General features: G+C 42.1%; 2 protein-coding genes across 3 annotated transcripts; both read right to left on the reverse strand.

The window, feature by feature from the left end:
• Positions 1-29,448: 29,448 nt before the first annotated feature.
• LOC126335861 (ankyrin repeat domain-containing protein 50-like) lies at positions 29,449-40,643 on the reverse strand. The gene is made up of 3 exons (XM_049999334.1): positions 39,912-40,643; positions 32,313-32,368; positions 29,449-29,467 (listed from the first exon to the last, which is right to left on the reverse strand). Exons 1-3 carry the CDS (start codon positions 40,641-40,643, stop codon positions 29,449-29,451), a joined length of 807 nt encoding a protein of 268 aa, XP_049855291.1.
• Positions 40,644-90,874: 50,231 nt separating this feature from the next.
• LOC126329457 (ankyrin repeat and protein kinase domain-containing protein 1-like) lies at positions 90,875-229,060 on the reverse strand. Of its 2 annotated transcripts, none has more exons than XM_049996158.1 (2): positions 228,931-229,060; positions 90,875-95,400 (listed from the first exon to the last, which is right to left on the reverse strand). In XM_049996158.1, exons 1-2 carry the CDS (start codon positions 228,946-228,948, stop codon positions 94,189-94,191), a joined length of 1,230 nt encoding a protein of 409 aa, XP_049852115.1. In that variant the 5' UTR covers positions 228,949-229,060; the 3' UTR covers positions 90,875-94,188. The 2 variants fall into 2 exon arrangements, with proteins under 2 accessions (XP_049852115.1, XP_049852116.1); XM_049996159.1 differs by lacking the exon at positions 228,931-229,060 and adding an exon at positions 110,947-111,055.
• Between the last annotated feature and the right edge of the window lie 59,298 nt (positions 229,061-288,358).

Genomic DNA, 288,358 nt, shown 5'->3' on the forward strand with positions numbered 1-288,358 from the left:
TAAGACGATAAGTCTGCCGGAGAACGGAACGGAAGTACAAAACATTCAGATACTTAGGAAATGTTGGCTGACCGCCAGAGAAGGTACAGCTGATCATCAGCTGCATAGACGGCTAACTGTTCGCGTCGGCAATGCTGTAAAGATAATTATGTAAACTATATGAAACGATCATTTTGTAATTACTGTGAAAACACTGGAAAAAGAAAACAAGGAGCTGCGTTTACATCAAGTTTTTTTAATTTTATTTTAGGCTTGTCATGTGCTAACAACAATGCAGAACACTTTGTTTATAGATTTAGTGTAAAATAAGCCATTAGCAATTCATATGTAAATCTGAAGTATGAATACTTGACTTAAAGAACATCTGAATTTTCGAGGAAAGTATGATTTTTGATGACACCTAAATAAAGGTCGAATCAGAAAAATGAACTACACTGACGGAACCAAAGTCGCATCACAAAAAATTATTGTAGATTAACGAAATTCCGGGAATACATTTTTCTAGGTAGCATAATTAAGTGATTAAGATTGCAGGAAAACAGATTCATGTAATAGCGAGATAATTCATCGCAAATGTTAAATGCTGGTATATTAATAACTGCTGTAGTCGCCAGAATGTTGGATGCAAGCTTGCGACGTGCATGCATTGTGTTGTACCGATGGCGGATGTCATTTTGCGAAATTGTGTTTCATGCCTGTTGCACTTGGTCGGTCACTAGAGAGACAGTTGATGCTGCTGTGGATGACTATAGAGTTAGCGACCAATGATGTCCCATATGTGCTAGATTGGAGATGTATGTGGTGATCGAACAGGTCAAAGCAACTTCTTGACACTCTGTAGAACATGCAGGGTTACAGCAGCAACATGTGGGTGTTAGTCTGTTGGAAAACACCCTCTGGAATTCTGTTCATTAATGACAACACACCAGGTAGGTTCACCAGATTGACATACAATTCTGCACTCAGGGAGCTTGGGAAATTCACGACACTGCACCTGCTCACATATGAAATCGCACCCCAGACCATAACATCAGATGTAGGTCCAGTGTGTTTGGCAGCAGTCGGGTTGGTTGCAGGTCCTTAACTGCCCTCCTTCAGACCAACACATGGCCATCGCTGGCACCGAGGCAGAACCACCTCTCATCAGAAAAACACAACAGACCGCTACACTGCCTTCCAGTGCGCTCCCGCTTGACATCAAATGCTGTAGTTTGGTACCAGTGGAATGCACGCTACAGGACATCTGCTCAGAGCTTTCCTTGAATTAACCGGTTTGTAATAGTTCGTTGAGTCACTGATGTGCCAACTGCTGCTCGGAGTGCTGCTGCAGATGCAGTGCAATGCGCCGGAGTACGCTGAACATGATGGACTTCCTCTCTGTAATGCTACGTGGCCGTCTGGAGCCCGGTCTTCTTGTGAACGTGCATTCTCGTGACCACCGCTGCCAGCAGTCACGCACAGTGCCTCCATTCCTGCCAAGTCTTTCTATAATATTGCAGAAGGGATATCCAACTTCTGGTAGCCTCTTTAGAGAAGCTGAAGTACTGATAGCCGCAACTCTCACGACAGTTACAGGGTGTACTTAGAGCTTACCTGTTTTGCATCCTCATAGTCACCCTACTAACGCCACTCTCATGAGAATGGCATGAAATCCGAACAGACCTCACCTTTCAGAAACACGGATACCAACTTTCGTTTATGTCGCGCAGCTCCATCTTGGTTCAAGATGGTTCAAATAGCTCTGAGCACTATGGGACTTAACATCTGACGTCATCAGTCCCCTAGAACTTAGAACAAGTTAAACCTAACTAAGCTAAGGACATCACACACATCCATGCCCCAGACAGGGTTCGAACCTGCGACCGTAACGGTCGCGTGGTTTCAGACTGAAGCGCCTAGAACCATTCGGCCACACCGGCCGGCTCCATCTTGGTGTTGCGACTTTCACCCGTCAGTGTGTGTTGGTTTTCAATCCAAATTAAACAGACCTCACCTTTCAGAGACACGGATACCAACTTTCGTTTATGTCGCGCAGCTCCATCTTGGTTCAAGATGGTTCAAATAGCTCTGAGCACTATGGGACTTAACATCTGACGTCATCAGTCCCCTACAACTTAGAACAACTTAAACCTAACTAACCTAAGGACATCACACACATCCATGCCCTAGGCAGGATTCGAACCTGCGACCGTAACGGTCGTGTGGTTTCAGACTGAAGCGCCTTGAACCGTTCGGCCACACCGGCCGGCTCCATCTTGGTGTTGCGACTTTTTCCCGTCAGTGTATGTTGGTTTTCAGTCCAAATTAAATTACGTCGTACATTGCATGGGAGTAGATGTCAAGGGATACGTTTCTTTGTAGAGAATAATCAATGATCGATTCTATATCCTCCTCTGCCTAGACAAAACACCGAGTGACGTGAGACTGAGTGGACGTACAGACTCTTCCCGTGGTCAGTAACGGCAGGGTTCACGAAGTAAACAGTTAGCCAGAAGAAAAGTCCACAGCTTAGGGAGAATTGTCGTAACTGCGGGCGAAATAGTTCAGGAAGCGACCTAGATCTTAAAGTACAGACAATGTCAGCCAGTGTACTATTAAGTGGTGGAAACCATATGCTTCAGACAATTGTGATAACTGCTGTATGAGACCGAGGTCACGGTACTTTCACTTCAGTAGACGGGCTCACGTGAGTTGCCCACAGTGTAAGTAGGCTGTTTAGGTTTTTTATTGGTAACGCCGCCGCCACGTAGCGCTCTGTATGAAAATCACTGGCTGTGCCGTGTGCAGTCTGTGGCTGGTTTGCATTGTTTTCTGCCATTGTAGTGTTGGGCAGCTGGATGTTAACAGCGCGTAGCGTTGCTCAGTTGGAGGTGAGCCGCCAGCAGTGGTGGATGTGGGGAGAGAGATGGCGGAGTTTTGAAATCTGTAAGACTGGATATACATTATGACTTTTGATCACTATTGAGGTAAATACATTGTTTGTTCTCTGTCAAAATCTTTCATTTGCTAACTATGCCTATCAGTAGTTAGTGCTTTCCATAGTTTGAATCTTTTATTTAACTGGCAGTAGTGGCGCTTGCTGTATTGCAGTACTTCGAGTAACGAAGATTTTTGTGAGGTAAATGATTTGTGAAACACATAGGTTAATGTTAGTCAGGGCCATTCTCTTGTAGGGATTACTGAAAGTCAGATTGCGTTGCGCTAAAAAAATATTGTGTGCCAGTTTAAGCATAGTCTTGTATAGTTTTTCTAAGGGGACGTTAAATATGTCGACCCTTAGCCGAGTATATCTCACTGGAATCTTCTGATTTTTTTCTTGTAGTTTGTGTAATTAGTGTAGCTTTTGTTTATTGCTAGCGCGTAATAATAGAGAGAATTTCCTTTGTAGTTGTAGTTTTTCATTGTTATACAGTAAAACAGTTGTGGCATGCATGTAGATTTGGAGCAAGTATTTCGGAGCTGCGCTTGCAATTAACGATATATTATTTTCAGTGCTACGTTAATGTATTTTCTTATTTTGCTCTTCAAATTGTGCTTTTCTGCGTTATCGTGTGAAATATTGTGACAATAATGGCGTGTGAAAAACGTAATACTAGGCTCCAAAGTAAACTGAGAAATGACAGTGAAGACGAAATCAGTGTGTTAGCGCCACCATGTAATGAATTATCTAATGTTCAAAGTAGTAATTTGGTAATTGTGCATAGGGAAATGGAGCGGGCTGCAAAGAATGGTGTAGGCAGTGAAACAATTAGTGAACAGGGAAGCATTATCGATCGATCGGTCGGCAACAGCTCGCCTCAGGATTCCGAAATGACAGGACACAATCTTGCAAATACTGTAGTTTCAGGTTTTGCGTCCTCACCATTTTCTCAAATAATTCAAGACATCTTTTCTGTTTTTCAAACTGCGAATATTGCCGGTTCAAATGCATTGGCGAATAGCACTGAGGAACATGTTTCAGACACCAGCGAATTGTTATTACAATTAATGCAACAAATGGGACAAAAGCTTCAAAAGTTAGACACAATGGAACAAAATCAGAGCCAAACACAGCAAAAGCTTCAAAAGTTAGACACAATGGAACAAAATCTTCAAAAGTTAGACACAACGCTTGAACAAAATCAGAAACAATTGGGACAAAATCTTCAAAAGTTAGACACAATGGAACAAACTCTTCGGAAGTTAGACACCAGGCTTGAACAAACACGTGAAGATTTAACTAATGAGGTACATAACATTGAATCGAAATGTCAAAAAGTCTGTAATGACGTAAAATCCACAAATTTGTGAGCATTTTCAACCTACTTATTCGCGGCATGAAAATCCATTACATAATCACGAATCAGCCATAAAAGAACTGCAAACTATTGTTCATGAAAATCATGATACCCTGCAAGCCAAAATTGACTTTGCAACTTGCAAAAACTCAGCAAAACTTAAAGGACACAGTAGATAGGATTTCAACACAAATGGACACTCTGAAATTTGGTTCAGAAAACACACTGAGTACATAAGTACACTATCGGAGAAAGTAGCCGAACTTTCGGATCAGTTCATTAACTTATCTGCAAAGGTAGATGATGATCTGAATGACACAGAAAAGTGCGAGCAAATTAGGAAATTCAAACAAAATCAGAATCAAATTAATACGCAACACCAAAGAGAAATCCGGGAAGTACAAGATCAGTTGACACAGGTAATACAAGAATTACGTATTTCAGAGGACACTCGCGCTCCAACACGGGAAGAGGGACATAGAAATGCAGAACAACCACAAAATAATAACACAGGACATTTAGGAAATCATGAAAGAAATTGACAAGGTACACTGAATTTTGAGATGGAACCGCCGACACGACGTAACAATGACCGATATGCTACCCGCCAACACGATGGTTTTGACTATAAGCTGTTCATTACTACACGTAAATTCAAAGCATTTAAGAATTCTGGCAACGACATTCATCTACAATCGTGTCTCCATCAATTCTCTCATTTTTTTCCACCTAACTGGTCATTAGAGCACAGATTAGAGTTTATGTGTGGCTAATTAGAGAATGAACCAGCTGTAAGAATGCAATCGGTCATTCACGATTGTCATAGTGAAGGAGAATTTTATCATGCCTTCATCTCAGCATATTGGTCTCTAGCTACACAAGACCGAGTAAAACATAACATCATTATGATGAAACATTTCGAACAATCTGAATTTTCCAGTCTTGTCAAATATTTCGAAGACATGTTACATAAGAATCAGTATCTTTCAAACCCATATAGCCCCTCAGAACTCATTCGCATGTGCTTAATCAAATTGTCTGAACATTTACGACACATTATTTTGTTAGGACGTTGCAAAGACGAGACTGAAGCTTTTCAGCGACTCTTACAAGAACTGGAAATTGGCACTGACAATCGCGGAACGCGAAAACAGGAACACAACAATTACAGGTCACATCCGTCACAATTCCGCGATGACAGAAACAATAACTGGACACGACAAGGCTATTCTTACAACGCAAATCGTGACCAAAACAGACACCACCCATATGACAACCACTGGAAGAATAATAATAGTTACAGAGAAAGATCGCATTTCCGTAGTAATGAATATGACAGAGATAACCAGAGAAACAGACAATATGGAAACCAAAATAATTATTATCAAGGGAGACATAATAACTTCAGACGCAACGGTCCAGCGCGCAGTTACGATTCAGGGAGAAATTCTCCACTACATGACCGACAAACAAGAAACTATGTAAACTACCGACAAAACGACAGGCCTGAATCCCATCAGAACTGGCGAGCATCAAACAGGGCAGGGCCTTCTCGTCAAGGTGAATTTGTAGACGACGCTACTAATGAGTGACAATTTACAATGTTGCTTTCACGGTGTATCTGTTTTACATCTGCACAGTTTTTCTGAATTCTTCTGGAACGTATAACATGTTTTACTAGTAACTTTTGTGGTATAGCTACAATGAGACAGCCTTTTCCGTAGCACAACAATACGTTACATTATAGTACTTTCTTGATCACGGTAAGGTACGTAATAACTACGATATCTATACGCATAGCATTTCACTTATGTTTGTCATGAGGTAAGTACATTGACTTCTGCAGAACTTAGCTTTCGGAGGACGATAACTACGACACTTCCACAGAGTTATCTTACAACAAGACGCACAGTTTAGCGGTGTAGTACACGTATTTGAGTGATTAATTTTGTACTTAAAACATTTATTTTTAAAGATATTTGAAGTACATTGATACAAAGGTTTTCCGTGATACATTTCATTCTATTGCTGTAGTCTGCAACACCTAAGGATATAAGTACATTAATCCCCAGGGGGTACACGCTTACTTCGTGTACTATGTGTTTGGCAAGCACAAGGAGCCCTAGCTAATATGGTATTTGCTTATACAATTTTACACATCGGTACCATATTTCTCTAACACAGAATTACACAGCTATCTGATTATTTAACAGAGAAACAATTTTTTTTTTTTTTTTTTTTTTTTTTTTTTTTTTTTTTTTTTTTTTTTTTTTTTTGCTACATCAGTGACAGATGTTTTCCCAATTACACAGTTGGATAACTTTACACTTATGAAATTTTATTTTGTCTGTAGTTTGTGAAATGTTCATATTTTTTCGGAAACATTGTGATACTATGAGAGATTTGAATGATGTATTTGATATGGGATAATGATTTTTAAAGTACGTTTGAGGTAGATGACACTTTTGACATGAGCAAAGAATTTTTTTTAGGTTTTGAAATTATTGGAGGAAGCTACGACCATTTTGAAATTTGGCTGAGGTTTTATTATGTTATGATGACGATATGTATTACACTGTTGTGGTATGTTTATGATCAATAAGATAATGCTACCGTATATGAGGAATTTAATTATGCTACGTATTTCTTATGATTAAATATTGAAGAAGTGTCAACGAATATGTATATGTGTAATGAGGTAAGGAATAATGAGTAGTGGTTAGGGACTCTGGTTTGTGAAAAAGGATGTTGGAAACCGAGAATCGTACTTTAAGAGTTATAAAATGTGTGTATATGCGTGAATGTATCACTAACTGCGAAAATTTTTTGGACGCTATTATATCAATAGGATTTCGTTTCTACAGATTTGTAACGCAAATTCTTGACCTGTGAAATTTTTTATGAGACTGCCACTATAGCGGAAACTGCTGTCGTAAATATTTCAGTAAGAAAGGTAAGTGACCTTGACGTAATGCGTTTTGGGCGCCCAGCTGAGAGGTAGTCGTCTGACAAAAGAAAGCCATTAGGTGGAGAAAAAAACAGGGAGGCCATTATCCTCGCTTTTGACATTTCTTTGTCGAAAGCATCACAAATACGACACGCTCAAACTTGAAAACATATGATTACACTGTGGAGCTCTTAATTTCTGATATTTACTAAAATGCCTAATGAAACGATGAGAAACATTTCACTGCTATTGTCTTGCTAGTTGAAAGATTGTTTACTGCACTATGAAACGCCATATGGCTAGTGAATGACGTTTCACGCCTTGCTTTGTCTATTTTGTTTAATATCTAGTTTCTAGCTCCACTGCAGCATTGGTTAAAATAAAATTTTATATATGTACTAATATAAATATTTTATGCCTACAGATCCAATACATAATAACTTTATAATCTACTTAAAAAAACGAGGGAGACAAAAAGACATTTCCCTTCACAAGATTTGCATACAGAATTTTCTTTTCAAGTACTTGGTAATTTCTTTTGTAGCATAAGGTGTGGTGCACCACTTTAATGACATGTATATTAATATGTGAATAGACATTTCCCTTTTCTGCATTGTTGTCTTTACTGTAATATTTTTTCTGCTTGAGCTTTGTCATGTTTAGGTAAAAGTTATTGCATTTGCTGCTGCTGTTTGCCACGCATAATGTTACTGAATTTGAATTTGTATTACTCTGTTGAGCCAGTTTTACTACGGATTTATTTTTCTTGTTTGCTGTGCATTGCTTTATATTAGTTGTTATATTGCTGCTTGCTTTGACAACTTCCATTTTTTTTATTGCTTTATATTAGTTTTAATATTGCTGCTTGCTTTGACAACTTCCATTTTTTTTTGTTACTGCTGTTTGTATTAATTGTTTTGTGCTGCTGCATTGCCTCGTCCCTTAGTTTAGCATCTGAGCTCAGTAGATTTAAATTAGCTTAAGATATGGTAGGCTATAAAAGAGAACGAGATGTGATGAATTGGAAGAAATGCATTGAGAAGCTATAAGAAAATCATTTGGCCAAAAAAGTAGTGTACAGTGGATAAAAACTATTTTTGAAAGAGGATGTGAACAAAATACAGAAAGCATGCTTGGATAGGATATTTTTGGTGGAAACAAATGTTGAGACAAGACGAAAGATCTACAGAATGACGTTTTGGGTTGGACTGCAGTACCAAATGTCACACTGAAAACAAACCCTGTCCTGTATTTTGTGTTATTACGCTTTGTGAATCTGTGTTTGTCCTGTCTTTATGTGTTTAGGTAATAAGATTTCCGTTGTAGAATTTTTCTGATAATATGTTATTTTCTTTGTAAAGATGTTTAGACATTATTTATTTTGTTCTGTTTTAATGCTCATGTGTGAAGCTGATGTTTCAATAATTATTCTGATCTTTTATGTATTTACTGATGTCATAATTCCTGTAACACTGATGTAATGTTTATTTTTTTCTTTTGTAAAGCATGTTTTACTACAAATGTTATCTGTATTATTATGTTTTTAATGATGTATTTTGTACCTATGTTATTGTATTCTCATGTTATAATATTGTAATTGACACCAGCTCATCAAATTAAGTAACTTGTAAGTTACATTTCACCGCACACATTTCTGTTGGTCATGGTATATGGAAAATATGTGAGAAGAAGGGACTGATAGTGCTCCCATGTGTGTTAATAATGGAGCAAGTGACTGGATAACAGCATTGCTGATTCTAAGGACATTTAAAAAAAAAATTTTTTTTGGGTGCACAAGTGGTGGTTCATGTACTTGCTATATTCTCTGCAAGACTCTTCGATGGTGATTGTGCACCTGCACAGTCGCAACAGATAGCTGCTGGCCGTCTCTACAAGGACTACAGTGGATCTGCAACTTTGATAGCCCACCAATACCATTATTCCTACAACGCCTGCAGTGGGTCTGCACCTCTGGTGGCCCACCAATACCGGACTACAATGGGTCTACTCTGTGACGACCTACCTACCAATATTCTTCAAAACTTTGAATGACTCTGCTGTGGGTTTGCTCTGTTATGGACCATTACCTGTCTGCATGTCAAGAGTCAACACTGTCTTTCCGATGGAAGGACAATACTACTTTTTCAAGACTGCATGGAAATCCACTACTTCCATGTGCATGGACTGTGAGAAAATTTTAGCTTTTGACCAACATTGTATCGATAAGTGTGTGCATTTCATTTCTTTGTTATTATAATTATGAAATTTTTTTTCAAACCTGTATTGGCCACTGCCCAAAACAATTTGTAAATGTTTTTTTGGGGAGCATGAGGGGTATGTAAGTAGTCTGTTTAGGTTTTTTTATTGGTAACGCCGCCGCCACGTAGCGCTCTGTATGAAAATCACTGGGTATGTCATGTGCGGTCTGTGGCTGGTTGCATTGTTGTCTGCCATTGTAGTGTTGGGCAGCTGGATGTTAACAGCGCGTAGCGTCGCTCAGTTGGAGGTGAGCTGCCAGCAGTGGTGGATGTGGGGAGAGAGATGGCGGAGTCTTGAAATCTGTAAGACTGGATATACATTATGGCTTTTGATCACTATTGAGGTACATACATTGTTTGTTCTCTATCACAATCTTTCATTTGCTAACTATGCCTATCAGTAGTTAGTGTCTTCCGTATTTTGAATCTTTTAGTTAGCTGGCAGTAGTGGCGCTCGCTGTATTGCAGTAGTTCGAGTAACGAAGATTTTTGTGAGGTAAGTGATTTGTGAAACGTATAGGTTAATGTTAGGCAGAGCCATTCTCTTGTAGGGGTTACTGAAAGTCAGATTGCGTTGCGCTAAAAAAATATTGTGTGCCAGCTTAAGCACAGTTATGTATAATCCCCTATGGTAGTAAATTGTGGCCGAACTATTGGCGGGGAGTTGAGTAAGGATGAACAGTAGTGCTGGAATTCCCCCTAAAGGCCCCCACGGCATTTCCTCGTCCTGATCGTCCAGAGGTCTCTGTGGGATTTCCGTCGATCGACGGTCCAAAGTCCTGCCTGCAAGGGAGTGAGTGCTGGCCATGTTTCAGGTGGAGACAATGGTTTGCCTCCATGAACAGACCAGGCTGTTTGGTGAGGGCTTAGGGAATGGAAGCAGTTTCACCCACATTGGACATTGTCGACCTCTTCCTGGAATCTGCAATGAGGACGGCGTTTGTAGGTGTGGCAGATAGGCAGTTGGGCAGCATTGTCCCCAGTGTGGTTGCTGGTTGCTCAGTCGGCTTCTGTGGACGATTAGTTGGGGGGTTGGGGGGGGGGGGGCGGAGCTGTACGTTGTTGCTGCTAGATCTGAGTGTCAGAGCACTCAACAACCATGGGGCTCACTGAATATCACCACAATCAACCATATTATCAGGTCGAAAGCCCGGTACACACATGTTGTAACTGCATCTGTTAAGATGTGTAACCACACTTACATGGGTTGATGAAAGCCTGGAATTTTAACGGTAGGGTTGCCAATAAATTTCTGGTTCCCATCTCCCATGACTTGCTACTCATTTTTTCATTCAGATTCCCAGCTGAACCCAGTGGAGAGCATTTGGACTCCTGCTTCATACGCTGGTTTTCTGGATCTGAGGCATATCCTAGTAAGCGAGAGTATTCTTCATGAAGAGGGATTGATTCATTTTTAGAAACTCGCTAGTAAATTTTGTAGAGGGCCGCCATTCTAGTAAGATGACAGATGTTCGAAATGAATGGTAGCCAGAATGCAGGTGTATAACTGTGCCAGTAATTGCTGCTATAAGTGCATTGAGCTGGCGTCGTAATAAAAGAAACGTGTGTTTCATGTCGAGTCTGCGCTCTCAGCCATGTGCTCCGGTTAACATTAGAAAACACCCCGCGGGGTATCTGATCACCTGTTTATGTTGCTCGTTCACGCGCCTTATTTACGAATTTGTCTAGGGTGTGTCGCTGATTAGCGTCTAAGGCGAAACGCAACGCTTCATACTTCTCAGACTCCTTATCTGGGCTCCACAGTAAGTAAGAATGTGCTTCCACATTTAAGTGCTGCATAGCGAGCCTATAATGGATCTCGTAGTTACACTCACAAAGGAACAGTGGCCACCACTGCAGCCCCTGCGCTGTCTTATCGGGAAGTTTAGAGTGGGGGCAGAACAGCAACATAAGGGGCTTATGATCGGTGGTACTATGGAGATATACATGAAACATCTTAACGCCATACATGATGACGAATGCCAGGGAGGCTCCATCAGGAACGAAACATGAGTTTTTATACTTGCTTAAATTGGTTCGTACTCCGTCTTTTGTGATCTCTACGTCCTTCTCCACAATGATAGGCAAAAAAGGTATGTGTTACGAACGCTATATAGCTAGCGATAAGTACATATTGTTGAGGAAGATATCTACAAACATGCGAGCTACACACGCACCTGGTTTTCTCTCTTTCCATATTATAGGTGTGCATTAGCAAAAGAAAGGTAGCGGCAACACAGGAATTAAATGGTATACTGAAACAATTCCGTATAAGTTACAGGTTGTCGTTATGGATTTATCTACACAAACGTAAATGGGTATTGTTAGATCATGAAATATTGGTCCTATATTTATCAGCCTTTGAGGATATATTAATGTCGTAACAGATATTAAATGTTTTTATGCCATATGGAAGAGATGTCTATCAGTACAAGGGGTAAATACACACGCCAACAAAATGATAAGTTCATGACGATTGCTGGCTGCAGGTCGGTATGAAAGTATCTGTCTACTCATCGCACCCCAAACTACAGTAGAGCGTCGATTATCCGAACGACGGTCAACCGAACGACCGCTTAGCCGAACTGTGTACTCGCCCGCACCTGTTACTCTCCCACCCTACCGTCCATCATCCCCCTCACTCGCAAACCAAGTTTCCCGTATTAGTCGCCCCACTGTGCCACCGCTGGCGGAACATTGCTTCTGATGGGGCCTTCACGAGGCGCTGCTGACAGGCCAAGCAGCCAGTCGCTGTGTTTCAACAATCAGCACACTTCTGTCGGCTTGCCACTGGCAGTAGAAGTAGCGGCAGAATCAAAGCTGTTCACAGCAACATCTGCGCCAGCTGTAGAGTTGAGGCGTGCAGCTCCGCGCAGTTTGAAGGATTGTGCGTCCCCAAGAAGAGCTTCTCACGGTGCAGTCACCTTCTGTTCTCTGTTACGACCACTTGTGTGCTGCTGCGTGGAGATGTGAACTTGACGATACAAAATGCTTAAACGTAAACGTGTTGTCCTCTCTATGAGGGACAAGTACGAGATTATTACTATATATTCCTACTGATGTTGCCTTTGTATGTTACTTTGTAATACTAAAAGATATGCCTCTTTTTATGAATAAATTTACTGTACACTACTTCTTTTTTTTGGCAAATAAACATGCACAGTTCGATTATCTGAACAAACCAGTTTTCCGAACACCCATGTCCCCCAATTACTTCGGATAATCGACGCTCTGCTGTATTCATGTCACCGCATAGGCCAGTAAGTTATTTGAACGTACCTCAAGGCGTTTGGGATGTGCAGTGCTGAGCGGCGTATTACTTTAGTTTGCTGAAACATTAAATTTTGTACCGTCACAACAGTGTTTAGCATTCTTGTCAAATACTGGCGAGCATTTAGCCTCAATTCAACAATTGCCACATCAGTCCTTTTGTCACATGAAACAGTTACCCACATCACGACTCAACGAACTGAACAGGAATGTGTCTCGTGAGCAGGCCCTTCCTGTCGCCTCCATTAGGTTCGTCTCCATAGCGGAGATCGCTAAAGCATGCCTTTGCAGTGGCGTTCGACACGAAGGTAAGCTGGATCATGATGTTGGATGAAGGTTTCACTGTCAATATTTGTCCCTCAAAGGGGTGGACAGGTGGTGACTTAAAGCTCCTGATCGTCAGCCCTTGGGCCATTGTCCTGTATTAAACTCCAAAGATCTCCGCAGCGACTGAAGAGATGAAGAAAAGCGACACCGTTATGGTGGGATCGGATGGAGAAGTTAGGCTCAGAGATCCCGTTGGTGTTACTGTAAGTAGACTGTTTAGGTTTTTGTGTTGGTAACGCTACGTAGCGCGGTATATGAAAATCAGTGACTGTGCTGTGTGAAGGCTGTGGTAGGTTTGCATTGTTGGAGTATATGCTATTGTAGTGTTGGGCAGTTGGCTGTTAACAGCGCGTAGCGTTGCGCAGTTCGAGGTGAGACGCCAGCAGTAGTGGATGTGGGGAGAGAAATGGCGGGGTTTTGAGAGCGGATGATCTGGACGTGTGCCCTTCAGAGACAGTAAATTTGTAGGACTGGATGTCACGAACTGCTACATATATTATGACTTTTGAACACTATTAAGGCAAATACATTGTTTGTTCTCTATCAAAATCTTTCATTTGCTAACTATGCCTATCAGTAGTTAGTGCCTTCAGCAGTTTGAAACTTTTAGTTAGCTGGCAGTAGTGGCGCTCGCTGCATTGCAGTAGTTCGAGTAACGAAGATTTTTGTGAGGTAAGTGATTTGTGAAAGGTGTAGGTTAATGTTAGTTACGGCCATTCCTTTGTAGGGATTGTTGAAAGTCAGATTGCGTTGTGCTAAAAATATTGTGTGTCAGTTTAATGTTGACCAGAATTTGTAAAGAGCGAAATGTCTGAGTACGTTCAGTTCTGCTCAGCTGTTTGAAAATCAAATAATGTAAGAGGTTTATCAGCACAGTAACTCATTAAATTTTCTAAGGGGACGTTTCATTACTAGTGTGAAATCGCTTTTGTGCTGGCCCAGATTTTCATCCTATCCCTTCTCTCACAACCATCACACAACGCAAACATATTGCTACGATATACAAGCATCCACTATACTCTCTCTCATTCCAAAAACACACAGATGACACAACTCTTACAAACCCGCAAGGAAAGGGGTCACTGTGTGCCGAGGCAGAACATTCTATCCGACAGACAGCTGAAGCCACCCCGTGGGGTTTCCCATCCAACATTTACATTTCCATTTCTTACCAGGCCGTCTGCACCCACAGTGGTGTCTACCTCATCCCACATAATAGACCAAGACTCACCGGTTAATACCACAAAATTCGTCTCCGTGTCCCCGTTGATTCTGTTTTTACACTACGCACGTCCCCGTTGTGGTCATTTGTCGCCAGTAAACGACGCTTGGCAACTTGAGATCTCAACCCAGCTGCCGGTAATGTATTCCCGATAGTTCATTGTTATTTTGTTTGCAACCTGTGCCCGGATTTCAGCTGTTGCCAAACGAACACTCCTACGTCCTTCCAGTGATGTAATCCTTCTGGATGAACGCGGTCCTACTCGCCTTGCTACACTACATTCTTGAATCCATGTCGATACGAATCGCTCTGCAGCCATCACACGAAATCCAATCATCCGTGCCATCTGTCGGTTTGATGTTCTCATGTCCCTCATACCAATGTTTCGACTTCTTTCAAAGTCCGAAAAATGGTGACAAGTAGGAAGAGCACTTTCTCTGGGCATTCTGGGGTGTCATCCCAACAAGAAAGCTTCTAGTAATATTAAACTCACCCAATAGCCTTCCCGTAGTCATACCAATTCTATGTAGAAGAATGGCTTTCTTCTCTACTGAAAATAAGCTTGGATAATGATGAATATTAATCAACTCGTCCCACAGTTATAGAAGCATCACGTTGGTAGCATTCGGTCATGGTGTTCATAGTGCAACACCCTCCATGTCCGTCAGTGTATAGTTTGCGATGAAATGTAAAACCTGAGTTGTAATATATTCTGGAGCCATCTCAGGTATCTTATTTGGCCTTGTATTATCTAATAGCGCTTAGGAACCAGTTACGGCATACTTGGAGCCAGTGGGCATAATGTTACCATATCAGCCTGACAACTATCATAATCTGCTGTCTTATCGCAGCTCTCCTTTACGGTAGAAACCCAGTTATAAAATACGTTTCGTTTTAACGCCACTTACTGGTGAACGATACAGCTGTAAAGACGTGAGTATACTACAACACTTGTTGGGCCATGCAGAGAGAGATGCGAGAATATGTACAAACATTCTACGTAGTATGTTTTAGGTGTAAGTGCTTCTTCGTATGTATGTTACTGCAGTGTGCTGGGAACCTATATTTATACGAGATTGTGCTGAAAAGAAATGCCTCCGGATTTTTTGTGTAAAACTCTTGAAGTTGTTTAAATAAAACATGCGTTTTTTTCATTTTACATATTTATTCTTCATGTCTACATATTTATTTCTCAATGTAGTCACCTTGGCGACGAAAACATTATTCCCAACGTGACACTAGTTTGTTGAAGTCACTGTAGAATGTTTGACATTGTTAGCGGAGCCACAACCTCACCTCTGCTGGCTCCGCTTTACCACTATGAAATTGAAGTTCTCGAACATCTTTTCTAAGAATGAAATTTTCACTCTACAGCGGAGTGTGCGCTGATATGAAACTTCCTGGCAGATTAAAACTCTGTGCCGGACCGAGACTCGAACTCGGAACCTTTGCCTTTCGCAGGCAAGTGCTCTACCAACTTTTTTTTTTCTTTCCTCTGCAAAAACAAAAACAAAAGAAAATCATTGTACAACAAATCACAAAATGTAAAGGAACAGGGATACAGGGATGTTGTTTTTATTTATTATATTTATTTATTTTCCACAATCACCCTGTTAAAAGGAACATGTAGATCATGTAGATCATTTCATCGTATAGTATGTGCATTACATATGGAGCGTTGAGAGAAGCGTGAGGTTCATTATCAGCTGTCAAATGTGCACACCGACTGCACCCGGCACATCCCAACTGCGTGGGGGGTCGAGGAAGACTGCCTGAAGATAGTTGGCAAAGGTTTTCCGATAGTGTGACCATCTATGAACCTCATAGTGGGCTTGCTGTAAGAAATACCAAAAGTCAAGTCGCGACTTGGCAGCATCCCCATAGAGGTACGCGATCGTCCAACCTTTGACCCAGATGATCGACTGTGATTTAGTCGCCGGAAAGTAGTCACTCTCCGGATGTAAGAAGGAAGCAGGTGTAATATGTTGCGGGGTCACACGGAGGTAGCAAGCCACCATCTGTCGTCCTAGGAGCCATACGTCCTCCACCGCGATACAAGTTAAGCGGTGATGGTCGTCATCCACTTGGCGACATTTCGGGCACAGTGGAGTGTCCACTAGTCCAATTGCATGGAGTCGTTGTTTGGTGTTGAACTTGCCACAGGTGACAGAGAACCACAGTGCCCGAACGAAGGTAGGAAAGAATTTTTGGTGCACATGTCTCCAAATCTTCGGCCAATGCAACGTGGGGTGTTTCAGTTCAATGACATTACGACTTATCCGTCGTAGCAGCCAAACATAAAAATCCTTCGCGCATGGTGGTCTCGTGCGCGGAAGCTCGTCTCTGATATAACTAAGTTCCACGATAAATGTTGATACATGCGCAAAATGTGGCGTAACGTTGCCCACCGCCACCGGAGGTGTGAGGGACGCTGGAACTAGGAGATCCAGTAGGCGGGATGTAAGGGAATCACGCCCGCTACGCCATTGCTTGTACATCGTGGCTAGAAGGAGCGCCGTTGCTCGGCAGCGAACATTCGTAAGTCCGAGTCCCCCCTTGTCCGTAGGGAGCGTGAGCGTTGCGTATCGCACCTTGAGGGGCGACCCAATCATCACAAAATAGCCTAGTGCTGATTGAAGTCGATGCCCGAGCGTGAGTGGTAGGGGCAGGATCTGCGAAATATGCACCATTCGAGAAAACACATAAGTGTTCAGATATTCGACTCGCTGCAAAGGATCAAGGCGTCGTAGGAGATGTTGGCGGACCATGGTACGTGTTGTCTGTAAAATACGTCGGTAGTTAACTGCCGCAGTATGTTTCACAGATGAGGTAAAGTCTATGCCGAGATAGCGGAATTGTTGCACATAAGGAAACGGACTGATTTCTTCCGGCGTAAGGCCCTTTCCAACCGGCATTGCTGCCGATTTGTTCATGTTCACTGCACTACCCGCCGTCACACTGTGGTCCAAGAACAGTTCAAGAACCGTCTTCACCTCTTCCTCAGAACGAACGAGCAGCAGGAGGTCGTCCGCATAAGCACGACATTTGAAGGTGTAGCCCCGCAGTTCCACCCCAGAAAGAGAATTTGTTAGCCTCCCAATTAATGGTTCCAACGCTATCGCGAACAGCAGCATCGAAAGAGGGCAGCCCTGGCGAATGGAACGTCGAATTTGAATGGGCCCTGCTATACGCCCATTAACGTGTACCAAGGATTGTGCGCTCCCATAAATCCTTCTAATGAGACCAGTAAAACAGTCTGGAAATCCCATTTGTTCCAGTACAGCGTACAGATAGTTGTGGCGCACCTTATCAAAAGCACTGTCAAAATCAACCGCCACCATCGCCGCTTTAAGCCGGCACTCCTCCGCCAGCGCTATTACATCACGGCATTCGCCAGTAGCTGTTTGCACATTCACCGATCCACCCGGTGTCGTCTGTTCTGGGGAGAGAACGCTACGAATTAACATACGACATCGGGACGCTAGCATCCGTGCAAAGATCTTATAGTCTGCATTAAGCAGGGTGATGGGGCGATAATGTGTGACCGTAATTCCTGGCTTCGGTTTATGTACTGGCACCAAGAGGCCTTCCATAAAAGCCGGTGGAATAGGCGCATCGGAATTTAACAACTCGTTGTACATTTCCGTCCATAGCGGTGCCATTTCGTTGCGAAATTCTCGATAAAATTCAGCAGGAAGTCCATCAATGCCTGGGGAGCGATTCAACGCACTCTTTGCGATCGCATCATGTACTTCCTCACAGCTAATAGCTTCCAGTAAGGTTCCAGCGTCTTCCACCGTTAGTGTACGGGAGACGTATGTGGCTATACGTGCGAGGTCATAAACACGGGCTGCTTCCTCCCGATAGATGTGTTGGTAATGGTCGACGAATGCAGAGACAATGTCCGCTTGACGCGTCACTCTTCGGTCTTCGAGGGTAATTAACTCCCGTACCAAAACGCGTCGTCGGTGCTTTCGTTCATTCACGACGTGGTGCATGGAAGGAACCTCGTGTCGTATCGTATCGTGACATGTGGCGCGCGCACCATGTTTCCCTAAAGATGTTTCCGAGCTAAAGCCACTAGTTTAGCTTTTATCCTTTTGCGTTCGATCCAGACGTCCGGTCCCGGCGGATCATCGTCCAGTTCGCGCAGCGCTGCAAAATAAAAGTCGGTCGTACGGCGGCGCCATTCGGCCATCTCCCTGCTATATGAGATGAACGTACGACGAAGCGCCGGTTTAGCACAAGTCAGCCACCAATCAAGCTTCGTCGCATACCTTCCAACCTTTCGCTCGCACATCGTCCATGTCTCAAGGATCCGTTGACGACATTCGGGATCATGTAGATGTTGAATGTTTAATTTCCACGGGGCCTTGCTGTTCCACACCTCTCTACGGGGAAGAAGCACCGTACAGATGTAAGCGCTGTGATCGGAAAATGCCAATGGCCAGCGTTCCGCGTCCTGGACATCATTTGCATGAGCCCGTGAGATATAAATGCGATCTAATCTGCTCGCCGAATGACTGGTCATATAGGTGTATCCCGGTGCATCTCCATGTCGTAATTCCCACGTGTCACTAAGTACAAGGTCGCTGACAACGATTCGCAACTCCTGGCTGATGCTTGCTTGCGGCCATTGGTCTTTCTGGCTGAGAACACAGTTGAAATCTCCACCAATTATTACACATTCATAACGTCCATGGAAAAGTGGTGAAATATCTTCTGCATAAAATCGCGCCCTTTCCCGCCGCCGATTGTTTCCCGACGGTGCATAAAGATTGATGATGCGTGTCCCAAACGTCGTGAAAGCCATTCCCCGGGCCGACGGAAGGTAACACACGTTTTCCACGGGTAAGCCACCTCGCACGTAAACTGCCACCCCACTCCCATTGTGATCTCCATGTGACGAATAGGATTGGTAGCCTGCGATGTGTGGGAGTGCAGCTATGTGGACTTCCTGCAGCAAAGCAATATCCGCATCAGATGCCCAAATCGTTTCCTTCAGTAGGTGTATTTTGGTTGGTGAACGCACGTCATTTATATTTAAAGTCGCAATACGGTTCGCATGGCGTTGAATCCCACTCTGTCGAGGCGCAACAATATCTCCCTGCATCGGCGCTGGGGGCTGAGTTAGAAGACGTTCTCTCGCCCCTCTCTCTTCACCTTCAGCAATTACTAGGCCGTCTTTGTGAGTGACGGCTCCCTCTGTATGACGTCCGGTGCCTCCTCAATATCGTCATACCACATCTTTGCAGGCAGTGATATATTCGTGTCCATAGCCACAGCATCTGCGTCTGGAGAGCCAACTGGTTGTCGTTCCTCTTCAGCATCACCACGTCCCGCTACCGTCAATGTGACAGACCGCTGCGGGTCTGATCGAACAGTTTCCATTGCCTCATCCTGCTTCGTAGAGGCTGTTGTGTCGTCTTGTTCCACAGGCGCATCGTCGTCGGGGCAAGGGGAGTCATCCCTAGGAGATGTCGTGCGACGACGCCGTTTCCTCCTTTTCGGGGAACGTTGTTTGCGTGATCTTCCTTCCGTGTCCTCAGATTGTAGGGAATCACGGCTGCCCGACAGAAAAGCATCCGTAGGAACTGGAAGTGTTTCGAGTCCCATCGTTGTAGTTGGCGGGAGTTCGGTCGAAACTGATGTTGTCGTCACAGAGTGCGTTCCAGACGGAACAGCATCCGTAGTGGCTGGAACTGCTTCGTGTACTATCGGTGTGCTTGGTAGGAGTTCGGTGTCAAACGATGTTGTCGCCGTAGATTGTATGCTAGATGGAGCAGCATCCTCTGTCATCCAGACGTCTGCTACAAGGTTTCGGAGAGTGCCATCGGGAACTTCCACCGGGGCTGTGTCCTTTCGGTCATCAGCGGACGCAGTGAGGGCTTTGGCATAGGTGATCGGTAGTACTGTCATCTCTGGCGACGGCTCCCGCACATCTGAAGGCAGTTGCGTAATCCGCCGTTGCATACAGTTCGACCTGAGGTGTCCCTCCTGGCCACAGCCAGAACATGTACGTGGTTGCCCATCGTAAATCACCACCGCCCTACAACCACCAATTGTCAGATAGGACGGTACATGCTTCTGAAGATCAATAGTGATCTGTCTCACTCCGTTAAGCACGGGGTACGTGGCGAATTGTGTCCAGCGTTCTGCTGTGTGACCATGTACCGTGCCGTATGGCTTAAAAGCCTCAATAACTTCGTCAGCCGGGAGCTCAAATGGCAGCTCAAAAACACGTATTGTCCTTACACCCAGACCAGCATGTTCTACAGTTACCGTGCCGACATTCCCGTCACTATGGCAAAATCGGAGACCTGCTTTTGTCGCCTGTAGAATTCTCTCACACGCCGCGTCATTTACCATCTTAACATACACCGTGGGACTAACGATGGACAGGTGAATTCCGACAATATCGTTTGGCGGTATCTTGACGTCCTCACGTATGAATCGTTCCACTGCTAAAGCCTTTGGTCTTTCGTAGTCTTTGCAGAAATTGAATCGTAATGTAGTTTTTCTGTACTTGTTCGCCATGATCGTTGTTATTAGCCCGCGCGCAGACTATGTCCACAAGTAAACAAACACTCGCGCACGCCGCACAGGCGGAAGTATCGGACCTCCGCTCCGCACGGCCGCTAGCGCCGAACTGTACCAACTGAGCTCCCCAAGCACGACTCACGCCCCGTCCTCACAGCCTTACTTCTGCCAGTAACTCGTCTCCTACCTTACAAAGTTTACAGAAGCTCTCCTGCGAACCTTGCAGAGCTAGCACTCCTGAAAAAAGGTTATTGCGGAGACGTGGCTTAGCCACAGCTTGGAGGATGTTTCTAGAATGAATTTTTCACTCTACAGCGCGGTGTGCGCTGATATGAAACTACCTGGCAGATTAAAACTGTTTGACGGACCGAGACTTGAACTCGGGACCTTTGCCTTTCGCGTGCAAGTGCTCTACCAACTGAGCTCCCCAAGCACGACTCACGCCCCGTCTTCGCAGCTTTACTTCTGCCAGTACCTCATCTCCTACCTTCCAAACTTTACAGAAGCTCTCCCGCGAAAGGCAAAGGTCCCGAGTTCGAGTCACGGTCGGGCAAACAGTTTTAATCTGCCAGGAAGTTTCATCTTTTCTAAGTTTTGAAAACAGACAAAAATCGGGTGGGGGCAAGTCGGGACGGTTGATGAGAGTGAAACCAAGGCGTCGGAATGTTGCAGATGACGCAGTGCTCATGTGTGGTCTGACATTGGCATGCTGGAGGAGACGGTGTTCCATGTGTGGACTAACTCTTCGAATTCGAGACTCACTTGCTGCACGCTATTTCTCGGGCACTGATAGTAACGTTAAACACTGGCAGGTTACGCCCTCTAGAAGCAGAGGGCTTCAAATATGTAGACATGAGGAATAAAGATAGAGTATCTAAAACGTTAATTTCATTTAAAAATCTTTAAGAGTTTTCACATAAAAAATTCGGAGGCATTGCTTTTCAGCAGGCCATCGCATAATGCCTGATATCTGTTATTAATAGTATAGCTAATTTGATACTTTAACATAACAGTTAGTGCATGAATACTTTATCTTTGTTTTTCCTGGACTTCACGTAGTCGGTATTTTTGTTAATGGATTTTCCAATATTAGTGGTAGCGGGTGGCCGTATTGCATTCCTAACATTACCTCTTCCCCACCCCCTTCCTCTTCCCCACCCCTCCCCGATGGAACCGAATTTGGGTACCCCATCTGTCTGTTTCTACTATTAACCGATGTGAAAATGCGCGATGATTTTCTAAATGTTTGTGAATCGTGCAAACGAGATGGGACGTATGTACCAGCCCAGTATTCGCCTAGTCGGACGTGGGAAATCGCCCAAAAACCACTTCCAGGTTGGTCTCCTTGCTATGTTACTTGACATGGTAGCTGCTGTAGATAGAGGCGCACCGTGAGTGGTGCGTCCAGAGAAAGCAGACACGAGAATGGCACCACGCAACTTTTTCAGGGTAGTCCAGGTTTTGCGAACAGATTCATGATATATGCATTCCTATGGGGCAGCTCCGAGGAGAACTAACGTGGCATTCGTCATCGTCATAGGCGTCCAGCTTGTGGTGTGATGGTATGGGGCCCCGCTGGATGAATAACATGCTCACTTGTCATTATCACAGTTGGTAGTCTGGTTGGTTCTCACTGTAATTATTTGACGTGTTAAAGCCGGTGTTTGCGCGCTTCATTAAAGGTTTCCATAACGTTGCCATTCAACAAGATACCGCTAAACAGGCTGTTTCTCGTGCGTGATATCTCGAGACAGAGTGTGTGGAAGGTTTCCCAGGGAGGCAAAATATTCAGATCTCTCATTCAATGAAAATATCTGGACTGCCGCGCGACGTGCACGCCACAACACTGCAGCCAGTATAATTGACGAAAGCTGGCACAGAGTTGAAGCTACATAGAATGATGTTCCCAACATCACCTCGACTCAATCCCCAGCCGAATTAGAGCCATAGTAGCTGTGGTATATGGAGGCTCTGTCTGCCAACTTTCGCATCCTGTATACTTGCGAATCAACTACACAAATGTCATTTTGCACTTTTCGTACTACACTGTATGCACAAAATACGTAAAATGTTAATAAACGCTATCCTGCTGGTGTTGAAATTCCAGTAGCCAGCAGTACATTCGCTCTTGTGATATTACGAAAATTAGTGATAGGTGCTTATTTACTGTGACAGTTCAGTTGTAGAACAATGAGTCTTCTCATTACAGTATCAAGAGCGAACCGCAAAGAGATCAGCGAATAGTAAGTGTGCAACGTATCACTCTTCGTAACATGCCAACGGCAAACCTCGTTGATGAATTTCTGCAATACATTCGAAAAGGAATGTGCTTCTTATTCCTATAATGGTTGCATCTGTCTCGGAAAAGATCTCCAAAACGGAGTCCCGCAAATCGTCGGTGTCGACACGAACTCTAAAGACATCGTCCCCACAAAGCCAGTAATTTGAACAGTAGCCGTTTACTTCTACATCTACATCTACATGACTACTCTGCAATTCACATTTAAGTGCTTGGCAGAGGGTTCATCGAACCACAATCATACTATCTCTCTACTATTCCACTCCCGAACAGCGAGCGGGAAAAACGAACACCTAAACCTTTCTGTTCGAGCTCTGATTTCTCTTATTTTATTTTGATGATCATTCCTACCTATGTAGGTTGGGCTCAACAAAATATTTTCGCATTCGGAAGAGAAAGTTGGTGACTGAAATTTCGTAAAAAGCTCTCGCCGCGACGAAAAACGTCTATGCTGTAATGACTTCCATCCCAACTCGTGTATCATATCTGCCACACTCTCTCCCCTATAACGCGATAATACAAAACGAGCTGCCCTTCTTTGCACCCTCTCGATGTCCTCCGTCAATCCCACCTGGTAAGGATCCCACACCGCGCAGCAATATTCTAACAGAGGACGAACGAGTGTAGTGTAAGCTGTCTCTTTAGTGGACTTGTTGCATCTTCTAAGTGTCCTGCCAATGAAACGCAACCTTTGGCTCGCCTTCCCGACAATATTATCTATGTGGTCCTTCCAACTGAAGTTGTTCGTAATTTTAACACCCAGGTACTTAGTTGAATTGACAGCCTTGAGAATTGTACTATTTATCGAGTAATCGAATTCCAACGGATTTCTTTTCGAACTCATGTAACTTCTGACGTCCTACGGATCTCCGTGAAGTTATGTTTCAGTGAGATAATGTAAGACCGCATGGTGCAGCACACTGGGCTCGCGTTCGGAAGGAAAACGGTTCAAACCCGCGTCCAGCCATCCTCATATACGTTTTCCGCGATTTCCCTAAACTGCTTCCGGTAAATTCCGGGATAGTTCATTTGAAAGGACACAGCCGACTTCCTTCCCCATCCGTGCCTCATCCGATGCGATCGATGACCTAGCTATTTGGTCCCCTCCCCCGAACCATCCAACCAACTGCATGGTGCTTGCGTTATCCTGACCTACCTCCATATCGAGGGTGTTCGATGGTTGCCATGGCCACCATTCCTCCCGATCTCTCAGCGACTTAAAACATGTGGCCATGAAGTACTGAGAGATAGGCACATTACCACTTACCAGCAACTTTGACTGTTAAACTCTATCATCGAGTTGAAACACTATGGAGTGTCGTACCAGTAACTGTCATCCACCCACAGTAAAATTTATTACTTGCTATATTTCCTGGTGTAACAAATTCATTGAACAAAAATGAAGACAGGATGTTGTACCTAAAAAGCTTACAAAAGATCATATTTAACAGTATTGCCTATGACTCAGGAGCTGTGTGGTCAGCGTAGATACCATTCAGAGGGCCCGTGTTCGATTCCCAGTAGCACCAAGGATTCTCCCCTGGCGGAGGGCAACTATGTGGTGCACGCACCTTCATGACGTCAACTGAGGAGCTACTTGACCGATTAATAATGGCTCCACGGTGTGGATATTCTGCAAAATCGCCGGGAGATCGGTGCGCTGACCACAAAAAATGGTTCAAATGGCTCTGAGCACTATGAGACTCAACATCTGAGGTCATCAGTTCCCTAGAACGTAGAACTACTTAAACCTATCTAACCTAAGGACATCCATGCCCAAGGCAGGATTCGAACGTGCGACCGCAGCAGTCACGCGGTTCCGGACTGCAGTGCGTAGAACCGCACGGCCACCACGGCCGGCCGCTGACCACATGCCCCTCCATATCGCATGAAGTAAGGTAGAGGAAGAAACGGTAGCCGGTAAACATCTCTCGACCCTTCACCGCCTCGACGAGGGGCTCGTTTATATGACCCAGAAAGCAAATAAAGAGCTGCTAGCCATTATATTGCTGTTACATTTAGTGTTCTTCAGGTCTGTCTCTAATGAAGTATATCCATCTCTTTTTCTGTTTCTTTGTTTAATGACCATGGCTGTCAGTAACTTTTACAATATTAGCTATATGACATGAATCTCCAGGTAGGGTGTGAAAGAGAGTACTTTAAATTCTAGTACACTTTTTCTCGATTTAAGTCATACCAACTGGCTCGTGACTGAAAGAGGTTACAGCTCCTTTCCTCTGTTTCCAACATGATTTGCAGGATATAATGATTTGGATTTTTTTAGTTTTGACTAGTATTGTCCCCATAATATTGTGGCGATACCTGTAAGACACCGCTAGCCAACGCCTCTCGCGGTGTGCGTTTAACCCCATTTAAATGACGCGCCAAGCGCGCGCCCAGCGGCTGTACGATTAATTAAATAATCGGCGTGCTAATCACAGTTGAAATCTCTGGTCCAGAGGGACGTGAAGAGGCTATGGTCCAGAGAGAGAGTAGAGTCAGTCGAGTCTTGTTCAGTCTTAAGAGTCAGTCGAGTCTTGTTCAGTCTTAAGAGTCAGTCGAGCTAGAAAGTGTCTTGTGAAACGATCATTCTGTGGATAATATTAGTGTGATGATTTCTTTTATATGTGTTGTGTTGTCTTCTTCGATGAAAAAAAAATATAGGTAAAATAAATTTTTGTGCTGTCCATCAATAAGTTCATTCCAGTAAAAATAGAACCACTTCCCTTCACCATTATTCACCCTCCTTTTTTTTAAATTCCGGACATCACAATATACTGTTAAACCGATTTTATACACCCCAGGTATACTTTCCTCGGTATAAGTAATATGTGTATGCGCCAAGAATAATTCTTGGAACATGACAGCCTCCTTGATTTGGTGTCAACAGGCAGTATGCAAATTATGATGGTGGACAGCATGTCGCAAATTATCAGTGGACCCACGATTATGTAGTAGTTGCTGACAGTTTCACATTCTCCGCCAGTAAATACTTAATGAGACATATACTGTGGCATCAAGCTGCAAACGAAGTCACCATTGAAAACATTCATATTGTTAGGCTATGAAAGAAACCTATAACAATTTCTCTCTTCGATAAGCTTTCATATATTATATATCAATGAGATAGTTCTGTGTATTGTCTTGTTCGACAACAAAATCGGTCCCTGCGTCAAAATTTCTCTCAAAACCGACACATCTGCCTCAGTAAATGAATCTGAGGAAAGTAATGTTTTTAAGTGAATACCTGCAGCAGATCATCTCTCTTTCTCCTTTGTCAGAGTGTAACAAGAGTTCTGCTTGGTGTCCGCCTGCTTACCTGGGTAGTAACGTGCTTGCCTTCCATGAAAGCGGGAACGGGTTCGATTCCCGGCCGGGTTGGAGATTTTCTCCGTTCGTGAAATGGTTTTTGTGTTGTCTTCATCATCATTTCACCCTCATCACCGGCGCGCAAGTCGCCCAATGTAGCGTCGAATAAAATAAGACTTGCAATTGGTGTCCGAACTTCCCCGGATGGGGCCTCTCGGCCAACGATGCCATACGCTCATTTCCATTTCTCCCTGGTGTACATTTTATTGAGAATGGCCGGTTTACTACTTCTAGTTGTCAACTAAACGTTTATTGCAAGCACCTTTAAACACGTTGCTCTCTATTGTAGAGAAAAGTTGTTACGAAATTCCTTGTGATGCGCCTAGCTGCAGTACAACATTTAAGGGTGACTTTTTCCCGTTCTGAAGCAATAGCTCGCTACGCTATTCTTTTTATTTTGTGAAGAACACTGGATCCTATAGCAATTAAGATTTATCAGTTTTTCTGAAGTGAGAAAGGACTCTAAGTAAGCACTGTAGCCTGCAAATGAGACGGGATAATTTGTTTTGTGGATTAGTTCCCCTTAACAGTTTGTATCTCGCTTCTCCAGTCCTGGGCAGCCTTTCACTCAGGCATAGGCAGAGTAGAAACTCACTTAGCAATATAACCGTCTTTATGTCTCTTTGGGGAAATCCCACTCTACCGTGCTTCCCAATTGCAAGCGATGACCAGTGTCACAGGGAATAACAATACAACATATGGCTATAGTCGTATACAGCACTAGCCCATTCACTGACTCTTTTGTTATTCACTGTGTATGTCGTTATCCGTTGCCAGTATTGGAGGAACACTACAACATACCCAGCCCAATGAGCCTTTAATAAATTTTCACAACCGGGGTCACAATTTATGCCATAGGTGCCTATCTAATTGGCGTCAGCAGGCGTTGTAAACCTCACTCCATTCTTCCTATCGAGGAAACTTGTAATAAGCTGTATTGACTGCTGATACAATGATTCGGGGCACATTTCTTACAAGTGCAGTAAGAAGCAGCAGTGGGATGATTCGCAATGTATATCACCAATAGGACTAAATACTATTTGGAACCACATAATGTTTTTAAGGAGTATTAATGCTCGATGTATTGAAAAGATTGCATACCAAATATAATGATTGTGTACGTAATACAGTATTAATGCACGAAGAGTAACAGCAAGACAGCTGCAAGATAAATGTTGGCCTTGAGTTTTATTCTCCCTTTTTCTCTGCCTCTCTCTCTCTCTTCTTTTCATTCAATAAGTGATGTTGAAATTTATCTTCCCTCATTTTGCGGAAAGAGAATAAAATGTCTGCATAAAAGACTCTTGAAATTAAATGGTGCTGTTATGCTGCTGAAACTCTAACGCACAATAAAGAAGAGTGGTGTTGTGTGTAGCAACAGCTTTATTGACCCAAGTGGTAACCATCAAGTTATTAAAAATCGGTAGAAGCGTTCTTTTCCTTTTTAATGTCCAGTGTCTTTCCTGTAGAGGGTTACGGCGTGGCCTGCGAAGAAGTTGAGTCACTGAAAGACTTGATATTAGACGCCAAACGTAAGGGTACTGGCAATATTGTAATCTCCCTCGTCCAAAATCATGATCAGTGATAGAAGAGGGGTGTGAGAGTGAAACTGCTGGCATCTGCAACATATAAGGCCATAACATAAAACTGAAATGGCTGATGTAAATTTCTGCGTTACTACGACTACGTCTTACAGGCTGTGGCAACTGCTGGGAATAGCGCCAAATTTCAGCCTGAATGACAAATATGTACGATGTATCAAGACAGGTTTTGCCGAGTATCTGACTATTTCGTCAGCGTGGCTGATCCTCACCGTAGCGATAAGCATTTTGGATTTTTACATTGTATTTCAGAACGTTTACCCTAATATTCCGAAAATTACAGTGTTTACAGACGTACTGATTAAACAAATGGTCAGTCTCAGACTGATTACTGGCCTCTTTACATGTTCGCTCAATAAGTTAAAATACTACACAGCTTTCTTGGACTCCCTGGACTATATTGACGTCATGATCACTCCAAACAGCAGTCGCGACTCCAGGAAATTTACTACCATGATGTTGATAATAGATACATTAATTGTGATGACCCTTATGTTCAACTCAGTTCTCACCTTCAGAAACAGATTCGGTCTGTTAGCCATGGCTCAAGTGCTTGTAGGGACATATTCGCTGTTCTGTGACTTCGTCCTGAAACAACAGTTCCTACTCTCTGTGCTGGAACTGTGGACTCGATTCGGGACGCTGAATGCTGCGCTAGTGGAGTCGCTGTCTTCTCTAGGCGACCACAGACTGTCTCAGCTGCTGCTGGGCTGGCGGCAGAAACCTCCACAAGTGGAGCTCAGTAGTAGACTACGCAGGCTGCAGCAGGCCCACCTGGTATTGCAACGCGCAGCTGAGCTGCTGCAGTTGCACGTGTCTCCCACCCTCACCTTCTACGTGATGTACAGCATGCTGGGCTGCATCTACAGCAGCTACGAGCTGCTCGTCATGCTGGTGGCGCCTAACGAAGCAGATAACCTACTGGTCGTAACATCTGGAAGTTACTCCGCATGCTGGCTTTTGAAACATATGTTTGACCTGACGGCTCTGACGATGGCGTGCTCTGCGCTGCAACGGGAGGTTGAAGAGACGCCGGAGCTGTTGAACAGGGCTGCTGGACTCTCAGACACCCCACCTGAGGTTGAAGTGTTCCTGAGGCAAGCGGAGCGTGCGCACCGACAACGTTTCACAGCATCTGGACTGCTTCCCATCGACAGGAGTTTGCTATTGTCTGCCGTATCCGCGACAGCAACGTACCTCGTCGTACTGGGCCAGATTGGTCTCCAGTCATCGATTCTTAGGTACGGTATTTAGGTTTCATTGAACGACTTTTTCACTCACTGGTGCATAAATGTTTATTCCGGTTTTCTCTGCTTTACATGATGGAATTACTTAGCTTTAAGCGTCCGGGTCTTTTCTGGCAATTTATTGATTGCGTAGTTTGATTCTTAGCACATTTAGCCAAATAGTTAACTTCCGTATTCCATCTTCCATCAGTTCTTATTGTTATTAATGTCCAATCCATTTCCATATTATGTTTCTAAGAATCACTGTAACTCCTTATTGCTACCTATTCTCTTCGTGTTTATTAGTCTTATTTTGTCTCGCCAATCCTAATAAGCTCTCTTTGTTTGTTCCACTGAGCAACTAAATTTTTGCATAGATTCTTCATTTAATGCCAGCTTTCACTCACCCAGGTCAGAGCTGGCACATACGTCTTACTTGTTAAAGTATGCAAAAATGTAGTTTTCGTGTAATGTGAGAAGTTGTGTGGAGATTTGATGATCAATGAAACGCCTGAAAGCAAATAAGTATGACGTATTACGCTCAAATAGCCGATGAAATCGACTTCTAGTCGATTAGGCTGTTAGCGATAAAGCACTGCAAACAATAACAACCACGAAACGATGTTGAGTAACCGCTAGGATCTACCTAAAGTGGAATAGCCACATAAAACAAACTGTAGTGAGAGCAGACGCAAGATTATCATTCATTCGAAGAATCTTAAGTAAATGTAAGCCAGCCTTGAAAGAAATCGCTTACAGAACACTTGTAGAACCGATTTTTGAGCACTAATCATCAGCATGTTGAATGAACAGATAAAGAAGATCCAATGAAGAGCTGCACGTTTAGTGAGGGCGTGAGCATTACAGAAATGATCAACAAACTCTAACGGCGGGACGCTGAACGATAGGCGTTGTGCTTCAAGGAACAGAAGCATACAACGCTTCTTGAAACACCAAAAACTTCGGGTATATTTGTTACTGCTGTGCGACTAAAATGGATCTGAGTATGAACGATACCGGAAATCATTGTAAACACAAAGCAAAAACAGACTGTAAAAAATAGTAAAATTAATAATTCGGTTTTCGAGGACTTATATCCAGTTAACATTCTGTCAACCTAGCGTATTTCCAATAGCCTGTCATATTTCATTAACTTAATACCAGATTTGTTTTATGTCTACGTAATTATTTAAGCTAAGAGGTAAATAGAACAGAGATGCAGACGAATCTGTTGTGCAGCTTTCTGGTTTAAATAAATCGATGCAAGAGATCATTCATATGAACTTTCCGTACCAGTGAATTCGACAGAAAAGATATTTCTATTAGACATAAATGCACTGAAACCGCTTACAGGTTTGTATGAGTACTCGTATAGTCCATAACAGAATGGAGATTCTACATCCAGTCAGTCCGTTTTATTGTAATATCTACATGTTTGGTATAGGTACCATTTTGTGTGATTTTCATCCTTAAGCCATGTTATGATGCTTCCCGTAATTGAAGAGAGTTTCTTGTAATAGCTTGGTCTTGGTGAACCACTGTGCATGATTAAGTGGCTACATATACATTGCACATTATAATGACAATCAGTAGCTTGAATACACACGTGCATCGTGTACATGACTACTCGATATGTGGTTTAGTTGTAGTAGTAGTAGTAAATAAGAAAGAAAAAATTAACAGGCAGTTTTCCATCTCAGGGAAGTGTTGGTGTTCGTACTGTAGTGCTTATCACGATAAACGATAAGTGTTAGTTCTTGAATATGTGTTAGTCTAGTGTGTCTTGGTGCTGTGTCTTGTGACAGCATTTTCTGCACAGGAGCGCCAATGCGGTGTCCCCACGGACGCCTGAAGCGCAGCAGAGGACAACGTCCCCCAGAGTTCATAATCTGGCGCCGCATGAGTTACCTTGGAAAGGAAGCTAAGGAAACAGAGAGAGAGAGAGAGACAGTGAGAGAGAGAGAAACGTTTGGAAGATCTTTATTTGATAGCAGTTTACAGCAAATAAAAGCATACAAAGAACTCATACACACATTCTAGGTCCAACAGAATGTTTCCAGAGATCTTCAAAGGAAAGTCTGTATGAATATGTCACTAATTCGAGATGATTGTAAAGCGAAATAAATGAAGCAGAAACATTTGAAGCCCACGAGAAAATCATATTCACGAATACAAAACTAAAATGCTTTTGACATGGCACATACAGTTATCGGCATATATGTCTCTAAACTTTGATAGCGTTGGCATTCTTTCTCCGATGACTTTCATCTCTATAAATGAGCAGGGAGACGTTTCCTACTTCTAATATTTACATAAGCACTGCAATAAGTTTACACCGATGCCTTGTACACATTGCATTTTGCAAAGCAACTTCAGCTACTTAAATCATGATATGGTTTCTTTTCTGCACTCGTAGAATACAACATTTCTAGCACTGCCATTCTTATAGAAAAGGGAACCACACGTGAAACAGCAAGCGAGGAATTATGTCAAGGAGAAGCTTATTCACTTTCTGGACGGTCATTTAGCAAAGTGTGCTCAGAACATGAAAGCTGAAACCTGTGAAGCATGATATTCTTCTGCTTATCACGAAATTTATAATACCTGGATGTTAGTAACTTCATTACCCCTTACTATCAACAGATATGTATTCCCTCAAACTATTTTAGGGTATCCAAAACACTAGATAAGTAGTTATAGAAACAGACTTTCTCCAAATAGAATAATTGTTTTCTTTTGTGCTGATATGCCACGTTGTACTGATAAATTAAAATTCATCTTATTCTTATATCAAGTTTCAGGTAGTTCATCTCCTGTTACAGATAAGTGAACAACAATGCCATACATATTTCTGATACTATTTAAAATCACTGCAGTGGTTAATAACTCCACATCATTCCATAATCGTAATGAAAAATAATAGATATTGTGTGGTTCCTTGAAGCGAAAGTCTCCCACAAACTAAAATTCGCTTACCTGTTCAGATTCACAACTCTAGACTCTGATGTATCAACCAATGACATTCTGATCACCTGATAAAAGAGACATACGCCTGGTGATGTATGTTGTCAAAAGTCCTGTTAAACGTATGAAAGAATTCTCAACTGTTCATGATGCTTGGGTGAAAGTTTTCCAGTAAAGGAATGAGTGTGAAATCTGGGGACAGGGATTTAATTTTATTGACAAAGAAATAATTAAGCATTAAGGTAAAAGACTTCACTTGTATTTCAGTTTGTTTCAGCAACATATTAAGACATGAAGTTTTGCACAAAACAAAGGCTTCACTAACATGTCCAGAAGCATAAATGAAACCAAGCATAATTTGTTAAATAACTTAAAATTCACTTTTTTTATGAAACCACTAATCAAACATACACCCTAGAACAGAATGCAACACTTAAATGGCGACCAAATGCTCTGCACACTAATTATAACTTTTCCTAATAATAAATTTTTATCATGTACAATAAATAGTACATTTCTATTGGACTAGATCAGCAGGCCATCCACAAGGTCAATTCAGTGAGAATGCTCCATATACATATTAATTCAATGGATAAATTCAGATCCATAATTAAATCTATCACTGTTACTTATATATTAAAATCATATAACCCAACATAAAACTTACAATGCTATTTTAGCTAATTTTGCATTTCTAGGTAGGAATCACTATCTAGTGTTAGAAAATTTCAATTACTGGTATACAACACGAGAAATATATATGTAGGGAACTGTGCAGTACCACAATCAATTTACAACACAAGAAACAGCATATACTACGAAAATTCATTTCTTGTAGGTTCGTTATTAAGGCAGACCTATAAGATTTCAATTGTAACACTCAATCCCAAGTTAAAATTAATATTTTTGTATATTTTTTTAAAAAAATTACTTGTTTATTTTATTAATCAGATATTCTGATGAGTAAGATGTTTGATCAAAAATGTGAATCAGACATGCCACACTAGTTTGGAAGTTTTATTTTAAATGTTAACAGAACACGTATTAATGATGGTGATACTGTTACAGTTACATTAAGATGATTGAAATATTTTACACTTATGAACAAACCGTTCAGAATATTGAAGAATAAAAATGTTTCAGATGGTTTCAAAGCTTTCTTCCATATTCACTAATTACAGCTATATTTAAATTCAACATTTACTCTATCTATCTTACATACTCATGTCAAATTACATTATATTTGCTCATAATCCAAAAATTACTGCATATAAATAAGACAATCATTCAAATTGTTGAACATAATTGAGCAACCTAGATAACATGAACTTGGATATTCAACTCATGGAAAAAAGTACATTTAGAACTTATTATTTCCTAACATTTTCTTTCAGAATTATTTTTATTTACAGAGGTTGTCTCACAGATAATTCTGTAAGGTATCTTGAAAGTTCTGATGGGATTTTTAATTGACTGTCATCAACTGTCTCTTTCTCTTCTTGTTGTAAATGTTGTATTTCTAATAATCTGTCTATCCAAATTTGCGTTTGAAGACTTGCAGAAGGATATTTGGTGATTTCAGATGGAATTAGTTGCATGAAACTATATTGTTGAACACAGTGTTCCATTACCAATCCCTGTGACTAATACAATGCTGTTTCAGCAGAAGGCTGAAATGAAATGGCAATCCTGTAATCATTAAACATCTCAGATTTTAATTTTTATATGCGAGATATAATGGAAGTTATTTGAAAACGTATTGAGCAGTACAGAAGTGTTAGAGATTCATAAGCAAATTAAATCAAAAGGAACTTTTTCTTGCAGTTTGAAAAAATACTACACATTTTTGGAATTTTCAACAGATATAATTTTCCTGCACATATAGTCACACACTGTAATGTATTTATTTCTGCTGTTTCCAGTTTTGTTTCAGCGTCCAGTAGAGCGTTAATAAATAGCATATTGGTTCACTTAATCCCTTGAATTATATTACACCACAATTATTCCTGTTTACAATACTTCAGTTGACAATACTGGGCTTTTATTTTCCATAGTATTTGAAACGATTTACTCTTTTTGAAGATAGTGACATAATGAGCAGTATGTTGTATGGAGATACCTTAACAGCTAAATGATTCCCCAACCTATTACGTCATTTTTACATTGTTAAATAATATTACACTCTGACAGAGGTAGAACATTTTCTCATCTTTTTTAAATTGGTATGTATAAAGTACTAAGAACTGTAAATGATTTCTAAATGTACATTGTAATGAAAAGCATATCCTTTATATCTCTTAAGGCTGTTAAAATACTTATTTAAGGATGTAACAGAATTACAGTATCATAATATCACGTTAAGAGTAAACTATGTGTGTATGTTATAAGTTGACAAGCATCACTGAATTAGTTGCAGAGTAACATATTGTTTAATAGAACAATTTCGATACTGTAAAGTTGTTTTAACATACATATTCTCAAAGCTGAGGAGACAGTTTAATGAAGAGTTTAAGAGCACTGTGGCATCAAATTTAATTTTTCGTATTCATCCACTTCAGTTTTTGTTTCAAAATAAATTTTCAAGTTCAATCTTAAAATGACAGGTAAAATGTATATCTTAAAAGATAATTCCTGTATACATATTTAATTGAAGCACATTCATTACACTAATCACAAAACAAAAAATGTTTTTTCCATGTAATAGTCAGAGTGATAAATTGTATTTGTGTCTAGTTACAATTGACTCAGACATTACCTGTTAATGAATATGTTTGGTATAATGATATCTGATGGTGAGAATGAAACTAGAGTAAAAAAAACAGGTAGTGCAAATATTCCTCTTCAAGATTTTATACATCAACAGCAACAAAGTTGAAAGAACATTTTGACATGTATGTTTTTTTATTATTAACTTTATATAAACTGAATGAATGCTGGTGAACCCATTAACATTTTAGGTTAAATGAGCATTTAGAATTTTTGAAGTTTCTGCATTCTTTATGGTCACCCAAAAAGAATATTTGAAAACACCTTTCTTAGTGATGTAAGTACTTTCATGTTCAAAATGTTCAAAATCATGTGAGATGCATCATGCATTGTTTTACTTATTATGAGTGAACGAATGAAATCTCTACTTGTACTAGATTTATATAAAAGTGTTGAATAAATGATTATTGGCAAAATGAAGCTACTTAAAGACCATAAAATATCTAGCATTTACAAATTGATTGATCTGTACAAAACACATCTGTATATGAATCTGACACATCTGCCGCAGAATATAAGGTTTTTCTGATGCAGAACTGCTTCTCAAAAGCTGTTTGGTAGAAAAAACTTGAAATTATTTTTGTGATACTAATGGAACACTCGAATAATGGTCATGAAACTAATAGCAGGTTTTTATAGAATATGTTCAAAGGCTACTTTCTAACCATGCGTGCATCTGCTGAATAAATGGGGAAACAAATGAATAAATATTGCTACAAATCTGAAGAACTAGTCCCATCCACCTCAAAATAAAATCTAAAAACAATGATTTGATTAGATCTTATTTCTTTCTTTCAAGTACCTGGTGCCTATCACAATATAAATATAGTTTACTTTTGAATACATTATGGGAGTGACAGTGATCAATGTGTTACAAATATTTAATATTAAATACAGTCTTGATAACGATTTATTTATTAAGGTGACCGGTCTCGACCACTACTGTGATCATCTTCAGACCATTGAAGAAGTACCTCTTTCTGCTGGAGAATCTCTAGCAGGAAGAGGTTCCTTCTCAATGGTCTGAAGATGACTACAGTAATGGTTGTAACCAGTCACCTTAATAAGTAAATCGTGATAAAGACTGTTTTAATAGTAAATAAATATTGTTGCTTTTTCAACTAAAAGAGAAATGGATAAGAAACATATCTCTTTGAAGAGGACTGTACTAATGCTGGTGTTTTAAATAACCAACAGTAGCATTACTTACACAGTAAGAACTACAGATGCCAGTAATACATATGACGTAAAAAAGTGTCTTCCACAAGTCGCTACAAAGTCATCTGCAAGTACAAAGCACAGTAGCTTATTGAAAATACTTCATTTTGTGAATCATGAAAATCACCAATTTCATTTTCAGGTTTTGTCAGTGTTTAGCTGTATGTGCAATGGTGACATCTTTTAAGACTGCTGGGTTCGTATGATCAGAGGTAAGGACATCAGTATTATAGACAGTAAAAGAATAAAGCAGGTACCAGAGTCAAAGTGACATTGGTTTAACAGTTTGAACACTAACTGCGGAATGTTCTCAACTGTGTATTTTGAGATGAGGAATCAACCATCGGAAATGAATATTTTTCACACTTTTTACATGTATATAAAGTAAACAGGAAGAGAAAGGGATCCTTGTGCATCTTGTGTCACCAGGAATATCAGTACAGAAGGTGTAAGAGGACATTCTTGAGTCACTAGGCATGGTATCAATGTTAAGAATTGTTTTCTTCAACTGTTGCTTCTGCAGAAAAAGTGATTCAGATGCTTTCTGATTCCACATTCATAAAGCTGTAGCTGAAAACCACATACGCAAAGTAGATGCTGCCTGAAACATATGTGATAAACTCAACTATGTTATAGTTAGATCACCCAAAAGGTTGTTTTATTTAGTAGTCAATTTCGGTATCATTTTGCGCCAGTTTCTTTGTCGTTTGTAACTAATTTTGATGCCTTTTTCCGTCACATGTTGTATTACTTTTTGCCAGTTTTACAACTATGTTTTGCTAGTTATGGTAGTCGGTTCTGATGGCTTATTTTTGAAGCTTTATATGTTCCTATTTTTGTTTTATTGGTTTCTCAGTGTTGTGCTCAAAATGAAAAATGTATCTATCATTTATATTCAACTCACTAAATCAAATGAACTAAAGCAACAAAGAAATAATAATTTTGCAACCATACACTGTTCAAGGTTTTTCAAGAGAAAGCATGTCATAACCTCAACGTTCTCTTCTTATAGTTCATATTACGAATCAATAAATACTTCATTGTTGTGTGTAAACACATGCTGTGAGTTTAAATTTTAATATGGAAGACAAACTTCCTTCAGCACAACACCAGACAACTGAGATTGGCCATATATTCTACTGGGATGAAAAGTTACGTTTCTACTAAATTATGATAGGATTTGTATTCCTTCAGAAGATGTTACATGGCTGAGATCTGCAATTCTAGATACACGTAACATATTCTTTGTCATGTCAGCATTATTAGATTTAATAGCGTTAAATTTATCGATATTTTACATAACAAAAACGACGCGGATTTGAGATATTTTTATCGTGGTGCATACATCAAACTGCATGTATTTGCAGAATGATGTTACACATACGAAAATCACCAAACACGGCACTTCTACTTCACACACACACACACACACACACACACAGACACACACACACTGACTATATTTATTCTAGGTAAGTTTTATTATTTTATGACTGAAATTTGTGATGGAAGCATGATCTGTCTCGTAAGCCAGGGACTAGAGTAGATTGAAAGCAATCAAGCGACAATTGGTTTACGCATTTTCAAAACACAAAGTGCCGTATCTAGTGTTTTTACTATTTATACTTGCGTGTTAAACCTAGTGTAATTAAGGGACTGCATTAAAAATCTCTTGAAGAGATACAGACTTTCTCTCATAACTATTGAGTAACACAAGCTGCTTGTTACTACTGCATAACGTTGGCCGCTTCCGTTCTTTGTTCCATTCATTTCTCAATAGTCGTTTACATCTTTGCAGGAAATCGTCTGCAAGTAATAGTACTTTAAGATGTTTTTCTTCTCTATCGTACCTTGGCTATTTTGCCATGCTGTGTTTGTTTCGTTTTATTCCCGTACGTTTTGCACCAGTACATCTTTACCCGGCATTTATTGTTCTGATTTTCTTTCAGTATGTCAATCATCCTACACACTTAGGGACATTTATTTTCCTGACGAGTGTTGATTTTTAATCTGACAGAATGATGTTGTTGTTTACGGTATATACAATACAGAAAAGAACTACCAGGATTGCTTGTTATCTTTTACGAGTTTAATTTTTTAGTATCTTTCCGTGTATCATCCCAATATACACCTCAGCCCCATCCTCATTCTTGAGCTCTGTCTGTATATATAAATGTAAGAAAGCAGAGAGAACATGCTGAGAAATATTGGTCAAAATAGAAGTAGGTTGTAAATTTTAATTTGCCAAATTCATGTAGAATCTAGGCGGCGTATATCTTCTTATTACTTACTTCGTATTTTTAACTACAGTGTATGTAACTCAGAATATGTTTTTTCTGCATCTCTTTCCTTCTTTAGATCTTTTAACTCACCTAACGTGTGACCACATAATGTCTGATTCTGAGCTTTCTCTCTAACTCATGTCACTCAGTGCTGTTAACCAAACGATGTCGTATCACACCCTCTTAAATCTATTAATAAATCTGCTAAGGATTTTTATGAGTTAAACAGGCGACTGATGATCAAAAATTGTATGTAGATAGCTATATTATTAAATCTTAAAGGCCACTAAAGAAGAAAAAATGTATCTTGGTATTCTTCTTAACAGTTTTAGGGAGAACAATAAAAAGGCGGAGGGTACTGTACGATGAGAATACACTGAGTCATACTGTAGTAAGAATGGCAATACTTAATCCACGGTACCGTTTAACGTGAGATAATTTGTCTGCAAGCACTTAGAGCCTTCTAGTGTCAAATAATGTAAAATTGATGCTAACTAACAAAGAAACTGCAGCAATTGTAGAAAGGCAAACGTTGGAATGTGTTGCAAGAGAGGCAAATTAAATGACTGTGGATGATTAGGAATAAATGTTCTGAGCTGTCAGTTATTCATTTGAACAGTATGTGATTGACTGAATGGTAGGTGTAAGCAATAATAAAAGAAAGCGAAATTCCATGGCAGACATCATTTCATATTGTACAAGACTGCCTAAAATTGACTTCTCATTCCTCTCGAAAACAGCCGTCGGACGTATTCACGATATCCCAATCCTCCTGTCCAAGTGTCAGACATCACCTACGATTTTCCTTGCTGCTAACTGAAAATTCTGTTACCATCAATGACAATGGCTTATCATTTTTCTAATCACGGGGTGGACTACAGTATCTGCAACAAGCTGGGGTGCCCAAGCAGCTGTGGGGCGCCACCCGGGGTTTCTTCACGAGTGCCTGTTCCCTACCTGAGGGCATAAGACGAAGCAGTCTCAGCAAGTCAGTGTAGCCGTACCTCCGCGCGAGATCGTAGGGCGTCTCTCCCTGAGCGTCTTTGGCATCCGTTCTGGCTCCAGCCTCCAGCAGCGCGCTTACTGTTTCCAGCGAGCCTCTGGAGACCGCGCGGTGCAACGGGCTGTCTCCGTCGTTGTCCCGCACGTCGTGCCGAGCCCCGGACTCCAGCAGCAGACGGACAGTGGGGATGTTCCCCGTGCGCACGGCGTAGTGCAGCGCCGTGGAGCCGGTGGAGTCAGCGGCGTCGACGTCGGCGCCGGCGGCGATGAGGGCGGCGCTGAAGGCTGGTGGACGCCTGGCGGCCGCGATGTGCAGCGGAGTGTTCCCATGCCTGTCACTCACGTTCGGGTCCATCCCCGCAGCCAAGAACGCGTTCAGTAGAGTTATGGTGCCTCTTATAGTCCCCCAGTGGAGATGCGTCCACTCTCCGGGGCCTGCCTGGGTGGTCAATGGCCAAAGCTCCCGCACAGTCTTCACATCTCCTGCCTGACCTGCCCTAACCATGTCACGCATAATCTTGTTCACATTTCCGCCGTGGATTTCCATCGTCTTGGCGATGTGCAAATGACCATTTTCCGTTGCGAGCTGCATGGCAGTCTTCCCATCTCGGTCTGTCTCCCTCAAGTGGGCTCCATATTTTAATAAGATGCGCACAGTGTCTGCAGCACCCACCGATGCTGCGGCGTGCAGTGGTGTCCGACCGTTGCCGGTTTTGCAGTCGATATCTGCGCCTGCATCCACTAGTACACGCACCACTGCGCCTCGTCTGTTGGTGGCGGCCACGTGCAATGGCGTCGTACCTTCTGTGTCCAGTCTTACCTTTGCTAAAGAGGGATCAACTGAGAGGGCGTACTGCAGAAGATGTAACAGACCTGAGGCACACGCTGTCCTCACTACATCTGTTGCAGAGTCCTCATTCTGGAGCTTCCTCCTCGTTGCTTCCAAATGTCTCAGAGGGACGCCTCCCTGGAGAAACTTCTCGACCCACGTCCAAGCGCATGTTTCCTCAGCAAAGCGTATGGGCGTCCATTGTTTCACTTCTTCTACAGACAGCTGATCCTCTGATATCTCCATCTCCCTTGTGATTCTGAAAAATGAAATAAAAATGATGCTATCTTTTAGCATTTCTGTTTCCTATTCACCCTATTATGTCGTCTTTGATTTAGCAAAGGCACTTAATTGCGTGGACCACACAACGTAGTATGTTTGTGTAAGCTGAGAAGTTATGGAATCAGCGAAAAATGTCAACAACAGGAAACGAAATTGTTTTCCTGCGGTGTCAACAAACAAGGCAGAGCTTATTCAAAGTGAAGCTTGTGGGAGGGTTTTTGTCATGGGGCCGATGGTTTTCCTGATGTACAACACTGACCTCCACCAAACGTGTCTAGTGATCAAAAAATTTTCCTCTTTGGAGACAACGAAAATGTTAAGTGGAATATAATGCAAATGGTGTTGCTAAAGTGGTAGGTAACGTCAGCACGTGGCACTCGGTGACCAGATTAATGCTTACTGGCAACAAAACACAGTGCAAATACTTTCTGACATGGAAACGCGAAAGCTGGTCAATATGCGAGGGCGACCACTCTAAATTCTTAACAGCGTGAGTAGACGAAAAGCTTTTTGTGCAGAAACTGTAAGCTGCTACCCTCACTACTTTTGCTCTATTATGTCCTGTAACAAAACATTTTGTGGTAACTCCGTACACTCAAATTTCTATATCCAGAAAACGGTGGTCAAATACATCTGCAGTGTCAGTTGTAGTTTATGACCCAGGTGTATCGCAGTTCTAGCTCTTGTGTCCCTGTAGATATACAATATTGACTCATTTAATTAAACGACAACGTTCGTTTTGTGAACACTAGGACGAAACACGATCTCCACCTCCTTCCGCCTTGCATACAAAGGTGTGCACTATTTTGCCGGTTTCATTACCAATAGGCTTCTTGTATTTCTGAAAAAATTCAGTATTAAACGTCTAGTTCTCACATCGAAGTTGGAAGTTTTCTTTCTGCTACACATCTACTCTGTACAAGACACACTCTAAGACAAAAAAGACGTACCATGAAGAACTACCCGAAGGGGACGGAAATCCGTAGGTGTGACGTACACCCACTAACAAACAAGTGAATACAATTTCAGAAGAATTGTGTCATTTGTTCAAAAGAAAGAGCTTCATAAATTGAGCAGCTCAGTAACTGGTTGGCGCACCTCTGGCATTTATCCAGGCAGTTATTCAGCTTGGTATGTATTTATGTTTGTGAGATGTCCTCCTGAGAGATATAACACCGCATTCTGTCCAAATGGCGCGTTACATCGTCAGAATCCCGAGATCGTAGGAGGGCACAGCCAGTAATGACGTAAACATTTACAGCTGTGGAGAGATCTGGCGGCCTCGCTGTTCATCAGGAATCAATTCGAGGCGGTAATCATCAGTGAGGAAACTTCTACTCCACTCAGTGAGATTCCAGGCAAAAGACGTATCTGAAGACGCCCTGGACAGCGATGGGACATCAACCTGACTGTATACCGACATTCGGCCTGACAAGCAGGAATGATGGTCTGGGCTGCCAAATTCTTTTCATAACAGGATCCCTTTGGTTGTTACTTGTGGCACCATTACGAGCACAGTTTTGTTGCCCTTCATGTCATGCCATCCTGGGCTTACATTTCAGCAATACAACGCCCACTGATCCAGCTTGTTTCTACTCCTTCTCCTCGTGCTTGGCAAATCCTATTCTGGCCACCAATGTAGCCCCATCTCTTTCCAACTGTGAATTTTTGTAGCATTATGGGTTAGGCACGTCAGCCATCTTGGGATTTTCACGATCTAACACTCCAGTTGGACAGAATGTGGCACGATATGCCTCAGGGGAAGTCCGACATTCTACCAATCAAAGCCAAGTCGAATAATTACTTTCAGAAGGGCAAGAAGTGGATCAACGAATTATTAACTTCCTCATTTTACGAAACCCTTTCTCTTGAGTAAATGATGCAACTTTTCTGAAATTGTAATCGTCTGAAACTTCCTGGCAGATAAAAACTGTGTGCCCGGCCGAGACTATAATTCGGGACCTTTGCCTTTGGCGGGCAAGTGCTCTACCAACTGAGCTACCCAAGCACGACTCACGCCCCACCCTCACAGCTTTAATTCCGCCAGTACCTCGTCTCCTACCTTCCAAACTTTACAGAAGCTCTCCTACAAAACTTGCAGAACTTGCACTCCTGGAACTACTTCTGCAAGTTTCGCAGGAGAGCTTCTGTAAAGTTTGGAAGGTAGGAGACGAGGTACTGGCATAAGTAAAGTTGTGAGGACGGGCCGTGAGTCGTGCTTGGGTAGCTCAGTTGGTAGAGCACTTGCCCGCGAATGGCGAAGGTCCCGAGTTCGAGTCTCGCTCCCGCACAAAGTATTACTCTGACAGGAAGTTTCATATCAGCGCACACTCCGCTGTAGAGTGAAAATTTCATTCTGTAATCATTGGTTTATCTGCATATGTACACCACAATCTACAGATTTCCGTCATGTTCGGATAATTCGTCCGTGGTGGTTCGCTTCTCTTTCCCCTTGAGTGTACATCGCAACCTGTGTCTATTACAAGTTGAAAGGCGCTACATTAATCCCTTCCCTTTCACAGCTAGTGAACGTGACTCCGCTCATCATTCATTATTGTGACATCAGTAGGATTTGCTTTTTTCGAAATTAAAGTCAGTTTTACAAATAATAAACTGCTGAATTCATTCACGACACAGAGTGTAACAACTTTGCACATGGTTATAAGTTTCTAGCCACACAACAACAACCACGGCTTTCCCTTCCACACAACCCTATCACTTTCTCTAACGGACTCGTACTATATTGTACTGCTGGACGCTACTACTCTCTGGAGAGCCGCGCGCAACGTTGTCGACCCTCACTCCATTACTGTTAAACCAACACAAGCCAGGTATGGCATAGCAGTCGCCAGCTACGCAAATAGATAAAAACATAAAATAAATTACATAAAATCTACCATAACTCGACATTTGAGGGTACTTAAATTTTACAAAGAGTTCCACGCACTAGTTGAGAACTTTCTACATCTACGCCTGCATACATACTCGGCAAGCCACCGTACGGGGCGTGGTGGAGAGTACCCTGTACCACTCCACTCATTTCCTTTCCTGTTCCACTCACAGATAGAGCGAGCGAAAAACGACTGCTCTTATGCCTGTGCATGAGCACTAATTTCTCATATCCTATTCTCGTATCTTGTATTCGTGGTCCTTATGCGAAATGTAGAATCTTTCTGCAGTCAGCTTCAAATATCGGTCCTCAAAATGTTCTCAACAGTTTTTCTCGAAACGAACGTCTCCTACCCCCGCCTCTTTCCCTCCCCTGGGATTACCATTTGAGTTCCCAAAGCATCTCCGTGACACTTGTGTATTACTCGAACCTACCAGTAACAAATCTAGCTGCTGCCTCTGGATGTGTTCGATATCTTCTTTCATCCGTCCTGGTTGTTGTTGTTGTCTTCAGTCCTGAGACTGGTTTGATGCAGCTCTCCATGCTACTCTATCCTGTGCAAGCTGCTTCATCTCCCAGTACCTACTGCAACCTACATCCTTCTGAATCTGCTTAGTGTACTCATCTCTCGGTCTCCCTCTACGATTTTTACCCTCCACGCTGCCCTCCAATGCTAAATTTGTGATCCCTTGATGCCTCAAAACATGTCCTACCAACCGATCCCTTCTTCTAGTCAAGTTGTGCCACAGACTTCTCTTCTCCCCAATCCTATTCAATACCTCCTCATTAGTTACGTGATCTATCCACCTTATCTTCAGTATTCTTCTGTAGCACCACATTTCGAAAGCTTCTATTCTCTTCTTGTCCAAACTAGTTATCGTCCATGTTTCACTTCCATACATGGCTACACTCCAAACAAATACTTTCAGAAACGACTTCCTGATACATAAATCTATATTCGATGTTAACAAATTTCTCTTCTTCAGAAACGCTTTCCTTGCCATTGCCAGTCTACATTTTATATCCTCTCTACTTCGACCATCATTAGTTATTTTACTTCCTAAATAGCAAAACTCCTTTACTACTTTAAGTGTCTCATTTCCTAATCTAATTCCCTCAGCATCACCCGATTTAATTTGACTACATTCCATTATCCTCGTTTTGCTTTTGTTAATGTTCATCTTATATCCTCCTTTCAAGACACTGTCCATTCCGTTCAACTGCTCTTCCAAGTCCTTTTCCGTCTCTGACAGAATTACAATGTCATCGGCGAACCTCAAAGTTTTTACTTCGTCTCCATGAATTTTAATACCTACTCCAAATTTTTCTTTTGTTTCCTTTACTGCTTGCTCAATATACAGATTGAATAACATCGGGGAGAGGCCACAACCCTGTCTCACTCCCTTCCCAACCACTGCTTCCCTTTCATGCCCCTCGACTCTTATTACTGCCATCTGGTTTCTGTACAAATTACAAACAGCCTTTCGCTCCCTGTACTTTACCCCTGCCACCTTTAGAATTTGAAAAAGATTCGAAAAAGTTCTGCAGAACTGAAGAGTAGGTCGCACTAGAGTGTTATATGCTGTCTTCTTTGCAGATGAACCACTTTTTCCCAGAATTGTCCCAATAAACCGAATTCGACCATTCCCCTTCCCTACCACAATTCTCACATGCTATTCCCGTTTCATAATGCCTTTCAACCTTACGCTCAGAACACTAGTAATGCTGTATTTGAACATTACAGGTTCCTTTTTCCTACTCATCCAAGTTAACTTATATTTTTCTACATTCAGAAGTAGCTACCATTCATTACACCAACTAGAAACGTTGTCTATGGTATCTTGTTTCCTCCTACGACAGCGCAGCTTCGACACATTACCGTACACTACATCATCAGCAAATAACCGCAGACTGCTGCCCACCTTGTCCGCGAGATTATTTATATATATAGAAAAAAATAGCGGTCCTGTCACACTTACCTGGAACACTCCTGATTATACTCTTGTCTCTGATGAACACTCACCTTTGGGAACAACATATTGCTCAGTTAATCTTCGAGCGACTCACATATCTGAGAACCTACTCCGTATGCTCGTGCTTCCGTTAACCATCTGCAATGGGGAACCGTATCAAATGACTTCCAGAAATCTAGATAATATTGAATCTGTCAGTCTCCTTCATCCACAGTTTGCAGCATATCATGGGAGAAAAGAGCAAGACGGGGTCTGCACGAGCGGTGCTTACTAAAGCCGTTCTGCTATGTGAACGTACGTTTCTCGGTAGCAATAAAATTTACTGTAATCGAACAGAGAATATGTTCAAGGATTCCGCAGCAAACTGTGTTAGGAATATTGGTCTGTAATTTTGTGGGTCCATTCTTCTCTGTTCTTAAATAAAGGAGTCATCTGCGCTTTTTTCCAGTTGCTTGTGACTTTTCGTTCGGTAAGACATTCGCGATAAATGCAAACTAGGTAAGGAGCCAAACACTTAGAGAATTTTCTGTAAAACCGAAGTGGAATGCCATCCGGAACTGATGACGTATTTGTTATCAACGTTTTCTGTTGTTTCTCTGTGCCAGAGATGCTTATTACTATGTCATCCATACAGGAGTCTGTCTGACGGTCAAAAGGCGGTACGTTTGTACGATTCTCCAGTGTGAAAGATTTCTTAAACGCGAAATTTAAAGGTTCAGATTTCACTTATCTCTTCAAGTGCCAAACCAAACAGATTAACTACCGACTGGATGGAAGCCTTAGACAACCTTACCGATTTTACATAGGTCCAAAATCTTCTCGGTTCCTCGGCCAGATATTTTGCAAGGATATGACGGGGGTACTTGTACACTTCGCGCGTAGAGCTTTCAAAAAAATGGTTCAGATGGCTCTGAGCACTATGGGACAACTTCTGAGGTCATTAATCCCCTAGAACTTGAACTACTTAAACCTAACCAACCTAAGGACATCACACACATCATTGTCCGAGGCACGATTCGAACCTGCGACCGTAGCTGTCGGTAGGTTTCAGACTGCAGCGCCTAGAACCGATCGGCCACTCCGGCCGGCGTAGAGATTTCCACAGAGGCACTTATCTCCAGTATATTTTGCCTGTCGTTACCGAGCGTTCTCTTCTGAACCGAGAGCGTTACAGCCTTTGCACCCTCAGCATTTTCCTAATAAATTTTGACCATAATTCCTGTGCGTCCGTCTCTGCTGGCATTAAATGACGTCAGTGCACTGTCTACGTGAAATGCTTTTTCTGGCAGAAACACTCTCCTAGTGTTCTTGAGTGATTTATTAACTTCGTTAACCGTTGTTACTATAATTATATCGTAATCACTAATCCTCGTCTCTATAATGACGCTGCCGATATGTGCAGGTGAGTATGGGCTGTCGAACTAGCTGCTCAAGACTGTTGTCAGAAAACGTGTTCACAAGTACAATGCAAGACTGTCTGTCTGTACCTCCCACATTGAATCCATAGACGTCCCAGTCTCTACTCCTTAGGTTAGAGTCGCCTCCAAATAGTTGGTTCAAATGGCTCTGAGCACTATGGGACTTAACTGCTGAGGTTATCAGTCCCCTATAACGTAGAACTACTTAAACCTAACTAACCTAAGGACATCACACACATCCATGTCCGAGGCAGCATTCGAAACTGCGACCGTAGCGGTCGCGCGGTTCCAGCCTGTAGCGCCTATAACCGCTCGGCCACGCCGCCCGGCTCCCAAATAGTATTGCAATCATCTGGGCATTTACGAGCTACTGATAGTAGACTTCCTTTGAATATCTCTAGAACTGTCACAGCGAAATGGGGAGGTGTAAACGTTTAACAGTTAACTTGGTTTCACTTAGTTCAGTTATACGTGACCAGATACCTTCACTGTCACACTCAATTTATACCTCAATGCAGACAATATTTTTTCATCTGCAAGGAACACTCCACCTTCTATGGCCTCTAATCTGTCATTCCGATATACGTTCCATGACTAGCTAAATATCTGAGAGCTTTCTACTTCGGGTTTCAGCCAGCTTTCGGTCCCAAGGATAATTTGAGCGAGAGAACTATCATGGATGGCAGTAAATTCGGAAACTTTGTTTCGAATACAACAATTTACTGACAAATATAGCCGGCCGGTGTCGCCGTGCGGTTCTAGGTGCTTCAGTCTGGAACCGCTTGACCGCTACGGTCGCAGGTTAGAATCCTGCCTCGGGCATGGATGTGTGTGATGTCCTTAAGTTAGTTAGGTTTAAGTAGTTCTCAGTTATAGGGGACTGATGACCACAGATGTTAAGTCCCATAGTGCTCAGAGCCATTTGAACCATTTGACAAATTTAGCCGAAGTATCTTTACTAGAACACGGCCTGTCTTCCCTTTTTGAATATCGACAGACGAGTGTTCATTAGAGAACCTCGAAACTATCGCCTAGCTTAAACACCCCCCCCCCCCCCCCATGTGAACTCCACAAGCATTCTTCTGCCTGAGTAGCTGCTTCCTTTGTCCTTTGTGTAGTGCACCCCTGATGTATCAAGGGAAGTACTACAAATCCCGACTCGATAACGCATGAGTAGAAATCTGCAGCCGAGACAGTCAGAGAATCTACGAACCCTTAGGTTGAGACCCTCTACTCGACCCGAAACCAAAGGACCTCGATCAACTTTAAAAAGCCGGCCGGACTGACCGTGCGGTTCTAGGCGCTACAGTCTGGAACCGAGTGACCGCTACGGTCGCAGGTTCGAATCCTGCCTCGGGCATGGATTTGTGTGATGTCCTTAGGTTAGTTAGGTTTAATTAGTTCTAACAAGGGAACCTCCCCATCGCACCCCCCTCAGATTTAGATATAAGTAGGCACACTGGATAGACTTTGAAAAACTGAACACAGATCAATCGAGAAAACAGGAAGAAGTTGTGTGGAACTATGAAAAAATAAGCAAAATATACCAACTGAGTAGTCCATGTATAATATAAGCAACATCAAGGCAAATGTGAGCTCAGGAGCGCCGTGGTCCCATGGTTAACGTGAGCAGCTGCGGAATGAGAGGTCCTTGGTTCAAGTATTCCCTCCAGTGAAAAGTTTAATTTCTTTATTTTCGCAAAGTTATGATCAGTCCGTTCGTTCATTGACGTCTCTGTTCACTGTAATAAGTTTAGTGTCTGTGTTTTGCGACCGTACCGGTAAACCGTGCGATTAGTAGACGAAAGGACGTGCCTCTCCAATGGGAACCGAAAACATTTGATCGCAAGGTCATAGGTCAACCGATTACTCCACAGGAAAACGCGTCTGATATATTGTATACGACACAGGTGACGGCATGTGCGTCACATGACAGGAATATGTTGTCGACCCACCTAACTTGTACACTTGGCGAACTGGTAAAAAGATTCTTCCACCTCACCCGGTTTCGGTTTTCATGTAGATGTGATAATCACTCCCCAAAAAAGTGATGAAAACATAAGATTTTTTCACATAAACTGAAAATAAAAAATTAAACTTTTCACTGGAGGGAAAACTTGAACCAAGGACTTCTCGTTCCGCACCTGCTCGCCCTAACCACGGGACCACGGGGCTCCTGAGCTTACATCAGCCTTGATGTTGCCTATCTTGCACATGAACTACTTATTTTTCGTAGTTCCACACAACTTCTTCCTGTTTTCTCGATTGATCTGTGTTCAGTTTTTCAAGGCCTATCCACTGTGCCAACTTAAAACTAAATCTGAGGGGCGTGCGATGGGGAGGTTCCCTTGTAAGTTCTATGCGACTGATGACCGCAGAAGTTAAGTCGCATAGTGCTCAGAGCCATTTGAACCAACTTTAGAAACAGTGCTGCAAATTGGGAACATATCTCGCATCCCGACGCGATGCCATCAGCCTTCACGACTTCCGCCTGATCCCTGTATGGACTGAGGGTGGCCATTTGATATGCGTCGTTAATGCCGACATGAGCCACAACTCAAAACTCCGCCCGCATGTGCCTGCTCTGACCATGCTGAAAAAACGGCCACCTGTTCACTCTCAGGGCGAATTTGCGAGGCCAGACTGCCAGCCTTCACACGGGACCTCTGCCTCGAGCGATTCAAATGCGTTACCACCCGCCACTCGCCGTGCTATGAGGATGGATCCACCACGTATAGTACATTAGGAGGTGCCTCGGCAGCAGAGCACGCGGGCGAAGCGAGTGACACCTGGGGCACAGAATAGAGAGGATACAGAACAGAAACTCGGCTGCAGTCCATGCATTCGTTGCGGATGCGTGATATCTACCATACTGAAAAGTGTAAACAGCTGTGTTTGAAGCCAAAGGCGGACGGATAAATCTTGTTTACTTTAATAATTCATCATTTTAGCTGCTGGGCTTACCTACAAGTTAACAGTTGTTTGCGGTTCTGTTGAAGTTAGAAATATATAATGAGCAGCAGTAAGAGAAAAAGACGACATAGGAATGTAATGAGCGGATCCCACAAAGCGGCTGGTAGCAGTACACGAGAAAAGTGAGTTCGATTTTCTTGCAGTAAGGAGCAAAAGCTCATCATACTGTAAAAAATACTGTATGTAAATTAAGCAAAAAAATATCAACTCCTGTAGTAAGTTTTTCGGTAGGGGTTCTTCTTTTTCTTTAAAAATTAGAAACGACTCATTTTACATCTGCACGTTTTCTTCATTGATGTGTGTAAGGCTTCTCATTCTATTCTGAGGAAACTAATTGCGGCACAAAATTGATTTCTTCCGCAGCTTATAGTTTTAAATCACAGCTCAATGATGAAGTGCCTACATTTTCGATATTCGGCACAGTTAATGGATAACTTAATTAACTAGTACTCTGTAGCATAAAATTTAAAGTGTTTGCAGTGAAAAATGTGGTTCTTGGCCACTTTACAACTGATTCATTTTGGTGATACTTTGCCGGAAACTAAGTGTAGCTAACATACCGAATTGCTTTTTAAAGTTAGAAGGAAAGTCACATGTCGCCACAGCCCAAGTAGACTGCAGCCCAGAAGTGAACAGTTCGCGCAAGTAGATACACTTTTTTTTCAATTAGAGATCGCGATTTACTGTTGTACATATTCCAGGAAGAGTATGATGATGAAGAAGAAGATATTCCACACGAAGAGTTACATAACGGGAAAGGTGAAACGAATGTCTTATTTAAGAGAAAGCCTGACCAACGTTTCTTTGGAAGACTTATCAGTCGTCATTTATTAAATGAATATGATGCACATTACATAATATGTTACAGTGAACTTACAGGTCTGGGCGTAATTCAAGACATTTTTAGAAGTTAAGGTCTGGGCCTAATTCAAGACATTTTTATGAATTTATACTTCATTTAAGGTACACTGAGGTGATATAAGTCATTGTATAGCAATATGCACAGATACATACTGTGTACACAAGACACAAAAAGGCTGGTGCATAGGTGCAGTTGTCATCGGTACTCAGGTAATTCATCTGAAAATGTTTCCGACATCATTTCCGACATCATTATGGCTGCAGGATGGGAATAAATGGACTTCGAATTTGGAATGGTAGTTGCAGCTACACACATGGGACATTCCATTTCGGAGATCGATAGGGAATTTAATATTCCGTGATCCACAGCGTCAAGAGTGTGCCGACAATACCACATTTCTGGCATTACTTCTCATCACGAACAACTAAGTGGCTGAAGGCCTTCACTTACTGACAGAGAGCAGCGGCGTATGCACTGAGTTGACAGTGCTAACAGACAAGCAACGCTGCTTGAACGCAGAAATCAATGAGAGACGTGCGAAAAACGTATGCATTAGGACAGTGCAGCGAAATTAGCCGTTATTGGGCTGTTGCAGCAGTGTCTTTGTTACAGCAAGACCTCCTCTGCAGCGTCTATCCTGGAAACGTGACATATTTTTATTTTTATTTTTTTATTTAAATGTCAAGTTCCGTAGGACCAAATTGAGGAGCAAATCTCCAAAGTCATGGAACGTGTCAGTACATGAACTTACAATATAAAAAGTAATAACAGATAAAAATAAATGTTCATGAACCTGAAAGAAAATCAATCCATAAGTTTGAACAAACGCTATCAGCAATACAATGAGAATCATCTTAATTATTCAAGGAACTCCTCGACAGAATAGAAGGAGTGACCCATGAGGAAACTCTTCAGTTTCAATTTGAAAGCACGTGGATTACTGCTAAGATTTTTGAATTCGAGTGGCAGCTTATTGAAAATGGATGCAGCAGTATACTGCACACCTTTTTGCGCAAGAGTTAAGGGAGTCCGATCCAAATGGAGGTTTGATTTCTGCCGAGTATTAACCGAGTGAAAGCTACTTATTGTTGGAAATAAACTAATATTGGTAACAAGAAACGACATTAAGGAATATACATATTGAGAGGCCAATGTCAAAATACCCAGACTTGTGAACAGAGGTCGACAAGAGGTTCGTGAACTCACACCACTTATTGCCCGAACCGCCCGTTTCTGAGCCAAAAACATCGTTCTAGAATGGGAAGAGTTACCCCAAAACATAACACCATACGACATAAGTGAATGAAAATAAGCAAAGTAGACTAATTTACGTGTCGAAATATCACTCACTTTAGATACCGTTCGAATAGTGAAAATGGCGGTATTAAGTCTTTCAATAAGATCCTGAACGTGGGATTTCAAAGCAGCTTACTATCTATCTCAACACCTAGGAATTTCAACTTTTCAGTTTCACCAGTCATATGCCCGTTCTGTGAGATTAAAACGCCAGGTTTTGTTGAATTGTGTGTTAGGAACTGTAAAAACTGAGTCTTACCGTGATTTAACGTTAGTTTATTTTCTACAAGCCATGAACTGAGGTCATGTACTGCTCTCCTTGAAACCGAGTCAATGTTGCACACAACATCCTTTACTACCAAGCTAGTGTCACCAGCAAACAGAAATATTTTAGAGTTACCCATAATACTAGAGGGCATATCATTTATATAAATAAGGAACAGGAGCGGCCCCTAGATGACTGAAAAAACTGCGGCCTGGTCAGCTGAGTCCCGATTTCAGTTGGCACAAGCTGATGGTATGGTTCGAGTGTGGCACAGGCCCGTGAAGGCATGGAATCAAGTTGTCAGTAATTCACTGAGCAAGCTGATGGTGGATCAAAAAAGGTGTGGGCTGTGTTTACATGCAAAAGACTGCGTTCTGGGCCAATTGAGACGACCATTGACTGGAAATGCTTATGTACTGCTAGTTGCAACCCATTTGGAGCAATTCATGACTTCAGGTCCCCAAACAACTAGGAACTTTTATGGATGATAATGAGTCATGTCACCGGGCCACAATTGTTCGCGATTGGTTTGAAGAACATTCTGAACAAATCGAGCGAATGATTTAGCCACTCACATTGCCCGACATGAATCCCATTGAACATTTATGGGACATAATCGAGAGGTCAGTTCTTGCACACAATCCTGCACTGGCAACACTTTAGCAATTATGAACGGCTACAGAGGCAGCATGGATCATTATTTCCGCAAAGGACTGCCAGTGACTTGTTGGGTCCATGCCCCATCGTGCTTCTACGCTACGCAGCCAGAAGAAGGTCCAATACGATATTAGGAGATTCCCCATGACATTTGTCACCTCAGTGTAATACCTATGTTAATTCAAAATAAATTCGGTGACTGCGAATATCTTGGCACCACTTCTGTTAGGTAAAGACGTGCTGCCTATTAGTGACATATGGAAATTTCTCTTGGACTGGGAATGGAACCACGATTTTCCGCTTATCGCGAGGAGTCGCATTAATCACTTCGGCTATCCAAGAATGTCAATTTATTTCGCATTAATTTCGGACGGCTTTCAATCGTTGTGAATGACTGTTCACCCAGAAACGCAAGTAAATAGTACATCAGGCTGAAATCGTGAAAGAAAATTGCAACACTGAAACACCTACAGAGTGCCGTAGGACAGTTCTTTCTGTTGGAAGTAAATATGGTTTAACAGCTAAAAGTCTCAGAAAACAAGAATTAAGAAGTGAAATAAATGTGCTGCAAGGAAGAACCGATATTTTTTTAAAAAAAGTTGCTGCACTGGCACCTAAAGGTAATAGCAGTGCCAATTCACAACTTGTACACGTGAACATTAACGAACTGAAAAGCATATGTGATAAGTTTTTAATTACAAACTTCCACAACTTGTTTCATTAGCATTTACTTTGGTAAAAGTTTCCATTTAGTCGGTTGTATTAGTTCCGTTTCGTAAGAATGACCATTTTGAGCCTTATTAGTAAGCAGCTATTGTTTCGCATTTACTCGGTTTCAAACGCAATGCATGATTTCATACAAATCAATCGACCCGACCTCTGCTTTCCGTTCTGTATACTTTCTATTCTGTGCCTGCGGTGTCTCATGCGACGCGCCAGGTTCTCCACACCGCTACACCCCGAAGCAGCAACCTAAAGGCGGATGACCGCATCCACAAGCTCATCCAACTGTTTGCGGACTGTGGCCAGCTCCCACTGCTTCCGCTGACAGCAATCACACATCTTACATATAGTAGCAAAGCTAACTGAGGAAGGAAACTACAAAAGCAGACAGTAGCCTAGGTAAAGCTAGGCATGCAACTTGCTACCCTCCTGATGTGTCACAAATGGACGCTGATGCCTTAATGATTGGGGTAGCTGGCTGTTCACAAGTAATGAAATATGCTGTTAGTAAAACACAAGGAAAGCTGAGGACGTAATTTGCTGCTCTGGGTATGTGCACAGCAGCGGTCTGACTCACTGGCTTACTGCACTAACGGGCGCTTTTATTCAAAACATAACAAGAGAGAAACTACTGTGCAAGAGCCTGAATGAATTCGCACGTACAACATCCAAGATTAAATTTCTGAAACAGAAAAACGGGCACGAAACTTAAGAACTATGCTGCCAGTAAAACACAGGAAATTCAAAGTACATACCTTGTCACTCTGTGGTACTCGTATGTTATTTATTCATACACTCTCTCACAATTTTTTATGTTTTGCTAATTTTTTAGTTTTCTCCTGTTCACAGACTTTTAATTAGCATTCTATAAACTAAGTTTACATAGACGTACGCAACTTCATAAATAAATAAATAAAAATAAATAAATGAGTCTTTGTGAAAATGTGTAACATTTAGCATAGGTCTCTGGGCAAGGTTTTAACTGTTAGTTCATATCTGTGGCTAAACGTGGTTAGACTCGGTGTCATCCATTTATGTTCTTGCGCACAATTAACGAAAATAAAAAGAAACTGCAAAGGTTAATCAAGCTTCAAAGACACAGTGTACTTTTCTGGAATGACGCTAAAGTAAGGACTCTTAACATCTTTATTATCTGAAGACATTACTGTTAACTGCCGTTGATTTCATTAGATTACACACTGCAGATAGTTTCGGAATGTAGCCGACAACATTCGCTGGCATTCTTGTGAACGGGGTGCCACTGCTACACATTTCTTTTTACTGACAATGATTTTTTGTTTACAAATGCTTCTCCCATCAGTAGTAATCTAATGAATTACGTCATGGACGAGTGAACTCAGCGTAACGTAAGTTGTGTAATAAAAGTATCGAGAAACAATTAAGTAATACGGAATTAACCGTTCGATATCACAAGAGGCGCATCCATCAGCATGAACGGAAGAGGGAACATTGTGTTGTCGGTGAAGAAGCAGTAGAAGCAAAGTGAGTTGGGAAGGAGGGATCATTGGTTTCGAATGTCATCTAGCCACTGGGTGTCACCTGACTAACAGATCTATTAGCAACATTTCAGCAATTCTAAAACCGCCCATTTCGGCAAACTGGTGATGTGACTGTGAAGTAGAAACTCGAAGGAAAATCGCATTTACACCAAGAACTATGGACCGTCGGGCAATGCAGTGGATGGTTGTAAAGAAATGTTCAAATGTGTGTGAAATCTTATGGGAGTTAACTGCTAAGGTCATCAGTCCCTAAGCTTACGCACTACGTAACCTAAATTATCCTAAGGACAAACACACACACACCCATGCCCGAGAGAGGACTCGAACCTCAGCCGGGACCAACCGCACAGTACAAGACCGCATGGCCTTACACCGCTCGGCTAATCCCGCGCGGCGGTTGTAAAGAACAAATGGAATCAGTTGAAGGTATCACTCGTTAGTTCAGAACAGTCCAGCTAGCACAATGCCTGTGCGAAGGTAGTTCAAAAGAATGGAGTACAACTGTCGAACATCTCCTCGTAATCCACACATTTGTGTAGTGAATACGCTGCAACGCTCCAGGTTGTGTAAAGAGCAGTGCCACTGGACATTGGATGACTAGAAGCGAGTGATCTACACCTACATTTATACTCCGCAAGCCACCGAACGATGTGTGGCGGAGGGCACCTTACGTGCCCTTTCCTGTTCCAGTCGCGTATGGTTCGCGGGAAGAACGACTGCCGGAAAGCCTCCGTGCGCCCTCGAATCTCTCTAATTTTACATTCGTGACCTCCTCGGGAGGTGTAAGTAGGGGGAAGCAGTATATTCGATACCTCATCCAGAAACGCACCCTCTCGAAACCTAGACAGCAAGCTACACCGCGATGGAGAGCGCTTTTCTTGCAATGTCTGCCATTTGAGTTTGCTAAACATCTCCGTAATTCTATCACGGTTACCAAATATCCTGTGACGAAACGCACCGCTCTTCTTTGACCCTGTGACGAAACGAACCGCTCTTCTTTGGAGCGTCTCTCTCCCCTCTGTCAACCCGACCTGGTACGGATCCCACACTGATGAGCAATACTCAAGTATAGGGCTAACGAGTGTTTTGTAAGCCACCTCCTTTGTTGATGGACAACATTTTCTAAGGACTCACCCAATGAATCTCAACCTGGTACCCGCCTTACCAACAATTAATTTTATATGATCATTCCACTTCAAATCGTTCCGCACGCATACTTCCAGATATTTTACAGAAGTAACTGCTACCTGTGTTTGTTGCGCTATCATATAATCATACAATAAAGGATCCTTCTTTCTATGTATTTTTATATGTTTTAATAATATGATGTGATGAACCACGCTATAACCTGCAGCAGTCCGATGGGAGTGTTTGGGTTTGGTGAATGCCTGGATTACGTCACTTGCCCTCATGCGCAATGCCAGCAGTGAAGTAAGGAGCAGATAATGAGATCATAATACACTATGATGGTTTTTCTCGTGGTTATGATGTCGTCTCCTGACAGAGCTTTAGGAAACGTTGAATGTGGAATTATACGGACATATACGCGTTTTACAACATTGTGTACTGGAAGGGGGGGGGGGGGGGGGAGGTTGGGTAGAGAAATGACTCGATTAGTGTCTGTAAAACCACGATACAGCATGAAGCAGAATCGGAGAGGGAATGGTTTGTGGTGAATAACATTCCTGAATTGGACTGGCCTGCCCAGCATCCCAACCGGAAACCAACGCATCACCTTCTATGTCAGAACTTTTCTGCAGAGCCCATCGTCCGACGCCACTACCTTACTTCGGCTCTTGTGGAAGAATGGTCTACCATTCCTCCTCAGACATTCAGACACCTCATTTAAAGTGCCTCCAGCCGAGTTCAAGGTGTCGTAATGCCGAAAGGAGGACGCACCCCATAGTTATGTACGATAATTAATGTCCAGATGGTTTTGGTCAGGTAGTATATACTAGTGAGCTGGGTTACGCTGACATTGATCCAGAGAGTAACCAATCACCTGAGAAGTCGATATCGCTAAGGCACATAAGTGCAGTGGCACTCAACTCGGAGGTAGCTCGCTCGTGTCCCTATGGTACCTGCTTAATTTTGCTGGCAAGGGGAGGAAATACGGTTGCGTAAAGTTGCTGAAACCAATCTTGGCTCTCATGTCGTAATTCCAAACCTCTCCGCAGTGGAGTGAGGGCATATGACACTGTCGGATGGCAACCTTAAGCTAGGGGACCATTTGGGTGCTGATCGATAATAGACGTGGCGGCATCGCGTTTCACGCACTCCATTGTCTCATCATCTTGCAACACAAACGTCATGCCACACTATGCATCCCAGAGTATTCTGTTTCTAGTTCCTATACAGAATGATCCAGGAAGGCACAAAATAGTCATGATCAATAAAAAAATTTGCAACTGGAACTGAAAGACAAAAGATATATTAAAAATACACTCCTGGAAATTGAAATAAGAACACCGTGAATTCATTGTCCCAGGAAGGGAAACTTTATTGACACATTCCTGGGGTCAGATACATCACATGATCACACTGACAGAACCACAGGCACATAGACACAGGCAACAGAGCATGCACAATGTCGGCACTAGTACAGTGTATATCCACCTTTCGCAGCAATGCAGGCTGCTATTCTCCCATGAAGACGATTGTAGAGATGCTCCATGTAGTCCTGTGGAACGGCTTGCCATGCCATTTCCACCTGGCGCATCAGTTGGACCAGCGTTCGTGCTGGACGTGCAGACCGCCTGAGACGACGCTTCATCCAGTCCCAAACATGCTCAATGGGGGACACATCCGGAGATCTTGCTGGCCAGGGTAGTTGACTTACACCTTCTAGAGCACGTTGGGTGGCACGGGATACATGCGGAACGTGCATTGTCCTGTTGCAACAGCAAGTTCCCTTGCCGGTCTAGGAATGGTAGAACGATGGGTTCGATGACGGTTTGGATGTACCGTGCACTATTCAGTGTCCCCTCGACGATCACCAGAGGTGTACGGCCAGTGTAGGAGATCGCTCCCCACACCATGATGCCGGGTGTTGGCCCTGTGTGCCTCGGTCGTATGCAGTCCTGATTGTGGCGCTCACTTGCACGGCGCCAAACACGCATACGACCATCATTGGCACCAAGGCAGAAGCGACTCTCATCGCTGAAGACGACACGTCTCCATTCGTCCCTCCATTCACGCCTGTCGCGACACCACTGGAGGCGGGCTGCACGATGTTGGGGCGTGAGCGGAAGACGGCCTAACGGTGTGCGGGACCGTAGCCCAGCTTCATCGAGATGGTTGCGAATGGTACTCGCCGATACCCCAGGAGCAACAGTGTCCCTAATTTGCTGGGAAGTGGCGGTGCGGTCCCCTACGGCACTGCGTAGGATCCTAAGGTCTTGGCGTGCATCCGTGCGTCGCTGCGGTCCGGTCCCAGGTCGATGGGCACGTGCACCTTCCGCCGACCACTGGCGACAACATCGATGTACTGTGGAGACCTCACGCCCCACGTGTTGAGCAATTCGGCGGTACGTCCACCCGGCCTCCCGCATGACCACTATGCGCCCTCGCTCAAAGTCCGTCAACTGCACATACGGTTCACGTCCACGCTGTCGCGGCATGCTACCAGTGTTAAAGACTGCGATGGAGCTCCGTATGCCACGGCAAACTGACTGACACTGACGGCGGCGGTGCACAAATGCTGCGCAGCTAGCGCCATTCGACGGCCAACACCGCGGTTCCTGGTGTGTCCGCTGTGCCGTGCGTGTGATCATTGCTTGTACAGCCCCCTCGCAGTGTCCGGAGCAAGTATGGTGGGTGTGACACACCGGTGTCAATGTGTTCTTTTTTCCATTTCCAGGAGTGTATTTTAAGTAGCAATTCAGTTGCATATTTCTCCCGCGAGGAATATGTCGGCTACGTTGCATACCCACTGTCAGGTCACATCAGTGTGACCGCCTGTTATAAGCAATCAACGCGTACCACTGCGAGCCGTGCGGTAAGAGAGTCGGTGAGGTTGTGAAAGGTACGAACAGGGCTGTGGAGCAGTGACGACTCCAGTGCCGCGACCAGCTGGGCTAGATGTCTCGGTTGAGGATCCATGGCACAAGCAGCCCAGTCGTGGTGGTCCCAAAGATTTTCGATTGGGTTTGGATCCTGCAAGTCTGGTAATCAAGGGAGTACGGCAAACTCGTCCCTTAGCTCTTCCAACCAGGCGCACACACTGTGAGCTGTGTGACACGTTGCGCTGTGGAGGAGGAGGAGATTAGTGTTTAACGTCCCATCCACAACGAGTTCATTAGAAACGGAGTACACCCTCGGATTAGTGTAGGATGGAGAAAGAAAGCTGCAATGCCCTGTCGAAGGAACCATCCTGGAATTTTCCTTGAGCGATTTAGGGAAATCACGGAAAACCTAAATCAGGTTAGCTTGATACATGTTAGAAATACCATTTTCCTGAATGCGAGTCCAGTGCCCTAACTATTGCACCATCCCACTCGGTACACGTTTAGTTGTCTTGCTGAAAGATACCTGCATGTTGAGGATCGACAAGCCGCGTATAGGGTTGGACTTGGTCCCCAATGACAGAGCCATACTTGTGTTCATCCGTTGTGCCTACCAGAATGATGTGATCATCCAGCAAACGTCACGGGAACATTCTCTAAACCACCAGCAAAGCAGCATCAGCCGGCCAAAGCAGAAGCCGGCAGAAAATCCAAAGACATTCTTGTCGCATGTGAAGTATGCTAGCGGCAAGACATGATCACTGCACGATAGCAGTGGGAGTACTATCGCGACAGTGCTGCCAAATCAGAGTTACTAAACACAGCCTACCGAAATTCCTTCAGCAAAGAAGACGAAGTAAACATTCCAGAATTCGAATCAAGAACAGCTGCCAACATGAATAACTTAGAAGTAGATATCTTCGGAGCAGTGAAGTGACTTCAAACACTTCACAAAGCAGGTCTTCCGGTCCAGACTGTACACCAGTTAGGTTCCTTTCAGAGTATGCTCATATAATAGCTCCACACTTAGCAATCATATACAACCGATCGCTCAACAAAGATCCGTAGCCAAAGTTTGAAAAATTGGACATGTCACACCAATATTCAAGAAAGGTAGTAGAAGTAAACCACTAAATTATACGCCCGTATCATTGACGTAGATATTCATATATTGTGTTCGAACATTGTGAATTACCTCGAAGAAAACGGTCTACTGACACACAGTCAACATGGATTTAGATACATCGTTCTTGTGAAACACTTCTAGCTCCTTACTCACACAGTGTTGAGTGGTATTGAGAAGAGATTTCAAATTGATTCCGTATTTCTAGATTTCCAGAAGTCTTTTGACACTGTACCACACAAGCGGCTTGTGGTGAAATTGCGTGTTTATGGAATATCGTCTCAATTATGCTACTGAATTCGCAATTTCCTGTCATGGAGGTCACATTTCGTAGTAATTGACGGAAAGTCATTGAGTAAAACACAAGTTATTTCTGGCGTTCACCAAGGTAGCTTTACAGGCCCTTTGTTGTTCCTTATCAATATAAACAATTCAGGAGACAATCTGAGTAGCCGTCATAGGTTGTTTACAGATGGCTCTAAGCACTAACATCTGAGGTCATCAGTCCGCTAGACTTAGACACTCATGCCCGAGGCAGAATTCGAACCTGCGACTGTAGCAGCCGCGTGGTTCCGGACTGAAACTCCTAGAAACACTCGACAACAGCGGCCGGCGTATTCAGATGACGCTGTCGTTTATCGACTAGTGTAATCTTCAGAAGATCGCAACAAATCTCAAAACCATTTAGAAAAGATATCTGAATGGTGCTAAAACTGGAAATTGACCCTAAATAACGAAAAGTGTGAGGTTATCCGGATGAGTGCTAAAAAAATTCCGTTAAACTTCGGTTGCACGATAACTTAGTCAAATCTGAAGGCTGTATATTCAACTAAATACCTAGGAATTACAATCACGAACAACTTAAATTGGAAGCAACAACAAGAAAATGTTCTGGGGAGGGCTAACCAAAGACTGCGTTTTATTGGCAGAACTCTTATAAAATGTAACATATCTACTGAAGATACTGCTGCGCGGTGTGGGATCCTTACCACATAGGATTGACGAAGTACAACGAGAAAGTTGAAACAAACGCAGCACGTTTTGTATTATCGCCAAGTAGAGGAGAATGTGTCACTGAAAAGATACAGGATGAGGGGTGGACATCATTAAAACAAAGGCTTTTTCGTTGAGGCGGATCTTCTCACGAAATTTCAGTCACCAATATTCCCTACGAATCCAAAAAATATAGGGAGAAACAACCACATAGTAAAATAAGGGAAATCAGAGGTCGCACGGAAATATACAGGTGTTCGTTTTTTCCGCTGCCCACCTGAAGGTAATTAGCGGAGTATCCATATAGATACAGATAACGCAACCTCCTCCGACCTGGACTCTTACGACGATTGTTGCGGGATGTTTACTTTCAGTCTGATGGAGGATAAAACGTGATTCATCTGGAAAGACCACCTATCGCCACTGTGTGGACGTCCCGTTTTGGTACTAGCGTGCAAACTCCAGCCTTCGTAGTCGAAGAACAACAGTCATCATGATTGCATGAACCATGCGCCTGCTGTGCTAGCCCACACACAGCACCTTTCGCTGAACGGTCGTTGAGGAGACGTTGTGGCAGCCTCTTGGTTCATCTGGGCGGCCAGTTGCTCAACAATTGCATGTCTATTCGCCCGTACACATCTCTCCAGATGTTGGCCATCCCTGTCATCTACTGCCCGTCGTGCGACACAATTGCCTTCTCGCCGATTTTGGATAGCGTATGCCATGCACGCCATACTTTAATCATGGTATCACACAGTTTACAGACTCAGACGTTGTGATAATGCTTCCAGCCTTGGCTGAAAAGCCAGTGATCATGTCCTTTTGGACGTCAGATAAATCACTCCGATTCCCCAAGATTACAACCATTACACTGTTTTTCGCCTCCACGACACGTTTTCACATCCTCCACTGCTGCTGCTGCCACCTGCCGTCTGTGGATTATTACTGCACACTGGCGTCGAACATAGGTGGTGGACATATTAACGAGACTGGTCCGTGTTTGAAATATTTCACTGAATGTTGTTGTTTTTGTCTTCAGTCCTGAGACTGGTATGATGCAGCTCTCCATGCTACTCTATCCTGTGCAAGCTTCTTCATCTCCCAGTATTTACTGTAACCTGCATCCTTCTAAATCTGCTTAGTGTATCCATCTCTTGCTCTCCCTCTACGATTTTTAGCCTCCAGGCTGCCCTTCAATGCTAAATTTGTGATCCCTTGATGCCTCAGAACATGTCCTACCAACCGGTCTTTCCTTCTTGTCAAGTTGTGCACCAAACTCCTCCCCAATTCTGTTCAATACCTTCTCATTAGTTATGTGACCTACCCATCTAATCATCAGCATTCTTCTGTAGCACCACATTTCAAAAGCTTCTATTCTCTTCTTGTCTAAACTATTCATCGTCCATGTTTCACTTCCATACATGGCTACACCCCATACAAATACTTTCAGAAACGACTTCCTGTCACTTAAGTCTATACTCGATGTTAACAAATTTCTCTTCTTCAGAAACGCTTTCTTGCCATTGCCAGTCTACATTTTATATCCTCTCTACTTCGACCATCATCAGTTATTTTGCTCCCCAAATAGCAAAACTCCTTTACTACTTTAAGTGTCTCATTTCCTAATCTAGTTCCCACAGCATCACTCGACTTAATTCGACTACATTCCATTATCCTCGTTTTGCTTTTGTTGATGTTCATCTTATATCCTCCTTTCAAGACACTGTCTATTCCGTTCAACTGCTCTTCCAAGTCCTTTGCTGTCTCTGACAGAATTACAATGTCATCGGCGAACCTCAAAGTTTTTGTTTCTTCTCCATGGATTTTAATACCTACTCCGAATTTTTCTTTTGTTTCCTTTACTGCTTGCTCAATATACCGATTGAATAGCACCGGGGAGAGGCCACAACCCTGTCTCACTCCCTTCCCAACCGCTGCTTCCCTTTCATGCCCCTCGACTCTTATAACTGCCATCTGGTTTCTGTACGAATTGTAAATAGCTCTTCCCTCCCTGTATTTTACCCCTGACAACTTCAGAATTTGAAAGAGAGTATTCCAGTCAAATGTATTCGATATTTCTATACAACACAACCGACATACTACAGTCGACTCATAGTTCTTATTTTACATTTCTATTTTTGGAAAATTACAGAGACCAATATCAGCAGCTGCTCCCTATAAAGCTCTAAGGTAATCTCCTGAGGGACCATCTACAGTTCTTCCAGAGCAACTGCAACGTTTTCAGGTTTTCCACTACATGGACAAAGCACGAAAGCGTGTAGAGCTCTGTCATAGCTGAAGGTCAACTGCCATGTTTCTTGACTGGGACTCCACGGATGACAGAATGGTCACTGTTGCCTGCGATATTTCGATAACTGCAGCTTTATTCGGGCATTTCAGCAAAGTGCCTTCCAGGTATGAATGAAGCCTGTCGCTTAGATTCTGATGTGTAAGTTCAATACTTATAGCATCGTACCCAGAGTCGACCGTGATCCTTTGGTATGGAGCCGAGTGGAAGATCTAAACCAGAGGTTCAGACGATTATTCGTTGATAACAGATGCACATTTCTCGACCTCCGGAGCAGGATGGGGAATTATGCACCATGAAGGAATTATCTGAATGGTACGGAAATCGATTGATGTGACGTACATGTACAGACAAAGAAATGATTACGATTTCACACAAATTGCATCATTTATTCAAGAGAAAGACCCGAGCTGGTTGATGGCCCTGTCGATAACGCTCCAAACATTCTCAGCCGGGAAGACATCCGGTGACCATGCTGACCAACGAAGGATTTGACAAAGGCAAGGACAAGCTGGATGAATTCTCGGCGTGTGCGGGCGAGCATTATATTACTGAAATATAAGCCCAAGATAAGTGTCACGAAGTGCAACAAAATTGAGCGTAGAATATCGTCGACGTACCGCTGTGCTGAAATGTTGCCGCGGATGACTAATAAAGGGGTCCCGCTATGAAAAAAAATCGGCGGATCAGTTCATGAATCCTGGTTGTCGGTCCAAATGGTAGGCGACAGGCAGGATGGTAAAACGCCACTGTCTTGGATGTCTCCAGACACGTGTTTGCTGCTCACTGGCACACAGAAGTGGGCTCATTTCTGAAGACAATCCCACTCCACTCAATAATATTCCAGGCCGAAGACATATCTGGAGACGTTCCACACAGCAATGGAATACCAACCTGACTGGCGCCAGCCATACGACTCGGCAACCAGCAGTGATGGTCTACGGTGCCATTTCTTTTCATAGCACTGGTTGTCATCTGCAGGACCCTCATAGCACAGCGGTACGTCCACTATATTCTACCCTCCGTTTCCTTGCCCTCTATGGGGAGCCATCTTGGACTTAAATTCCAATGATTGCCAAACCCTAGCTTGGCCACCAAGGTCACTCGATCTCTCCCCAACTGAGAATGTTTGAGGCATTAAGAGCAGGGTCCTCCAGCCATTTCGAGATTTTGAGGAGCTAACGCGCGAACTGGATAGAATGTGGCAAGATATCCCTCAGGAGGGCATCCAAAAACTCTATCAATCATTTCCGAACCGAATAACTTCTTCGATAAGGACAAGAGGTGGACCAACACATTATTGACTTGATGAATTTGTGAAGCTCTTTCTCTTGAAAAAATCATCCAATTTTTCTTAAATCGTAGTCATTTGTTTGTCCGTATCTGTGCATCACATTTTGCTATTTCCGTCCCATATAGACTTTTACTGTCTTAGATTCTACATACATCAAAAAAAGTTTTGCATCACCTCGGTTCTGAAAGTTCCGGAACCTGTTCAGAAAATTGGAATAGAGATCAACATAAACATCATTGCCGCCCACCTTTTTGTAACACCCTGTATAGTACGGGACAATAATTTGGGAATGTGGGTCTCACGGGAGGCGCGCCAGAGATAAGTCCCTGCAGTCACACTATTCTCTGTGTCCTCAGTAGCTCAGATGGATAGAGCGTCTGCCATGTAAGCAGGAGATCGCGGATTCGAGTTTCGATCTGGGCCATACATTTTCAACTGTCCCCGTTGACTTATATCAAGGCCTGTATGCAGGTAGGGGTATTCATTTTACTGTAAAAGACAGATTTATTTCTCATGAAAACCACACATTGCATGTTATACAGCGAGACCTTCAAAAGTGGTGGGCCAGATTGCTGTACACACCGGTACCTCTAATACCCAGTAGCACGTCCTCTTGCATTGATGCATGCCTGTATCCGTCGTGGCATACTATTCACAAGTTCATCAAGGCACTGCTGGTCCAGTGTCCCAATTCTCGACAGCGATTCGGTGTAGATCACTCAGAGAGGTTGGTGGGTCACGTCGTCCATAAACAGCCCTTTTCAGTCTATCCCAGGTATGTTCGACAGGGCACATGTCTGGAAAACATGCTGGCCATTCTAGTCGATCGATGTCGTTATCCTGAAGGAAGTCATTCACAAGATGTGCACGATGGGTGCGCGAACTGTCGTCCATGAAGACGAATGATTCCCCAATATGCTGCCAATATGGTTGCGCTGTCGGTCGGAGGATGGCATTTACATATCGTACAGCCGTTACGGCGCCTTCCATGACCACAAGCGGCGTACATCTGCCGCACATAATGCCACCCCAAAACTTAAGTGAACCTCCACCTTGATGCACTCGCTGGACATTGTGTCTAAGGCGATTGTGTGGTTGAAGGCATATGCGACACTCATCGTCAAAGAGAATGTGAGCCAATCCTAAGCGCTCCATTTGGCATGCTGTTGGGCCCTCTGTACCGCGCTGCATGGTGTCGTGGTTGCAAAGGTGGGCCACGCCATGGGCGTCGGGAGTGAGGTTGCGCATCATGCAGTCTATTGCGCACAGTTTTAGTCGTATCATGACGTCCTGTGTCTGCACGAAAAACATTATTCAATATGGTGGCGGTACTGTCAGAGTTCCTCCGAGCCATAATCCGTAGGTAGCGGTCATCCACTGCAGTAGTAGCCCTTTGGTGGCCTGGGTCCGAACAACATCGCTTTGTTTCACTCCGAGACGCCTTGACACTTCCCTTGTCGAGAGCCCTTCCTGGCACAAAGTAGCAACACGGACGCCATCGAACCGCGGTACTGACCGTCTAGGCGTGATTGAACTACAGACAACACGAGCCGTGTATCTCCTTCCTGGTGGAATAACTGAAACTGATCGGCTGTTGGACCCCCTCCGTCTAATAGACGCTGCTCATGCATCGCTGTTTACATCTTTGGGCGGGTTCCGTGATATCTCTGAACAGTCATAGTGACTGTGTCTGTGGTACAATATCCACAGTCAACGTCTATCTTCTGGAATTCTGGGAACCATGGTGATGCAAAACTTTTTTTGATGCGTGTATATTCTGTATTAAACGGCAAGACATTTTTCCTCTTTTATTGGCGTCTCGTGAGAGTAAGCAATTTGGAGTGGACTAGAATGAAGCGTGTTTCATTTGACTTTGCCTGAAAAGGAAATTACGTATTTTAGATTAAATTAAGCCATCAATAAACATTTTTAAAATGTTGAAATGTTTATTGCCCCTCTAGTATAGAAAGAAGTGCTGCAATAATTTATTTGAAACATGAATAGATGGCATGATTGCACGCTACCTGCATCAGGTCAAATGTCAGATTATAATACAGTGGCCGCCGGGGTGGCCGAGCGGTTCTAGGTGCTAGTCTGGAACCGTGCGACCGCTACTGTGGCAGGTTCGAATCCTGCCTCGGGCATGGATATGTGTGATGTCCTTAGGTTAGTTAGGTTTAAGTAGTTCTAAGTTTTAGGGGACTGATGACCTCAGAAGTTAAGTCCCATATTGCTCAGAGCCATTTGCACCATTTGAATAACACAGTGGGTCCTATCTGTCTGTCTGCAGTATTACTGACTGATCCGCATTGCATATTGTTTTAACCACCTAAGCAGTCACTTTACTGTGTCGCTTTGTAATTAGTCTGCATTACCTAAATACTTAGCAGCTACTTAAATCGCTTCCATGTCCCTAGTGATGTCTTTAATATTATGGTTGTGAAAAGATATACCTGTCGTTGCTTAATTTATTTAACTGCATAATTATTTTGACTGCATAATTTTTGTGACTTTTTGTATAGACTTCTTGATGTTAACAGAGTGGAAGTTACAATTTGTCTTTCTGACAAATACCTTTTTATAGCATCAGTATAGAGTATGGACATTGTAGTTCTTAAACAATGTCGGTTTCGCAGCTATTATTGTACATCATGATCTCTATTAAACCCAAAAATTTTCTTGCTCATGGGACCTCACCGCGTGACAATCGAAGAACGACGTATTACATAAATTCTCCCAAGTTTTTGCTGCTTCTTTATTGATATTTTGTTATTTCGTTATTTGTGTGTCACGAACTCGCTTAGGCATTTCTGAAATTTTCAGGTGATTCTACAATGAAGATATAATTTTTAGTAAATATGTACAGTAAAAGTATTTTCCTTATGCCTATAGCCAAATATGTTATATGGCTTACTTGTTTCACACGATGTGACGTTATTACATATTGCACCCTGCAGTGTCTTTTTCAGTCCTACTGCTCACCTTTATAATAAAATTTACGTAGCACGTACGTATGTCTGATAGTTTTCTCCGGTGATGTTTCTATGTTCACAATGAATTTTACTCGCGGAAAATAGAACTAATAAGTACATTACAAAAATAGTAGAACTATAATTTTTCGTTTCATGTACAACGAGATTTGTGTTGAGTATTCTATTGTCTCCTACCTGTCGTATTTTTCCATTAAGGATGTCAATAAGGTTTACTAGGTTTTCTTCATGCTTTATTTCTGTGCGCTCATTAACGTGCCTGTGTGACTGTGCATTTCCAACTCTTCCGGGATATTCATTGCATGTCGTTTGGGTATCCTATTTAGAACCTTTATTGCATCTTCCATTTCATCTGCTTTGTGTTTTTGGTTTCGTAGGTGCTTTTAAAATGTAGAATAATTGGCCTCACAGTTACATGTGTGTTCGTTGAACCTTGTTCTGATATTTCTACCTGTTTGTCCGTCACAGAATTTGGTGCAATCGTCTCAAGAGGTTTTGTACATTCCTGGATTCAAGTAATGAGGATTTTTTATTTCCCTGATTTTATTTTTTTCTTCACGTTATAATTGGTACAGAATAGCAGCTTTATTTTCGTCTTTTTAAATAGACTGTTTAGTTTCCTTGAATTATTGCCAACGTATGGCACTGCGACGTGGATTGGTTTGTTAGCGGTTACTTCCTGTCTTTTTAACATTATTTCTCTATGTATGTAGTATTATTTTGGCTGTGTATACTCCTCATATACTCGGTGCACTATTGTGGACTTGTAAGCATTCTGCTGTGCTATGTATTGAATATTTTTGTTTCCTTTAGTATAACAACTGCGTCAAATGATAAAAAAAATATCAAATAATCTCTTTCGACGATTGCAGCACACACACACACACACACAGATATATATATATATATATATATATATATATATATATATATATATATATATATATATATATAGTGCTACAGAAGAATGCTGAAGATTTCATGGGTAGATCACATAACTAATGAGGAAGTATTGAACAGGTTTGGGGAGAAGAGAAGTTTGTGGCACAACTTGACCAGAAGATGGGATCGGTTGGTAGGACATGTTCTGAGGCATCAAGGGCTCACCAATTTAGTATTGGAGGGCAGCGTGGAGGGTAAAAATCGTAGAGGGAGAGCAAGAGATGAATACACTAAGCAGATTCAGAAGGATATAGGTTGCGGTAGGTACTGAGAGGTGAAGAAGCTTGCACAGGATAGAGTAGCATGGAGAGCTGCATCAAACCAGTCTCAGGACTGAAGACGACGACTTCGGAGTAATCTGTCGCATTGTACCATCACATTTTGCTTACTTGATGACGGACGTCTAACTCCGAAATTTGTTACGCAATGCAGGAAACAGTGACTGGTAAGATTAAACACGTTGTTAGATTCGTTGTTAATAGTCACGGTAAAGCATAACAAAAATTTTCACATTTCAATTGAAGTACGTAAGCATGGAGCTGTTTGGCTGATACCAAGTAGTGGTATTATTTTGCAATTTTGAACATGGCTGATAATGCAGCAACCGTAGGCGAAATTTATAATATTACTTGAAAATACAGCTCTTCGGTTGCACAGGTAAAAAATTTTCAACTTTACCTAGGTTTCAACTGCTCTAAGGCACCCTTCATCAGAAGTAAAAAAAAAATTACATTACATAGAGTTAATAGTTATGAAATGGTTTAGAGCAACAGTGCTCACGTTAAAGATAAAAATATATTTGTACATTATAAAATTTTTCTAGGAATGCAGAACTTGATTAAGACGCGCCGCTAAGGGTCGCACGTGCGGCCTGGCACTGGAAGCAGTCTGATGCAGTTGAAACCTAGGTAAAGTTGAAAATTTTTTACCTGTGCAACCGAAGAGCTGTATTTCAAGTAATATTATAGATATTATTTTGAGTAAACTGACCAATGAATTTCATTACGAAATCTTTGCTGAAGACTGAGGCAACTGCTTTTTTACTGAGGCACACGATAAGCGTCAGTGTTGCTGCAGGTTGAAAGTTTTTTCTGTGATAATGGCTTGTTTAGCTATTTTAATGCTCCCTGGATCATGTTACGTGACATCTCAATATGCTCTACGCGTATTAAGTTCAACAGGTTTGCTGCATTCAGTTGGAAAGAATTCACACTGTATGCTCATACGAAGTATGTCATTTTGTACCTATGTAATGATTACTGGTCAGTGATAATGAATATTTGGATACATAAAAGTACGTTGGTGTGAACTGTATGATTACACTTACGGCTACGACCATGGTTTGGAAACGACGTGATGGTCCGAAACTAATCACAACGAAGAAATGACTAATAGCAACTGAGACGGATATTAAAGGATGTTTTCAAATAGACACATTTTCTTAGTGAAAATTGGTCTACACACTGACAATTTACTCGATGTGCTTTCGATAACGAGTAGTTTGAGATAGGAAACCAATGGAGGGAGAACTGTATGTTACATGATTTGAACTGAGAACAAGGTAGGCAGGAGAGTCACTATGGCATATCCTGAGCCTCGAAAAAAATATCGTCACCAACATAGCTGTTGTTTGCTACTTTTACATGGTACAGAAGATGCGCATCATTTCGTATCACCTGAACACAAATTCACACTGGTATGAAGCCATGTGAGTAGCGTTGTACGTCACAGATACCAACAATAATTATCTGACTCAAAATTTCCAGAATTGTAGAACAGCGAATGCTAGTCTGCAGTGTGGTTCTGTAAGAGACACTGAACTTAGATTGCATTCCTCCTAACTGCTTTGTATTTTTACAAAGAATTAGTGTACTCACATCGTTGCAGTCGTGTTGCTGTTCTGAAACTAAAGTCGTACCGTACATCGTGCATCTTTGTGAAAGATTTTTGCGATAAGATAGCACAGCTTAAGATAGCAGTCATTGAGCTGTTTTATCACTACCTGCAAGTAAACTGCTGTGGCAGCTAGATGTTTTGCTTTACTTTAAAGAAGTTTATAACCAATGCAATGCCTCTTTACAAAGAAATACGCCACAACCCTTTTCTTTTAAATTATATGGAGCATGACAACCAGTTTCACAATTTAACGGAATTGCTTACGATTGCCCCCCAGCTTTCACACCACTCAGGCAGTGCCGGTTCATCCAGCCTCCTTTGTTGCACAAAGGAAGGATGAGGGCAGAAACGAAATCAGATTCCGCTAGAGCTCTAGAGAGACGGGTCACCACACCTGTGAGACTGAACTAGTATTCGGAAAGGTCGGAGATCAAATACCTGTATAGCCATCAAGACGTAGATCCCGTGGCTTCTTGATGGGCGGAACACACACGTTAAGTCATCACTGAATGCTTCAACATCATAAGCTGTTGCTATCTCTTCAGTGAACCCAATAAATCAATCATGACTACTCTGTACTTATCACAGTCTCGGAAGTCAACATCGGAACATTCTCCTAATACCGGGGATATTCTGAGCTGTAGCATTGACTCTGCTCTCGGTACTGGAATATCGAGGGTAGTTTGAAAAGTGTGAGAATTATGATAGAAAGAAACGACTTACCTCAGTGCAACTTTTATTTTTCAGTGTAGTTCCCTATACACTAATGCACTTGGACCAGCGATGTTCCAATGCCTCGATTCCATCTCAAAAATTAGATTCGTCCAAACCTGCAGAATATCTGTCAACTTCGGCTATCAGGTCGTCGTTTGAAGGAATTCTCTATCCACCAATCAAAATTTTGATACAGGGGAAGGAATGGAAGTCTAATATAGACAAATCAGGAAAATAAGGCGGTTGTGGCAACAAATCATGTTTTAGTTTATGTACTTTTGCGATGGCAACGACGTTTGTGTATGGACGCGCGTTGTCTTGATGACACATGATTTTCCTCCTTATCAAACCTGGCCTGTTTTGTATATATTTTGCTGTTGTTGGTCCCTGAAATTAGCATAGCATTGTCCCATAGCTTTGTGACCAGTGGGAAGACAATCTATCAGCAGAATCCCTTTCGCATTCCAAAAAACTGACGCCAAGACATTTCTGGCCGACCGTACTGCCTTTGATTTCTTTAGCGGTGGTGAATCAACAGTTTTGCACAGCTTTGATTGCTGATTTGGCTCTGTAGTAAAGTAGTTGGCTCGAGCTTTCATCTGTGGTCACAAACCGCCACAAAAAAATCATGTTGGTTGCTCTGAATACGGATGAAACATTTCCATTCTGATGCGTTTCTGTTCCTGCGTTAAAGGTATGGGGCCCCAGGCTAGTAGATAATTTTCTCATATACAGTTCCACTGTCAAAATATGATGTGCCCGTTCAGATGACATCCGTACAGATTCAGTAATTTCTCTCACTTTCAATCAGCAATCCTCCATAACCGTTCTATGCGCTTTTGCAATAATTTCTGGGGTAATGGCACAACTTGGCCGACCACTGCTCTGTTGCCTATACGCTAGTGCACTATCAAATTTAAACTCGCTTTTCCACTCGGCTACAGTTGAATATGAAGGAGCAAGTCCCCCCCCCCACCACCACCTCCAGTGTGTTCTGAAAATCGGTATGAATTTCCTTTGCTTTCATACCTTTCTTTACGAAGTACTTAATCACTACTCGAATCTTGTTTTTTCTTTTTTTTTCTGTTTTCATCTTCATAAATCACTACACGGGAACAACAACAGCAAAAGATCAGCACCAGAGTTCTCTACCCAGAAGACTGACTTCTCAACTGTTTATTTGTAAGGGATAACCTATTATTATGCGGGAATCTCGTTGCAATAGCACTGACATCTGGTGATGATCCCATGAACTTTTGAAACTACTCTCGTTAGTTATAAGTTGTTCATAAGTATGGTGAGCTGCTGTACAGAGAGAGGCAACAAAGCATCGAATATTGGAGTGACATTAATTGTGTAGAAAACAACTCCGTCAGTGGAACACCAGTCTTACTTTCGTCATAATTTGAACAACAGTGCTTGCAACAGTGCTGTCTGCTGCTGCTGCACAAAAATCAACAAACAGTTTGAGGCTCTGCAGCTCGTTCGCAGTTAGACGAGTCTATCTTCCAGTGATGTGTGGCGAACGTGAGACTCTAGTTCCTTTTCTCTGGATGCTTACATATTAGATCGTCCCTAGGCATCCGAATAAGCTCTTATTGAACAAGAATGAGGAATAAAACACAAGGTGGCCTTTTCACAGCGACCATCCCGGCGCATGCGCGCTGTGGCCTAGCGGTTCTCGGCGCTTCAGTCCGGAACCGCGCTGCTGCTACTCTGGAAGGTTCGAATCCTGCCTCGGGCATGGATGTGTGTGATGTCCTTAGGTTTGAGTAGTTCTAAGTCTAGAGTACTGATGACCTCAGACGTTAAGTCCCATAGTGCTTAGAGCCATTTGAACCATCCCGGCATTTGCCTTCAGCAATTTTATAATACAGTAGGACATCTCTATCCGATCGGCCGGCGACTGGTTTCGAGCACGCTACACACTAAATGCGAGTCTACTGTCATTACGACAGCCACCTCGCGGTGGTTCATCTGAACTGCCGAGATGGCCGTCGATGTTGTTACTGTGCCCAGTCACTCTTTCACATTTTCAATAAGCACAAGCTCACGGAATTGACAGTGACAAAACCTTATCACGTCGTACAACACTTCGTCGCCACTAGAATCAACGATACGCTACGTATTTCTTATAGATTTCCCATTGTCTATGTTTTTTTTCAACATATCTTGTAGTTTAACTATATCAACATATTCCATAGTGTAACAATCATGTCAGCAAAGTTGGGCCTTTTATAGGTTTATTCCTTTATTGGAGACTACAGCGGTCACTGTTTTTCTCTTGCGAAAGATCCTCTGCATTTGACACGAAAATGAAATGCAAAATTTATATGCCATCAGGAGATGGGATGCGTTGCCTCAGTAAATCATCTCCATGTTACATACAGTGCATCAGTTGCAATTATTTCAAGTCTGATTTTTTTAAACAAAAGTACACTGGCTCAGGGGATACATATGAAGATTTATCATAATAAATACGGTTAATCCTCTCTTGTTTTTGCTAGTCTCTTGAACTTCTAATATTAGCGACAATTTCGTATTCAATTTTCAGAAGCCTAAGGGTGGATGAAGTTCCGTGTTCTCTATTACTTCCAACACGAATATACAGATTTACTATTTACATACATTTACTCTTAAAGGCTATATTTATGTTTTTGTCTCTCATCCCACAGTAATATCTAAAAACATAACATCAAAATAAGTGACGTAATTCCTGACTTAATTCTACCACCTACAATACTAATATGACACCCGATTTATCCACAAGATAGACTTATGTTTCTGAATTTTGTAATTTTCATTCTTTTTCGAGGAAATGTTTCACCTGAGGACAACGTGTCTTTAGTTCTTATCCCAAATATTGCTCGTGTTCCCGACTCACGATATCTGGTACGGAGAGGAAAAACAATTGGTGTTGTGTCCGAGGTTCCTACAATATCAATTCTATTTTTAAAATTATTGTACTGTAGGTGCCTCAGTTACTTTCTTAGTTTCTTCTCTTTCTATTACAGATCCGCATACCGCAAGACTTTCATCACAGGAGCTGACTCCCTATTGATGATAAATGAATCACTGGTTCCTTTTCTGTCCTAGCCATCCGATATTTTGCCGAAAAGTTTACAAAAATTGTGACAAAGCTACAGCTGAATTCTGCAAGCAGATTTATAATGACGTATGCCATTGTTCTCTTAGGTAGACAGACCTCACGATGGGTTCATGCCAGGGCATGGAAGTAGGAGGAACATATTGACGAGGATACAGAAACTACCGTCGAAGGGCCAGGGAACGGAATGGAGAAATATAAAACTGACTATAATCAATCGCCGAGAGCGCTATCAGTGTCGCTAACAACACACATGATGAGGAACGTCGGAACGCACCTATGGACCTGCAAGGGCATGTGGAGATGGCAGCAAGTGTTAACGAAACAAAGAACAATTGAGAAACAGAGATACTAGATATTCTGAAAATAGAAAATAAATGCGTTGACGGGTACTGAACCGACGAAGGCACCATCCTGGAAAAATTCGTAGAAAATGGATGCAATACAAAACAACTTCTACACTTCGTCGCTCTTCAAAATTATCATTGCCAAAGTACAAAACGACAAAAATATCTTCATAGAAACCAAAAGGACAAGCAGCAATGAACCTGAGGATTGAAATCCAAAAGCCTGTTTCGAACATATAAAAATCGCGCCAAACCTGTGTTGCACGTCAAAGAATTTCATGAGTTGCAAAAAACGGTTGATGGCAAAACATCATATCCTGGGCAGACTACCTACCTCATCCATCGATGTAGATACAACTTGGATTGTGCAATTATAAGTTATAATTTGACGCAGAATGGTACAGACGATGAAGAAACGTGTGTAACAGGAAGAAGTGTTAAACGGCCATTTATACAAACTGGAATTAAGAGGTAGAAATTTTGATCCAGACTGACAAATCGTTTCTTATACGAACGTCGACGGAGCTATTACCAACTGAACACACAATATTTTTTTATTATCACCTCGTCCAAATTGGAAGTTTGCGGAAATTCTCAAAAACTAATTATGTAGCTGTTGCATTTCTGCAGGACGTAAACTGGTGTGCAAAACTTAAGGACGAAAGTAACTTTCGCACGTCATGTCCATGCCAAGTAACAGAGTTCAATGAAAGTTGGACCAAACACAGAAAAAGGCGAGAGATGAGAACACGTAATGCGCACAGGAACATTATCGAACATGATTGTTTTGGTGGTACAGGTGTTACGATGAGAGGAGGCATATGTTCCATGGGCGTAACGACTTCCAATTCTTTAAAAACGATACACTCACGGGTCAACGTTACTGTTCAACGTCCTCCTTCCCAATGTGCGTCTTTTCAGGGCTGCATTCGGTCCTGACCTCATTTTTATGGATGACCATGCGCACTGCGCAGGTGGAGGAGCTCTTGGAGGCAGACCATATTCGGTGATTGGAATGGCCTGCTGCCCGCTCTGTTTGCTTATATCCTATCGGGCACTTGTGTGATGGGCTGGGGAGACGTACTGCAGCAAGTCCACATCCAGCAGTTATCAACCGAGATGGTGGAGAAATGGGACGGCCTACCACAACAGATCCTTACCAACCTTAAGGGCAGCATGGAGACACGTTGCAGAGCATGCTTTGAGGTATGTTGTGATCACACAACCTGTTCCGAATCATGTTCAATCTTTTGGAATGTCCAGGGGACCACTGAGTTCAGTGCAATTATTGTCTTTGAATAAAAGTCTCATTCCTATTCGTCTCACTGCACATTTCTTTATGTTATTATCGATGGATGCAGATCTGTTTATGTATGGTCCATGTTTCATCAAGGTATCTTACTTCACAGTAACACATCATACAAAAGTTACTTTTGCCCACATTCCCCTTACAGTCGCATGTAACATCTAGAATAGTATGGGCGAAAACATACCTGACTGTGCAGCCTTAACGAAGAGAGAACTGACAATGAGTCATCTCGAATTTCATCCACGCGGTCTGATGAGAAGAGAACTCATCAATGATGTTACTCTAGTAAACGTGTACATCCCTTCAGGATCGAACAAGAAGAAAGAGGCGACACAAACTTCTCTTGAAAGCTCTCACATACTACTTAACAAATTCCCATAATGGACTGATACTTGGGTCGACTTTAATTGTGTGCTATGAGCATAGACACCGAGGGCAGCACTCCAACCGGTGAAGCCCTACACTATGTAACAACTGATATACACTCCTAGAAATTGAAATAAGAACACCGTGAATTCATTGTCCCAGCAAGGGGAAACTTTATTGCACATTCCTGGGGTCAGATACATCACATGATCACACTGACAAAACCACAGGCATATAGACACAGGCAACAGAGCATGCACAATGTCGGCACTAGTACAGTGTATATCCATCTTTCGCAGCAATGCAGGCTGCTGTTCTCCCATGGAGACGATCGTAGAGATGCTGTATGTAGTCCTGTGGAACGGCTTGCCACGCCATTTCCACCTGGCGCCTCAGTTGGAGACGACGCTTCATCCAGTCCCAAATATGCTCAATGGGGGACAGATCCGGAGATCTTGCTGGCCAGGGTAGTTGACTTACACTTTATAGAGCACGTTGGGTGGCACGGGTTACATGCGGACGTGCGTTGTCCTGTTGGAACAGCAAGTTCCCTTGCCGGTCTAGGAATGGTAGAACGATGGGTTCGATGACGGTTTGGATGTACCGTGCACTATTCAGTGTCCCTTCGACGATCACCAAAGGTGTACGGCCAGTGTAGGAGATCGCTCCCCACACCATGATGCCGGGTGTTGGCCCTGTGTGCCTCGGTCGTATGCAGTCCTAATTGTGGCGCTCACCTGCACGGCGCCAAACACGCATACGACCATCATTGGCACCAAGGCAGAAGCGACTCTCATCGCTGAAGACGACACGTCTCCATTCGTCCCTCCATTCACGCCTGTCGCGACACCACTGGAGGCGGGCTGCACGATGTTGGGGCGTGAGCGGAAGACGGCCTAACGGTGTGCGGGACCGTAGCCCAGCTTCATGGAGACGGTTGCGAATGGTTTTCTGTACGAAACGCAGTGGCGATTGGTGAGAAACACCGTGCACTGCAGCAATAGCAGTCCTGCATTGCTAGAATATCGCTGATAGAAAGAGCTGCGAGGATACCCTTGTCAATAAATGAGCTTAAGAATATGATCAAGATACTTTCTTCGAAATATTTAACCTGTCCAGACTGAATGTTGCATGCACGGTGTTTCTCACCAATCGCCACTGCGTTTCGTATAGAAAACTTCATTCTTCTTAGCCCTTTACAGTAATAGTCATTTTACAAAAGAAATCACCCCAATTCACCAAGTGGCAAACAATATATAGATGTCGAAACGGGAAACATTCTGACGGCTTACAGCGTGATATTTTCAAATGGTGACAGAAAGTGAACCTATTATTTTTGTAGCACACTGTGTGAGTGAACCGATTAATGAACATACCTACGATGTTTCAGCGCAGTGCGATATATACGAACCGCACTGCAGGACTCGGAACACAATCAGTGTAAGTATAACCAGTACATACATGACGCTCACCTAATCGCAAAAGGCATTTTGGTTAACAATATAAAATCACAAAAAAGTGGTAATGACATTTATACATACACCAAAAGACTCAATTATCGTTTACAGTTTATATTCCTCTAATGTTTATTGTAATAGTAGTAAGTGTTCTAACGAAAAATTTAGATTCAAAACTCAGCTCATCAAGAGGATGTTTACTTCACGTTTTATTTCTTTTTAAATTTTTTTTACCTTAGGAGGTATTATTAGCCTTTGTGGAAGACAAAAACATTTTAATTTATTCGCTATGAATAACTGTAATTTTATTTTATTTCAAGAAGGATTTTAATTTTATCTGGATACGCCACATTTAACTTCATTAACGAAAAAGTACTCCTTTTCCTTATTAATCCCATTTGTAAAGGCAAACAGATACTTAAAAGGAAAAGTAGTGACAGTACACAATAGTTTTTTTTATTTTTGGAAAATATCTCTGAGACTTTTACCGATGAAAGCACAACTATAAAGTGAAGGGAAAGCCTAGAAAGGGTAGCACAGAGCCCGGAAGAAAATAAAAAACAGCTAATAGCTCAACACGTAGCACGGTATCTTTCAAAAGAGCGGTATGGCTCTGACCTGGATCTAATCTGCGTCGCCGATTCGTGAAAGTTGACGTGGTACACTGGTTAACGAGTGTGTGTTTTAAAGGCAGTTTTCCAAGCTCGTTTTGACAGATACTAGGCTCTTCCCTGGTCTCGCAAGGGAAATGAGACACGCAAATAGTTGGAATACGATGACGGGCAGAACAAAGTATAGAAGATTGGCAGACGGATGGTGTACACGACTTCTATATTTTAGTTTAATTGATGTCTCGGACGGCAAGGAGATATCTTTCCAAAAATTGAAAACGGAAATTTGTCAAATCATAATAACTTGAAATCCAGTGCAAAATATAAACGCAACGATAGAAAGGCAATCGTAGCGTTGTGGAATTAGTAGCTACTTGTAACAAGGTTGGTAAGAGAGTAACAGTGAGTCACACATTTCCATTCTGTCTTCTGGTGTTGGTGGTATGCACAGGGCGCTCAATAGTGAAGTATTCAACCCCGTATTCAACTGATGGGAGACGAATGTGGTTTTACTTATGAAAACTATGCAAGTGATGATAAAAAAAAGAAAACTAATCCTCAGCCACCCTGGTACAATCACTCCCACTCACACTCACACTTTTACGCAGAACAACAAAATATGTAGGCACTTTGTGGTCGAAATACTCAGACCATTACTACACAGCATCTAAAGTAGTGTATCACGGGATTGTGCCTGCTGGAGCAATTGGAATATACAGGATGAAGAAACCACTCTGGAAACTCTTTAAACTCTCCTACCTAGGACGTCACTAAGAATACCAGACACCACACAGAATCTTAAAATACGGACCACATTCGATTCATCGTCTACTCTACTTAAACAGGGGGCGGATCAGCTGGTAAGCTGGTTGCAGCTCTCACCGCTTGGTAAAAAAAAAAAAAAAAAAAAAAAAAAAAAAAAAAAAAAAAAAAAAAAAAACCAATCTGTTAAACTGAGGTGTACACATACCTGTATATGCCAAGCATTGCATACTGCCAGAGGAGGGATCCGCGCGACATAAGACAGTGTCCTATCTGGAGGCGCGTTAAGAGTACTTCCTTCAGCCGCAGCGAAATGAAGGTGGAACGCCACGGTCGTGTCGCTGGTTTACCCGACCGTATCTCCTCCCACAGAGACGCCCACGTGCCCTGTCGCCCAGTAAATGACAACTGTTTGCCATGTCTCTCTAAGTGGAAAAGGGTGTCGTGCATCGGCTGCAAATACCTTTCTGCTGGATACAAGTGAAGGATAGTCTGAAGAGCAGTCGCTGCCAACGAGGAATTGGGTAGTAGAAAAACACCACATCTGCTCCAGTTCCCTCAAGATCGCATGTATTTCAGAGTCATATATTGTCAATGACGAGTTTTGGGAACCCATTCGGTAAATAACACAGCACAGCCAATGGAATTAGCCTGCATAAGCCCATATGTGTAAAGCGTAACACAGAGGGCCCAAATAAAATTCTATAAAACATCGATTTATAAAATAGCCTGCAGTGAAATACATTTTTTACACTGATAAATCTAAAATATGTGTGGGTCTTCTTATTAACCAGGGCAGCGAACAACTTCAGCCCCGATGAAGCACAGAAATATGGTCTTCATTGAGAGGTAATAAGTTCAGTCGCACGCGAATCGCGAAAAGCTTCATGGATCGCGGCGTATTTCTGAAGAGTCAATCCACTGGAAGGCGAGAAACCTTTTGGAATGTCGGGAATCGTAAAACGGAGATTGGGCCACATACGTACACTAATTTTAAGCATAGGCCAGTTAAAGTGCGACAAAAACGACTAAAATTAACAGAGACACATTTCTCTGAGGAAAATTTGAAATCTGTACTATCAGTCCACTCCTCCAGCCATCGTATCGTTAGCTGCAACCGTCGAGTGGCTGGAGGAGGTGCAGAGTGTATAAAAGCCGTCCACAAACAATGAAGTAGAGCTGGAGACTTAACTGTGGATATAATATCATTGATGACAATATCAAATAGTCACTTAAAACACATCCTTGAAAGATATCGTCAACTACTCGATGTATAAAAAATGCCCAGAATGGAAGGACCAAATGAATATTGGTAGCAGTCCCCTGAACCCGAACTTGTGAAGCTGTCCCAGAATATGATTCTTCCATGCAGTGTCGTAGGTCTTCTGAAGATCGAAAAAGGTTCCAGTCAGGTGTTGATTGCGTAGGAAAGATAGTGGTGTTTCGGCCTGCGGCATGATGAGTAAGATGAGGGTCGGATGATACCTCCGAAACCCACACTACGAGCGACAAAGTAGGTCCCGCTAATCCAGGGCCCAAGCCATACGACGGTTCACCATGTATTCTACAGTCTTTCCTATGTGGCTTCTGAGAACCACACTACAGTAACTGGGGAAAGCGAGGCCCTTCCTTGGTTTCAGAAGGAGCACTAAAATCGCCTCCTTCCAGGAATCGGAAGAGTCTCCAATCAACCAAATTACATTAAGCACTGTAACGTGCTGCACGGGATTCAATCGGTAATTGGTGCAGTCTTATTGACACGAGACAATGCACACTCAAGCTCCCACGAAGAACAGCTGTAATTGTATTCCTCGGTGCTGGTGGAACGGAAATTCCATCACCCCTCTCCATCAGTGAACGATAGTGGTGGAAAGCTGGATCTGATTTGTCAGTGGCAGTAACCGAAGTAAAGTGTTCTGCCATTGTCTGTGTGGTGTCCCCACACATGGACTAGACACACCTCAGCCTCAGTTCAGCAGCGCTCTGACACATTTGCTGCAAATTCTCCTTATGGCTTCCCATTCCTTAAAGAGCTAGTGCGACGATTTGTCAAGAAACATTTGCCAAGACGTCTTCTTCCTCTTTTTGATTGTTTTCGAGCCTTTGTCGCCGCAACCTGAAAAGCTACGAGCTTCGTACCAGATGGTTGGCATTTGAACCGTCGCAATGCCAAGTGTCCAACCTTAGATCTGGAACGACACTCATTGTTCTAACAAGGCACATGTCGCCTCCGAAGTCGGCCTGAGAACTTTAGGGAGAGATACATCAGCAGCCCAGAGGATCACACTAGTGATGTAATCCATCTAATTGTGGACACTATCTCGGTGTTCAAAGACAGCTTACCATTCACGTCTTTCATGAATATATAAGGATGGACTCAATCTGAAGGCTGATTTGAACACCGCAATACTTTTCTTGGCATTCATCTACATCTATACTCAGGAAAACGGTGTGAAGTGCCTGGAACAGTGTACGTCCCATTTTACTACTTATTAGGTTTCCTTCCAATCCAGTCGCACATGGAGTGTGGAAGAATGATTACTTAAATGTCTCCTGAACGCTGCAGTTAGTCTAACCTTCTCTTGGTGGTCCCTACCAGGCGGTTATAGTATATGCTGAAATTCGTCAGTTAGTACTGTCTGTTGAAACTATGTAAGTAGGCTTTCGCAGGTTCAGTTGGAGGGGCGTGGCCAGTTATAGGTGACCTACTGCTTAACGTAGTCTCTGAGGCATGGTACACGACCCTACTTCTCAAGTTTCGTATCAATAGCAGTGCCACAGGTTAATAAAGAAAATAAATGACAGAAATAATCACAGGACCGATTGAGGATTGTACTCCATTCCTCTGCGTCTACTGTTTGACACTTACCCATTTAGTCATCGAAATTATAACTGTTGAAACTGCGACCAGAACGGTCGCAAGGTTGAAGTGACGGAAAGCGTGGCGGGACCCAGGGAGCGGGTCGTGAATAACAACACAAGTGGAGAGGACAGACACAACCAACAAAGGACAGAACGAACAACAAGAAGACCTAAACAATGGAGTCACAAGGAAACCTAACAATCACGTCCACTCGTACATAAAACAAGAAAGTAAGTAAGCTGTCTAACGAAAGGCAAAGTGTCACGAGAGATACGCAAGATTAGACTGCTGGCTGAGCTTTTTTTTCTCTTTATTGAATTTCGATTCCCGCCCCCCCCCCCCCCCCCCCAGGCTGGCAGCAGCTTAGTATGCCGCTCTTCAGCCTAAAGACTTTGTTTTAAAAAAGAAGAAGATAATATATAATAAAAAAAGGCGAAAAAATCGGAGACAAAGGGTAACATGGCGAAAAAATCATAGAACTTAAAACAGAGAACAAATGGATGATGATGCTAATAAAATACATATGAAGCAGACAGGTAAAATAATAGACAGACAATTAAAAAACACGACGAAAGTCTGGTTTCTGTTCGCAAAAGACAATGGCTGAGCTTTTTTTTCCTTTATTGTGATTTCATTCCCTTGCCCCATATGGGCAGGGGAGGGCTGTCAGCGGCACAATCCACCGCTCTTCAGCCGAGTGACACGACAACTAAAACAAGAATAAAATGATACATACACAAAGAGATAAAAATTGGGAACATAAAACAGAGTAAGGGGAGAAAATGGAGGTAAAAATACACTGACATAGAGACGTTCATGGGGGACAGTTAAAAAAGTCACCAGAAAGTTAAAAAACACAGTTGACGATTCTTAAAACACAGAGAAGACACTGAATGCGCACGCACAGGTTAAAAGTTGGCCACAGTATTAAAAACACTCCGAAACAACACACTTAAAACCCACTTGGAGCACGCATGACGAAGAATAAAATTACCAGGTGAGACCTGCCGAGGGAAAGGTCAGAGAGGATGGAAAAGGAGGGGAGAGCATGGGGCAGCTGGGGAAGCGGCAGGATGAAGAGAGGAGGGGCATTAATGGTTTCACAGAGAGGCAGGAGACATGTGGGGTGGGAGATGAAGAGGGAAGACAGGGCAGGAGGGAGTGCATAGACTCTAAAAGGAGTCACAAGAGATGGAGGGGGAGTAGGAGGGGGAAGCCGCTCAGGAGGAGGGAGGAGGAGGAGAGGGAGCCCTGAGGAGGAGCCAGGAAGATGGGGTTAGAGTTGGTAGGGAGGGTAGATGTCAGGGCGAAGCTCATCATTCGGGAGGGGTAGATGGTGGAAGTTGTGTTGGGAAAGGAGATGGAGGGTGTTGAGATGGAGAGAGGGTGGGACACAACGGCAAAGGCGCGGCAACTGGTTGGGGGTGGAGAGGAAGGGAGACACCAGGGGGTGAGGAGGATCAAGGCGGCGGACAATATATGGTGTGCGGATGTGTTCAAGGAGAAGGAGGAGGTGGGGGAAGGGGATGAGGAGGTAGAGGATGTGCATAGGGGAAAATGGCTGAGCTCTTTTTTTTTTCTTTATTGTGATTTCATTCCCCTGCCCAATATGGGTGGCTGAGCGAGAGGCAGGCACTTAAATACTCTATCGGGGGCACCGCTATTGGCTTCTGGAACCACATGTTTCACTGTGGCGCCCTCACACTAAATGTGGCCCAGGAGGCGCGCGCCGCCACAGCTTACGGCGCGATGGTGCAGAGAACTCTACGGGTCTTCGACGTCCATGACGTCTGGCGCGGATTCAAATTCCGCGACGCGCGGTACCAGAATAACAACAATATTCCGAAAAAACTGTTCCATTTAAATATAATACGTTACTCACTGAACTCAACGCAAAACACATTTTTGGCTTTCAGGTAACAGTGCTTACTAATGAGGGACGTACTTTCGTCGGTAATATTTCATATCCTGGTATTTTTATAAAATTTCAAGTTTGGAAATGTGGATAAATACCAGCCAGGTGTTATGTGGCTTAGTAGAAGCACGCTTAATTCTTTCATGGAGTGGAAGTAAACCACTTATTTTATTATATCACAAGGAAGTCACTGTAAATATTGTATAAATCGAATAGTAAAATTAGATTGAGAAAAGTCTGAATGCGAATTTAGTCCTAACTGGAGGGTTCTTGTCATGCTGCATACGAAGCCCGTACAGGACAATATTTAGTAAAGAAACAAAAGAATTTAGCTTTACATCCACAACGAGTTCGTTAGGTTCAGAAATTTAGTCCGGATTCAACAAGGAAATCGGTAGTGCCAGAACAATACCTGCACGTATCTGAAATTATTTATGGACTTTGAGGGAAATGAACTCTTCTTTCAAAATCAGGTGAGAAACGCAGGTGCGTGATTAAGCACACGAAATGAAAAACTGACGTTTCCTTTTTTCGTTATTAATGGCAATGCAGGTTTCAAAAACTAACTCCAGAAACAAATGTCTTCGTACATTCTACATAAGAAGGAGGAGGAGATTAATGTTATATGTCCCGGCTATAACGAGGTTATTAGAGACGGAACACAAGCTCGGATTACGGAAGGATGTGGAAGGAAATCGGCCGTGCTCTTTCAGAGGAACCACCCCGACTTTTGTGTGAAACGATTTAGCAAACCTAAATCAGAATAGCCGGACACATGTTTGAACCGTCGTCTTCCCGAATGCGAGTGCAGTGTGCTAACCACTGCGCCACCCCCTCACTCACTCTACAGAAGAATGCTGTTACAGCAATGCAGTAGGACAAATCAACATCAGCACTGGTTGACAAAAATAAGTGAAAGACCCAGAAGACAGACATGGAGGTCAATGTAACTTGGTACACGTACACCTTATCCGCGCGTATGTAAGTAATTAGAGTTGTACTTGTCTGTGATAGGTAGAACGGCCTGTAGTGTGCATTAGTGTTCGTGTTTAGAGCTATTACAGGCCTGGTATGGTATGTAACGGCCGTTAGCAGCATCAGCCGTCGAGCGATCACTGTAAGGGACAGGGAAATGCCGCATACTAGTTTGGGAAAGCATCATCAGAAGCTGACAGTGTTTGAAAGGGTCCTCACTGTGGGTCTCCATTTGGCCGGCTACTCGAGTAGTGCAATATCCAGACTTGTGTGGCATTCGATTGTGACAGTGGTCTGGTGCTGGAACGCATGGAAGTGTTAAGAGGCAGGGTCGACTTATTGTGAAACAAGCACGTCGCAACCCCTTCGTATCTTTGTCTGCTGTCGGAGAACAAGTAATTGTCTCCCTGTAACATTCTGTTTCATTCCGTAACAGTGGTCGGAGACTAGCAGCAGCGGAGCTATGAATTTACCGCCCCATACGTTGGCTGTTGTTTACAGTGCAATGTGAACGGCTGCGTATGGAGTGGGTGCTGCGACCAGAAAGCATGGACTGCTGATGAATGGCATCGCTTTGTGTTGTAAGATAAATCGTGGTTCTGCACTACCTCGGATGACCGTCGGCGAATATGGCGGAGACCTCGGGAGAGGCCCCATTCTTCCACTGTTTTGGAAAGGCACAACAGCGTTACTCCTGCCAGTATAGTTTGGGAAGCTATCAGGGATGATTTGAGGTCACGCTGGTAGTGGTTGAGGGAACTCTTCACGGCACAACAGTACGCATCCGAGATATCTTGCCATGAAGGGCAACAAAACAGAGCGTAGAATATCGTTGACGTACCGCTGTGCTGTAAGGATCCCGCGGATGACAACTGAAGGGATCTTGCTTTGAAAGGGAGTAAGGGAGTGGTGCCCCTGACCGTCGGTCGTGGTTGTCGGCTATGTGGCGTGCGACAGTCACGTTGGTACCCCACCGCTGTCCAGAGCAACTCCAGACACGTCTTGGGCATGGAGTCTCATTGACTGGAGTAGAAGGACTGAGCCCCGATGTCCAGCGAACACGTATCTGAAGACCTTCCAGTCAGAAGTGTACAAATTAGTAATATTGAACGATATTATTTTCGTCTCTTGGTGACATTCCAAAGTTTTAATTTTATACACCAAAGTCTGACTCTTAGCAACTGAATAATTATTTTGGAAGTCGTATGATTTTTTTGTCTTTTCATGAAGAAACCTAGCTAATTCATGGTGTCCACAGCTAATACTGTTCACATCTGACCAATTGAATGATTAATTTTATGGACCTTGAACGGAGAATGTAGCCTAGGAACTTGCGGATTCATGTTAATCAAATGTTTTCTATGAAAAGGCTTTGACAGGAGTTTGACGTCGCCTACATCACTTTTTTTTAAGAAGTAGAAGTTGAATCCTCCTCCACTTCGGAAACTTTGTATGTCTCAAAAAATTTTAAAGTTTTAGAAACGGATTCAGTCTTGTTGACAATAACTACAGTATTGCATTTATTAGATTTTGCTACATAGTCTTAATTTTGCTTTAATTTAGCATTAATATTTTTGAATCCTTATTTTGAGGAAACTGAACATAAAAACACAGTTTTACTAAAAATATTACGAACATTATGGAATATTCTAACGTGCTGCAAATTTTCCATTTTTATACAATCGAGACCAATTTTAAGATCTACAATGAGCTTTCCTACTATATTTGGGTTTGTAATATTTGCCGTTACATTACACAGGATGTACATAAAGACCGGGAACACTTTCAATTATTTATTGCACAAGAACCAAACATTGTACAGATATCATACATATGTGATTTTGAAGAGAAAGCCTGAAAGTTTTTTGCACGTATGCCACCACAGTGCAGTTTTTTAATTTGCCGATAGCCAGCACTAGTCACAAACATGGCGGCCATGCTACAGAAGGCGACAGCTGTTTCATGAAATGGCCTCCCCCATCACCGGATCTCATTCTGTAGGGTTTTTTCTTCTGTGGGGACACATTAAAGATCTGGTGTATGTACCGCCTCTATCGCGTGATGTAGCAGAGCTTCGGGAGAGAGCACAGGAAGCGACTGCCACAGTAGACGATGCCATGCTGGGACGAGTATGACAAGAATTCGATTACCGTACTGACGTCTGCAGGGTCACTCATGGTTCGCATATCGAATAATTAATTGTAAAAACCTTTCAGAGTTTCTCTTAAAAATGCAATATGTATGACATCTGTACAAAGTTTAGTTCTTGTGCAATAAATAACTGAAAGAGTTCCCGGTCTTTACGTACACCCTGTATCTGAGCCCTCCTTCAAGAGATTATTTTCCTCTTCTGTAAAATTTATTTGAGTCTTACTTAACATTCGACTGAAAAACTTGTGATTAGATTTTTGAAAGCCAACGTCATTACAACACCTTGCTACGGGAATAACGCTTTTGAGTTTAACTAATTTCTTTTTATGCCTTTATTCCACATATTCCATTTCAACGTTGCAAAGTGTTAAGTATTTGTGTTGTAGTACGTTTAAAACATTAGAAATGACTTTCCTTCTGAATAAGATACCTTTAGTGGTGCTGAAACTTGGTCAAGGTTTTTCAGTAAAGTTATGCAAAAACTAAATAATTTTCACTGTTTCGCTCAGAATTCTGTAAGTGGAATAAATCATTGTTAACTAGCACATTTTAAGCTCCTTCTGTGTAACATAGCAACATAATTAGATTAAGAGACCGCTTGGTTATATAATCATATACACTAAATTTAAATTTAGCGCCCTTTAGTGTTATACTCTATATCAAATATATCTTTTATAATGTGCCGACAGTGAGATGGCATATTTCCTGTTTGGTTGGTTGGGACGCAATAGCTGTAGTTGATCTAGGCTGCATGCTTGTCACAAAAGAATGTTTTCTTCCTCTATAAACAACATGCCGTGTTCTTCCCTTAACAGAAATCCTGAGTGTTCTTTGCATATAGTATCACTCAGATCTGGAACTGACAAAATCATACCACTTCACATCATGTAAATACAATCTCACCCAAAGCTACACGGCATATAAGTCAACATCCGCTCACGGAAAACTGTTGTTGACTTGTGTTAAAGAGTAAATGTACCAGAACCAATCCTCACCTCTTTGTTTCATTTATGGATTGGGCGTGGAATGGCAGGCATCAGTACTTCCCTGTATTCATTATAGTCACTCCTTAAGGTATACGATGGAGCATGCTATATTTTGTTTTTGATTTATATCTCCAGCTGTTCAGCACAAGCCACATTATGGTGTGTGGAGGAGAATACTTCTGGAACGGGTATTATACCCGCTTCGTACGTCACTACTCCATGCGCGGGAAGAACCAGTGTCGGTAATTCTCCATGTGACCCGTACTTTCTCTGACTCATTTGAAGTGCTGGGTACGTATGCGGGAAGCAGTAATATGTTTTCCAGCTTCTGTGGTGTCTGCCACTGCAGTTTGTTGAGTAACTCTATAATCTTCTCGCGCTTACAAAAACATAAGCGACGAAATATGACGTTCTGCGTCGAATCTCAACTGTATCTTCTATTAATAAAACCTGGCACTTATTGTTAACATCCGGAAAGACTTTAATTTCGGTAAATCTGTAAGTAATATTTTGCTTTCGAATCTATGTTACGTTTCTCGGATAGCTATTCTTACGCTCGTTTTGAATTTGATTTCCTCACTAGACCCATTTTCTCATATTTTAGCGAGTATGTATATACATATATACATAGAAACGGCTGTCATCAGCTGTTGGACACAGCGAAACTGCGACGGTACTGAAAAAAAGCGGCAGAAAGCTTCAGAACTTCTTACCAATTCCAGTGTACCTACCCACACTGCAGCCTTCTGAGTACCGAGCCATCGTTGCTTAATTATTCCTTATACCTCTACAGAAGTTCTGATCCTTCGACCCTGTGTTAATCGCTTTCAGCCGGCCGCTGTGGACGTGGGGTTCTAGGAACTTCAGTCCGGAACCGCGCTGCTCCTACAGTCACAGGTTCGAATCCTGCCTCGGGCATGGATGTGTGTGATGTCCTTAGGTTAGTTAGGTTTAGGTATTTCTAAGTCTAGGGGACTGATGGCCTCAGATGTTAAGTCCCATAGTTGGGCTCTGAGCACTATGGGACTTAACATCTGAGGTCATCAGTCCCCTAGAACTTAGAACTACTTAAACCTAACTAACCTAAGGACATCACACACATCCATGCCCGAGACACGATTCGAACCTGCGACCGTAGCGGTCGCGCGGTTCCAGACTGAAGCGCCTAGAACCGCTCGGCCATCAGCGGCCGGCTAAGTCCCATAGTGCTTAGAGCCAGTTGAACCATTTAATCGCATTCATAATACAAACTTACCATTCAAGTTTACAACCTGTTGTATCAATGAAAGAAACTGTAATATTATAAGTAGCGATCAAAATGTTTCCGTTTGAGGACGTTGCTTCAACATATATACAATATACCGCGACTTCGATATGGGTATATAAGCACGGATATGTGCAGTAGGCAAGAGATGAGTGAGGCATTCGTGTCTTTCTAATATGAGAGCGGTAAATGTGGAAACGTGAGCTATTACCAAATGCGGCCCAACAAGACCAAAGTTCTGTTATTTTTGTCTTAGCTGCGAAGGACAAACACTGGTATACATCCACCGGAAAATGAAGAATGTGTATGATACAGGATATCTGTAGAAAACCACCGCTGCGCAACGATGCCCTACATTCGGTGCTGCTGGTAATTCGGCATAAGACGACGGTCTATCTGGGAGGTCAGCCTCATCCGTTATAGGCAATAACAATTAATCCTAAGTGACAGCCCTATTGCCCTAATCTCTCCCCATGCGATTATGGATGATTGCCTCAATACTTACGGCGATTCTGCCTTATTGGCATACCGATTCTGCACTGTACGTCTTTCGAACAGAAATTTTTTGATCCCCCATTATAAGTCTCATTCACGATTTTTATGTTCTTTTCTTCTTTGGATCTTTAGGCTCATATTTATTGCTAACTCCATCTTTAATGCTCGAACTGTGGTATATCGTTTTGATCTCTACGAAGTAATTACAATAAAATGTATGTTTATCACAAAAAAGTATAACGAACCATAGCAGTGGCAGGAAAGGGGTTACTCAGAAGCGAAAGAAGAACAGAGGTAGGTTAAACTTAAATCTTCTATCTACTGCAATGTCACTGGTTCGGTGAGCGTTGTTTGAGATCTTCCATAACGTGCGAAAAGCTCATTTCTTGCAGAGTGAGCTATGATCACTGAGACTTTATTGTCTCTTGCCGATGCATTTGTAACGTAAATGAAGTTTTCCCTGTGTTCAAAATTTGAACGCGTGTATTTACGTTTATAGACCATAGGCGGAAGCTGGGGAGGAGGGAGTGTGGTTCCAGTTTTGAGATGTTCAGCAAATGTGTTCTGCGTGCTTACATTTCCTACAACTCTGCGGCGACCTGAGTACTTTATTCTTAACTTTCTGTACATCTACCGCACACATACCGATTCTAACTCTTTATTACTGAGTTACCGTACTGCTGCGTCAAGAAAAATGGAAACGGATGTTCCCGGAGACTATTCTGAAATATAGTACAAGAAATCATCAACATGTTACCATTAGATTTTATTAATTGCTGTTTCATCCTTCTTTGCCCGTTGTGGTTTGTCATGGGCACAATTATACAACTGTTCTTCGACCAAGTTTTTAAAACTAATTACAACATATGTTAAAAATTTGAAATATTGGTATTAATCCCATACATTGGAATAAAATTAATTCTTATTTTGTGATTTACATGTAGTATGTGGTGATTTGTTACATGTGTGAATTACATAATATGATTCAAATGCAGGATGAGAACAATGTTGATCTGTGTGTCAATGTAGGGTTGAGGACTTGCGTCATAGGCATAGCGAGTCGGAAAAAAGGAAGGCTGCGTCTGAATAAACTGTAAGACATGTACATCAATAGCGATGTGTGCGTTTCGCATGAAAATATGGACAGTAGCAAGGATTTGACAGAGAGGGGGTGAGATAATTTAACTTAACGTCTAAACATAAGCCTTATGAGCGGAAGGGATGGAAACAAGTCCAGCTGCGGAGAAAGATACACACTGCGTTTTATGCGATTCGATGTGTTGATGCCAAGACGAATTTAATGGTCCTGAAGCAGCTGTTAGTTGCATTCAACCGCGATAGGGCGTGGATTGTGGAGGTGTATGATTGCCGGCATATCTTGTTAAGTGTTAAATTATTTTTCTTGATTATTATTAAGTGGTAAGCTCAGCAAATATTCTATTCATCACCAGAGAGATGCTTCAAATCAAGAAAAATAGCAGTGAAAGTCTGAAATGAGACATTTGTTTACTTCAGACAGTGGACAATAGCATCTAATATGTACCACATGTTAACCTATTTGTCATCAGGATTATCATTACCGACATTTACAAGTGATGAAGTGAGTGGTATTGATCAAATGATAATCTAGTGGCGAAATTGCACCAAGAAAGTGCAGATGTAGGGCACCGACAGGGAGGATGCTATACTGCGGTTAAATGTGGTGATGTACAGGGTATATCTGAAGGAACAGTCAATATTCAGGGATATGACAGGGGCCCTCATTTCAAACACATAACTTCATATGGCATATGCCCCATTCTGGATCGTTTCTGACGTAGGACACATTTAATGTACACTTATTTTTCGGCTAGTGGCGCGCATGTATGTGTCTTGCTCTCCCAACAACCCACTTAATAATCATTGGTGGTCAAAGGAAAACCCATGTGCTGCAGTGGTAACCTAATTCCAAATGCGTTTTTCGATCAATGTTAGGTGCGACATGATCGGTAACATATTCATAGATCCGGTCATTCAACAGGAGCGAATGACGGGACAGAATTACTTGCATTTTCTTTTTAACTCGTTTGTTATACACCTCGATAAGGTATCTTTAGGTACGCGGATTGCGATGTACATTCAGCATGACGAAGTCTCTCAACATTTTACCAGATGTTTGCGGGAACATCTACACCAATAGGTCGATTGGTCGTGGTAGTACAGTTAACTGGCCACCAAGATCGCCAGATCTCATGCCATTCGATTTTTGTTCATGAGGCTGGGTAAGGTATATAGTGTACAAACGACACATGAATATACCAGATAAGATCATGGACGCTACCGACCTAGTTAGGCGAAGTACAGATGCACTCAGACAAGCAAAACAACATGTTCTTTCAAAAGTGCACAAATGCATTTGATATACTTGAATATTTATTGTGAATTGTACAATACGGTACGTACGATAATCATTGAAGGTGAATTAGTTAAAAATACATGTTCTTCAATTGTTGCTTTGTAAACCACATGTTTTATATTTACTGATTCTTGTACGTGTGTAAACCTGACAACGTACTGAACAGTATAGGAAATAAACAACGACGTACATTAAATGGGTTATACCTCTCTGAAACAAGTTGGAATAGAGCGTTAGTCGATAAGAATTTCTATTTTTTTCCTTTTCTTTCTTTCTTTTTTTGTGCTTGAAACGATCGCTTCTGTCACATCCCTGAATGCTGACCATTCCTCCTGGGACACCCTGTACACGGGAAGAGGATAAGTTACAAGACGTAAGATGCCACGGACATAAACGAGATCCGAGTAGAGAAAGACTATTTTGATACGGCCTGGAGAGGGTAATTATTTCAGGAGAGAGGGTACGAAATGATGAGATGAGATACAAAGTGGTACGTCCGAGAATGTAGGAGGCCAACAAAAACAGGGGGAAACTAATGTCATTAGATGGTACATCTCATGAAGTTTCGAAGTGTGAGCCGGATTTGCGTTGTGACTGGATGCGAAGAGTTTGTGCGTCATGGGTTGGGAGGATTTATTGGTGTTGGTGCTGCAATATACCAGTAATGCCATTTAATTGGAAGTGGTGGGTAATATTTAGGTAGGAGGAAAATTTTCGAAGAGGGAATGGTTGGATTTCTAATGATCAATGTGATAATGGTTTCGTAGAGCTAAGAGGAGCGTTCAGTAAGTAATGCAGTACATTTTTCTCGGCCAATTTCTGTTGACAAACTGCGGAATTTGTTGCGGGACATCGTGGGATTTTCCCGCTTCAGCCCCTATAGTTTCATGAATTTCCAGTAGGTGACGGCACAACAAGTAGCCATCAATATAGTGTTGGTACAGGAGGTGCGTTCCGAGCACAAAACTGTCATTGAGTTCCTCTTGGCAGAAAACCACGGAAAATAGATATTCATAGGCACTTGAAGAATGCCTATGGAGACATCGCAATGAACAAAAGCACGGTGAGTCGTTGGGCGCGACGTCTGTCATCGTCGCAATAAGATCGCGAAAACCAGTTCCACATGCCACCTGGCCGCACACAGCTGTGACTCCTGCAATGTTGGTCTTCAGTGTGTTCGTCGCCACAAATATGCAAACGAATTCCTCCTTTTCGACAAGACCGCAAGGCCTGACACAAGTCTACACACATGGGAGGAGCCCACAAAAGTTCATTGGACTGTTCTTCGTCATCCATCCCACAGCCCAGATCTCGCACTTTCTGACATCCACTTGTTTGAGCCAATAAGGGATGGACTCCGCAAGAAGCAGTTCGTGAATGACAGGGACGATACTGATGCAGCAAGACGTTGGCTGCCACGTCGACCTGTAGAATGGTACCTTGCTGGAGTACGGTCCGTCCCAGTAAGGTGGCGTATGGCGTCGCATTGACCGGAAATTATGATGAAAAACAGGGTTTTGTTGCCAAAGGAGTGGGGAATAATATGGTGTATGGAATCCTGAATAAAACCAACCTGCTTTCAGAAAAAGAATGTATTGCATTACTTATTGAACGCCCCTCGTACATAACAACTGTGAGAAGGTGCCATTCAGTAAGCAGCTCTGTTTTAAGACACATCTACGAGTCCCTCTGTACGCAGGATCACATTGGCAGCGTTCGGCGCTTTATCGACGGCGTAAGGAATGCGGTTGTCAGCGCGGTCCAGTAGGGCACTGATGAGCCCGTTGTAGCCGACCAGCCTGGCCACCTGTGCGGCGGTCCTGCCGGCGGCGTCAGTGGCGTCGGTCCTGGCACCGGCGGCGACGAGTGCGGCCACGGCGTCGGGGCAGCCCCTGGCGGCGGCGCGCAGCAGCGGCGTGTCGCCCTCGGCGTCGCGAGCCTCCACGTCGGCGCCCGCGGCCAGCAGCACGCGCGCCACCTGCAGGTTACCGACGCGCACCGCGTAGTGCAGCGGCGTCGAGCCGCTCGAGTCGGCCGCGTCCACGTCTGCGCCGGCCTCCACCAGCGCCTCCGCCGCCCCCGGGCAGCCCGCGGCCGCCACGGCGTGCAGCGGGGTGTCGCCGTTAGCGTCGCGGGCGTTCGGGTCGACGCCGGCAGCCAGCATCGTCCTCACAGCCGTGCCACTGCCCTTGATCGCCACGCAGTGCAAGTCACTCCATGCGCCACCCCAGCTGGAAGTCTGCTTCAGAGCGAGGCGCACGCCCTCCACGTTGCAACTCTCAGCTGACAAGAGTAGCTGCAGCTTGACCAGACAGCGCGACACGCCCCTCTCGTACAGCGCCTTGAGGATACCCGTGTGGCCAACTTCGCTAGCGAAGTGCACCGCCGTGTTTCCTTCAGCGTCCCGAACCTCTGGGTCAACCCCGGCATCCAGCAGCAGCCGGAAGGCGTGGATGCTGCCACTGGCGGCGGCCACGTGGAGCGGCGTGCGCCCGAGGCCGTCTCTCTCCTCCCAGTCGGCGCCCGCGTCCAGCAGCAGCCGCACTGCAGCGTCTCTCCTGTTCGCGGCTGCCACGTGCAGCGGCGTCGATCCCTTCCCGTCTAGACTCGCCGATGACAATCTCGGGTCCACTGACAGTGCGAGCCGCAGCAGCCGCAGGTAACCGCCCGTGCAGAAGACGTGCACTAACGCGACTGCCGTCTCCAAATCGGACAGCTTCCTCTTCGTGGTTGTGAGATCCTTTGCTGACAACCCGTTTTCCAACATTTTCTCTATCCATTCCCACGCATTTGTCTCCTCTGCAAAACGTATAGGAGACCACTTGAAGACATCTTCCAGTCTCCACTTTTGTGCTGAGGTCATTTTCACGATGCTATCCTGAAACAGCAACCAAGGAAAGTGGGCTAGAGGTAAACAAAATCATTTGTTTATATTTCAGCAGCTATTAAGGTTTATAACTTTATTTGTCCAACATTGTACACAGGAGCTCAAACATTTTTATGCATGCTTTTACAGTTCAAAGACGCCACAGTTTCTAGCTCGACAGCTACTGTAACAGTACTCCACTTCTCGCCACCTGCTTATAATCATCACAAGTGTTATGGCCTCTACTGCGGCGTTGTCTCAAATCTACCATACCTCAAACGCTTGGTGTGTAAACAATGTTCCACTTGCACTAAAATTTAGAAATCCAGTGGAGTGTGATCAGGGGACCGACGAGGGAAGGTAATGGGACCCACCACTTCCGATTCAATACTCAGGAAACGCCTCATGGTGAAATGTGGTAACATCCCCATGATAGTGGGGCATCATCCTGCTGCAAAATGATGACTGGAGGCATCTGTGGAACTTTGTGGTTCGCCCACATAAAGAAAGTAAAGTCGTATGGCATGAGTGGCAGGGAGACTCCCAAGGGCATGTTCAGCCGCGTAACTAGAAAGGTTTCCTCTATCTTCCGCGTCTGCAGGCACGTTTCCGTCGCGAAATATGTGAGCTGGATTCGTAAGTTCATTTGTGAAGTGAAGATGACTGTAATGTGTGTGTGTGTGTGTGTGTGTGTGTGTGTGTGTGTGTGTGTGTGTGTGTGGCGTACTGTCATGTTCATGTTGGTGGTGATGAGAGAAGGGAGAGTGTGAAGAAGAGCACCAAGGAGGTCACCGAGCTTAACCCATTCGAATGACGGATAACCATCAGCAGTGTCGCATGCCTTCACTTTTTGAAACACTGAGGAGACAGTTGCACTGTCGCTTCAAAACAAAGAACGCAAATGACAGCCCACGGTTACTAGAGATTCGGGTGTCTGTAAAACGATCGAAGCGCTAAGCATACAGCAACTATTATCGTCATTTCTTAGCAAAGGGTCTAGCCGAGAACCCGAGAAAATTCTGAGCCTACGTAAAATCGCTAAGCGGTTCGAAGACTTCTATCCATTCACTCGTTATCAAATACTGTGTGGCAATAAAATATAACAACGTGAAAGATGAAGTTTTCAATTTCGCATTTAAGTAACATTTCACCCAGAAGAATCGTGCAATCATACCATACTCTGACCATCTCATAGGTTCCTTTTGGAGGACGTATTAATACGCATCTGTGGCGCAGAGAAGCCACTGAATGAAAAACAAATACGTCACCAGGTCCGGACAGAATCCAAATTCAGTTTACAAAGAGCATTCTACGGCTTTGGCTCCTTACTTAGACTGCATTTATCGTGAATATATCGCCCAGCGCAGAGAGCCAAACGACCGGAAAAAAGCGCAGTTGACTCGTGTATAGTATAAGAAAGGTAAGGAAAAGGGTCCGCAAAATTACAAACCAATAACATTAATATCGATTTGCTGCTTAATTCTTGAACATATTCTCAGTTCGAATATAATAAAGTTTTCTGAGCCGGAGAAGCTTCTGTCCACGAATCACCACGGTTTTAAAAAGCATCGCTCATGGGAAACTCAGTTTGCCTTTTTCTCACATGATATCCTGCGAACTAAGGATGGAGGGCAATACGAAGATTCCTAGATTTCCGAAATCGAAGATACGAGCATACGGAAGAGATTCCCAGATATATTAGTGGCTCGAAGATAGGGCTGCTGTTATTGTCTACTCAAGGTGAACGACCTAAAACTTCCACTGCAAATATTGCGGTCCCGGAAAGTGCTATTCATGGGCGGTTTTCGCAGAATGGAGTGTTAGTCAGGGGCTCGTACTGTTGGCCAATCAACAGGTGCAACAATGCTTATAAAGTGTATTTTTTGTAAAAACATAAACTTTTTTTAAATGAAACAATGCCTATTGACATCAACAATCTAAAATTTGGATAATGTAGAATATCAGTGGTGTTTGTTGCACGATTCGAGTTCTAGTAGTTTACGAGATATCGTACTTGAGCTAGAAGGAATAATGATCCAGAAACAGTGAAACGTTGTAAAAACTACTGCACTGTATTCAGAAAAGTTATTAAAAAAGTTCAGAAGTATGTGTATTATGTCTCATATTAACACCTCTTATAATAAAACTAAAACAATTTGAAATCATGTCAAAAGGGAGCCAGGGCAACGAGGAGCAGGGCAAGACTGTATTTCTATCAAACTCAATGTAAAGTTTGTTAAGAAAAAGTCACAAATAGAAAACATTTTTACTAATCTTTTTATAAGTGTTGTAGAGAAAATAGGATGAAGCTACTCATTACAAAATGCAAAGCAGTATATGGAAGAGGCATTACCTACGCACTTTGATAAAACTGAAATTCAACCTACCTCTTGCACTGAAATTAGGAAAATAATAAATGCGGTCAAACGTAAAAGCTCACATGGAACTGATGGCATCTCCAACAGAGTACTAAAAGCTTGTTCCCAACAGGCAAGTAGGATCCTGAGCCACGTCTGTAGTAGCTCACTGAAATGGGACACTTTTCCACATACATTTAAATATGCTATTGTTAAACCACTGCATAAAAAAGGGCATAGGTCTGATGGTGTCGACTACATCCCAATCTCACTTCTGACAGCTTTACCCAAAATTCTTGAAAAAGTAATGTATTCAAGAATAGCATCACATATTTGTAAAAATTAAGTACTAACAAAATGTCGGAAAATGCTACATACACTTTCACTAATCAGATATTAAATACTCTGAGTAACCGAACAGTACCCACAGGGATATTTTGTGATCTCTCAAAGGATTTTGACTGTGTGATTAATGAAATTCTTCTACATTAGTTTAAGTATTGTTGTGTGAATGGGACACTGCATAAATGGTTTATTTCATATTTAACTGGAAGAATGCAGAACGTTGAAATTAACAGTACAGATAGTCCGCAAAAATCAGCAGAGTCCTCCAAACTGGGGAAGTATCAAGAATGGTGTTCCACAGGATACAGTGTTGGGTCCCTTATTTTTCTTAATATGTATTAATGACTTGGCACACTAAATTCATGAAGATACGAATCTAGTTCTTTCTGATGATGAAACAACTATAGTAATCACACCCAACAAGCACCAATCAGCTGAGGAAATTTTAAATAATGTTTTTCAGAAAATTATTGAGTGGTTCTCTGCAGACGCACTTTCATAAAATTTTGAAGAAACACATTACATTCAGTTCTTTACAGTAAGTGGCATAACATCATTGATAAATATACACTTTGAACATAAGTCTGTTGCTAAGGCAGAATATTCAAAATATCTTGGTGTGTGCACTGATGAGTAATTGAATTGGAAGACACATTGAGGATGCGCTGAAACAGGTAGGTTCACCTAGTTATGCTATTATAGTTATTGCAAATTTTGGTGATAAACATATCAGTAAATTAGCCTATTATGCCTATTTTCATTCACTGCTTTCATATGGTATCTTACTTTGGGGTAACTCATCACGAAGAGAAAAAAATATTCATTGCGCAAAAGTGTGTAATCAGAATAATAGCTGGAGCCCACCGAAGATTACCTTGGCAAACATTTATCGAAGGAACTCAGGATATTCACAGTACCTTAGCAATACATATATATGCTTGCGAAATTTGTTATTAATAAACCATCTCAGTTCAATAATAATAGCGAAGTGCATAGCTACAACACTGCAAGAAAGGGTAATATTCACTATTCTGTGATAAATCTGACATTGGCACGAAAAGAGGTCAATTATGCCGCCACAAAAATCTTTGTTTATTTGCTAAGTAGCATTGAAAGTTTGACAGATAGCCAATCAACATTTAAAAACAAATTAGAATAATTTCTAAATGACAACTTCTTCTACTCAATAGCTGAATTTTTAGCTATAAAGTAGTAACTGTAAAAAAAATACGAAATTAAAAAGTAAAGTGCACTGTGCAATGAAAACGTATGTTAAACTGACATGTTCGACATGATTACGAAACGTCATATTCATGATCTATGAAACAAGTATTAACAGAATGTAATTCAACCTACGTAGTTGCAAAGAACGATGTTGTTATGTTTGCTGACAATGTGCTTATGTGTTCCTTGACTACATTACGATGTCAGTCAGTTAATGTGTCACAGTCCAAACAGTAAGTTGTTAGTGAACGATGGAATTAACAAATACAGAAAAAGTCGACATGCTCATGGTGTATGGTGAGTGCAAGAAGAATGCACTTCGTTCTAGTACGGTGTGTGCGGCAAAATATCCCAACATCTCGGCAATTATTTTGTAACACCTAGACAACGCAACAGAATGAAACAAAAGGCGACAAAACAAGGGAGTATTAATGTTCTTGTTGCTGCTGTTGCAGTTGATCCGCACATTAGCTACTGCGCAATCGGACGAGGAAGTGCCGTGAGTCATGCAAGTGATCTACGCATTCTTCATCGACTTGGGTTCCACCCCTCTCACATTTCTCTACGTCAAGAGCTGCATGGAAACTATTTTGGGAATCGTGTTAACTTCTGCACATGGTCATTGCAACGGAATGCTCCACATGTGTCATGTATCTTCCTTAGTGATGAAGCCACATTTACCAATCATGGCCAGGTAAACCGCCGAAACAGGCACTATTAGTCTGTTGACAATCCCCGGTGCATTCCTCAGGTAGGATGTCAGCGCCCCCAGAGTGTAAACATGTGTTGCGGGAGAGTGAACCATCACCTCCCAGACCCGTTTTTCACAGACGGGATATTGCACGCGCACAAGTATCGGAGCCTCCTAATAGAGCGTTCTCCATTGATGCTATAAAACGTTCCTCTGCAGACTAAGAAGAACTTGTGCTACTAACATGATGGCTATCCAGGCCATAGTGCACGAGGCACTACACCATATAGTCACGAACTGTTTCCAAATCGTTGGATTGGATGCAGCGGATCTGCACCTTGGCCAACCCGTTCCCCAGGTTTGTTGCCTGTAGACATTTTTTCTGCGAGGAAAGCTGAAAGACGCTGTCTACAATGACATACCAACTGCACCCGGTGATATGCAACGATGCAGCATCTTCGAACACCGCTGACATGCTAGCATATGTGCAGCAGTCGCTCCATATTAGAAGGAAACTTGTATTGCTGCTGCCAGTAGATATTTTGAACTTAACCTATGATGGTCAACTGTCTCGTTACTGATCAGAATCCACATAGCTATTGTGTGCTCTAGCGTTGTTCTTTAGTATATGTGATCACAAGTATCGATGTGGAATTTTTTTCAAATACGATATCTCGTAAATGACACGCACTAAAATCTTGCAACAAACACCACGGACATTCTAATTTATCCTATTTTTAGTTGTTACTATCTTAAATTGCATGTTTTCCGAAAAAATACTCTTCCTAAGTATTACTGTAATCTGTTGACAATATCACCCGTTATGCATAAATGATCTGACGGACATGCTGAGCAGCAATCTGGGGCTGTTTGTTGATGGTGCTGTAGTCAGTGGGAGGATATCGTCGTCGTTGGACTGTAGGTAGATACAAGACGACTTACACAAAAATTCTACTTCGTGTGATGAAAGGCAGCTGGCTATAAACGTAGTAATATATAAGGTAATGGAAAAACATTCCCATAATGTTCTAATACAGCATTATTTGGTTCAAATGACTCTGAGCACTATGGGACTTAACATCTATGGTCATAAGTCCACTAGAACCTAGAACTACTTAAACCTAACTAACCTAAGGACATCACACAACACCCAGACATCACGAGGCAGAGAAAATCCCTGACCCCACCGGGAATCGAACCCGGGAACCCGGGCGTGGGGAGCGCGAACGCTACCGCACGACCACGAGATGCGGGCAGCATTATTTGTTTACTACTTGACACAGAAAGGTCGATTAAATAACTAGGCATACCGTTGCACAGCGATATAAATGGAACGAGCATGGAAGGATTACAGTGCGACAGGCGAACTGTCGACTTCGTTTTATTGGGACAGGTTTAGAAGAGTCTTGTTCACCTGCAAAGGAGACCGGTTATAGAACACTAGTGCGACCCATTTGTAAATACTGCTCGAGCGTTTGGGATCCTCACCAGGTCGGATTAAAGGGAAGACATCGAAGCAATTCAGAGTCGTGATGGCATACTTGTTACCGGTAAGTTCGGCCAACACGCGAGTACTTTAATTTCGAATGGGAGTCCTTGAAGGGAAGACGAAGTTCTTTTCGTGAAACACTATTGATATAGAATAAATAACCGGCATTTGCTACAGACTGCAGAATGATTGTACTGCCACTACCGTGTTTCGCACGTAAGAACCATAGAACGCAATATAAGAGAAATCAGGGCTCATACGGAAGCATATAGACAGTCGTATTTCACCAACTCCATTTCCGAGTGGGACGGAAGGTGAATGACTAGCAATGGTACATAATGCCCACCGCCATAACCGTGTGGTTGTTTGCGTAGTATGTAGATGCAGATGTACCTCCTGCGCTATGTCTCATTTCCTGGATACAAGTGAAATGTGCATTTTCGATAACTACTTTGCCAATCATTATTTTAATTCGTCATTTTTTTGATGCGCTGGAAAAGAAGGGAACATTCACTTTAGTAGGGTGCCTACACATACCACACAAAACTTGACAAAATTCCTATACACTGTTGCCCCTACAAACTAGTGGATAGCAGGCCGTAGTGGCAGAGCGGTTCTAGGCGCTACAGTCTGGAACCGCGCGACCGCTCCGGTCGCAGGTTCCAATCCTGCCTCGGGCATGGATGTGTGTGATGTCCTTAGGTTGGTTAGGTTTAAGTAGTTCTAAGTTCTAGGGGACTGATGACCTCAGAAGTTAAGTCCCATAGTGCTCAGAGCCATTTGAACCAATTTGTACTAGTGAATAGTTGGCAATATAATGTCTATTGATGGTTTTCAGCAGCTGTATAGTACACAATTTTATCTCGTGGTTGTAGAGCAACTAAAATAATTGTGAGGTGTACACAGTTCTTTTCACTGAGGAAAACTCGCGCGAGACCTAGTTGCATTAGACTGGACATGGTCTGTTAGAAATCGTTGTTATTATTGATATCCAAGTCATACAAGTTGTGTACTTTGGCGGGAAATAACCCGAAACTCTAGCAGTAATAACGAAAACCAAACATTTACGTGCTGCTGCACACCATTCATATTTTACGCCTTAATATGGAGATGTTCATAAAGAAGTCCAATAACCACAGACCGTACTAATTAGCATGATTATGACGTCAGACGAATCCTTAATCAGCATTTGGCAGGTCAGACGCTATAGACTGATCACAAGAGGTAAAATTTTCTCATCAACGTACATTGACTGAGTTGCAACCCGATAAACATGTAACTAAGTTTGCACTACACATGGTTACTGTCGTTGTTGTGGTCTTCTGTCCGACTTGTGTGATGCACTTCTCCTTGCTATTTAATCCTGTGCAAGCCTCTTCACCTCCGAAAAATTATTGCAGCGTATATCCATTCGATCTCTTGATCTCCCTCTCCAATTTTTGACCCTCACACATCCCTCCAGTATTAAACTGGTGATCCCTTGATGCCTCAGAACATACCCTTCCCACCAATACCTTCTTTTAGTCAAGTTGTGCCACAAATTTCTTTTCTTTCTTATTCTATTCAGTAACTTCTCAGTAGTTACATGATCTACCAATCTAATTTTTAGCATTCTCCTGTAGCACCACATTTCTCTCCTTGTCTAAGCTATTTATCGTCCATGTTTCACTTCCATACATGGCTACACTCCAGAGGAGTGTCTTCACAAAAGAGTTAGTAACACTTAAATCTATATTCCAAGTTAAAAAATTTCTCTTCTTCACAAACGCTTTTCTTGGAATTGCCTGTCTACATTTTATATCCTATCCACTTCACCATCATAATATTTTACTGTCCAGATACTAAAATTCATAAACTACTTTTAATCCCTCGTTTCCTAATCTAGTTCCCTCAGCATAACATGATTTAATTCGACTGCATTCCATTATCCTTGTTTGCTTTTGCTGATATTCATTTTGTATCCTGCTTTCAAGACAATGTCCGTTCCGTACAACTGACAACTGCCCTTCCAAGTCCTTTGCTGCCTTTGACAGACTTATAATGTCATGAGAAAACCTCAGTGTTCTTATCTCTTCTCCCTGAGCTTTAGTTTCCTTCTCTCCTTACTCAACGTTTAGCGTGAATAACATCTGAACGTGGTTTATGACCCCAGAAAAAGTCAAGCCATTAAGTACACGCAATCAACAAAGTAACGTAAGAATCCGCTTAATTTTACAAGGAATTCCCCAACAGAACAGAAGGAGTGACCCATGAGGTGTTCAGTTTCCATTTGAAAACTCGTGGATTACTGCTAAGATTATTGAACTCATGTGGTACCTTATTGAAAATGGATGCAGCGGTGTACTGCACACCTTTCTGCACGAGAGTTAAGGAAGTCCGGTCCAAATGCATATCGGATTTCTGCAGAGTATTAACTGAGTGAAAGCTGCTTATTATTGGCAATAAGCTAATATTTTTAACAAGAAATGACAGTAAATAATATATATATTGAGAGGCCAGCATAAAAAAAAGACAGACTAGTAAACAGGGATCATTAGGGGTTCGCGAACGTCCACCACTTAACTCTCGACCGCCAGTTTCTGAGCCAAAAATATCCTTTTACAATGGGAAGAATTACCGCAAAATATAATACCATAGACATAAGCGAATGAAAATAAGCAAAGTAGACTAATTTTCGTGTCGAACGATCACTTACTTCAGATACCGTTCGAATAGTAAAGAAATGCAGCATGAAGTCTTTGAACGAGATCATGAACGTGGCTTTCCACGACGGTTTACTATCTATCTGGATACCTATATATCTAAGCTGTCCAGCTTCACTAATCACATGCCCATTCTGGGTTTTGTTGAATTGTGTTAGAAACTGTAAAAACTGAGTCTTACTGCGATTTAGCGTTAGTTTATTTTCTACAAGCCATGAACTTGGATCATGAACTGCACTATTTGAAACCGAGCTAATGTAGCACACAATGTGCTTTACTACCAAGCTAGTGTCATCAGCAGAAAAAGATGTTTTATTGCTACCCACAATACTAGAGTGCATGTCATTTATACACACATAAAAAAAATGTTTCACTTCACCTCGGTTCCGAGAGTTTCGGAACCTGTACAGAAAATTGGAATAGAGATCAACATAAACATCATTTTCTCCCTTTTTATTGCCCATGAAAACCACAAATTGCATGTTGTACCACCATATAGCGAGACCTTCAGAGTTGGTGGTCCAGATTGCTGTACACACCGGTACCTCTGACACCCAGTAGTACGTCCTCTTGCACTGATGCATGCATGTATTCGTCGTGGCATACTATCCACAAGTACATTAACGCACTGTTGGTCCAGATTGTTCCATTCCTCAACGGCGATTCGGTGTAGATCCCTCAAGTGGTTGTGGGGTACGTCGTAGATAAACTGCCCTTTTCAAATGGTTCAAATGCCTCTGAGCACTTTGGGACTCAACATCTGAGGTCATCAGTCCCCTAGAACTACTTAAACCTAACTAACCTATGGACATCACACACATCCATACCAGAGGCAGGGTTCGAACCTGCGATCGTGGCGGTCGAGCGGATCCAGACTGAAGCGCCTTGAGCCGCTCGGCCAAACCGGCTGGCAAACTGCCCTTTTCAATCTATCCCAGGCATGTTCGATAGGGTTCATGTCTGGAGAACATGCTGGCCACTCTAGTCGAGTTATGTCATCCTGAAAAAAGTCATTCATAAGATGTGCGCAATGGGGGCACGAATTGTCGTCCATGAATTCGAATGCCTCGCCAATATGATGCCGATATGGTTGCGCTATCGGTCAGAGGATGGCATTCACGTATCGTACAGCAGTGCCGGCGCCTTCCTTGACTGCCAGCGGCGTACGTTGGCCCCACATAATGCCACCCCAAAACAGCAGGGAACCGACCTTGCTGCACTCGCTGGACAGTGTGTCTACGGCATTCACCCGGGTTACCTCTAGTTGAAGGCATATGCTACAGTTATCTGTGAAGAGAATGTGAGTCAATCCTGAACGGTCCATCCAGCATGTTGTTGGACCCTCTGTACCGCGCTGCATGGTGTCGTGGTTGCAAAGATGCAACTCACCATGGACGTCAGGAGTAAAGCTGCGCATCATGCAGCCTAAGGCACACAGTTTGAGGCGTAACATGACGTCCTGTGGTTGCGCGAAAAGCATTATTCAACATGGTGGCGTAGCTGTCAGGTGACCTCCGAGACATAATGAGTAGATAGCAGTCATCCACTGCAATAATAGCCCTTGGGAGGGCTGAACGAGGCATGTCATTGACAGTTCCTGTCTCTCTGTCTCACTCCATGTTCGAACAACATCGCTTTGGTTCACTCTGAGACGCCTGCACACTTCACTTGTTGAGAGCCCTTCTTGGCACAAAGTAACAATTCGGACCCGATCGAACCGCGGTATTGACTGCCTAGTCATTATTAAACTACAGGCACTGCGAGCCATGTACCTCCTCCCTTGTGGAATGACTAGAACTGATCGGTTGTCGGACCCCCTCCGTCTAATAGGCGCTGCCCAAGCATTGTTGTTTGCATATTTGAGCGGGTTTAGTGACATCTCTGAATAGTCAGCGTCTATCTTCAGGAGTTCGGGAAATGGGATGACGCCATTTTTTTTTTTTTTTTGGTGTGCGTATAAATAAGGAACAGGAGTAGCCTCAACACTGATCCCTGGGTCAGCCCCCTTTGATCATACCCCATTCAGGCCCCACATCACAATCCTTCTCAACACTGTGAATAACGATCTTTTGCTGTCTGTCGTTAAAGTAAGAGGTGAACCAATTTTGAGCTACTCCCCGTATTCCGTAATGGTCCAATTTCTGAAGCAATATTTTGTTTTTATGACAGTCCAATGCTGTAGTTAAATCAAAATTATGCCCCGCGTTGTAAACCTTTCGTTTAACCCGTCCAGTACCTCACATAGAGAAGAAATTGTAAAATTTTCAGCTTTTAAACGACTTCTAAAGCCGAACTGTAGATTTGATAGCAAATTATGTGATATAAAATGATCAAACATGCTTACAGCCTTTTCAGTAAATTTAACGAACACTGATGGCATAGAAATAAGTCTAAAATTGTCTAAATTATCCCTTTATCCATTTTTATATAGAGGCTTTACTACTGACTACTTTAATAGTTCAGAAAACTGGCCATTTCTAAATGAAAAATTACAAATATGGTGAAGTACAAGGCTAACATGTGCAGTACAGTACTTAAGTACTCTGCTAGGCACTCCATCATATCCATGAGATTTCTTAGTCTTCAGTAATTTAATTATTGACTCAGTCTCCTCCTTCTCTGTATCACAGAGTAGCATTTTGGGCATCAATCTCGGAAAGACATTTGTGGAGAGAGATATGTGATTCCCTGCAGAACCTAATTTTTTATTTAATTCACCAGCAAAGCTCAGAAAATTATTGATAAATATCTCTGATTTATCAGTAACAGAAATATTTTTACCACGAACTGACTATATCGTCGACCTTGGGCTGCTGACCAAACACCTCCTTCTCAACTAATCATATGGTTTTAATTTTATCCTGTGAATTAGCTATTCTATTTACGTACCACATACTCTTTGCCTTCCTAACAACGTTCTTAAGCACCTTACAATATTGTTTGTAATGGGCTACTGTAGCTTGATTGTGACTACTTTAACGCTTTGATATAATTCCCATTTTGTTCTACATGATATCCTTATCCCATTAGTAAGCCACCCAGGCAGCCTTTTACTGCTAGTGCCCTGCTTAGAAAGTTCCAATGGAAAGAAACTCTCAAAGAGCCTAAGAAAATGTCTTAAGGAAAGTATTATATTTATTATCTATGTTACCGGCACCATAAACGTCTTGACACTATTGTTCCTCGATGAGGTTTAAAAAGCTCTCTATTGCCATTGGATTAACTTTCCTACATAGTTTCTAATTATATGTGACATCTGTTTGAGTACAAAAGCCTTTTAGTATTAAAATTTGTGCATCATGGGCTGGAAGGCCATTTACCCTTTTACTAACTGAATGCCCATCTAGTAATGAAGAATGAATAAAAATACTGTCTATGGCTGTCTTACTGTTCCCCTGCACGCTAGTTGGAAAAAATACAGTCTGCACCAGATCATATGCATTTAAAAGATCTATAAACATTGTTTTTCTTGCACAATCATATACAAAATCATTATTGACGTCACCACATTAATTAATTTCCGGTGCTTCCTATAAATTGAATCAAGAACCATTTCTAGCTTGAGCAGTAATGCTCTGATGTGAGAGTTAGGGGCCATATAAGCAGCAACAATTAGAAGTTTAGTTTCACTAAATTCAACTGACCCTGTACAACATTCAAAAATATGTTCATTTCAGTGCCGTGATACGTCTATGGACTCAAATGGAATACTGTTTATTACGTACATGGCCGCTCCCCCACCCTGCAAGTAACTCCTTGAAGAACAGCCAGCTAATCTGTATCCTGGTAAAGAAAGCCTCTGAATTGTCAAATTATTTAAGTGGTGCTCTAATACACAGTAATTTCACAGTGAAAATCTATAAGCAGTTCACCAACTTTATCTCTAATACCTCTTACATTTGATGAAATAGACTAATTCCTCCTCTTCTTGGAAACACGACGTCCTCTGAAAGCGATACCTTAGTTGGAGAGACTTTCTTTAAGCAGGTATACCTATCAGGTGACCTCAATCTAAAAAAGGTGCAGCCTTAACACCAACTACTACAGGAATTTTTCCATGAGTTATCCCACCACCACCTACTAAACAGTCACCTATAAGCTTTGTCAGCCTCCACTTCCTATACCAACTGAGGTGCAGATCATGCCTAGTGCCTGATAGACTCAACTGGCACCACTGCAATGTGACCCGTGCCTTCTACTTTCAGTGCCTTTTCGAGCCCCCATGTTAACGCATCTAACAGCGGCCTTAAGATGAGGCCGATCATAAATCTGAAACAATTACACGAAATGCACATTAGCGCCTCCAGTTTGAGTAGCTGTCTTTACCAGGTCACCACCTACATCATATTTCCCGTCCCTATCAAGATTGTTCCCTGCTGCACACACTATCACTACCTGATCCTTCTGCGTAAAATTCCTACATAACTCCCCCATGCTGTCAGTCACCTGAGCCATCACTGCACTAGGCTTCACAGTGCTGGTAAACTGGTGCTCACTTCCCAACACTTCTTGCAACTGCTGGCCCACACCTCTACCGTGGGAACTACCTAGCAGCAGAACCTTCTTCTTTCTGTTTCACTTTGCAACTGACTTACGTCTCCTAACTGCTGAGGACTGCTGCATGTTTCCTACACCTACAACTACAAGTGGCTCCTCTCCACTCAACTCTGACAGTTGGTCAAATCTATTGCATATACGCAAAGTACGACTATCTGCATACCTCCTCCTCCTAGCCGCCTCCTTGCCAAAATTTTACCGTCACTGAAAAAAAACTAATCGTCTCCGTTACGTAAGTTCAGTTACACCAATAGAGCTATTTATAGAACTAGCAGTAGCATCTCTAAATTCTGTCTCTCCTACTAAGAGAGTAACAACTTTTATTAATACTACTAAACCACGACTAACACCAGTACCAACAAAACTTCACAAAAACTTACTAGCTAAAACAAAAAATTCGAGTGGAGACTGGAACACCTAACGAAATTAAAACAATGGATGAAAATTTTACTGAAATACGTATTTCACTAAAAACAACAGGAAACGTCAGCTGAAAACCAAAGCAAGAATTTTCTAAGCGACTTCAACGCTCAGAGAGAAGCTTTCCAGAAGTTTATTAAATCGTTATTTCGTCACAAACAGCACGAAACACCGTTGAAAACTATTACACATACTAACGGTATAACAGTGCACAATCAACTTTGTCAGTGCTTAGATTTATAACCTCTACAGCTGCAACCGCACGCCGCGAAGTATAAACACACTGCCTGACGTAAGCACACTCACAATTTATGACTGACACATGGCAGTGGTGTGGAGCATCTCAACCACTGCTTCCCTTTCACACCGCTCAACTCTTGTAACTGTCGTCCGGTTTCTGTACAAGATGTAAATAACCTACCTCAGATGTCTTGTATCTTATATGCTTTCTTATTTCTTTTCTATGTTTAACTAAATCATAATTTTCCCTCTTTTGCCCTTAATTTTTGTTGTGCACTTTGCCATAACTGTTAGATATTCACCCCTCTCCCCCTAAAAATAATGGTTAGCATTGGGCTTTATAACCTATCACAGCACTATGAGCTGTGCTTTTCTTAGTGCACACCTCGGAAACATATATTCACACACTTCTTACGTTGTTTTTACCTCGCGAAAACGGGGCAAATTATATTTCACTGCCCGCTGCCACGTTACAGTTTAGGCCATTCGTGTTTCTGTCGTTTAGCGTTTTCATTTCTTTGTGAAATTAAAACTCGGTATTCTACGCCACCACTGGAAAAACTTTTAAAGAATTTATTGTGGCGGTTTCTGTTTCTTCTTATATTCGCGTTATAATAATCATTGACCTTACTTGTCTTTATGAGCACAGTAGCAACTCAAGAGCACAAGTGTCTTTGTAGCTCATATACCTCGTTATTAGCGACTATTGGTCGAATACTGTATAGCGAAAAAATATTAATGTACGTCTTGGTCGGAGGTCTTTCCTATCCTTTTGTCGGCAGACCAGCACTGGATCTTCCGCTACGAGTTAGGTACATTGTGTAACTCCAAGTAATAACTGTAAGACAGTTGCTGCTCTTATTTACTTGTTTCGTCATTTATGGTTTTTGGGACTTCCTGGCATAGTTCTTAACATTATTTTCTGCCTAACGTTTCGTTCCATGTTACGGTAGACAGTGTCGGATGCTACAGAGATAACTGTTCAAATCCTATGATGCTTAACAGGTAATGGTTACTTGCAAGATTTTACCGCAGTGCACCTTATGTACGTCTATTTATTTATACACTTCTGTTTATTTAAATAAGGGATTCCAGAATTCGATAACTAGAATAACAGTGAACGACTTGTTAGTTTAAAAATCTAAGGAATTTAAACAAATAAATGTATGTTTCAATGTCATTTATGATAACATTTGGAGTCGATTTAAAACTGAACTATTTTTATATTTCAGCAATATTGACAAAGTCAAGTCACTCTTAAACCGTGTATTCCTTAGCAAAATTATCTTCTCATGCTATTGATAATGAATTTGCAGTCTCTATTTCGCCATTTACAGTTGTACTTGTACACATACTCTTGCGTCAAAATGTATATATAGATGTTTGACTTAACCTGCATTAGTTGGCCGAATTTTTAAACTCGTCCCGCAGAGCACTGCAGAGGCACAAATTTGTCTGATTATTTTAGTATCACTACCTAGGCAGAGAGACATATTAGCCGTCCGGACGAAGTAAGGAACAGATTATACTTACTACGTGCAAACGTAATTCTCTTCTAATACGCCTCTGCGATGCCGCAACCAACACGCACAACTCTTTCTTTAAAACATCAGCTACAACTGAAAACTAAATACGTAATTAATTCGGCGGTCTCGTAAGTAGACTGCTGAGATTTGCTCCGACCGTCAGCTTAAATAGAAGTGTTTGATAAGATAAGTGATAACAGATAGCGTTATGTTTGCTACACGTAATCTTTATTGCCACTGCGTCGCTGTTTTTCTTATTTACAGTTACTATTTCCCCTTGTTTATTCGTAATGGGTTGTCATAAATAGCGTTAAACACCCTGTTTCATATTAAGACAGTACATCTTATTAAATAAATCATAACAGCTTCATTGTGGGACACAATCATATTTTACTGCTTGAGCCACACGCAGAGATTAATAAAGAGCGTTATATTGATTCGGAGTGCCTAAAGGATATCTAAAAAATAACCTCAGTATTTTAACAACAAATCCAACAAACACTTCAAAATAACTGTTAGTAATTACCCAAATTAACATTTACATATCCTGTTTCATATATGAATCGGAAGAATCTGTAGAAACAGACTTCATGTAGTAATCGAAAGAAGCTGTAGAAAAAAAGTCTCAATACATTGTTCCCTCAAACAACAATATGGTTTGAACAGATGTGGTGGCCTGGAGCCTGATATGAAAAATATTAAAAATGGGATTAATATTTGAAGAAATTTTACGAAAAGTCACGGAGTGGACAAAGAATTCACTTCCAGCAAAACTATTCGCCTTTCCTGTTAAATAGCTGATGATTTGAATGGAAACTGCGACAACTGCTTTGCAGAGTTTTTAGAAATAGTCATTTACTAATAGTGTCCAATTACAATGTTTTAAAAGCTTTAAAGCACCAGGTTGCACTTTCCATGCACATCATTGGCTTTTTAATAACAGTCGCAGTGCTCAGCATTCAGAAGACAAACTTTAATTTCTATATGATTAATGGTTTCAATTGAAACCACCGTTTCTGTGTCCAAGTATGGAACATACGCAAATTCGTACTAATCGAACGACTGTTCAAGGCACAGCAGGCATACAGTCTTAAGCTGCATGACTGTTGTTTGAATGTAAGACAAGAAGTGTATCATGGTATGAAAACTAGTAATAGCGGATATCTGGTGCGTAAAAGGGAGTACTTATCCTTCGATATTGCTTAGCGTCCTATTGGTATTACTATTACCAAAACTATTTTGAGAACTGTTGGAAATTATCTCTTCATCATGTATTTTCCCTCCCATCATAGTGGCGTTTCGTACTTAATGTAAGTACATTCTGCGTTCAAACTATTTAGTTAGCTGACGCCATCACAGAGTTTAAAATATAACCTAAAGCACAAATTTGTTAAAAATGATCTGGCTTAGCTGATACTCTTGATTTTACCGCTTCGACTTTTATGAAGCTGTTGCAACCACTCCAGAACAAAATATTTTTGTTGTAAGCATATTTTGCCTCTGAAAAATTTGTTTCAGGCCATTAAAATTAATGATTCCATTAGCATTAAAGGCGAAATCCAATAAAACGACATCACGCTCATTGGTGGAGATAATAATTTAGCTAACTGTTAGAACTTTCTAGGTCTACGGATTACGTACTTCCACACAAGAAATGTGCGTCGTTTCTTCTGGTCAATGTACCTTGCACACATTGTGGTTTTCATTATACAGAGTGAATATTAATAAAACATAGGAACTGCATCTCGAAAAGAGGCAAAAATGTCCTACAAAAATGTGCACGAAAATGGACAGTGTACGACCGACAACGAATCACCCCGGAACACTTACAGAGACGCATTGCAGCCGCATTACATCATATATTCAAACTACCCTCCATGGGATTACAGGTGATGAGGATAATAGCAGCTGTAATGCTGGATACACGTAATCATACTTTCTCTTACACCATGCGGCTTATACCAGGGTTCGCCCCAATATCCTGTAGAACCCGGTCCTCCAAACCTGGTGCACGCATAGTCCGCCACCTCCCTGCATGTTCTACATCTACATCTACATCCATACTCCGCAAGCCACCTGACGGTGTGTGGCGGAAGGTACCCTGAGTACCTCTATCGGTTCTCCCTTCTATTCCAGTCTCGTATTGTACGTGGAAAGAAGGATTGTCGGTATGCCTCCGTGTGGGCTCTAATCTCTCTGATTTTATCCTCATGGTCTCTTCGCGAGATATACGTAGGAGGGAGCAATATACTGCTTGAGTCATCGGTGAAGGTATGTTCTCGGAGCTTTAACAAAAGCCCGTACCGAGCTACTGAGCGTCTCTCCCGCAGAGTCTTCCGCTGGAGTTTATCTATCATCTCCATGGAGAAGAAATAAAAACTTCGAGGTTCGCCGAGACATTGTAATTCCGTCAGAGACAGCAAAGGACTTGGAAGAGCATATGAACGGAATGGACAGTGTCTTGAAAGGAGGGTATAAGATGAACATCGACAAAAGCAAAACGAGGATAATGGAATGTAGTCGAATTACGTCGGGTGATGCTGAGGGAATTAGATTAGGGAATGAGACACTTAAAGTAGTAAAGGAGTTTTGTTATTTGGGGAGCAAAATAACTGATGATGGTCGAAGTAGAGAGGATACAAAATGTCGACGGGCAATGGCAAGGAAAGCGTTTCTGAAGAAGAGAAATTTGTTGACATCGAGTATAGAGTGTCAGGAAGTCGTTTCTAAAAGTATTTGTATGGAGTGTGGCTATGTATGAAAGTGAAACATGGATGTTAACTAGTTTGGACAAGAAGAGAATAGAAGCTTTCGAAATGTGGTGCTGCAGAAGAATGCTGAAGATTAGATGGGAAGATCATATGACTAATGAGGAGGTATTGGATAGGATTGGGGAGAAGTAAAGTTTGTGGCACAACTTGACTAGAAGATGGGATCGGTTGGTAGGACATATTCTGGGGTATCAAGGTATCACCAGTTTAGTATTGGAGGGCAGCGTGGAGGGTAAAAATCGCAGAGGGAGACCAAGAGATGAATACACTAGGCAGATTCAGAAGGATGTAGGCTGCAGTGGGTACTGGGAGATGAAGAAGCTTGCACAGGATAGAGTAGCATGGAGAGCTGCATCAAACCAGTCTCAGGACTGAAGACCACAACAACAAAAACCAGTGTTCACCGTCATCAGCCAATCGATATTCATTTCAGATAAAGGAATTCGTAAGACTTCTCTATGCATTACAGTGTTCACCTAAGCCTATACCCATGTTGCGCACGTAAATTTCGTAATGTAATCTATCAACCTTCTATTGTGTCGTTTTCACGATCTTTTCTTATCTTTTAGAAACCAGCAAAACGTTTGAAATACCTAACATTTATTTCTTCGACAACATGTTTGTCCACATCCATTTTATTTTCATTACAATCAGAGCTATGCATTTCATTCCATCCCGTTTTCTGATCCTCTTAATTATTTTCATTTCTCTTCTGCTGCTTGAGTCATCAGTCTACTGACCTATTTCATGCGGCTCACCACGAGTTTCTCTCTAGCGCTAACCTGTTCATCTCAAGAGTGGCACCTGCTCCTAGTGTCCTCAGTTATTTGTTGTACATATTCCAATCTCTGTCTACCCCTATATTTTTTACTCTCTTCTGTTCCCTTTAGTTCAGGAATTCTCTCTCTGCTTGTGATAGTCTGCATTTTATGTTCTGTTTGCTTTGTTCATCATGTTATTTTGTTTCCAAGATAACAGTATTTTTTCGTATACTCCGTGGTCACCAATTGTGTGTTAAGTTTAGCGCTAATTTCCTTTCGGCTACTTCCCATTACTTTCGTCTTTTTACGATTTATTCTCAAGCCGTATTTCGTACTTACAAGACAGTTCATTCTATTCAATAGACCCTATAATTCTTTTTCACTTTCGCTGAAAATAACAATGTTATCTGCAATTCCTATTGTAGACAACCTTTCATCCTGAATTTAATCCCATTTTTTAATCTGTCTCAATTTTTCATTGTTTCTTCGATGTGTAAATTGCGGGGTAGCGGTGAAAGACTGCATCCATATTTTACACAATTTTTAACGCGAACAATTTTTTTTTTGGTTCTTCTACAGACTGTATCACCCGTCTTTCTTTATAGCTTTCCCGTATTTTTCTCAGACTTTAAAACATGTTGCATTAATTTATATTGTCGAACGCTTTTCCCAGGTCGACAGATACTCTGAGGAAGCCTTGAATTTTCTTAAATATTGCTTCCACTATCAGTAGCAATGTCAAAAATGCCTATAGAGTGTCGTTATCTCCCGAAAGCCAAACTGATGGCCGTCTAAAAAATCCTCAATTCAGTTTTCCGTTCTTCTGTTCTTCTGTCTTTCTTACTATGGTCAGATACTTGATTACATAAGGTGTTAAAATTATTGTGCAATAATTCCCGCATTTTCTGTCTTCAGGATTTGAGGATGATATTTTTCCGAAGTCTGACGATATGTCTCCAGATTCATACATTCTGCAACCCAAGATGAATATACACTCCTGGAAATGGAAAAAAGAACACATTGACACCGGTGTGTCAGACCCACCATACTTGCTCCGGACACTGCGAGAGGGCTGTACAAGCAATGATCACACGCACGGCACAGCGGACACACCAGGAACCGCGGTGTTGGCCGTCGAATGGCGCTAGCTGCGCAGCATTTGTGCACCGCCGCCGTCAGTGTCAGCCAGTTTGCCGTGGCATACGGAGCTCCATCGCAGTCTTTAACACTGGTAGCATGCCGCGACAGCGTGGACGTGAACCGTATGTGCAGTTGACGGACTTTGAGCGAGGGCGTATAGTGGGCATGCGGGAGGCCGGGTGGACGTACCGCCGAATTGCTCAACACGTGGGGCGTGAGGTCTCCACAGTACATCGATGTTGTCGCCAGTGGTCGGCGGAAGGTGCACGTGCCCGTCGACCTGGGACCGGACCGCAGCGACGCACGGATCCACGCCAAGACCGTAGGGTCCTACGCACTGCCGTAGGGGACCGCACCGCCACTTCCCAGCAAATTAGGGACACTGTTGCTCCTGGGGTATCGGCGAAGACCATTCGCAACCGTCTCCATGAAGCTGGGCTACGGTCCCGCACACCGTTAGGCCGTCTTCCGCTCACGCCCCAACATCGTGCAGCCCGCCTCCAGTGGTGTCGCGACAGGCGTGAATGGAGGGACGAATGGAGACGTGTCGTCTTCAGCGATGAGAGTCGCTTCTGCCTTGGTGCCAATGATGGTCGTATGCGTGTTTGGCGCCGTGCAGGTGAGCGCCACAATCAGGGCTGCATACGACCGAGGCACACAGGGCCAACACCCGGCATCATGGTGTGGGGAGCGATCTTCTACACTGGCTGTACACCTCTGGTGATCGTCGAGGGGACACTGAATAGTGCACGGTACATCCAAACCGTCACCGAACCCATCGTTCTACCATTCCTAGACCGGCAAGGGAACTTGCTGTTCCAACAGGACAATGCACGTCCGCATGTATCCCGTGCCACCCAACGTGCTCTAGAAGGTGTAAGTCAACTACCCTGGCCAGCAAGATCTCCGGATCTGTCCCCCATTGAGCATGTTTGGGACTGGATGAAGCGTCGTCTCACGCGGTCTGCACGTCCAGCACGAACGCTGGTCCAACTGAGGCGCCAGGTGGAAATGGCATGGCAAGCCGTTCCACAGGACTACATCCAGCATCTCTACGATCGTCTCCATGGGAGAATAGCAGCCTGCATTGCTGCGAAAGGTGGATATACACTGTACTAGTGCCGACATTGTGCATGCTCTGTTGCCTGTGTCTATGTGCCTGTGGTTCTGTCAGTGTGATCATGTGATGTATCTGACCCCAGGAATGTGTCAATAAAGTTTCCCCTTCCTGGGACAATGAATTCACGGTGTTTTTATTTCAATTTCCAGGAGTGTAGTTTGGCTGCCATTGCTCCTACTGATTTTAGAAATTCCAAAGTAACACCATATATCCCTTCTGCCTTATTTGATCTCAAGTCTTCCAAAGCTCTATTAAACATTGATTCTAATACTATCTCCTTTGTATCCTGCGTGTCTACGCCAGTTCCTTTCCCTGTCACCTCATCAGACGACTCCTGTCCCGCGCAGAGGCCTTCAGTGTGAAGAAGAGGGTTATACCTAGGAACACGTATGTTTTTCGGTCGGTACTTCATTCTAGTTACTGATTTTAGAATCATACGAAGGAATGCGCACTATAGACCGCCCTAAGCGGTTTTCGCCATTTCGTACGATTTATATAATACGTAGACAGTTAATCCATACTTCATCTGTCGTGCATCATCTTGTACCTTGAAACAGATGTAGGTCGGTTACCACAGAACAAGTGATAATTTCAAACGGGCTCAGATTCCTTTATGCTTTAACAATTTTACCTGTCTTGAAAATGGAAATATGTGTTAGTTTCCAATAACTTTTGCTTCAAAATGCATTTAACTTTCAACTGTGGTTCTGTTAATACTTCATTTTAATTCACTCACTGCTTATTGGTTTGTTGTAACAGGTAGACGATTAAATATAGTGCTGAGAAGATTTCCGCTATTTCAACGCTTTTAAATTTGAATAGAATATTTCTCCCTGGGTAGCTGACAACGTTGTAACTTGAAGTGTTTTTTCACATTTGTAAAAAATCTTAATTTTTCGGAGTAATTTTGTAATTTCATAAAACCAGTATTATAAGCAAAACGAACGTTGCTGAAGTAACATACGTCCAACTGACGTGCCCTGCTTCATAATTTCCTGTGTTTAAGGATCAAGAGACTTCGTCTAGGACCGTTAAGAATCGTTTTCTTGCATGGAAGCTCCGTGACTGATTAAATTCAGTTCTCAGTTTCTAACTACCCCGATGGAATTTATCTATAATGCAGACATTCTTCGATGCACTACCACGACTTGAATGGATGCCTTTTTTCTATAGCGTTTGTCGTACAGATTTTACTGAAACAAACAAGTTTTTTTCGATATACACAAATCCCCAATCACTGGTCCTTTCTAAAATTTCGTTCACGACTCGTAAATAATCCGTCACGCAAAAGCCTTTTCTACAGCTTTCTTCATCATTCGTACGGTTGAAATTCTAAGTTTCTTTTTTCACATGCTTGATAATAATTTATAATAAGGCTTCGTACGTTACTCACTTTTTACGAACAACTCAAATACACCACCTATCCACGTTGGCGAACGAGATGTAATGAATTACAGACACTTCCTGAGAGCGGATAGCGTAGCAGCAGCACGTATGAGTTCAGGAATCGTTCAGTAAATGCCAACGCAATTGAACTTAACACGCAGTGTTCACCGGAGACAGGTTTCTCGTTTTGTCATAGATCAATAGTGAGCCAACCCGACTATTTCACCTTATTCGTTTTCTTCCTGTGGTTTAGTTTCCACGTTTACTAAGTGATGTCACATATCAATCATCATAAGAGTGCACTCAGGCGCTTGGTGATTCTGCTGTTCTCCTACACACGTCAGAAGTAAAGTAATTGCCAGGTTTATCAGATTACGGCCTACTTCGCTTGTCCACAACGTGACCTGTCCTCCATCGACGCTTTCCAGCGATAGTAACTATGGGGGAGGCAAGTGTGTGTGTGTGTGTGTGTGTGTGTGTGTGTGAGAGAGAGAGAGAGAGAGAGAGAGAGAGAGAGAGAGAGAGAGGGAAGGAGGGAGGGGGAGGGGAGTGAATCGATAAACGCAGCCCGGAAGCCTGGATTAGTCATCACTGATCGATAGATATTTCTGTAAATGGACCTGATAGCACACAATCCCTACTTCAGAAGATTACTGTGAAAATTTAACATAAGAACGAAATCTTTGCTGACGGCATAGTTCTATAGAACATTTACGGACTTCTTGTCCTGTCACTTCAGGGTAAGGCCTCGAGCTTTTGACGATTATCTCCATCGTCCTCGTCAGGAGCAACTGACTGTCTTAACAGCCGCTTCGGCAGCCATGCACAAGTATAGCCCAAAGACGGCATCAGAGTGGTAGGTACTTACGTAATGCAGTAGCAGATTGTGTCAATGTCGGAAACCGGCGCCGTCACCGCTTCCGTAGTAGCGTAAACATTGAGTCGATAATCTCTGCCTCTGCACTGTATCGATGATGATGATGACGATGTTTGGTTTGTGGGGCGCTCAACAGCGCCCGTATAAAATCCCAAATTTTACATAATCCATTTTTTTTCACAGTCCAATCTAACCACTGTCACGAATGATAATGACGATGAAATGATGAGGACAACACACATTCAGTCCCCGGGCACAGAAAATCCCCAACCCCGCCGGGAATAGAAACCGGGACCCCGTGATCCCGAGTCAGCAGCAACGCTAGCCACTAGAACACGAGCTGCTGACCTCGGCACTGAGAACTTGCTTCCACGCACCGCTAAGATTATACCTGCTGTCATCGTCGAAGTTCTTCTCGTACATCTGCAGATTTCTCCAATTCTCGATTTTTAATATGCCGTTAATTTTCTGCACAGCGATCGGAAACGGTACGGATGGACTGAATGACATAATTGCCTCCTCATTTACAAGGGATGTTATAAATCCCAGAGCTCCTGAAGATGAGATTGTGCTTAACAGGGCGCAGCATTACCTTTATCTTCTTAGGAAATCGTTTCCTCCTTTCCAGATTTCTGTCCATTTTGCTGGATCTATCGTCGCATAAAGGAAGGAATACAGTCAGTGGTTAATCACGATGATGTTCAACATTTTCACGTTTCCATTTCTTGGAGAATGCTGACTATGTATCACGTGAACCGTAGACGATATTCCTGAACGCGTAATTCAGACTATTAATTTCGGTATCCAAGTGTTCTCGTCGGAAAAAGTTTTTTGCTCTTCGCGCCAGTATGTTTAAAACTGCTCTCTTCTTGACTACATGATGAAAACTTTGGACGCTGAAACGTAAATCCATGTGCGTCGGCTTGAAGTACGCTGAGAGGTCGAGACGAAATTTTAGAGAGCCTGAATGTTTTCTCACTAATTACAAACGTTCCTGTGCAGGAGGGGTTGGGTTGAATTCTTTGGGGGAAGAGACCACACGGCGAGGTCATCGGTCTCATAGGATTAGGGAAGGACGGAGAAGGAAGTCGGCCGCGACCTTTCAAAGGAACCATACCAGCATTTGCCTGGAGCGATTTAGGAAAATGACGGAAAACCTAAATCAGGATGGCCGGACGCGGGATTGAACCGTCGTCCTGCTGAATGCGAATCTAGTGTGCTAACCAATGCGCCACCTCGCTCGGTCCTGTGCAGGACACATTGAAACTATTGACAGAGCATTTTTCCTCCTGAAACGATGAACACCTGCTACTTCTTCTGTGGCGGTAAATTTTATGAAATGACGGATGGAATGGCTTCTGGTTCTTCGTTGTCTCCAACAGTGGCCAACGTTTTTCTAACCATTCAGAGAAGCGTGCATTAAATTTTGCTCCCTTTCGTCCATCTTCATTTTATCGTTATGTTGACTACACGTTTATGGTCCAGACACACGGCGTCGCATCCAAACATCCAGTTCATTGTCGAGACTGAGAAAGAAGGAAGCCTACTATTTTTAGATGTTTTGGTACAACGAAAGTCGGTTGGATGCCTCGGCCACTCAATGTACCGCAAGTCAATGCACACTGATTTATATCTTAGAGCCCAGAGTTCGCACCATCCAATCAAAAGAGAGCAATTGTAGATACATCCGTACACAGAGAAAAAATTATTTCTGGCGAGGATCACTTGGATTCCGAAATTAATCATCTGAAATACGGTTTCCGAAAGAACCGTTATGGTTCACGTGATATGAAGCCAGCGTTCTCCAAGAAAGGGAAACGTGAAAACGTTGAACATTCACGTGATGAGCCACCGACTGTATTCCTTCCTTTCTGCGACACTCCATCCAGGAAAATTGGCTGAATCCTGGGAAGATGAGGTATAAGACCCTATTTTCTGACTTTCCACGAAGTTAAAGAAGATCCTACGCCCTGTTATAGACAGTCTCATCATCAGGATCCCTGGGATTTCCATCATCATAACATCCCTTGTGGGTGCAGAGTCAGTTACATAGGTCAGTCAATCCGCACCGTTTCTGACCGCTGTGAAGAACATCAAGACACATTAAAAATCAAGAACTGGGGAAATCTGCCGCTGTTGAGCACAGCCTCACAAACAGATACAAAATACTGTTTGACGAAATGAAAGTTTTGTTCCAGAGTCCTACAAACTGGGATTCTCTAATTGAAGAGGCTGTAGAAATGTGCGAGACGAACTTCAACCGTGACAGCTGATATAATCTTAGCAGTGCATGGAAGCGCACACTCGATACAGAGCAGAGATATTCGTCGCAATGTTCACGCTGGTAAGGGAGGGGTGGCGCTACCAGCGCAGACGTTGACACTATCTTCGGCAGCGTTACTTAATTACCGATCAGTCAGAAACCGTATATGAGCTACATAACGCCACCTTAGCAGCAGGCATGACAATTAATTGCTGCAGAATATGACGATAAGGTAAACCTCGAAGTGTGAATGACGTAGAAGTGATGCAAAATAAATAAATAAATAAAAAGTTTTGTCGTAAGTTCTTTACCTTCGTTATTTACATTACATACCTTGAACAATTTTTTAACAACGGAAGCATAATATGCTCACGGGACAAAATGTTAGTCACCTTCTTATGAGAACACACTGGTTATTTTAGAGCACTGTAGATGGTACCTGAAAGTCACCTGATCGTCTGTCGTTACGATAGGCAGTTGGTCTGTAATATTTGCCAGTATGCTAATTGGTATCAGAGCAGTAGGACTGGCCGACGTGAAGACGTGATAGGATGGTAGAAGGGAGCTATCGAGTTTGCACGTGCCTACGATCACAACCTGAATAAAGTTGCCCGATTTGTTGCTGCAGCAATTTAGAGTGTCCAACGTCTCTACAAGGTATGCTGTAGAACTCACAGACACGTAAAACAGTGGTTGTAAGAAGGTCTTAACCGACCAGAAACGAGACTCACGCTTCGTCAACGGCAAATGGTTTCAATATAATAGGAGGTGCTGCTTTCCTTGAGTGTATGTCTATCTCAACCACTTCCCGAGCGAACACTTCGAAGATAACTGTATTCAGTGAATACTTGGAGCCGGTACCTCGCAAAAGAAATGCTGACAGCGTAGCAGTACATGGAGCTCCACTTCTTCATTGGGCCAAATAACACAGACATCTTACAGTAGCTGTCTGAAAATGTGTAGTGTGGTCCGACGAGTCAAGATCTAGCCTCTTTTCAAATTATGCAAGGCTCAACTGCACCAATGGTATGATGACGAGCTAATTGGCAGTGTGTGAAGAATGCAGTTCACATCAGAGGTACTTCTGTGAGGTTTTGGAACGTTTCTCGTACCGTGGCTTGTATCCACTCATTCATCTCACAGTGAACATGAACCATGATGTTTATTTCAACCTTGTCGGTGACCTCAAATGATGCCGTTTCGCCGGCAGCGGTGGTCTCGCGGTTCTAGGCGCGCAGTCCGGAACCGTGCGACTGCTACGGTCGCAGGTTCGAATCCTGCCTCGGGCATGGATGTGTGTGATGTCCTTAGGTTAGTTAGGTTTAAGTAGTTCTAAGTTCTAGGGGACTAATGACCACAGCAGTTGAGTCCCATAGTGCTCAGAGCCATTTGAACCATTTGATGCCGTTTCTTCTCTTCGATGAGCACTCCTTTCTTCCAAGAGGATAACAGCTTTGTCTGAGCTGCAGGCATGCATTCCTGGACCGACGAGCGCTCGAGCATACCGTCACTCATCAACGACACCTTTAAATCAGCCGATCTTGATATCGTAGAAAATGCGGATGAATACAACAGTCGGGATTTCCCCAATTTGTTAGCTCAGCAGGATCAAATCGCCAATGAGTGATTTACGCTAGACATGGAAGGTGAGAAAAGGTATTAGCGTGGGTGTACCAGATTTTTTGGCCGAACGCATAAGTGACCTTTTTGTTTTCCCGCCGAGTTGAATTAAGATAACGTTCTCAGATTACCATCTACGTGAGTTTGTGAAAATTTTAGGATGTTTTGGGAGTGGCGGGAGGGTCACGTCAGCGTAATCAATCAGGATCCACCTCTATTGCAGTTTGGATGTCTCTGATGGCATCGTTAAAGAAATATGTCAGGGTTGATGATATCCTGAGCCCACTTTAGGGAACTTTACAAGGTACTCAAAATTTATTTGAAGTTTCATTGACTTCTTTCTATAGCATTAAAGGTAATTGTACTTCGTTGACGTACGTCGTATTTGCATTCATAATGATGCTGATGAAACTGCATGAATTCTGGAGAGGCTAAGAAAGAGGGAACTTCTTTGGAGAGGTAAATTTGGTAAAATTGCTTTTTTTTAAGGAAATGTTAGGAATGTATTGCTGTGATTTTTGGTGTCTACGTAATATGGCGTATGATACTATTCATTATTAGGCGTACAGTATGTTAGAAAAATATAACATCCTTATAATGACAACAGAAATAACTATTTAACTGGCGCTGTATTTAATACTGAATGCAGAAAAGTTGCCTTTCAAAAGATATTACAAGGGCACTCAGTAAGTAATGCAACACTTTCTTTCTCGGCCAGTTTCGGTTGAGGAAATGCCATCGGTGGGATGACTTGAAATCGTAGTGATACAGATGGCCGTACTGTAGGTTGAGCCACAACAGTGCTCATCTGTCGTCTGTTGAGAGATCAGACGAACGTGTGGTTCCTGAAGATGGGTAGCAGCCTCTTCAATAGTTGCAACAGTCTGGATGATCGACTGATGTGGCCTTGTAACATCAACCAATACGGCCTTGCTGTGATGGTACTGTGAACGGCTGAAAGCAAGGGGACACTACAGCTGTAGTTTTCCCCGAGTGAATGCAGCTCTACTGGATGGTTAAACGGTGACTGCATTATACTGAGTAAAATATTGCGGTGGTAAAACAGTCTCCAATTCAGCCCGCGGAGTGGCGACTACCCAGGGCGATATCGACATCAGGAGAAACAAAGCTGGCGTTCTACTGATCAGTGTGTGAAATGTTAGAGCCCTTAATCGCGCAGGTAGTTAGAAAATTTAAGAAGGTAAATTGATGGATTCACGTTAGAAACATTAGGAATTAATAAAGTTCGGTGGCAGGAGGTGAAGGACTTCTGGTCAGGTGAATACAGGCTTTTAAATACAAAATCAAATTGGGATAATACAAGAGTAGGTTTAATATGACAAGAATCTAATCCTGATCGGGGAATGGAATTCGATAGTAGGAAAAGGAAGATAAGGAAAAATAGTAGGTAAATGTGGACTGGGAGAACGGAATGAGAGAGGAAGCCACCTGGGCGAATTTTTCACACGGCATATTTTAATCATCGCAAACAATTGATTTAAGAATCATGAAAGAAGGCTGTATACGTGGAAGAGACCTAGAGACACAGGAAGGTTTCAATTTCATTATATGATGGTAAGACAGAGATTTCAGACCAAGATTTTAAATTACAAGGCTTTGCCAAGAGCAGATGTGGACTATATGGTTATGAACTGTAGTCCAGAGACTGGTTTGATTCTGCTCCCCATGCTAATCTATCCTCTGTACGCCTCATCATCCTTACATAACTACTTCATCCTACATGTCTCTGAATCTGCTTACTGTATTCATATATTAGTCTCCCTTTATGATTTTTATCCCCCCGCATTTCTCTCCAAAACTCATCCAATATTAAATTCGTGAGTCTGTGATGTCTCAGAATGTGCCCTACCAACCCATCCCATCTTCTGGTCAGGTTTTGCCACAACTTTATTTTACTCATCGGTTCCATTCAGTATCTCCTCTTTAGTTACGTGATCTACCAATCTAATCCTCAAAATTCTTCTTTAGCAACACGTTTTAAAAGCTTCTGTTAACTTCTTATCTAAACTGTTTATGGATCATGTTTCCATACATGGCTACACTCCAGACAAATACTTTCTGAAAAGACTCACTAGCATTTAAATCTACGTCCGATGTTAACAAATTTCTCTTATTCAGAAAGACTTTCTTTTGCTGTTGCCAGTCAACATTTTATATCCTCTCTACTTCGGCCATCGTCAGTTATTTTTGCTGCCCAAATACCAAAACTCATCCACCACTTTGTCTCATTTCCTAATCTGCTTACCTCAGCATCACTGGATTTAATTCGACTACATTACATTATAGTTGTCTTACTTTTGTTGATGTTCATCTTATATCCTCCTTTCAAGACACTGTCCATTCCGTTTAATTGCTCTTCCAAGTCCGTTGCTGTCTCTGGTAGAATTACAATGTCATAGGCACAATTTTTAAAAAAAATTATTTCTTATCCCTGAGCTTTAATTCTACTCCAGTTCTTTTCCTTTACTGCTTGCTGAGTATACAGATTGAATAGCATCGGAGATAGGCTATAGTCCTGTCTCTTTCTCACCTCAACTACTGGTACCCTTTCATGCCCCTCGGCCTTACAGCTGCCATATGGTTTCTGTGCAAGTTGTAAATAGTCCTTCGCTTCCAGCATTTCACCCTGATACCTTCAGAATTTCAAAGACAGTATCACAGTCAGCATTGTGAAAAGCCTTCTCTAAGTCTACAAATGCTACAAACGTAGGTTTGCCCTTCCTTAACCTGTCCTCTATTGTAAGTCGTAGCGTCAGTATCGCTTCGCACGTTCCTACATTTCTTCAAGATCCAAACTGATCTTCCCCGAGATTGGCTTCTACTAGTTTTTACATTATTCCGTGAAGAACTCGTATTAGTATTTTGCAATCATAACTTACTGTACTGACAGTTCCGTAATTTTCACACCTGTCAGTGCCTACTTTCTTTGGAATTAGAATTATTCCATTCTTCTTAAAATCTGACAGTATTTCGATTATCTCATATACCTTGCACACCAAATAGAATAATTTTGTCATAGCTGGATCTCCCAAGGCTATTAGTAGTTCTAACGGAATGCTGTCTACTCCTGGGACCTTGTTTCGACTTAGGTCTTTCAATGCTGTGTCAAATTATTTTCCAAGTATCACATCTCCCATCTCCTACTCATTGAAGCCCTCTCCACTTTCTATAATATTATTTTCAAGTTCTTCTCCCTAGTATGGAGGACACTATATTCGCATTCGGGAGGACGACGGTTCAAACCCATGTCCTTCCATCATAATTTAGGTTTTCCGTGATTCTTCTTAAACTGCTTCACGCAAATACCGGGCTCGTTCCTTTGAAGGGGTATGGGCGATTTCCTTTCCCATCTTTCCCTAATCCGATCTTGTGTTTCGTCACTAATGACATCGTTGTCGACGGGACATTAAACACTAATCTTCTCCTCTTCTTGCTACTGCTCCTTGTACGGAGCCTCTATGTACTCCTTTCAACTTTCAGTTTTCCCTTCTTTGGTTAGTACTGGTTTTCCATCTGAGTTCGTGATATTCATTCTGCTGTTTCTTTTTTCTCCAAACACCTCTTTAATTTTCCTGTAGGCGGGATCTGTCTTTCCCCTAGTGAAATCTGCTTCTAAGTCCTTAAATTTATCGTCCAGCCATTTCTCTTTAACCACTTTGCACTTCCTAACAATCACTTTTTTTTTAGACCTTTGCATTCCCTTTCGCCTGCATCATTTGCTGTATTTTTAAATGTTCTCCTTTCATCAATTAAATTCACTATCTCTTCTGTTATCAATGATTTGTGCTAGGCCTGGTCATTTTGCCTGCTGCATTCACTGTTTCCTCTCTTAAAAGCTACCCATTCATTTCCTACTGAGTTCGTTTCACCTGTTTTGGTAATCCGTTGCCTTATGAAACTTTCATCAAATTCTGGTTCTTTCAATTCATCCATGTTCCAACTCCTTAATTTCCTACTTTTTTGCAATTTCTTCAGCTACACCACAGCAACAATAACAACATTGTGGGACATCGTGGAATATATCAAGTTCAGAACATACAGTTTCATAGAGTTCCGATATACGATGAATATATACGTAGCCTTCTAAACGGTGTCTGTAACGGATGTGCGTTCTAAGCACAGAGCTGTCACTGAGTTTCTTTTCACGGAAAATCAGAGTGTCGTAGACATTCTTAGGTGCTTGCAGAATGTCTACTGAGACCTGTCAGCGAACAAAAGCACGCGAGTCGTTGGGCAAGGCGTCTGTCATCGTCGCAACAAAGCGCGCAGATCTGTCCGATCTCCAACGTTTCAACCAGCATGCACACAGCTGAGACTCCTGCAATGTTTGAAAGTGCGGGCACTCTCGTTGAGGTGATCGATGGATCACAATCAAACACCTCGCTGCTCAACTGGACGTCTCCGTTGGCAGTGGTGACGCATTCGACCACCAGTTCGGATACTCAAAGGTGTGTGCCCGCTAGGTTCCTCGCTACCTAACAGAAGACCGCTAGGGCAACAAAGGACCATTTGTGCGACACTGCTTGCGCGGTACGACGCTGATTGTGAGAATTTTTTCTCGAACACCGTCACAGTCGATGAAACTTGGGTTCGCAAATTAGAACGGGAAACAAAACGGTAATCCTTGTTGTTGCGCCACACCACGTCTCCTCCGAAGAAAACCTTCAAAGCTGCACCCTGACCCAGTAAAGTCAACGGTCTTCTGGGAGTCTGTTTGATGTCCTGCATCATGTTGCAACGATCGACTCTGAAGAGTACAATCACACCTTCAGGAAACTGAAGGAACGACTTCAGCGTGTTCGTCATTACAAGAATGCAAGCGAACTTCTTGTTCCATATGACAAGCCACGGCTTCACACAAGTCAGCAAACTCGAGAGCAGCCCACAAAACGTCATTGGGTTGTTCTGATCCATCGACCCTACAGCCCGTGTCTCGCACCTTCCTGCTTCTGTCTGTTTGGCTCAATGACGAACGCTCTCCGCGGGAAGCAGTATGTGGAGGATGGGGAGGTTACTGATACACCAAGACGTGGGCTCTGACGTCGCCGAGTAGAGTGATACCATGCGGGCCTAAAGATCCTCCCCGCAAGATGGCGTAAGGCCGTTCTACTGGATGAAGATTATGTTCTAACAATAGTGTTTTGTAGCCGAAAGAGTGGGAAGTGATATTTTGTATTGGAATCCTGAATAAAACGAATCTGCATTCAGGAAAAATTTGTTATATTACTTATTAAACGTCCCTCGTACCTTAAGGAAACTTGCTACTAAAGTCGCGACACTAGTTTATCGTATGTGATTCAAACGCATTTATCCATCCAAGGACTACCATCTTTATCGTTCCGATCATAAAATCAATTATCTTCAGTTGACAGTTATCTAACTTTCAGTAAAATTAAAACAGTGTACTTGAAACATTATCTTACAACTTGAGGCAACTGATACAGGACAACCACGAAAGTAAAAATGGTACGGATCGGTAAAGAATCGTTGCGAAATGTGTTGCAAGTATACGACAAGCACCTGTATTCTTTTTAACGAAGTTAAACAATGCTATTAGTCTTACAAAAATCTCGACTGAGAAGTAAACTTGTAATGATATTGGAGAATAATTTATAAGAACTTTAAGTAGGAAAACACCGAGTAACTATGGAATGCAGAATGGTCAAATTACTACTCGGTTGCCACCATTAATTAAATGAGTTTCCTGAACATTTTCGAGCATTATTGCCTCGCGGGAGCTCAATCAAACCCTGTGATTACCATTTTCAATGTAATCCCATTGAATGTTGCACAAATACTGATTTCAAAAACATTATTAATAAGTGAATGCTATCTCAGATAATATACGGGAAGTGACTTTCAGTTTTCAAGCTGCTAAGACTCAATTGAAAATTGAAACTTGAAGGCGTCATACTACTGTTGGCTGGATAAGCAATTGTCCGACTGATGATAGGCGCTTGCTATTCGTGCGGCTTCCATGGATAGCATTTTTCCTTCAGTATGGCCCCGACTATAGCGCGTGTGTGTGTGTGTGTGTGTGTGTGTGTGTGTGTGTCACATTGTAATTATGTAATTCGCAAGTGTAATAGTCTTTGGCGGCGCCACAGATTTTTGCTGTTGCTGGCATTTGTATAACTGTCAAAGTTTTGTACAAATAATCCCATAATATTGCTCAACTGTTCAATTTATGGCACCCTTACCAGAGTAGAACTAGCAGAGGATACTGAACCTACACAAATAAGGACATCGTGATTGGTCACAGTTACGGCGGGAAAACCTGATCTAGCAGACGCTTGACGATAAACGCCAAACGTCTCATGATAACCTACTTACAATGTCTCCAGAAGCTGTAAAAATTGAGGAATCATGGAATATATTACAGCAAACTACAATCGCTCCTACAAGAATAGCAAGACAAGATTATATAGATTACAGAGCGTGCAGAAACACTTAAACAGTAATTCCTCACGAACTCAATACGTAGAGAGAATTGTACAATCGGAAGAAACCTTATTATATGACACTCATACACATACAGGGTCGGAAGAAATCCTAATATATGATATGATGAGAAGAACTCTCTGTCATCTACAAAGATGTGGAAGTTATTACTCACGAAGAGTTCATGCTGAATGTACACTTCCGTGTCACACACGATACTCATTTATTTAAATCGTGCATGTTAGATCTACATTGTTTGCGCAAACCTTTCATCTTTATTAACAGCGTAGTTCTTCTCGGCATAATCTGTATCAGAACTGTGAAAATATTTTCAATGTTTTCACCATAATCCTATATTTCAGTTAATTCTCGATGAGTTGCTTCAAGACTTTTTCCTGGCTACATCGGCGTAAAACTGACGAACTACAGCTCGCTTATCTCTCTTTATTTCTCACTCCACCTTCCCCGTACTATTAGAGTTGCTTTGGCAAAGTAAGTATTATCTTTGCGAATCTGGAGCATATCTGACATACAGAGGGTGGTGTGGATCAAGCCAGCTTTGGGAGTAAAGATCTTAGTTTTCGTAAGTCACATGACATAAGGCCACGCGGTCTTTCAGTTTCGGGTAATGTTGGCAGAGTGACACACTGGTGTGAGCGGTTAAACGGACCGGACGCGTCAGCATTGAGTGGGGTCGGCGGCATGCAGCACGAGTTCTCAGTTTCCATAAAGTTTCAGCAATATAATTCGCAGTGTGTAAATGTAACCTCACTTTCACAATTCCTCCGAGAGATTGCTCCAAGTTCCACTTGTGCTTTTGAGACTCCGTGTTCAAGGAAAAGATTTCAATGTTCTCGTTTCATACCGGCCTTTTCATCAAGGTCAGTCCGAGTTGTATACGGTCACCATTGTAGAATAAATTGAAGCACACTCGTCAGAAAAAACACAACATTTTTCTTTCTGCCCACCAGCGGCGTTGTTCAAATGCTTATTGCAGTCTTAGGTGTTCGTGCTTTCTGTACAAAAGGAAGCCGAGAAGCCGACGCAAAGACACACATGCCGTTAGCCTACCTTTCGGCAGACGGCTTCGAACCAACTATGAAGGAAGGTTCACACCTGATACAGTGATCTAATGTTGAGCCTGAGCGGGACCAAGCTGTACAGCCCATTACAATCATGGGAATAAGAAGGCAGCTACCCCCATGATGTGGTCACATTCCTTAATTCTGTAATTGCTTGTCGCTATAAATGACTTTCTACCATCCACTGGTTTCGCAAACGTCACATAGCTGCGTTTACTCACATTGTGTATAGTGTGGCGGTGTGGCAGACCTTTATCCTGGATACAGACTATTCTTCATCTTTTAATCTAACTCTCACGCTAGCTGATTGGTATAGGTCTACTGAGCTCCGCAAAGGATTTAATTCAAAACTCATGCATCAGCTGAACACCAAAACCTTCAACCACTGTCTGACAGCTATTACGTTCAACTTTCTCGAACTGACTAATCACACGCACGCGAATGCGCACGCACTCATACACACACACACACACACACACACACACACACACACACACACACACACACACACACAAACAAAGAGAACAGAAATGAATACACGTTAGTTACCAGCATACGGTTGGTTCGGTTGACAACGTGTACACAAAACAGAGGAAGACACATAAAGTTAACACACAGTAATTGTATTGCATGTTAACCGAGGGGCTAGAAACGACGGAGAGGCTCTGTCCCCGCCGCAGCCGCATTGGTCCACAGCCCCATGGCGACCACCGCAGTTCACTTCACCCCTCCGCCGCCCCACACCGAACTGCTCTTTCACGGTTATTGTGCGTTTTGGCCCTGGTGCCCCCCCCCCCCCCCCAGAGAACTTCTAACACCAAACGAGTGTGACCCCTACGTTTCCGTGGTAGAATAACTGTGGAGAACTTATTTGCGCTGCAATCGGCGACATACTGTGGCTGAGGCTGAATAAGGAGAACCACCCAGCATTCGCCAAGGCAGATGGAAAACCGCCTAAAAACCAACCACAGACTGGCCGGCTCACCGGACCTCGACACAAGTCCGTCGGGAGGAGGATTCGTGCCGGGGACCAGGCGCTCCTTCCCAGTCTGGGAAACACACAGTAGTTACAAATTTTAAATTACTGTCTTCGATAGAACATCTACAGCTAAATTCCGCGACATGTAGAAGGCGGGCCAGTTTTCAACCGTTCTGCGCATCACCCTCTATTAACCAGTGGCAGCCAATAAGATTCATTCTCTTGCCGAGCGGCTTGCCGCGAGTTACAGCTATACGGCGAGAATTTCTCTCCTGCATGCTGCACTGTTGCCGTACTTCGCGACAACCAAATTCAATATTCAACTGTCGCTGGGTATTCTCCCTTGTAGCAATATGGCCGTGAATGTGTATCTGTAAATGTTTCATTATGATTAAAAATAAGGTCAGGTGACGGCAATGAACGTAAAGTTCTTCATAGCCAACGAGGATCATTTATCGCATTTATAACTTTTTTTCAAAAGTGAGTTTTAAAACGCGACTCCCACTGTTGACATTGCGAGACACAAGAGCATACTGTAAAGCAAGAGCACATTGTAAACTATAGTGTCAGCACTGTAGGAACCTTAGAAAAGGTGGTTTTGTGCCACCTGGAAAGCATCGAAATCGCAAGAGAGCTGTAACATAAATGGATGGTTTTGACAACGATGTTCTAATGCACCAAAGACTACCAAATCCACCGGTTAGTCCCTTAGCCGTTAGGGGTAAACCCAATGGGACTCGGGGCAAGTAAGGCTAGCAACCTGCTTCCTTGGCACTTTAAATATGATGCTGGCAACAATCAGAGCAAAATGCCTCGGACCTTTGGAGGTGACGGAGTCCCACCTCTAACTGACAAACCAGGGACTTCTAAGATACGACTTGGCAAACAAATGGTAATGAGATGGGGAGCTATTAATATCAATGGGGGCTACTCTGGGAAGAAGGTAGAGCTGGCAGAGGCTGCAAGTAAGATGAGGCTGGACGTTTTAGCTGTTAGTGACATTCGGGTAAGCGGTGATAAAGAAGAGGAAGTGGAGGAATACAAGGTCTACCTGTCAGGAGTCAAAGCAGGAATAGCACAATGTGGTGTAGGGCTTTACATCAGGAAAGAAATGGAACCCAGCGTAGTTGAAATAAGGTATGTAAACGAACGACTGATGTGGATAGATTTGACAGTGGCTAGCAATAAAATTAGGATTGTGTCAGTATATTCGCATTCTGAAGGGACAGATCAAGATAAGATGGATAGTTTTTATGAGGCACTCAGTGATGTAGTTGTTACAGTAAAGGACAAGGACAGTGTTCTGCTCATGGGTGATTTTAACGCCAGGATTGGAAATCGAACAGAAGGGTATGAAAAAGTTATGGGTAAATTTGGAGAGGATATGGAGGCCAACAGGAACGGGAAACAACTCATGGATTTCTGTACCAGTATGGGCTTAGTAATCACAAACTCCTTTTTTAAACATAAGAACATTCACCGGTATACTTGGAAAGGCAGGGGAACCAGATCTGTCATTGACTATATAATAACAGATCAGGAATTCAGGAAGGCTGTGAGGGACACACGTGTATTCAGGGGATTCTTTGATGACACTGATCATTATTTAATCTGCAGTGAAATTGGGATTGTGAGGCACAAAGTGCAGGAGGTCTGGTCCATATGTAGGAGGACAAGAGTGGAGAAACTTCAGGATAAGGAAATCAGGCACAAATACATAACAGCGATCTCAGAAAGGTACCAGTTACTTGAATGTAGTCAACTACAGTCATTGAAAAAGGAATGGACAAGGTACAGGGACACAGTACTAGAAGTGGCTAAAGAATATCTTGGAACAATAGTATGTAAAAGTAGGATGAAGCAAACAGCTTGGTGGAATGACACAGTCAAGGCAGCCTGTAAAAGGAAAAAGAAGGCCTATAAGAATGGCTATATACTAGAACTCAGGTAGACAGAGAAAGTTATGTTGAAGAAAGAAACAAAGCCAAACAGATAATTGCAGCATCCAAGAAGAAATCTTGGGAAGACTTTGGAACAGGTTGGAGACTATGGGTCAAGCTGCTGGGAAACCATTCTGGAGTGTAGTTATCAGTCTTCGAAAGGGAGGTAAGAAGGAAATGACAAGTATTTTGGACAGGTCAGGAAAACTGTTGGTGAATCCTGTGGATGTCTTGGGCACATGGAGGGAATATTTTGAAGAGTTGCTCAATGTAGGTGCAAATACGATCAGCAATGTTTCAGATTTCGAGGTAGAATGGCATAGGAATGATGATGGAAATGGGATCACATTTGAGAAAGTGGAGAAAATTGTCAATAGATTGCAGTGCAATAAAGCAGCTGGGGTGGATGAAATTAAGTCGGAACTCATCAAATACAGTGGAACGTCAGGTCTTAAATGGCTACACAGGATAATTGAAATGGCCTGTGAGTCGGGACAGGTTCCATCAGACTGGACAAAAGCAGTAATCACACCAATCTTTAAACATGGAAACAGAAAAGATTGTAACAACTACACAGATATCTCTTTAATCAGCGTCGTGGGTAAAATCTTCTCAGGTATTGTTGAAAGGAAAGTGCGAGTATTAGTTGAGGACCAATTGGATGAAAATCAGTGTGGGTTTAGGCCTCTTAGAGGTTGTCAGGACCAGATCTTTAGCTTACGGGAAATAATGGAGAAGTGTTATGAGTGGAACAGGGAACTGTATCTATGCTTTATAGATCTAGAAAAGGCATATGACCGGGTTCCTAGGAGGAAGTTATTGTCTGTTCTACGAGATTATGGAATAGGAGGCAAACTTTTGCAAGCAATTAAAGGTCTTTACATGGATAGTCAGGCAGCAGTTAGAGTTGACAGTAAATTGAGTTCATGGTTCAGAGTAGTTTCAGGGGTAAGACAAGGTTGCAACCTGTCTCCACTGTTGTTCATATTATTTATGGATCATATGTTGAAAACAATAGACTGGCTGGGTGAGATCAAGATATGTGAACACAAAATAAGCAGTCTTGCATATGCGGATGACTTAGTTGTGATGGCAGATTCGATTGAAAGTTTGCAAAGTAATATTTCAGAGCTAGATCAGAAATGTAAGGACTATGGTATGAAGGTTAGCATCTCCAAAACGAAAGTAATGTCAGTGGGAAAGAAATATAAACGGATTGAGTGCCAAATAGGAGGAACAAAGTTAGAACAGATGGACGGTTTCAAGTACTTATGATGCATATTCTCACAGGATGGCAACATAGTGAAAGAACTGGAAGCGATGTGTAGCAAAGCTAATGCAGTGAGCGCTCAGCTACGATCTACTCTCTTCTGCAAGAACGAAGTCAGTACCAAGACTAAGTTGTCTGTGCACCGTTCAATCTTTCGACCAATTTTGTTGTATGGGAGCGAAAGCTGGGTGGATTCAGGTTACCTTATCAACAAGGTTGAGGTTACGGATATGAAAGTAGCTAGGATGATTGCAGGTACTAGTGATGGGAACAATGGCAGGAGGGTGTCCACAATGAGGAAATCAAAGAAAAACTGGGAATGAACTCTATAGATGTAGCAGTCAGGGCGAACAGGCTTAGATGGTTGAGTCATGTTACACGCATGGGAGAAGCAAGTTACCCAAGAGACTCATGGGCTCAGCAGTAGAGGGTAGGAGGAGTGGGGCAGACCAAGGAGAAGGCACCTGGATTCGGTTAAGAATGAGTTTGAAGTAATAGGTTTAACATCGGAAGAGGCACCAATGTTAGCACTGAATAGGGGATCATGGAGGAATTTTATAAGGGGGGCTATGCTCCAGACTGTCTTAAATGATGATGATGATGTTGTAAGGCACCTCATGTAAATGGTGTTCCCCCGGACATCATAAATTATGTATGAGAAAATTAGCTTCGAAGGTGGTGCTTCGTGGAAATAAAGAATTTTGCGACACATTGGCTTCAAATATTTTAAGAAGAGAGGTTTTGGTTGAAAGAAATGACTTAGGTACAACACGAACCACATCCATTATAAAGATGCACAATACAGGATAAGGGGGTAATTCAACGGTGTATTGCCTTGATGAAACATTGGTGACTCAGGAAAATGAATGTTGGTCCTAACGGATTTACAGCTCCTCCAGGAGTAAGTTCCCAGATAATTATTGTGCTTGCTGGTTCTTCTTCTGGTTTTGTTACTGAGAGTAAACTTGTATTCAGGTGTAAGAGAAACAGAACTGACTATAATCCGGAAATGTACACTGTCAGTTTTCTGAACAGTTCTTGCCATACCCTTCATCGAAGTCGGTCATGGTAATTACCATACCAGTTATCACTCAGCTGTTACAGAGAAAAGACCAAGTACAACACCAGGAAAGCAGATTTTTGCCGTGGCTTAAAAATAAAAAAAATTTTACAGTATAAACCAGACTCGTGCCGAACTCCTGCACCGATAATTATGTAACTCTCGCGACAAAACATACAAACCTGACTTTCTTACACATGAATGTGGTCACACAGTTTTGTGTTTAGCTGCGTGTCACTGTAAGTGTAGTCCCAAAGGATTAATTTGGGCAAAGGTTAAAGACTAAGGGGAAGGAAAGAAAACATTCAAGATAACACACTGAATCGCTTGCTGCGTGAAGAAACATACAACATTCCCACTTTCGGCGTGGACACTGTCTGTGCGGATTGCTGAAAAGCTCCAGGAAGGAGACATTGGTAGGGAAGTGAGGAGGGATGTAAGCGTTGAAGCTATCATCGTAAATTTCCGGTCAGATGGTTAGGACATAGTCAGACAGCAGCGATGATGGTAGTGCGAATAGACTTTGGAACAAAGTAAAGTAGTAATATCCATTACTTTTAAAGACAAATGGTTTAAAAAATGCGTTTGTCAACATTTCAGTTGCATATACGAAAACTACTTATACTTTTTCTATTTAGAATTTGTATCCTATGAAGTATTCAGACTATAACATTCAACATATTGCCAAGGATAATTTAAGCTTTTCCCAGTGTGTTTTATGCTCCAGTACGTCGCGAGAATGCGGCGGATAAATTAGTCAAAAACTACGATATTTCCACAGGTAACCCCCTGGAACTGGAAAATACCGAAGCACGACTCACGCCCGGTACTCACAGCTTTACATCTGCCAGTATCTCGTCTCCTACCTTCCAAACTTGCTTCGGTAGCTTCGGTAGCTCAGATGGTAGAGCATTTGCCCGCGAAAGACAAACGTCCCGAGTTCGAGTCTCGGTCGGGCACACAGTTTTAATCTGCCAGGAAGATTCATATCAGCGCACACTCCGCTGCAGAGTGAAAATCTAATTCTGGAAACATCCCCCAGGCTGTGGCTATACCATGTCTCCGCTATATCCTTTCTTTCAGGAGTGCTAGTTCTGCAAGGTTCGCAGAAGAGCTTCTGTAAAGTTTGGAAGGTAGGAGACGAGATACTGGCGGTTGTAAAGCTGTGAGTACCGGGTGTGAGTCGTGCTTCGGTAGCTCAGATGGCAGTCTGCTTTCGGCTGCGGTGGGGCGAGGACGTCCGCTGCGTCCCGCCGTGCGCGACCGTGAGCGCTTGCTTGTGTTTACCTTCTCGCGGCACGAGTTGTATTAGTTCCAAGTTCAGTGCGACTATGGCACACACATGGCGCCACGATACGATCAAAATTACTTTCCAACCAGATCACACGCGTCCTCGAGCCTATGAAATAGAACAGTTCATACGCGACGATCTACGTTTAGATCCGACGACTGTCGTCGGAATACATTTTTCTATAACGGCGAGCGTGGTTTACGTTAAAATGACCAGTGCAGAGGTCTGCGCGACAGTGGTGTCTAAATACTCGCACTCTCTCAGATTCAAACATTGTGACGGGCATATCGGTGCAGTGACGGTGGATCATGCAGGCATGGGCCTAAGGACTGTGAGGGTTTTTGAGCTCCCCTTCGAGGTCCCAGAGGAAGTTGTCAAGGACGCCTTCCGACCATACGGCAATGTTATCAACCACGTTGCAGAAAAGTGGCAAACTTTCTCGACGTATAAGGTCTACAATGGTGTGCGCCAAATTAAAATTGAGCTCAAGAAACATGTGCCGTCCTATTTGAACATCGGTGGCTGTCGTGCAATCATCATGTACGACGATCAGCCGTGTACCTGTTCCGGATGTGGGCAGGAAGGCCATGTTCGATCGAGCTGCTTACAACGTCGAATTGCGCAGATACCAGTGGGAGCCTACGTTTCCCCGACGGGGACGACAATCCTGCCCCCCACGTACGCTCAGACGACGATGCGCACCATAGTTGAGGACGAAACGGGCGATCAGCCACACCCATCGACGCCAGAAGTACCGAGGGAGGAAGAGGAAGGACCCCCGATTCCAACCCACATGTCGCCCCCTCCACAGCAACAACAGCAGCAACAGTCCCACGGACTCCAGACGCAACGTAACAAGCAGAACGCGATGGACGTGGACTCGAACATTGTCCCGACCGCGGCTTTCCTAGCGGAAGGTGATACGACTCTGGATTGCCTCCCACATTCGGATACGGATGTCCACGTTCGAAAGCAACGTTCACCTCGACGACGGAAGCGACGTCGGCGGACCCCTTCTGACGATTGCCTCCTACACACGGCCGGTCAAGAAGGTGACATCTCATCAGACGGCATGGATGCTGCGCCTGCTGAGGATCTAAGTGGTGTAGACGGTTCACTTTCCCATACCACGAGTGCCAAGTTACTTCTTGCACCACAAATGCAGCAGGTCGCGTCGATGGATGGCGCTGCTTCTACCTCCACCAAAGACGACGTACGTGAGGGAGATTTAGGTGCCGATCAGCTACACAGCATGGTGTTGCAGCCACTGTGGTCGGACGATGTTGAAGAACTTCCTGAAGAGGGCACGGGTGACAGGGGAGGGGGTGGCATTGGGGATGCCACTCCTAGCATGAAAGACTCTTAATTTGTAACTGGTTTGGTGGGGCCGGTATCTCTCGCGGTTAGCTTTGATTGCTATGGCGTCTACCCTAGGTGAAGAGGCTAGGCAGCACACCTTTCGCCTTGCCACAATCAATATCAACGCGATAAGGGCACCACACAAACTGACAATGCTACAACGCATGCTTGATGCGGCGGACGTCGACGTGGCCCTCTTACAGGAAGTATGTGTCGCTAGTTTCCCTGACTTCTACGGATATACCGCCCACATCTCCCACGCCTCTTCTACCGATTGTGGTGTAGCTGTTCTGCTACGAGACGGTCTGACGGCTACGGACGTACTGTACTTACCGAGTGCAAGAGCCATGGCGATAACTGTCAATGGTGTACGACTCATTAATGTATATGCCCCGTCAGGATCAGGTAGACGGATAGATCGGGCCCGCTTTTTTTCGGAAGATATTACTCGTCTATTTATGGGCCGCCTAGACGATATGGTGATCGGAGGAGATTTTAACTGTACATTATCTCCGTCTGATCAACAGCCACATCACGTCCCGTGTGCGGAGTTGGAAATGCTAGTGCGTGACCTCCACCTGATAGACACGTGGCGCCACATCCATGGCCCAGCTCCTGGATACACCCATTATACAAGTCATTCATCAAGTCGGTTAGACAGGATTTACGTCACAAGCACCCTTTCGATGGCGACGAGAGGAGCAGAGCTCTGGCCCACTGTATTCACTGACCACACAGCCTATATTTGCACCATTGCCCTCCAACCTGCACGTGTGTGGCGCAGTAGGCCCCCCTGGAAACTGAACGTCGCTCATCTGGACGAGCCGACATGTAAAGGTGCTATCGAAGAGTCGTGGAACGCTTCCTTACAGTGTCGTGGTCGTTACCGATCGACCCTCAGTTGGTGGATTGAATGTGCGAAGCCTGCTCTTAGGCGCACCTTCATGGCTTACGGCCGGGAAGCGGCGGCATGGAGGAGGAGCACGGAAAACTTTTATTACACCGTCCTACGGGAATGTCTTGCTATGGAGCCCTCACCTGACCGGCAGATCATAGTCAATCGCGCGAAAGCGCAACTCATCTCCTTAGCACGCCATCATTTACAAGGCACTGTTATACGGTCGCGTGCTCCAGACACGATACAATCAGAAAGGCCATCTATGCACCACGTGCTCCTAGAACGCAGGAGGCGCCGTAGGGCACTGGTAACCGACATGATAACGGACGACGGACGACACGTGGCAGAACAAGCAGATATAGCAAAAGCCTTCTATGGGCATTACGCTGAACTTTATTGAGCAGTGCTCCCTGATATGGCGACAGTAGACACCGTTGCAGCACATGTCCACGGTACAGTTCCACCAGACATGGTACCGACTTTACTAGGAGAAGTGACGGAAGAGGAAGTGCTCGACGCCATTAGTAAAGGTACTCCCCATAAATCACCAGGAATCGATGGATTACCATTAGAGTTCTATCGAGTATTTAAGCAACTGTTGGTACCGTGTTGGGCTGCAATTTGTCAGGAACTGATGTCCCCGGGTATACCTTGGCCTGCACCGTTCTTGGAAGGACTGATTGTTCCCATCCATAAGCCGAAGGGACGGAATCATGTCCGCGATTATCGCCCCTTAACGTTATTGAACAGCGACTTCAAGATCTTTTCGAGGCTGCTATCAGGACGTCTTCGGGGCACACTATTTCACGTCCTGTCCAGCGATCAGATGTCCTTAGGAGGACCCAACAACATCAGAACTGCGTTTTGTCGTTACAGAGATCTTATCTCCCTTGCACGGGTGAGACGTTTGCCGGCAGCCCTGGCGTCTATCGACTTTAGCCAGGCTTTTGACCGTGGGGGCCACACTTTCCTCACGGCCGTTCTACGGCGCATGGAATACCCCGACCCCTTTATCACAGTGTTGACAGGCCTTCTGCATGGGGCTACTTCTCGAGTTCTTGTTAATGGAAGACTGACGGCACCTATGCCTATCCGCCGATCAGTACGACAGGGATGTCCATTATCAACGTTGTTATTTGCATTGACCTTAGAACCTTTGTTGTGTGGTCTCCGAGACATTCTCACTGGGATACAGCTTCAATGACCTTGTCATTAGAAAATTGTCATTTTGAAAAAAAAATTATTTAACGTCTTCACAAAGCTGGGTCAGCTGTTCTTGCCTGTCGACGTCACGCAGATTAAAGCAGTGAAGCAATGCACGCAACATCGGGATGAAGCGAAGTAAGATTTCCCTCATATAGATTGATACAAATCAGTTTTGACATTTGTTATTCCCCTCATACATTCGAAAGTATAGTACGGTGTACCGTAGGCAAATGAACCGGTTTGTTGTCCGCAGCACACAGTACGGCAACGTGGATTTCGTTTGCCCGCTCTCTGCCGTCAAGCATGTGCATATCTCATCCGCTCCATGCTTCCCTGCCGCTCAGCCTCTATGCGCGGAAGCGCCATCCTACACTGAAGCGCCAAAGAAACTGGTATAGGCATGCGTATTCAAATACAGAGATATGCAAACAGGCAGAATACAGCGCTGCGGTCGGCAACGCCTATATAAGGTAACAAGACTCTGGCGAAGTTGTTAGATCTGTTACTGCTGCTACAATATCAGTTTCTCAAGATTTAAAGGAGTTTGAACGTGGTGTTACAGCCACGCAAGAGCTATAAGACACATCGTCTCCGAGGTAGCCATAAACCGGTAAAACATCAAATCTCCGACGTAGCTGCGGCCGGAAAAAGACCCAGCACGAACGTGTCCAACGACGTCTGAAGAGAATCGTTCAAAGTGACTGAAATGCAACTTTTCCGCAGATTGTTACAGATTTCAAAGCTTCGCCATCAACAAGCGTCACGCGCTAACCATTCAACGAAACATCATCGATATGGGCTTTGGGAGCCGTAGGCACACTCCTGTACCCTTGATGACTGCATGACACAAAGCTTCACGTCTCGCCTGGGCCTGTCAACATCGACATTGGACTGCTGATGGCTGGAAACATATTGCCTAGTCGGACGAGTCTCGTTTCAAATTTTTTAGAGCGGATGGACGCATGTGGGTGTGGAGACAACCTCACGAATCCATGGACCCTACATGTCAGCAGGCGCCTGTTAAGGCTGAGAGAGGCTCTGTAATAGTGTGAGCCGTGTGCAGGTGGAGTGATATGGCACCGCTGATTCGTCTAGATACGGCTTTGACAGGTGACACGTACCTAAGCATCCTGTCTGTTCACCTGCATCCATTCACGTCCATTGTGCATTCCGACGGACTTGGGAATTCCAGCCGGACAATGCGACACCCTACACGCCCAGAATTATTACAAAGTGGCTCCAGGAACAGTCGTCTGAGTTTAAACACTTCCGCGGCCCACCAAACTCTACGACATGATCATGATTCAGCATAATGTGATGCCTTGCAACGTGCTGCTCAGAAGAGATCTCCTCCCCTTCGAACTCTTACGGATTTATGAACAGACCTGCACGATTCATAGCGTCAGTTCCGTCCAGCACTATTTCAGGCATTAGTAGAGTCCATGCAACGTCATGTTGCGGCACTTCTGCATCCTCGCTCGTGCCCTTCACGACATCAGGCACGTGTACCAGTTTCTTTGGCTCTTCAGAATATGTACCGCAGGCTATAGTGACAGGAGAATAACAGTGCTCCACAGAAATTAGCGCAAAGAACGTGAAAATTGCGCAGAAAAAAGTTCGTAACATGAAAATGTGCTTATGTTTTGCAAGTGAAGTTTGTAGTGCAACCTTCAGCATGTGACCAGATAAAAATGATCGCAGAAGAGAGCCAAAAACTCTAATAACTATAAGAAATTACTTATTTTAGTAAAAAATAAGATGGGAATTGTTTTCTAATCTACAAATATCACATGCCAAAACGTAACTGAAAAATTCTGAATTCCACTGAAGAGGCCTTAAAGCAAAAGGCGAAACGTGTCTGGAACAAATAAAATACATTACAGGAAGAAAAAGATGTCTGTTACTTACAAAACGAGTATTTCTGTGTTTGCTGTGGATGACGGTCACGCAAACAAACTCCTTGTTAATTATTCCGTTTTGCTTAAGACATCTTATCTGCAACGTTTATAATACTTTATAACTGCATGCAATAACATCAGCTTGCCAGTTATTCTTTCCATCATCGCTATAATAGTCTTATGGGTAGGGTATGTAGGCTGGGATAAGTCCATTTCTTTTAATGAAAGATAGATTGTCTCTGATCGCATCTTTGTGTAAGTACCAAGTATAGAAATCGATGCATCGTCTTCAGTATCCATAAGCTGTGCAGGACAATACATCATGCTAGAAGAGCATTTTCTCTGAGCCCAGTCTTGCAAACAATTATGAGGTACCAGTCCCAACAATTGGCGCCACATTTACCACTTTAGGCCTAACTGTTATGATAAGTGACCGATTCGATACTTGGTTGCCAAAGTGCTGTGTTTGTTTTTTAATTTACCTGCTTCTCCGACACAAACTGTAATTAAACATACTTTCATACGACGTTAATACATCCTTTAACAGGCCTGTGAATAGTCACATGATATTTGACGTCAGGGGAAAAGCCTCTCCTGCACCGAAAATCTATGACAGCATACAGGTAGGTAGCGGTCATCTACTGCAGTAGCAGCCCTTAGGTGGCCTGAGAGAGGCATGTCATCGACAGTTCCTGTCTCTCTATAGCTCCTCCAAGTCCGAACAACATCGCTTTAGTTCACTCGGAGATGCCTCAGCACTTCCTTTGTTGAGAGCCCTTCTTGGCACAAAGTAACAATGCGGATGCGATCGAACCGCGGTATTGAGCGTCTAGGCATGGTTGAACTACAGACAATTCGTGCCGTGTACCTCCTTCCTGGCGGAATGAATGTAACTGATTGGCTGTCGGACCCCCTCCGTCTAATAGGCGCTGCTCATGCATTGTTGTTTACATCTTTGGGTGGGTTTAGTGACATCTCTCAACAGTCAAAGGTACTGTGTCTGTGATACAGTATCCACAGTCAGCGCCTATCTTCAGGAGTTCTAGGAACCGGGGCGATGCAAAACTTTTTTGATGTGTGCATGTCCACAAGTTTGCGGATATCCTCAAAGAATGAACCGTTAAGCGTGGATCGTAACCATCTCCGCAGTTACTGCATTATCTGAAGAATTCTTGTAAAGTGTAGATGTTCTATAAAGGAAGCTGCGACAGAATACACATGCGACACATTCTTGAGTATTGCTCAGTGTTTTGGCTTCCTGCAAGATCGATTTGAAGAACAATATGACAACAATTCAGATGCGTGTTGCTACATTCGTTACCAGCAGATTCTATCAATAAGCGAGTACTATTACGAAAATGTCCCGTAAATTGAGAGTCCCTGGTGGAAGACGACTTTCGTTTTGCAAAACAGTATTTACATAGTGCAGGGTGCGAATCCCGGAGTTTGTCTTAGGAATGGCTTCAATGGCCTTTCAGAAAACTCACCATACCGAGCACTTTTTTACTTTTCTACGTGAAGCACTCCAATGTAGGGACTATGACAATGAAAAGGATCACCCCCGCTGTTTCACTGTAGGCGTTTGTACTTTTGACTACGTATATTGACTACAGACAAGTGTTTCCACTCTATACATTGCGCCTTACGCTCCCGTTCCTGCCCTCACGACTCTTCTGATGTGCCAGTTGGATCGGGAAGATTATCTTTTCCGAGGATGTATAACGATGCAATTGCTCATAATTGTGTTTACTGCAACCCCTCGTGATCAATGAAGGCCGGGCTCGGTAGCCTTCCTATACAGCCAGCATCATCATTGTTACCTTTGCCCTTTCTTGTTAAACACCTACTGTTGATCCCCCAACTCAAAACTTTGTTGTTGAACCATCGTCCTCCCGAATGCAAGTCCAGTGTGCTAACCACTGCGCCACCTCTCTCGGTGCTGCTTTATGATTTGCCCTTACAGAGACGATGCAAACACATTCAAAACTAGCAGAACGCTAGACTCCAGTATGTTAACGGCAGTTAGCCAATCCTCTGCGGTGTCTACCAGCAAAGAGTGTGTGTGTGTGTGTGTGTGTGTGTGTGTGTGTGTGTGTGTGTGTGTGAGTGAGAGAGAGAGAGAGAGAGAGAGAGAGAGAGAGAGAGAGAGAGAGAGAATGAAGGGGGGGGGGAGAAGGGGAGGGGGCTTACTGACGTTTGTGCGGGGACCGCTGTTCAGTATTAATACTGTTTGCTGCGAAAAGATAGAATGGAACCCAGTGCCGACAAATAGCGAACTTCGCTTAAAGCTGTCGGTACACAAACCATGCTTTCGAACGTGAACGTTGGGCGTGCCGGGTTAAACGTGTTGCTGAACGCTCCGAAACGATGCGATTTGTGCATGCGAAAAAAAATTTGTGGTGAGGTATTATAGGACCAAACTGCTGAGATCATCCGTCCCTAAGTCTACACACAAACTAACTAACGCTATGGACAACACACACTCCCATGCCCGAGGGAGGACTCGAACCTCCGACGAGGGGAGCGGCACGGGTCGTAACAGGACGCCTGAGACCGCGCGGCTACCCCGCGGCCTTGTGCATGCGGTACGTGTGCCTCAGCGTGGTACACGTGATATCAGCGCACTATAGCAGCAGCGGTCGGCTGTATCTGACTTGCAAATCACACTATTTATGAAGTGAAGGGACGTAGAATTCCTACGTTAGCTCTATTAAAATGCAGATTTCCTACCTTGTCCATATGCTGTATAGTTGTTTCGTATGTTGTATACATAAATAAGAACTTCAGTATCTATGAACATGTCATAAGGCAAAAGGAAAGTACTAAACGCAGCTTCCGTCGTAAATAGTGAGATACAGACTTACAATAATCCTCCACATACGATAAAAATTATTTTATCATTCTCACTTTTTAGTACAACCACAACGCAATTCTTATTTAATCTCTGTTCCTATTCGGTAGCAGAATCTTTACATGTGAAAGACAAGACATGAAACAAGATGCAAATATCTTACTGCAAGTAGTGCAAGGAAATCGAACAAACTCATTTCCTCTCTCCCCCCCCCCCCCCCCCCCCGTCTTTCCATCCCGTTCTTTTCCCGTCTACACTTTCTTGGACTCCCTTCTCTCCCCCGAGTTCTTTTTCTATTGCTCTCCCCTCCACTGCCTTTCCCACTCCTTCTCGCGCCCACCAAGCCTCCCCTTTTTCTGTGTCCTCTACCTACATCGGCTCACCCCCCACCTTTTCCCCCTCATCGGTCTGGGTCCTGCCCCCCTTCTCCTATATGTCGCCGTGTCACCTCTATAGTACTATTTTTAAGTGAGTGTTTAGTGTTGTGCGTCCCCTGTCAGTGTTGTGAATAGCAACCATACTGTCGCTAGTTGTGTTATCTCGTGTGAACAGAAACCAGCCTCTCGCCGTGTTTCATCTCCAACCATTTTTTTCTTCGCATCTTTTTCTCCATATTTCAGTTTTTAACAGTCACCATTTTATCGCCTGCTTTTACTGTTACCATATCTCCTCATTCTGTTTTTTTAACTTTTTGTAGGCTTGAGAGTGGCGTATTGTGCTGCTGTCAGCCCGCCCCCCTTTGGGGGGACGGGGGGGGGGGGGTCTAAATCCAATAAAGAAAAAGAAACTCATTCCTCAGAAAAACCACACTTATATTTCCATAACATCGAATATTACATAATACTCATCTATTAAACTAATAAGTATCAGAGTATACTAGTTAAAAAAAAAGAAGGATAAGAAAGGAAATTGAACCCAGTGAGACTCGAACAGGCACATCAACCGCGAGGTCGCAATTCAGCGTCTCTACTCATTACGCTACCCTGATCGTGAGTGATGGAAAACCATACGTTGAATCTTAACGTCTTCTGGGGGCTGTAATTGTAGATATGTCAACTCAGGCAACTATTATTTGCAGACAATAAGAGTAGCACTGAACAATGACAACGGTGGAGGTGAAGAAAATAGGCATGAATGTTACGATAGAAGCCACGTCTGTCCAGTTTATTACGACTATAAGATGATACTTTAACGCATGTTATTCCACTTTATTTTCTTTATCCTGTTTAAAGTTTTCTTTTACCGACGATTGCTAATGTTTTTATATGTGCTACAGCGATACATAAGGTATTACCCTAAAACGCACAATTAAAGGGTATCTGGCAGTTTCGATGAACTGTTCCTGGAATTAATTTACTAGATTTATCACCGGCTAGAGCTATACATTTTATTTTATTTGTTTACTTTTGTCCCACTAGGCAGCCCAATACGTTGTTCATTTCTTCGGTTACCTTCTTTCCTCCGCAACCCCGTTTCGATATGACGCAACAGTTATTGTGTATCCACGCGTAAGACATCAAAGTGAGGGAAATGCGCACTCTTCGTGTCCTGGTAATTATAAAGAGTCAATTTAAGTTTTATATGCTCCATATTAAAGTTCAGAGACGTTGTTTCAGATACAGGTGAATGTTTTCTTTCTAGTTCAAATTAGTACCTGTATTTTTTTCTGTTGTCGACACTGATGAAGAACTAATGATAACTGCTTTGCTAAGACCACGAAGGAAATTATAAAAGCGTATGTAACGGTGGGAACCTTTCTCGCTTTCTTTCTTGCTGAACTGAACGTTTACAATAGAGTACATGCGTTTAAAAAAGACATGTATGGTTTGCCACATGAGGATTCCTGCCTTATTGTAGACATTACCGGCTCTCAGTTCCACTGATAGCGATAACATCTGCAATCCTGACAACAAAAAAAAAGTTTTGCATTTCCCGCCGGCTGGAGAAGATGACGAATGGTTTGCCGAAATGTTGTAATGTTTAACAACTCGGCTCGAAAACAGGGAGCTTCTTGTCAGTAGTATATACCTGAAGTCTATATTTACCCCTATCGTGTTACTGGCTGAGACACTACACACTTTAAATAAAATTTGGTCCTTATATTAGTCAGAAGTTAACAGGTTAAACATAGACATAAAAGAGTTCTGAGAACGGTACTGCGTCATAATGTAAGAAACTATACTGGTTACAAAGGCCTATTGACCCAGAAGAGGATCATTATAACCGTGGGCGAAACGTTGGTTTCTCCAGTATAGTTTTTTTACAGATAAGTTTAACTTAATTATTCTATTTTACTTCCTTACGCTTATTTCCACATTTCATGCACGTAAGTGGTGACGATACGTGAACCTCTGATCACGGAGAAAATATGATATTGTGTTCGAAGGAAATGATACATCAAGACACAAAGGGCATTATTTTTATCAATGGGTAAAGTTGAAAATTGGTACCAGACTGGGATTCGAACCCGGGTCTCCTACTTACTTCGCAGATGGGCTGACCACTACACAATCCAGACACAGTGGTCACTACAGCTACACATATTACCATACCTTGTCTCCCATCAGACCAAAATTCTCAACTTATCCCCTTGCCCATTGTCATTACCCAAGGCATTTCGCCGATTCTCGTAAAAGTTTGAGCGTGATGTGCATCCACACACAAAGGATCATTGGCTGTCCTCACCGTAATTATACACTCCTGGAAAGGGAAAAAAGAACACATTGACACCGGTGTGTCAGACCCACCATACTTGCTCCGGACACTGCGAGAGGGCTGTACAAGCAATGATCACACGCACGGCACAGCGGACACACCAGGAACCGCGGTGTTGGCCGTCGAATGGCGCTAGCTGCGCAGCATTTATGCACCGCCGCCGTCAGTGTCAGCCAGTTTGCCGTGGCATACGGAGCTCCATCGCATTCTTTAACACTGGTAGCATGCCGCGACAGCGTGGACGTGAACCGTATGTGCAGTTGACGGACTTTGAACGAGGGCGTATAGTGGGCATGCGGGAGGCCGGGTGGACGTACCGCCGAATTGCTCAACACGTCGGGCGTGAGGTCTCCACAGTACATCGATGTTGTCGCCAGTGGTCGGCGGAAGGTGCACGTGCCCGTCGACCTGGGACCGGACCGCAGCGACGCACGGATGCACGCCAAGACCGTAGGATCCTACGCAGTGCCGTAGGGGACCGCACCGCCACTTCCCAGCAAATTAGGGACACTGTTGCTCCTGGTGTATCGGCGAGGACCATTCGCAACCGTCTCCATGAAGCTGGGCTACGGTCCCGCACACGGTTAAGCCGTCTTCCGCTCACGCCCCAACATCGTGCAGCCCGCCTCCAGTGGTGTCGCGACAGGCGTGAATGGAGGGACGAATGGAGACGTGTCGTCTTCAGCGATGAGATTCGCTTCTGCCTTGGTTCCAATGATAGTCGTATGCGTGTTTGGCGCCGTGCAGGTGAGCGCCACAATCAGGACTGCATACGACCGAGGCACACAGGGCCAACACCCGGCATCATGGTGTGGGGAGCGATCTCCTACACTGGCTGTACACCTCTGGTGATCGTCGAGGGGACACTGAATAGTGCACGGTACATCCAAACCGTCATCGAACCCATCGTTCTACCATTCCTAGATCGGCAAGGGAACTTGCTGTTCCAACAGGACAATGCACGTCCACATGTATCCCGTGCCACCCAACGTGCTCTAGAAGGTGTAAGTCAACTACCCTGGCCAGCAAGATCTCCGGATCTGTCCCCCATTGAGCATGTTTGGGACTGGATGAAGCGTCGTCTCACGCGGTCTGCACGTCCAGCACGAACGCTGGTCCAACTGAGGCGCCAGGTGGAAATGGCATGGCAAGCCGTTCCACAGGACTACATCCAGCATCTCTACGATCGTCTCCATGGGAGAATAGCAGCCTGCATTGCTGCGGAAGGTTGATATACACTGTACTAGTGCCGACATTGTGCATGCTCTGTTGCCTGTGTCTATGTGCCTGTGGTTCTGTCAGTGTGATCATGTGATGTATCTGACCCCAGGAATGTGTCAATAAAGTTTCCTCTTCCTGGGACAATGAATTCACGGTGTTCTTATTTCAATTTCCAGGAGTGTATATGTGGTGTCTGTTCTTTTAGAAAAGTTGAGAATTTAGCTTTGAAGAGAGGTGTGCTAGGGCAGACGTGCAGATATGATGACGACCTGTCCAGATGGTGCAGTGGTCAGTGCATCTGCCCAGTAAGCAGGAGACCCAGGATCGAGTTCTGGTCCAGCACAAATTTTCTACTTTCTTCATTGATATAAATCAATGCCAGCTGGAAGCTAATGTCATAAGTCCTTTGGGTCTTCATTCATAGTGGCTGCAGGATAAAAATGGTGTCTGTTCTTTTGGACATCTGTGTAAGAACACCACCACATAAAACTGTGTCTCATTTGCTTGTGATTATTTTTGGGTGCTTCAAAAAAAATATGGAACATGATTTCAACCCAAAATTTCCTAACAGATGCAAATGTCTTAAGTTTTATGTGGAGTTATAGAAATACAAACAATTCTTTTACAGTGAAGATAATTAATGCACAGTTAAGTACTGAAGAAATAGCTCATGGGTGAACGACTATATGTCAGTATCCACAGGTACAATATTTCGGCAAGCGACCATGTTGCCATCAGATGTGCTGAGGAAGTGGTTGCCTAGGGGCTGGCGCAGAGCTGCCCTCGCTCCTCCGATCTTTCGTTTTGTGTGCAGTCAGCACTCAGTGTGGGTGAGCGTTCAACATCTCCTTCTCACCTTCACTCGCCAACACGGAGCTCCGTCCGAGGTTCGAGCGTTGGGACATATGCTGACGGCGTCAGCGCTCTTGCTCCTCCCCCCCTGAAGTTAATTCGTAAATATGATATACTTTCTTTTCGACGGTGCATACTACGAGCAGGAGGAAGCAGTAACCACAAGGGGTTTACTTTCACCAGCTGTAGCTAAAATGTACTTTGAACATTTCGGAGAGAAAGCCTGGTAATTCGTCCAAAGGAAACCTATCGGTTTTTTACCATATGTCGACAACTTCTTCGTCATCGGCACATGGAACAGAAAAGTTGAATAACTTCCTCGCACATCTCATCATTATACACCAGAACATCAATTTTATTCTTGGAAATCGAAGTGTATGGAGTGTTCTTCTTTCTGGATGTCCTGGTGAAACCACATCAGACGGCAACTTGGTTGACAGTGTTTACCGTAAGACGCAAACCGATCTGTACTTAAAACGCCGGCAGCTGATACCACGTGGCGTAGAAAACGCAGTGATCAAAACATCAGCATGTATGATTCATACCTTCTCTGACAATTAGTATGAACAAGAATCTGAGAATCTGAAGAAGACGGTGTTTCGACAATGCAAATTCGGAGAGCCTTCCAATCTACTCCGATTGTACAACAGGCGGAAATAGTAGGGGAACCTGAAGAGGATGTGGCCATTGTGTTTATTCCGTTTCGTGGTACCTTAACCGTTAAAATAGGAAAATTTCTTCCGAAACACCAAGTGAAGATTGTCTCCTGCCCAGCAACTGAAACACGGACGCTGCCTGGTAGTATCGAGGACGAACTCGGATGACGGAAGCCCGGGGCTAGCAGATCACTTGCAAATGTTGCATATATACATATATTAGACGTGACAGTGGCTACATCCTGGGAACAAGAACTTACCGTGATTAAGAAGAAAGGCATATCCCACAACGAACTGACTTCGGACGAAGCGACGTGTCAGCGAGAGGAGGAGAAAGACGAGGAGGAGAGAGGGGGGGGGGGGGGTTAGGGAAGATGTGTTGGTTGTAAGAGGGGAGGAGAGGAGCTAGGAGAAACAAGACCTGCCTGAACCCGCAGGTAATCAATCGATCAACACATCTGATGATGGCAACGTGATCGTTTGCCGAAATATTACGTCCGTTGGACACTGACATCCGGCCGTTCACCAGTGAACTATTCCGCCATAAATTCGAGAGAATTTGGAAGAATCATTTTCTTAAATACTGTTAAAAACCTAAATTGAAATGATCACTAGGATTCGCAACCGTCCTATATAGCAATGGATTCCCCGTATTTCGTGATTAAAACAACCACTTCATACAGACCATTTACAGGCACTAAAATTCCACATTTCTTTCCGCTAATTTAACCTACTCGTATAACTCGTTTTAAAAAAGTACAGGGTGACAATTATTGAACTACATGAAAAAAACCCAAACTAGTTACAAACTACGGCGTACACACACTTTATTCAACATGTAGGCGTCACTACAGATATTCGGATTTAGGTATGAGTTGTCCAATAATGCCTGCCATCACTGGCGATGATGGGAATAGCGAAATTCTGCATGACCCTCTGAAGTGCCGGGACATCGATACTGTCGATAACCTCTTGAATGGCTGTTTTCAGCTCAGCAATGGTTTTGGGGTTATTGCTGTACACCTTGCCTTTCATATAGCCCCCAAAAAGAAGTCGCATGTGCTCATATCCGGAGAATGTGACGGCCAATCGATACCACGCCACTAGACTCTGGATACCAGTGTCGCCCTAACCGCCGTCTGCTTCACGTCTGCTGTTCAGCGAGCTACCTTAATTTAAGTATTATCTGTATTTTTCTTACTTGTCACTTCTTCTTCTGCTTGTTTTTGCTTTTAGGAAGCTTTAATAGTCGAGTGCTATTAAGTGTTCCATAGATCTCGTGTTTGTTTTGAATACAGTCAGAGAGAGTCCCTTTAGTCAGCCATAGTGCCAGTAGTGTCAGTGTCGCCCTAACCGCCGTCTGCTTCACGTCTGCTGTGCAGCGAGCTACCTTAATTTAAGTATTATCTGTATTTTTCTTACTTGTCACTTCTTCTTCTGCGTGTTTTTGCTTTTAGGAAGCTTTAATAGTCGAGTGCTATTAAGTGTTCCATAGATCTCGTGTTTGTTTTGAATACAGTCAGAGAGAGTCCCTTTAGTCAGCCATAGTGCTAGTAGTGCTAGTGTTTGTTTTCAATACCGTCCAGAGACAGGTAGTGCTATTTTCCTTGTTTCTACAAGAAGTGGTTAGCAATCACAATTTAGTCAATAATCAACCACCTTTAGTGAATTAGCAGTCTAGTTAAAAGTTGATTAACACTCTATAGTAAATTGATTTCTTAGGATGGATAGGATGTGTGGCTGCTGTGTACGGACGCAGGAGGAGCTGGCCACTCTTCGCGAACAGCTGAGCGTGTTGATGGCCGCGGTCAGCCGTCTTCAGGCTGCTGCCTCGGAGTGTAGCGGCAGTGGGGTGCGTCGCATGGTGCACCCCAGGTGTTAGATGCTTCACCCACTGTCCCTGCTGGCGAGACATCTTCGCGGGTACTGGGCGCGGTTGGGCCACCCTCTCCCCAAGGGGAGTGGAGGGTTCAGCGGCGTTCGCGGCGCACGAGGCGGAGGGTCAATGTGGAGGCTGGCCGTGTGGCATCGCCCGCTCTGCCTGTGAGTGGACATGTGGCTGCTCCTTCAGCAAGGTCCGAGCAGGCACACGGGGGGAGGGGTTTATTAGTTATTGGGAGCTCCAACGTTAGGCGGGTGATGGAGCCCCTTAGGGAAATAGCGGAAAGGTCGGGGAAGAAGGCCAGTGTTCACTCTGTCTGCTTGCCGGGGGGTCTCATCCGAGATGTGGAGGAGGCCCTACCGGCGGCGGTAGAGAGCACTGGGTGCACCCGACTGCAAATTGTTGCTCATGTCGGCACCAATGACTCTTGCCGTCTGGGTTCAGAGGTCATCCTCAGTTCGTACAGGCGGTTGGCGGAGTTGGTGAAGGTGGAAAGCCTCGCTCGCGGGGTGGAATCAGAGCTAACTATTTGTAGTATCGTTCCGAGAAGCGATCGCGGTCCTCTGGTTTGGAGCCGAGTGGAAGGCTTAAACCAGAGGCTCAGACGATTCTGCGGAGAGCTGGGGTGCACATTTCTCGACCTCCGCTATCGGGTGGAGAAATGTAGGGTCCCCCTGAATAGGTCAGGCGTGCACTACACGCCGGAAGCGGCTACGAGGGTAGCGGAGTACGTGTGGAGTGCACATGGGGTTTTTTTAGGTTAGAGAATTCCCTCCCTAGGCCCGACAAGACGCCTCCTGAGACGCGGCAAGGCAGGAGTAGGCAAAATGCAACAAGGAATAACAATATTAATGTGCTAATAGTAAATTGCAGGAGCGTCTATAGAAAGGTCCCAGAACTGCTCTCATTAATAAACGGTCACAACGCCCATATAGTACTAGGAACAGAAAGTTGGCTGAAACCAGACGTAAACAGTAATGAAATCCTAAACTCTGATTGGTATGTATACCGCAGAGATAGGCTGGACAGTGAAGGGGGAGGCGTGTTTATAGCGATAAGAAGTGCAATAATATCGAAGGAAATTGACGGAGATTCGAATTGTGAAATGATTTGGGTGAAGGTCACGGTTAAAGCAGGCTCAGACATGGTAATTGGATGTCTCTATAGGCCCCCGGGCTCAGCAGCTGTTGTGGCTCAGCACCTGAAGAATAATTTGGAAAATATTTCGAGTAGATTTCCCCACCATGTTATAGTTCTGGGTGGAGATTTTAATTTGCCGGATATAGACTGGGAGACTCAAACGTTCATAACGGGTGGCAGGGACAAAGAATCCAGTGAAATATTTTTAAGTGCTTTATCTGAAAACTACCTTGAGCAGTTAAACAGAAAACCGACTCGTGCCGATAATATATTAGACCTTCTGGTGACAAACAGACCCGAACTATTTGAATCAGTTAATGCAGAACAGGGAATAATCGATCATAAAGCGGTTACTGCATCGATGATTTCAGCCGTAAATAGAAATATTAAAAAAGGTAGGAAGATTTTTCTGTTTAGCAAAAGTGACAAAAAGCAGATTACAGAGTACCTGACGGCTCAACACAAAAGTTTTGTCTCAAGTGCAGATAGTGTTGAGGATCAGTGGACAAAGTTCAAAACCATGGTACAATATGCTTAAGATGAGTATGTGCCAAGCAAGATCGTAAGAGATGGGAAAGAGCCACCGTGGTACAACAACCGAGTTAGAAAACTGCTGCGGAAGCTAAGAGAAAAATGTAGTGTGAGGAGGGCTATGCGAGAGGCTTTCAATGAATTCGAAAGTAAAGTTCTATGTACTAACTTGGCAGAAAATCCTAAGAAATTTTGGTCCTATGTCAAAGCGGTAGGTGGATCAAAACAAAATGTCCAGACACTCTGTGACCAAAATGGTACTGAAACAGAGGATGACAGACTAAAGGCCGAAATACTAAATGTCTTCTTCCAAAGCTGTTTCACAGAGGAAGACTGCACTGTGCTTCCTTCTCTAGATTGTCGCACAGTTGACAAAATGGCAGAAATCGAAGTAGACGACAGAGGGATAGAGAAACAATTAAAATCGCTCAAAAGAGGAAAGGCCGCTGGTCCTGATGGGATACCAGTTCGATTTTACACAGAGTACGCGAAGGAACTTGCCCCCCTTCTTGCAGCGGTGTACCGTAGGTCTCTAGAAGAGCGAAGCGTTCCAAAGGATTGGAAAAGGGCACAGGTCATCCCCGTTCTCACGAAGGGACGTCGAACAGATGTGCAGAACTATAGACCTATATCTCTAACGTCGATCAGTTGTAGAATTTTGGAACACGTATTATGTTCGTGTATAATGTCTTTTCTGGAGACTAGAAATCTACTCTGTAGCAATCAGCATGGGTTTCGAAAAAGACGATCGTGTGAAACCCAGCTCGCGCTATTCGCCCACGAGACTCAGAGGGCCTTAGACACGGGTTCACAGGTAGATATCGTGTTTCTTGACTTCCGCAAGGCGTTTGACACAGTTCCCCACAGTCGTTTAATGAACAAAGTAAGAGCATACGGACTATCAGATCAATTGTGTGATTGGATTGAGGAGTTCCTAGATAACAGAACGCAGCACGTCATTCTCAATGGAGAGAAGTCTTCCGAAGTAAGAGTGATTTCAGGTGTGCCGCAGGGGAGTGTCATAGGACCGTTGCTATTCACAATATACATAAATGACCTCGTGGATGACATCGGAAGTTCACTGAGGCTTTTTGCAGATCATGCTGTGGTGTATCGAGAGGTTGCAACAATGGAAAATTGTACTGAAATGCAGGAGGATCTGCAGCGAATTGACGCATGGTGCACGGAATGGCAATTGAATCTCAATGTAGCGAAGTGTAATGTGATGCGAATACATAGAAAGATAGGTCCCTTATCATTTAGCTACAAAATAGCAGGTCAGCAACTGGAAGCAGTTAATTCCATAAATTATCTGGGAATACGCATTAGGAGTGATTTAAAATGGAATGATCATATAAAGTTGATCGTCGGTAAAGCAGATGCCAGACTGAGATTCATTGAAAGAATCCTAAGGAAATGCAATCCGACAACAAAGGAAGTGGGTTACAGTACGCTTGTTCGCCCAATGCTTGAATACTGCTCAGCAGTGTGGGATCCGCACCAGGTAGGGTTGATAGAAGAGATAGAGAAGATCCAACGGAGAGCAGCGCGCTTCGTTACAGGATCATTTAGTAATTGCGAATGCGTTACGGAGATGATAGATAAACTCCAGTGGAAGACTCTGCAGGAGAGACGCTCAGTAGCTCGGTACGGGCTTTTGTTAAAGTTTCGAGAACATACCTTCACCGAAGAGTCAAGCAGTATATTGCTCCCTCCTACGTATATCTCGCGAAGAGACCATGAGGATAAAATCAGAGAGATTAGAGCCCACACAGAAGCATACCGACAATCCTTCTTTCCACGTACAATACGAGACTGGAATAGAAGGGAGAACCGATAGAGGTACTCAGGGTACCCTCCGCCACACACCGTCAGGTGGCTTGCGGAGTACGGATGTAGATGTAGATGTAGATACCCCAGAGCCAGAATGCGGTCCTTAAAATGCTCCTCCAGGACATCAAACGCTATCCTGCTTCGATAGGGTCGAGCTCCGTCTTGCATGAACCACATATTGCTGAAATCAGGGTCACTTATCACTTTGGATAATGGGGATGAAATCATCTCCCAAAACTTTCACGCACCGTTCGGTAGTCACCATGCCATCAAGGAAATCGCACCGATTATTCCGTGACTGGACACTGCACACCGCACCATCGCCCACTGAGGATGAAGAGACTTCACGGTCGCGAAATGCGGATTCGCAGTACCCCAAATGTGGCAATTTTGCTTATTGAAGAACCCATCCAAATGAAGGTGGACTTCGTCGCTAAACCAAACCATATTCACATCAAAGTCCAGTTCGTCAATCTTTGGGCAGTAGTGTTGATGAAACTCAACCACAGTTCCATGGCCTTGGGACTTAATGGATGATAGGATAGAATTTTGCATGAAAGAGATGCAGGTCTTCAATAACAACTTGTCACAGTGTTTCCCAGTTGATTCCATGTGTGCTGCAGTTCGTCTGATCGATTTCCTGGGTCTGGTTTGAAACACAACGCATGTCCTCTCGATGTTATCAGGCGTTTTCACTCTTTTTGAACGATCGACATTTCCGACACTGTCATTACGAAAACTGCTCGTTCTCTCAATCTTGCGAATCAAATTCTTGATTGTTAGCACACTAAGACCGGTTGTCTTCAGCTTGAACTCGGTCGCAAACTTTCTTTGAGCTCGCACAGTAGGTCTTCACAAGCGCTATACACTCAGGCACGCTGTGCCATGACATTGACAAGGTGCATGCGCGTGCGCGGACTGAATCCCATCATGCCCCGCGACCAACCGTGCAGTTTCAACGTTCTTATGCAAACCGTTTAACGACGATGTTATTCATATAGTTCAATAATTGTCACCCTCCACATCAAAGTTATGCCTATATGTCGACGACCTGGCCGGTCGGAGTGGCCGTGCGGCTCTAGGCGCTACAGTCTGGAACCAGGCGACCGCTTAGTTCTGAGTTCTAAGCGACTGATGACTTCAGAAGTTCAGTCGCATAGTGCTCAGAGCCATTTGAACCATTTTTTGGCGATCTACATACTGACGTATGAATTTATCTTGGTCGATAGTTGTTAATTTTTAGACAATGCTTTTGGTTTGAATCTGCCTTATTTAAACTGTAGCCTAAGTCAATTGTGAAAGGAACTAACACATTTTATGTATTTCTAAACAATACATTTAAAGTTGAAAACTTCTGACAACAATGAACAATTCTTTATTTACACTGGTGAGCGAAAGCATTATGACCACCTGCTTAATAGATTGGTTGTCCGTCTTTGGAAAGAATTACATCACTGATTTTGCGTATTAGGGCTGCTACAATTTGTTGCTAGATTTGTGGAGGTATGTGGCATTTGATGTCTACGCACAGCTCATGTAATTCGCATAAATAAAGCGCCCCTGATATGCGAACGCAATGATGGCGCCCGTTAGCGACCGAGATGTGTTCCATAGAATTGGTATCAGGTGAATTTGGTGGCCAAGGCCTAGACGTAAGTTCACTATAATGCCCCTGATACTGCTGAAAGATGACATCGCCGTCAGGGAAGCTATAAGGCATGAACGGATGCAAGAGGTTCGCAGCTGTCAGCGTCTCTTCCATTATTACCACAGATCCCATGCAAGCGCAAGAGAATGCCTCCCATAGCATAATACTGCTCCCACCAGCCTTCATCCGTGGCGCACTGCACGAACGAGCCGTCGTTCACCTCGATGACGGCGTTTGTGGAGACGACCATCGACCTAGTGCAGCAAAACTGTGACTCACCCGAAGAGCCGACACGTTTCCATTGATCCACGGTCGAATCACGGCGGTCCCGTGTCCACTGCAATAGTAACTGACGATGTCGTTGGAACAACATGTGAACAAGTAAGGGTGGTCTGCTGCAGAGCTCCATGTTCAACACTGTTCGATGAACGGTGTGCTCTGTAATACTTTTGCGTGCACCAGCATTGTGATCTTTCGGCAGAGATGCCACAGATCACCATCTGTCCTACTTTACAGAGTGAACAAGCCTTCGAACCACATGTCCTGTGAAGAACCCTGGACGTCCACCAATTAGCACCTAGTAGTAGATTCACTGTCCTTCTACCACTTTCCGTAGATTCTCACGAGAGTGGCACTCGAACATTCGATGAGCTTCGCCGTTTTCGATATACTCGTTCTCAGACTCTGCGTTATAATAGCCTGCTCCTTGTAAAAATCGCTTATCTCCATGGATTTCACCATTCGCAGCCCATTTCTTCGATAGGATGATCCCCAATCCGTGTCTGATCCGCTCACATACTTCTGCTGTCGCCTAACATGACTGCAACGCCACTAAGCGGTATCCAACGTCAGGTGTGGGAAGTGGTAATAAGGTCATCATTGCAAATGGATGTGCTGGAGAATGCGTGAAGTTCCTCCCTAATATCCGTGAAGATAAAAATATGCAGATACAGTGTACTCATTAGGATTGCCAATTTCTACTACACTGCGATGTAAGACACCAATGATAACTCCAAACTTTTACGACCACCAGTTGTTATTTACTAAGTGAAGGACATGCACAACGAAATAGCCAGAAAACATGTGTTAATCACTTTAGCATTAAGTATCGTATTAATAACAAGCTATTAATAGCTGTTTTTAAACACTTACAAAAATTTCAAAATGTTAAACGTTGAACATTAACATACACTCCTGGAAATTGAAATAAGAACACCATGAATTCATTGTCCCAGGAAGGGGAAACTTTATTGACACATTCCTGGGGTCAGATACATCACATGATCACACTGACAGAACCACAGGCACATAGACACAGGCAACAGAGCATGCACAATGTCGGCACTAGTACAGTGTATATCCACCTTTCACAGCAATGCAGGCTGCTATTCTCCCATGGAGACGATCATAGAGATGCTGGATGTAGTCCTGTGCAACGGCTTTCCATGCCATTTCCACATGGCGCCTCAGTTGGACCAGCGTTCGTGCTGGACGTGCAGACCGCGTGAGACGACGCTTCATCCAGTCCCAAACATGCTCAATGGGGGACAGATCCGGAGATCTTGCTGGCCAGGGTAGTTGACTTACACCTTCTGGAGCACGTTGGATGGCGCGGGATACATGCGGACGGGCATTGTCCTGTTGGAACAGCAAGTTCCCTTGCCGGTCTAGGAATGGTAGAACGATGGGTTCGATGACGGTTTGGATGTACCGTGCACTATTCAGTGTCCCCTCGACGATCACCTGAGGTGTACGGCCAGTGTAGGAGATCGCTCCCCACACCATGATGCCGGGTGTTGGCCCTGTGTGCCTCGGTCGTATGCAGTCCTGATTGTGGCGCTCACCTGCACGGCGCCAAACACGCATACGACCATCATTGGAACCAAGGCAGAAGCGACTCTCATCGCTGAAGACGACACGTCTCCATTCGTCCCTCCATTCACGCCTGTCGCGACACCACTGGAGGCGGGCTGCACGATGTTGGGGCGTGAGCGGAAGACGGCCTTACGCCCCACGTGTTGAGCAATTCGGCGGTACGTCCACCCGGCCTCCCGCATGCCCACTATACGCCCTCGCTCAAAGTCCGTCAACTGCACATACGGTTCACGTCCACGCTGTCGCGGCATGCTACCAGTGTTAAAGACTGCGATGGAGCTCCGTATGCCACGGCAAACTGGCTGACACTGACGGCGGCGGTGCACAAATGCTGCGCAGCTAGCGCCATTCGACGGCCAACACCGCGGATCCTAGTGTGTCCGCTGTGCCGTGCGTGTGATCATTGCTTGTACAGCCCTCTCGCAGTGTCCGGAGCAAGTATGGTGGGTCTGACACACCGGTGTCAATGTGTTCTTTTTTCCATTTCCAGGAGTGTACATCATTCCGTCATAACGCTATTTCGAAGCGGAATCGTATTTACCTTTTTATTTTGCTTTAATCGTATGCTTCTTGTCATTTTTAACGATTTTAAAAATCTCGGCACCTTTCACTATACGTTACAACTCGTTCATTTAGCCTGTGTGTGGTAGCTATGGATATGTCTTTCTTTCATACTTCTAGATACACCTACCATTTAATTCCTTAGAAGGCACGTAAGTCGTTATTACTTTGATATCAGTAGTATTCGTACAGCAAACAATGAATGGCGAGTATCCAGCGTGGACGACTGACGTCTATGTCTACACGTATCTGCTTTTGGTTCCGAACCGGTAATGGGTAGGGTTACCATCCGTCCCGATATATCGAGACTTCACCGTTAAGGAGCTTCTTGTCACAATATGACGCTGAAGTACTGAAGTAATGCCATCTGTCAGGGCAACATATAAATGCAGCCTCAGTTAGATTTATTTATATCAACAAGCTATGAAACTTCCTGGCAGATTAAAACTGTGTGCCCGACCGAGACTCGAACTCGGGGCCTTTGCCTTTCGCGGGCAAGTGCTCTACCATCTGAGCTACCGAAGCGCGACTCGTGTCCTGTCCTCACAGCTTTATTCTGCAAAGGTCCCGAGTTCGAGTCTCGGTCGGGCACACAGTTTTAATCTGCCAGCAAGTTTCATATCATCGCACACTCCGCTGCAGAGTGAAAATCTCATTCTGGAAACATGTCCCAGGCGGTGGCTAAGCCATGTCTCCGCGGTATCCTTTCTTTCAGGAGTGCTAGTTCTGCAAGTTTCGCACGAGAGCTTCTGTAAAGTTTGGAAAGTAGGAGACGAGATACTGGCAGAATAAAGCTGCGAGAACCGGGCGTGAGTCGTGCTTCAGTAGCTCAGATGGTAGAGCACTTGCCCGTGAAAAGCAAAGGTCCCAAGTTCGAGTCTCGGTCGGGTACACAGTTTTGATCTGCCAGGAAGTTTCATATCAGCGCACCCTCCGCTGCAGATTGAAAATATCATTCTGGATCAAGTTTATGTTGACAAGGTTGTCAAAAATGGTTCAAATGGCTCTGAGCACTATGGGACTTAACTTCTAAGGTCATCAATCACTTAGAACTATTTAACCCCAACTAACCTAAGGACATCACACACATCCATGCGCGAGGCAGGATTCGAACCTGCGACCGTTGCGGTCGCGCTTTTCCAGACTGTAGCGCCTAGAACCGCTCAGCCACCTGGGCCGGCGACAAGGTTGTCCCACAGATGTATCGACGATGCAAGCACCTCCTAAATTTAGCGCCATCATTCGAGAAAATACCAGACTTCTCCAGTAGCTCCAATACAGGGCTGGAACAATTTAGGCAGCGCCATGTGGAAGAATCGAGCAGTTCCTATTTGAATAACTATCTGATAAGACGATTCTTTCTAAACGTAATGCGGACAATGAACGCAAGTTAGTAACTTTTGAAGTGTTTATTGCGAGTATATAGGGCGTGAAGTGTTTACTGCGAGTATATAGAGTGTGAAGTGTATAGTGACGTGTACTTCGTTGACTAAAGTGTTATGGTCGACGGTTTACTTTGTAATAAACTTATCAAAGCTTACGAAAATGCCTATGGACGGAAAGAGAAAGTGTCACTTTTCAGACGATTATACAAAAAAGTGTTCTTTTGTCAAGAAAGGACGTACGTATCAGGATGCAGTCTGTGCGATTTGTGAATGTTTCATCTCAGCAACTCACGGAATTAAAGCAAGGAATCATACAAATAGATTCACGGTATCATCGACTCCAAAGCCTATTTCTACATTCATCACTAAACATGGCACTCACGAAGAAGTGCTCATTGCTGCTGCAGAATTGACAACAGCTTCTAAAATTGTCAAGCATCATAAATTCTTCAGTTCTCTTTACAGTACCGTAAAACTGTATGCCGCAATGTATCCTGACTCCAAAGTCGCCCCAAACAGTCTACAGCCTGGACCAAAGCCACGGCGATTGTTAAAAACATAACATTTGAAACTTCTAAGTGTTTGCTTATTTTTATCATTTCAAACACTGACCTACAGAATTTTCCCTGACAAAGACAGCTCAAACGTGACCTATTCATTTATTACCCACAAAATACAAGCCCAATGCAATCTGACTGCTATACAAGACAACATGGCTTCAAATAATTAACACAAAAGAATGGCCCTGTACTTACCTCATAGAAAATCTTCTTAACACGAACTACAGCAATTACAGCAAGCAGCAACTATAGCCAGCTAAATAAAAGGATTCTAACTACTAGGAGGCATATGGTTATCAAAAGAAAGATTTTGTTGAAGAGAAAACAATGTATTTAGCAGATTTTACCTTATTTATGTGACATCCAGTTCCAAAAATTATATGGTCGTCAATAATTCCACTACTTAAACATTACCAACTACATCCATCCTCATTTTACAATGCATGTCCTACCAACACTGAGTCTCCACGAAGGACACATGTCCAAGCCGTCCACTCGCTAGCTACTAATGCTAGTCCGTGCAAACACAGTCTCTTACCGAGGGCGCAGAGCGTTGTCAGCAATATTAATACAGTCCGTAGCGCTGCCAACATACTAACAAATAAACAGGCTATTTACACATTCTCGAGCCACACTCAGTCCAAATGCATAAAATAACTGCAAGAAGTTTCATTTCACGGCACAGACAGCGACGCATTGAACCACAGGGCTGAAAAGATGCTTCCTTTTTTGTTCACTATTCCACTGAAACTAACGGAATCCAGCAGAAGCTGTTGAAGTTTGAATCACTGGATAATGTAACGGTGGAGACAATTGCTAAGTTTTGACTAGACATTTTAAGATAATTGTAAATTCCATTACATAAATTAATCGCTTTTTGTGGAGGAAATACTGATATCTACTTCGGAGGACTTTATCGACGCAGCCAGCGGAAGTTTCTCACCAAATTAAAGAAGAAGGAGTTAAAAGTGTACAAGAAACTGGTTGCCCTGCCCGTATTCTTCACAACACTGTAACAAGCGCTGCTCGAGTCTAACTATCGAAACCGAAATAATCGTTGTATAAATATTTGATTATTTTTCAACATCTACAGCTACATCTACATCTGCATACACACTGCGCAATCCACCATACGGTGCGTGGCGGAGGGTACCTCGTTCCACACCTAGCATCTTCCCTCCCTGTTCCACTCCCAAACAGAATGAGGGAAAAATGACTGCTTATATGCCTCTGTACGAGCCCTAATCTCTCCTATCTTATCTTTGTGGTCTTTCCACGAAATGTAAGTTGGCGGCAGTAAAATTGTACTGCAGTCAGCCTCAAATGCTGGTTCTCTAAATTTCCTCAGTAGCGATTCACGAAAAGAACGCCTCCTTTCCTCCAGAGACTCCCACCCGAGTTCTAAAACATTTCCGTAACACTCGGGTGATGATCAAACCTACCAGTAACGAATCTAGCAGCCCGCCTCTGACTTGCTTCTATGTCCTCCCTCAATCCGACCTGATAGGGATCGCAAACGCTCGAGTAGTACTCAAGAATAGGTCGTATTAGTGTATTATAAGCGGTCTCCTTTACAGATGAACCACATCTTCCCAAAAGTCTACAAATGAACCGAAGACGACTATCCGCCTTCCCCACAACTGCCATTACATGCTTGTCGCACTTCATATCGCTCTGAAATGTTACGCTCAAATATTTAATCGACGTGACTGTGTCAACCGCTACACTACTAATGGAGTATTCAAACATTACGGGATTCTTTTTCCTATTCATCTGCATTTATTTACATTTATCTATATTTAGAGTTAGCTGCCATTCTTTACACCAATCACAAATCCTGCCCAAGTCATCTTGTATCCTCCTACAGTCACTCAACGACGACACCTTCCCTCACACCACAGCATCATCAGCAAACAGCCACACATTGCTATCCACCCTATCCAAAAGATCATTTATGTAGATATAAAACAACAGCGGACCTACCACACTTCCCTGGGGCACTCCAGATGATAGCCTCACCTCCGATGAACACTCACAAATCGAGGACAACGTACTGGGTTCTATTACTTAAGAATTCATACACGTAAGGACAGAGAAGCTGAGAGTGTTTGTCTTGTACGTGGATGTCAATCATCAGGCTCTTCTACCTCACTCAAAACCAAGACGGCTGTCATTAACGCCCGCAGTAGAGAGAAATCTTTAACTTCGGATTTCAATAAAACAATTTTTTGATGCCGAAGACAGACCGCATTAAATAATTTTAGATATTTCCAATAGTCCGATCAGTGGAATTCATTTCATGTTTCTGCAGTCAAACTTCGCTTTTGTAAACAACAAAAAAAGAATATAAAAAGCGTGCAAAAGAATAAAGTCTCGATAATTAAAATAAGAAATATATTAGTCGACACTCAAAGCTGTTTCAGTGAAAGGAAGACAGCCAGTTTTATTGGCATGCAAACCAAGTTAAATTTGAACAAGTTAAAGAATGAAAATCGTAACCAACAAATAATTAATCTGATTTCGAAACTGAAGGAAGAGACTGTGACTTCCTATACCACGGCATTTGATTACTTAGAGAAATGGGCTATTTCTTTTAATAAATATCAAGTATTTGATTGGACGACGCTATCTGAAACCCAAGATTGAGCAATGACTGAAAACACTATTCTCTACCTGACTAGAAATGGTGTAAAGTTTTCAGGCGACAGTTGTTTTCAGGTACATATGTATCGAAGAGCTTTTTAGAGACTAAGCATGACTCTGAAGACTGTAAGTCTAAACACTCCTTGAAAGAAAGTTGGATTTACTTTCTTAAGGAAACCAAAAATCCTGAACGCACATGCAAACTAATGAAATTATGAATGTGTTTTCTATTCACGCGCACAACGCTACTGTAGAAAGAGTATTTTCGCTGATGTCGACCCGGTGGACTCATTGAAGGAATCGACTGATGCCAGGGGCTGTGGAATCAATCTTACAATTACAGTTTAACTACAACCTGACTTGAGCTGACTTGCATAGAGTTTTATAAATATGTAAAAGGGAAAAAAGTTGTGCTGGGAAAAGTGAAATCTTCCGAGAAATATGGTGCACCAACTACTTCTGTCGCAACAAGTTCCATGTAATTGCGTTCTAAATAACAAGTAATTATATTAATAAATTTTTTCTTCATTTCTACATCCCCATCTCAGTATCCAACGTGGCTCCACCTAGGTTCGGCGAACCTATTACTGGCTCGGTTTACATCTACTGGAAACACTGATTTGGCAAGTCAAGTGAAAGCGTTAGTGTGCGCAAAGAACTAAAATGTCCCTGTACTCGATGTCACTGCAGCATTGGAAGTCATCAAAGCACCTTTTAAGTGTGAATTTAAAGGAGAAATTAGGTGACTACGTTTCTTGTTTCCTTGAAAATCTTTTGTACGCAAAAGTAAAGGACAATAGTTAGACGAAGGAAGATCCCCACAATATTTCGTCGATAAGCGACGATATTGGTGTAGTAAGTCTGACATTTACTACAACGACACTGGATTGCCGGTAACGTATCAATTTAAACTTCTAAAATTAATCTAACTTCATTAATTAGAGGTAAAAGCTTTTTGTATATTTTTAACCCACACATCGTGGTCAGCACTTCTTTCGTTAAGAGACGGTAGAAAACACAAGCTCCCTTGTGACCTTGTCACTGTTGTATATCAAACAGAAGCACATATGACTTACTGGATCTACTATGCCTCGATTGCGCCACAACACTTACGGAACCTCGCAACGGAGCAGGATGAGCACACATGATAAGCAGACACTCGTTTAGATAGCGCGACGTCCATATTCCTCTCCCCCCACTCTCTCTCTCTCTCTCTCTCTCTCTCTCTCTCTCTCTCTCTGTCTGTCTGTGTGCTTGTGCGTGCGTGTGTGTAACTGGTTATCTCGACAGGCTTGTAAAAATGAATTGAGTTCTACAGGTTCCAAGATAAGATCATCAAACGTTCGACAAATGGCTTGCTGTGAGCGAGAAGCTCTACTGTGAGGGGCAAGATACAGGACCGATATGAATTTTTATTGTGGTTGCTGAAGTAGAGGAGAAACAAACCACTCACAGCTTCAGTCTAAGGGTAATGAAACACATTAACACAGCTGACATTCTTAAGTGAATTATAATGGTGTAGAGTGAGTCTGTCAATCTCCAGTGAAAAGCCGCAGCAGTGAAACAGAATGGACCGCAGAGAGACTCGATCCTGGAACTTCGCATTTCGTGGTCGACGCTTTTAACAAAACCTTGAGTACGTTGGCGGACCAACTCAAAGTTTCAAATGTTGGGAGTTTCTCTACTACTGTTTGCAGCCCTGAAGGAGAGCTTTCGCATACCTTGCTCCCAGCCACCCCTAACAGAAAAGTGACTTTTAGCGTGAATTAGACTGCAGGGGAGAGCACACAGTTTTAAGCCAAATAGAAGATGTAATGTAGCAAAACTCTGTAGGAAAGGTAGAAAGTCATTCTCAAAACAGGAGTAGGGCTGTTCAAAAATGTTCAAATGTGTGTGAAATCTTATGGGATTTAACTGCTAAGGTCATCAGTCCCTAAGCTTACACACTAGTTAACCTAAATTATCCTAAGGACAAACACACACACCCATGCCCGAGGAAGGACTCGAACCTCCGCCGGGACCAGCCGCACAGTCCATGACTGCAGCGCCCTCGACCGTTCGGCTAATCCCACGCGGCAGTTGGGCTGTGGTTGGAGCTTTCTCCGCGCAGGGATGCTAATCCAGTTACGGACGCAGGAAAACTTTCGGAACTTGGAAGAATAGTAACTCAGGCTATGAGTGATGCCACGACCAGGGTGAACAACTTATTGATTCTGCCGCTAGATCTATCCTTTTTTAATTCAATCTGGCGACAAGAAGTTTAGTTTTGCGGTAGGTCACATTTATGGAGATTTTAAAAGCGTTTTAGCTACTAATCTGGAGTTTTCTTAAAGAATGGCAGTAAACTGTAAGTTTCAGTTTGACATGAAATGTGGGCCAATTGTCGCAATGATTAGATGTAACTTTTGTCATTCCTCGTTAGCAGCCACAAAATATCAGTGTTACTGATACACCGCAGAGTAAATATTGATTAAAAGCATCGCGTAAATGTTTCCCATATACCGGTATTCCTATATATAATTGTGCGATATCCCAAATTTCCCCTGGGATTCCACACCCTAGTGCTGACTGTGGTGTCGAAGTAATAGTAACAAAATCAATTCAGTCCTCGATCACGCTATTAAGAAGCTTGTCAGTGACAGTCATTTTCACTTAAATTCATTGAAATGGGTAACACGCAGTATCTGCAAAGATTTCTAGCAGAGTGGCTAAAAGCGAAAACTATAAAAATTGGTTACGCTGAATGGAGCTAAGTGCAGTTATCTGCTAAATTAAGTGATTTAACGATTAAGTGATTTAACGAAAGATATGAACGCTAACGAGTTAAAAAAGGGAAGCACCTATTCATGATCGGTATCAATTGTTATCATTCAAACCAGTGAACATTGAAACAAAACAGGTGGAAGCACAAATTCCGTTATTCGCTGCAAAGCACTGTTCTTTCAGAGTAACTAACCACAAGTGCGAATTCTGTAGATCGTGTTTTTCATATAGCAGGGGTGCCAGTGAAATAAAGATACTAAGAAAAAAATGCAGTGCTACGGTTTGCAGTGTCATAGGGCCATTGTTTGAAGAACAGTTGCCAAAAGATATTGGTGATAGGGGTTACAGCCTACTGATTGATGTAAGTAACGATTGTTCAGTTACAAAATTATTAGGTACAGCCATCGGGTACCATTGAGAAACAAAGAAATGCGTTGTTGCAACCTACTTGTAGGTAATACGACTTCTGATGCACTGCTGATGGTCTGACCTCAGCCATAAAGACTTGTATAAAGGACAGAGGTTTATATTATGCGGAATTAATAGCTGTTGGGACTGACAATGCATCGGTGATGACTGGTGTCAACAATCGTGCGTACGCCAAGCTGAAAACTGAATTACCTCACTTACAGCTAATTATATGCTAGTGTCATTCGCTACAGCTAGCAATTTCCCATGCTACTGTAGAATTCCCTCCCAGAAACTTAGATTTTATAAACAGAGAAACATATAACTGGTTCTTCCATTAGTCAGGTGGGCGAGTCGCATACAAGCAACTGTATGAAGCAATTAGCGGTCGGTGTGGCCGAGCGGTTCTAGGCGCTTCAGTCTGGAACCGAGCGACCTGCCACGGTCGCAGGCTCGAATCCTGCCTCGGGCATGGATGTGTGTGATGTCATTAGGTCAGTTAGGTTTAAGTAGTTCTAAGTTCTAGGGGACTGGTGACCTTAGATGTTAAGTCCCATAGTGCTCACAGCCATTTGAAGCATTTTTGAAGCAATTAGTGAAAGAAAACTACCTTTGAAAGTTGTGAATGTCAGTTTTACTCGTTGGCTGTCCATTTCTATAGCAGTGAACAGAATACTTCAATAATGGTTTGAGCTGAAAACTCATTTTACTTTAGTAGTGAACATTGTTGTACCGCAGAGGTTTTATACCAGGTGTATGCAGACCGTAGTAATTATGCATTTTTTGTTTTTCTCAGACAGATACTAAAGCAAGTTCAGACGGTAAACAAACACTCTGAAAGTGAAAATCAACATTCCACAAAACTTCCGGATTAGATACTGCTGCTTATTGAGTCTCATTGTAAGAGAATTATGCTTCCAAGCAAAAGATTAGACTTTATACGGGACAAACATCGGTTATGAATTTGAAACGTAAATGTCTACTGAAGAATTCCCTCAGGAAGTTGAGAACGATATACGTCAAATGTGTCTTAAATTTATTCAGCTACATCAGCGTCTTCCCTAGAACACAGAAGTTTTGCAGGAAATGGTCCTATTTTAGACTGACGGATGTCACAGACCTGTTAAACTATCTGTAATTGAAGCAGCAAAAGTGCTTACAGACTATAAGGGCATACTAACAGCTGTCGACTAGCAGTGGGATAATTTATGCAATGTATGGTGGCATTATGTGAATGACTTGTTACATTTTCGGTAGAAGTTTACTGTTATAGACACTCCAGAGGTGAAAATTCTTTCCATGAACTGGCATGTATCGCCTAATATGTGCTGTCACTCCCACATTCTAACGCAGATGTTGAGCATGTATTGAGTTTAGTAAATAACATGAAATCAAAAGAGAAGAACAAAACGAAAGTTAGGACACTCCATTATACAGTGAAGCGTCAAAGTAACTGGTATAGGCATGCGTATTCAAATACAGAAATATGTAAACAGGCGGAATACGGTGCTGCGGTCGACAAGTGTCTGGCGCAGTTGTCAAATCGGTTACTGCTGCTACAATGGCAAATTATCAAGATGTAAGTGAATTTTAACTTAGTATTTAGCCGCCGCACGAGCGTTGGGGAACAGCATCTCCGAGGTAGCGATGAAGTGAGGATTTTTCCGTACGAACATTTCACGAGTGTACCGAGAATTTCAGGAAACTGGTAAAGCGGCAAATCTCCGACATCGCTGTCGCCGGAAAAAGATCCTACAAGAACGGGACCAACGACGACTAAAGAGGATCGTTCAACGTGACAGAAGTGCATCCCTTCCGCAAATTCTGCAGATTTCAATGCTGGGCCATCATCAAGTGGCAGAGTTCAAACGATTCAACGAAACATAATCGATATGAGCTTTCGGAGCCGAAGGTCCACTTTTGTACCCTTGATGACTGCACGACACCAAGATTTACGCATCGCCTGTGCCCTTCCCCACTGACATTGGACTGCTGATGACTGAAACATGTTGTATCGAGCGGATGGGCGTGTACGGGTATGGAGAAAACCTCATGAATCCATGGACCCTGCACGTCAGCAGGGGACTGTTCAAGCTGGTGCAGGCTCTGTAACGGTGTGCGACGTGTGCAGTTGGATTGATATGGAACCCCTGATACGTCGAGATACGACTCTGACAGGTGACAAGTACGTAGGCGTCTTGTTTGATCACCTGCGTTCATTCATGTTCATTGGGCATTCCGACGGAATTGGGCAATTTAAGCAGGACAGTGCGACACCCACATGTCCAGAATTGCTACTGAGTGGCTCCAGGAACACTCTTCTGAGTTTAAAGACTTCCGTTGGCTAACAAACACCCCAACATGAACATTATTGAGCATATCTGGGATGCCTTGCAACGTGCTGTTCACAAGACATCTCGACCCTCTTGTACTCTTTCAGATTTGTGGACAGCCCTGAGGATTCATGTGTCACTTCCGTCCAGCACTACTTCAGACATTAGTTGAGTCCATGCCATGTTGCGTTGCGGCACTTTCGCGTCCCGCGGGGGTCCTATACGATATTAGGCAGGTGTGCCAGTTTATTTGGCTCTTCCGTGTATATTGTGTGTCAAATATGGACTAAAAAGTGAAGGCAGAGGTTGCAGTTCGTACAAACTGCCGAAAGAGTTGTTGCAAAAGATAGGTATTATGCAGTGCTACTCTAAACCACCAACTTCAGCTTCAGCATCAGTTCAACTTCCTTCTTTGAAGGGGAGGTAAACAACGAAGACGAGGAAATATAAAAGCGCACGAGATGGCTATGATCGAAATATGTATGTTTAATTTTAAGTTAGTCAAGCATAAGCAGGTTTTTTTTTTTTTTTTTGCAGGCATTTAACTACCTGCTTATTTAATTCAGTGCCGGTATATGGCACACTTTTTCGTGTTTTATAACATATTTCAGCCATAATTTTTTTATGATATACACGGTACAGTCTTCGTTTTCCCCCCTACTGTGGATAATGGTGTCTTATTTTACAGAGGTTTGTCGTCTTGTTGGCAGCTGCGTGTTCTTAGATCATCTTCACCCGAAACCCCTATTTCCCATGTCTCTCCCGCTAATTTAATTTTGTCTATTGACTTCAGTAATCCTATTTTTATAAAGTTTTTTTTTTTTTTATGGATTTACGTTATATATATCTATATCGCTTGTTTTCTGTGCTACATTTCTTTGCTTCTTTAATTTCTCATGTAAGAACGAGTTACTGGGGTTGGGTTACGCTCTCCGCTTACGTGATGTAACTCTAAGGTACATGTTCGCTGTGCTACACTTCTTTGCTTTCATATGTTCGCTCTGCATTATTTTTGATAATAGATATGACGACATTGGTCAGAACCGATGTGTTGTATCCTATTCTTAAGTACTTCCCCCTGTAATTTATTGCATGTCGGAAATCTAGGGATTTGTTTTGTTCAAACTGGGGACAACTGAAGGTCTTGTGTTTGCTCACCTGACAGAGGCGATCTTGCCCCCATTATTTCTAATATTAAATCGAGTTTCAGAGCAAAATTGGTTTTTGTACACTCAAAGCTGTATTTATTATTTCCCTGAATAAATATTAGAACTCAGTTGTTGAGAATCTGAGACTGTCACTTTAATCCCTACAAAGCTTTGCCGCAAACAATAAGTTCGCTTGTTTTGAACGTTGTTGTTTGTACCGATAGCTCCTTCATGATCATTGTTTCTGGCGCTATCCAGTATAATTTAAGAGCTTGTGAGAGTACATTCAATTACTTGTCTTGTGTGTGATCGATTGCTCTTAACACAATACGGCTAAAAGACAAACTACGTACAGAAAGAGATTTTCACTCTGCAGCGGAGTGTGCGCTGATATGAAACTTCCTGGCAGATTAAAACTGTGTGCCGGACTGAGACTCGAACTCGGGACCTTTGCCTGTCGCGGGAAAGTGCTCTACCAACTGAGCTACCCAAGCACAACTCACGTCCCGTACTCACAGCTTTTAATTCCGCCAGTACCTCGTCTCCTACTTTCCAAACCTTACAGAAGCTCTCCTGCGAACCTTGCACAACCAGCACTCCTGAAAGAAAGGATATTGCGGAGACATGGCTTAGCCACAGCCTTGGGGATCTTTCCAGAATGAGATTTTCACTCTGCAGCGGAGTGTGCGCTGGTATGAAACTCCCTGGCAGATTAAAACTGTTTGCCAGACCGGGACTCGAAGCCGGGACCTTTGCCTGTCGTGGGCAAGTGCTCTACCAACTGAGCTACCCAAGGTTCGCAGGAGAGCTTCTGTTAAGATTGAAAAGTAGGAGACGAGGTACTGGCGGAATTAAAAGCTGTGAGTACGGGGCGTGAGTTGTGCTTGTGTAGCTCAGTTGGTAGAGCACTTGCCCGCGACAGGCAAAGGTCCCGAGTTGCAGTCACGGTCCGGCACACAGTTTTAATCTGCCAGGAACTTTCAAAGTACGTACAGTTTAACTGTGAATGGGAAGAGCAGTATTTTTTGTCGAATTTAGAGGAAAGCTCGTGCTTTTATTATGTAACAGTAGTTGTCTGTTACCAAGAAATGTGATATAGAACGCCATTTTTCAACCAGGCACGCACACTGTAATATTGACTTTCCTATCAATTCTGAATTACGAAAACTTCAAGTTAGGGACTTAAAATCTAAATTAGCATTACAACAAAGTGTGTTTTTAAAGCCAGCTCAACAAAATATTTAACTGACAATGACCCCTTACAGTTTGTGGCTTGTTTTAGCGAAAAGGAAACAACCATACAGCAATGCGGAAGAACATAAAGAAGTAATGAGAAGGGTCGCGGAATTTGATGATAACAAAGATAAATCTGCACTTACGTCTTCTATAAAATGAAAATTGTCTCAACAGACTGTTGCTAGAAGTGATGAAGGACTTTCTAAGAATTTGGACTCTTTATTACAGCAGGACCTCCGATTTTGTGAATATTTTCCGCTTCAGTTTGATGAAAGCACTGATATTACCGATATTGGAGAGTTGTGTTTATTTATTAGAATGGTGTTTCATGATTTTATGGATACGGAAAAGTTTGTAAAAGTGCTGCCACTTCCTGAACGTGCTAGAGTGTAAGACATATTTACTGCATCCCTTAAATTTGCGAAAGATAGCAACTTTCACTCTCTAAACTTGTAGCCATAACAACAGATACTCTCCAACAAATGGAGAGGAGAATGGATTTATTTCTCTTTGTGATGCAGATTATTCATTTCCAAAATTTCTTTCTTACTTCTGAGACTGCTGGGAAGCTTTATGTACAAATATTTCGGTGTCTGAACATGACATAAAAATTGTAACTTGTGTAGTAAATGATATCAGAAAATCTTTTGGGTGTATCAGGTTCTGACAACGGTGACATAATGCTTCATACACACATAAGGTGGCTTCGTACGAGGAAAACGCTGGAACCATTCTCTTCTGGATAAGATACGAGATTTTCTGAAATCATTGTTTCAATATTGTCAAGAACTTGAAGAGATACCATTGCTTCTGTATTTATGGATGAGGCATATCTTGACTGATATAACTTTAAAATTAAATAAGATAAACCTCTAATTCCAAGGTGAAAATCGCAACAGTTCAGCCTTGATAAGTACAGTAAATGCTTTTCGTAGGAAACTTAAATTATGGATTATGCATCGAAAAATAAATTCTCTGTCACTCTTTCGCACTTTGAATTCAGTTAATGTTAACCGTAAATGTCGACGAATGTGATTATCTACTTTTTGTCAAGCATCTTGAAATGTGTCACAGAATTTAGTAACAGTTTTAGCAAATTTCCAACCTTTGAACAAGACGCAATATTTACGTATAATTCATTCGTTTCAGTTGACATTACTGAACTTGGAGGTAGATTATGCGAGATCTTTGGAAATTGTAATTTTGAAGAATTAAAAACCAAGATTTTGTATCTGCAACAAGATATATGTCCCATGATCGTTACTGTTGTTTTGAAAACTTGTCCTTCTTTGGTAATTTTCAGATCTGAAGTATGAGCATTATGAACAATAAATATTGTCCCAATCCAACAATCTCGCATCTAGGTGACTCATTAAGGACAGCTTGTTCCAGGTACGCACTAATTTTTTCTGAACTTACAGAAAACGTGTAGTGACAAACTCCACATTAATTATTTAGGTTGTAATTCTAAGTAATTTTATTGTACTTCTTTGAAATTACTCTTACAGCTTTACACGTTTGTAGTAGTAGTGGTAGTTATCAATTTGTATGTTATAAAAATGTACTTAACAATATATATGTTGAACAAATGCACAGCGTGCGTGCCGCTAATACTCAGAAAAGAGTCCCGGAACGATGGAGTGAGTCACATGGTGTGGTAGCCCTCTATCCCTCATCCATAAATACAGTTCCGGAACACCCCAAAATGTTGTGGAACGTATTGACTATTGGAAAACTTTTTGGAATTCACCAAAAAGGGAGAACCGAAAAAGTAGCGCAGTGAGTGAATAAAAACAAACAGTGAAGTGTAAGCAGTCAAAGTGATACAGAGACTGAATATAAATCGAAAATAAAGTGTGAAAAGTGTGTGAAGCGTACTTAGTGTATTTGTTAGGAAAAAGTTGAGTTGATTTATATTTTCGACGATGCCCAAATGTAAAGGAGGAGGAGATCTTGCCAGTTCTGAAGCAAAACGTCGGAAACGAAAAGAAGAGCGAAAAAACTAAACAGACGAAGAGCGCGAAGCACGTTTAAGTTCCCAGTGAACGGGAATGAGCACTGTTAGAAGCACAGAAACCGAAGAGTAACGAATTTTTACATTACATGGCTAGGGAAACTACTTCTATCAACTCTAACGGAGTTGAAATTCATTATGCTTTCTCCATCCAAGGACAAGTATATCACAACATGGGATCATCACTACCACTACCCAACGAAGACCACAAATTCCTGCAAGTATATTTCATCGGAAATGAAGAAACACAAGTTGATCAACGACGCAAAAATATCAGTGGATTGAGACGAGCAGTAGTCAAAGATGTACAGAGGATCTTACACAAATACAAGCAACTGATTCACATACCAAGAACAGAACTAGGTCGAATGATTCCTGAGGACTATAAAGTTATAATTCGAGCAGACAGAAGACCACCTTGAGTACATGAACGTCAGTTTAATACCCCTCAGATTAACGAAGTCGCCATCGTAATTCTGGACAGTGAAAATATAAGCCGTAGCATAATTGTACAACAAAAACGAGGAGGACTACAAAGCACTACAGAGAGACACCGTTCATTTGATGCCCTCCAATGCCCATTAATATTTCTGCGAGGAGAAGACGGATATCATTTTAATGTGAAACAAATCCAAAGTGAATCAGGCGTAGAAACTGAAAAGTCACTTTGAAGGATTTCTACGCTTACCGCTTAATGAACAGAAACAACATTCTCAACATTCGTCGTTTATTCCAATAATCCCGGCTAGATACGTATCCAAAAACAGAAGCGCAATGAATGCTTTACATGAGACTGAGTCAGGTAAACGTAGGCACAGATGAATGACGGAAACATTGACGACATTGGAACAATGGTAATATTACATAGTAAGTCAGAGACACATGCATGAATACACTCAAGATGCAGTGACTTACATAAGAAAGTATTGACGACCAGACCTTTTCATAACACTCAGATACTACTCGTCGTGGCCAGAAATCATAAGAACAACTAAGATAAGGACAAGCCCCTATGCGTTGCAATGACATAATAGCCTGAGTTTCCCGACAAAAGCAGATGAGATTTATTTAAGTCACCACAAAATACCACCTCTTTGGAACCGCTAGATGCTGGATGCTCGATGCACACAATCTAATGGCAAAAACGAGCACTGCATCATTCATACAATCTTATATGGTTACATGACAGAATCCAACCCACGGGTATCGACAAAATCATCCAAGCTTAATTTGCCAGTCTACAAGAATATCGGGAACTGTATGACATAGAAGCGAAACACACTGATTCGTGGACCATGCGGACCATTAAACCTCAATCCGCCATGTATGAGGGGTGGGAAATGTACACATAAAAAAAAAACCAAAACTGTACTCGGATGGCACACAAACTGAAGTTGATGGCTATATCAAATGCAGTAACCGATCACTCAAAAACGGTGGGTTCACAGCAAAAATACGAGGCAGCAACGAACTGGAAATAGACAATCAGTGGCTAGTACCACATAACACATTACTTTTCTAAAAATTCCAAGCGCACATAGAATACTGCAATTCAGTGCATTCCATCAAGTGTCTCAAAGAACGTGAACAAAGACAGTACTATATCCCGAACAACAAAACAGAAACGACTAGATCCTCCTGTACCAAATGGGAAGATACATCAACAGTAATCAACCAGCGAGGCGGATTTTCGGTTTTCCCATACACGAACGCGAACCAACTGTGCAACATCCAGCAGTACATTCGGAGAATGGACAGAGAATTTACTTCACACAAGACAACGCAAGGGAAATTGCAAGCGAACCACCTCAGAACACAACATAACAGCTTTTTACCAACTGTGCCAAATGGACCTATTTGCGAAAATATCTCTATTATAAGTGGAAAACAACAAGAAAAATCTTTAACGAAGAAAACAAGGAATTCAAGTAGCCCTCTCAGGAATCATGAAAACTGGCGCACTAGGTAGAGTATACACCGCACACCAGAACATCGCCGAATGTTTCTATCTCCGGATGTTGCTACACGAACAGCCTCAGCTGAACAAATGAGAGTCTTACTCACCATAATTCTAATAACATGTAACCCATCGAATCCAAAACAGCTATGGGACTCCTTCAAAGACAGTATGAGTGATGACATACTGTAACAAATCTGACAAGCTCATCCTGAACTGACCATCGAATTCAACGACGACATCTCCAATGAAACACTCATTCGTCTAGAAGATAAATGTTCAGCAATTAACAACCAGACCTTAGTACAACTTGGGATACAAGCACCACAAAAAGATGTTATCAGTATGTTAAACGTCGAAATTACAAAGGAGAACAACTACATCAATGAAGTACTTCAATGCATTACTCACGACGAACCATTCCTCAATGACAATCAAAAGGAAATTTACGCCGTTGTGGACCGGATCGACAACACTGGCGGAATTATTTACTTGTGGGCACCAGGCGGCAATACTGGCATCATCCGGCATTGCAGCCGCACTTGTTGAGGGAGGACAGACTGACCAGTTCCGCCCCATAACTGCGGTTGAATAAAGTCGAAGCACAATTTACGGTATGTAAAATCTCAAGAGCGTCTAGACGGGGTGAACTTCTACAGCAAGCAAAATTATCGTCTGGGACTAATGCACAATGGCACATTAAAAAATCACTCGAAGTCATCGATAGAACATCACAAGACTTGCAAGGAAACATTGAAGTGATGGGAGGAGCTCTACTCATACTGTCAGGAGATTTTCGACAAATACTTCCAGTCATCCCCAACTCAGTACCAGCAGACGAGACCAATGAAAGCTTAAAACACATCTCTGTCCACACATACAAATACTGCGACTAACAAAAAATGTGAGAGTTGACCAGCGAAAGACGAAGCAGCACATTTTACTCAACAACTTTTATAGCTAGGCGAGGGCGTATATCTTGCTGACCAGAAATCAACCTCGTTGAACTCAACAGTGATTTCTGCAACATAACCAATGCTGAAAACGAACTCTTCGACCAAATTTTTCCAAATATTGGTCACAACTATATCAATACAGACTGGCTATATGAAAGGGCAGTTTTGGCGACTAGAGATAATACTGTCGACGATATCATCGGAAATATTCAAAACATTCAAAAGAAGATTTCCGCTTAAGTGAGATTACAAAAATAGACCGCCGCAATGGTAAACGTCGAAGAAAGTGTGAACTTCCCTACAGAATTTCTAAACTCTTCTCTTATACCAGGAATACAATTGCACTGCCTTCGATTTAAAATTGGATCTTAACTCATCAAAACTAGGTAATGGAAGATGAATGATTGTCAAACAGCTATTGAATAACATAATCGAAACCGAACTTATAATTGGAAAGTACAAACGGCACACACTATTATCCCCAGAATATAATTGATCTGTGAACTGCCATTTCAATTTAAGAGATTGTAATTTCTAATCAAATTAGCCTATAGTTCTACAATTAAAAAAACGTAAGTACAGACTTTGAAATATTGCAGCATCAACCTCAAAGACTCCTGTTTCTCTCACGGTCAACTATACGTAGCTTGTTCTAGAGCTGAAAGTTATAAGAATTTGTACATGTATATCGCGGATAACAAAGTGAAAAATGAAAAATGTTTATAAACAAGTATTGTAAATAGTTAGAATATGTTTTCAATAAAATTTTTGCCTCTTATACTTCAAGTTCATCGTTTAATTCCATCTACTACACAGTCTCATATAACATCCCTGAGCGAAGCCGGATACCCAGCTGGTACTAAAATAGTGATTGCGATGGCGGCGGCGCCCATCACCTTAGGCGTGAGTTAAACGTGCCCGAGAACATCAGAAAGTTGGACAGCACTGCCACAGAATATACGAACTTTGGCTTATATCATTAAGCGTTGCGAACAACAGGAACTATGACTATGGAATAGGAAAACAGCAAGGAAGAAAAGATTTTAACACCCTGTTTGCGACGAGGTCATTAGAGACGGACGCAAGTTCGGATTGCGGAAGGAAATCGACCCTATACTTTCATAAGGACCATCCCGGCGTTGACCTTGACCGGTTTTGGGTATTCACAGTGGACTGGGGAAGAAATGGCATCCATACAAAGAACAGCGCAAAATGCATAATACCCAAAATACATATTACTCCAAGATTTTCATTTTCATTATTCAACCACCAATAGATTGTGAATAAACGGAAATTACGTTTTCCTGAGTCAGCTCGCCACAGGTACGGCAATAAATACGAAAAGATTATTACTTTCTATTAACACAGTTGAAAACAATTACGATGCCAGGGAAGGCATAATTGGAGACGGTACATTTGAGAATGAGGTATATTATAGGATCAATTCGTACGGTTACTAACTGGATGCAACCTGGAATTACAGTATTAGTTTTCAACACAAGTCCCTTCCCTTGCCAGAGACTCGCAGCACCGATCGCAGAGGCTCTAGAACACCCTGTCAAAAGTTTAGACTAAAATGCTGTCCAAAATTGCAGCCACATTCCAGTGAATCAAAATGCTTTCCCTTACATAGATTAGTTTTGGGAAAAGCATAAACTTTGTTGGGCGAAATAAACTAATATGGGGGGTGAGGCGAGGTGGAAAACTTCCGCATATAATATCTCTGTTACTTTCTGACTAGGGAAAATGTATTCCCGGCGAATGAATACTCGAGCATTAAAGAAAGCGGTGAGCATGGCCTTCACCACAGACTTTGGACCGCGCGCTTTTGTCGGGCGACTGCCTTTAGGAGCCGCCACTCGGCTGATTAATCGTTCATCTACGGATCGTATTCAAAACACTGTGTTTCATCAAACATTAGCGTCGGCTAACTCTACAAAGTTCTCGGACGCCTGCGCAAGCTGCCTCTTTCGCTCATTTGTCAACGAATGTGGAAGAAACGTTAGGGTTAAATTTTCATGCTTATACTGCGGTCGGTGCTTTTATGATAACAAAATTCGCTTGCGACGCTTAAGAAGCTAATTCGTTGGTTACCGTGATGGGGAGCTCCAGCATTTTCACATCACTTCGGCTGATTAACAGTCTGTTGGTACGAGGTACGTCTTACTTTGACTCCTTCATATTTTTATGCTTGTATCAATTTGTAACATTCAGCTTTCACATTAAAGCTTTTAGAAGAAAACTTCATTGTTGCAATGGCAAAGAATCAATACGCGTTATCGCAGATCTTTTGCACTCGAGAAAGACGTTTGTCAACAGTTACAAAAAAAAGGAAGCTTCAATCTACACAGTTCTAAATTAGTTCCCAGTGATGGAGGCAGTTGTTCCTCGAGGAAAAATTCAGTCTTTGAACGTCCTAAACCGACTACATCCTTGATGGTCGGAGTTGGAACCGGTAGACGCTTGATGGTAGATGCACACTACCCTGCGGAAGTCCACTTAGAAGGTTTCTACAACCAACTTTAAGTGATAGATCTGAAAGCATCTTACAGTCTCCTATGTATCACTCCCGTAGGTATCGCGAAGATCCGGTTAAACTAATTACTGCACGCACAGAGGCATTTAAGCAATAATTCTTTCCGCGATCCGTACGTGAACGGAACGGGAGAAAACCCCTATGACTAACACAATGGGACGTACCCTCTGCCATGGACTTCACAGTGGTTTGCAGAGTATAATGTAGATGTCTGCAAATAAACGAATTGTTGATTACTTCCTTTACACTTACCAAGGGTTAGAACTTCTGCCAATGACCTCCGTTTGCCAATTTCAAGACCAATATCCGGAACAGTGACATTCAGGTCATAAATAAACGTTCACCTATCAATGGCATAATCGTTCAAAGCCATTCAAGCCTTTAGTTATATGCATGTCATCCACCCCACAGTTACGCTATTGTCTCCAGCGAATCGGTGAAGAACTCCTCCTAGCAGACAATAATAACAGCACATGTCAATGGATAGCGTTTATGGAGCAGTGAACAGTATTGTTTTTTGTTATTATAGGCTAAATTGTAAAAGATAAAATTAGTACAAACGCATGAGCAAGAATATCATTTTATGGAAGCGGTGTATTATTTACCAGGGACATCCTGATTACGAGTATTTTAGGATGATAGTTTTGTTGCAAGGTACCTCAACAAGACGTCTCTCAATGCCATCGGATTGACTGCGACCCATGAGATGAAAAACTCAACAATGGCTCTAAGATTACACTAACCTTTTTGCGTGTTGTCATACACCTACACTATTACCTCCTCTCTCTCACATTAGCACACGCACACAGAAAGCTGCGATCATATATACTGGACTGTGGAGTGCCATTACATTATCCAAATATTCGGAAGGTTAAGTTTTTGTTACTTGTGCCCGTGTATTGTTAAATACAGAAATTTAAACAGTCATCAGTGCGTTGTGCGTTCGTTATTTAGAAGGGCAGTTAAAAGTTCTTGTTAATCATCACATTCTATACAGTAAAGCATTACATAGATAACACAGAGTAGGGGATTGGTAAAATTGTAACTCAAACAAATAACAGTAAAAACTGTAACTTCAAACCACACTTTCGCAGTGTTTCTATTTTTTGGTTTTCTTGAGAACCTTAACAAAATTCACTTATCCTCTTTTTGAATTCAACATCTAACTCGTTACGAAGGGATGCACACTCACTTTAAAAGCAAGTAAATCGAAGGTTGTGGTATACAAAATGGAAAACAAGCATCGTCGCCGTTGCCTTGATCTTAACTGATAGTTTGCGTAGCGTTACAGTACGAGATAGCATGAATACGGTATGTGCACTGATCGGTATCGAGACATGAATGAAAAGTGCAGTAGTACCTTTTTACAAATTTAAATATCTACTTTGGAAAACAGTATTGTATTCTAAAGATAAACAGAATGTGGTTGTGTTCTTCACAGAGGCTGCAGTCTGCATATAGCCCTCCTGAGGCTGTAAATTACTTTCACGCAAATGCATGAGCAGTCCTCATTACAGGGCTGCCGACCGCCTGGCCCATTCATATCAAACTAGACATATAAATATGTAAATATCTGTACACAGTATTAATTTTGTACGTTTTTCATTTTCAAACTGCAGTACCATTACAAGTACAATATCATTCTAACACTGATCCACTGATTAATAGAATCAAAAGTACAAAATCTGTAATAACTCGATACCTGCAGAGTGGTCTTTTTTGATAAGCAGCCCTACATACACATCCGTCCTAGAGGTGCCGTGCCTGATTTAATTTTTGGCGTAGAAGCGACGTCATCGCAGTAAGTGCGCTGGTACCTTGTACTAACAACTGTAAACAACAGATGGGGATTCATCAGTTCGTTATTAGCAAGCCAATGTCAAACAGCGCACGTGGGCCGTAATGTGTCAACGTTTTCGTGTCACAAATCGCAGTGGAGCAACAACTCTAATTGTCAAGACAATTTCCAGAGTGTTTTGAGGAAGAGAAAAGTGTGTGACAAGTTTTCCCGCACATCTTGAGTCCCGAATAAAGACAATGCCGCGTGATCGGCCGCCAGGATTTTATAGAAATGCAAAACACGGGGAGTTCAGTGCCGGAAAAAATGTTCACTGGTGGTGATGCTTGGTGGTATCATTACGAACGTAACGCAAAATTCACATTTAGGGTCAATACTTCGACGTCATAACAGACCTACAAGCCAATGTGAAGCACTAGTTGAAAAACATCCCAAAGAGTGTCTTTTCTGTCCGTCCTCGGTAGCTGAGTGTTCAGTGTGGCAGAATGTCAATCCTAAGGGCTCGGGTTCGATTCCCTGCTGGTTCGGAGATTTTCTTCACTCAGGGACTGGGTGTTGCCGTCGTCGTCATCTTTTCATCCCCATTGACGCGCAAGTCGCCCAAGTGTCGTCATATCGAAAGACTTGCACCGGATGAACGGTCCACCCGACGGGTAGCCCTAGTTACACGACATTTTTTAATGTCTTTTCTGAGTGTTTTACAGGGTGGTACGAACGTTCTGTGCGCTGTTCAGAAGTAGAGGGCGGCGATGGCTGGAGGAGGAGGAGGAGGAGGAGAAGAAGACAATGAAGAGCACTCAAAGCACCGAAATCATAATCCGTAATTTGGAAATTTGTGGGAAGTTCCTATGGGACCGAACTGCTGACGTCGTCGGCCCCTACGCTTACACACTTCGTAATCTAACTTAATCTAACTTACGCTAAGGACAACACACACACTCATGCCCAAGGGAGGACTCGAACCTTCGACGAGGGGAGCCGCGCGAACCGTGGCAAGGCGCCTAAGACCGCGCGGCTACCACGGGCGGCTCGTCATATTAACTTCTCTCTCTCTTTCTTTCTTTTTTTTAATTAATCCAGTCTCGATCGTTTTGGACCGTCGGGGTATGTGGCTAGAAGTTGGTAAAACGGAAAGTACCTGATTACGGTTGGAAGATACTGTCTTCTTTAATACCTTCTACCGCCGAAATTTTGCAAGTGGTCTGTGACCTTGCTGACCATGAGACGGTCCTTAAAAGGGCGCAGGCGAGACAGCAGGTAGCCGCTAGTGACTCTTCTGCTAATTGCGCCCTCCTGCGGGCAGCCGTGAAAGTCCTCTTCGCGAATTCATAAGCACACCTACCATTCTCACGGGTTTTCTGTGGCAGCCACTTTCAGTAATGAGCACCGTGTCATTTCTGCAGAATTTCTCTGTAGGTTTCTTCTTGTCTATGCCCGAAGCTTCTGGCCACGGTCCAAAACATGGCTACAATATGACAGGTTACATACAGTTTATCATATTTCGACATTCAGTTCGTTAGAGTATGTACGCTAGCAGATCTTATTTTTAAGATGAATATTTCTGTGAGCTTCTTATATAAGCTGCAAATTCTCTTGTTTTGGGTCTAATTCCGAGTCAAGGCCTATCTACTAACGCCTGACAAAAGAATACATTGTACATTTACATGTACATCTATACTCCAAAAGAAAACTTATAGTTCGTGATTATTTCTGGCACTACAACCGTTTCCCCATTCCGTCTTCTACTAGCAAATGATGCTTGGAGCAAACAAGTGTCGATGACCTCCACGTAAGCTGCAACTTCTCTGATTTCCTTGCAGTTGCCATTTTATGAGACATATATGAGACGAGTAGGTCATGCTGTCCATCTCTCCTTCGAATGATCTCTCTCTGAATTTCAGATGTAAAGTTCCCCTTTCCCATGATGCACAACTCCCCTCACATAGCATCTATCACTGGAATGTGTTGGGCGTCACTGAAAAGCTCCCACATGTAAAGACACGAGTATGGGAAGATGGGCTGAGTGCCATGATGTGGACCACTTGGCGGCAGTATGTTAACCCAGCAATGCGCCATAGCTTTCACTGGGATTGCTGTCTGTCCTCCGGTCTGTGCTCAGACGATTACTGAAACCAGGAGGCACTTCAGTAGGCAGTGTATGTGGCATCAGTAGTCGCAACATTACAACATACCCACTTTGTGGCATATGAATACTGGACGTATGATCAAGTTGGCCACTGAATAAAAACGCAAGCCATTGAGTCGTCGCCCTCTGCAGTGTCAGGCTCCACTGCGAGTTTGGTGCAGCTCTGCAATCATCCTGACAGAGCCACCTACCATGGCGGTCCAGCCACTACCCAAAGACCTGGGGGCCTAAACATAGGCCCTCCCAGCTGCTGGCTGGTCCTGGATTCACTCCTTGGAAGTTTGTGCCCATCACTTATTGCGGCCAGGTAGGGCATAGCACCCTGCACTCTACAGTGACAGCCTACTGAATCAACACCTGACGTAACTTGTCCTATTGCCACTGACTATGGAGCAATATCAAACAATACCAAAGCTCCACTAAGAGTAACAGTGGCCGGTGTCCTATGACAATACTTCACTGTCATGGCGTCCAAATGTCGTCAGGTAAGGGTTTGAGACTGTAACGAATTAATAAAATGATTCTGCTAACACTGAGTGACTTCTGACATCTATTAATCGAAGCTGGTATGGATCCCAGGCTGTTGGGCAATACTCAAGAATCAGTTGAATAAGTGTTTTGTAAGCCACTTATTTCATGAATGTGTCAAGTTGCCTCAATATCTTCCCAGTGAATCTCAGCGTAACACCTTGTTTCCATACAATAAGTTTTATGTTGTCATGGTTGATTCAATTCCCCTACGCAAACTGTAATTAAACTTACCTTGTCCACATATAGCTATGTGAGCGATTATTTAAAGCCAGCTCTTGAAATTTTGCAGCTGGGCTTACTCATTGCATTTTCCCAGTATTCTACCAATAAACCAAAGTCTATCACCTGCTTTACCCACGTCTGAGACTATGTGTTAATTTCACCTCATATCCCTACCGAGTTTTACACCTTTTGTGAAGAGCACAATTTTAGATTTCTGAACACTTAAAGCAAGTTGCCAATCTCTGAACCACTTTGAAATCTTATTAAGACCTGGCTGAACATTTATGCTGCTTCTTTCAGATAGTAATTCACTATGGATAACTGCATCACCTGCATGATGTCTGAAGCTGCTATTAATATTGTCTGCAAGGTCATTAATATACAACATGAACAGCAAGGGTCCCAACACACTTTATTTATTTATTTATTTATCCATCTTAAAGCACTTGCATGCAATCAATGTTGTCATGAGTAATGTACAATTTACATATTAAGAAATATAACTATTGTGAGGTATCACACAAAGCTAAAGTATACATTTTAAAAGAACATACATAATAAAGGAATACATTTGATACATAAAGATATCCAACATAACTAAAGTGTGCATTTTAAAAAATGTCATAATAAAAGAATACATTTCATACATAAGGATTTCTCCACATGTTTAACAGTAAAATGTGGAACTACAGAGACAAAAAAGGCTTAGGAAGAGGTACAAACAGAGTTGCAAGTTGCTTCGTATGTCAGGTCTATTTTTGAAGAGTTTTCAAATACTTTAACACTGAAAAAAGCTTTGTCTTTCAGCCATTTTTAGATTTAATTTTAAATATATTAAGAGAGACACAATGTGCCTGCACAGGTAATGTGTTGAAAAGCCTTATTCCCATGTATTCATAACTGGGGCACATCCGAAGTTACTTCTACATCTGATGATGACTCTCCATCCAAGATAACGAGCTGTCCCCTCCCTACCAAACAGTCCTCTATCCAGTCACAAATTTAATTTGATACCCCTTATGAATGAACTTTTGACAATAAGCGTAGGTGTGTTACTGAATCAAACACTTTTCAAAAATCAAGAAATACTGCATCTATGTGACTGTCTTTATCCAAAGCTTTCAATATGCCATTTGAGAAAAGTGCAAGTTGTGTCTCCGTGATTGATGTTTTCGTACTCCATGGTGGAGGAGGTCATTCTGTTTGAGATAGTTGATTATGTTTGAGCTCAGAATGTGATGTCAAGGACATTGGACAGCAATTTTGTGGTCACTTCTACTACTCTTCAACGAGTGTGACCTATACTTTCTTCCAACAACTGTACATGCTTTTAAAGTTCAAGCGATCTGTGAAAGATTATAGTTAACAAAGGGGCTAATTCAGCCACAAATTCAGTATAGGATGTGATAGGGATTCCATTGGCTCCTAGAGCTTTGTTGAGTTTAAACAATGTCAGCTATTTTGCAACACCATTGAACCTAACACTTATTTCACTGATCTTTCCAGTGGTATAAGGATTAAATTGGGGAAATTCCCTAGGATATTACTTATTTTGTACAGGAACATTTGAAAATGGAGTTAAGCATTTCAGCCTATGCTTTGGCACTCTCAATTTCAGTTCCTGTTTCATTCCCTATGGATTGGACACTAACTCTGGTGCCACTAACAGCCTTTACATATGATTAGAGTTTCTTTGGGTTCTGTGAAAGCACACTTGACAATATTCTGCTAGAGTAGTCCCTACGGCTTCATGCATTTCTGTTTGGACAGTCAATTGTATTTCATTCAGAATCTTTCTATCTGTAACCCTATGCTTTGTTTTACACCTATTATGCAGTAGTCTCAGTTTCTTTAGAAGTTTCTTCACAGTGACTGTATACCCTGGAGTGTCCCTCCCATTATGAACTATTCTATTGGGAACATATCTATCTAATGTGTAGTCAACTATTCTTTTAAATTTGAGCCATAGTTCCTCTCAGTGCTACTGTCCTGCACTGAAAGTTTTAAAATCTTCCTCAAGATATGACACTACAGCTTCTTTATCTAGTTTACTGAACATATACATCTTTCTGCTTGTTTTAGTTGTCCTTTGTACTTTGTACTTTGTTGCCACCACTGTGTCATGGTCAATGATGCCAGTTTCGATGTGAACATCCTCAAAGGGGTCAGGTCTATCTGTTGCCATTACATCTAATACATTACCATCAAGAGCAATAGCTGTCATAGATTGTCCTAGTCCTGATGGCAAGAATAAAGGTAACAAGTTGGCAAATGCCCAGGAAAGTTCCTATTATTTCCCTTGGCAACCCAAGATTAGTTTCATGATTATCATTTCCAAACTCATTATACCTTTGAACATGGGTGTGGTGTGCAAGAGTGGAGGGCAAGGGAAGGGACAGGGGAGGGGGGAGGGGCAGTGTGTGGGTACAAACAGAGCAATGGTTATTGTAGAGATTGGAAATAATGTTTTACAAAAAATATATGATTATGTTTTATAAGTAAATTTAATATACACATACATTGTGTACTGAAAATTCATATTTTATCTAGCAGCTTCCTATGTATGTCTTTGCATAAGATACAGGTATGTATTTGCTTTTCTGTTTTTCAAGTGCATTTTCATATCATTTTTAATTATATTTTTACTTTACAAAAAAATTGTATTATAGTGCCTCACACAAGTACACTTCTTATAACCTACCATTAGTGTACAGAAATGTGATTTTCACTCTGCAGCGGAGTGTGTGCTGATATGAAATTTTATGACAGATGTCATGCCTGAGCGAGATTCGAACTGACTGAGCTACCGAAGCATGACTCACAACCAGTCTACACAGCTTCTGTGAAGTTTGGAAGTTAATTGAAGCTGTGAAGATGGGTCGTGAGTCATGCTTGTGTAGCTCATTTGGTAGAGCATTTGCCTGTGAAGGCAAAGGTCCTGCGTTCAAATCTCAGTCTGGCACACAGTTTTAATCTGCCAGGAAGTTTCAGTAAACAATTTGCATAAGAACTTTTGAAACTTATTCGCTTATTTCCAGCTTCTTGCATTATAGACAAATGGTATTCACTGATTCAAAGGAAATTACTTTCTATGAGGAATCGTGTCATCTTTTGTTTAAACAGAAATATGAAGAGGTGCTTAGAAAGATTCATTCAGCCTATTCCATAATTGTATTTATAAGATTAAGGGGCCCATGCCAAATAGGACCAACAAGGATGAATGTATGCAATGAAAGGTAGCATAAATGGTAACACGTTTGTCTGACGTAAGGGAGAGTGTTACAGAAACTAACTTGTAAAAGTTTACTAACAAAATTTTAAAAATCAAACAATGGAAAATCCCGGATGGAATGTAACAATACAATAGAAGGAAAGTTGCTACTCACCATATAGCGGAGATGCTGAGTCGCGATAGCCACAATAAAAAGATTCACACAATCATAGCTTTCAGCCATTAAAGCCTTTGTCAGCAGTAGACATACATAAACACACACTCTGTGCTTGCGCGAATATGTGTGTGTGTGTGTGTGTGTGTGTGTGTGTGTGTGTGTGTGTGTGTGTGTGTGTGTGTGTCTATTGCTCACAAAGGCCTTAATGGCCAAAAGCTATGATTGTGTGAATCTTTTTACTGTGCCTATCGCGACTCACCATCTTCGCTATATGGTGAGTAGCAACTTCCCTTCTCTCATAAAATTTTAAAAATCACTGTTAAGTGAATAATCTAGAAATATACTTTAATATGCTATGTATCACTCTTACAGGTACTATGATAAAAAGTTAGGACTAATTACAGTGTGCACAGATGTGTTTAAGCATTCAATCTTCCCACACTCCATAAGCAAGTGGAAAGGGAAGAAATCCTAAAAAGTGGTGCAACTAGAAGTACCTTTTCCCATGTTCTTCAATGCTTTGCTGGGTATGGATACAGACTTAGAATTGGTAAGTAGTGCAGCAAACCCAATGGTTCATTCAAGTTGTGTTACCCATAACAAAGATTTTTGTAACATAAATGTGTACTTATACCTTTTTAATTTTGATTTAGTTAGTTAGTCACATGTTTCATAGATCATTTGAATGATTCTTTTATCAAAATGATACGGAATTAGTCAGTTTACAGGATATGTATACATGATAAAAACATTTCTTTGTCCACAAGGAAAGGGTAGAATGCAACAAAATGATGAAAATCTTTATTTTTAAATTTTTGAAGAGTGGAGTTGTTCTTCACTCAAAAGAGGAAAGGCTGCTGGGCCTGATGGGATACCAGTTCAATTTTACACAGAGTACGCGAAGGAACTTGCCCCCCTTCTTGCAGCAGTGTACCATAGGTCTCTAGAAGAGCATAGCATTCCAAAGGATTGGAGAAGGGCACAGGTCATCCCCGTTTTCAAGAAGGGATGTTGAACAGATGTGCAGAACTATAGACCTATATCTCCAACGTCGATCAGTTGTAGAATTTTGGAACACGTATTATGTTTGACTATAATGACTTTTCTGGAGACTAGAAATCTACTCTGTAGGAATCAGCATGGGTTTATAAAAAGACGGTCGTGTGAAACCCAGCTCGTGCTATTCGTCCACAAGACTCAGAGAGCCATAGACACGTGTTCACAGGTGCAGTGTTTCTTGACTTCCGCAAGGCATTCAATTCAGTTCCCCACAGTCGTTTGATGAACAAAGTAAGAGCCTATGGACTATCAGACCAACTGTGTGATTGGATTGAGGAGTTCCTAGATAACAGAACGCAGTATGTCATTCTCAATGGGGAGAAGTCTTCCGAAGTAAGAGCAATTTCAGGTGTGCTGCAGGGGAGTGTCATAGGACCGTTGCTATTCACAATATACATAAATGACCTGGTGGATGACATCGGAAGTTCACTGAGGCTTTTTGCAGATGATGCTGTGGTGTATTGAGAGGTTGTAACAAGGGAAAATTGTACTGAAATGCAGGATGATCTGCAGCGAATAGACGCATGGTGCAGGGAATGGCAATTGAGTCTCAATGTAGACAAGTGTAATGTGCTGCGAATACATAGAAAGATAGATCACTTATCATTTAGCTAAAAAATAACAGGTCAGCAACTGGAAGCAGTTAATTCTATAATTTATGTGGGAGTATGCATTAGGAGTGATTTAAAATGGAATGACCATATAAAGTTGATTGTCGGTGAAGCACATGCCAGACTCAGATTCATTGGAAGAATCCTAAGGAAATGCAATCCGAAAAGAAAGGAAGTAGGTTACAGTAGGCTTGTTCACCCACTGCTTGAATACTGCTCAGCAGTGTGGGATCCGTACCAGATAGGGTTGATAGAAAAGATAGAGAAGATCCAATGGAGAGCAATGCACTTTGTTACAGGATCATTTAGTAATCGTGAAAGCGTTACGGAGATGATAAATAAACTCCAGTGGAAGACTCTGCAGGAGAGACGCTCAGTAGCTTGGTACGGGCTTTTGTTAGAGTTTCGAGAACATACCTTCACCAAAGAGTCAAGCAGTATTTTGCTCCCTCCTACGTATATCTCGCGAAGAGACCATGAGGATAAAATCAGAGAGATTAAAGCCCACACAGAAGCATACTGACAATCCTTTCCACGAACAATACGACACTGGAATAGAAGGGAGAACTGATAGAGGTACTCAGGGCACCCTCCATCACACACCGTTAGGTGGCTTGGAGTATGGAGTATGGATGTAGATGTAGATATAGATGTTCATCTCACTTGAGCTATTATTTTGTTTCTGAATTTTTAGATTATGAAGAATTTATTTGCACTGCTTGACTGCACTCCGATTTCTAATGAGTAGATAACATTAAGTGTGTTTAGTTTTCAGTACATACTCATCTGTGTTTTGTAATATTGTTGCTGCAAAAATCAGAAGCATAGGCATCCATGAACTGCCATGAAAATCATTCTGCAGAAAGAGTGAATCAGAGCAGTTACTAAAAATGTGGATAGTGATGACAAGGTCAGAATTTAAATCACTACACTCTTTAGTTGCCTGACAGCAAGATAATAAAGTTACATCACTAAACTGTTTCATACCTATCAGAAAAGTGAAGCTTTTCTTTGATGAACATCAAATTCCATTAATGTTACTGATTTTTGGAGTGGAAAACTTTTTGTTTCAGTCATCAACCCTAAATTTGTTTTTCTGCAGTCCTCTACACTTGAGCACAACTGTTACATTTCACATCATTACTCATATCTAGGATTGTCTCTGCTGTTCTTTCCTTCCAACTACTCTTCAGTTCTAGTTGTCATCAACAACTCATGCTGAAATAAGTATCCTACCGTTCTGCCTCTTCAATTCATATTATTTGTTGTAAGATCTTTCCTGTAACTACAGGACAGGCATCCAGGCACTGTAGTACAGGACACTGCAGACATTGCAAGGCATCTGCATTACTTATTCTACCTGATCTTCAACAGACTCCTGTAATAACACATTTTGAAAACTCCTAACTGTTTCCTTTCTGTTTTCCCACTGTTGACGTTTTGCACTCACACACGGCTTTGCTCCAATCATAACTTTCCATTAATCTTTTCCTGGTCTGTATTCATATATAATTTCAGGTTCCTCAATCAAAGCTGTTCTGTCTTACATAATCCTTATTAAAGTCTTTTTCTTGCACTTCCTATCTATAATTCATCTACCTCTTCAAGATACTCTTCCCAAGTTTAATGTTTAACCATCTAATATGCCCACCTGCTGCACATCATTACCTGACTTTTCTTTTTATTTATGTCTCATCTTGTAATAGGAAGTAAATGGGATTCCTACTTCTTTCAAAGAATTAATGTTATTTCATCCCAAAATTTTCCAGTAGAAGCTAAAGAGAAATTTCTGGCTGGACTGTACAGATAGTCACATTCCTATCCATGCCAACACTGTAAATGAAAGAAATCAGCTATATCTGTTCACTAATACAGTTCCTGTCACATTACTCATTTAATCTGAGAACAGAAATTTTATTACAATGAAAATCATCAATTACTGACAACATTATGTAGATGGGTAGATAAAAAATCTACTCACCAAGCAGCGGCGGGGGAACACACATGAAAGAGTTTAACTTGTACAAGCTTTCGGAACCAGTGGTTCCTTCTTCTTGTAGAAGAGTTGAAGGGGAAGGTAGAGGAGTGGAGGAAAAGGACTGGACAGGTTTAGGGAAAGGGGTGCAGCTCATAGGAGTCACCCAGAACCCCAGGTCAGGGGAGACATAGCAGATGGGATGAAAAGAAAAGACGCCTCCTCATGCCATCTGGTAAGACTTCCCTGACCTGGGGTTCTGATGACTTTTCTCAATTGTAACTCTTTCCCTAAACCTCTCCAGTCCTTTTGTTCACTCCTCTTCCATCCCCTTCAACTCTTCTCCAAGAAGAAGGAAGCATTAGCTCCAAAGGCTTGTAAAAGTTAAACCCTTTTGTGTGTGTGTGCTCCCCTGCCACCATTTGGTGACTAGATTTTTTAAGTGGAAATTTGTGAGACTGGGATTTGAAACCTGCTTATTATCAATAGCCATCTCATCCATAACTACCTGTTCATGTCTCAAGGATGGACTCAAACTTGGTAACTAACATTGCCATCCTGTTAGCTGCTTCTTAACCTTACAGCCAGAGGTTTTCCTCATCAGAGAACATAGGTATGGCTCTAATGAGAACAGATTTGGTAGGGCTTATCAGAGATCCAGGATTGTTAATATCCACGAAAAGAATTAAATTAAAAAAACCAAACTGTCACAACAGATCAAAAAATATGCTATTTAACTGGTGAGATGTTGTTGTCATCATCTTCAGTCTGAAGGCTGGTTTGAAGCAGCTCTATCTGATATTCTATCTTGTGCAAGCCTCTTCATCTCCAGATAGTTACTGAAACTTACTTACTTTTGAATCTGCTTATTGTATTTGTCTCTTGGTTTCCTCTACAACTTTTACCCCCTCATACTTCCATCCAGTACTAAATTTGTGATTCCTTGATGACTCAGAATGTGTCCTGTCAACTGGTCCCTTCTACTAATGTCATAAATTTCATTCTCCCCAACTCCATTCAGTACCTCCTCTTTGGTTGCATGCTCTACCCACCTAATCTTTGGCATTCTTTTGTAGCATCACATTTCAAATGCTTCTATTCTTTTCTGATCTGAAATGTTTCTTGTCCACATCTCATTTCCATACAAGGCTACACTCCAAATACTTTCAGAAAAAGCTTACCAAGACTTAAATCTATATCTTATGCTAACAAAATTCTCTTCCTCCAAAAGACTTTTTTTGCCACTGGCAGTCTATGTTATATATCCTCTCCACTTCATCCATCATCAGTTACTTTGCTGCCCAAATAACAAAACTCATCTACCACTTTAAATATCTCAATTCTGCTGGCATGACTTGATTTAATTTGAGTACATTAAATTAATCTCCTTTCTAGACACTGTCCATTCCATTCAACCACTCTTCCAACTGCTGTGCTTTCTGACAGAATTACAATGTCATTGGCAAACCTCAAACTTTTTTTTCCATCTCCCTGAATTTTAGTTCCTACTTCAAATCTTACTTTGGTTTCCTTTACTGCTTGCTCAATGTACAGATTAAATAACATTGGGGATAGGCTACAACTCTGTATTAATCACAATTCAAACACTGCTTCCTTTTCATGCCCCTTGACTCTTATAACCGATGACTAGTTTCTATACAGGTTGTAAATAGCCTTTCGCTCCCTGCATTTTACCTCTGCTACCTTCAGAATTTCACAGTGAATATTCCCGCCAACATTATTAAAAGCTTTCTCTGAGTCTACAAACGCTACAAACACAGGTGTGGTTTTCCTTAAACTATCTTCTATGAGAAGTCATAGGATCCGTATTGCTTTGCGTATCCCAACATTTTCGGAAACCGAAACTGATTGCCTCCAAGGTTGGTTTCTATCAGTTTTTTCATTCTTCTGTAAAGAGTTCATATTGCCATTTTACAACCTAACTACACTTGCTTACTTTGGAACTGGAGTTATTCTATTCTTCTTGAGGTCTGAGGGTGTTTTGTTTGTGTCATACGTCCTGCACACCAGACAGTAAAGCTTTGTAGCAGCTGGCTTTCCCAACGGCTATAAGTAGTTTTGATGAAATATCGTGTACTTCTGGGGCCTTGTTTTGACTTAAGTCTTTCAGCGTCCTGTCAAATTCTTCTTGCAGTATCACATCAGTATATGTTCTCTATATGTTCCTTCCACTTTCAGTTTTCCCTTCCTTGCTTAGGACTGGCTTTCTATCTGAGCTATTGATATCCATGCAGCTGCTTCTGTTTTCCCCCAAAGACCTCTAATTTTCATGTAGGCAATATCTATCTTTCTCTTTGTGACACAAGCTTCTGAATCTTTACGTTTGTCCTCCAGGCATTCCTACATGACAATTTTGCACTTCCTATCAACCTCATTTTTTAGATGTATATACACAAACTGAAGTGACAAATGAAAATTTACACCAATGTTGTTTAGATGTTTCTACTCCCTTTCACCTGCATTTTTATATTTTCTCCTTTCATCAGTTAAATTCAATAAGTCCTGTGTTATCCAAAGGTTTGCACTAGGTCTTTTCTTTTTACTCATCTTATCCTCTGCTGCCTTCACTATGTCATCTCCCAAAACTACCCATTCATCTTATACTTTATACCTTTTCCCTGTTCTGGTCAATCACTGCCTAGTGATTCATCGAAATTTTCAAGAACCTCTGGCTCTTTCAGCTTATGCAGGTCCCATCTCCTTAATTTCCTACCTGTTAGCTATTTCTTCAGTTTTAATCTATAGTTCATAACTAATACATTGCAGTCAACTATTATATAATCAATCTTAAACCTACCAACATTTCCATGTTACTTCCATGTATACAACCTTTTTTCATTATTCTTAAACATAGTGTTAGCAATGATTAATCTAAGCTCTGTGCAAAATTCTGCCAGGTGGCTTCCTCTTTCATTCATTCTCTCCAGCCCATATTTACCTACTACTTTTCCTTCTCTTCCTTCTCCAACTATTGAATTCTAGTCCCCCATCGCCATTAAACTTTGCCTCCCTTAAGTACCTGAATAACTTCTTTTATCTCGTCACACATTTCTTCACTCTCTTCAACATTTGCAGGCAAATTGCCATATAAACATGTACTATTGTGATGGGTGTGAGTTTGGGTACAATAATGCATTCTCTACGGTGTTCATAGTAGCTTATCTCCATTCGGATTCTCTTATTCATTATTAAACCTACTGTAGCATTACCCCTGCCATTAAACTTTACCAGTTGTCGTTACACCTAACTTCAACCCATCTATTTCCATTTTTAAATTTTCTAACCCCACAGCCAAATTTAGTGATCTAAACTTCCAGGCTCTGATCCACTTAATACCAGTTTTAGGCTACACACATGGTCGAAACAAGGCCCCGGGAGTAGACAACATTCCATTAGAACTACTGATGGCCTTGGGAGAGCCAGTCATGACAAAACTCTACCATCTGGTGAGCAAGATGTATGAGACAGGCGAAATACCCTCAGACTTCAAAAAGAATATAATAATTCCAATCCCAAAGAAAGCAGGTGTTGACAGATGTGAAAATTACCGAACTATCAGTTTAATAAGTCACAACTGCAAAATACTAACGCGAATTTTTTACAGACGAATGTAAAAACTGGTAGAAGCGGACCTTGGGGAAGATCAGATTGGATTCCGCAGAAATGTTGGAACACGTGAAGCAATACTAACCTTACGACTTATCTTAGAAGAAAGATTAAGAAAAGGCAAACCTACGTTTCTAGCATTTGTAGACTTAGAGAAAGCTTTTGACAATGTTGACTGGAATACTCTCTTTCAAATTCTAAAGGTGGCAGGGAGCGTAAGGCTATTTACAATTTGTACAGAAACCAGATGGCAGTTATAAGAGTAGAGGGGCATGAAAGGGAAACAGTGGTTGGGAAGGGAGTGAGACAGGTTTGTAGCCTCTCCCCAATGTTATTCAATCTGTATATTGAGCAAGCAGTAAAGGAAACAAAAGAAAAATTTGGAGTAGGAAAGCGTTTCTGAAGAAGCGAAATTTGTTAACATCGAGTATAGATTTAAGTGACAGGAAGTCGTTTCTGAAAGTATACGTATGGAGTGTAGCCATGTATGGAAGTGAAACATGGGCGATAACTAGTTTGGACAAGAAGAGAATAGAAACTTTCAAAATGTGATGATACAGAAGAATGCTGGAGATTAGATGGGTAGATCACATAACTAATGATGAGGTACTGAATAGGATTGGGGAGAAGAGGAGTTTGTGGCACGACTTGACTAGAAGAAGGGATCGGTTGGTAGGACATGTTCTGAGGCATCAGGGGATCACCAATTTAGTATTGGAGGGCAGTGTGGAGGGTAAAAATTGGAGAAGGAGACCAAGAGATGCATACACTAAGCAGATTCAGAGGAATGTAGGTTGCAGTAGGTACTGGGAGATGAAGAAGCTTGCACAGGATGGAGTAGTGTGGAGAGCTGCATCAAACCAGTCTCAGGACAGAAGACCACAACAACAACAACGTCTCTGAAGCTTAACAATGTTCTAGAACTTATAATGCCTTAGGTCTTGTTTGAGCCAAATCAACCATTTAGTTCTCTCAACTATATGGTTAGCTATTACCTTTCCTCCAATCATTACTCATATTTTGCCAAAGACTTTCTATTACCAAATGTGCACTACAGGTACACATTTATGTAAGTTTCCTTATACATGTTGTTTCTAAAATTTACATGCATAATATAAAACTGAGCCTTATTTTACCCAGTACTTCATTCCTCCATATACTAAGGATAACTGATATACAAAAAATTATGGCAACATTTAAAAATGAACTATTCTTTAACTCTATTTTATTTTTTATTTCTGTGGTTTCCAATTTGCTGTTTCAAGTCTGTGGGAAACAAGTTGCAACTAGAACACAATTACATAAAATTCTTGTCTGTCACACACACAAACGGAAAGTGCATGTGAAAATTATGAAAATCCTAAAATCTAATGAAAATGTAACAGTAGTTGCATTTAATTACTAGCAATTGGTAATTATACATTTTATCTGCATCTACATCTATACTCTGTAAACCACTGTGAGGTGAATGGCAAATAGTACATCCCACTGTACCAGTTATTAGGATTTCTTCCCTTTTCTATTCAAGTTGGTAGTGTTGGATGAGTGATTGTTTGAATGCCTCTGTGCATGCAGCAATTATTCTAATCTTATCCTCATGATCCCTGTGTGAGCAACACAAAGGGAAACTTCTTTAATAGACTTTCTCAGGATAGTTTATATATGTCTTCAAGAGTCTTCCATTTCAGTTCCTTCAGTATCTCTGTGACACTCTCCCATGGATTAAGCAAACCTGTGACCATTTATGCTGCCCTTCTGTGTATACATTCAACATCCTCTGTTAGTCCTATCTGCTACATGTCCCTGACCCTTGAGCAATATTCTAGGTTGGTTGCCCAAGCGATCTGTAAGCAATCTTTTTTTTAGACTGATTGCACTTCCCCAATATTCTACCAATAAACCGGTCTATCAGCTGCTTTCCCTACACTGAACCTATGTGATCATTCCATTTCATGTCCCTATAAAGTATTACACCCAGGTATTTGTATGAGTTGGTTAATTCCAACAGTGACTCATTGATATTAGAGTCATAGAATACCACATATTTTTCATTTTGTGATGTGCAAACTTTTACATTTCTGAACATTTGGAGCAAGTTGTCAACCTCTGCACCATGTTAAAATCTTATCAAGATCTGACTGAATATTTATGCTGCTTCTCTCAGATAGTGCTTTGTTATAGATAACTGCATCATCTGCAAAAAGCCTGATTTTACTATTGGCATTGTGTGCAAGATCATAAAGATACAATGTGAACAGCAAGGGTCCCAACACGCTTCCCTGGGGTACATTTAAAGTTATCTATACATCTGATGATGACTCTCCATCCAAGATAACACACTGTTTCCTCCCTACCAAAAAGTCCTTGATCCAGTCATGTATTTCAATTGATACACTATATGATCGTCCTTTCGACAATAAGCTTAGGTGTGGTACTGAGTCAAATGCTTTTTGGAAATCAAGAAATACTGCATCTATCTGGTTGCCTTGATCCAAAGCTTTCAGTATGTCATGTGAGAAAAGTGCGTGTTGTGTTTCTCATGATTGATGTTTCCGATATCGATTCTGGGTGGCATTGAGTTTATCTAGCAGACAGAGACATTGTCAGAATGCAAAGAGAAGCATCAACCATGCCTACCAGCAGATGGGGTCACGTATAGCCAAGTGCAAATAATGGCAAGCACTTCACAATATCTGCAACATATCTACAGCATATTTGTAAAATGTACCTTGCTGTGTGTGAACTGCACAATAATTTTTTTTTTCAGCACAAAACAAATATTAATTTCAATGGTAATGAAACTTCCATTTAAAATGAGCTATTTGTGAAGAAGCACATACTTTAAAAATTGTTGCAATGTTTATTTTCATACTAAAAAGAAATAACATGGAAATTTTAAGTAATTATATCATTGAGTAACACAATAATGAACTTCTTTCATTTAGAGATCTGAGGCATAACGTGACAAGATAATCTGCAGATCCAAATCAAATTTCTAAACTTTCACACTATAAGTAATCACTAACATGATCACACTGTCACCTAACATAGGATGCTTACCACAAATTTATAAACTGGATCCAATTGCAGGAACAATTGTTGGCTTATGGAGAATTAGGTACACAAAATAATAAAAATAACATTACATTTGTTGCATAATGATGACTGGTTTGTGGAGCACTCAACTGCACCATGTCCCAACTTTTTCACAGTCCAGTTTCTTACACAGTCCGAACTAGCCACTGTCATGAATGATGATGATGATGATGAGGACAACAGAAACACCCAGTCCCTGGGCAGAGAAAATCCCCAACCCAGCCAGATTTGTAGCATAGCACCTAGTCGTAACAAAGGCAACATTATAAAATGAATAAAAATCTATTGTAAATCATAGGGGCATTTCTGTTTATTTGTTCTTGGAGCTCAATACAACTATGTGTGTAGGTCATTCCTCAGTAACACACAGCTGGACTCTAAAGTTACAACACCAGGAAGGATAGCAAATAACATATTACTTATTACATGTATGTAGTACTCTATAGTGGGGAGAATATGTGAATAAATCTGCAGATGCATTGAGGGTATACAGGGTGTGAAATTTAGTAAATGGAACTCCCACCTCCGGTAGTAACAATGACTCAAAACCGGCTGGAAACTGTATCAAACTGATCTGGGAGGACAAAAAAGGTTTATGTCATATCATGCTGCTTCAACTCCATGCCAATGTTCATAAATATAGTAGTTGGCAACAAGTTATCTTCGCAACTTGTGTCAAGGTGCTTTCAGCGAAAAAGTGCTGGCCAGAGCACTAGTCAAACATCCTCTGTGTTGAAGTATGTCAGGACAGGTGTCTTGATGAAAGATAACATCACGGAATCTTGAAGGTATGGTACAGCCACTGCCCTTAAGACATGAGAACTGTTAATACCAGCTATTGCAGTGTGTGTCTACCTGCTGCTGTAGCAATGGAAACTGTGTAAATGGTCACCATGTAGACAGTCCACAGTACTCCAGATGTTGTTCCTCTGCTCTTGCAGATACTCGTCTTGCTGTAAACAAACCCCCTTCCTGTCTCAAGATATGTGACATGACTATATGATCCTGCCCAGGCAAGTGAACAAAATTTCTCTCATTTGAGGCACTGGTCATGTGGATCACTAGAGATCCTGCACGGGTTGAGTATGGCCCTCTCAAATGCATTGATTCCCATCCAACATGAGCAGAATCATGCACTGATGTCTCAACATGGCGCAATCTTACCACTGCCAAATTGTGAAACCTGAAGACATTTCTCCTTCTTACATGAAGCACAGCATGTTCTTCTCACATGCCACTTCTACCTCTTTTGACCAAGTTGCTCTGAAATGCTAAACATTTGTATACTCAGGCACCTATTACACTTCATGCCAATTTGGTGTTTGCTGTTTGCTGTTTGGTGTTTCAGGGTGTTGCAGAGAAAAAATGTAACAACACTTTTCTCTCCCATATTAGAAGGAAAGTTAAATGACTTGTGCCTCATCTTGGGCAACTTACGTAAAAGTACTCATTACAAAGCATCCCATGGAATAAAATAAATAAATTCTTCAATTATATGATAAATGTAGAAAATGATTACCCAAATTTTATTATTCATAATACAGTGCAACTGCCACATCTATTTGCAGCTCCTTAGATCACTCTGTGTCTGAAACCACTGAAAAATTCAGAAGCATACATAACAGATGTAATACTACAGAGCCTGTGTTGTTAAGAAGTTCAAGGCAAAGTTCCTTTTGACATACATGCATACGTGTCAAAAGGACCAGATCCTGTGGGGACTACAGCTGTCATGAAATATGTGAAATCGATTCACAGTTGTGAATATAATGGGATGACAACAATGAAAAATTTGCAAATAAAAACATTCTGTCCCATCCTGCCTGTACAGCAATTACATTTTGTATACGAGTGGTTGTGATGCACGAATGATAATGTATGGATATTTGGATCTGGCCATGAATTGTGCACAGATAGCCTAAGCAGTTAAGGAAACCACTCACAAGAAGCAGGAAATATGGGTTTGAGCCTTGGTCAAGCACAGATTTTCATTTTTGTCATTCCATTATACACTACAAGCTGCAGATTTTCAACTGTGAATACATTTCATGTATACATAGTTCAAAGCACATACAACTTTATAAACAAATGATCCAAATATAGAGAAAAAACTGTGAAATAAAATATTAGATTTCAACCTTACAAACTGCTATAGAATTGAATCAAAACACGTAAGAACTTGTTCGTATGTAACAGAAAATGCCTATCATAACAGTGTACTCTATCTGTATGCAAATTAGTTTGTGAAAAAGGTCGCGAGATCTTAACTGTTGAGTTGGCATTCGAAAAAAATATTATTTTATGTGTGTACAGATGTCGTATTAGCAATATAAGGAGGTTTTTTTTTTTTTTAAGTAACTGGACCTTGCTTTAGGCAAATTAAAGATAAAGATAACTGGGAAAACAGTGGTACAAGTGTGCAAATTTTAATACTGATTTTCTGAGCCATAGTTCTTAAATATTCCAAAAGCCTACAATCTGTGCCTGTCCCCAACACATGTTAAAAAAGCTGGTGCCACTCTAGATGATTAGGTACGTGTAAATAAAGACAAGAGTATCTCAGGAAACTTTGATATCAGCTACAGTGAACATATTTTACAATTATTTATCATATCTGTGAGTCACATTTCAACCAGCATGCAAAATGTTACCTATGAAGGGGTTACAGTCAGAAAACTATTGAGCACTTCCAGTATCTAATGAATGAACAATCTAGGAGAAAAGTCTATGATACCTCTATTACCAATGAAGAGATGGAAATATTTTGAACATTTTCATGCATAACTTTGACATAGCTTTTCCAAAAAGAAAGTGATTTGCAAAAGCACACATGGACTTAAAAATAGGATCACATCAAGTATTAGAGTATGTTGTAAAAGGAAGTGGGCACTTTTTCTTCTCTCATAAACTAACCGAGGTGCAGCATTTATTAATTATTTCAAAAAATAGAAGTTAGTTTTGTAACATATCATAAAAAGAGGCAATAATTAAGGAAAATGCAAATATGTTATGGAGTCATCCAATAAAACTAAGTCCATGTGGAAAGCTCTGCAGGATCTCATGGGGAAGAAGAAAATAGTAAATATGTTATGTTATTGCAGAGTGGAAAAAAATGTCACTGACACTGGGACAGTTCCAAACAATTTCAGTTCTATTATACAATTATTGATGAAAAATTAGTAAAGGAGAAATTAGAAAATTCACACAGTACAACACTGAAAGAACTTTAATGCACTGAAATAATTAACATGCCATGTTTCTCAATCCAGTAGGCCCAATTGAATTCCTTAATACCATTAATTTGTTGAGGAGTGCTTATTCAGCTGGTACTGAGATATTCTGGATTATATAATAAAAACAGTAGCAAGACACATATTCCATCCTTTATTAGATATATGCAATTCATATTTATCAAGTGACGTCTTTCCAAATCAAATAATAACTGGAAAAGTAATACTGTGCATGAAAAGGTGATCAACATTGTATAGGTAATTATAGGTCTGAGTTACTGTTGTCAGGGTTTCCAAAGTGTTCCTTTTACAATGTACTATATTCTTCAACAACAATAATATTATTTCTGCAGGTCAACAGCAGCCAACAACGAGCCACTTTTAATCTGATAAACCATGTCTTAAATGTAGTGGATGATCACAGAAACATCTCAGGTTTATTGGTAATCCTAACAAAGGTTTTTGATATAACTGATCATTCTGTGCTCTTGTGAAAGCTTGAATGGTATAGCATAAGAGGGATGCAAAATGAGTTAATTAAATCATATTTGGAAAATTGCTATCAGGTAACTGTAACAAAGTACATGGAAAGGAATGAACTCCAGGTACACCTTTCAGAATCATGTGGACTAAGTCATGGTGTTACACAGGGCTTGATTCTAGGTCCATTTCTTTTTTTAGTATACATTAATGATTTCCGATTACACTTCACAAATCAAGAACCAGTACTGCTCAGAGATGATACCAGTCTATTGAGTGAAAAAATAAAGAACCTCTTACTGAATCTCCAAAAGATAATATGAAAGTAGTGTCTGAATGGTTAATAAGAAATGAGGAAATAGTTAGCCCCAAAAAACAGTACTCATGAATTTCCACACAGATAAAAAAAATGCAGCACAACCAATGATAACCAAAAAAAATTGTCATATTATTGAAACTAAATTTGTTAGGATTACTATGCAGGGAAATATTAAATGAAGCTCTTGTTATCATACCCCTAAATTCAAAACTACTGCAGAAACAGTGCTACATACTTTGCACATGTACATTCTGTACTAAGGTACAGTATCTTTCCTGGGGCAGTGTACTCCAGACCACAACAATTTTGAGGAAACAAAAGGCAATTATAAGAATAATGAAACAAGCAAGCAGCAGTAAAACATGCAAATACATAAATACATGGAAAGGGTAGGATTTGTAGGTCTTCGATTGAAGACCTACAAATCCTACCCTTTCCATGTATTTATGTATTTTTTCATCAAAACAAAATTGTCTATGAGTACAGTACCAGGTAAGACAGTGATAAACATGTTAGTCATTGCAACACAACATTATGTCATATAGGTCTCTATCTTATTCCAACAAAACTGTACAAGAGGTTACCAAGACACACAAAATCTCTGCCTGAACTACAAAACTTTAAAACACTAGTGACAGCTCATCTACTGCAAAATTGCTACTATTCAATCTCAATAATTAATGGAAAATCTCATATAAAGATGTGAAACAATTACTAACAAAGAGATAGAGGGGCTGGCCAGTACTTACCTCAGCTCAGTACAGCCGATAGAGACACAAAAAACAACCGAAAATTTAAGCTCCTAGCTTTCGGAATAAATGTTCCTTCATCAGGGAGGAGAGAGGGGAAAGAAAGGGAAGAAGGGAAAGTGGATTTAGTTACTCACAACCCAGGTTATGAAGCAACAGGGAAAGGAAAACAGGGAAGGTAGCAAGGATGGAGGCATGGGTTTTGGCTTCCCTCTGACAACCATGCCTCCATCCTTGCTACCTTCCCTGTTTTCCTTTCCCTGTTGCTTCATAACCTGGGTTGTGAGTAACTAAATCCACTTTCCCTTCTTCCCTTTCTTTCCCCTCTCTCCTCCCTGATGAAGGAACATTTATTCCGAAAGCTAGGAGCTTAAATTTTCGGTTGTTTTTTGTGTCTCTATCGGCTGTACTGAGCTGAGGTAAGTACTGGCCAGCCCCTCTATCTCTTTGTCACTATTCAATCTCACTGTGTCTTATGCATGAATAAATGTAATTCATTCTTTTAACTGTAGAATAAGTTGTGATTGTTCATTATTTTGTCAAATCTGTTATTATTCACAGCATGGGTCCAATTTGTTATGTTGTTTGTTGTTGTTGTTGTCTTCAGTCCTGAGACTGGTTTGATGCAGCTCTCCATGCTACTCTATCCTGTGCAAGCTTCTTCATCTCCCAGTACCTACTGCAACCTACATCCTTCTGAATCTGCTTAGTGTATTCATCTCTTGGTCTCCCTCTGCGATTTTTACCCTCCACACTGCCCTCCAATACTAAATTGGTGATCCCTTGATGCCTCAGAACATGTCCTACCAAACAATCCCTTCTTCTGGTCAAGTTGTGCCACAAACTTCTCTTCTCCCCAATCCGATTCAACACTTCCTCATTAGTTATGTGATCTACCCATCTAATCTTCAGCATTCTTCTGTAGCACCACATTTTGAAAGCTTCTATTCTCTTCTTGTCCAAACTATTTATCGTCCATGATTCACTTCCATACATGGCTACACTCCATACAAATACTTTCAGAAATGACTTCCTGACACTTAAATCTATACTCGATGTTAACAAATTTCTCTTCTTCAGAAATGCCTTCCTTGCCATTGCCAGTCTACATTTTATATCCTCTCTATTTCGACCATCATCAGTTATTTTGCTCCCCAAATAGCAAAACTCCTTTACTACTTTAAGTGTCTCAGTTCCTAATGTAAATCCCTCAGCATCACCCGACTTAATTTGACTACATTCCATTATCCTTGTTTTGCTTTTGTTGATTGTCATCTTATATCCTCCTTTCAAGACACTATCCATTCCGTTCAACTGCTCTTCCAAGTCCTTTGCTGTCTCTGACAGAATTACAATGTCATTGGCGAACCTCAAAGTCTTTATTTCTTCTCCATGGACTTTAATACCTACTCTGAATTTTTCTTTTGTTTCCTTCACTGCTTGCTCAATATACAGATTGAGTAACATTGGGGAGAGGCTACAGCCCTTCTCACTCCCTTCCCAACCACTGTTTCCCTTTCATGCCCCTCGGCTCTTATGACTGCCATCTGGTTTCTGTACAAATTGTAAATAGCCTTTCGCTTTCTGTATTTTACCCCTGTCACCTTCAGAATTTGAAAGAGAGTATTCCAGTCAACATTGTCAAAAGCTTTCTCTAAGTCTACAAATACTAGCAATGTAGGTTTTCCCTTCCTTAATCTAGCTTCTAAGATAAGTCGTAGGGGCAGTATTGCCTCACGTGTTCCAACTTCCCCGAGGTCGGCTTCTACTAGTTTTTCCATTCGTCTGTAAAAAACTCGCGCTAGTATTTTGCAGCTGTGATTTATTAAACCGATAGTTCGGTAATTTTCACATCTGTCAACACCTGCTTTCTTTGGGATTGGAATTATTATATTCTTTTTGAAGTCTGAGGGTATTTCGCCTGTCTCATACATCTTGCTCACCAGATGGTAGAGTTTTGTCTTGACTGGCTCTCCCAAGGCTGTCAGTAGTTCCAATGGAATGTTGTCTACTCCGGGGGCCTTGTTTTGACTCAGTTCTTTCAGTGCTCTGTCAAACTCTTCACGTAGTATCGTATCTCCCATTTCATCTTCATCTACATCCTCTTCCATTTCCATAATATTGTCCTCAAGTACATCACCCTTGTATAGACCCTCTATATACTCCTTCCACCTTTCTGCTGTCCCTTCTTTGGTTAGAACTGGGTTTCCATCTGATCTCTTAATATTCATACAAGTGGTCCTCTTTTCTCCAAAGGTCTCTTTAATTTTCCTGTAGGCAGTATCTATCTTAACCCTAGTGAGATAAAATTTAATTACACCATTCTGATGGCTATAAAACCAACAGCTAATAATGTTTTCTCTCCAATGCCTTTTTTGCAAGCTGAAGAAGAGATTTCTTGGACAAATCAGCAATAATTATAAGTAAAGAGCAAATTAACTCTAGTTTGTCAACAAATAGTAAGAAGGGCCAACATTTATCACAGTTAATAAGAAAGACAGATTCACCTTCAGGGCGAAAATTAAATGGATAGCAGAGGATCTTAAACTAAGTGTAGGCAACTAATTATAAGCATTGAATGTATGAGAGAGCACAAAATAAAGTGTTAATAATGCTTGTGACATGAATAGTTGTAAACTGATTATTTTTCTGCACAGATGTTTGAAAGTTTAACACACTATCTTCTATGTGTCACAGTGAATTTTTGCTTATGGGCTCACAGAAACAGAGGAAGATATGCACTGATGAATCAAACCATTATGATCACATGCTTAACAGGAATCTGATTCACCTTAGCAATGCAATATGCACCTAGAGTATGGGGTGACAAGTATTCGACAAGTTCTTAGTAAGGTTGTGGAAATATTGATTGGCGACTCCTTGGAGTGCTGTGTGCACCATGACCATATATGTTATATTAAAAGGATGGGAAATATGATACTACATGAAGAATTTGACAGAGCACTGAAAGATCTAAGTCAAAACAAGGCCCCTGGAGTAGACAACATTCCATTAGAACTAATGACAGCCTTGGGAGAGTGAGGCCTAACAAAACTCTACCATTTAGTGAGCAAGATGTATGAGACAGGTGGAATACCCTCAGACTTCAAGAAGAATATAGCAGTTCCAATCACAAAGAAAGCAAGTGTTGACAGGTGTGAAAATTACTGAACTATCAGTTTAATAAGTCACAGCTGCAAAATACTAACACGAATTCTTTACAAACAAATGGAAAAACTGGTAGTAGCCGACCTTGGGGAAGATCAGTTTGGATTCTGTAGAAATGTTGGAACACGTGAGGCAATACTGAGCATATGACTTATCTTAGAAAATAGATTAAGGAAAGGGAACTTACATCAATAGCATTTTTAGACTTAGAGAAAGCTTTTGACAATGTTGACTGGAATACTCTCCATCAAATTCTGAAGGTGGCAGAGGTATAATACAGGGAGCGAAAGGCTATTTACAATTTGTACAGAAACCACATGGCAGTTCTAAGAGTTGAGGGGCATGAAAGGGAAGCAGTGGTTGGGAAGGGAGTAAGACAGGGTTGTAGCCTATCCCCAATGTTATTCAATCTATACATTCAGCGAGCAGTAAAGGAAATCAAAGAAAAACCTGAGAGTGCGAATTAAAATCCATGGAGAAGACATAAAAACTTTGAGGTTTGCCGATGGTATTGTAATTCTGTCAGAGAAAGCAAAGGACCTGGAAGGGCAGTTGAACGGAATGAACTGCGTATTGAAAGGAGGCTATAAGATGAATATCAACAAAAGCAAAACGAGGATAATGGAATGTAGTCTAACTAAATCAGGTGATGCTGAGGAAACTAGATTAGGAAATGTGACACTTAAAGTAGTAGATGAATTTTGCTAATTGGCTAGCAAAATAACTGACGTTGGTCGAAGTAGGGAGGATATAAAACGTAGACTGGGAATACCAAGAAAACCGTTTCTGAAGAAGAGAAATTTGTTAACATCATCAAGTATAGATTTAAGTGTCAAGAAGTCTTTTCTAAAAGTATTTTTATGGAGTGTAGCTATGTATGGATGTGAAATGTGGTTGATATATAGTTTAGACAAGAAGAGAACAGATGCTTTCAAAATGTGGTGCTACAGAAGAATGTTGAAGATTAGATGGGTGGATCATATAACTAATGAGGAGTTACTGAACAGAATTGGGGAGAAGAGTAATTGGTGGCACAACTTGACTAGAATAAGGGACTGGTTGATAGGACACATTCTGGGGCATCAAGGGATCACCAATTTAGTATTGGAGGGCAGAGTGGAGGGTAAAATCATAGAGGGTGACCAAGAGATGAATACACCAAGCAGATTCAGAAGGATGTAGGGTGCAGTAATTACTAGGAAATGAAGAAGCTTCCACAGGGTAGAGTAGCATGAAGAGCTGCATCAAACCAGTCTGTCGACTGAAGACCACAACAACCACAACAACAACATTTTGTAAGATAAGTAGCAGGGTCACTTTGCCTCACATGTACAAACATTTGTCGAACATCCAAAGTGATACTTTCCAAGGTCAGCTTCTACTGGTTTTTCAAGACTTCTGTCAATAATTCAAATCAGTATTTTGGAAAGATGACTTACTAGACATTTGGTTCAGCAATATATGCACTTGTCAACATCTACCTCCCTTAGAACTGGAATTACAACATTCTTCTTGAAGTCCTAGTATGCTTTGCCTGTTGCTTGTATCCTGAACATCAAATGGAAATAGATTTGTCAAACTGGCTCTCAATAGTTTTATGTCATCTACATATCTCAAACCTGAACATGAATGCATACAAAGCAAAAGGGCAAATGCTACAGATATGAGATATGTGGATACGACTGAACTCATTTATATCCAGGTTTTTAAATCAAACCATGAGAGCACTTCTGCTATTTGAGTGGCAGATGGAACAGGAAGGGATATTTTGTGTTGTATCACAAATCAGAACAGATTCGACATCTTCGCTTTGAACAACTGTTTCAATGACCTTTGAGATACAGCTGATTGAGTGGTAGTTTAACAAGCAGCAGCTATACTTGTCATTTTTGAAAAATTTGTGGAAAATTGCAAGACAGCTTACACTACTAGTGTGTATGCACTGACATCAAAGAAATCCAGGTGTCCTTCAGAGGGGAATGTAGATTCGATGTCTACATGTCCAAGGAACCTTCCACGTACAGAATAAACATTCAGAACCTGGTCTACTCAACAACAAAAATTATTTTCTGAAAATCTATATTTACACAGATGAGGAGTCTGATGGAAGGACTCATGCAGCAGAGGATGGAAACTAGTCATTCCCCACTCATACATGCATCCACATTGCTATGTCAATCAAAAGAACACTCAAAATGTGGCAACTGATGATTAGTATTTGACTGCGGAACTTGCTCAAGTGCTCAGATACTAATCATATATATATATATATATATATATATATATATATATATATATATATATAAAATAGAAAGAAACTTCCACATGGGAAAAATATATTAAAAACAAAGATTCCAAGACTTACCAAGCGGGAAAGCGCCGGCAGACAGGCACAATGAACAAAACACACAAACACACAGAATTACTAGCTTTCGCAACCGATGGTTGCTTCTTCAGGAAAGAGGGAAGGAGAGGGAAAGACGAAAGGATGTGGGTTTTAAGGGAGAGGGTAAGGAGTCATTCCAATCCCGGGAGCGGAAAGACTTCCCTTAGGGGAAAAAAGGACAGGTGTACACTCGCACACACACACACACATATCCATCCGCACATACACAGGCACAAGCAGACATGTCTTTACCAAGCAGAAGACTTCCTGTCAATTGGTGCGGGTTCATGAAAAATATTACCCTAGTTTTGTACATTCCAAAGAGAAACAGAACTCTTGTGCTACTGTCCAGTATGCATCATGTGCTGAGCACAAGTGACAAAACACATAAGCTGGAGGTCATTCAATTCTATAATGAAATTAGAGGCAGAGTAGACAGCCTTGATGAAAAGTCATCTGTTTATAATTCAGGAAGGAGATCCTGTTGATGGCCCATGCCAATATTTCGTAGGATTGCAGGTATCTGTTGTGTTCATGCGTGTATACTGTACAACAGCTACCAAGACAATGAACTTGTATGCCAGCTGAATTGCATAAATAGTCTTGCAAAGCAGGTTGGTAATCCCGACATGGAAAGAAGAATGCAGAACATCCATCTCACACATGAGCTGATGGCGTGTATTGGGAGAGTTCTCAGAGTTAGTGCAGAAAGTGTATGAGTGGATGGAGCAGATGACTCTCAGCAAGAAGATGATGTGTAAACTTAGTTATCCAAATAAAAGGAGGGAAATTGAGCTTCTATGTAAAATGTGCAAGATTCCTATTCGTCTTGAGTGCTCCAAGAAGTGTGTGTAAAATGTGTTACAAAGTTTTGTGTGTGAAACCTTCAGTATTCGGTAATGTTTTCAAAATACTCATTTCTTCAGTGTTCCTATAAAATGCTTAACCGAGTGGTGGTAACAAAAAATTAAATTGCAGTACTGAATATCAGTTTTGTAGAATTTCTTTTTTTATCTATTGAGTGCAATTTTTATGTTCAAGTTTAACCCTGTAATTAGTTTTTATGTGAAAATTTTCTTGCTGCAGTGATACAACAATGTTTCAAAATGGAGGTTGCTAATGTGCACTATTTAAAAAGCCACACAAAAGTATGTAATTTTGTGTGATAGAAAGTAAAATACAGTAGGCTTTATTTAAGGCGATAAAGTCCAGGTGTATTTAAACACGATGTAACTGTAAAACTAAAAGTTATGTAACTTAAATTAAAATTTTCATGATTTACTACTTAAATCTTGGTTTAAACATAGGGGTCCCATAAACCAGACATAATGGTATGTATTACAGAAGTCACTTTGTGAGATAAGAATTGATATTCACACGTGTGATACTCCTTTCTTCAAAATCCTCTTTAATTTTCCTGTATCTAGTGCAGCTATCTGTCTTTCCCAGACACTAGATTGGATTAGTGAGAACACAGAATGCTGCTGTGTGTTCCTAGTTCTCCAATCATTAAATTGTGAACAGAAAACCATATTATACATATTCAAAGAAACTCACTTTTGGGCAGTGTTGATGAATAGAAGGAAAAGGGATGAGAAATGGATCTGAAGAGGATGCAGGGCACAGGATTAGCAAAGGCTGTGAGCAGGGGCACAGAATCTGTGATTCATGAGGGATGGAAGGATTTCAGAAGGCAAGGGTTGTTGGCATGTAGTGTTCAGTAGCATGAACTGCATCTCAATATTCAGCTTTGCCCTTGGTCAATGTAGGGTGGTGATATTCATAAGAGTTGACAACTAATTACAGCCCATGCCGAGAAAAAGGTTATGAACTTGCCTCTCCCTTCACCTTGATCCTGCCTATCCCTTGCTCTTTCCTTGTTCATCTCACCTGATCCGGTCACGACAGTCCCTCACCCCACATGGGCCACAGTACCAAGATGATGCAGATACAGACAATAAAAAAGAACCAAAGTCATAAAATAAGTTACCATATTCCAGTTCTTCTATATCCCATTTTACTGCTTCATGCTACTGCTACATGGCTACCTTTACTCATTCCACTGTATCCCACCTGTGATTTTCAGTATCGTATTAAACAGAGATAGATAAGATACACTTTGCAGAACATGTTTGTTGCAGAAGTCACAGTGTACATGTTATATGACCACATGTGAACTACTGGAACTCTACAATTAAAGCAATTATTAAGAAATATGAATGCCTGAACAATTTTAACAGAACAGTAAACTTGAAGTATAAAGACAGCAATGTGAAAACTGTTCTTGTAATCCAGTAAATAGTCTATTATTTCTTTTAAATTTGCAAGACAATTCTAATTTGATTTATTATGACATCAAAAGCTAAAGTGACCAGTATCACTGTCCTCATAGTTCGTCAGAATTACAGCAGTTCTGAATTATATTCCTGATGCAGAGAATTTGGATGTTTCCTGAAACTTAAGAGTCCATAATTAATTGGTGTGATCTCTATAATAAGATTTTACTTGTAAGTGCTAGTATAAAAATGCTGCTGTGTGTTCCTAGTTCTCCAGTCATTAAATTGTGAACAAAAAACCATATTATACATATTCAAAGAAACTCACTTTTGGGCAGTGTATACCAGCTTTAAGGTGAACCTGAATGTGCATGAGATCATGTCCTCAGGTAGCAGATACGAAAACAGCTCCCAGATATGGGGCTGTAGTATGGAACTCAAATGCTCTAGTGTACTGACAGCACAAATGTGGGAGAAAAGAGGAAGTAATGAACCTCCTTCTGGTGGTGAAGAAATTAAGCTAAAATAAATGGCAACCATAAAATCTTATCTCTGCACCTCTAATCTGGAAGTTGGAACTGGGATGACATTGTTTTATGAAAGATTTAGAACCACCAATCCAACTACAAGCCTGAAAATTAGGAGTTGTATGTGTTACTTATACAATGTTAGTGCTTCACTGAGCTGAGACAGAAGAACCAGAAAGATATAAGAAAAATACAGTCAATTCACAGGGAACTTTCTGGGACAGCACAGTCATCTTCAGCACTACTAACTTGTAAAAAATTTATGAAAGCTATTATTAAAGGCATGCCCTGTCCACAGGTACTTACATGTGCAAAACCAACTGCTATGATCTCCAAATTTATAGTTATTATTACTACAATTCTTGTGCCCATGAATACAAGAGAAATCAAGAAGGGCTTTGCACCTAAGGAAGAAAATATACCTCTGATACAGGATGAATTCTTGCTACAATAGGAAACAATGGGTGATGCCATCCTGAATAGCAACTGTGAAGTCCTCAGAGCAAATAGGCCCTTAAGGGCACTAAAATCAGAGAAACCGTACATACTGCTCAACAACTGCAGTGATTAACTACAGTATGCAATGTTTTCATATCTCATAACTTCCAATTTTTATCCACCATTAACCACATTTACAATGGAACAGGGTCCATCACTTATACATAATTACAGACATACATAGTTATTGAGATACTTAATTGCAAACATATATAACAGCAGACATTTGTATTGTCATGTATCATACTCACAATCTGTACACCAAAAAACTCTGTTATGTTATAAAATAGGTTTCAGCCAACCAGTTCTGCAATTATCTTTGAAATAATTTCCAAGAAGTGAACCACACTGAGTGTGGTAATTTATTAAAGATTATTAGAGAGCTGACTGGGTGAGTGGCTTGCTTTCATCAGTTTGTGTCTTGGAGTATCAGTTTTCATTTTGCCGTTACTGAGTATCTATTCTTATATGAAATTCTTTTATATTCAGTTTAATATATGGTGATGAGACACACATCTACCATTTTACAATTGTCTCTTATGTTTTCTAGGCAGCTCAATAATGATCTCCTAACTCAGCCCTACATATTTTTGATATTACACATTTTTTCGTATTTTCAATGTATATTCTAGCTGTCCCCCCATCCCCCCCTCCCTCCCCCCCCCCCCCCCACACACACAGAAAAAAAGGAGGAGATATTCTGAAGCAATTCCATCTCTTAATTTCCACATTATGTTACCATGGATACTACTTTGCAAATATAAATGATGTATTCTTCCCTGGTCAACTTGGAGTAAATATGAAATCCCAAAAAGTTAATTGACTTTTTTTCTACATCATTAGTACTAAGAGAAGATGACCAGCTTACACAGTAGTTTATTGGACATATCGTTTTCTGTTATCTCAGTATGAAATAATTACTTTCAGTGATATATTATGTACCTATAAACTCAAGCTTCTCAAGTAGTATTTCATAAGGAATACAATTGAAGGCTTTACTTAGATCCTATTCAACAAGTAAGGCATTATTATTTACAGAAGTTGTGATGATCTGGTTAATAATATCAGGAGCAGCTAAAGTGGAACCCCCCTAATTTGGAACCAAACTGATTCCTTGAGAGGAAGTTATTTTATCTAAAATAATCCCTTAAAGGGCAGTTATTTTATCTAAAATAATCCCTTAGTTGATTGTGTATAAGAATTTCAAGTATTTTGGAAATTATTGGAAGTATACAGACTGACTGCTGATACTGGGGGATATTTTTTTTTTTTATAAAAACTGGTACAGCTTTTGAAATATTAATGATTCTGAGAAAATCCCAAGCAATAGACATTTGTAGATATGACAGCTTCCTACTGATAACACTATTTCACTGCCAGCTGCTTACAATGTAGTTTCTGTGGAGAAATACCAGTCAACTTAACTCTGTTTCCAATTTATTTCAGTTCTATTCAGTTGATCTGGTTCAATTAACATTTATTATGTGTGGGTAGGAGAGTGTTCTTGTGTGGTGATCTGGCATGCCACTTTGCACTTCTCTGGAGCAGCTTCTATAAACCTTTCATGCACTAACTTTTTTGCTTCAATAAGCTTATCTTTATAATAATTTTTATATTCCAGATATTTCCTACAACCTGTATCAGGCCGTTTACTGTCACTTTTAACTGTTAACTTTTGTAGGAATTCTGGTGCACAAGGTTGCAGAATGAAACTTTAAGCCAATGAGTGAAGTTAAAAAGAATCTTATTGCTAACAATGGAGTGTACAGAAAGGTCACATTCACACTGTACAATTGTTCACAGTGAACTAAGAATGGCTAGACTGAGAAAGATATTCCTCCCTGTGGTGGAGGGAGGAATAATTAATATCACTACCAAAGCATTTTAGTTTTTGGTATATCATGTCATCAATGGTGAGGTCCCCATACTTTCATATATGCTTCACAGTAACTATATTTGTTCCTGAATGCTTAGCATTTCTAACACATCTATCAAACATAGTTTCAATAGTTAATTCCACTTTATGTAACTTTATCTATCAGAAAACAAGTTCACAAACTCATCTTTTTTACCTCTCATACAAGTCATTACACTTTTTTTCCCTGGGTAGTATCATTGGCATCACTTGAAAGTTTGCTGTAGAGTAAAGGCGAAGACAAAAACAAACAGAATACAGTGGTGTGCATAAAACTGTGTTGTTAAAAACATAAAAAAGGCATAGTGCTGCATAAAAACTAAAAATTAGACCAAAATGTCAGTGTCCAATGCAGAAAAACAACGATGTGCTAACAGATGGCATTTCCCAATGTAAGTGAAACATCAACCAAAAATCACCATCACTGATGATAATTTACCTCAATAAAGCAAAACACGTCTGGTGAAAAAAACCACACATTTCTGTAGTTGTAACGACAGAACAAAAATACTCTCAAGAATTATAAAGCAACTACAGACACTACGGCCACATAAATTAAGAATTGAAGGCATAGTGGTTCATGTTCAGAAAAACATCCATCAGAAATAAAGAATGGTAAAAAAGTCATTAGCAAAGTTAACAATAATATTATTAAAGGGGGCTTTTTTACAAGTAGCAGTTAATGACCTTCGAACAGTAAAAAAGATCTAAAAACTTCCTTGTCACAGTTTGACATTTCTGTAATGAAAACACCACAGATAATCATATTTTCATTTTTCCTTGATGCTTATTTCACTACAATTTGAAAATTTTCTTAAAATGTTTTCAACAGCTTTCTTTTGAGATGTGTAAAGATTCATATTCTGGTCTGGCAACTTTATGCAGTTGAAGTTACAAACTAATTCACAACAAAACTGGCTTAAGTGAACTTCGAATTTCAGACCATCTTTGGCAAAAACTGCACTACCATTTTTTTCTTTTTTTGGCACATTATCCTAGCAACAACACATCCTTGTCGAACAAAAATGTTTATGTGAGATTCAGTATGCAACATTCTCATACACATTGAGTTTGCAAAAGTCATGGGATAGCAGTCTGCACATATACAGATGGCAGTAGTATCACGTATGCAAGGGATGAAAGGGCAGAGCATTGGTGGAGCTGCCATTTATACTTAGGTGATTCTTGTGAAAATGTTTCTGGCATCATTAAGGCCACACAGCAGGAATTAACAGACTTTGAATGCAGCATCGCAGTTGGAGCTAGACATACTGGAAATTCCATATTGGAAATTGTTACTGAATTCAATATTCCAAGATCCACAGAGTATGCTGACAATACTAAATTTCAGGCATTATCTCTCACCATGAGCAACCCATTGGCTAGCGGCCTCCACTTCACTTAATGACTAACAGCAGTGATATTTGCATAGAGTTCTAAGGGCCAACCGACAAGCAACACTGTGTGAAACAGCCACACAAATCAATGTGGGACATATGATGAATGTATCTGTCAGGACAGTGTGACAAAATTTAGCATTAATGGACTACAGCAGCAGAAAACCAACTCAAATGTCTTTGCTAACAGCACGACATTGCCTGTAGTGCCTGTCCTGGGCTCATCACCATATCTGTTGTCTGCCCTGGAAGCTGAATGGTCAGCATGATGGACTGCCGTCCTAAGGGGCCCAGGTTCGATTCCTGGCTGGGTCAGGAATTTTCTCTGCTGAGGGACTGGGTGTTCTGTTGTCTCCATCATCATTTCATCCCCATCCAGAGTGCACGTCACCCAATGTGGCGTCGAATGTAATAAGACCTGCACCAAGGTGGCCGCACCTGCCCTGTAAGGCGCCACCCGGTTAGTAACGCCAAACACTTATTTCCATTTACCATATCTGTTGGAACCTTGGTGAGTGGAAAACTGTGGCCTAGATAGATGTGTCCCAGTTTCTGATGGTATAAGCTGATGATAAGATTAGAGTGTGGTGCAGACCCTATGAAGCCGTAACTCAAGTTGTCAACAGGGAAGCTGTGGGTGGCTCAGTAATGGTATGGGGTATGTTTACATGGGCTGGACTGAATCCTCAACTATTTTCCGCTACTGGGACACCATTCACTGTCATTCATTGACTTATGTTTCCAAAAAATGATAAATTTTTATGGATAACAATGCACCATGTTATCAGGCCGCAGATGTTGGAAATTTGTTTGAACAACATTCTGGAAAGTTCGAACGAATGATCTGGTCAACCATATCGGCTGACATGAATCACATCATGCATTTACAGGATGTAATTAGGAGGACAGTTGGTGCAGAAAGTCCTGGAATGGCAATACTTCTGCAATTATGTGTTGTTATAGAGGTAGCATAGCTCAACATTTTTGCAAGGAACATCCAGTGACTTGTTGAGTCCACGGCATATCAAGACGGCACATTGAGACGTGATACTGGAGGAATCCTGTGAGTTTTCTCACCTCTCTAAGCAAACAACACCCACTTTCTTACTTCTACAATAATTTTCTAATTCTAGTACATTATTGCTAACACTGCATATACTGATTTATTTCACAGTAAGTACTTAATATCTATACTTGTTCGTATTGGCCTAGAAGTTGTTATTTCTTTAATCACACTAAAAGGGCTTTTATTTGTGGAGAATGGAACACATAGCCAACATTTCCTATACTGATACTAATACGCCTGATTAATTTTGTTTTGGTCCATCTTTGAAATGCAATACAGCAATGATTCCGCATGGTATGCATTAGACAAGTCATTGGTATATTATTTTGTACAGAAATGTGGCACCAGATGTCTATGCATGTCAGGCAGTTTCTGTAAATTATCGGTTGGTGATTTACAGCTGTGTATCTAACACCCCCATAGTACCCCAGATGGGTTTCATTGGATTTATATTAGGCTAATTTCATGGCTATGATACCAACTTGAGGTAAATACCATGCTCCTCAAACCACTATAGTATGATTGGAACAGGTGTCTTTCTGGAAGTTGCCTTCTTTGTTGTTGAGGGAAACAAAGAACGAAGGGATGCAGGTTGCCTGCGTAATGTTTGCATAGTCTGCAGCTGTCATGATGCCTTCGAATACTACCACAAGTCCCATGGCAGCTCATGTGAATGTCTCCCACAGCATATTACTGTCCCCACTGACCTGTTTCAGTGGTGCACTGCATGTTTTGAGCAGCCAACCAACTCAGTGATGCTGCATCCAGACATGACCACTAACATCATGTACCGAGAAACATGATTTATATAACCAGGCAACAAATTTCTATAGATCCCTGGCTCATTTCTGATGATTAAATGCCCATTGTAATTAACAATATTTTTTGGTCAACATCGGAATACATAAGAGTCATCTTTTGCAGAGCTCCACTGTCAACAAGGGCAGTTAATGATGTGCTCTGAAACACTTGGGCCTGCATCAGCATTGCACTCTGTCACCAGATCTGCCACAGATTGCCATCTATCCTACTTCACAGAAAGGGAAATCTTCTAACCTAATTATTCTGTGATGATATGTGGATCTCCAATACGCTGCAGCCTGCTCATGGTTTCACCATCCTGCAACCAATTTCTATAGATGCTCATTACAGTAGCATGTGAATAGCAAAGAAGCTCTGCACCTTATGAGACGTTCAGTCCCTGGCACCATGTCATAACATTTTGTCCTCTGTCAAATTCATGCATGGCAGTGGATTTTCCCATTTCTTGTGTTTACATCACTAGAATGATTCTCCATTTGTCTCCATTCTGCTTATATATTTTCTTTACTGTGCCACTTGCCCACAACAATACTAGGTGGTAGTCAGCCTCACGGTGGTCAGTGGTCATAATGTTTTGCTCATTAATGTGTCGGTGCAACCAAATATACTGTGACATGGACTATGAACACAGGAAAGTGGTAGTACATTAGGGACAAATGATGTTACATACAGAGTAAATATTAAACTCCATGGTGATCATGGACAAGTTAAATGCAGTCACCAGGCAGGAACAAATCTTGATGAGTGTCAAAAAAAGCTATAAAAGCATTGAATCTTGAGCTAACACAACAAGATATGTTATTCTGAAACATCAGTGAGTAAAATAGCAGTTGTTCTTTAAAGATCTCCAGTCTTTAAACTATTCTTAACTTCTCTTTCACTCTTCAGTCTGCTAAGTTCTCCCCTTATATTTCCGTTTCTGCTGCTGCAGAACAAAGAACTATGCTCTGGAAGTTCTATATATGCTACTGTCAATATCTGCATGCATTTGTTTAGACAATATTCAACATCTGCTAAATGTGCAATATAACATGGTGCTTCTTTACAATAATGTGAATATCTTCCCTCCCCCCCCCCCCCCCTTCCCCCTTTCCCCGCCCACCAGTACTGATATTCATTCATTCACAAATCATATTTTGTTGATGTAGGAGAACCTCTAGGGATGTGGAATGAATCCAATTCTACATTAACTACCAAAAAGAGTCAGAACAAGGTACTTCTTGAAAGCATGTTAGTAACCAATTACGCAAACAGTAATCTACTTACACAGATTATTACCTTAATTAATTCTGTATTCATTTATTGCCACATAGATTATGACAAAAAGAGTTACCTTTGGGGGAAAAAGCGAAAAACAGCTTTGTGACTGACAGATCGCTACGATAGTAAACAGTGTTGTCAGTGATGCTACACAAGGTTCTGTATGTACCTACAAACTAGGCAACAGTGGGAGCATGTAGTGCTTAAGTGTTGTTGTTGTCATTACTGTGACATTTGTTTCTCAGCTTGATTCAGAGACGTTATTCATTCTATGGAAGTCCATGTCAATCTAATTACTGGACTCAGAAATAATTCCATGAAACAAAAAAGAGATGCTTTTCATCACACAGAGGCTGCCAGCCATATCTGACAAATCTCTGCATGTTTGTACAAAGCAAGCAACAAAGTGAACCCATGAGGCTTGAGAAAGACCTAAAATTGATGTCATGAAGTTCACATTCAGTGAATAATTTGGAATAATATTTCATACAGATGATGACTGTTAAATCATATGTAAATTACAAAAATGCTACTTGGTTGTTTACGAGTCTGCTAGTAAAACACAGCACTCAAAGCATTGTTCCCTGCAGTATTCAAATAGGTCTATGGCTCAAACTTTATTCCACTTTTTGATCATGTAGTCATTACCTATTTCATTATATTATGCCTATGGTAATAAGATATGAACATGTACACATTTAGGTGCATCTGTTTAATTTCTGTAATTTACAAATGATGTTCTGTTATCTGTAACACATATGTACAGCCACCCTTTGATGTTTTCAGTTAACTTAAGTTATGTGAGAATCTCTTCTTCCTTATTTAAAAAGTTTCTTATATCTTCACGGAAAAGGTAAAGTGTACTTTGATTCTTACCCTTTGCACTGTCCAATCTGCAATTCTCACTGACTGTATCTACTTTGTGTAGTAATTTGGCAGCTCTGGCTATCTGGCATATTTAGGCTACTCTAAAAACAGACTATTGAAAACATTGACAGTACCGGCAGTGCTCATGTTACACTGAATACTTGAGTTAAATTATTCTGGTATATAATCTCTTACTCGAAACATTCAAATGTAGAAGTGTGAAGTTAACAGTTTATAATACAGAACAGAATGAACAATAGTACATTAACATGGTCTGTTTTCAGGCCATGGAGATTATCTTCACCTTCCACAATCTTCTGGAGTTATAAAAATAAGCACAATAATTCCACAAAGCAATTTAGTAAGATGGCATGCCAATTTTTTTCCAACATAAAGGTGTTCTTGCTTAATCTACTCCTATCTATGAGATCACTACTCTGCCAAATACAGTACAACCAGAAACAGTTTTTGAGGCATTGGAACAAAGACAAATGTATGGAAAAGTATAGATATTGAAGTCAAAAGGGTACAGACAAACATTGGAAACCAATTTGTAATTCATTTACAAAACACATAACAGTAATAAATATCTTGGTCCTGTCTACTTCAACAAATTACCTGAAAATGCCTACACAGTGCCAGTAAATAAATTTAAAACTAGTCTTTTGAGGTGGATGAAAAATTTACACTGCTCAAGCATTCCTTGAGTATGTGACAAATGACCCACTCTCCTTATGAGAATGAACAATAAGTTAACTGAAAACTGTATAAATGCCACACTCTGGAATTATGTAATTAATCTTCCATGTACTTATTGTTAATTATCTGTTTGATTATTTATTTGTCATTTAGTGAACTATATAGTTCAAATATTTTGTAATTGATCTAGGAAACTTTTTGTTGTTATTGACATTTGCATAAATATGTATTGTATCCATCTTGGATTATTAAATTGTAGTTGATGGCATTTCCCCAAGTTTATATTATTATTGTGTTAACACTGATAACACAAATTGCTTGTAAATATGCTCAAAGTAGGAATTAAACACTTGTATTTGTATCACTATCCCCATAAGGAGTGTCAATGGTAGATCAAAAGAAATGTTTAAAGAGCTTGCAAAGTCCAAGCAGTCAGCAGCATGATTTGATTTAACTAGAGCAAGGATTTAGAAACACTTTTGAGCCAATAAACTCACAAACAAATACATTATTTACCTAGTCCTGGTCAGAACTGCAACATTTCCAACACGTATGTAGGCACTGTTATATCATCTGTTATCCCTATGAACAGTGATGTGAACACTCACTTTTGCCCCTACTGACACCTGTAATACTTGTTTCTACTGCAATACTGATTCAATTTAATTGACTTAAATGGGTCTTATTTTGCATTTATTAAAGTTCTGTTAAGAGCAATGAAAGACTGAAGTTCAACCAAAATGCATTAAATTCTTACTGAAATGAGAAAAGACATACCATGTAGTATGTCTACAATCAAAACTGTGCAAAAAAAAAAAAAAAAAAAAAAAAAAAAAAAAAAAAAAAAAAAATGGAGACTGAGTAAATAAATTGAAATAAACAGTCCATAGTCAATACAAGCAGGGTAGAGTGTCATACCAAGGGTATAGTGTACCTACAAATACTTGATAGTTTTTGGTTGGTTCCTCAGTGTAATGACTAATTTTGGAACCACATGAAGAAATGCCATTTTCTACACTTTTTGTTGTTGTTAGACATGACCTTATGTTTTGTGCAGCATTTGCATATATTTCATGTTCAACATATTTATGTGCTGTATAATATTTGTAACATATTGTTAATTCTTCGGGTACAGAACTTTATTGCGAGTAAGGTGTTTATATTTTTAAAACTATTTCTATAACATGCGAACAGTTAAGCTATACTTTGTAGGTCATGTGCCACATTATTGTACCTTGAAACAGAAGGAGGACTTAAACCATTGAACATGTGGTGCTTGCAAATGAACTGAATTATTTTAATGTCGTAATTATTTTACCTGTCTTGAAAACACAAATTGGTATAAGTTTACAATAGATTCTATTTTAATATGTCTCAACTTTTAATTGCTTCTGCTTAATTTGTTTTCATGTATTGATTATTTGGTGTCCAGTAGTGTAACGATGTAACAAGTAGATGACACTGTCTGCAGCACATAAATTTCAGGGGCTGGAATGTGTACCAATGTGTAACATTCTCCCCTACTAAATACACAAAACTATTCAAAAATAAAAAAAATTGGGGTTGAGAAGTTATTTTTATTTTTCAGGAGATGAGTGAACATTTGAATATGTATAATGCATACATACAGCAATATATGCAGTAAGAAACATCACTGTAGGAATGAACATCTTAATCTGGAGTGTCCACATAATTTCAACTGTGCTTCCTAAGGTTAGTCATCCTGACATGATGTACACTGTCCCCATAAATATTAAGTCAGAATCAAACAGTGGCTTACAAAACACTCGTTCTACCTACACTTGAGTATTGCTCATCAGTGTGGGATCCTGCCAGGTCGGTTTGACGGAGGAGATGAGAAGATCCAAAGAAAAGTGGCGTGTTTTGTCACAGGGTTATTTGGTAAGCGTGATAGCATTACGGAGATGTTTAGCAAACTCAAGTGGCAGAGTCTACAAGAGAGGCGCTCTGCATCATGGTGTAGCTTGCTGTCCAGGTTTTGAGAGGGTGCGTTTCTGGATGAGGTATCGAATATATTGCTTCCCCCTACTTATACATCCCGAGGAGATCAACAATGTAAAATTAGAGAGATTTGAGCGTGCACGGAGGCTTTCAGACAGTTGTTCTCCCTATGAACCATACGCGACTGGAACAGGAAAGGGAGGTAATGACAGTAGCATGTAAAATGCCCTCCGCCACACACTGTTGGGTGGCTTGAGCAGTATAAATGTAGATGTAGACCTTTACATACAAAAACTCATCAAGTGACTATGGCATCATTGTACATTCATGCAATTTTTTGCACACTGAGTTGATCATACATTATTTAAGTCTCAATGTGACTGATTTTTAAGTTTATATTCAAACTTGCTCTAGCAGTCTTTTCTATTTGTAATGGAAGTATGCATGTTCAAAAAGTAAATAGTCCAATGGCTTCAGCAAACTGATACTGATTCAGATACGTTCCATTAATGCAAATTTCTTTTACTTTTTCCCCAATTTACCTAACTGAACATTTCCTCTAGGGAGCATAAAATGACAATTTATAAAATTTGGTAGGACTCCAATGTGTAGGAGATTCTAGGGGTGACTAATGGTGATGGGTACAGAAAATTAAAAAAAGAAAGAATAATACCAAGTGATGTTTCTTCATCATCAACCAACTTGCCTGTGAGCCATGAAGTTCAGTGAACATTATTCCAGGCTTCCCTTCTCCAAAATTTTCAGTTGATCCTCAGAATCAAATGGAAACCCCATCTAACTGGTCATTAACTGTTTTAATAGTTGTGTGGTGCATTTCCATTGGCATTAAATCTACATAAACAGCACAAAACCTAATATTACTACTGCTCTTGCAACCAGGATCCTTTGTTCATAATACACCACACATATGTTTGAAGAGATAGATCACAGTGAAAACAGACAATACTTTCAGTAGCATAATTTGTCATAATCTGATGAGTATAAGTTAGGTGTATTGTAACAGCTTGACATGATAAAAATACTTTTAACTGTGCAAAACAATACAGGAATGCAGTTTCCATTGTTAAAATATGAATGATCACAATTTGTAATTGTACCGTAATTGTATGGATCAAGTCAAAAGTGTATATCAATCATGGAAGGTACTATGTGTAGTAAGTAAACAGCAGTCAGGCAATCATAGTTATGTAATCACAGAGGCCTATTTTAAAATGTATGCACCATATTACATAACTAACATATTTCCTCTGAATGCTTTAGAGCAGGGATTATAAGACGTATCTTGTAATTAATGTGAAGTATTGTATGGTACACCAATAATACAGCTTACGCAGTATCATATTACATGTGGTGTTTACACTGTACGCCAGAGGAAAATCATCTATGCTATAGAAAGCTTTTTCTATCACAATGCTTTTAAACATACTTTTGTTGTTTGTGTCTCTTTAGTTAGAAGGGAGTATTTTTGGGGTTTTGGACTAGCATAATATCTTGTCACTTTCAATTACATGGCTTAAATTGGTATGGGCTCATGGAATTGATTTCATTTCTAGTGTCACCAGTAACACCCATCATGAGAAACAATTAAACTCCTCTGTATACAACATCTTCAGCATCTGATTACATTACAAATGTGTAAATATATTAAGGTAAATTTTCACGCACCTCAATGCTCATGATGTCATATCCTCTGAACTGTGCACTGTACAGTGATATCATTTAGCGTGTAATTCAGTGATATTATATGGGTGACGTCTGCAAAATGTATTGTGAACAAGCAATAAAGAAGTAATAAATTAAAAAATCATGTCTGATACTGCAGTTTACTGCATTAACTATGAAAATGTAGTATGTGATAAACTTTTTTCCTTTCACTATTTTGGTAGAATGTCAGTAAGAAAAGTTTCAAAAGGATTTGAATTTATGTGTTAAGTGTATTGTAAGTCGCGAAGAGTATTTATTCTCAAATACTAATTGAATAGTTATGAGTAATTTGTGCAGTATGAACTATGCTGGCTCGATATGTATATGTGCTTATTATGTTAAACATTTGATGTGAGATTAAATTTAATTGAAACTGTAATTTTATTAATCCTGTAGATCATACTTTGTGTGCAGAGAAGTACATGATGATATAGAACAAGTCAAAAATGGAGATGAGATGGTACATGGTTAAAATGATTATGTCAGTGATATTATAATGATACAAGTGTTCATACAATACATGTGTAATGCCAAGAAACAGACAAGGGTGTAGGCGGATATTTTGTGAAAGATTCAGAATTGCACACTATTTATAAATAAGTTCACATTATTAAGGGAAAAAACATATAAGCAAATAACACGGAAATTCAAAAGTACTGTATACATTTAAAAATCCATTACTAAAGTAAAACAGTGAAGGTGACACACTTCTGTACGAAGGTATTCAGGTTTACATACAAAGTACGGTACAGAACAAGTTTTGATGTTTCAAGACATTCAACACTTTTGCAATAAATATTTATATATGTATTTATTTGTGCATAAAAATCTCTTTCAGTACATATATTGTACACAAGATATTGGAAAGAATTTTTTTATGGACAGTAGTTTTAAATTTTGAACTGTTTTTTTTATTTTTTAATGTTATTAGGAGCTTATTGTACAGTCTGTTTCCCCATTGGCAGTGGTCCATTCTGTTTTAGCATTGTGTAAATGGGTTGAACATGTATTTCCTGCTTTCTCCTTGTGTTATACAGATGGAGTCTCTGGTTAATTGACACAAAACTGTAGCTATTTTCTAAGATTTTCCTAACAAATTTATAGTACTTGTAAAATATATAGCCATGGTACTAGAAGGATGTGAAGTTTCTTAAATAAGGGCTTGCATGAGCTTCTTGCGGCAGTGTTTTCTAAGGCTCCTACAATTCTCTTTTGGCAAATAAAACAACTTTTCCTGGCCGATGCATTTCCCCAAAAGATTATGACATATCGCAATAACGATTCTGCTTGGGCAAAGTATACATTTCTTAGTGTCCCTTTCGATTAGCAACCAGAAAGAATTTTGATAGTGTGACAAATGTTATTCAATTTATTTATAATGTATTTTGCATGTTGGATCCATCTTAGATCGTCTTGCATCCGTATTCCAAGAAATTTTATTGAGCTCATATTTTCAAGGATTCTGGTGAACAACTCTATGTAAAGCTCTTAACGAATAAAAACGGTATTTTAAGTGTTTCAATTCAGTTAGTAGTTATATGAAATTAAATATCTTCAACATTTCGCTGCCCTATCAGCAACTGTATAAATATTAGTTTCCATTTTAATAATCAACAGCCTCAGTAGCACCATTTACCTAGAATTTACCTAGGTTTCAGTCGGGATAACGCAACCTTCTTCAGAATAACAGTAACTACCATTTGTCCACTAGGTAAATGGTTCAACTGAGGCTGTTGATTATTAAAATTAAAATTAAGTTAAATGAAATAATGAAACTCAGATTGTTATTGTCCCTGGAAGCTGCTAGATAGGCAATCTGCATCTGAAGTAACAAGCCTGGTTTGGCATTTTAAGAATACATATGGTTGTATCGTCTAGCATTAACTGAAACGCATAAAAATTTAAATATTTTCAGCTATAACCAAGGTTCCTGTACATCTACATCTACATTTATACTCCGCAAGCCACCCAACGGTGTGTGGCGGAGGGCACATTCCATGCCACTGTCATTACCTTCCTTTTCTGATCCAGTCGCGTATGGTTCGCAGGAACGACGACTGTCTGAGAGCCTCTGTGCGCGCTCACCTCTCTCTAATTTTACATTCGTGATCTCCTCAGGAGGTATAAGTAGGGGGAAGCAATATATTCGATACCTCATCCAGAAACAGACCCTCTCAAAACCTGGAGAGCAAGCTACTCTGCGATGCAGAACACCTCTCTTGCAGAGTCTGCCACTTGAGTTTGCTAAATATCTCCGTAACGCTATCACAGTTACCAAATAACCCTGTGACGAAACGCGCCGCTCTTCTTTGGATCTTCTCTATCTCCTCCGTCAACCCGACCTGGCACGGATCCCACATTGATGAGCAATACTCAAGTGTAGGTCGAACGAGTGTTTTGTAAGCCACCTCCTTTGCTGATGGACTACATTTTCTAAGGACTCTCCCAATGAATTTCAACCTGGTACCCGCCTTACCAACAATTAATTTTATATGATCATTCCACTTTAAATCGTTCCGCACGCATTCTCCCATATATTTTACAGAAGTAACTGCTACAAGTGTTTGTTCTGCTAACATGTAATCATAAAATAAAGGATCCTTCTTTCTATGTATTCGCTATACATTACATTTGTCTATGTTAAGGGTCAGTTGCCATTTCCTGCACCAAGTGCCTATCTGCTGCAGATCTTCCTGCATTTCACTACAATTTTCTAATGCTGCAACTTCTCTGTATAACACAGCATCATCCACGAAAAGCCACATGGAACTTCCGACACTATCTACTAGGTCATTTATATACATTGTGAAAGCAATGGTCCCATAACCCTCCCCTGTGGCACGCCAGAGGTTACTTTAACGTCTGTAGACGTCTCTCCATTGATAACAACATGCTGTATTCTGTTTGCTAAAAACTCTTCAATCCAGCCACACAGCTGGTCTGATATTCCGTAGGCTCTTACTTTGTTTGTCAGTCGACAGTGCGGAACTGTATCGAACGCCTTCCGGAAGTCAAGGAAAATAGCATCTACCTGTGAGCCTGTATCTAATATTTTCTGGGTCTCATGAACAAATAAAGCGAGTTGGGTCTCACACCATCGCTGTTTCCCGAATCCATCTTGATTCCTATACAGTAGATTCTGGGTTTCCAAAAACGACATGATACTCGAGCAAAAAACATGTTCTAAAATTCTACAATAGATCGACGTCAGAGATATAGGTCTATAGTTTTGCACATCTGCTCGACGACCCTTCTTGAAGACTGGGACTTCCTGTGCTCTTTTCCAAACATCTGGAACCTTCCGTTCCTCTAGAGACTTGCGGTACACGGCTGTTAGAAGGGGGGCAAGTTCTTTCGCGTACTCTGTGTAGAAACGAATTGGTATCCCGTCAGGTCCAGTGGACTTTACTCTGTTGAGCGATTCTAGTTGCTTTTCTATTCCTTGGACACTTATTTCAATGTCAGCCATTTTTTTCGTTTGTGCGAGGATTTAGAGAAGGAACTGCAGTGCGGTCTTCCTCTGTGAAACAGCTTTGGAAAAAGGTGTTTAGTATTTCAACTTTACGCATGTCATCCTCTGTTTCAATGCCATCATCATCCCGGAGTGTCTTAATATGCCGTTTCGAGCCACTTACTGATTTAACGTAAGACCAAAACTTCCTAGGATTTTCTGTCAAGTCGGTACATAGAATTTTACTTTCGAATTCACTAAACGCTTCACGCATAGCCATCCTTACACTAACTTTGACATCGTTTATCATCTGTTTGTCTGAGAGGTTTTGGGTGCGTTTAAACTTGGAGTGAAGCTCTCTTTGCTTTCGCAGTAGTTTCCTATCTTTGTTGTTGAACCACAGTGGGTTTTTCCCGTCCCTCACAGTTTTACTCTGTACGTACCTGTCTAAAACGCATTTTACGATTGCCTTGAACTTTTTCCATAAACAATCAACACTGTCAGTGAAGGAACAGAAATTTTCGATTAGATCTGTTAGGTAGACTGAAATCTGCCTTCTATTGCTCTTGCTAAACAGATAAACCTTCCTCCCTTTTTTTATATTCCTATTAACTTCCATATTCAGGGTTGCTGCAACAGCCTTATGATCACTTATTCCCTGCTCTGCACTTACAGAATCGAAAAGTTCGGGTCTGTTTGTTATCAGTAGGTCCATGACGTTATCTCCACGAGTCGGTTCTCTGTTTAATTGCTCGAGGTAATTTTCGGATAGTGCACTCAGTATAATGTCACTCGATGCTCTGTCCCTACCACCCGTCCTAAACATCTGAGTGTCCCAGTCTATATCTGGTAAATTGATATTTCCATCTAAGACTTACATGCTGAGAAAATTTATGTGTAATGAATTCCAAATTTTCTCTCAGTTGTTCCGCCACTAATGCTGCTGAGTCGGGTGGTCGGTAAAAGGAGCCAATTAGTAACCTAGCTCAGTTGTTGAGTGTAACCTCCACCCGTAATAATTCACAGGAACTATCCACTTCTACTTCACTACAGGATAAACTACTACTAACAGCGACAAACACGCCACCACCGGTTGCATACAATCTATCCTTTCTAAGCACCGTCTGTGCCTTTGTAAAAAATACTGTATATACTAAGTGCGGTTAACGTCGTAAGTGACTTAAATGATTGCCTACATGATGCTCCTCCTTTTAGGTTCACTGAACGTTTATTCTGAAACAATTACCTACATGCAAACATGGATCGCGTTTTTGGAATATTTTATGTTTATTTTGCCCCGACCGCCTTTTTTATTTTTCTAAAGTCAAAAATTCGCTAAATTTCTTTGCAGCATATTTGTAGGCTAATCAAAATGCGTCTTTAATATGTTTGATAAATTAGGGAACCTAAAATGTTCATTGTCTTTACCCGAAACAACAATAGTAGGCCCACAGTTCTGTTTACACGCGACTAAAGCGTTCACATTCTTTACAACGACACTGCAGTAGGAACTATAAATGTTCGGCCACCGCAGTATTTACATCCCAATAAATTAAAGTCGTAAACGTAGGTTAATCTACAAATAGCAGGTAGCATATTTGTTTGTTATGAAAGATTTTCGAAATCAGTGGCACAATACGGTACCGTACTCACCGTCTGCGCAGCAAACATCACGGCTACGATGGTGAAGGTCTTCTTGCACGCGACGCGAGAGCGGCGAAGGAGAGATCATTAGCTCCAAATTATCACTACAGTACTACCAACAAACGTAGTCTTCTCATCTGAACACAAGTCAGCTTTGAATTGCGAGTTTATGCAGTAACAGATGAATGCGACACTGTTTCTTTTCTGTTTTTATTATGCAAGAAAGCAAAGCAGGCCACTAAATATTACACGAGTCTGAAGATGTATGAAACTTGTCAGTCTCGGCCGATTATGAGTGTTGGCGTGGAAGTACTAAATAACGTTAGATGACACGATGTTGACAAAATCTTGAAGCTGATATTTTTGTTCCTATGCTAACGCTACGTTGCAGTACAATGACTGTTCGGTTTTCAATTTTTCTCAGTGTTCAAACATCTATGTTTCCTTTTATCCAATAAATTATCCCCTCAGCCCTGTTATGGAGATGGATGCGCAGGTTTGTAATGCTGAAAGCCGCTTTGAAGAGTAACCAGAAATGTATTCCCTTTGTACGCCTACTATCCATGTGCGTCACAATTTATTTTTCGGTTACAATAGTAATTATGTCTTGCACTCCAGTTTCCTTTTCTTTCTCACATCTCTGCTGGCAATACTCAGCTGAGCGAGGTGGCACTGCGGTTACAGTGCTTAGCACTGTAGACGCGCAATCATGGGGACAACGGTTCAAGACCAGGAACGGTCAAATAGATTTAATTTTTCCGTGGATCCCCTAAATCGCTTAAGGGGACCAATACGTGATAGTGGTTAAAAATGGATTTTTTTACTGGCAGTTGATATTGTGCAATGTTGTCCATATAGTCTCCAAAAGACTTACCCGAAAAATTTTTTTCACGACATTTAATTTGTTTAACATCGTGCGTCTTTCGCTCACATCTGGATATGCTGTGACAGTATGGTCTGACATTCAACCTTTCCTTATCATTTATCTTAATTAATCTTGTTTGTATTTATGCAGTTTTTTCCGGTGCAAACTATAATTCTTAGTTAAGTACAGAATGAAAAAGTCCCATTATTAAACTAGAAATGGAAATTTTATGTTTTCATTCTTTCCACTCAGCTTAATAGACAGCACATTTTTACTGAATCTAGAAGCCAAGCATAAAACATTAAAAATGACAGTGGGTCAATTCATTATGCTTTCACCAAAAGCTTTTTGTATATGAATTATCTTCAGGAGAAAATAATTGTTTCTTCTTTTAATATTTAACATGAGAATAAGATTCAGACATTTGTTTCTGTTAAGAGGAATGTCTAGTACTTCTTATTTCTAAAGAAGAACTCACTTATTTTTACGATCAATAGATTTAAAGATCTGACCAGTAATTCAAGCAGTGGCAACTAATATCTAAGAGGGGGAGAAGGGGTGCCAACTGATACGTCGTTTATGTGGAAAAATGTTCTCGAACGCGTCCTGAGTGGACGAGTCAAATGTTTGGTCGCCACCATGGATGTCGTTAAACAGTTTCGACCGTGGGTCTATTATTTCCCATAATTGTTTTAGCATTTTAACATACTAGTAGTTTTGGTTAACTGATGACGCCCTGGGGAACAAATTCATGGTAAACTATATTCTTCGAATCGAAAAAAAAAAACGGAAGAATATCGTTTTAATGTCGGTTTTGCCCTGCTTTGCTTCCTTTAGTTGTGATCGAGAAGCATCTCAGGTTAACACATTTGCGTCGTACGTATGCCAGAGATTCTAATATGACAGGTAACGAAAGCTGATGCTAATAAGTTACTCTGTTAAGTTCACAAGTGCAAAATCGCCGAGCAAGTAAAACAGCGTTCGCGAAAATAAGTACTTGGACTTAACACGTGCTTCGAAATGGATAATGGTTGGTCAAAAGCTTCAAAATACCATACTGATTCCTTTTTCCCGTGCAGGACCAGCACTTTCTTTTTTTTTTTTTTTTTTTTTTTTTTTAAACGAAGGCTCTCTGGAACGTTAGGTTTGACGCGTGGTATGATGAATTCTGTTCTATGCTAGTAGGGTGTATTTGCTAAGTATTTTTATATTTTTACTCAAAGACGAACGAGCGCAATTTCCGATATGACATTTTGTGTTGATGCTAAAAATAAAATTTGTTCCGAACCTGTGCGCACTTCATATCTACCTGCAATTCCGCAATTTGTCACTATGAGAAGTCTTTCTTGGTACTCATTGAACCGAGACTACCTGAGCAGGAAAATTCTTAATCCACTCCTCGCGTGCCACTTTTGATAGATTTGTGAGATACTGGACGAAACGTCCGGCAATCTATGCATAGCGTGCTTTCATGGTCAAATTGCGTCGCAGTGGCTACGGCGTCGCCTGGCCTTCAACCTTTAGTAAGCCTTATTTCTTGGAGTACGATGGCAACTGCTTGTATGAATTAAATATTATCAGCTCATGTATAAAATCTGCGAAGCTGAAATTCGAGTTGTTTTGTAAGAAGCAGGCAAATCTATCGACAGTGCTTCCGTAATATTGTAAGAGATTACTGAACTACTGAACAAGCCCATATACAACAGTACATGGTGTCTGACATAAAACCTGTACGCCTCACGTACCGGTTAATCATCTGTAGGCGAACTACTTGTTAAATGATAACACTGTCCCAAAAGTTGGCTACACTGCATTTTATCGGGAAGCTGAGAGCATCTGTGTCATCGTGCGTCAGCTATTGTGAGAAGCACGTATTGTTGAATTGTTACAGAAGTGGAGCGGTTGGCATTAGAATAGCGAATTGATGTTGTGGAGTGTTGCATAAAGACTGAGTCCACCAAGGAATGTAAAGAAATGTTTTTTTAAAGCGAAGTATCCTGGTAGGAAACTCCATATGTAAGAAATGGTGAGCTGTAGAATCTGATCAGAACGTGCACAGGAATAGACGACCGACAGTGATGATCCCTGAAACTATAGCCAGAATTCGCACTGAAATTACGCACTGACATCGGTAACGAGGTTATCGCAAGAGGATGGTGTGGATAAATCGTACATTAAATTAAAAGCCAATTGTGTGAACGTGACTCAAATGTTGAAGTTTCAGGAACAGGAAAAAAGAGTTTGTTAATGTAACTAGGTCTTAACATCAAATGCTAATGGCTACTTGGAGCCCTTGCTTTACTTCATGTCAGATGTGGCCTGGTTTCATTTGTCAGGTTATGTAAACTCCCTCAATTGCAGTACTGGTCGCGGGACAACCCACATATCCTGTATGAAGAACCTTTCCACTCAGAAGATGGGTGTCACGTGTGCGTAGCCCGGCATGTGCATTATTGACGCAATATTTTTCAGTTACCCCAGTGCCAGACATCAAGAAGTCTTTGAATCTTTCTTCTCACAATTAGCAGATGGAGAGAAGCTGCATGCAATAATCCAACAAAGTGGAGCGATCGCTCACACATCCAATAAAAGTATGGCCCACTTTACCAACTTGTTCCCTGAAGACAGGCTTGCTAGAAGAGACCTCTGGCCTTCAAGGTCCCCGGACTTAACATCGTGTGATTTTTATTTACGGGGCACACTAGGAAGCAATGTGTATGTTGCCAATCCTCGCACAACAGACGCTCTTAAACGGAACATTACTAGGGAAATTAACGACCTCACGCCTGCAGAATTACAGTATGTTGCTGGTGACGTCATCACACGAAGTCAGAGATGCCGAGATGCCCATTGCCACTGCTTCCAGCATCTCTTATAAACAGGTAACTACATGTTTTTTAGCGCCAGTTCATTGTTACTTGTATCTTGGGCGTGAGGAGCATTGGTTTCATGTGGGACATACGGTATTATTACACATGTACTCTTACCTGAAATTTTTAGTTCTTCGAAGATGGAGTGTATCTTGCAGCTGACGCTTCCATTGCAATTGCTTGCTGTAAATTAGGTGACTGTGTCGAATTCTTGTACAGTTTTCATCTTTATACAATTACGTGCAGTATTTAATATGACACGGGTGGGGCAGAGACGAAATTTAATAGATTCAGCATTAATATCCCACTAGATACATGATTCTCAAAGGAGCACAATTAAACTTCAGAGGCTCCGTCTTTTATATCATCAAAACAGTTCCTGAATGCTGTGATGTCAGTTACCTCACCATTCCTTACGTATCGTTCTTCTTCGTCCTGTATTACGTGAGGGATATGAAAAATTTCCACTGTCATTTTCAGTGTGTCGAACATTTTGGCACACTACGTTCCTGGAAAGTTGAGTGACCTTAGGTGAGTACGTGTTACTTTTAAAGAATATTATTAATGTACTAGGGTCAAAGTAATAAAGTGCATAAGTGTGTTTAATTTGCTTGTTGAATGACCCCAAGTGAGAACAGAGGCGGCTTCCTTTGTGACTGGTCTGGTCAGCGCCGGTCGAGTAAAACCTGCCAACCGACGGACAACTCGCAGAAGAAAACCAACGCGTAGTTTTTAAGTGTAGTTGCACGAGTAGGACCAAATAAATTGCATGTTCATTTATGTTAAAACTAATTGTGTAAACGTATCCTATAAACGGTCTTGTTTCACATCGCTTCGATAGAAGACGTTTTTGAACATATGACTAATTAACAAAGGAGATCCCTCTGGACTCGTCTGCGTCGTCGTTATTTAATTACTGTTCATTGTTAAATAAAGAAGAAATGCATTGTTTTATACGGCTGAAAGGTTTTTAGATTGTAAATCTATTTTAGTTTATGTTCATCTGCTGAATTGTAAAGTCTGCTTTATCTGCCAAGTTGTCAACAACACTGAAAGTAATAGTTTGATTAAGGAAGAAAGTTTTTTGTATATTGCGCACGTTTACCTGACTGATGCTTTGAAAACTTTGAAAACTTATCAGAAAAAAGATCAGAAGATTGCTAATGAAGATATCTGGAGAACTGATTTTAATCATGTTACACAACCAGTGAAATAATTTTGCATAGGTTGAAGCAGTTTTGATCAAAGACCGAAAGTGAATAGTAAAGTTGCACACTTTTTTTAAAATTGGGATCGATAACCTTGCTGCTTGGTCCCCTCCCCCCGAGTCAACCAACCAACCACATTTTTTAGCCAGGTATTTTTAAGAATATACAGGGAATGTTTATAAACGATAGTAAAATTTGAATAAAGCAAAGTTCAATAATAACACATCTGCTAGAATATCTTTGGGGGAGAAAAGTGAGAGAACCGCAGTGCTTTTCCATAGGTACAGAAAGGGCATTAGGACGAAGAGAAAAATTTTAACTTCAAGAAGTTTTCTCCTTCCATTGGCTCGAAGGAAGAGCCTCTGACGATGAATGAAGAGATTCTGTCACAGACTAGAACGAAATACTTCTCTTTTTAGCTGCAGATATACCAGTTTCCTTTAGCGCCAAGTTCCTGCTTAAAGGCTACCTAAAAGTGTGTGTTTTCTCGCCGTTTGTGTTCACAGCTGCTTTTGTAGCTCGGTTCTTCTCATTTTAACATACAAAGGAAATCCAAATTGTTTCTTGTCAAATAAGATACGTTTTATATATACATAATATATGCATGTCAGAAAAACTGAATGCCATGATTATTCTTAGTTTTCTGCTTAGTACTTCTGATGTGTTTCATGTCTACGATACTAAATTTTGTTCTGTACAAATTTGTGTCACACTTGTCCTGTCTTCCTCTACATACCATTTCTATGCCGACGACCTCCAGCTGTTCCTAAGTGCTAGACCTGAAGTTATATTATAAATACTGCGATTTCCCAAACGGATGATGATCTGTCTTCAGTGCTAACCTGGAGCTTAACCTAAATGCAAAAAATTCGTGGGTAATCTTAGTATCCTATCAGAAATCAATAAGTCCTAAATTAGCCGATCAATGGCCTCCCATGCACCTTCACTGCATCCCAATAACATATCAGAAAGCAATGAAGAACATGGGTAAAATTTTGGATGACCATTTGAATTGCGCACAGAATACTGTCATCATGTGCTGGATGACTTCCGCTTGCCTCTATGCCCTAAAAAAAAAAAAAAATCTTAGTATCCTGTCAGAAATCAATAAGTCCTAAATTAGCCGATCAATGGCCTCCCATGCACCTTCACTGCATCCCAATAACATATCAGAAAGCAATGAAGAACATGGGTAAAATTTTGGATGACCATTTGAATTGCGCACAGAATACTGTCATCATGTGCTGGATGACTTCCGCTTGCCTCTATGCCCTAAAAAAAAAAAAAAAAAAAAAAAAAAAAAAAAAAAAAAAAAAAATTGGCACGTGTTTTCAGAGGATGTGAAACGCAAATTCGAGCAGTCATTCGCTCTAATGAACCTCCACTATTGTGACGTAATTCAACATGTTGCAAGTAGTGAAAACACAAGACGGTTAGAGCTAACCATAGAGGCTTAAGCGCGTTACATCTGCAGTATTTGTCGATACGACAATGTTTGGGCTTCACACACCTAGTTGGGTGATTGCGGCCAGACAAGTTACAGGGCCGTCACGCGCTGTGTCTACTTCACCGGCTCCTCGGTGCGTAAGCACCCACCACTCTCTTGCCTCAGAGATTAAACATCTTTCGTGCAATCACAATATAAACACAAGGTCTCACCTATCTAGTATCCTAGCTGTGCCGATGCATTCGCTGCTGTCCGCCTCTGGAACAAGCTGCCCTGCACTATTGCGCAATTCGAAGTCTTGCTACATTTAAGAAACAGTTCCTGAAATTTCTACTCTCATCCTCATAGCGCTTACCCAGTACTGACATATTCGGCCAACTTCCCATTTGTAAAACACCAAACCCAACGCTTCTGTCTTCTCCCAGTTATGCTTCTTTTTCTTTTAGTTTCTCTGAGACACGCGACCTTCCCCTTTCATATATTCTTTCACTCTTTGTTATCACGTTCTTCTTTCCATCCCTCGTCCATCCCTTTTTCCATGGTCATAATCAAAAACCTACAATACTGTAATCTCTGATTATTGTTGTATTTATCTTGTACGAATATAAACTGTGTATATATTTTTCTAAGTTTACCATAACATTTTGTTATAATTTAAACAATGCAAAATATGTAGAACGCCTGGTTAGGCGTAAGAGAGGGCCTGATAGCCCTATCTTGCCACGTTAAATAAATAAAATAAATAAACCGTCACTCCGCAGTCGAGAGTAGTAAGTTAATTTCAGTAATAATTTAGTCCGTTATTTTCATGTCAGTGGATCATATTCTCGTTTTCTTACTGTGAGGCAGAATGTATCAAGTGGTTTGCAAATTGTATATATGTTACTGTGGGTAACACAATTACAAGGTGACTGTTTTCGGAATAGTCAAGTACTTGTATAATGTGTATGCTGTGTTTGTACTGTTATAGTACAGAAGCACTAAAATTTCATCTGTTTCAAACTCGTTTTTCCTGTCCTCTGTACCAGTCATTCCGTAGGGAGACTATGAACATTTTTATGATGCATCGTTCGTCCTTTTAATGTGATACATATACGTTTAATAGGGAATAATTGTGGTTGTTGTTACTGTTAGCGTTATTAAATAAAACAGGCTCGGAAAATATTTACAATAAGGTTGATGTTGGATTGACCCTCGTTAATGAACATCACAGACGTTGCTGGGAATGGCGCCATTTTGACACTACGTGTTGCACTGAAAACTTTGCCGAAGGTTTTGCCACAACGCTTCAAGTCTTCCGCAAGGAGTGGCGCTTAGGTTTCGCTGAATTATGCTTCGCATAACACTCAAATAAACATGCTCTTATATCGTGAGCACCATTTTGTGTGGCATTCAATTGGTCGTTAAACACATCTGCTGTTTTCATTCACTGAAACATAATGACACAACGACGTACTCAGGACAGAGAATGCTGGAGATACACAGACGCAGACATGTGACATGTGACCAAACAGACTGGTGCACTGAAATCACGATTTGCAGCGTTTTCTGTGATGTTCAATTTTCCTATTCAGTAAGAAGCGTCAGTCTTATAAATATTTTCAGGGACAACTTTATTTAACCTAACCTGTGTTAGAGAACACTACAGTTTTTCTTTTTTTTGTTAAATATGATGCCAAACAGTTAAACAGGCTTCAAGCTATATATAGACCCTACTGTCAACAGCTTCTCAAGTGGGATTAACATCTAGCTTCCGTGTTATTGTAGTACCTACTGTATCTCATGCTTTTCTGCATATACACACATCAAAAAATGTTTTGCGTAACCTCGGTTCCGAGAGTTCCGGAACCTGTACAGAAAAGTGAAAGAGAAATCAACATAAACAGCATGCCTGTATTCGTCGTGGCATACTATCCACTAGTTCATCAAGGCACTGTTGGTCCAGATTGTCCCACTCCTCAACGACGATTCGGCGTAGATTGTCCCACTCCTCAACGACGATTCGGCGTAGATCCCTCAGATTGGTCGGTGGGCCACGTCGTTCATGAGCAGCCCTTTTCAAGCTATCCAAGGCATGTTCGATAGGGTACATGTCTGGAGAACATGTTGGCCACTCTAGTCGAGCGATGTCGTTATCCTGAAGGAAGTCATTCACAAGATGTGCACGATGGGGGCGCCAACTGTCGTCCATGAAGACGAATGCCTCGCCAATATGCTATCGATATGGTTGCACTACCAATGGAAGGATGGTTGCACTATAGGTCGGAGGATGGCATTCACGTATCGTACAGCCGTGACGGTGCCTTCCATGACCACCAGCGACGTACGCCGGCCCCACATAATGCCACCCCAAAATGGAAGGGAATCTCCACTTTGCTGCATTCGCTGGACGGTGTGTCTAAGGCGTTCAGCCTGACCGGGTTGCCTCCAAATACGTCTCCGACAGTTGTCTTGTTGAAGGCATATGCGACACTCATCGGTGAAGAGAACGTGATGCCAGTCCTGAGTGGTCCACTCGGCATGTTGTTGATGCCACCTGCACCGCGCTGCATGGTGTCGGGGTTGCAAAGCTGGACCTCGCCATGGGCGTAGGGAGTGAAGTTGCTCGTAATGCAGCCTATTGCGCACAGTTTGAGTCGTAACACGACGTCCTGTGGCTGGACGAAATGCATTATTCAACATGGTGGCGTTCCTCCGACCCGTAATCCGCAGGTATCGGTCATCCACTGCAGTAGTAGCCCTTGGGTGGCATGAGCGAGGCATGTCATCGCCAGTTCCTGTCTCTCTGTATCTCCTCCATGTCCGAACAACATCGCCTAGGTTCACTTCGTAACTCCTGGACGCTTCCCTTGTTGAGAAACCTTCCTGGCACAAAGTAACAATGCGGTCGCGATCAAACCGCGGTGTTGCCCGTAAAGGCACGGTTGAACTACAGACAACACGAGCCGTGTACCTGCTTCCTGGTGGAGTGACTGGAACAGATCGACTGTCGGACCATCTCTGCCTAATAGGCGCTGCTCATGCATGGTTGTTTACATCTTTGGGTGGGTTTAGTGACATCTCTGAACGGTAAAAGGAACTGTGTCTGTGATACAATATCCACACTCAACGTCATATCTCCAGTAGTACTGGGGACCGGGGTGATGCAAAGTATTTTTGATGTGTGTGTGTCTTTGGCCATTTGTGTATACAAATATAAAGAACACTTCTTGCAATTTTAATATTTATTTCCTGATGTCTTCATAGCGTTTCAGCACTAATGCCCACAGTGCAGCGTAACAGAAACAAGTAGTCAAGTAAAACAGCGACTGTTTTAGGCATGTTTATGGTAGAAATTGAGTACGAGGGGCGATCAATAAGTAATGCAACACATTTTTATCGACCAGTTGCGGTTGATAAAATACAGAATTTGCTGTAGGACATCACTGAATATTTCCGCTTCAGCTGTCATATTTCATGAAGTTCCGATTCGTGGCAGCGCTATATTTAGTCTTCAAATCGGCGTCTGTAACACAGGCCCGTCCCAAGCAGAGCTGTCATTGAGTGTCTTTTTGAGGATAAACAGACCATCGCAGATATTCATAGGCGCTTGCAGAACGTTACGGAAACCTGGCAGTGAACAAAAGTGCATTGAGTCGTTGGGCGAGAGGTCTGTCATCATCGCAACAAGGTCGTGCAAACCTGACCGATCTCCCACATACAGGTCGGCCACACATAGCTGTGAAAAAACTTCAAATGTGTTTGGAATCTTATGGAACTTAACTGCAAAGGTCATCAGTCCTTAAGCTTACACACTACGTATCCTAAATTATCCTAGGGACAAACAGACACACCCATGTCCCAGGGAGGACTAGAACCTCCGCCGGGACCAGCCGCACAGTCCATGACTGCAGCGCCCTACACCACTCGTCTAATCCCGCGCGGCACACAACAGTGATTCCTGCATTGTTGAAACGTGTGGACACTCTCATTTGAGGCGTTCGACGGATCACAATCAAACACCTCGCAGGCAAAACTGGATACCTCTGTTAGTCGTGTTACCTCACTCTTCCAACAGTTGGCGTACTCAAAGGTGTGTGCCCGCTGGTTTCCTCGCCGCCTAACTGAAGCATCGAGGGATCGTCCGTGCGGAACTGCTTGGGCGTTACGAGGCTGTTCGTGACAATGGTTTGTCGAGCACGCGATGAAACATGGATTCATCACTTCGAACCGGAAACAACACGACAAACCATGGATTGGCGGCAAATCACATCTCCTCCGAATAAAAAGTCAAAGCCACACTCTCAGTCGGTAAAGTCATGGAGACAGTCTTCTGAGACTTTGAAGGAGTCTGATGGGGAGGTTACTGGTGCAGCAAGATGTTGGCTTCGACGTCGACCACTAGAGTAGTACCATGTGAGGTACAAACGCCACCACTCAGATGGCGTAAGGCCTTCGCACTGAACGCAAATCATGTTGAAAAATTGGGTTTTATACCCAAAAGAGGTGGGAATAATGTAGGGCAATGAAATCCCGATAAAACCAACCTGCTTTCAGAAAAAAATAACGTGTTGAATTACTTACTCAACGTCCCTCATATAAGCAGCATCCGTAGATGCCTCAGGATAAACAATCATTGTCCAGTAATACTGTAAATGGTTAGGAATATTAACTTATCATCACTCTGCTAATAGGGAGATTTCAGACCATAAGGGATTTACGTTGTAAGATGAGTCAAGTTAAACTACGAAGTCAGTGCTCTGTGTATCAGTTAAAATGCTCAGGTTGAGGCGGTGAGCGGTCGCGGGTACGTGGCACATGCGACTGCAGCTGTCCGCTCTGTTAGGACTCGTGTGTCGCGTCACTCAGGGGTCAGCGACTCGTGGCCTCACGACTACGCTGGCTCTCGGGCGCGCTGACCTCGCCTCTGGCCAACTGCGTGGAAAACGGGGCGCAGGGCCCTGCGAGCACACGCTGATCCACCTGCACGGCTCCTCTTCCTCCAACAAAAGTTCCACAGTACTTTTTTCTTAACTCCCGTCTCTCAGAGCCGCCTGTCAGCAATTATCGAATTGAAATAGTGCCCCTCTAAGAATTACTTATCCAGATTTACTTCTCACGCTAGCTGTTTAATACTATAAAATTTGGGACACTGCTAGAAATGCAGATCCTATCGCTTGTTCAAAGGAACTATTCTTTTTTTCCTGATTGAAGGGTGTACCCGCTGAACATGTGCGGAAAGCGGTTGAATAAACCATTAGCGATACTATTAAAAGCAAGCGAAGTGGAGATGGAATGTCAAAATAGATCTAATAATTAACGCTGTGAAACTCACATCAAGTGAACTAAAGCTACAGTGTCTGTCATACTAAAAAGCTGTAATATTACAGTATATGAAATATCAGTTACTGTCTTATTGAAAGAGTTAAAACGTCCCCTTTCAAAAATTAAGAATGACTGTGCTGGTAATCTTCTACGTTATTTGATTTTCAAACAGTTGAAAAAAACTGAACGTACTCAGACAGTTCACTCTTCACTTACTCTGATCGTCATTAAACTGACACACAATATTTTTTAGCGCAACGCAGTCTGACTTTCAATAATCCTTACAAAAGAATGGCCCTGGCTAACAATAACCTACACCTTTCATGAATCACTTACAAAAATCTTCGTTACTCGAACTACTGCAATACAGCGACCGCCAATACTGCCAGCTAAATAAAAGATTCTAACTACTGAAGGCATTAACTACTGATAGGCATAGTTAGCAAATGAAATATTTTGATAGAGAACAAACAATGTATTTACCTTAATAGCGTTCAAAAGTCTTTATATAATTTTGTGACATCGAATTAAACAAATTTCCTTTTTCTGACGGACACACGTCCAGACCGTCCGCTCAAAACTCTGGCATCTCTGTCCCCTCATCCACCACTGCTGGCGGCTCACCTCCAACTGCCCAACGCTACGGGCTGTTCGCATCCAACTGCCCAACACAACACAAGCGAATATTCCAACAATGAGTCCAACCAGCCACAGACTGCACACAGCGCAGTCAGCGATCTTCATACACAGCACTACATGGCGTTACCAACATAAAAACCGAGCGATGTGGTGCAGTGGTTAGTACACTGGACTCGCAATCGGGTGGACGACGGTTCACTCCCGCGCCCGCCATCCTGATTTAGGTTTTCCGTGATTTCCCTAAATCGCTCCAGGCAAATGCCGGGATGGTTCCTTGGAAAGGGCACGGCCGACTTCCTTCCCAGTCCTTCCCTAATCCAATGAGACCGATGACTTTTTGTTTGGTCTCTTCCCCCAAACAACCCAACCCCCCAACATAAAAACCTAAACAGCCTAGTTACAGTGTTGCGTCACGTATTAGTGGACATTGATAGGGGGTGTGTCCAACTTTCACCTTTATGATGGCTTGAATTCTTCTGGTGACACTTTCAGTGAGATGTCTAAATGTCTCTTGCGAATGGCAGCCAACTCTTCCCCAAGAGGCGAAACCAGAGAAGGTAATGTTGTTGGACGCTGGGATCTTGAACAAAGTATGAGTTCTGACTGATCCCAAAGTTCATGCTGGGACTGTGGTTAGGCCAGTCCAGTACAGGAATGTTATTGTACACAACCGAGTGCCTCACTGGTGCATCTTTATGACTTAGTGTGTTGTCGTGTTGATACAAACAATCATTGTCCGCGAAGTGTTCCTCTACTGTGTACAGTGCTGCGAAATGCTTTCATATCCTTCCTTAACATTGCAAAGCGTCTACACACTAACCGCGAAAAACTTCCTCATTCGTAACACTACTTCCTCCATACATCGCTGTTGTCACTATGCATGACAGCACGGTACGTTCTCCATGCATGCACCAAGTGCAGACCCTTCCAGTGGAGTGTCACAGGGTACAGCTGTTAATCATCTCTCCAAATTACTCGTTTCCAGTGATCCATTGTCCATTGGCCACCCTATTTACACCACTTCAACCGTTAGTTGGCATTGACTACAGAAATGTATGGATTATCTTACCTGCTCGACTGCTGTGCCCCATTCTTTTTAACTCCTTAAGCACAGTCATTGTCTCACCGGGACTGCTGGTACCACTTTGGAACTCACGAGTGATGGTTCGTTTCACAGGCTTCATGCGATCTTATACATTATTTTTCAAGTCAACATCACTTTCTTCCAACAAACGCCTTCTAACACTGGATGCCGATTTTGCGCTAAAACTTAGTATTTTTGGAAGATTATAACATAAAAGAAACTTTTAACTATCACAGGCAAAAGAACATAATGGATGCCAGCTTCATACCTATTTCATGTTGTTGTTGTTGTTGTTGTCGTCGTCTCCAGTCCAGAGACTGGTTTGATGCAGCTCTCCATGCTACTCTAACTTGTGCAAGCCTCTTCATGTCCGAAAACCTACTGCAACCTACATCCTTCTGAATCTGCTTTGTGTACTAATCTCTGGGTTTCCCTCCACGAGTTTTACCCTTCACGCTTCTCCCAATACTAAATTGGTGATCCCTTGATGCCTCCTACTAACCGATCCCTTGTTCTAGTCAAGTTGTGCCACAAATTCCTCTTCTACCCAATTCTGTTCAGTACCTCCTCATTTGACACGTGAAGTACCAATCTAATCTTGAGCATTCTTCTGTAGCACCATATTTCAAAAGCTTCTATTCTCTTCTTGTCTAAACTGTTCATCGTCCATGTTTTACTTCCATACATGTCAGCACTCCACAGAAATACTTTCATAAAGGACTTCCTGACAGAATGAGATTATCACTCTGCAGCGGAGTGTGCACTGATAGGAAAACCTCGAGGTTTTTATCTCTTCTTCATGGATTTTAATTCCTACTCCAAATTTTTCTTTTGTTTCATTTACTGCTTTTTTAAAGCATTAAGCAGTGAAGTAGTAAATATTTCATAAAGCTAACTTATTACTCACGAATAAGAAGCTCTCTTTTCGTGCTACCTTATTACTACTACCATTTTATTTGTTTTGAAGTATTTATTAACTGGATAATATGTATACAGCATCATCATAGATAGTAACCATGACCACTACGGTTGTCCATTATCTGTGCACGTCGTAGAAGTTGACCTTTCCAAACGAATGTACTTTCCGAAACGACAAACATATTCATCATTTGTTATTTACCTATTGCTACTACGGCCTAACATGCTTACTGTAAATGAACTTCGTTCAGAACTATATACATGAAAATGTGTGTACAAAGATGTTTAATAAATTAATGATTATTATTTTACGTCTTTCGGTTTATTTTTAAATTTATTTTTTCTTCATTCCTACAACGATCTTTATCCTAACGACTACACTTATTCTAAATGTTGTCATTATTTAAAACCACAAAACTGCGAAAGTTCTGCACGGATCCCCTGGTTTATTACGATCACTGTTCGTAATGTTCGACGGTCCCTCTACGTCAGCACATGACGTTTATCTGGTCTTTGTATACCTGTGGTTGTCCCTTTACGTTTCCACTGTACAGTCACGTCACAAACGGTCGACCTGGAAAGCTGTAGAAGGGCTAAAATGACTCTGATGGATTTTATTATTCAGATTACAGGCAATGACGAGTTCACGTTCGAAATCGTTGAAATCTCCTGACTGATCCATTCTGTTATTGCTTCTCTACTGACAACAGAATATTCCCCGTTTGATTTTGTACTGCTGGGTCCGCCTGTCGTGATAAAGAGTGGCAAGTTCCGCTTTACATAGGGGTGTCCGGATACTTTTGATCAGATTGTGTGTGTTTTGGTACGTGCTCTAACAAGAATTTATTTTATAAGGCATTTCTTTCCAGCTTTGACCATGCTTTCTGTGTACTCTTCCTCCGTTACACTATTAAGCACCTTAGAGAAAATTATCAGTCTAGCTCCCATCACATATAGTATTGTATCATACGGTCATTCACAGGTCCAGCAAACATTTTTCTGTTGGGAACGTATTATCCCAAGGGAAATTTTAGAAATAGATCTTTATCCAAGGTTTCGACCGAGGTTTTCTTTGTTTGTAAGGTGCATACAGAAAAATCAAAATTCCCTCCAGATATTCAAAGCGAGTAAGCCTTCTGCCTCAGTTTCAGTTCACTGGGATGTGGCTTAAAGACCAAGCCCAACTACGTACCATATCCAACAGGGGGTGAACGCTAACTTGCATTAGATGTATTTCAGGAATATCGCTGACAAGGGTCTCTGGGATGTGAAAATAAGTAATAACTTTAGATATATTTAAGTGCAATGCATTGAAATGATAGAATACTATAAATATTATTTTATTAAATTGTTAATTTTAGTTCTAAACTAACATGAAACATTAATTTTAAGAGTTACTGTGGAGGAGCTTTTCTATGCAGCGGAGAAGGTATCCCAACAGAAAGTTTTTTAAAGTAGTCTTCCATACTTCTTACTGACATTTAATATACTCTGTGCTCTGGTAGGTTGTTGGAGACGTGTGTATATGACTAATTTCTGTATTGACGTTTAGGTAGAATAATGAAATTTCGGGACTACATTTTACTACGTAACATATTTAAGCAATTAACGTTTGCAAGACCACAGGTTAATGTAAGTCTGAGATAAACCATTACAAATGTGAAAGTGAAATGTTGGCCCATTCATAACCGGTGTAACCGCCAGAATGTTAAATGCGTTGTGTTGTACAGGTGCCGGATATCAGTCTGTGGGATGGAGTTCCATCCCTGTGGCACTTGGCCGATCAATACAGAGACAGTTAACGCTGTTTGTGAATGCCGCTGGAGTTGCCGTCCGATGATGTCTCATATCTGCTCGATTGGAGAGAGATCTGGTGATCGAGCAGGCCAAGTCAACATGTCGACACTCTGAAGAGCATGCCGGGTCAGAACAGCGGTAAGTGGGCGAGCGCTATCCTGTTGAAAAACACCGCCGGCCGCGGTGGTCTAGCGGTTCTAGGCGCGCAGTCCGGAACCGCGTGACTGCTACGGTCGCAGGTTCGAATCCTGCCTCGGGCATGGATGTGTGTGATGTCGTTAGGTTAGTTAGGTTTAAGTAGTTCTAAGTTCTAGGGGACTGATGACCTCAGAAGCTAAGCAATTTTTTGAAAAACACCGCCTGGAATGCTGTTGAATGTGTGGGCAACACAACAGGTCGAATCACCATACTGACGTATACATCCGCAGTCAGGGTGCGTGAGATAACCACGAGAGTGGTCCTGTTGTCATACCCCAGACACAGCTCCAGGTGTGGGCCCAGTTCGTCTCGCATCCAGGCAGACTGGTTGCAGGCCCTCAACCGGCCTCTTTCTGACCAACAAGTGGCCATCATTGGCGCCGAGGCGAACCAGTTTTCACTCGGAGCTGTCCCTGAAGTAATCTATTCCCAACAGTTCGTTGTGTCACTATGGTGCCAACTGCCGCTCAAATTGCTGCTACAGTTGCAGTACGGTGCATCAGAGTCATACGCTGAGCATGAACGGCTCGCCTCTCGGTAGTTCTACGTGGCCATACGGAGCCCGGTCTTCTTGCTACCGTACACTGTCGTTACCACAACTACCAGAATCTTGTAAAGTGGCTATATTACTGGCGAGTCTTCCCGTAGCCCTATTACACGACTTCGTTCAAACACTGTAAGATGTTGACAATGGCACTCTTGAATAACACATATCATCACTTCCAATGTCAAAGGTCACTAAAGCCCACGATGTGCGACAAAACGAAAGTTGGCAGGCGCGTTTCAACGTATTAAAGATGACGTCCATTTAAATTTTGTCGCACAACTCATTCTTGGTGCTACGATTTGTTTCTGTCAGTGTATATATGAGCCATAACATTACCACCTACTTAATGGTGTGTTGCTCCACCTTTGGAACGAAATAAAGTAATGAGTCTACATTGCATTGATTTTGGTTTTTGAGATACGTCCTAGTGGCGAATGGGCCGCAAATGGATAAATCCACTGAAATTGGCTACTTTGACAAAGGGCAAATTACCAAGGAACGATCATCTTGGAAACGGCTGGTCAGCTGTTCTGGCGCTGCTGTTGCTAACGTTTATGGAAGTAAGGACAGTGAAACCACGATGGTTTACCTGTGGAGGTTTACCCGCTCTGTAAGGGCATAAATCGCTCCTGAACGTCTATATATGCTAACTATAATGCCCATGACTGTGTCCATACCGGTTAAAACAGTTGTATGAAAGTTTGCCGAGTCTGTAAATAGTTGATGTGCTTCACAGTAGATTCGATTTTAGTTAACAAGTAAAGGAAAAGCAATGTCCACGTCACTCTATACTTATACTTGTGATTACCAGAGGGCACTATATTGTTTTGACCGCGTAGTATCTTAGTACACAATCAGGCCACAACAAGCACTTGCTGAGTAAATAGACTCGATGCGTCATGCCCCTTAGTCAAGTCAGTTTCCAAAATCGAACAAAGGCACCTATGCAAACGCCTGATAGCCAGCGGTCAATGAAGCACACAAACTTATCCACAATCACTCTAACAAAACAATATACGGTACACAATGAAGAACATAAACAGATAAAAGACACAATTATTATAAGCACTTCTTTATTGATGACTGTTATCAATAAACTGTTAGATACAGGACGTAGATGTGTACATGGATAACTCAAAACCTTTATGTAAATGTGATGCACAGAGTAAACGAACAGAAAAGCTTTTCTGGTGTGTGTTTACAGTTCGATGTAATACAAATTTAGATTAATCGTAATAACTAATGTTAAATAATGTGGGTACTCTAAACATGTAACAATTACACCTACAGCTGGAGTTATATACTTTGTAATCTTGCTGTGTAATGTTGGTTAGTCCTTGATGCAAATGTTTTATAATAACACTTCTATACAAGAGGTAAAATTGAAGTTTATTTCCATTGTGCTGTTATTGTTTGACGGTAGGTTCTACCTTTCAATTTTTAGGTTCAAGTAAATTAATGTCATCTTGGACATCATTTACTAATGCTGTTTTATGTAACCTGCTGTCAGAGTTCTGTTTATGTGCAACATATCTACGAGACGGCGGCTGACAACTGTTCGGTAACTCATGGACGCTTATACCTCGAGATTGCTACAGTCGATGTGATGGTGTTGTCTCTACCAGCCTGCAGGGTCTCAACAGGATGCTGATGATATTGTGCTAATTAAGTGAAAATCACAGAACTGAAATAAAATAAAATGTACAGATTTGTCGGAGTACGGTTTCTTGCCTAAGCACGCGGTAAATGAGCTTCAAATGAAATTCGAAAGATACGACACAGGTTGCATCAGGTCAATCCTGTGAAGAAGAAATTTCACTTTGCGCAAGCACGACTGCTTGATGTCATTTTTGAGTAGCAAGTCGCCCGATTATTACCATTTTCAAATTAATCATTCGGTAGCTTGGCCATAACACTACTGAGACAATATTTTTAACGGAATAGTACTTGTCCTTTCATCTTCCACCAATTCACAACACACTCGTGACTGATACGTCTACATTTGTAGTCCCACCTCGAACTTCTTAATGCTTGCAACTTCCACATTCACATTTTAAAAACTCTTCCTCCTAGTCGTGGCTATCAAGAAACAATTTTTTCTACAAAAAAATATACTGCCTTTTCCTACGATAATTCTACACGCCACATTCGGCAGTCTTTGCCCTTAGGTGACTAAAGTCATGGGATAGCGATGGGCACACAAACAGATTGAGGTATCATCACGTACACAAGGTATAAAAAGGCAGTGCATTGGTGAATCTGTCATTTGTACTAAGGTGATTAACGTCAAAAGTCTCCGACGTGACCATGGTCGTACGACAGGAATCACCAAACTCTGAACCCGGAGAGGTAGGTGCAGCTAGACACATGGGACATTCCATTTCGGAAATCGTTAGGGAATTCAATATTCCGAGATCCACAGCGTCAAGAGTGTGCCGAGAATATCAAATTTGAGGCATTGCCTCTTACCACGGACAACGCAGTGACCGACGGCCTTCACTTACAGACCGAGAGCATTGGTATTTGCGCAGAGTTGTCAGTGCTAACAGACAAGCAACACCGCGTGAAATAACTATATAAAAGTATATGGGACACACGAAGAATGTATCCTTTATGGCAGTGCGACGGAATTCTGCGTTAATGGGCTCTGGTAGCAGACGACCGACATGAGTGCCTTTCCTAACAGCATGACATCGCCTGCAGCCACTCTCCTAGGCTCTTGACCATATTGAATGGATCCTAGACGACTGGAAAATCGTGGCCAGGTCAGATGAGTCCCGATTTCGGCTGGCGTAGCTGCAGGTTCGAGTGCAGCGCAACCCCTACGAAGCCATGGACCTAAGTCGTCAAGAAGGCACTATGCAAGCTGGTAATGACTGCATAATGGTGTGGGCTGTATTTACATGGAATGGAGTGGATCCGTTGATACAAGTGAACTGATAATTGAGTGCAAATGGTTCTGCTCGGCTACTTGCTTGGAGACCATTCACAGCCATTCGTGGACTTCATGGTTCAAATGGCTCTGACTTAACATCTCAGGTCATCAGTCTGCTAGAACTTAGAACTACTTAAACGTAACTAACCTAAGGACATCACACACATCCATGCCCGAGGCAGAATTCGAACCTGCGACCGTAGCGGTCTCGCGGTTCCAGACTGAAACGCCTAGAACTCTCTGCCACCAGCGGCCGGCGTGGACTTCATGTTCCCATGACATTGCGTCATGTCACCAGACCACAGTTGTTCGAGGTCGGTTTGAAGAACATTCTGGCGAATTCGAGCAAATGATTTGGCCACCCCGATCGTAGTTACGGACAGCTATAGAGGTAGCATTGCTCAGTACTTATGCAGAGGACTTCCAACGACTTGTTGAGCCCATGCCTCGTCATGTTGCTGCGCTATGCTGGCAGAATGAGGTCCGACACGATATTATGAGGAATGCAATGACATTCGTCATCTCAGTGTACACCGCTCAGTCCCGCCTTTAACGGCTACTCTAGTCAATTGTCAGTGTATTCGTGAAAATTTTTATGTTGGTAATATTTTCGTTAATGGACCGTAGTTACCATAAATGTAAAAGCAATATAGTTATGTACACTGAAATGATATTACCTGTAAAATAACAGTATTAGTTGACGTAACAGGATACCGGCATCTCGTGGTCGTACGGTAGCGTTCTCGCTTCCCATGCCCGGGTTCCCGGGTTCGATTCCCGGCGGGGTCAGGGATTTTCTCTGCCTCGTGATGGCTGGGTGTTGTGTGTTGTCCTTAGGTTAGTTAGGTTTAAGTAGTTCTAAGTTCTAGGGGACTGATGACCATAGATGTTAAGTCCCATAGTGCTCAGAGCCATTTGAACCATTTGACGTAACAGTTTTCTTTTATATATTATATTTATACATGTAAAAATCACAAAGTAAACAGTTTAAAAAAGAAAATGAAGAGAATATGTACAGTTTTATAATGCTTCCTACCAAATAGTGGCCGGCCGCTGTGGCCGAGCGGTTCTAGGTGCTTCCGTCCGGAACCGCACTGCTGCTACGGTCGCAGGTTCGAATTCTGCCTCGGGTATGGATGTGTGTGATGTCGTTAGGTTAATTAGGTTTCAGTAGTTCTAAGTCTAGGGGACTGATGACCTCAGATGTTAAGTCCCATTGTGCTTAGAGCCATTTGAACCATTTTTGAGTCAAATAGTGAATTAGGAGAGAGGCTGTTATACAGATACCAATGGGGACAAATGTATGTCCGCCTGAGTCAGGTAGCGCTTTTGGGAGGTCTAACGACAGAGTACAATGCAGGTACAAGCTCAACTCTTTCAGCGGACACCATGCAGCGCCCGTTTTTGAATATTACATACGTCAGTATATTCTGCAAGTCAACGCCAAGTTATTAGAGGAAGGTACTAGTACTGTTATTAAGGACTTGCTTTCATGTTCAATTTACTTAATGAGTGAGGAGAAAATAACGTCCGTATTTCTATGCAAAATGCAAGCTGTCATACTTGGACGTTGTTTCACAGTTATCGTGAAAGTTAGTCAACAGTGTTGTGCAAGATCAACGGCGCCACTCTTCCGACGTTTTCCCTTTAAGTAGCGTGGTTAGTAAGCAGTACTTCCGAACAAATGAAGAGAACTGGTTACAACTCTAGCAGTAATTTCCTACCTTCTTCATACAGACTAACCTGATGAGTGTGTTGGGCAGCGGACCAGTACTTAAGAATAAATTGTTCTAAAGTATTGTACACGGTCTCCTAAGGCGACTGCTCGTGAATATGGGATGATATCCACTACTTTCCGATTACGGTGTTGACGATAAGTCGTTGGTAACAGCATACTAGATAAGAGTGACTATTCGGTGCGACCTAATGTGGAATGACCATATAAAATTAATTGTAGGAAAAGTAACTGCCAGGCAGAGATTCCTTGGTAGAAGGAAGTGTAATTCATCCAAGAAAGACGTGGCTCGCAAAATGCTCATTCGACCGATACATAACTTTTACTCGTCAATCTTGTATCCTTACCAAGTAGGACTAACCCTTTCCTACCTGGAGGGACTTGAAAATCCCGTCACTTTCTAGAGTCATAAAGTATCATAGAGTGGGATTCATACTCTGACATCCTGTCTGGACATCTTTTTACCTCTTTTGTAGCACAGAAAACTCTTTGGGTGTGATAGTACAGTTATCTCTGCCCGCAAAGAAGAGAAAACATCGACTGACTGTCATACCGCTGTGTTACGCATTTCGTGATAAAGTATCTGCCCTGCTGACGTGAAGGAACAATGCTGTGAGTATTTGATGTTTATAATCTGGTTTCGTATTGTTTTAGTTAATGTGAAGTGATATTACTAGTGCAATAAATAAATAACCAGATCAAATACGATGAATATACTCTTGACAAAGAAAACCTGCCACACTGTAAAGGAATCATCCGAATGGGACGGAATCGGTAGATGACGTGATGTACGTGTATAGACAAAAAAAAAAGATTTCAATTAATAAAACAAACAAATAAACAAAATAACTAGACGATTTATTAGAATCAAAGAGCTTCACAAATGCAGCAGGCCTGGCCCTTATGCAAGTAGCCATACGGCTTGGCATTGATTGACAAAGTTGCTGGATGTCCTCCGAAGTGACATCGTGCCACAATCTGTCCACTTGTCGCGTTAGTTCGTCAAAATCCGGAGCTGATTGGAGGGCTCTGCCAATAATGCCCCAGACGTTCTGAAATGGGGACGGATCCAGCCAACTTGCTAGCCAAGGCAGGGTTTGGCGAGGACGCGCAGTAGACACTCAATATACGCGGTCTGTCAATATCTAGCTGAAATGTAAGCCTGCGATGGCTTACCACGGAGGGCAACAAAACGGGGCGTAGAACATCGGCGACGTACCGTTGTGCTAGAAGGGTGCCGCGGATGACAACCAAGGGATCCTGCTATCAGCAGAAAAGGCACCCCACCACTCCACACCATCGCTCCCGGTCGTCGGACCTTACGGCAGGCGACAGCCAGGTTGATATCCATCACTGTTCGTGGGGTCTCCAGAGACGTCTTGGAATCTCATTGATTTTAGTAGGATTGTCTTCAGTGATGGGTCTTGCTTCGAACTGAGCCCCGATTACCATAGTCGCTCCTGACAGCACAATGACTAGAGGTGGACCAACAAGTTATTGATTTATTCTATTTGTGAACCTCCTTCTCTTGAAAAGAAAATCGTCAAGGTTTCCCTAAATTGTAATGATTTGCTTATGTGTACGTGAACAACACATCTACCGATTTCCGTTCCATTCGGATAATTCCTTCGTGGTGAGTTGTTTTTTTCGTCTGTATGGAATGATCAGATTACACAAGTAACGGATAAGGCGAACTCTAGATTGCGGTTTATTGGTAGAATACTGAAGCGATGCAGTCCTTCAACGAAGAAAATAGCTTACAATACGTTAGTTCACCCAATCTTAGAGAATTGTTCCTCTGTATGGGGCCCTTACCAGTTGGGTCTGATTCAAGAGATTGAAAAGGCCCAAAGAAGAGCGGCAAGATTCGTTACTGGTACATTTAGCCATCACGAGAGCGTTACAAATCTCGCAGAAAGTTTCAAGTGGGACAGACTTTCAGATAGACGACGCGCTAAATGGAAGGGGCTGCTCACTAAATCCGATCTTCACTGAGGATGTAGAGCATATATTATTACCACCAACTTTCAAATAGCGCAATGATATTCATTCGAAGATAAGGGAAATTAGAGCTCGTACTGAGGCGTTCAGACGGTCGTTTTTCCCTCGCGCGATCTGCGAGTGGAACAGAGGTGGTGGGGGGAGGGGGGGGGGAATATGAATTTGGCGCGAATTGTGCCCTCCGCCACACACCGGTTGGTGGCTAGAGGAGTATATATGTAGATATCCTGACGGGAATCAGAAATCCCAGTTTTGTTTTGTATATGAATCAAAACAATTACGTTACAATGTTTATATTACTATACACTTATCTATTTTTAGTTGATTTGGTAATATTCTCTCCAATTATTGAATTCTTTGATGTAGTTTTTCATAGTTTGGGGAGGAAAGTGTTACAACAAGAGGTAGAAAAGATCCAACGAAGAGCAGTGCGTTCCGTTACACGACCGTTTAGTCGGCGAGAAAGTTTCATAGGATGCTGAACAACTTCAGCCGCAGACGATTCGAAAGAGGCGTTGTTAATAAAAAAGATGTTCTTTGTTAAATTTCCGGAATGAGTCGGACGGCACACTATTTCTTTCCATTTTGATGTCGCGACATGAACACGACGAGAAGTCGTACGGAGGCTTACCGACAATCTATCTTCCCATTCACCGTACACTACTGGAACAAGAAAGGAGAAAATTATAGTGAGACCAGAGTGTCCTCCACCACACTCCGCAACCGGATTTGCGGAGTAGAGATGTACCTCGTATGGACGCAGAACGATGCCGTTATTAATCCGTCACGGCTCTTAAAAAGAGGGTCCATTACAGACGAAACAATACAGGGCGTCCGAAAAGTCTTTCCCTGATTACATAAATTGATAACTCAGGCTAGAAGTAAGATACAAATATGAAACTTGTGTCAAATTGTTTGCAACTATCAAAGTTTGTTCCTGTTTTAGGTTCACAGTACGTAAGTAGTGGATGAGGTACAGTGCCCAACAAGCCATGTTAACCAATCAGGAGAAGGCACAGTGTGTCCTGTGGTACCATGAGACACGATCACCAACCACAGTGCAGAGACACTTCCAGACAACATTTGGAAGGAATCCACTTGATGTCAAGAGCATTAAAGCCTGGTATGAGAAGTTCAAGAACACAGGATCGGTTGCTGACCTTCCGAGGTCTGGTCGACCAAGAACCTCAGCAGACAGGGTGGAAGCTGTAAGGCAGTCTTTCCTGCGAAGTCCGAAGAAATCATTGCGCAGGGCCTCACGTGTATTACAGGTGCCAAAAAGCTCTCTCCATGACATTTTACACAAACGTTTACTGTTGCGTGCATACAAAGTGCTAATCGTTCACGCCTTGTTGCCCAATTACAGTACACGTCGATATGACTTTGCGGTCGAAATGTTATCACGTATTGAGGACGATGATGGTTATCTCAGACGAATTACCTTTTCCGACGAAGCGACCTTTTCTGTCAGTGGAGTAGTGAATCGCCATAATGTGCGCATTTGGGATTCACAACTCCCTGGCGAGGTCATGGAGTGCACCAGAGATAGTCCAAAGGTGAATGTTTGGAGCGCGCTATTGCACGATCGAAATATCGGGCCATTCTTCTTCGCTGAGGCTAGCACCACATCTGCAGTGTATCTGGACAAGTTGCAACTGTATGCTGGTCCTCAGCTGCTTCAGTATCACCCCGATGTTTCAGCAAGACGGTGCACCGCCTCATTGGGGTTTGGACGTCCGTGCCTATCTAGATATGACCTTGCCTAGGCGACGGATTGGTCGTGATGGGCCAACGGTTTGGCCTCCACGCTCTCCTGACATAACCCCATTAAATTTCTTTTTATGGGTTTATGACGAGGTGTATCGAACACGTGTGCCAGATCATGAAACTGCCGCAACGGATAACCAAAGTCGTTGAATCGATCCATCCAGTGATGTTGGCTAATGTGTGGACGGAAACTGAATATCGCCTAGATGTGCTTTGTGCTACGTGCTACCAAGGGTGCTCGTGTGGAAGTTTACTGATGTGTGAAAAAAAACTTTGATAGTTTGTAAACAATTAGACACCAGTTTCATATTTGTATCTTACTTCTAGCCTTAGTTATCAATTTACGTAATCAGGGAAAGACACCCTGTATTTCTTAAAGCCATTTGCTTCTGTCACTTCGCTGCAGGGGGGACAGCAGCGCTAGAATGTTGTAAAGAAGGAAGAGTACGCTTAACGTCCCACAGACATCGAGGTCATTAGAGACAGAGCACAAGCTCGGTTTGTGTTAAGGATGGGGAAGGAAATCAGCCGTGCCCTTTTCAAAGGAAACATCTCGGCATTTACCTCGAGCTATTTAGGTATATCATGGAAAACCTAAGACCGAACGGACGGACGCGGGTTTGAAGCGTCGTCTGCCCGAATGAGAGTCCAGTGTGTTAACCACTGCGGCACCTCGCTGGGTGCTAGAATGCGGTGGTAATATCGCGTGGGGTTAGATGCCACTGCAGTGCGGCTGCGGAGAGAGTGTGCAGCAGTGAGTTAGCGGCTTGTCCAGGAGGTTGGCTTAACCGCGATCTCTCCGCCCACCCGCAACCGCTGCCCGGCGCTTAAGCTACGGCCTGGACAGGGGCAGCAGCAGCGGCACCAGTGGGGCGTATGACCGTGTCGCCGACTGCTAACTTGATTATCGGATTTGTGGCGGCCAGAGAGCCGAGCGCAGCCTGCGGTCCTTGGCTGGCAGGTAACCAATTACTGGGGTCTCTGCCGGGACTAGAGCCGGGCAGGATTAAGCTGTTGTCCTTAGCGGGCTTGCACGCCCTTAAAGGAAAAGTGCGCTATGCACATGCGTCACGCAACTACACTTCTACAAGGAAACAGTTATTATCTCAATTACGGTGGAGGTTTAAGGTAGCTCGGGACACGTACCACTTATGAACTGCGGGGGCCCTGTTCAGAAAGACGTACTTTTGTAATGTGTTCTATACTGCTACTGGTAACTTCCAATAAAATTTAATTTCACAAATTTAATAACTTGCTTTGTGTTTGCTGCGTTTCCTGCGTAAAGTCAAAACGAAATTTTTGAATCAATCCCTGCTTAGGTCATAACCCACACTGAAATCGACCATGTGACCCGCTGTTCTTACACCTATTTTCACTTATAAGGGGACCGAGCTGCTCGTTATCACCAATTTGGCCAGAAATGAAAACGAAACAAGTGGGTGGTCCACGTGGCCAAGCGTTTATAAAAAAGTAGCATATTTGTCCGGGGAGCCATGAGCCATGTAAGTTCCAGATAGCCGTTGACGTAGCTCAATTAGCACACGTTGTAGAGTCGAGTCCCTATTTTCAGTTTTCAGGGTACGCACACTGCTTATAAACTAAAATAATTTTCAGTGTATTGTATTCATGACTATTTCCGTAAAAGGTATGTACGGAAAGGCAAAGCAAAACTAGGAATTAAGTGTAAATTTCGAAGAAGGGACAGTAAGCCTTACATGAGAACTTCGTATATAATGTTAGGTACTTTTGTTATCCTACAACTGAGAATAGTAGAAACAGTGGAACCAGTAATTTTCTCGACATCTCGTACACGTTATAAATGTCGCCATTTTACCTATACACTTTAATTGTAGTAGCTTCTTGGAATTTTATTTGCAGAGACACCTTGGACGCTATAAGTATAATCCTTTTCATGCCTTTTACAAAAATATTAATAAATACAACAGTCTGAGCCTAATGTAGGTCTACTTGCATTCTAACAAGGGAAACTCCCCATCGCACCCCCTCAGCCTTATTGGCAAGAGTGTCCAGCAGACAGCCCATCAAAAATTGAACACAGATCAAGCATAAAACAGTGAATCTTGATGTCGCCGCCCCAGGCTAATGCCACCGCTTGAAACGTCCCCTTTGAAAAATTATTCACGACTGTGCTTAAGCTGACACACAATATTTTTTAGCGCAACGCAGTCTGACTTTCAAAAATCCCTACAAAAGAATGGCCCTGACTAACATTAACCTATACCTTTCACAAATCACTTACCTCACAAAAATCTTCGTTACTCGAACTACTGCAATACAGCGAGCGCCACTACTGCCAGCTAAATAAAAGATTCAAACTACTGAAGGCACTAACTACTGATAGGCATAGTTAGCAAATGAAAGATTTTAATACAGAATAAACAATGTATTTACCTTAATAGTCATAAAATATATATATCAGTTCGTGACACCAATTCTTACAAATTTCAACACTCCGCCATCTCTCTCCCCACGTCCACCACTGCTGGCGGCTCACCTCCAACTGCCCAACACTACGCGCTGTTAGCATCCAGCTGCCGCTGCCCGACACTACAATGGCAGACAACAATGCAAACCAGCCACAGACTGCACACGGCACAGCCAGTGATTTTTATACGTGGCGGCGGCGTTACCAATAAAAAAAACCTAAACAGCCTACTTACATAGTCTTTGATAGCTACACGACTATATCACGACGCTACTAATGTGTGACACAATTTACATTGTGCTTTTGCGGTGTATCTGTTTTATATCTGCACAGTTTTTCTGAATTATTCTGGAAAGTAAAACATGTTTTAGTGGTAACTTTTGTGGTATAGCTACAATTAGACAGCCTTTTCCATAGCACAGCAATACGTTACAGCACAGTACTTTCTTCATCACGGCAATAAGCGTAATAACTAAGATATTTATACGCAAAATAATTCACTTCGTTTATTACGAGGTAAGTACATTGACTTCAGCAGAACTTTGCCTACAGAGGACGATAACTACGACACTTCCACATAATTATCTTACAACAAGACCCACAGTTTATCGCTACAGTACACGTATTTGAGTGATTAATTTTGTACTTAAAACATTTATTTTTAAAGATATTTGGAGTACAATGATACAAAGGTTTTCCGTGATACTTTTCACTCCATTGCTGTAATCTGTAACACCTGAGGATATAATTACATTAATCCTCAGGGAGGTACACGCTTACTTTGTGTACCATGTGTGTGGCAAGCACAAGGAATCCTAGCTAATATGGTATTTGCTTATACAATTTTACACATCGGTACCATATTTCTCTAACACAGAATTACACAGCTATCTGATCATTTAACTGAGAGACAAACATTTATTTTACTTCATCAGTGACAGATGTTTACGTTATTGCACCGTTGGATAACTTCACACTTATGAAATTGTATTTTGTCTGTACTTTGTGAACAGTTCATATTTTTTCAGAACCATTGTTATACTATGAATGATGTATTTGGTATGAGATCACGATGTTTAAAGTACGTTTGAGGTAGATGACACTTTTGACATGAGCAGAGAATTTTTTTTAGGTTTTGAAATTATTGGAGGAAGCTACGACGATTTTGATAATTTGACTGAGGTGTTATGGTGTTATTATTACGATGACGATGTGTATTATGCTGTTGCGGCATGTTTATGATCAATAAGCTGATGCTATATGAGTTATTTGATTATGCTACGTATCTTTTATGATGAAATATTGAAGAAGTGTCGACGAATAAGGTAAGGAATAATAAGTAGTGGTTAGGGACTCTGGTTTGTGAAAAAGGTTGTTGGAAACCAAGAATCTTACTTTAAGAGTTATGAAATGTATGTAAATGCGTGAATGTATTACAATGCTGACGAAAATTTTTTGGACACTGTTATATTCATAGGATTTTATTTTCTACACATTTGTAACGCAAATTCTCAACCTGTGAAAATATTTTTATATGAGACTGGTACTGTAGCAGAAATTGATGTCGTAAATATTTCGGTAAGACAGTTAAGTGACCACGTGCACGTAATGCGTCGTGGGCACCTAGCTGCGCGACAGCCACCTGGAAAGAAGCCATTAGTGTGTGCCTTTCAGAGGCACAAAGAAAAAAAAAAAGAGGCCATTATCCTCGCTATTGACATTCCTTTGTAGAAAGAACCGCAAATACGACACGTTCATTATTGAGAAAGATAGATACATCTGACACCTGATTATAACAAACGTCTTTCTACGAGAGTTGAGAGAATTATACTAACTTATGAAATGTCGCATGACTATTGGATGATATTTTTATGCTTTGTACATAGTTGCTTATTTCATTTGCTATCTGGTTTCCAGCTGTGTTGCAGCATTGGTTTTATTAAATAAAATTAAATGCATTTGCTAATGTGAACACTTTCTGTCAACAGATCTATTAAATACTTATTTTATGATCCACATTCTTCGAAAAAGGAGGTCTTGGAATGGAAAGAGCACTAAGAAGCGACTAACAACAGTAACTGTATATATAATTTTCTTTTCAAGTACTTGGTAATTTGTTGTAGCATTAGTTTTTGTGGTGCACCACTTTAATTGCATAGACATTAAGATGTGAATAGACATTGTCCTTATCTGCATTGTTGTCTTTAGTATAACACTTTTTGTGCTTGAGCTTTGTCATGTTTAGGTATAAGTTATAGCATTTGCTGCGGCTGTTTGCCATTCATAGTGCTACTGAATGTCACTTTGTATTACTAGGTTAAGCCAATTTTATTACTGATTTATTTTTCTTGTTTGCTGTGCATTGCCTTATATTAGTTGTAATATTGCTGCCTATTTTGCCAATTTCCATTTTTTTATCATTGCTGTTTGAGTAAATTGTTTTGTGCTGCTGCATTGCCTCGTCCCTTAGTTAAACATCTGAGCTCAGTAGATTTAAGTTAGCTTAAGAGGGGGTAGCCTATATAAGAGAATGAGTTGCGATGGATTTGAAGAAATGCACTGAGAGGTTATATGAGAAAAGTACAGAAAGCAGGTATAGATAGGACTTTTTGGAAATAATGAAGAACGAAGGGAGATTTCCGAGAAGTAAAGAAAGTTTTGTTTGCAAAATACTGCAGTAAAACAAACCCTGCCCTTTCCTTGTGTTACCCCACTATGTGTTGTGTATTTATGTTCTTCCTGTCTTTATATGTTTATCTGATAAGACTTATGTTGTAGAATTTTCTAATATTCAGCTACATTCACTATGATGAGGAATACTGTTATCCTCAAATATAATTTGCATTAATAACAGGTTATTTACTTTGTAAAGATGTTTACACATTATTTATTCTGTTTTGTTCTAATGCTCATGTGTGATGTTGATGTTTCAAAAGTTATTCTGATCTTTTATGTATGTACTTATGTCGTAATTTTTGTAACACTGATGTATTTGCTATTTCGATTCTTTTGTAAAGCCTGTACTACTACAAATGTTATCTGTATTGCTATGTTTTTAATGATATATTTTGTACCTTTGTTATTGTATTCTTATGTTATAAAATTGTAATTGACACCAGTTCATCATATTAAGTAACTTGTAAATTACATTTCACTGCACACGTTTCTGTTGGTCATAGTATATGGACAATATGTGAGAAGTAGGGACTGATAGTGTTTGCACGTGTTTTAATAATTCAGTAAGGGACTGGATAACAGCATTGCTGGTTGTAAGGACATTTCAAACAAATTCTTTGTGAGTGGACAAGTGGTGGTTTATGGACTTGCTATATTGTCCACAAGACTCTTCGGTGGTGATTGTGCACCTGCACAGTCGCAACAGTTGGCTGCTAGCCATCTCTACAAGGTCTACAGTGGGTCTACACCTTTGATGACCCACCAATACCAATATTTCTACAAGGACTGCAGTGGGTCTGCACCTCTGGTGGCCCACCAATACAACAATCTCTACCAGGACTACAGTGGGTCTGCTCTGTGATGACCTACCTACCGATAGTCTTCAACGTCGACTGACTCTTTTGTGGCCCATTACCTGTCTGCATGTCAAGAGTCAGCACTGTCTTTCCGTTGAAAGGACAACACTACTTCTTCAAGACTGCATGGAAATCCACTACCTCCGTGTGCATTTTCTTTTACTACTCAGACTTTGAGAAAAACACTGCAATTTTACTTTCATGAATGATCAGGACTGTCTTTATGGACTGTGAGAAAATTTTAGCTTTTGACCAACATTGTATCGATAAGTGTGTGCATTTCATTTCTTTGTCATTGTAATTATGAAAAAAAAATTTCAAATCTGTATTGGCCACTGCCCAAAACAATTTGTAAATTTTTTTGTGGGGAGCATGGGGGCTATGTAAGTAGGCTGTTTAGGTTTTTTTATTGGTAACGCCGCCGCCACGTAGCGCTCTGTATAAAAATCACTGGCTGTGCCGTGTGCAGTCTGTGGCTGGTTTGCATTGTTGTCTGCCATTGTAGTGTCGGGCAGCGGCAGCTGGATGCTAACAGCGCGTAGTGTTGGGCAGTTGGAGGTGAGCCGCCAGCAGTGGTGGACGTGGGGAGAGAGATGGCGGAGTGTTGAAATTTGTAAGAATTGGTGTCACGAACTGATATATATATTTTATGACTATTAAGGTAAATACATTGTTTATTCTGTATTAAAATCTTTCATTTGCTAACTATGCCTATCAGTAGTTAGTGCCTTCAGTAGTTTGAATCTTTTATTTAGCTGGCAGTAGTGGCGCTCGCTGTATTGCAGTAGTTCGAGTAACGAAGATTTTTGTGAGGTAAGTGATTTGTGAAAGGTATAGGTTAATGTTAGTCAGGGCCATTCTTTTGTAGGGATTTTTGAAAGTCAGATTGCGTTGCGCTAAAAAATATTGTGTGTCAGCTTAAGCACAGTCGTGAATAATTTTTCAAAGGGGACGTTTCACGCTGTGTGCTATGCTTCTAGCGTTATTGGTGAGGTGTGGCTCTCGCTTCATGCCCAGATGTTTTGCGATGATCCAGTACAGCTGCCGCCTTAGCGCTCTCGACAGCCCGTTGTGATTTCAGGTGCAGACTGCTGATTATAGTCCAGTATGCCAGTTTGCGTGAAGACTAGGCACTGGTCACGCACCATGGATGGACCAAGACTGCAGCAGGTGCCCACAGATCGGCCAAGAGCCCGAGCGGCCTGGCCTAGCCTGGCCAATGCGAAGATGGCAGCTTGGAGATAATCTGCGATGACCCATTAGTGGAGGAGGGTTCGCCGTTCCCCAGTCTCCTCATTCATTGTGACCCAGTGGGCAGCAGTGGCAGGCCACAGCTGTGGTATGCATTGGGTTGGCTGCATCTCGCTATCGGAGTCAGCAAGCAAGTAGCAGGCTGGCCACCACCGATCAGAGTGCTACCCACGGTTTCACTCAAACTCGACATTCTCACTGGTCCCAGCGATGTGGACAGAATGGCAGCACGACAGAATACGTTCTTGAACTCCGAAAGCCCCTCTATTTAATGGGTCCAGACCGCGGCTATGACGAAGTGGCTCTTGATGTATGAGTACATTAGTCCTCATTTATCGGAACTGTCAGCGCTCCTTGCTTCGCTTTTGGTAATTTCAATAATGATTCCGGGTCGCTGAACTTGGTCCTTTCTATCTACATTTGATTTTGTAGTGGCGCTCGGGCCCTGAAGTTAGGTGGTATTAACCTGACAGTGCCTTCTTAAGTAGTACAGTAGTATTTGCATTTCTCTCTGCCCCTCCCGAGGTCTGTTGTAGCGATAATACGGATTGTTGACATACCGATCGGAACACGAGCCCAGCGCTGAAATACTGAACTCATGTGTTAGAGATAACAAAATTTTAAGCTTGCACAATAAAATTATTCTACTGCACAACAGTTGGAAGAAGGCAGCGGCATAATACCTCCAATAGGACTCTATCTAGTAAAGCACTGTAGCGTTCAAACAAACTTTCAGGTTGATGACAACTTCACTTTTTATCCTGTCTCGAGAGCCGCACACACACACACACACACACACACACACACACACACAGTTGTTCACTGTCGGTATCCTACACGAAATATCAGACTATACGGTTGCAGTGACAAAACGCCAGTCAAGTCCTCTAAGTCAGAGCTGCTGACGAGAAAGAAAACATCAAATGGTCGACAAGCCAGGCAAAGGCATTCAGAAAAATTTTCAATCTGGTTGCAAAATTTAGTTACCGCTTATGACATTTAAGAAGGTTCTCTTGATGATAAATCAAGACATGGCTTATGACATTTAACAAGGTTCTCTTGATGATAAATCGAGAGAACCTTGTTAAATGTCACAAGCGGTGCCAAAATTTTGCAGCCAGATTGAAGGTTCTCTTGATGATAAATGCAGGCTGTTGTGGCCGAGCGGTTCTAAGCGCTTGAGTCAGAAACCTCGCTGTTACGGTCGCAGGTTCGAATCCTGCTTCGGGCATCGATGTGTGTGATGTCCTTAGGTTTAAGTAGTTAAGTAAGTCTAGGGGACTGATGACCTCAAATGTTAAGTCCCATAGTGTTCAGAGCTATTTGCACCATTTGATGATAAATATGTACATCTACACCTAGATCTATACTCCGCAAGCCCTTCTTACGGTGTGTGGCAGAGGGTACTTTGTGCACCACTGTCACTTCTCCTTTCTCATGTTCCAGTCGCATATCGTTTGCTGGAAAAACTATTGCTGGTAATCCCCTGTTTGGGCTCGAATCCCTTTAATTTTACCTTCGTGCTCTTTTTGTGGGATACACATAGAGGAAAACAATACACTGGTTGTCTCTTCTAGGAAAGTACGCTTTCAGAACTTTAACCGTAGTCCATACCGTGACGCAGAATTCCTCTCTTGCAGCATCTGCCACTGGAATTGGCTGAGGATCTCTGTGGCACTTTCGTGCTTACTGAATGAACCTGTAAGGAAAAGTGATGCTTCCCTTTAAATCTCATCTGTTTTATCTACCAATCCTATCTTATACAAATCCCACAAGGAAGAGCAATATTCAAGTATTGGTCAAACGACAGTTTTTCTCACCGAATTTCAAATTGTAATCGTTTTCTTGTACAGACATATGTGTGTCACATTTGCTCCAGCTTTGTATATTTCTCATAAAGCTGTAAGGATCAGTTTAACTCTTCATTTCTTAGCAATAGCTGTGTAGATTTCGGTAATGACTTCTACCCAGATTATAATATTCCCCTGGACGTTTCTTCAGACCTGTGGTCTATTTTTGTGTGGATTAGGGGCGTACTGCGTGTTGCTGAGGATTACCTTAATTGGTTTTCTCCTTCGTTGGCTGTTTCCACGTAGTAGCTATGGATGTATCTGTAAATTTAGCATTCTGGATCGATATAAAACGGTGGTCTTATATCTAAAGGTCGATACGTTCGGAATAGATCTTTTTTGTGAGACTTCTTTCAAAAATGTTCAAATTTGTGTGAATTCCTAAGGGACCAAACTGCTAAGGACATCGGTTTCTAGACTTACACACTGCTAAGTTAACTCAAACTAACTTGTGCTAAGAACAACACACACACTCGTGCCCGATGGAGGACTCGAACCTCCTGCGGGAGAGGCCGTACAATCCGTGACATGGCGAGGCTTCTTTCACCTTCTCCATATTGCATACTTGCTTGAGGAATATTATCATGCAGTTATGAGCATCAGCAGAAATTTATTCAGGTGAGGGAAATACTGTAACATTGCCGTTTCTGATATTACGTAATTGGTCGGTTTCCACATTTATCATGCCACTGAACTAAATTTATTCGTGACACAAAGATCTTATTATGTCCCAAGGAACTGAAAGGTATGACAATTGTACCAGAAATACGTAGTGAATAAAGGCTCTGTACTCCAGATTCCAGATAGATCGGCCAACTGCCGCCCTATACCTTCCCTCCCCCCCCCCCTCCCCCTCTCAAATTGCGGACACCCATGCATGCAATGTAGATACAGAATTTTAAACCTCAATCCTCCCCCGATACATGGCGTGGCTGTGATGAGCACAGGCAATTTGGACACAGCACCTGATGGCTTTTATTTACTTGCTGCAATTTACCTCATCTAAGACTGCCCTGTTATGCTAAAAATTTGTTTGATACAGTAATATTCCTCGAACACAGATCACCCTGTCGGTCAGACTCACTATTTTCGTTGCGAACAGAGAATTCTTATTTCACCCGTTTTCAGTCATTTCCTTTACTGATCTTCGCTGCCATATTTAATAACTGAGTACTTATTTCTCCTCTTTACAGGTGCTCATTTTCCTCTAATATGTGTTAACCAGGATGTGAAAAGTGTTACGGAGTCTGGCTGTAGAGTGGCTGCTTTCTCGTTAACATGTGGCCTTCGTTAGCCCCTTTTGCAAAGTGTCCTGCTCTGGAGCCGGATCAGGCCGCGCTCCAGGACGCCCGCAGGGCGGAAATTGTCTGCGCTCGCGGTCGCTGTAGGGACGACCTGCTAATTTCCCTTCCCGACGTCCGCCAAACACGCAGCCTCTCCCGTTCAACCATTTTGCGCTGTGGCGCCGCTTGCAGCTCCAGCTGCATTACGTTGTCTCTCATGACGATGATGATGTTTGGTTTGTGGGGCGCTCAGATACGCGGTTATCAGCGCCCGTACAAATTCCCAACCTTTGCTCAGTCCAGTCACTCTCATGAATGGTGGTGATGAAATGATGAGGACAACACAAACAACCAGTCATTTCGAGGCAAATTAAAATCCCTGTAGCCCCCGGGAATCGAGACCAGGACCCCGTCCCCGGGAAGCGAGAACGCGATCCCGAGACCACAATCTGCTGAGCCGTTGTCTCTGTAGCTCAGCACCATTCAGTAAGTGAACTGTCGTTCGTCAAACTACATGCTTACACTGCAGCTCGCACTGAAGTGCGTGGCAGAGGGCTCGCAGAACCACTTTCAGACTAGAGTCCTGCGTGACCGAGTAAGCCATTGAGATCAGAAACAGAGCGAGCACAAGTCTACTAATGCTCTGGTCGCATACTTCACAGATCAAGACGCCGCTGTTACCTTCCTTCGTTCCCCCTGTAGCTCCGCGAGTGCAATGAGACTTGAATTGCGGCACTGCGGTCGTTCTCTCTTAAGATGCCTCTTTTCTCTTGCGCAGTCGCAGACACATGGGAAGAAAAGAGCACGCAGAAAAATTTATGGGAAGAACGCATGAACGCATGTACGCATGGGCGTTCTCACTGCGCGAGCAGTCTGCTACGGTCCTCCTCCTTTGATTGGGAGCTTGTGCTGCATTTATTTTGATGAAAAGATGACAGAAAATGAAAATGCAAAAGCGACTGTAGGTAAAAACAGGGGTTATGTTATGTTATGTTGTGTTGCGTTATGTTAACCGGGGACTTAGAAACGATGCAGAGGCTCCGTCCCCGCCGCAGTCGCAGTGGTCCGCAACCCCACGACGACTACCGCAGTCCACTTCACCCCTCCGCCGCCCCACACCGAACTCCTATGCTTGCATGGTAGAGTAATGGCGGTGTACGCGTACGTGGAGAACTTGTTTGCGCAGCAATCGCCGACATAGTGTAGGTGAGGCGGAATAAGGGGAACCAGCCCGCATTCGCCGAGGCAGATGGAAAACCGCCTAAAAATCATCCACAGACTGGCCGGTTCACCGGACCTCGACACAAATCCGCCGGGCGGATTCGTACCGGGGACCGGCGCTCCTTCCCGCTCGGAAAGCAGTTCGTTAGACCGCACGGCCAACTGGGCGGGCCAAAAAACAGGGGTACTATAAATACGAAATGTTGACAGTCAATTATTTGATTTTAGATTTTATGCTTGGGAAACTGCTAGCTAGTAACTGTCGACTAATATATCAGTTTGAACTACACTCCTGGAAATTCAAATAAGAACACCGTGAATTCATTGTCCCAGGAAGGGGAAACTTTATTGACACATTCCTGGGGTCAGATACATCACATGATCACACTGACAGAACCACAGGCACATAGACACAGGCAACAGAGCATGCACAATGTCGGCACTAGTACAGTGTATATCCACCTTTCGCAGCAATGCAGGCTGCTATTCTCCCATGGAGACGATCGTAGAGATGCTGGATGTAGTCCTGTGGAACGGCTTGCCATGCCATTTCCACCTGGCGACTCAGTTGGACCAGCGTTCGTGCTGGACGTGCAGACCACGTGAGACGACGCTTCATCCAGTCCCAAACATGCTCAATGGGGGACCGATCCGGAGATCTTGCTGGCCAGGGTAGTTGACTTACACCTTCTAGAGCACTTGGGTGGCACGGGATACATGCGGACGTGCATTGTCCTGTTGGAACAGCAAGTTCCCTTGCCGGTCTAGGAATGGTAGAACGATGGGTTCGATGACGGTTTGGATGTACCGTGCACTATTCAGTGTCCCCTCGACGATCACCAGAGGTGTACGGCCAGTGTAGGAGATCGCTCCCCACACCATGATGCCGGGTGTTGGCCCTGTGTGCCTCGGTCGTATGCAGTCCTGATTGTGGCGCTCACCTGCACGGCGCCAAACACGCATACGACCATCATTGGCACCAAGGCAGAAGCGACTCTCATCGCTGAAGACGACACGTCTCCATTCGTCCCTCCATTCACGCCTGTCGCGACACCACTGGAGGCGGGCTGCACGATGTTGGGGCGTGAGCGGAAGACGGCCTAACGGTGTGCGGGACCGTAGCCCAGCTTCATGGAGACGGTTGCGAATGGTCCTCGCCGAAACCCCAGGAGCAACAGTGTCCATAATTTGCTGGGAAGTGTCGGTGCGGTCCCCTACGGCACTGCGTAGGATCCTACGGTCTTGGCGTGCATCCGTGCGTCGCTGCGGTCCGGTTCCAGGTCGACGGGCACGTGCACCTTCCGCCGACCACTGGCGACAACATCGATGTACTGTGGAGACCTCACGCCCCACGTGTTGAGCAATTCGGCGGTACGTACACCCGGCCTCCCGCATGCCCACAATACGCCCTCGCTCAAAGTCCGTCAACTGCACATACGGTTCACGTCGACGCTGTCGCGGCATGCTACCAGTGTTAAAGACTGCGATGGAGCTCCGTATGCCACGGCAAACTGGCTGACACTGACGGCGGCGGTGCACAAATGCTGCGCAGCTAGCGCCATTCTACGGCCAACACCGCGGTTCCTGGTGTGTCCGCTGTGCCGTGCGTGTGATCATTGCTTGTACAGCCCTCTCGCAGTGTCCGGAGCAAGTATGGTGGGTCTGACACACCGGTGTCAATGTGTTCTTTTTTCCATTTCCAGGAGTGTATTTATTTCACATTTCAAAACAAAGTATTTCAGTGATTATTCCTAAACTGTCGAATATTTAAGGTTGGTTCCTAGTCTTTATGTGAATGTTAATTAACGTTGAATGCGTCACTTGAGTTTTATTTTACAAAAAACTGATTTACTCAAGTTAAATCAATAAATATTATATGTAGTTAAACAACCTTCGACTCGACGACTTTGGGAATTTCACAGACGCAAAAAAAAAAAGAAAGAAAAGATCAAATGTGTGTGAAATCTTATGGGAATTACCTGCTAAGGTCATCAGTCCCTAAGCTTCCACACTACTTAACCTAAATTATCCTAAGGACAAACACACACACCCATGCCCGAGGGAGGACTCGAACCTCCGCTGGGACCACCCGCACAGCCCATGACTGCAGCGCCTTTGACAGCTCGGCTAATCCCGCGTGGCTTATAGGCGCCAAAATCCACTAGAACGGAGGTTGCGTTTTCCAATTTGTATTTTTGGCGCCATGAGTGGCCTTTATTTCCATTTTTAGTAGTTTATTGAGGACCTACACTTACCATAACATTTCTTCTCTTCTGATGTAAGGCTCCACAGTTGCTGTGCTGTAAGCCGCTATAGCACGGATATTCGTCCGCGGTTCTACAAATTTACTTTTCTAAATTTTCTGGCTTATTCTTCTATGTCTTCCTACTTCGAAACTTCCGCAATTTTATTCTTTACGGTAATACGATCGGAGACTTTTTATCTAATACTTGGCACTCAGGATATCATATCTAAAATTTTTATTTAAATAATCTTTGAAAGCGCCATTCCGTACGGCTTTTCTTTGTCTGGAATCATCTATAACTTTAAGCGTGCTTCCTTTGGAGTCAAAATACAGTTTTGCACATAAATCGCGTCATAGCATAACTCAATGCACTACACAATCGAACACCCTGGGCTGCAACCGCCTGTCGCCTGCTGAAAAGAGCATAAATTCCCACCAAAGATGAGAACCAAAGAGCTTAACGGTACTTGCACTGTTGAAAATAAATGGGCATGCGCAGAGGTGAACAGAAAAAGGACATCTTGCGGACGCGCATGTACTGAAGCATGCATGAGTGGAACTCTAGTCGTGACTGTAAAGTAGCGCTAACAGGGCGAAATGCCATATTGTGGGCGTCAGATTACTTTTAACGAAGCTGTTTTTGTGAGATTTTATAGGGTGTAAGACGAAAATTAATTGATGCTAAGTACACTATTGCAAATGTTTTCCATCAGACGAAGAGTGAAATCTGGAGTAAGTTTGACGGTATAGTCGAAGTTTGAGACGAAAAAATACAATTTTCGTCCTAAACAAACAAAATTATCGTAATCTTCTTTATTCAACCTCCACCATCAGAAAACATACGTGCTGTTTCGAACGAAAACTGGGCACAGAGCAACATCACTGTTATATTCCTGAGACAAAAAAATTCTGTGTTCATTTCGTCATGGCAACTTGCGTTCATGGGCTAACAGTGAGTTGTGTAGTTTATTCATACCTGTAATTTCTTTAATAATTAATCACCATTTAGACATAGCACTTCATCCTCATGTCATGTTTTCTGTTAACTCCTCGAAAGTGTATATACATCAACATAATCGTTAGACATTCTCTGAACAGATTTTAAACAAACTCTGTCTGAGCAGGCATCCAGAGGCTCAACGGTACCGACCGGCCGCCGTGTCGACCCCAACCGATACTCGTCACTGGATGCGTATATGGACGGGCATGTGGTCAGCACATTGCTCTCCCGGCCGTTGTCAGTTTTCGTTACTGGAGCCTCAACTTTCTCAGTTAAGTAGCTCCTCAATTGGCTTCACAAGGGCTGAGTGCACATCGCTAGCCTACAGCACTCGGCAGACCCTGACGGTGACCCATCCAAGTGCTAGCCAAGCCCGACAGCGCTTAACTTCAGTGATCTGACGGGAACCGGTGTTAATACTGCGGCAACACAGTCAGCCGAATAAATATTAAATACTGAAATAAATTTACAGCAATCTTCAAAAAAGTTTTATCTGTGTAAATGTGTGTATAAACAGAACAAAATGCAATACCAATCGATCAATCGTTATATTGTTATACAATATAACCTACTTCTGTCGTTCAGGCAGGCAGGGCATTTTGTAACATTTTGACTTACGCTCGAGAATGACTATAAAGCCGAAATCATGGAATAGTAATTTTTAGTTTAATGATGGAAATTTCTTTCCAAACGGTTGCGTATGTTGCGGGAATGCCGCGACTCCGTGATTCTACTTGCGAACTCCTGTTCTAGCTCTCCCTTCTGAGCGATTCGAGTGCACTTGTACCCGACAACAGACCCAGGTGACGAATGTGCTGCGGCGGGGACCCGTGTGTTGAGTCCACGGGCACAAGAAGACGGCTGGTTCTGAGATGACGTCACACGACTCGCTGGTGACCTTAAAACGAGTATACGGAGCTCATCTCTGATCTCTAATAAGCTAACACAAAATGGAAGGTTAGCAGAGCACAGCCTAACTGGATAGGCTGCTCCCAACATTTAATGTAGCCTAGTATAGAAGTCATGACAAAATCATGGGTAACGTTTGATAAGTCAGACGTTAAAAGAGTCTTTATTCGTGTACGACTACAGGCAGTACAGGCTTCACATTCGTAGTTTGTGAGTGACTGTAACCACGCAGCGTGAGGAAGCCAGTGCAGTAAGAAGTAAGACTCATACCAATGAGTACACATTGATGAAACTGGAGGGTGTGAAAAGCGATGTGTGGAGTACATTTCTGTTGGCTGTAGACGAAAACAGCAGGTTGACTGAATACGTACTGTGCATAAACTGCATTATGTTTGCAGTCGGGAAGGACTCATTTAAAGAAATACAGCTGTAAGAAATCCCACATTGACGCAGTTTCTTCAGGGATATTGACTGTAAAATAGTATAACAGCAAATTGTGTTGCACTGTGTTGTGAAAACATGAAATCTTTTAATTCTGTTGGTTGTGAAGGTTTTAAAAAATAGCTAGGTGCATGTTAGGGTGAAGTCAGCATTTAAGATGTCATGCCACGTTCCTCAACTATAAGCAGACATATTACAGAACAGACTGACGCAATTCGAAACAAAGTAATGCATTCTGTAATTATGGGAATTATTAATAAAACATGAGCTTTGACAGTTGATATGTGGACTGATACGCATAATCAGTAGCATTATTTACCGCCTACAACACATCACATAAAACAGATTCGTCTCCTGTGAATAATGTTTTATTTACAACTACACCTCTAAATGTTAGGAACACAGGAGTTAATTTTATGAAAGAAGTAGGAGAAAGGACGGCGGATTGGAACAGTGCAATGGTGCATAATTTTGTTTTTATCTCCGGCGAGAGTGAAATGTAATAATAGCCTTGAAAAACCACAAAAACTTTCCTTTTCGCTTTCAATGTATAAACACAGCGTTAAGCCATACTTTCGATGGTGACAGAATCTTGTTAAATATTACCCCAAACATCGCAGAAACAATAAATACTGCAAAGTGCAGTAGCTTCTGCTCATCTTTGAAATAGTGTATGAAACACGAAGTGAGCACACCTTGGAAAAGCTTGAACGCGATGGTTGAGTCCTTACACACACACAGTCTTACGAAGCTGCTACTTTACTTACAGAAAGTATTTATCTTACAGAGTACACGAATATGATAATGAGCTTTCTGGAAGAATTATCGATTTCCTGAAACCTTTTAAGGAGGGCACAGATCAATTAGAAGGCGAAAAAGAACCTACATTCCAGTTAGTCATTTCTCTGCTTTCACAAATTTCATCAAATCTGCTGTGTCAGTCACAGTGACTATGAGGTAAGTTTAATTAGTGCAGTTAGAAATGCTGCCTCATACTGATAGAGGGCAAGGAAAATTTGTAATAAAATTGACGTATATTAGTAGAAATGCGTTTTTAACATGATGTACAAATGATTGAAAATCTTGTCCTGACTTTTATACAAGAGAAGTTTGTAATTACTTACACCCATAAAACTGATGCGTTCCTTGGGCCGTCTTTCTGTGGCCTCAGTATGCTTGATATAAATGAAAAGAAGGAAATTCTTGCCAGTGTGCGACAAATGTGTGCACATTATGCAGGCGCAACATGCAATTAGTAAAGGCATCCATAAAAATTTTAAACTTTATAGGTGTTTTCCACATTTTTGTGCTTTTATACGTCATTGCTACTCTCTACGAACAAGATATATATTTACTGCCAGAATTAAGTAACCTACATTGTCATAGTTTAAAGGGAAATGATGAAAGAAACACTATTTAAATTAAATAAGCAGTATGTATTGAAGAGAAGAAAGAACATATATTTCAGTTTTCTACAAACAATGGATGAAAAATACAATTTCTTCCTTAACTGACATTAGTACTCAAAATAATGTAACTTTTTTAGGTTAGCCGGCCACTGTGGCCGAGCGGTTCTAGGCGCTTCAGTCTGGAACCGCACGACCGCTACGGTCACAGGTTCGAATCCTGCCTCAGGCATGGGTGTGTGTTATGTCCTTAGGTTAGTTAGGTTTAAAGTAGTTCTAAGTTCTAGGGGATTGACTACCTCAGATGTTAAGTTCCGTTGTGCTCAAAGCCATTTTTTCAGATAATATTACAAAAGTGTCTAAACATTTCTCCTAGTAAGCAATTTACCATTACTTTCGCCTTCTTCACTCAAATATATGTCTGTATCGACTCTGGAAGTGTAGCCTTTGAGTTAATAATGTCTTCAATTAAGTTGCGATGGATGGGAGGAACATATTTCATCAGCTTCCTTAAATCTTTAGCTTTAGCATGAGTTCTTGTAGGTTTTTTCACCTCAGATAACTTTAAAAGCGTGACACAATTTGGACGATGTATTTGACGTCCTTTTTTGGTTTTCTTGCAATTCGTGGACCTATAAAGCATATCTCGATTTACTGTTTCAGAGAAATCGATTGCAAAACGTTTTCCCTTGTGAAATTTCAGCCGCTGTATCTTCAGCCAGTTGATTTTGTCACCGTCCATACATATTTTCTTCTTAACAGTTAACTCTTTCAAAGGCTTGATGCTTTTAAAATAGTCTTCCTATAAATGAGTAACTTGAAATTTGTTTCCTTTCTTCTTTGCCGCCCCAATAATTCTAATAAGATTTTCAGCACCAAAAAATTATTTTTCTTTCGTCGTCCCACTATCTGTACATGAGAGATTCTGGTCACAGGCCATAAAAGAGTGTCCCGATACAAAATATTTCAGCTCAGTTGTTTCAACACTAATCTCTGTATTCTTGATAATATACAGCAACATAAGAGATAGACCGGAATTTCGATTTTGTCCCCTACAAGTATCACTGTAGCAGACCAATTTCTTTACATGCAAGGGAAGATTTTTCACATCATACAAAATACATGAAGCAACTTCTTGCGATCCTCTACCTGCTTATGCCTCTGTAGAGAAATACATGGAAGCTTTGTATTTCACTATATTGTGGATACAGAAATTGATGCAGCTTAACTGCCGTAGGTAGTATATCTCAGAAACTAGGAGTTTAGGCAGTGAAAGAACACTCTGTAAATGAAATTCTGTAACACACATCTCTGGATCAGATCTGGTCAGTTCTACACCTTCCTTCATTCGGGATCTCGCCAATTCAGCTCTTCGAAGGTGTAATTGATGTGACAGTTCCAGCATTTTATTTTCATTTTCATCAGTTGAAGCTGGTATTTCTGTTTCCTTAATTTCAAAACCTTTACACGTATCAGGATGTGATGGATGGAATGAAACGTTGAAATCTGAAGTAAATACCTAACGGTAAAGAGATTCCTATACTGGGATGTAATCTCGTTCTTTACACGAACAAAAATACAAACGACACATTTTGGCAGTGTTCAGTTGCGGATTAAGGTATTCTAGATTTGGATTGTCCTTTCTGGAATAGTGTGATTGGTACTTTGGGAATGATTCTGTGTGTTTCTTAACTTGACGTTTGACTTCTGTAGGAATTTTGTTTGCAGGTTCACATTTACCACGATTATTTGACGCGACTACTCCTTTTTGTTTGTCAGAAGTAACAGCACAATCTAGCCAACAAGACAAAATTTGAAAGGTGGTTTGGAAAGCAAGTATGCACATATTAACATTAGTACCGACCTCTTTCTTTAAGGTGTATGTACGAATGAATGCACGACGTGATGACCCCTTCTTCATTTTTTGTTGCACCAATGCACAGATAAAACTTCGAGCTAATTCACCTTCTTTGCAAGGAAATAGAACCTTTCAAAATTGCACTGCCTTTCTTTTTCAGGAACATTACCCTCACAGTTTTAGGATAATTCCAATGATAGAAATTTAACTTCTTGTACTTGCCAGTAAAACGTTCCATCTTCTTTACATATCGTTCCCACAAATCAGGATACCTTGTTCTCTTTCTACCCTTTTCTTGACTGGCAGGAGGGTCATTTTGAACATCAATAAAGTTTCCTGTAGCATCGACACCAGCAATTTAATTTACTTCAGCGACAGTATGCGTTGTTTTAGATGAGGTACTTCACATTTGTTCACCATTTCCAGGATCTGTGGGACTAAGGTTACCCTCTTTCACTTTGTGGATCATTTATTGTAGCTGACACAGCATATGCTTGTAGTTTCTCTGTTTTTGCAATGGTTTGTCTTTTCACATTTCTCTTTATAAGTTTCCATTTGGTGTTTTCATAATCAGAGTCACCTTCGTATGAAGAAGCATATGGAACATATTCTTGATCAGAACCAAAATCACTCAGATTTTCTTCACTAAATGAATCCATAGTGGGTTACATAAATTTTGCACTCAATTAATTTCAAAATATTTGTCTGCAAGTTACACCACTAACAGTTTACTCCTGAATGGCACCTGAAAGAAGTACAAAAATGACAGACTATAATAACGGTGTAATGAAGTTACAAAAAGTGAAAAAATATAAAAAATGGTTTTTTAGGGTTACAAAGTTTCTACATTAAACCCCTCAACTGTTTCTACGATTGTACTGAACTATTAAATTATTTTCCGCGTCCTGTATGGTGTTAGTTGTGTCAAGCAAACATTTTTGGAAACGTTGAAGAGAGAGAGAGAGAGAGAGAGAGAGAGAGAGAGAGAGAGAGAGAGAGAGAGAAAGGCGTTGGATTTGTGCAGGGCTGAAAAGCAGCGCGAGATATGATGTCAGTGAAGACCGGCCGCTTTTGGTTATTCGCGTGTCCCGAGGGCAGAGAACAGGTATAGAGCGAGCGCGTCATGTGGGGCCAGTGTCCCCTTCAGCTGACAAGTCGTCACCGGTTAAACCGGTGCATCAATCTATTTCAGACTATTTCTGTACCGTTCCACTATCGAACAGCACGTTGGAAAAATGAACGCCTGTATCATTTGCTTTCTCTTATTTTATTACGATGGTCGTAGGTGAGTATCTACTCGGAATAGAAAGTCGGTTAATGAACGTCTTCCGTTTAATCACTGACTCCCCAACTCGCATATTGTATCCCTGGCAATCTCTCTCCTATTTCGCGATAATGCAAATTGAACTACCCTTCTTTGAACTTTTTCGTCATCCTCCCGTACCGAACGGCACTACTACAGAATGCCTGAAATATCCTACACTACAGCAAATTTTTTTCAGCTTGCTGTCTGTACCAAAGTCTACTGACTCGTTATATGTGGCAGTAGAAAAAAAAGAGCCACTGTGAAAAGAAATACGGATACAAAACAACAGTCACCGTCACGCCAAGTGATATGGCGTAGTTGTTAGCACGCGCACTTGCGTCCGCGAAGACGACGGTTCAACTCCGGTTCTGTCCTTCCTCATTCAGGTTTTCCATGATTTCCCTAAAACACTCCAAGTAGATGCTGGGATGCCCCCTTCGAAAGGGTACGGCCGATTTATTTCCACAATTCGAGCTTTGGCTCCGTCTTTAATGACCGGGATGTCGACAGGACTATAAATCCTAATCATCCTTCCTCTTCCTTAGTTCCCCATACCCGCAGTGAGCAGATTGAATTGGCTAATACTTTTTTCCTGAAAAACTTCCAGTAAGTCATTTTGACTCTCAAGTATACATAATGTTACTCCACTGACCTGCATATCAAGTAGTAAACACTTCAGTATTGTACTGTCCAGCAGCTCCAGCTTCGCGCAAGTAGCATACCACATATGGCTGGACAACTTGTCGGGCGTAGCGGCAATAAATTGTACGATGGGTCTTTCAAAAAGTAATGCAGCAAATTTTTTTCTGGGTCAGTTTCCCTTGAAAAAATATGGAATTCATTGTGGGACATAGTGGAACATTCTCGCTTCAGCCCTTATATTTTCATATACACTCCTGGAAATGGAAAAAAGAACACATTGACACCGGTGTGTCAGACCCACCATACTTGCTCCGGACACTGCGAGAGGGCTGTACAAGCAATGATCACACGCACGGCACAGCGGACACACCAGGAAACGCGGTGTTGGCCGTCGAATGGCGCCAGCTGCGCAGCATTTGTGCACCGCCGCCGTCAATGTCAGCCAGTTTGCCGTGGCATACGGAGCTCCATCGCAGTCTTTAACACTGGTAGCATGCCGCGACAGCGTGGACGAGAGCCGTATGTGCAGTTGACGGACTTTGAGCGAGGGCGTATAGTGGGCATGCGGGAGGCCGGGTGGACGTACCGCCTAATTGCTCAACACGTGGGGCGTGAGGTCTCCACAGTACATCGATGTTGTCGCCAGTGGTCGGCGGAAGGTGCACGTGCCCGTCGACCTGGGACCGGACCGCAGCGACGCACGGATGCACGCCAAGACCGTAGGATCCTACGCAGTGCCGTAGGGGACCGCACAGCCACTTCCCAGCAAATTAGGGACACTGTTGCTCCTGGGGTATCGGCGAGGACCATTCGCAACCGCCTCCATGAAGCTGGGCTACGGTCCCGCACACCGTTAGGCCGTCTTCCGCTCACGCCCCAACATCGTGCAGCCCGCCTCCAGTGGTGTGGCAACAGGCGTGAATGGAGGGACGAATGGGACGAATGGAGACGTGTCGTCTTCAGCGATGAGAGTCGCTTCTGCCTTGGTGCCAATGATGGTCGTATGCGTGTTTGGCGCCGTGCAGGTGAGCGCCACAATCAGAACTGCATACGACCGAGGCACACAGGGCCAACACCCGGCATCATAGTGTGGGGAGCGATCTCCTACACTGGCCGTACACCTCTGGTGATCGTCGAGGGGACACTGAATAGTGCACGGTACATCCAAACCGTCATCGAACCCATCGTTCTACCATTCCTAGACCGGCAAGGGAAGTTGTTGTTCCAACAGGACAATGCACGTCCCCATGTATCCCGTGCCACCCAACGTACTCTAGAAGGTGTAAGTCAACTACCCTGGCCAGCAAGACCTCCGGATCTGTCCCCCATTGAGCATGTTTGGGACTGGATGAAGCGTCGTCTCACGCGGTCTGCACGTCCAGCACGAACGCTGGTCCAACTGAGGCGCCAGGTGGAAATGGCATGGCAAGCCGTTCCACAGGACTACATCCAGCATCTCTACGATCGTCTCCATGGGAGAATAGCAGCCTGCATTGCTGCGAAAGGTGGATTTACACTGTACTAGTGCCGACATTGTGCATGCTCTGTTGCCTGTGTCTATGTGCCTGTAGTTCTGTCAGTGTGATCATGTGATGTATCTGACCCCAGGAATGTGTCAATAAAGTTTCCCCTTCCAGGGACAATGAATTCACGGTGTCCTTATTTCAATTTCCAGGAGTGTAGTTCCGATAGTTGGGGCCTATGTTGCTGTGGTCTTCAGTCCTGATACTGGTTTGGTGCAGCTCCCCATGCTACTCTATCCTGTGCAAGCTTCTTCATCTCTTAGTACCTACTGCAACCTACATCCTTCTGAATCTGCTTAGTGTATTCATCTCTCGGTCTCCCTCTACGATTTTTACCCTCCACGCTACCCTCCAATACTAAATTGGTGATCCCTTGATGCCTCAGAACATGTCCTACCAACCGATCCCTTCTTCTGGTCAAGTTGTACCACAAACTTCTCTTCTCCCCAATCCTATTCAATACCTCCTCATTAATTATGTGATCTACCCATCTAATCTTCAGCATTCTTCTGTAGGACCACATTTCGAAAGCTTCTATTCTCTTCTTGTCCAAACTATTTATCGTCCACGTTTCACTTCCATACATGGCTACACTCCATACAAATACTTTCAGAAATGACTTCGTGTCACTTAAATCTATACTCCATGTTAACAAATTTCTCTTCTTCAGAAACGCTTTCCTTGTCATTGCCAGTCTACATTTTATATCCTCTCTACTTCGACCATCATCAGTTATTTTACTCCCCAAATAGCAAAACTCCTTTACTACTTTACGTGTCTCATTTCTTAATCTAATTCCCTCAGCATCACCCGACTTAATTCGACTACATTCCGTTATCTTCGTTTTGCTTTTGTTGATGTTCATCTTATATCCTCCTTTCAAGACACTGTCCATTCCCTTCAACTGCTCTTCCAAGTCCTTTGCAGTCTCTGACAGAAGTACAATGACATCGGCGAACCTCAAAGTTTTTTTATTTCTTCTACATGGATTTTAATACCTATTGCGAATTTTTCTTTTGTTTCCTTCTCTGCTTGCTCAATATACAGATTGAATAACATCGGGGAGAGGTTACAACCCTGTCTTACTCCCTTCCCACCCACTGCTTCCCTTTCATGCCCCTCGACTGTTATAATTGCCATCTGGTTTCTGTACAAATTGTAAATCGCCTTTCGCTCCCTGTATTTTACCCCTGCCACCTTTAGAATTTGAAAGAGAGTATTCCAGTCAAAAGCTTTCTCTAAGTCTACAAATGCTAGAAACGTAGGTTTGCCTTTCCTTAATCTTTCTTCTAAGATAAGTCGTAAGGTCAGTATTGCCTCACGTGTTCCAGTATTTCTACGGAATCCAAACTGATCTTCCCCGAAGTCGGCTTCTACTAGTTTTTCCATTCGTCTGTAAAGAAGTCGCGTTAGTATTTTGCAGCTGTGGCTTATTAAACTGATTGTTCGGTAATTTTCACATCTGTCAACACCAGCTTTCTTTGGGATTGGAATTATTATATTCTTCTTGAAGTCTGAGGGTATTTCCCCTGTCTCATACATCTTGCTCACCAGATGGTAGAGTTTTGTCAGGACTGGCTCTCCCAAGGCCGTCAGTAATTCCAATGGAATGTTGCCTACTCCGGGGGCCTTGTTTCGACTCAGGTCTTTCAGTGCTCTATAAAACTCTTCACGCAGTATCGTATCTCCCATTTCATCTTCATCTACATCCTCTCCATTTCCATAATATTGTCCTCAAGTACATCGCCCTTGTATAGACCCTCTATATACTCCTTCCACCTCTCCGCGTTCCCTTCTTTGCTTAGAACTGGGTTTCCATCTGAGCTCTTGATGTTCATACAAGTGGTTCTCTTACCTCCAAAGGTCTCTTTAATTTTCCTGTAGGCAGTATCTATCTTACCCCTAGTGAGATAAGCCTCTACATCCTTACATTTGTCCTCTAGCCATCCCTGTTTAGCCATTTTGCACTTCCTGTCGATCTCATTTTTGAGACGTTTGTATTCCATTTTGCCTGCTTTATTTACTACATTTTTATATTTTCTCCTTTCATCAATTAAATTCAATATTTAGTCTGTCTTGGCGGCGTATATGTAGCCGTAAAAATGACATCTGTAACGGAGGCTCGTTCCAAACAGAGAGCTGTGATAGAGTTTCTTTTGTCGGAATACCAGAGCATCGGTGATACTTATAGCCGCATACAAAATGCCTACGGAGACCTCTCCGATATCCCGCTTGTCGGCCGGGGGCACACAGCTGTGGCTAGTACAATGTTCGAAAGTGAGGACACACTCACTCGAGATGATCGACGGAACACTAACACCTCGCTGCACAACTGGACGTCTCTGTTGGTAGTGCTGACTCACTCGTCCCCTATTTCGGATACTCAAAAGTGTGCCAGCTGCGTTCCTCGTCTCCTGTCAGAAGACCATGAAGAGCAACGAAGGATCATCTGTGCGGCATTGCTTGCGCGCTACGGGACTGATCGTGCCAATTTTTGTCAAAGACGATGAAACATGGATTCAGCATTTGAAATCGGATCAAAACAACGATCCGTGTAGTGGACCGCGCACCACCTCACCTCCGATGAGAAAGTTCAACGCCGCACCCTCAGCTGGTAAAGTCATGGTGACGATCTGCTGAGACTCTGAAAGGGTTATTCTGTTTGATGTCGTGATGCTACGGCCAACGCTGCAGGCTGTTGCGCTACCCTCTGGAAGTTGAAGAACCGACTTCACAGTGTTCTCCGCCACGAAAATACTAACGAACCTCTTCTCTATGACAACGCAAGGGTTCACGAAAGTCTATGCACCCAAGAGGAGCTAACAAAAGTGCTTTGGATTGTTTTTCATCTACTCGACAACCAGGATCTTGTACCTTCCGACTTTCATCTATATGATTCAATGAAGCACGCACCTCGCAGTACGTGAACTATGTGTAGCTTGTTGATGCAATATGACGTTGGCTCCGACGTCGACCAGAAGTATGGCACCATGCGGAAACACAGGACCTCCCAGTAACGCTAAGTGAAGCAGTGGCATTGAACGGAGATTACGTTAAGAAACAGAGTTTTATATTCAATACGTGGACAATAATATGGTGAAGTAGAATCCTGAATAAAGGTAAGCTACTTTCAGAAAAATAAACGTGTTCGATTACTCATTCAACGCTCCTCATATAAATAAAACTTTCATTGTGAATCAGTTTATCTATTACTCAAAACCATATAAAAATCTCTACAGTCTTTCCTGAGATTGCTTTTACCTACAGACAGAAAAGCGCGACGGAGGCTTTTCATTCACAATGTGTATGGATGTCTATAAGGGACAGTAAAATGGAAACCAGAGAGATGGAAAGAAAGCACTAGAAAGTAGCTGCCGTAACTGTCATTACTCTCATTCCACAGTGAGACAAGATTGTCAATGCTTTGGTGGAAAAATGTAGGCTGTTGCATGCAGAACCATGATCGTTTATAGGCGTGCACCTCTTTGGGCGAGCGAACATGTTGCTACTTTTGTTTCGAGTACGATGGAGAAGTTTCTCTGAGAAGCCCGTACACATCTTTCTTAAGCCCCAATCTCTCCCCATCCATGTCCGAGTACAGTCATGGCTCTGTAGGCAACGCCAAACATTTTTCCATGGAGGCACTGATCATCTCACCTCACAGGGGAATGAGTGTATTAACAGTTACGTTTGAAATAATAGACAGTTTACTTACCTTATTCCAATGTTCCTGATTTTCACGTGACTGTCTCTTTTACTACAATCACTTAGTTTCATGGCACCAAATATTAATAAATTTTAATGTACTGTCGTCAGCACTGTTCAAATACCTCATAAGGTTTTGATATATCTTCTTATCCAGATTCGTTGCCCTATCACTTTAGTAAACCAGTTCTTTAATGCTGCAATTCACAACATCACATTCATTTCTCTGTACTTAACTCTCTCTGTGTAATTTAAAAATATGTTAGTAGTATAGTATTCTACATTCTCATACATTTTGTTAGTTCAGATTGCATACAGTGAGGGGCAAGCATACATTCAGTAGCAATCTTTATTGATTTATGTTGATTTATGACCCCTCCACTAACCCTTAAAATACTATTAATTGATTCATGACCCATGGAGATAATCCATCCTTCTGAGAAACCCCCCACCCTTACCTTCCCACTCTCCTTCCCGCTCTCTCTCTCTCTCTCTATCTCTCTGGGAAATCCCCTCTCCAATACAAGCCCGCCTTTTATATCAAATTAATTGACTAATTAATTAAATTTATCAATTAATTACCCCCTCCCCCTCAGGTAAATCCGCCAGCTTTCCCCTCACCCACCCCCCTTCTCGCCTCATGTGGCAGTAGACAGAAAAAAGACACAGTGCTCGAAAGGAAAGATCTCATGATACGGAATTGAAATCATTGTCAGTTACATAGTAGAGGATATACTGTTTATCTATAAAACTCAGTTCACAGGGGTTATCTCACCTTTATTTCGTGGGAAAAGCTCGTCATTCTCTGCTGTTTTAAAAGATGCAGATCTTGTAAAATACATAAAAAAGAAGTAATTAAAAAGATCGCTTTTATCTAATCGCATAAGGAATACTGTCACGAAATCGACGTCAACATAACTCATGGCATGTAATTGCACTGTGAAAAATCTTCTGACCGTGTCTTCGCCCTGACTGCAGGACAGACATGCCAGGCGCTTCATGTATTTCCGCCTACGTAGACTGGGAGGGCATCCAACACATAGAGCGAGCTTATCTAGTATGCAGACCGGATGTCGCCATATTCCCCGAACAAAACATCAGGTGATGGTAACCCTTTGCATAGCAGTGCTGACAGGTAACATATGGTAAGAAGCACCAGATTTTGGCTGCCATGCTACAAATAGGCAGTTGGAATTACATTTCACAGAACAAAAATCGCTAATAAAGACCTAAACATTCCACAAAGATCTCGAAAAAAAAACACCTAACACGTGTACGAAAAAAAGCTATAAAACACACAACTGCTAACAGCTCTGGTCAAATTCACGGTGCTAGCAACTAGCTTGTCATCCCAGTGCTCCCATGCGACATTGGTGTGGACTACTGACTGGTGATCACATCACAAAAAGTGATGTGGTCCAGCCCACGTGTATAGACAGATGAAAACAAGAACTCTTGCCATATGTCAGAGGTCCAGTTGAGAACACAAGGACACTATTCCACACATTACCTGTAATCCATGTGGTCATGAAGGCAGCCAAACGCATACTGAACAGTAGTTCACTATTCACCCACATAGAGTATGTCAGGAGCCACCACCTGGACAGTCCAGCAACACGAGAGCAGACTCAGATGTCCTTTTGATATCTGATACCTAGGAAACTACCTCCGCTCGCTTTCTCATCTGCCTTATAATCGTTGCAGAATCTGTACCCAGCTGAGGAGTTGCTCCAGCAGTGGGGTAAGCAGGTGTCATTCTGCTGGGTGCCAGGTCATGTCGGAACATAGGGCAGTGAAAAGGGCTGCCAAGGAGGCCTGCAGAGAGCAGGATGTGGCACAGTGTCCTATTCCCCTAGTCTGTCATTTCTTCACTCCACAGGAAGTGCATGCAGTTGTGGGAGGAAGAATGGATGGCGGTGACATCCAATAAGCTGCGATTCGTGAAATCAACAACTCGGTAGTGGCATTCCTCCTGTCGGTTGCTCAGGCGGGATGAAGTGACCCTCACGCGTTTTTCGATAGGGTACAGTCCTCTCACACATAGCTTTCTCTTACAGCTGGAAAAGCGCCCGTTTTGTAATGCTTGTGGTGTGCACATATCTGTCCACCACACTTTTACGGAATGCATTTTATACCGTGATGCAAGGGCAGAAGTAAAAATTGGTGGGGCTCATCCCTCTTTTTTAGCTGGTGATGAGACGATTGGAACTAGGGTTTTAAAGTTTTGCGGTGTGTCTGAGCTCTGGTCTAAACTTTTAGGCTGGAGGTTTCAGTGTATTGGAGAGTGTCTGACTCCCCCCTTTTTTTCCTCTACCATCTGGTATATTGTTTTAGCAGTCGGGCCTACCCGTGTTATCACTACCTTCTAACATTTCTTATGGGTGTCAATACTGTGTTGGAACTGCGACGTACTGGTGTAATAATATTATGCTTTGTACTATCGTTGCCCTTTTAAAACTAGTCTGTTTGTGCTGGGGCAATTTTACATATTTTGAAATTTGAAGTCTACAGTTAACGCTTTTAACCATTTTTAATTTGCCTTTGTCTTGAAGTGATCTATCGTTGCAGAATTTTATCTTACTACATTCTGGGGATGTTAACAATGTTTGTTTTGGCTGTGGCTGTGTGTTTGTGCTTTTCTGTTGCAGCACTGCAGCGGTCACCTAGTCCATGTCTAAATCGATGTCCGGAGTACGACGCCTTGGCCGACCAGTACCAGACGGAACGGAGGTTCTTTTGGCCGCGGGGAAAATGGCAACCGATACGGCGGCCACCGAGTTCTTCGGGTTGCAGTGAGTGGGGATCTTGCATTAAGTTAATCTTCCTCTGCATTGGAATACCAAGGCGTCTGTTCCGTTTGCTATACTGCTTATATATTTACCTTCAAAACCATAAAGGAAGGAGACTAGTGCTCTGAATTATACCTTACGTGCAGCGGGAGTTGAACTTAGAGAAGTACTTGATGGGTAGCGAAAATTGGAAATTAAATGAATTGTCCTATTGCGCTTGTCCAGGTGACCTATTTAAAAGAAACTAATTTCACCTTTAGTATTCAAATTTCCTTTGTTAAACGAAACTGATTTTACCTTTTATTACTGAGATGGTTACAGTTAGTATAGAAGTTATAAGAAGTTCTTGTTTGCACCTGCTAACTGTAGCAGTTGGTGGTTGACAAGTCACACGAGTCACTTCTTGTCCGATCATATCCCACATGCTTTCGCTTGGAGACAATTCGGGATATCGTGATGGCCAGGGAAGTTGCTGCACATCTTGCAGAGCACATTGAGTCTGACGGGCAGTGTGTGGGTGAGCACCATGCTTTATGCGTTAGCAACATATCACCTTCCTGTTGCAAGAACAACAAAATTACAGATCTAACTACATTCTGCACGTACTGAGCACTGTTCAGCCTCCCCCCCCCCCCCAATCAGAAACATTAAATGTAAACGAGAGTTGTTGCTTACCGCACCAAGACCATGAGGCCCGTGGTGAGGCTGTTGTGACTTGGACGTACGCACTGTACAAGACAAAGCTCCACACGTCTACGTCGTACGCGTAAACCATCAGCACTTGCGTGCAGGCAGAATCTACTTTCGTCGCTGAAGACCACAGTCCGCTATTTCATTTTGCAAGTGATCCTCTGATGCCACCAATTGAACTGTGCACTTCGATTCTGTGGTCTGAGTGGAATACGCGTTAGAGTTGTGCCTGTCCGTAGTCCCACTTGTGATAACCAACTCGCATTAATTTGTGTTGACTCGTTGTTGGCTCTCAAACCCTCTTATTTCTGTTGTTATACCGGTACGACCTGCCACTGCTGCCCTTCCAACCTGGCGGGCGCCTGTGCTTCGTCGACAACCAGAACATCGTCTACGGACGTGAGAATGTTCTTGTGACCAGTGATACCAGCATAGTCGCAGCACGTCCAGCTTGTGTGGCAGTTCTCTGAAAGAACCATCCCACCACTCGGAAGGCCACAGTATGACCCCTTTTAAACTCACTCATTTGTCCGTAGGAAGCACGATTGCGTCTCTCCCCCTGGGTTGCCTGCCTGCTTCACAAGTATGCACCACATTAAGCCTTCTGCCTGTGAGCATTCCCTGTTAAAGGATAGACACAGAGTGCGCTTTGATGGTTATGCTACGACACTAACTGTTGGCGGACGACGTTGAAACCAATATCATCAGTACATACCAGGTGGCATATCCCGTCGTCGGATCAAAATCGACGTCGTCTTCAGAAGTGTACTAATTTTTTTCCGGCAGTATATTTAATGAGGTGACCGTGTCAAGCAGCACACCAGTATTCAGCCCGCCCGGTTAGACGTGCGGTCTAACGCACGGCTTTTCAGGTTGCGAAGGAGCACCTGATCCCAGGCACGAATCCGTCCGGCGGACTTGTGTCGAGGTCCGGAGAGGCGGCCAGTCGGTGGATGATTTTTAGGCGGTTTTCCATCTGCCTCGGCGAGTGCGGGCTGGTTCCCCTTATTCCGCCTGAGCTACACTATGTCGGCGATTGCTGCGCAAACAAGTTCTCCACGTACGCGTACACCACCATTACTCTACCATGCAAGCATAGGAGTTAAAATCGTCTGGTGTGAGATGTTCCCTGTGTGTGTGTAGGGGGGGGGGAGGAGGGGGGAGGGGGTCCACCGGGTGCCGAACAGCACAATAACATTGAAAGCGTGGTTCGGTGTGGGGAGGCAGAGGGGGATGTGGACTGCGGTAGTCGTCGTGGGGTTGTGGACCACTGCGGCTGCGGCGGGGGCGGAGCCTCTTCGTCGTTTCTAGGACCCCGGTCCACATACAATACTGTATTCGAACATTACTAGATTGTCTTTTCTACAGATCTACATTGACTTAGATTTATTCTACATTTAGGGCAAACTGCCGTTCATTACATCAAATAAAAACACTAACTCGTCCTGTAACTTCCTACAGTCACTCTAGGACGACACTTTACTGTGCACTACAGCGTAATCAATAAAGTGTTGCAGACTGATGCTAACTCTATCTGCGAGATCGCTTATGTATACGCACAGAGAACAACAGCGCTCCTGTGACACTTTCCTTCGGTACTTGTGACGACGTTATCGGTGATATAAGTTTCATCGCAAAGTACTTAGACGTGATAAAGTTAACTGCGCACTAGAAACAGGGGTTAGGGTTAGGTTAGTGTTGTTTAACGTCCCGTCGACAACGAGGTCATTAGAGACGGAGCGCAAGCTCGGGTTAGGGAAGGATGGGGAAGGAAATCGGCCGTGCCCTTTCAGAGGAACCATCCCAGCATTTGCCTCAAACGATTTAGGGAAATCACGGAAAACCTAAATCAGGATGGCTGGAGACGGGATTGAACCGTCGTCCTCCCGAATGCGAGTCCAGTGTTCTAACCACTGCGCCACCTCGCTCGGTACTAGAAACAGACAGGCTGACAACAGTAAAAGTATGAAGACGACCAAAGACGTAAAGCTGCAGTAAACGCGGAAGTGAAACGACGCACAGCCATTTGTTTTCTGTCGGCCGTGGTGCGAGCTGTCTGCTGCATGGCAGGTGTGCTGCCCATACGTGACGTACGGCAATTATTTTAGCTTTTGTTTACAAGCTGTGAGGTATCTCTCCCATCTGCCGAAAACTTGCGACATTGTTTCAGATTGTGAACATGCGCCCATATCGGCTTCATGACAAAACCTGCAACACTGGTTGATTTTTTTATCCCCATCGGCGTCTAAATCCATGCGCTGCGAGCTACTGTGAAGTTCAGGACAGAAATTTTTTTCTCACTGCACTACAGACTGTTGTTTCTTCCCGTTCGTTTCGCGTATTGTGAGAGGGAAGAATGACTGCTTAAATGCTTCTATACGCGTTGTAATTAGTCTGGCGTTGTCTTCGCAGCCCTATAGGTGTGACACGTAGGTTGCTGTAACGTATGATTGGAGTCCTCGCTTAACATCGGCTCTTGAAAGTGTAAGCGTCTGTCAATCAGATTTTTCATCATTGCCGTAATGTTTTACCACGAGTCAAGCTAACTTCTGACCATTCATATCTCTGTTCTTTCTATACGTACAGTTTTCCCAGTTTAGCCCAGTTTCGCATAGATCCTAGATAATTTAGAAATATTCCTGAGTGACTGTTTTCCCATCATCCTGCCAAAGAAACAAAATTTGCCATATGCTTTACCTATGACTGAGCCACACCCACACAAATTTTTAAACTCAAGACTGAGCTGAATGATTCGAGCTGTGACTCACTGATATTTTAACCAAATGGTTTTTGAGTCATCAGTCTTCTGACTGGTTTGATTCAGTCCGCCACGAATCTTCTCCTGTACCAACCTCTAAGTTTTAGAGTAGCACTTACAACCTACGTCCTCAATTAATTGGTGGATGTATTTCAATCTCTGTCTTCCTCTACAGTTTTTGCCCTCTACAGCTCCCTCTAGTACAAGAAAGTCATTTCCTGATGGCTTAACAGATGTCATATCATCCTGTTCTTTTCCTTGTCAACGTTTTCCACACATTCTTTTCCTCTCCGATTCTGTGCAGACCATCTTATTCCTTACCTTATCAGCTAACTTAATTTTCAACATTCGTCTGTAGCACTACCTCTCAAATACTCCGATTTCTCTTCTGTTCCGGTTTTCCCACAATCCTTGTTTCACTATCATAGAATGCTGTGCTTCAAACGTACATTCTCAGAAATTTCTTCCTCAAATTAGGGCCTATGTTTGATACTAGTAGGCTACTTCTGGCCAGGAATGCTCTTTCTGCCAGTGCTAGTCTGCTTTTGATGTCTTCTTTGCGCCCGCATCTCGTGGTCGTGCGGTAGCGTTCTCGCTTCCCACGCCCGGGTTCCCGGGTTCGATTCCCGGCGGGGTCAGGGATCTTCTCTGCCTCGTGATGGCTGGGTGTTGTGTGATGTCCTTAGGTTAGTTAGGTTTAAGTAATTCTAAGTTCTAGGGGACTGACGACCATAGATGTTAAGGCCCATAGTGCTCAGAGCCATTTGAACCATTTTTTTTGTCGTCTTTGTTTTGTCCGTCATTGGTCATTTCATTGCCTAGGTAGTATAATTCCTGATGTTAAGTTTCCCGCTGTTCTCATTTCTGCTACTTCTCATTACTTTCACCTTTCCTCGATTTATTCTCAGTCCATATTCTGTATTTATTAGACTGTTCATTCCATTCAGCAGATCATATAGTTCTTCTTCATTTTCACTCAGGATAGCAATGTCATCAGCATATCGTATCATGGATATCCTTTTACATTGAATTTCAATCCCACTGCTCTATCTTTCTTTTATTTCCATCGCTGCTTCTTCGATGTACAGATTGATCAATAGGGCGAAAGACTACATCCCTGTCTTACACCCTTTTTAATCCGAGCACTTCGTTCTTCGTCATCCACTCTTATTATTCCCTCTTGGCTCTTTTACGTAGTGCATATCATCCGTCTCTCTCTATAGCTTACCCCTATTTTTCTAATAATTTCGATCATCTTGCCCATTT

Source organism: Schistocerca gregaria, chromosome 2 (assembly GCF_023897955.1).
Source record: "Schistocerca gregaria isolate iqSchGreg1 chromosome 2, iqSchGreg1.2, whole genome shotgun sequence".
Lineage (NCBI taxonomy): Eukaryota > Metazoa > Arthropoda > Insecta > Orthoptera > Acrididae > Schistocerca > Schistocerca gregaria.

Bases quoted from the DNA above. Each gene is read 5' to 3' on its own strand.
- LOC126335861 (XM_049999334.1), bottom strand. From the start codon at position 40,643: ATGGAGATATCAGAGGATCAGCTGTCTGTAGAAGAAGTGAAACAATGG. The intron at 32,369-39,911 runs GTGAGTGACAGG...CTCTTTTATCAG, and splicing joins CTGCGGGGATGGACCCGAAC to GTGATCAGAATGTCATTGGT.